General features: G+C 55.4%; 2 protein-coding genes and 14 non-coding genes across 16 annotated transcripts; 8 read left to right on the forward strand and 8 right to left on the reverse strand.

Moving 5' to 3' along the window:
* Window positions 1-28946: 28946 nt before the first annotated feature.
* TRNAC-ACA lies at window positions 28947-29018 on the reverse strand. The gene has a single exon. It is a non-coding gene; the product is annotated as a tRNA-Cys (tRNA).
* A 13671-nt stretch (window positions 29019-42689) lies between these two features.
* Window positions 42690-54966, forward strand: LOC120375389 (zinc finger protein 620-like). The gene is made up of 5 exons (XM_039496008.1): window positions 42690-42735; window positions 43664-43710; window positions 47965-48091; window positions 53132-53182; window positions 54938-54966. The coding sequence occupies exons 1-5, from the start codon at window positions 42690-42692 to the stop codon at window positions 54964-54966; spliced, it is 300 nt and encodes a 99-aa protein (XP_039351942.1).
* A 467-nt stretch (window positions 54967-55433) lies between these two features.
* On the forward strand, window positions 55434-196602 carry LOC120375390 (zinc finger protein 420-like). The gene is made up of 4 exons (XM_039496009.1): window positions 55434-55794; window positions 140741-140745; window positions 195501-195708; window positions 195793-196602. Exons 1-4 carry the CDS (start codon window positions 55434-55436, stop codon window positions 196365-196367), a joined length of 1149 nt encoding a protein of 382 aa, XP_039351943.1. The 3' UTR covers window positions 196368-196602.
* On the reverse strand, window positions 67634-67707 carry TRNAT-UGU. Its single transcript has one exon. It is a non-coding gene; the product is annotated as a tRNA-Thr (tRNA).
* Window positions 77578-77762, reverse strand: LOC120376406. Its single transcript, XR_005587286.1, has one exon. It is a non-coding gene; the product is annotated as a U2 spliceosomal RNA (small nuclear RNA).
* TRNAA-UGC lies at window positions 137147-137218 on the reverse strand. Its single transcript has one exon. It is a non-coding gene; the product is annotated as a tRNA-Ala (tRNA).
* TRNAE-UUC lies at window positions 138501-138572 on the reverse strand. The gene has a single exon. It is a non-coding gene; the product is annotated as a tRNA-Glu (tRNA).
* TRNAT-CGU lies at window positions 142224-142297 on the reverse strand. Its single transcript has one exon. It is a non-coding gene; the product is annotated as a tRNA-Thr (tRNA).
* Window positions 152932-153004, reverse strand: TRNAA-CGC. The gene has a single exon. It is a non-coding gene; the product is annotated as a tRNA-Ala (tRNA).
* Window positions 153117-153190, forward strand: TRNAI-AAU. Its single transcript has one exon. It is a non-coding gene; the product is annotated as a tRNA-Ile (tRNA).
* Window positions 160209-160280, forward strand: TRNAE-UUC. The gene has a single exon. It is a non-coding gene; the product is annotated as a tRNA-Glu (tRNA).
* TRNAK-UUU lies at window positions 164313-164385 on the forward strand. The gene has a single exon. It is a non-coding gene; the product is annotated as a tRNA-Lys (tRNA).
* TRNAG-UCC lies at window positions 167623-167694 on the reverse strand. The gene has a single exon. It is a non-coding gene; the product is annotated as a tRNA-Gly (tRNA).
* Window positions 196603-205928: 9326 nt separating the features above from the next.
* Window positions 205929-206001, forward strand: TRNAK-UUU. Its single transcript has one exon. It is a non-coding gene; the product is annotated as a tRNA-Lys (tRNA).
* A 6137-nt stretch (window positions 206002-212138) lies between these two features.
* On the forward strand, window positions 212139-212210 carry TRNAE-UUC. Its single transcript has one exon. It is a non-coding gene; the product is annotated as a tRNA-Glu (tRNA).
* Window positions 212211-213482: 1272 nt separating this feature from the next.
* TRNAA-UGC lies at window positions 213483-213554 on the forward strand. Its single transcript has one exon. It is a non-coding gene; the product is annotated as a tRNA-Ala (tRNA).
* The last annotated feature ends 26446 nt before the right edge of the window (window positions 213555-240000 follow it).

A 240000-nucleotide genomic window follows, 5' to 3' on the forward strand; every position in this document is an offset into this window, starting at 1 on the left:
GGAGAGACGCCATTAACCCAGGGAGAGGGTGGGCAGGTCACTGGACAGGCCTGGGCAGGGCTCTGCACAGCGGTGTCCAGCTCCTGGGGGAGAGAGACGCCATTAACCCAGGGAGAGGGTGGGCAGGTCACTGGACAGGCCTGGGCAGGGCTCTGCACAGCGTTGTCCACCTCCTGGGGGAGAGACTCGCCATTAACCCAGGGAGAGGGTGGGCAGGTCACTGGACAGGCCTGGGCAGGGCTCTGCACAGCGGTGTCCAGCTCCTCGGGGAGAGAGACGCCATTAACCCAGGGAGAGGGTGGGCAGGTCACTGGACAGGCCTGGGCAGGGCTCTGCACAGCGGTGTCCAGCTCCTGGGAGAGAGACGCCATTAACCCAGGGGAGAGGGTGGGCGGGTCACTGGACAGGCCTGGGCAGGGCTCTGCACAGCGGTGTCCAGCTCCTGGGGGAGAGACGCCATTAACCCAGGAGAGGGTGGGCAGGTCACTGGACAGGCCTGGGCAGGGCTCTGCACAGCGGTGTCCAGCTCCTAGGGAGAGACGCCATTAACCCAGGGAGAGGGTGGGCAGGTCACTGGACAGGCCTGGGCAGGGCTCTGCACAGCGGTGTCCAGCTCCTGGGAGAGACGCCATTAACCCAGGAGAGGGTGGGCAGGTCACTGGACAGGCCTGGGCAGGGCTCTGCACAGCGGTGTCCAGCTCCTAGGGAGAGAGACGCCATTAACCCAGGGAGAGGGTGGGCAGGTCACTGGACAGGCCTGGGCAGGGCTCTGCACAGCGGTGTCCAGCTCCTGGGGAGAGAGACGCCATTAACCCAGGGAGAGGGTGGGCAGGTCACTGGACAGGCCTGGGCAGGGCTCTGCACAGCGGTGTCCAGCTCCTGGGGAGAGAGACGCCATTAACCCAGGAGAGGGTGGGCAGGTCACTGGACAGGCCTGGGCAGGGCTCTGCACAGCGGTGTCCAGCTCCTAGGGAGTGTGACGCCATTAACCCAGGGAGAGGGTGGGCGGGTCACCGGACAGGCCTGGGCAGGGCTCTGCACAGCGGTGTCCAGCTCCTGGGGGAGAGACGCCATTAACCCAGGAGAGGGTGGGCGGGTCACTGGACAGGCCTGGGCAGGGCTCTGCACAGCGGTGTCCAGCTCCTAGGAGAGAGACGCCATTAACCCAGGGAGAGGGTGGGCAGGTCACTGGACAGGCCTGGGCAGGGCTCTGCACAGCGGTGTCCAGCTCCTGGGGAGAGACGCCATTAACCCAGGAGAGGGTGGGCAGGTCACTGGACAGGCCTGGGCAGGGCTCTGCACAGCGGTGTCCAGCTCCTAGGGGAGAGACGCCATTAACCCAGGAGAGGGTGGGCAGGTCACTGGACAGGCCTGGGCAGGGCTCTGCACAGCGGTGTCCAGCTCCTGGGAGAGAGACGCCATTAACCCAGGATAGGGTGGGCGGGTCACTGGACAGGCCTGGGCAGGGCTCTGCACAGCGGTGTCCAGCTCCTGGGGGAGAGACGCCATTAACCCAGGGAGAGGGTGGGCGGGTCACTGGACAGGCCTGGGCAGGGCTCTGCACAGCGGTGTCCAGCTCCTCGGGGAGAGAGACGCCATTAACCCAGGGAGAGGGTGGGCAGGTCACTGGACAGGCCTGGGCAGGGCTCTGCACAGCGGTGTCCAGCTCCTGGGGAGAGACGCCATTAACCCAGGGAGAGGTGGGCAGGTCACTGGACAGGCCTGGGCAGGGCTCTGCACAGCGGTGTCCAGCTCCTGGGAGAGAGACGCCATTAACCCAGGGAGAGGGTGGGCGGGTCACTGGACAGGCCTGGGCAGGGCTCTGCACAGCGGTGTCCAGCTCCTCGGGGAGAGAGACGCCATTAACCCAGGGAGAGGGTGGGCGGGTCACTGGACAGGCCTGGGCAGGGCTCTGCACAGCGGTGTCCAGCTCCTAGGGGAGAGAGACGCCATTAACCCAGGGAGAGGGTGGGCAGGTCACTGGACAGGCCTGGGCAGGGCTCTGCACAGCGGTGTCCAGCTCCTGGGGGAGAGAGACACCATTAACCCAGGGAGAGGGTGGGCAGGTCACTGGACAGGCCTGGGCAGGGCTCTGCACAGCGGTGTCCAGCTCCTGGGGGAGAGAGACGCCATTAACCCAGGGAGAGGGTGGGCGGGTCACTGGACAGGCCTGGGCAGGGCTCTGCACAGCGGTGTCCAGCTCCTGGGGGAGAGAGACGCCATTAACCCAGGGAGAGGGTGGGCGGGTCACTGGACAGGCCTGGGCAGGGCTCTGCACAGCGGTGTCCAGCTCCTGGGGGAGAGAGACGCCATTAACCCAGGGAGAGGGTGGGCAGGTCACTGGACAGGCCTGGGCAGGGCTCTGCACAGCGGTGTCCAGCTCCTGGGGGAGAGAGACGCCATTAACCCAGGGAGAGGGTGGGCAGGTCACTGGACAGGGCTCTGCACAGCGGTGCCCAGCTCCTAGGGGAGAGAGACGCCATTAACCCAGGGAGAGGGTGGGCAGGTCACTGGACAGGCCTGGGCAGGGCTCTGCACAGCGGTGTCCAGCTCCTCGGGGAGAGAGACGCCATTAACCCAGGGAGAGGGTGGGCAGGTCACTGGACAGGCCTGGGCAGGGCTCTGCACAGCGGTGTCCAGCTCCTAGGGGAGAGAGACGCCATTAACCCAGGGGGGGGTGGGCAGGTCACTGGACAGGCCTGGGCCAGGGCTCTGCACAGCGGTGTCCAGCTCCTAGGGAGAGAGACGCCATTAACCCAGGAGAGGGTGGGCAGGTCACTGGACAGGCCTGGGCAGGGCTCTGCACAGCGGTGTCCAGCTCCTCGGGGAGAGAGACGCCATTAACCCAGGGAGAGGGTGGGCAGGTCACTGGACAGGCCTGGGCAGGGCTCTGCACAGCGGTGTCCAGCTCCTGGGGGAGAGACGCCATTAACCCAGGGAGAGGGTGGGCAGGTCACTGGACAGGCCTGGGCAGGGCTCTGCACAGCGGTGTCCAGCTCCTCGGGGAGAGAGACGCCATTAACCCAGGGAGAGGGTGGGCAGGTCACTGGACAGGCCTGGGCAGGGCTCTGCACAGCGGTGTCCAGCTCCTAGGGGAGAGAGACGCCATTAACCCAGGGAGAGGGTGGGCAGGTCACTGGACAGGCCTGGGCAGGGCTCTGCACAGCGGTGTCCAGCTCCTCGGGGAGAGAGACGCCATTAACCCAGGGAGAGGGTGGGCGGGTCACTGGACAGGCCTGGGCAGGGCTCTGCCCAGCGGTGTCCAGCTCCTCGGGGAGAGAGACGCCATTAACCCAGGGAGAGGGTGGGCGGGTCACTGGACAGGCCTGGACAGGGCTCTGCACAGCGGTGTCCAGCTCCTAGGGGAGAGAGACGCCATTAACCCAGGGAGAGGGTGGGCGGGTCACTGGACAGGCCTGGGCAGGGCTCTGCACAGCGGTGTCCAGCTCCTGGGGGAGAGAGACGCCATTAACCCAGGAGAGGTGGGCAGGTCACTGGACAGGCCTGGGCAGGGCTCTGCACAGCGGTGTCCAGCTCCTCGGGGAGAGAGACGCCATTAACCCAGGGAGAGGGTGGGCGGGTCACTGGACAGGCCTGGGCAGGGCTCTGCAGAGCGGTGTCCAGCTCCTAGGGGAGAGAGACGCCATTAACCCAGGGAGAGGGTGGGCAGGTCACTGGACAGGCCTGGGCAGGGCTCTGCACAGCGGTGCCCAGCTCCTGGGGGAGAGAGACGCCATTAACCCAGGGAGAGGGTGGGCGGGTCACTGGACAGGCCTGGGCAGGGCTCTGCACAGCGGTGCCCAGCTCCTGGGGGAGAGAGACGCCATTAACCCAGGGAGAGGGTGGGCGGGTCACTGGACAGGCCTGGGCAGGGCTATGCACAGCGGTGTCCAGCTCCTGGGGGAGAGAGACGCCATTAAGCCAGGGAGAGGGTGGGCAGGTCACTGGACAGGCCTGGGCAGGGCTCTGCACAGCGGTGTCCTGCTCGTGGGGTTGAGAGACGCCATTAACCCCGGGAGCGGGTGGGCGGGTCACTGGACAGGCCTGGGCAGGGCTCTGCACAGCGGTGCCCAGCTCCTGGGGGAGAGAGACGCCATTAACCCAGGGAGAGGGTGGGCAGGTCACTGGACAGGCCTGGGCAGGGCTCTGCACAGCGGTGCCCAGCTCCTGGGGGAGAGAGACGCCATTAACCCAGGGAGAGGGTGGGCGGGTCACTGGACAGGCCTGGGCAGGGCTCTGCACAGCGGTGTCCAGCCCTGGGAGAGAGACGCCATTAAGCCAGGAGAGGGTGGGCAGGTCACTGGACAGACCTGGGCAGGGCTCTGCACAGCGGTGTCCAGCTCCTGGGGGAGAGAGACGCCATTAAGCCAGGGAGAGGGTGGGCGGGTCACTGCACAGGCCTGGGCAGGGCTCTGCACAGCGGTGCCCAGCTCCTGGGGGAGAGAGACGCCATTAACCCAGGGAGAGGGTGGGCAGGTCACTGGACAGGCCTGGGCAGGGCTCTGCACAGCGGTGTCCAGCTCCTAGGGGAGAGAGACGCCATTAACCCAGGGAGAGGGTGGGCAGGTCACTGGACAGGCCTGGGCAGGGCTCTGCCCAGCGGTGTCCAGCTCCTGGGGGAGAGAGACGCCATTAACCCAGGGAGAGGGTGGGCGGGTCACTGGACAGGCCTGGGCAGGGCTCTGCCCAGCGGTGTCCAGCTCCTGGGGGAGAGAGACGCCATTAACCCAGGGAGAGGGTGGGCAGGTCACTGGACAGGCCTGGACAGGGCTCTGCACAGCGGTGTCCAGCTCCTAGGGGAGAGAGACGCCATTAACCCAGGGAGAGGGTGGGCGGGTCACTGGACAGGCCTGGGCAGGGCTCTGCACAGCGGTGTCCAGCTCCTGGGGGAGAGAGACGCCATTAACCCAGGGAGAGGGTGGGCAGGTCACTGGACAGGCCTGGGCAGGGCTCTGCACAGCGGTGTCCAGCTCCTAGGGGAGAGAGACGCCATTAACCCAGGAGAGGTGGGCAGGTCACTGGACAGGCCTGGTCAGGGCTATGCACAGCGGTGTCCAGCTCCTAGGGGAGAGATCCGCCATTAACCCAGGGAGAGGGTGGGCAGGTCACTGTACTGGCCTGGCCAGGGCTCGGCACAGCGGTGTCCAGCTCCTGGGGTTGTGATACGCCATTAACCCTGGGAGTGGGTGGGCGGGTCACTGGACAGGCCTGGGCAGGGCTCTGCACAGCGGTGTCCAGCTCCTAGGGGAGAGACGCCATTAACCCAGGGAGAGGGTGGGCAGGTCACTGGACAGGCCTGGGCAGGGCTCTGCACAGCGGTGTCCAGCTCCTGGGGGAGAGAGACGCCATTAACCCAGGGAGAGGGTGGGCAGGTCACTGGACAGGCCTGGGCAGGGCTCTGCACAGCGGTGTCCAGCTCCTGGGAGAGAGACGCCATTAACCCAGGGAGAGGGTGGCGGGTCACTGGACAGGCCTGGGCAGGGCTCTGCAGAGCGGTGTCCAGCTCCTAGGGGAGAGAGACGCCATTAACCCAGGGAGAGGGTGGGCAGGTCACTGGACAGGCCTGGGCAGGGCTCTGCACAGCGGTGCCCAGCTCCTGGGGGAGAGAGACGCCATTAACCCAGGGAGAGGGTGGGCGGGTCACTGGACAGGCCTGGGCAGGGCTCTGCCCAGCGGTGTCCAGCTCCTGGGAGAGAGACGCCACTAAGCCAGGGAGAGGTTGGGCTGGTCACTGGACAGGCCTGGGCAGGGCTCTGCACAGCGGTGTCCAGCTCCTGGGGGAGAGAGACGCCATTAAGCCAGGGAGAGGGTGGGCGGGTCACTGCACAGGCCTGGGCAGGGCTCTGCACAGCGGTGCCCAGCTCCTGGGGGAGAGAGACGCCATTAACCCAGGGAGAGGGTGGGCAGGTCACTGGACAGGCCTGGGCAGGGCTCTGCACAGCGGTGTCCAGCTCCTAGGGGAGAGAGACGCCATTAACCCAGGGAGAGGGTGGGCGGGTCACTGGACAGGCCTGGGCAGGGCTCTGCCCAGCGGTGTCCAGCTCCTGGGGGAGAGAGACGCCATTAACCCAGGGAGAGGGTGGGCAGGTCACTGGACAGGCCTGGGCAGGGCTCTGCACAGCGGTGTCCAGCTCCTCGGGGAGAGAGACGCCATTAACCCAGGGAGAGGGTGGGCAGGTCACTGGACAGGCCTGGGCAGGGCTCTGCCCAGCGGTGTCCAGCTCCTAGGGGAGAGAGACGCCATTAACCCAGGGAGAGGGTGGGCGGGTCACTGGACAGGCCTGGGCAGGGCTCTGCACAGCGGTGTCCAGCTCCTGGGGGAGAGAGACGCCATTAACCCAGGGAGAGGGTGGGCAGGTCACTGGACAGGCCTGGGCAGGGCTCTGCACAGCGGTGTCCAGCTCCTAGGGGAGAGAGACGCCATTAACCCAGGGAGAGGGTGGGCAGGTCACTGGACAGGCCTGGGCAGGGCTCTGCACAGCGGTGTCCAGCTCCTAGGGGAGAGAGACGCCATTAACCCAGGGAGAGGGTGGGCGGGTCACTGGACAGGCCTGGGCAGGGCTCTGCACAGCGGTGTCCAGCTCCTGGGGGAGAGAGACGCCATTAACCCAGGGAGAGGGTGGGCAGGTCACTGGACAGGCCTGGGCAGGGCTCTGCACAGCGGTGTCCAGCTCCTCGGGGAGAGAGACGCCATTAACCCAGGGAGAGGGTGGGCAGGTCACTGGACAGGCCTGGGCAGGGCTCTGCACAGCGGTGTCCAGCTCCTTGGGGAGAGAGACGCCATTAACCCCGGGAGAGGGTGGGCAGGTCACTGGACAGGCCTGGGCAGGGCTCTGCACAGCGGTGTCCAGCTCCTGGGGGAGAGAGACGCCATTAACCCAGGGAGAGGGTGGGCAGGTCACTGGACAGGCCTGGGCAGGGCTCTGCACAGCGGTGTCCAGCTCCTGGGGGAGAGAGACGCCATTAACCCAGGGAGAGGGTGGGCAGGTCACTGGACAGGCCTGGGCAGGGCTCTGCACAGCGGTGTCCAGCTCCTGGGGGCCAGGCCGCCCAGCTGAGCCCACAGGCCGGGCAAGGGAGTGAGCCCTTCCCCCCACACTCCAGCTAAGCCCAGCCCCAGCGGCGAGCAGTGGGCACAGAGACGTGCCAGGAGCGTTACAATCCCTGCCCTGGGCCCAGCCTGCGGGTGCTGGGGGGGGTCCCAGGAACAGCCAAGGGCTCCACTGGCTGGTAGCAGGTTCCGAGAGTGTCAGATGTGGGGGAGGGGGGAGCGGTGGGGGGAGGGGACTAGACAGGTGCGGGGAGAGAAGCGCTGGATGGCGGGAGGGGAGTGAGAGAAGGGGCCCAAGTGCTGGGCTGGGTCGGGGGCAGAAGGAGGCCAGGGGCGGCGGGGAGAGAAGGGGGCCAGGGGCCGGGTGCAGCGGGGGTGGGGTGGGGAGGAGAGAAGCGCTGGATGGCGGGAGGAGTGAGAGAGAAGGGCCCAAGTGCTGGGCTGGGTCGGGGGCAGAAGGGGGCCAGGGGCGGCGGGGGGGGGGGCAGAAGGAGGCCAGGGGCCGTGTGCAGCGGGGGGGGGGAGGGGAAGAGCAGCCCACGGGCGGGGGGGGCAAGTGGGGCAATTTGTCCCTTACCCCCCCAGCCTCCGCCCCTCTCCCAGAGCGTCAGCGCATCACGCGGCGTCGCCCGACGGCTGCAGCGTGTCCGGCGGGGCCCGAGCTCCCTCCGCGCGGCCCGGAGGTCAGGCCCCGCCCCCTGCCCACGCGGCTCGAGCGGGGCGAAGCTCAGGCCCCGCCCCGCCCACGCGGCTCGAGCGGGGCGAAGCTCAGGCCCCGCCCCGCCCACGCGGCTCGAGCGGGCGGGCTCAGGCCCCGCCCCTGGCCACGCGGCTCGAGCGGGGCGAAGCTCAGGCCCCGCCCCCTGCCCACGCGGCTCGAGCGGGGCGACGCTCAGGCCCCGCCCCCTGGCCACGCGGCTCGAGCGGGGCGACGCTCCGGCCCCGCCCCCTGGCCACGCGGCTCGAGCGGGGCGAAGCTCAGGCCCCGCCCCGCCCACGCGGCTCGAGCGGGGCGAAGCTCAGGCCCCGCCCTGGCCACGCGGCTCGAGCGGGGCGAAGCTCAGGCCCCGCCCCCTGCCCACGCGGCTCGAGCGGGGCGGGGTTCATGCCCCGCCTGCCACGCGCTGCCTGTGCTGAGCGAAGCCCCTGGGTGCGCTGAGGCTCCGGGGGAGGGGGGAGCGGGGGGGGAGCGGCGGGGGCCGGGGGGGTGGCTAAGGGGCAGGAGTCCCGGGGACAGGGAGGGGAAGAGGTTGTGGGGGCGGACAGGGAACGGGGTTGGATCGTGGGCGTTCAGGGGTCTGTCAGGACTCAGCGGGGGTCGGGGCAGTCAGGGGACAGGGAGCAGGGGTGGGGTCCCAGGGTGGTGGTGGGGGTGGGGTCTGTCAGGACTCGGCGGGGGTCGGGCAGTCAGGGGACAGGGAGCAGGGGTGGGGTCCCGGGGTGGTGGTGGGGGTGGGGTCTGTCAGGACTCAGCGGGGGTGATAGGGGTCGGGCAGTCAGGGGACAGGGAGCAGGGGTGGGGTCCCGGGTGGTGGTGGGGGGGTGGGGTCTGTCAGGACTCAGTGGGGGTGATAGGGGTCGGGCAGTCAGGGGACAGGGAGCAGGGGTGGGGTCCCGGGGTGGTGGTGGTGGGGTCTGTCAGGACTCAGTGGGGGTGATAGGGTCAGGGCAGTCAGGGGACAGGGAGCAGGGTGGGGTCCCGGGTGGTGGTGGGGGTGGGGTCTGTCAGGACTCAGCGGGGGTGATAGGGGTCGGGGCAGTCAGGGGACAGGGAGCAGGGGTGGGGTCCCGGGGTGGTGGTGGTGGGGTCTGTCAGGACTCAGTGGGGGTGATAGGGGTCGGGGCAGTCAGGGGACAGGGAGCAGGGTGGGGTCCCGGGTGGTGGGGGTGGGGTCTGTCAGGACTCAGCGGGGGTGATAGGGGTCAGGGCAGTCAGGGGACAGGGAGCAGGGTGGGGTCCCGGGGTGGTGGTGGGGGTGGGGTCTGTCAGGACTCAGTGGGGGTGATAGGGTCGGGGCAGTCAGGGGACAGGGAGCAGGGGTGGGGTCCCGGGTGGTGGTGGTGGGGTCTGTCAGGACTCAGTGGGGGTGATAGGGGTCGGGGCAGTCAGGGGACAGGGAGCAGGGGTGGGGTCCCGGGGTGGTGGTGGTGGGGTCTGTCAGGACTCAGTGGGGGTGATAGGGTCGGGCAGTCAGGGGACAGGGAGCAGGGTGGGGTCCCGGGTGGTGGTGGGGTGGGGGCTGTCAGGACTCAGTGGGGGTGATAGGGGTCGGGGCAGTCAGGGGACAGGGAGCAGGGTGGGGTCCCGGGGTGGTGGGGGTGGGGTCTGTCAGGACTCAGCGGGGGTGATAGGGGTCAGGGCAGTCAGGGGACAGGGAGCAGGGTGGGGTCCCGGGGTGGTGGTGGGGGTGGGGTCTGTCAGGACTCAGTGGGGGTGATAGGGGTCGGGGCAGTCAGGGGACAGGGAGCAGGGTGGGGTCCCGGGGTGGTGGTGGTGGGGTCTGTCAGGACTCAGTGGGGGTGATAGGGGTCGGGGCAGTCAGGGGACAGGGAGCAGGGTGGGGTCCCGGGGTGGTGGTGGGGGTGGGGTCTGTCAGGACTCAGTGGGGGTGATAGGGGTCGGGCAGTCAGGGGACAGGGAGCAGGGTGGGGTCCCGGGGTGGTGGTGGGGGTGGGGGCTGTCAGGACTCAGTGGGGGTGATAGGGGTCGGGGCAGTCAGGGGACAGGGAGCAGGGGTGGGGTCCCGGGTGGTGGTGGGGGTGGGGTCTGTCAGGACTCAGCGGGGGTGATAGGGGTCGGGGCAGTCAGGGGACAGGGAGCAGGGTGGGGTCCCGGGGTGGTGGTGGGGGTGGGGTCTGTCAGGACTCGGCGGGGGTCAGGGCAGTCAGGGGACAGGGAGCAGGGGTGGGGTCCCGGGTGGTGGGGGTGGGGTCTGTCAGGACTCAGCGGGGGTGATAGGGGTCGGGGCAGTCAGGGGACAGGGAGCAGGGGTGGGGTCCCGGGGTGGTGGTGGGGGTGGGGTCTGTCAGGACTCAGTGGGGGTGATAGGGTCGGGGCAGTCAGGGGACAGGGAGCAGGGTGGGGTCCCGGGGTGGTGGTGGTGGGGTCTGTCAGGACTCAGTGGGGGTGATAGGGTCGGGGCAGTCAGGGGACAGGGAGCAGGGTGGGGTCCCGGGGTGGTGGTGGGGGTGGGGTCTGTCAGGACTCAGTGGGGGTGATAGGGGTCGGGCAGTCAGGGGACAGGGAGCAGGGTGGGGTCCCGGGTGGTGGTGGGGGTGGGGGCTGTCAGGACTCAGTGGGGGTGATAGGGTCGGGGCAGTCAGGGGACAGGGAGCAGGGTGGGGTCCCGGGGTGGTGGTGGGGGTGGGGTCTGTCAGGACTCAGCGGGGGTGATAGGTGTCGGGGCAGTCAGGGGACAGGGAGCAGGGGTGGGGTCCCGGGGTGGTGGGGTGGGGGCTGTCAGGACTCAGCGAGGGGTGATAGGGGTCGGGGCAGTCAGGGGACAGGGAGCAGGGTGGGGTCCCGGGTGGTGGTGGGGGGTGGGGGTCTCTGGGGGATGGTGAGGGGACAAGGAGCAGGATGGGTCAGGGATTCTGAGGGGGGCAGTCGGGGGGGCAGGAAGTGGGTGGGGGTCGGATAGGGGGCAGGGCCAGGCTGTTCGGGAGGCACAGCCTTCCCCACCCTAAAGCTCATTGAGCAGTGGGAGGCTTGCAGAGGAGCCGAGCTGTGCGCTTCTCCAGGAGGGCTCCCATCCCCTTCACTTCTCACATGCCGAGTTCTAGTCTGTGTTTCATTTCAGTGCCACAGGGGGATTCGTGTCAGAGGAGGGTAGCTTCATTTCAAATTAGCCACTGGGGGAGGGATCACATGAGAAGAGCAATATCCTACACCCCCTACGTCCTTCCCAACCCTACCAAGGGAGACCCCCCCTACATTTCCTGAGGCTCCAGAGGGGTTAATTCAGTGGTTCTCAAACTTTTATACTGGTGACCCCTTTCACATAGCAAACCCCCATTTATAAATTGAAAACACTTTTTTATATATTTAACACTATTATAAATGCTGGAGGCAAAGTGGGGTTTGAGGTGGAGGCTGACAGCTCACAAACCCCAGTAATAACCTCCTGACCCCTGAGGGGTCCTGACCCCCAGTTTGAGAACCCCTGGGTTAATTTCATTTTAGCACCCTGTGTCCATTCACATGCATGTGCTATTTTGAGCATTTCAGTTTTCACAACATAGGCTCATCCCAGATTTTGGACAAGCTCAAATGCTCAGTTCGTGGAGTATGTACATAGTCTATACTAAAGACAAACCCACAGTAACCGTCTCCAGTATGTGAGGGACCCCGTGGAGCCAGTCTCTAGGAAACAGATAAATGCATGGAGGTTAAGTCCATTAATGGCTATTAGCCAGGATGGGTAAGGAATGGTGTCCCTAGCCTCTGTTTGTCAGAGGGTGGAGATGGAAGGCAGGAGAGAGATCACTTGATCATTACCTGTTAGATTCACTCCCTCTGGGGCACTTGGCATTGGCCATTGTCGGTAGACAGGATACTGGGCTGGATGGCCTTTGGTTTGCCCCAGTATGGCTGTTCTTATGTTCTAAGGTAAATGAACCCAAAGTTAGGGAGACAGATATTAGTCAAGGAAGCCAGCAGAGTATCAGAAACCTGGAAAAATCTCTGACTACATAGGTACAGGCATTTGGTCGCAAGCTGAGGTGGTTCAAAAGTTTTGGATTTTTTTTTTAGCAGAATTTTTTTATTGTTTCTTTAAACAATCAAACACAGCAAGCAGCAAATATTTGGCCACACACTTCTGAAACCCCAAACCATGTTCAGGTTTTGGCAGACTAATTTCAGCTTTTCAATTAAAAATACCACAACACATTTTGAAGGAAAGCAGACATTGTCCGTGATTTTTTTCTGCTTTTTAAAAACCCCTAGTTTTCGATGCAAAAAAAGTTTTGATGGAAAATATTTGTCCAACCCTTTTAATGAGCTTTAGTGCCTTTTAGCACTAGCTGATGCTGAGAACCAGTGATACCTTGTAAAGAAGTTTTCTCAAAACTGGGTTTGTGCCGAGATGCGGAAAGTTCATTTTTCCCTGGGCCGCCCATGGGCGGGGGGAGCAAGTGGGGCAATTTGCCCCCCGTAGGGGCCCCAATGAGAATATAGTGTTGTATAGTATTGCAATTTTTTTATGGAAGGGGCCCCCAAAATTGCTTTGCCCCAGGCCCCCTGAATCCTCTGGGCAGCCCTGCCTGTCTCATCTTTAGAATCATCAGTCTGCCCTCCTCTGACATTTCAATAGGGGTGTGTTGCAGCCTCCTGGCGCCCTTACGTCTTTCTTCAGTTCCTCCCTCGTACATCTGGTTCAGCGATGACCTTCACACTTACCTCTTACCATGTACATTCCTTATTCACACACAAACCAGAATTCATTTACACTGAACATTTTGAACAGGAACATCAAATGGCAACGCAAAAGAAAACAATCGTGGCATTCTTTTACTTATTTTAAAATGCTAAACCTGCAACAAATTGGTGACCCTCAAAGGTCTGTTACTGCCTTGAAATCAGTCCAGACACAGATTCTGGCTGATGTACCTCTACCCATTGGCCCATTAGCCATTCCTTTGTGTTATTCAAAAAGGTGGCTGGCAGGATGTGCTCAGTTCATACACTAATACACTTAATACATGCTACATAATTATTCTTTATTCTTCATTCCAAATTATATAAAATACAAACATAAAATCCCACCACTACATTTGGGGGAAGAGTTTGGGGGAGTTCAGTTCCTGATTTTTATTTGACCTCTCTCCAGCACTTGTTTTGGTTTGGCCTTCCCCTTTCCATCCCTGTCTGAGGTTTCTGTCTCTTATCACAGCAGGTGACGCAATGGTGTGTGAGAAAGAGGAGCAGAATTCTCAGCAGGGAAATGTTGAGCAAGTGGCTAAACACAGAGAATTATCGCAGAGATCGAAAAGGAATGTGTCCTGGAGTCATGAGCCGGGAAACTCCTGTGAGATTCAGCACAGACCAGAAAGAGAGCAGGGAAACCAGCCAGGGGAGAAAGTGGGTAAATGTATTTCCTGTCGGGGAACTCAGACGGACCTCAATGAAACCACAACACAGCAGGAAATCCTCATGGGAAAGAGAAAAAATACATGCACTGAAGGTGGGAAGAATTTATGTGACTACTCAGTCCTTATAAAGCATCAAAGAATCCACACAGGAGAAAGGCCCTTTGAATGCCGGGAGTGTGGGAAATGCTTCTCTAAGAGCTCATCCCTTTCTGAACATCAGAGAATCCACACAGGGGAGAGGCCCTATGAATGCAGTGAGTGTGGGAAAACCGTCTCTTGGCTCTCAACTCATGTTAGCCATCAGAGAATCTGCCAGGGAGATCAACACTATAAAAACCTCTAGGGCTATCAATACTTTCTTTTTCTTTAATAATTTTCCTGATTCCCACACAGTAACTTTTGAAGCTGTTTGAACTGTTTGCAGCACCATTATCCCTCAGTTTGACCAGATGAGTGGCCCATTTTTGCCTGTTTACAGTTTGCCCTGTTTTGAGGTAGACCAGTTTGTCCTTTCTATCAACTCCATTGTCTCATGAGTAATTGGAGTGAGCCCTTCCCATAAGAAACAAGGGAGCATCACGTTTATACCATTCCTCCTATTGCAAAGTTATTGTTAGAGTCACCAGTGATTCAGATTGTATCATTGCCAGTTGTTCTCCCATTGCTCTGGGTTGTGCTGAAGAGCAGTTCTATGGGGAACTTTTCAAATTATATCTAAATGAAGAGGAGCAGGGGCAGGAAAAAAAGTGTCATTTCAGCCTCTGTGACACTGGAAGGATACGGGGCGACTCAGAGATTCCCTCCTTCCCCATCGCTGCAGAACTGTTACCTTTTGTCTGAGCCATGTATAGTTTACCTTCACATTCTATCCATCCACTTTTCAAAGTGTCATGTGATGAAGCATTCTCCATTGTCTGTACTTGGAGATGATGGTTTGACTTTAATCCTATATCAGAGTTGCTATGAGTGCAGATGTAAGTGTCAAAGACCTGGCAGGGGAATTCAAATGGATCCCAAACACAGTGTGATCATTGGGAGTTTAAATCCCAGGTTCCATCTACTGGTAAAGCCACTTCTTACAAGGTAGCTGTTTTGTCCCCCATTATGGGGATGCTAGGATATTAACCATGTTGTAAATAACAAAACTGACTATGGAGACAGTGCTGAGTGAAGCAGGTTTGAATGGATCAGAGGAGAATGTGATGGGAGAATCTCTTGTCCTGATTCTGAATAATCAGATGTAACCTGCTCTGGAATTTCACTTAACACTTCCATTGTCATGTATTCTATCTCTCTGCGATGTGGGTTTCTATCTTTCCTGAAGGCTGTTTGGTCACCCGGTTGGATATTAGTTCAGTTTGATAGGATGTAGCTCAGATTTATTGGAGAATTTAAGACAAATGACCATTTTCTAAAGTCCTCATTTATGATTTCAGCTTTGCTTTTCCCCCATCCCTCCATGATGACAGGGAGACAATTCAAGTGCAATTCTGTCAACAGGAGAGAACTGTCTAATTTACTGGACATGCTAACAAGGTCACAGCAGTGATTCTCCACTCAGAAATGGTTAACAACAGCAGAACCCCAACTAACTGAAGGAACTTCATATGATCACATTGTAGTTCAGTTGTTGAAGTCAATATTGTGTCAGATGATCTGGGGATAGAACTCCACATTAGGTGATTTTGAACTAGGCAAAATGCCCATGTATTTGGTTCCCAAATGATATGTACCCCAGGCCCAACAAAAGATCTCTCCTAGCTAATCCTGTGTTACAGGGAATGCTGCCCTTCTTGATGCAGATGTTGAGGAAATAGACGCAGGCTTTTTGTTGAATTTATCCTTTGTAGGTGTTGAAAATGTGTATAAAATCACTGTTGGAAATCTAATAGCTGCAGAAAAGTAGCTATTTTTTAATAGAATCTCCAGCTCTGGTAACAAACAAAGATTATGATCCAGCCCTGTATCCAGTCCCTTGCCTGGAACTGTGCCACCAAATTAAAGAAAAGCTGAGCATGTTTCGGGAAGCCAGTGCTTACTAACACTGCTGAGATTTGGAGAGGTTTTGTAAAGGATTCTACTTCAGAGAAGTGTAAATTTACCCTAACCAAGGCCAAGGATTCGGAAAGAACTGGAGTGGAAAGGGCACACCCTCAGTTCTTGGTTTCCACCCCAGTAAAGGAAGCTATGATGACTAACGACCCAAGGAAAATTGTTTGTACAACTCCACTTACTAGTTCAGTGTCACTGGTTACAGTTCCAGAGTTCAGCCAAGGTTAGATTGAGAACAGTAACTAGGAGTCTGGACTCAAAAATCCAGAGGGCAGCTTAAAAATCATGAGATGTTTAAAAATGCTCCCTTTGGGGGGGGTAGTGTTATTACTTTCTTGGTTTTTCTGAGACTCTTGGGCCATGTTTTCTTCCTGAACTTGAAGGCTAAAAATGGACTTTTTAAAATAAACAAATGAAAGGGGAGATTTTTGTATCCTCATTAGGCTCCTAGATTGGGGCCTCATTGGGTTGGGCACTGCAGATACCCCATCCAAGAGTGGGTGCCCTAGTTGGGCCAAGCACTGCAGAGACCCTGACCGAGAGTGGGGGCCCTGATTCTGCCAGGTGTTATACAACTCAGAGTGAGAGAGAGAGTCCTTGCTGCCAACAGCTCACAGGTGAAAGAGACAAAAGTGTTGGAGGGCGGTTCCCATTTTACAGATAGGAAAACTGAGGCCCGAAGATGTGCTGTAATTTGTCCATGTTTGCACAGAAAATAATGGGACCAAACTGGGAACTGAATCCAAATTTTCTGAATCACAGCCTGGCCTTTAACCATGATCCAAGCGTCGTCGATTGCATGGCAGAGGCCTCAATGGAAATTTTCAGAATCTCCATCATTGGAGGATTTTAAGAAGGGGTTATACAAACACCTGTCAGGGATGGCCTAGGGATACTTGGTCCTGACTCTCGGGGTCCCTCCCTGCCCCACCTTTCTATATGATTCAATGGATCATCCTATTTATAATGACCAAACTTTTCTCTCTGGAATTATCCATTAAATGGTTATTATCCCCCCTCTGTTGCCTGGGGTAGAATGGAAGAGGAGAAAAACCTCTCTCAACACAGGATGCAAACGTCAGTTTGTTCCCTCTTCATGTTTTACTGAAGCTTACAGGGAGGAAGACACATGACCTGCCTAAGATGGTAGAGAGGACAGAGAGTTTATTTCATTTTGGGTTGTGAATATAAGTGGAAGAGTGGCTGTCACTACCACCCAATGTGGGGCTTTAATGCACGACCAAGGGATTTAAAGTGTGATGTGCTACCAACTGAGCTAGCCAGGTTGGAGTCTCTTCAGTGGCCCAGTCTCCATGTAGAAGGAACCTGAGAGTGTTTATTTGTGAGCTGAGGTTCCCTGTCTGACATTTGCCTTCTTTCCTGGTTTGTTATGTCTCCAGTGAGCAAACCAGAGCTGCTACAAGGCTGGTTAGATGCTGCTTTCTAGCCCAGAGAGCTGGGGTTGATTTAACATGCTGTCGCCATCAGCTGGTCAGAGTAACCAGGGTGGGAGGGTGGAATTTAGGATTCTCCTACCAGGGGGAGGTGCTGTTGGACTCATCTAGTGGGGGAGAGTTTGAAAAAGCTTCTCCGCTCCCAGAGAGGGGGAAGACAAGCTGGTTCCCAGCATGCCACACACACATTTTCACAGGGAATCAGGCCCTCCTTGGGAAAAACTCAAAAGAAGCCCAGGCCCAGGAGTGTCAGAGAAGGGAATCACTGTTTGCTTTAGGAGATGGGTGAGGGAAACCTGCAGGTGCTTAAATCCCTCCAGCGCCTGATAGAAGCATTTGTGGGGAAGGTCTGGGGAAGCCGAGGAGGACAAGGAGACGGGAAAAGGGCTTGCAGCTGTTGTGCAATCCCCATGCTCCCAGCAGAAGGGTCCGGGGGGCTCAGCACTCAGAACTCACAAGATGGCAAAGCTCAGAGCCCCGTTACACGGAGTCAGAATGTGATCAGCTCACACCCAGGGGGAGCAACACCCCTCCCTTGGTCTCTATGCCAGAGCTCCTATCAGCTCAGAGTCCTTCCTGCAAGAGTCGGCGCTGAGAGGGTTGCGATGGGGTAAATGAAGGCAGAGGAGGATTGTTCCTCATGGGTTTTCTTTGTATTGCTCTGTGATCCTGCTGGAGGAAGCTGAAGCATCATTTCAGTTTGTTTCAGTGGCTTGGGTTGGGCTCAGGTTGTGACCCTGAGTACAGGGATTCCTGCACTCTCTGCTCTTAGCCCCTCAGGGAGTGGACAATGGAGCGGCTTCACAAATTGGACAGAAAGTAGCCTAATGAAGTGTAGCATAAGTGAGAAGAAACGCATCATCATCACCTCCCTGGCGGTCTAGTGGTTCGGATTTGGCACTTTCACTGCCATGGTCTGGATTCAGTTCCTAGTCAGGGAAATGACTTCACATCAGAAAACCTTCAATTATTTTTCACTTCCAATTTAAACAAATCCATTGTTTTTCCTGGTTCCCCCATCTTCTACATGATGTTGGGAAGGGCTTTGGAGACCATATAAAAATCGAAGCTTCCCACTGACTAGTAACAGAATATGGGCATGTTTCCTGTGTGCACCTGGAAGTCCAGGCTGCATGCCCTTTTACACAAAGAGACATGTGCAAATTATTTTTTTCCCTTGCTAGCTAGCCTAACTAACATTATAATTACAATAATAGACATTCGGGTTGACCCAAGATGAATATTTTTTTTTCAATTTTCTTGCTGAAACAAAGCCAAAAAAAATCATTTTGGGTTAACCAAAATATTTCAGCAAATAAAATATTCAGCCAAAAACTTTCATCCCACTCTTTGGAAGTAACTATCCCGGAGAAACTGATCATTAGCCTCTTCCGTTCCTGAGGTCTAGCTGCTGAAGTGTTCTAAGCATGGACAATGGGCCTTTCACCTGTTGCCCACTGGTTGCTACCTTGCTCAGGTAGCTACTGATGAAAGGAAATGTGATTTAGTGGCAGACCTACTTCTATCCCTCTGCCCAACTAGGGATGTTTGTTTCACATTGCATGTAAAAATACAATAAATGCATTTTGTTGGTATCTAAACCTGAGATCAAGATAAAACATTGTGATTGTAAGTCAGTGAGAAAATCTCTGCTAAGTTCTACAGAAGGAAGGTTTTCTCATCAGGCTCTCACACAAGATAAAAGTTCTGAAGGTTCTTAGAGCTTCCAGACACAGAGGCCAGAGTTTTCAGAAGGTCTCACACTCACCCCTAGAGCCAGATTTTCAGAAGAACTCAGCTGCCATTTGGGCAACAAAAATGTTGGCCAGGTTTTCAGAAAGGCTGAACACACTGAGGGCTGAGCTATTTTGAAAACAAAAGGTGGTAGCAGTTTTTAACTCAATCATCGGAAATGCTGCAAGAGCTCCTCCAATTTGCCCATCTCACAAGGAGACAAAACACAGTCAAATCTCCCAACCAACAAAGCTCACATCTACTCCCCTTTTCCATGGATATTTGCCTGACAGCTCCCAGGGACCCATTCAACAAGACAGGAAATCCAAATTTAATAAAGTCAAAGGAAAGTTTTTCACTGCAGGTTTCACTGACTGGGAAGGGTCAGACAGAAAAGTTTGGTCATTTAATGCCTGACTACTAGGCTCTCTCTTATTCCATTCCTGTCTCTGATATTTCCTTTTTCTCAGGCACAGGGAGTGACCTATGTCTGGATTCTCTCTGTCTCCCATCAGGTGTTGGGATGGTGAGTGAGAACGAGGAGGAGAATCCCCAGCAGGAAGATGCTGAGCAAGTAGAACCACATGGAACGTTATCAGGAAGACCCAAAGGGAATGTTTCCGGGAGTTGTGCACTGCCAGAAAAAGCAAAAGCCTGTGAGACTCAGCAGAGGCCAGAGGAAAACTTAAGTAGCCTCTCAGACCTTATTACACGCGAGAGAATCAACTTGGAAGAGACACGCTACACATGCCATGAGTGTGGGAAAAGCTTCAATGGGAGTTCAGACCTTTTCACACATCAGGGAATCCACAGAGGAGAGAGACCCTACATGTGCTCTGAGTGTGGGAAAAGCTTCAGTCGGAGCTCACACCTTATCGCACATCAGATAATCCACACAGGTGGGAAACCTTATGGATGCTCAGAGTGTGGGAAACGCTTCAATCGGAGCTCCTACCTTATTACACATAGGAGAATCCACACAGATGAGAAACCTTATGGATGCTCTGAGTGCGGGAAACGCTTCAATCAGAGCTCCTACCTTATTACACATAGGAGAATCCACACAGATGAGAAACCTTATGGATGCTCTGAGTGCGGGAAACGCTTCAATCAGAGCTCCTACCTTATTACACATAGGAGAATCCACACAGATGAGAAACCTTATGGATGCTCTGAGTGCGGGAAACGCTTCAATCAGAGCTCCTACATTATTACACATAGGAGAATCCACACAGGTGAGAAACCTTATGGATGCTCTGAGTGCGGGAAATGCTTCAGTCGGAGCTCCTACCTTATCACACATAGGAGAATCCACACAGGAGAGACGCCCTGCACGTGCTCTGAGTGTGGAAAAAGCTTTAATTGGCACTCACAGCTTATCACACATTGTAGAATCCACACAGGTGAGACGCCCTACACGTGCTCTGAGTGCGGGAAACACTTCAGTCGGGGCTCAAGCCTTATCACACATCAGAGAATCCACACAGGAGAGACGCCCTACACATGCTCTGAGTGCGGGAAAACCTTCATTGAGCGCTCTGACCTTGTCAGACATCGCAGAATCCACAGTGGAGAGAGACCCTACACGTGCTCTGCATTTGGGAAAAGCTTCAATCAGAGGTCATTCCCTATTAGACATCAGAAAATCCAAATGGGAGAGAACTGTAAGAAATGCCTTGATTAGGGCTGGCCAAAGATTTGTTTTTAAAAAAATCACATTTGCTAATTCCAGTATAGTGATCTTTGCACCATCTTCACCGTGGTCTCTCAGCTCCCCCAGATGAGTTGCCTCCTTCTGCCTTTTGCAGCTCACACCACTTTGGGGTCAGTCCTGTGATCTTTTCTATCAACTCCTTTCCTTTTGACTCGTGTGTCCCTCCAGCCAGGAATGTTCATCAGCTCCAGGTGGGGGAGAGAGGTTTGATTCCCAACAAGCTACACTGAGGCAAAAACTACCTGTGCCTGACATCCACTAGGGCTGCACATGGCGTTGGCTGCTCAAGTTAGTGATCTTGGTGTAAAAAGACAGTTATAGTTGTAGAGCAGATGCAGCCCAGGAGCAGTGGTTGGCATTAGCTTTCCCCTTGACCTGACCTAAACTCCATCACTTTTCCTAGTCTAAACAAACCCTAAGCATCACGGTTATACTGTTCCCCCATTTCAAACCAAGTGTTAGTCATCGAGTTCCCCCTTTGGAAACAAATTGTTTCATTCCAGGTTGCTTTGATGTTGCTTCAGGTTTTGCTGCAGAGCAGATACTTTTCCTACCATTTTCCTCACTTAAAATATATTGAACTATAACAAAGAGCAGCAACAGGGCAGGGATAGGGAAAAATGTCATTTCACCCTCTGTAACAACAGAAGAAGATAGGGTAAGTCAGAGGGATTCCGTTATTCCCCATCACCATCCCAATCCCTCTGTTGTTCAATTCGTTAGGTCAGTATTTTTTCTAACAGTCTGGGAAGAGGATTCCCTAGTAAATGACTTTTAACTAAGCACGATACCCCTGCATTGGGCTCCCAAAGCAGTTGTGGCCCGGGCCCTGCAGGAGGTCACTCCTGAAGAGATCTCCTTCCTAATCAGCTGTGTGTTGCCTATTATTTGGGAAATGCAATTCCTATCTAGGTAGAGATGGGAAAATGGAAGTGACGTTTCTGTTCAGCTCACCCCTGGGAGAGGCTGCAAATATGTAGAAAATGAAATCCGTGTTGAATGTGATATAGCTGCAGAAAGAGACCTGTTTTCCATAGAGACCTGACATGTGGTGTTTTACAGGGATTCTAAACTGCACCTGAATTTAGTCCCTAATTTAAATCTGTGCCACCAGATTAAAGAAATAAAAGGGCATATTTGGGGGAGTTGTACCTCACTATCGCTACTGATCTGTTGTGTGGTTGGTGAAGAATTCTACACCAGAGATGTGTAAAATTACTCCAAGTAAGGTCACAGATTTGATAAGAACTCAAAATTGCAGGTAGTGGTGGTTGATTTTCACCCCAGAGATGGAAGCTGTGGTGACCTGTGGCCCAGGTAAACTATTTTTAGAACCCTGCTCCTTTGTTAAGTGGCATTAATCACACTCCTAAAGGACGCCATGATTAAATTGGGAACAGCTGTCTTTTACCATTTGGATCCAAAGCGCAGAGAGAAACAGCTGATTCCTTCAGAGCCATTCCGTGCCTATGGGCCCCAATCTGGCTGCCTTGTTGGACAAGAAGCACCTCCGTGCTGGGCAAATGATGGTAGCCAATGAGGGAATGTATCAGATTCGAAGTTCAGACTGCAGGATACTTGAATGCTGAGTCCAGAGTCTGTGCTTTAGTCCAGGCCTGCACAACTCGTAAAGTGGCGAGGGCAATAGTACTCCAAAGAAAACAGCTGAGGGTTGAAACCCCCCTGGTCCCACTGAACGCCCCCCAGTGCCGTCGAAATACCCCCCCAACGCCACCCAGCCCTCCCAAAACACAACCCCCCAGCACCACCCAGCCTGCGAAAACAACCCCCCAGCACCGTCCAGCCTCCTCAAAACAACCCCCCCCCCAAGCGCCGCCCGCCCCATGGAAACAAACCCTCCTTCCCCAGCACTGCCCCGCCAAAACAGTGGTATTGAACCTTGGTAATATGTTATAGCAGGCCCCTAAGGTAGTGTAATAAAGGTAAAAGAAAAATGTCTTTTTGCTAGAAGTAGAATAAGATCTTCCCCCCACGTTGTAATCAGTCGCCCTGTTGAATGAATGAGGTGGGACTGAGGAAGGTGTAGAAGGTCAGCCACTGACTCACCCCTCGCCTTCTCAGCCCTCCCACCCCCTGCTCACCTCCTCTACCCCCCTCCACTGCCGCCGGCTCACCCGCCCCCCCCCACTGCCTGCCTTCTCTCCTCCTCAGCCCCCCACGTCTCACCTGCCTGCCCGCCCGCCTCCTCAGCTCTCCTCCACCGCCAGCTCACCTGACCCCACCAATGCCCTCCCGCTCGCCTCCTCAGACCCCCACTCCCCCGGCTCACCTGCTCCCCCGCTCACCTCAGCTCCCCCCTCCCCGGCTCGCATACTCACCCCCTGCCACTGCCCTTCCACTCTCCTCCTCAGCCTCCCCCCCCCCCCGGGCAGTGATGAGCTGCCAAAATCTTAATAACCGGTTCCCGCCTCACCCCACACCGGGGTCATGGCCCCCCCCCACCCACCGGGACTCCTGCCCCATCCAATGCCCCGCGGTCCTTGATGCCCCCCAGGACCCCTACCTCATCCACCCTTCCCTGTCCCCTGACTGCCCCCCGTCACCCCATCCAACCCCGCCTCTCATTCCTGATGGCCCCCCTGGGACCCTTGCCCCATCCAACCACCCCTTCTCCCTGTCCCCTGACCACCCCTGGAACCCCTGTCCCTGACGGTTCGTGCGGGAAGCCTGGGAGGGCTGAGAAGCAAATGGTGGCTCAGGCCCAGGGAGGCAGAGGGGAGGTGGGTGAGCTGGTGTGGGGAGCAGTCCCCCTGTGCGCCCCCCGGGTTACCTGCTGCAGTGCGGGCGGCCCCCCTACCCCAGCTCACCTTGTCTCTGTCTCCACCTTGCTGGGACTGAGCGCGAAGCTGCCACATGGCTTCTCTTCCCTCCAAGGCTTCCTTCGCGAACAGCTGATTTGTGGGAAGCAGGGGAAAGGGGGACGGGGCATTCAGGGGGGAGGCGGAGCGGAGGAGAGCTGGGGCCAGCCACCGGCTCACCTGCCGCCCCACCACTGCCTGCCCGCTCACCTCCTCAGGCCCTCTTCCCCGCCGCCGGCTCACCTGTCCCCCCGCCACTGCCCACCCACTCACCTCCTCCAACCCCCCTCCCTCACCCGCTATTGTGTCATACAGGAGACCTGTGCTATGCAGGGGTCAGATTAGATGCTCTAATGGTCTCTTCTGGCCATAAAGTCGACTAATTTCTGAAAAACTGAGTGTAGCATTGGGAGCAGCGTCTGATGTTTTCCTGTCTAGCCGGCTTCCTGCCTAGAACGAACGCTCCTTGAGTGGGGTGATCCACAGGGAGTAGCTCAAACCTCCAAAGTGCCTGGCCAGGGGCAGGACATTAGCACAGCGAGGGAGGGGTGTGGCAGTGACATCACAAAGGCCTTTTGCAGGACCTCAGACTATTGGCCAAAGGTGGTGGGGAGGTGGTGACCTCACAGAGAGATGCTGACATCAGCCAGGCAGGACAGGGGCGAGGCAGTGGTGAGCTGGAGATGGTTCGCATGAACCGGTTGCTAAATTTAGAAGCCAGTTTAGAACTGGTTGTTAGGGTTACCATATAGCCAGCAGCCCCCGCTGCTGCTGGGAGACAAGACACCTCGCTCTGTGTAGCTAGAGCGTCCTTTGCCCGAGTGGTACCTTCCCCCATTTGCCCTGCAGTCCCCCGAACCTCGTCACCCCCAATTCCTCTCCCCCCTGAGCCTCATCACCCCCGGATTCCTCCCCTCCCCCGATTCCTCCCCTCCGAGTCTCATCTTACCTTGGGCTCTGGCAGGCTGATTGAATCAAACTGCAGCTCTCCTGCCCGAGCTGATTCAATCAGCCTGCCGGAGCCCAAGGTAAGAAGAGACTTGGAGGGGAGGAATCCAGGGTGACGAGGCTCAGGGGAGGGAGAGAGGAATTGGGGGTGACGAGGCTCAGGGGGCTGCGGGGCAAACCAGGGGAAGGTAGAGCTCGAGCAAAGGACTCTCAGCTCTTCAGCTGCACAGAGCTGAGGAATCCTGTCTCCCAGAATGACGGGGCTGGGGGGGGGGCAGGAATCGAGGGATGATGAGGCTCGTGGGGAGAGGAATTGTGAGGTGACAAGGCTGGGGATAGGGATGGGATCCCAGGGTGGCAGTGAATTTCCTGTCTGTATGTACTAAATAATAGCAGCTGCTCCCCTAGCCAGGGGCAGCTCTAGCGATTTCGCCGCCCCAAGCACAGCGGCATGCCACGAGGGGTGCTCTGCCGGTCGCCAGTCCCATGGCTCCGGTGGACCTCCTGCAGACGTGCCTGTGGAGGGTCTGCTGGTCCCGTGGCTCCGGTGGAGCATCTGCAGGCACACCTGTGGGGGGTCCAATGGAGCCACGGGACCGGTGACCGGCAAAGCGCCCCCACGGCATGCCGCTGTGCTTGGGGCTGCAACGTGGCTAGAGACGCCCCTGGTTCTGAGGGGGGCAGTCGGGGGCAGGACGTTGGGGGGGTGTTGGATGGGGAGGACAGGCTGTTTCGGGAGGCACAGCCTTCCCTACCTAGCCCTGATGCAATTTTGCAACCCCGATGTGCGGGGCCAGCCTTAGGAAGTGCGGGGCCCAATTTGAACAATTTTGACAGGGCCCCAGCAGGGATGAACTTAAAAAAAAATCACGTAAAAAAAAACACGTGGGGCATACTCACTGGGCGGCGCTCCAAGTCTTCGGCGGCACTTTGGTGGCAGGTCATTCACTCGCTCTGAGTCTTTGGTGGCACTGAAGGACCCATCACCGAAGTGCTGCTGAAGACCCGGCGTGAATGAAGGACCTGCCGCCAAAGACCTGGTAGAGAACTGGTTGTTAAGATTTTGGCAGCTCATCACTGCCGAGCACTCCCCCACAACACACACACACACACACACACACCCCCCAACCTCTACCTCCTGGTGCTGGGATTGGAACAGGAGAAAGGACAAAAGAAGCAAGAGATGAAGAGAAAGGAGGGGGAGAGGGATGGAGGAAGAGGTGAAACAAAAAGGACAAACCCTAATGTCCCCAGTGATTCTGAGGGACAAAATCCCAGGTGTGGAATAAAATTCTGCCTCTTTAAGCTCGTGTTTTCCATGCCTAGAATTCAACTGTCACCAGATGGATCAGACTGAACAGGTTTCAAACCTCCAGGAGGCTCTTACCTTCTAAACAGGGACGGATGTTTTCTAGTAAAATCACTAAAAGGGAAGGAGAAAACTCGAAAGAGGTTCCTCCTGGTGCTCACGTCCGTGAACCCGAATACTCTCTCAGTCCTCAAAGAGAGAGGACTGGAGAAGGAGACTTGCTGAAGCAAAGCCACAGGGGTCTCTGAGGTTTCCCTGGCCCCTCACCTCTGTCCTGCCTGGCTGATGTCAGCATCTCTCTGTGAGGTCACCACCTCCCCACCACCTTTGACCAATAGTCTGAGGGCTTGCAAAAGGCCTTTGTGATGTCACTGCCACACCCCTCCCTTGCTGTGCTAATGTCCTGCCCCTGCCCAGGCACTTTGGAGGTTTGAGCTACTCCCTGTGGTCACCCCACTCAAGGAGCGTTCGTTCTAGGAAGCAAGCCGGCTAGACAGGAAAACATCAGATGCTGCTCCCAATACTACACTCAGTTTTTCGAAATTAGTCGACTTTATGGCCAGAAGAGACCATTAGAGCATCTAATCTGACCCCCTGCATATCACAGGCCTCCTGTATGACACAAGAGCTACTTTTGGGGCAAACACATTCCAGAAAGGCAGCTAGTTTTCATTAAATGACATCAGGAGATGGAGAATCCACCACTTTCCTTGGTAGTTTGTTCCTGTGGTGAATCATCTTCGCTGTTGAATATTTGTGCCTTAGTTGTAATATGAATTTGTCTCTTTTCACCGTCCAGCCATTGGGGCTTGTTATGCCTTTCTCTGTTTTAATACCCAATCTTTTCTCTCCATTAAGGTCCTTCAACACTTCAATGAAGTCACCTTTCAATCTTCTTTTGATAAGCAAAACAGGTTGAGCTCTTTCAATAGCTCCCTAGAAGGCATTTTTCTCCAGCCCTCAGAACATTTGGTGGCTGCCCCAACTCCAATTTCACAACATCTTTTTCAAACGAGGACACCAAAACTGGAGGCAGTATTCCAGTATCAGTCTCACTGATGCCGTGTCACCTCCTGTGATGTTATTGACATAATCTGTAACTGTATAGATCACTGTTGGGACCACTGTTCTATATTTGCAGCCAATATTATAGAAAGGTTGTTGTGTAAGAGGTCTATGGAGAGGTTCTGATTGGCTGATTATAATTATGCTATCTCTAGATGTGTATCATTTTTGTAGTTGAGGTTATGAATATTGGCTCTATGCTGTCCGTATTTCAAACTTGTGCTATGCTTCCGGGGAATACCCCAGCCAGACAAATTGGTGTCAGCTCTGCCTAGCCTGCTTGATGGCCCATTAAGGACCATCAGCTATACAATCGACCCATTGAGAGAAGGCAGATTCGCCTTGTGGCTCAGCAAGGTGTGCAGGGACCTGCCTATGGACAGAACTCTAAGGTTTTTCTATGTCGCGTGCTGGATAGAGTGTCCTTGGGACAAAGAAAGCAAAGACCACATGGCAAGAGACTATAAAAGGCTGATGCCTCATCTCCATCTGGTCTTCAATCCTGCTTCATGCCCCTGGAGGGACTTTGCTACAAACTGAAGCTCTGTACAAAGGACTGAATGACTCATCCCAGCTGTGGATGGGCTCCAGAAACTTGAATTGAACCTGCAGTTTATTCCATCACTGCTACAAGCCTGAACCAAGAACTTTGCCATTACTGTATGTGAAGGGTTAAAATCCATGTGCAGTTTATATAACAACCTGGTCTATGGATTGTGCCAGCTCTTTTCCCGACCCAAAGTCCAGAATATGGTCAAGGGACCAGAGGCCTAGCAAATCGTGATCAGCTAAGAGAAAGCTGGGTAAACAGAAAGCCGTGCTTGCTAAGATAGGCTTGGTCAGCAAATTGCCAGGTGTTGGAGCTAAGAACTAAATTATTGTGTCTTATTCAGAGTGGCAGATTGAACAAAGAATCCCTGTTCCTATTGTGTTAGTCTCTTCTGTAGGGAGACGTTCTTCCCACTGATCCAGCCTTAAGTTTAGGAAAAGTTGGCACGTCAGTATAAGATATGGCATCCTTCCACCTCCCTTCCAAGGGACCAATGCCTGCCTTAAGACACAGAAAACAATCTTTATTGCCATATACTTTCACTGTTTCTTTGCTTTAACCCCTAGGAATGTACCTGGTGGACAATCAAAGGAGTTGCTCCATTCCAATGGACCTCAAATCAGAATTCAACATAAATATTTTATACTACTAACATTTTATTAAAGTATTAATTAAATGTTCACTTGCTAACTTGAGACCATGGGCGGAGACATTATGTAACCTGTTAACCACTGGCTAATGTGCTTATCTTGTCTTGCTGCAAAACCTATCCTGGGGTGTGGCACTGCCTACCCCATCACTTTCCCCCGCCCATGGAAAATCTATAAATTCTATTGTAATCAATTAACTGACAGTGTCTCTGAGCCTAATAAGCAAGGTGACACTCCGCCAGCACTGTGTGTAATGAACTCCTATGCTTGACCTCTACACGGTGTGGATTTATGTCCTTCACTGGTGAAGCTAGTAGTTTATTTAAGGTGATAGGTAGGTTCAGGTTAGTAAAATATAGTGAATCAATGTATTAGTATTACATAGAGAACTGTATTTGTTGGGGGTGGTTACAGTACATGTAAAGTTGCTGGGCAATCAGTAACAGTAGCGTTGCACGTGCTTGTGACTATTTTCAATATTTTTTACCTTTTATATGTGCACTTATAGGAATAGGCAGTTAATGCATAATATTACTTGGACTTATGCTTGTCTCCAGTATAACTTGCCATTTGTATTAATCCTCACTCAGGGCTGGTCTACACTACGGGGGGAAATCGATCTAAGATACGCAACTTCAGCTACTTGAATAACGTAGCTGAAGTCGAAGTATCTTAGATCGAATTACCTACCATCCTCACGGTGCGGGATCGATGTCCGCGGCTCCCCATGTCAACTCCGCTACCGCCGTTTGGGTTGTATTAATCCTCACTCAGTGCTGGTCTTTAATTCTGTTTTTCTTCTGCCTGTGTTGCCTTTATAGTCATAAGTCATTAAAAACCTTTCTGGAGGAATAATTAGCTGTTTAGTTTCTCTTTTGCAGACACTACTCAACCTCATTGCATGTGTGTTGGGTGGTGGGAAGTAGCGATCACCCAGAGCCCCACTAGGGCCCTGGCCTGATCCCGTCTAGGGCTCTGACGTGTGCCTCCTCCTTCCATTAATCTCCACAAATCACATTCAGACATGGGCATGGTGACCTTCCTGGGGATCTTGACAGCTTTAGCCAGCTTCTTGGTGGCTATTTTCCTGCTCACAGCCACTGTCTTCTTCTCATGCCTTGTCCTGGGGGCCCAGCTGCTGGTTGAATGTGAAGGAGCCAAAGTGCTGGTGACTTTAGCCTGCAGCAAGTTGCCTTTGCTCATCAGACTCCTGAACCCCAGCTGGACGTGGTTCTTGTTCTTCTGCGCAGCACAGCCCTGGAGAGAAGGATCTGCAAATGTACATTCCTATGATCCCTTTTTTATTTGATGAAAACGTAAACTAGACACATAGAGGATTGGAACTGATTTCAGCTGGACAGCTTTGCTAGGTTTTTATGCATTTGGACAGCGAAATGTTGAGTTTACATTCATATCAAGCACCCCCGTATAGTGGAGCTCCTGAACAGAATGGAGAATGGAAATAAAAATGTTTTCCTTCTTTTTTAAAAAAAGAAAGACGGTTATAAGAGGGCACTTGGGTTTGAACCAAGGACCACTTGATCTGTAGTCAAACACTCTACCACTGAGCTCTACCCCCATGACAACAGGAGCAGGGAATTGTGATCTCCAGGACTTTGAAGGACAAACCCTGTTTCATCCAACTCCTTTGCCATTCCCAGACCACAGGTGGTTTTAAAAATGGGGTTTGATTAAAATTCTTAAATGTGGTAAACACCACAGCTTGCACACCCACCGATATAGCTTCTCCCACTGACATTGCTGCCACCTCTTGGGGAAGTGGATTAACTACACCCACAGGGAATTTTCTCCCATCAGCGTAGAGCAGTGGTTCTCAAACTGTGGGGCAGGACCTCAAAGTGGGTCATTACCCTGTTTTAATGGGATCACCAGGGCTGGTATTAGACTTGTTGGGGCCTGGGTCTGAAACCAAAAGTCTGAATCCCACCACCCAGGGCTGAATCCCTCAAGCTCTGGTTTTGCCCTCTCCACACTGGGGTGGGGCTCAGGCTTTGGCTCCCCCCTGCCTGGTGTGGAGGGGCCTGGTGCTTGGTCCCTCTTTCCAGGGCCATATAGTAATTTTTTTTTGGCAGAAGGGGGTTGCACTGAAAGGAAGTTTGAGAAACCCTGGTATGGAGCATCTCCATTACTGAGCTGCAGCAGCACAGACTCACTGTTTGAAATGTTGACTTGTCCTTAGCCTCTGCATACATCTAGGCTTGGCTCCCTGGGGCACCGTGGGTGATCAGACACTGAAAGTGCAGCCATGGAGACACTACACACTAGCCTTGTCTAATTGGCAAGAATCAAACCTCTACAGAAAGACGCCCATTGCTTTCCAACCCAGCTCTCTAAGCCCTCAGCCACAACCACTTAACACAGGGGCCTTTCTACACTCTGGTTCTGTTCTCACTGAAGAGTCATTTCCAATTGTTTGCTCAGACCAGCTTCCCCAGCACACTCACTGCTGTGCAGCTCTGTACATGTGGCCATGGCCGAACAGCAATGGCTGGAGCATGATTAGAGTGTGTTTGTGGTTAATGATGTTGTATGTTAATGTTGCTGTAGCTTGTTCATTCCCTGCCTTGGCAATTCAGACAGTCCCTTTTCCTGTTGTATCGCCTGTACGACTAACAAAACACAAAAACAAGACAACTTTCAGTTTTCCAAAATAATTCGGATTATCACACAGTCTCTTACTCTTTAACCAATAACTTCACCTATAATTTCATTTTAATTGGTAACAATAACATATTCAAAGATCACAAATTCTTGTCATATATGTTAGTTTTCTTTTAATCCCCATTGCCAACAACTGAACCCTGGTTCTTGTTGTGGTTTGTTCCAACGTAGGTCCCAACCATTTCTGTGAGTTCATATATCTCTGGTTCTTCTGCCACATGTGTTCGTAGAAGGGGTCTTCTATGTCGGAATGTTTGCATCATGGAGAAAAATACCTCTCTTTTCACACTTTTTAATCTTTCAAAGTAGGAGGACGTAGAGAAGTAATGTAAATGCATAAAACACAAGAGAAAACTAAGGTCTGGTCCACACTAAAGACATTTATTGGGATAACTATATTGCTTAGGGCTGTGAAAAATCCAGTTACACAGCCCTATCCCCCTTGGGTAGATAGCGCTACATGAGTGGGAGAGCTTCTCTTGCCAACATAGCCACCGCCGCTTGCAAGGGTTGGACTAATCAAGTCCGATGGCAGAAATCGCTCCCATTGGCTTAGAGCGTTTGTAATAGCAGTGCTACAGCAGTGCAGCTACATTGGTGCAGCTGCGCCAACGTCAGCTTTATTGTGTAGCCACAGCGTCAGACACAAAACCATAGAATCAGGACTCAACATGCATGTATCCGGAAGTCTGAAATTGGAGCCTGACAAATTCGTTGCCTTATTGGTTACCATCATTTCTACAGCCTGAAAGTCCTTGTTACCCAATCAGGCAGCCAGTTTGGGATCCACAGGGAAGGACTGTCCTATGAAGCACTCTCTCTTTGCATCCAGTGAAGGATGACTGTTCTCAATCTAACCCTGGCATCCTTTGGAAGTGTAATCAGTGACACTGAACTAGGAAGTGGAGTTGCACAATCAATTTTCCTTGGGTCACCATCGCTTCCTTTACCAGGGTGGAAACCAAGAACTCGGTGTGGACTCTTCCAACCTCAGCTCTTTCCAAATCCTTGGTCTTGGATAGGGTAAATTTACACTTCTCTGATGTAGAATCCTTTACAAAACCACTTCAAATCTCAGCAGTGTTAATGAGGAATGGCTTCCTGAAACATGCTCAGCTTTTCTTTAATTCGGTGACACAGGTCCAGAAAAGGGACTGGATACAGGCCTGGATCAGAATCTTTGTTAAGTTACCAGAGCTGGAGATTCTATTAAAAATGGCTATTTTTCTGAAGATATTACATTTTCAACACTGGTGTCATTTAATACAGATCTTTAGCTCCTACAAAAGATAAATTTGACAAAAAACTCCACTTCTATTTCCTCAACATGTGTCATGAAGGGCAGCATTTCCCATACCATAGGATTAGCTAGGAGAGATCTTCTGTAGGGCCTGAGTTACAAATGCTTTGGGAACCAAACACATGGGGATTTTGCCTAGTTCAAAATCACTTACCATGGAATTCTCTTCCCAGATCAATGGAGACAATATTGCCTTAAACAACTGAAATACACTGTGATCATATGCACTTCCTTCAGTTAGTTGGGGTTCTGCTGTTGTTCACCATTTCTGAGTGGAGATTTTAAATCACTGCTGTCCAGTAAATTAGAGAGTTCTCTCCTGCTGATAGAACTGCAGTTCAACTTTCTCCATGTCATCATGGAGGGATGGGGAAAAAGCAAAGCTGAAATCATAAATGAGGACTTTAGCTAAGGGTCATTGTCTTAAATTCTCCAATACATCTGAGCTACATCCTATCAAACTGAACTAATATCCAATTGGGTGACCAAATAGCCTTCAGGAAAGATAGAAACCCACATCACATAAAGAGAATACATTACAAAGAAAGTACCATATTGTCCCGAGTATAGGCCGCACTTTTTCCCCCTAATGTGAGTGTTTAAACTAGGGGTGTGGCCTATAATCGGGACAATAGCCGTGGCGGGAGTCCAGAGCCCTTTAAATCCCAGCCGCGGCAGGGAATCAGAGGGCTCTGGGCTGCCGGCACCCGCGGGGAGCCCAGAGCCTTTTAAATCCCAGCCGCGGCCGGGACTCAGAGGGCTCTGGGCTGCCCGCTGCGGCGGGGAGCCCAGAGCCCTTTAAATCCCAGCCGCGGCCGGGACTCAGAGGGCTCTGGGCTGCCCGCTGCGGCGGGGAGCCCAGAGCCCTTTAAATCCCAGCCGCGGCCGGGAATCAGAGGGCTCTGGGCTGCCCCAGCCGTGTTCCCGCCTCCCCCGTCGCCCGGCCCTGGCCCCGCATACCCGCCTCCGGCAGCCCTGGCCTCGCACCGCCCGGCTCCAGCCCTGGCCACATCCCTGCCCCCCCCGCCGCCGCCCTTCCCTGCCCCGCGTACCTGCCTCCCCCGCCGCCCGGCCCCAGCCCCGTGTACCTGCCTCCGCTGGCCCCGGCCTCAGGGCTGTCCAGAGGGGGGCGCAAGTGGGGCAATTTGCCCCCGGGCCCAGCAGGGGTCCCCACGAGAGTTTTTCTGGGCCCCCGGAGCGGGGTCCTTCACTCGCTCCAGGGGGCCCGGAAAACTCTTGCGGGGCCGGGCGCAGGAGCTTCTTCTGCTCCTGGTCTTCACCTGCGGGAGGGGGGGTCCTTCCGCTCCAGGGCGGAAGGACCCCACACTGGCGAGTTACCGCCCAAGCGGGACCCGCTGCCGAAGTGCAGCCCGGTCTTCGGCGGTAATTCGGCGGCGGGGGGCCCTTCCGTTCCAGGACCCGCCGCTCAAGTGCCCCGAAGACCTGCGGCGGGGCCTCCCACCGCCGAATTACCGCCGAAGACCGGGCTGCACTTCAGCGGCGGGTCCCGCTTCGGCGGTAATTCGGCGGCAGGGGCGCCCTGCGGCGGGTCTTCGGGAGACTTCGGCGGCAGGTCCCGGAATGGAAGGGGCCCCCCCCGCTGATGACCCCGGGCCCCCGGAATTCTCTGAGCGGCCCTGCCTGGCCTCGCGTCCCCCGCCGCCCGGCTCCGGACCCGGCCGCGTCCCCCACCGCCCGTCCCCGTCCCCACATCCCCCGTCCCCGCATCACCCGTCCCGTGTCCCCGCCGCCCGGCTCGGCCCCGCATCCCTTCCCAGCCGCCCTACTCTGGCAGGCCAGCTACCTGGCTCTGGCCGTCCGGCTCCCGTGACATCCTCCAGCTCCGGGCTCCGGGCACGTGACGCCTGTCCCGGCCCAGCATCCCGGGGCTCCTGGCTCCAGCCGCGGCTGGACTGTAGTGCCGCCAGCCACCTCCAGGCAGCGCAGTAAGGGGGCAGGGAGGGGTGTTGGAGAGAGGCAGGGGTTCAGGGTGGGGGTGGATAGGGGTTGGGGGTCAGAGGGCAGGGAACAGGGGATTGAATAGGGCAAGGGTCCTGGTGGGGCAGTTAGAAAGGATCAGGGGATGGATGGGGCGGTGGGAGACAGTCAGGGGCAAGGGTTCCAGGGGCTGTCAGGGGACAGAGAGAAGGGGTGGTTGGATGGGGCAGGTGTCCCTGGATTTGGGGGAGGTGTCAAGGAACGCGGGGGGTTGGATGGGGCAGGAGTTCGGGGGGGGGGCATGATTCCTAACCCTAAGAACATTTGCTAATGTTGTTGATTGTTGTGCAGGGGAGAGGGTGAGAACTGTTCCCATCAGTCTCCTCGTTGTCCATTCCTTTTCCCTTCTTTATTTACAGTATAACTACAAAATAGTTTTCATTATTTCTGAGTATATAACATGTGCCGTCAAAAGCAGGACTACCAAACGTGTTAAAAATACTGGTACATGTCTTCCTATTCATTAAATAAAATACTGTTTTACTGTTCTACTAATGTGTATATTTTCTTTAAGTTAAAAAAAGTTAAAAAAAATATATTTTTTTAAAATAGCACCAAACTTTAAGGGTGCGGCTTATAATCAGGAGCGGCCTATACTCGGAACAATATGGTATCAAGTCAAATTCCAGAGCAGGTTACATCTGATTATTCAGAATCGGGACAAGAGATTCTCCCATCACATTCTCCTCTGAACCATTCAAACATATTTCAGTGAGTAACTGTCTCAATAGTCAGTTATGTTATTTACAACATTTTTAGTATCCGAGCATTCCCATAATGAGGGAAAAAACAGCCACCTTGTCAAAAGTGGCTTTACAATAGATGGAACCTGGGATTTAAACTCCAACAACACTGTATTTGGGATCCATTTCAGTTCCCCTCTCAGGACTGTGGACACTTTCATCTCCAGTCATAGCGACTCTGATATAGGATTAAAGAAGTCAAACCATCATCTCCAAGCACAGACAATGCAGAATGCTTCATCACATGACACTTTGAGAAGTGGATGGATAGAATGGGATGATGATAACCTCTGCATGGCTCAGGCAAAAGGTAACAGTTCTGCAGTGATGGGGAAGGAGGGAATCTCTGAGTCACCCCATCTCCTTCCAGTGTCTCAGAAGCTGTAATTATACTGTTTTCCTGCCCCTGCTCCTCTTCATTTACATATAATTTGAAAAATTCCCAATATATCTGCTCTTCAGCAAAAACCAGAGCAACGTGAGAACAATTGGCAATGATACAATCTGTATCACTGGTGACTCTAACAATAACTTTGCAATAGGAGGAATGGTATAAATGTAACACTCCCTGGTTCCTCATAGGAAGGGCTCACTCCAATTACTTGTGGGACAATAGAAAGGACAAATAGGTCCATCTCAAAAGAGGGCGAACTGCAAAAGGCAAAAATGGGCCACTCATCTGGACAAGCTGAGGGATAACGGTGCTGCACACAGTTCAAAGAGCTTTAAAAGTTACTATGTGGGAATCAGGAAAAGTATTAAAGAAAAGAAAGTCTTGATAGCCCTAGAGATTTTTACAATGTTGATCTCCCTTGCAGATTCTCTGATGGCTAACATGGGCTGAGCTGCGAGAGAAGGTTTTCCCACACTCGCTGCATTCATAGGGACTCTCTCCTCTGTGAATAGTTTGATGCCTAATAAGGTGCGAACTGTGAATGAAGGTTTTCCCACACTCACTGCATTTGTAGGGCCTCTCCCCTGTGTGGATTCTCTGATGTACAGAAAGGCCTGAGCTGCGAGAGAAGGTTTTCCCACACTCACTGCATTTGTAGGGCCTGTCCCCTGTGTGAATTCTCCGATGTTTAGAAAGGTAGGAGCTGCTAATGAAGCATTTCCCACACACAGGGCATTCACAGGGCCTCTCCCCTGTGTGGATTCTCTCATGTTCAGAAAGTGCTGATCTCTGAGTGAAGCATTTCCCACACTCACTGCATTCGTAGGGCCTTTCACCTGTGTGGATTCTCTGATGAACAGAAAGAGCTGATCTGTGAGTGAAGTTTTTCCCACACTCACTGCATTCATAGGGACTCTCTCCTCTGTGAATTGTTTGATGCTTAATAAGGTGCCAACTGCGACTGAAGGTTTTCCCACACTCACTGCATTTGTAGGGCCTGTTCCCTGTGTGGATTCTCCGATGTTTAGAAAGGTAGGAGCTGCTAATGAAGCATTTCCCACACGCAGGGCATTCACAGGGCCTCTCCCCTGTGTGGATTCTCCGATGAACAGAAAGAGCTGATCTGTGAGTGAAGTTTTTCCCACACTCACTGCATTCATAGGGCCTCTCTCCTCTGTGGATTGTTTGATGACTAATAAGGTGGGAGCTGCGATTGAAGGTTTTCCCACACTCACTGCATTCATAGGGACTCTCTCTTCTGTGAATTGTTTGATGCCTAATAAGGTGCCAACTGCGACTGAAGGTTTTCCCACACTCACTGCATTTGTAGGGCCTCTCCCCTGTGTGGATTCTCTGATGTACAGAAATGGCTGAGCTACGAGAGAAGGTTTTCCCACACTCACTGCATTCGTAGGGCCTGTCCCCTGTGTGGATTCTCCGATGTTTAGAAAGGTAGGAGCTGCTAATGAAGCATTTCCCACACGCAGGGCATTCATAGGGCCTCTCCCCTGTGTGGATTCTCCGATGAACCGAAAGGGCTGAGCTGTGACAGAAGGTTTTTCCACATCCACTGCATGTATTTTTTCTCTTTTGCCTGAGGATTTCCTGCTGTGTTGTGGTTTCCATGAGGACCTTCTGTGTTCCCCAAGAGGAAATAAATTTACCCACTTTCTCCCCTGGCTGGTTTCCATGCTCTCTTTCTGGTCTGTGCTGAATCTCACAGGAGTTTCCCGGCTCATGACTCCAGGACACATTCCTTTTCGATCTTTGCGATAATTCTCTGTGTTTATCCACTTGCTCAACATTTCCCTGCTGAGAATTCTGCTCCTCTTTCTCACACACCATTGCGTCACCTGCTGTGATAGAGACAGAAACCTCAGACAGGGATGGAAAGGGGAAGGCCAAACCAAAAAAAGCGCGGAAGGGAGGTCAAATAAAAATCAGGAACTGAACTCCCCCAAACTCTTCCCCTAAATAAGAGAGAGGAGGGGGATGAATTCAGCCTTCACACCCCATCCAAATACGCAGGAAGAAAGGGCGGAAGCTACTCCCTGGTGTCTGCTAGGATCTATAGGAAGCCATGAACTATATTTACCCTGAGGATACGACCCCTGCTAGGGACAGTAATGAACTTGCATCCGACGAAGTGGGGATTCACCCACGAAAGCTCATGCTGCAAAACGTCTGTTAGTCTATAAGGTGCCACAGGACTTTTTGCTGCTTTTAATGAACTGAGAGACCCCCCCCCCCAAGGGCTTTGCTGGGCATCTCAGATGTTTCCTTCAGGCACTTACAGATTCTGAGGTGGTTTAATGTTTTCTCACCTGTGCAGGGAGCTCTCAGGATCATTCTTTCTTCTGAACCCTGGAGGTCTGGGACCCATGGCTCTTCCCCTTGTTCCAGCTGGGAGATCACATCAGGTTGGGAAATTGGAAACCCTGCTCAGATGAAAGAAAACAAAGAAGTTCAGTTGACTGCATAAGACATTGTCATAAAAAACATTCTATTAATTTAACTTCAGTGCTTAGTGTGACCTGGTGGGCCAGGGGCAGTTCTCACCGAAAATGCCAAGGTCAGGGCAGGCTGAAAAAGGGAGAGCAGATGCTCCCAAAACTGCTGTTTAACACTGAAGTTAAACTCACTGACCAGTCACAAACTGTGCTTCTGATCCCACACACTGGTTAACGAGAAGCTGAAAAAAGAGATCACACGGCCCCCTTTATTGAATCCCAGTTCTCTGACTCCCAATCAGCACCTAGGTCCAGTACAGTGAGAGGTTATTTAAAAACTCTGCTCACATAAACAAAATGATCTTCTGACCCCAAAGGGTCAGCCACGTTACCAGGTCAGTGTAGGTTTGGATAGTACCCAAAATACCACACTGCCAGCCAATCCTTTAGCATCTAAACTAAAGAAAGAAAGAAAGAAGTTAAATGGGAAAGCAGTCAGATACATTCCAAAACGGATATATCAGGTTCTTAGCAGTATTGGTGAGTTGCTGGCTTGATAGTCTGTCCGGAACACATGCACAGCTTGGATGGGTCATTCAGTCCTTTGTTTCAGGCTTCAGTTTGTAGAGAAGTTGCTCCAGAGGCAGGAAGAGGGATTGAAGACAAAATGGAGATGATGCAGCTGCCCTTTATATTCCTTTTGCCATGTGGCCTGTACTTCCTGTGACCCAAACACAAGCTTCACAGCACAGGGCATGGAAAAGCCTTGGAGGTCTCAGTACACAGGCATACCCCGGAATGTCTTGCGACTCAATAGGTGTATCCCCTTGGTCCTTTCCATGGGCTCATTGTACAGCTGATGACCCTCAATGGGCCATCAAACAGGGCAGGCAGTGTTGCCAATATGTCTGAGGGTGTCACCAGAAACACTGCCCAAGTCTGGAAATACAGATATACCCTACAGATCTATAACTCACAATACAAAGGTGATAGAAACATAGAAACAAAATGATCATACTTGGAAAATCATAACATTTCCCCTGACACCTTACATGGCATATCTTGCACAATTCATTTTAATTTTATCAAATTATATTATTTTATTATTAATATCAAAGTGTCTCACGATTCCATACAGTGTCACACTTGGCAAACCAGTGAATTTCCAGGACTAGTTCCCCAGGTCCTTGAAGATGCCAAACACTATGCTTATGAGGGATTGAAATATCCACATATCTGCTGGGAACACACACGTAGACACTGTGTCAGTCTATATCCCTATGTTCACTCTTCTAGAAAATTATGATCAATTTTGTACACAGTATGGCTTGTGAGGTATCATTTGAAAACGCATAATCTACAGAATATTATCCTCCTGTTAAAATGTGTAGTAACACTGTATGTAAAGTTATGAGATTTTACAGTATGAGATTACTGAAAAAGTTACAATTCTGGGGAACACCCAAAGAGCAGTTCCTCAAAGACAACAAGGCAAACAGCTGGTCAAACAGCCGTTCTCCGGCAGGGGGAAGATGTGAAGACATTTACATTCCATCACAGGGACCTCTTGAAGCTGTTGTGGAAAACGACTACACGATTGATTTTGAATCAGCTCAGCCTGAGGTTCTTTTCTTGGTTACAAGCGCACAGGGGGCGAGAGCTATTGGAATACTGTCCCCCTGAGCTAAAAATCACACAAGCCTTTTAAAGCTTAAAACCACAATCAATGACACATACATTGCACGTTAATTACCTTATTTGGAATATATTGCAAAATATGATGCAGGTCAAAAGCAAGCTGAACAATCAGTTTTCCATATTCGGCCTTTCCTCTTATTGTTATTCCTAGTCTAGTTTGTGGGTTGACTTTTCTAACACTTCCACTGTGGTTATGTTTCACAGCTCAGTTACTGCAAATCAGTGTGTTTGGGGACTTTCCACTTCACATACTTAGGCCCGTTATGCACACAAAGCCATTGTTCCCCAGTTTGGGGGATTTTCCATTCCACTTTACACAGAGAAGCAAGCTCAGCTAATACTTCAGGCCTACTAGCTTGACCAAAGCTCCAAAGCTCTGTCTGTAGACTTTCCCTCACAATTTTCATATCTCCGACAGACAGCCTGGCACCATGACTCAGCTGAGAACTGAAGTTGTTTCTACTACAAAGGACTGAATTATAAAAAGAGGTGAGGAAAATGCTTGAGACTCTCTCTCCCCTTCCCCTCTGCTCATGACAACTGCAGAGCTGAACGAGGACGGCAGAGGCGGGTTAGGGGGATTCCTGACTGAAAGGAAAAACAGCATGTCTCAGCACCGGTGACAGAAACATTTGCCTTGAATCCGTTTCAGCTTGTTAACTTAGATGTTAGTTTGTGTTTTATCTTGCATTTCTTTTGTAAACAATTCTGAGCTTTATGCCTCATTATCTGTATCTTAAAATATTTTTTTTGATAGTTAACAATCTTGTTTTATTCTTTATCTAACCAGTGTATTAAACTATGTTGGAAACTCCATTTGGGATAACCAGGCTGGCGCATGTCATTTTCCACTGATGAAATGACAGACTTCATATGAGCTTGCCTTGTTCAGGAGTGTGCTGGAGAGGGAAAGATGCACATTTCTGGGGGAAGTCTGGGAGCAGAGAATTTTCTGGGGTTCTCCTGTGCTGCACTGTAACTCGTGAGTCACTGACTAGCAGCACTCAATACTGTGTAGCTGGGAGTGAGTTATATGCTGGACACTGTGTGTCACCTGCCCAGGAGTGGCTGCTCTCAAAGTAAAGCAGTGTAAAAGGTACCCCAGCTTGGGAACTGAGTCACACAGCTGTTCAACAGTCCAGGTTGCACTGTGGTTAATATCACAGACACTCAATTTCTCCTAAAACACAGAGAAAGTAAATCTATGTCCCAGAAATCAAAGACTCCAGAGAGAGGGCAAGTCTCCCCAGCACTGCTTCTTGTTGACAGAGAGGTCCAGAGACAGAGACAATGAGAGAGTCCTGGGGAAGCTGGGAACAGTAACCATGGGCTGGTGGGGTTTAGTGAAGAAAGGGAACAGGAAGGGCAGGGATATCACTGAATGCAGGATCTCAACAGTAGTAGATGTCACGATAACAGATATTGCAGCCCATTGGAAAACATAATCCCAACTATAAATACAAAATGATGGGGTCTAAATTAGCTGTTTCCACTCGAGAGAGATCTTGGAGTCACTGTGGATAGTTCTCTGAAAACATCCACTCAATGTGCAGCAGCAGTGAAAAAAGCAAACCGAATGTTGGGAATCATTAAGAAAGGGATAGATAATAAGACATAAAATATCATATTGCCTCTATATAAATCCATGGTACGCCCACATCTCGAATACTCCGTGCAGATGTGGTCGCCCCATCTCAAAGAAGTTTACTTGAGCAAACAGGAGCTATTTGACACTGTGCGATACGGCTCCTGTGCGCTGTTCCCAAAGTGTTCTGCAGCAGGGGAGGGTCTGTGGCAGTGTGTGTGTCACTGGCATATTGGGGTGATGCTGAAACAGGGCAGTGTAGAGGTGGCATTGTGGGGCTGGCATGAACCCTATTTCTTCATTTTCTATTCCAAGAACCGAGGGGACGGGAATCCTTACCCAGCGAGGTCACATTCTCATAGTTCTCCTGCATGACATCCCTGTAGAGGGCTCTCTGAGCAGGGTCCAGCAGAGCCCCCTCTCCCCTGGTGAAATACACAGCCACCTCCTCGAAGGTCACCGGCCCCTGAAAGAGCAAGAGTCCAGCACTCTGTACCCGATGCCCCACTCACAGCCCCACTATTTGTGGGGGAGAGGAGCCAATCAAATGCAAGCTCTGGGTGGATCACAGTCACAGTCACAGTCCCACCCCCACCCTGCAAAGAGCATCCTGGAAACCCCAGGTTAAGGGGACGAATAGAGAGCCCCTTGTCTCTCCCAGCAGATGCATCACACACCTGCTAGCCACAGACTGATACAGGAGATGGAGGCCCTAGCAGGGTGCAGGGAGAGCTCGCTGGTAGGAAGCCCAATAACCTCCTCATTGTGAGGAGCTGGATATGAAGGGTGGGGCAGTTCCCCTAAACCTCCCTGATGGGTGCCCACTTCACATCCCACAGCAGCCGCTGGTCAGTCAGGTCAGGCTCCAGCACTGACAGTCTGGTCAGTTTTCCTAGCCCCATGTAGGAGGGTTATTGTCTGTTTCACAAATTAGGGTATTTCCACCACCCAATCTCATGGGTCTGTTCCTAGAATCTGGGCCACTTATTAAACAACTCCCAGCAGGAATGTCACAATCTGTCCTCCTCCCTTCCCCACCCTGTGCATTTCCTGCCCCGCTCCAACCTCCAAACCAGACTGTGCAAACCTTCCCATCTCCGGTGTATTTGCTGCCCCCTCCCTCCTGCAGGAACCCACCAGCAACCCCCCGACAATCCCTACGTGAACAGGCTCCTCTGCAGCCATTTCTCTCCCCTGTCCCATGGCAGAATGGGATGAGCTGGGGGTTACAGAACAGGCTTTAGTTAATTTCACAGGATGATCCTCCCAGGCCCTTTCCCTGCAGACAGACATCCTAGATTCTGCCATCCTGGGAAAGAGATCAAGCATGTTATTACAGTGTAGACCTGGCTCCTCCTGCCAGGCTAAGCCCAGACACATTTTTAACCTCCCTTCTCCCTCCCCTCACCCCATAACAAAGTCTCTGAACACAAGGCTAGAAAAGAGCAGAACCCAAGGAGTCACTGTGGGGGATTCCCTCAGACACTGACCCCACGGCAGTCACACCCCAGCAGGGGAAATATGGAGTCAGGAACTGGCTTTTCCTCTGTCTGATCCTTTTCTTGTTCACTGGAAAGTGGTTCTGCCCAGGGATGCTGCAATACATGTGTCTGGGTGGACTAGAGAGCTGGAAATCTCTCCCCCCCCACTCATTTCTCCCACTGCCCCTTTCAGTCTCTCCTTCCCCTGTCCTGTCTCCCTGCCCCTCTGGCTGGGACAGTCCCATTCCTGGGGGCTTTGCTCTCCCATGGCTGGATTTTCTCCTGGCAATTGCTACTGGGAGGAGAAATGAGGAGGAGCTGTTTGTGCAGAGTCACTTTCTTGCCAGTCCCCAGCACTTTCCCTGAGGTCTTTCAGTTACCTGGAGACTCTGGGTCAGAATTTAGTATTAACAGGGCCCAGGGCTGCCCCAAGGGGTTAGTAGCAGCTGCAGAAAGTCATCCCCTGGGCAGGGCAGAGAAGCAGCTTTAATTAAGGTCACATCCCAGCACAGAGCCCCTGCTGGGGGAGCAGCAGCTGCTAAGCCTGGTCTCCCAGATCACAATGGAGGCTGCAGCGTCTGACCCAGGAATCTGAATCCCAGTATCCTGAGCAGAGAGGGACAGAGCGTTTGAGCAGCTTCCCTCCTTTAGCTCTCTGGGGAGGGCAGCTAGTGAGAGCCCCTCCTCACAGGGAGAACTGCTGATCTCAGTCGCCTCACTGTGCATCTGGAGTCACTCCTTGTCTTTCCATGCAGTGACTCTGGATTAACAATGTTCTCAATGAAACCAGGTTTCAGAAAGAAGGAGTCCAGAACGCTGTGGAAGAGACCATTGTGCGGCATTTGTAGCCCCCTTCCCACCTGCCGCAACCCCCAGATCTAGGACAAGGACGTGGGGGTGGGGGGGATGAATAGTCCCAATGGAACTGGAAGTTCCTGCCGTTTTCAAGAGCAGAAAAAAGCAAAGTCTGTGATTTCAGCTGACAGTGTTTGGTAAGTGGATAGAAAGTTATCAGGGTGAGTGGGCCTGGCTGGGGGCTGCCTGGCCGCGCTTGGAGCCAGGATAGTGGCACAAACTGATCCGGGAGCAGGATCAGGGTTAGTAGCAGCCCCCAGACACCCCCCAGTACCCAGAGCCCAGACCCCACAGCCGGGGCCCCAGACACCCCCACAGCCCCAGCCAGGGACCTGCCAGATCTTCCCTGGCCCCCAGTCCCCAGAGCCCCTGGCCAGGGCCCCAGACACCCCCAGAGCCCCCCCAGCCCCAGGGGGAGCTGGACACTGGCGAAGGGGAGAGAAAATGGGGCACAATCGGGGGCAGGGAACTTCTCTGGGGTGGGGAGGGGGTCACCCTGGGGCTGCTCGTGGCTCTAGGGAGAAAGGGGCAGGGGTCCCCACGGGGCAGCGGTAAATCCGAGGGGTCTCAGCCCCCTTTCTCTCCCCGCTCCCCGGGGTCACTGGCTCCCGGCCATGTCCGGGCTGCACCGACACTTCCCCGCCCCTTTCCCAGCCCCGGGACCCCCGCTCGGCCCCGCCCCGGGCTCGCGCCGGCACCTGGAGGCTGCAGCTCCGCAGCGGGGGCGGGGCCGGGCCGGGCACGGGGGGGTTAATGAAGGTCTCTCCCGCCGCGATCTGCGCATGCCCAGAGCCCCAGCGGCACAAACCTCCGGCCCGGGAGAGGCTCCAACGGCCCCGCACGAGCCAGGCAGAACCGCAGCGCCCCGCGCGCGTTCGCGCTCCGGCTCCGGCTCCGCCTCCCTCGCTGATGTCACTTCCGCTCCAGGGAGAGCCCGGAACTACATCTCCCAGCCTGCCCCGGGGCGCGCCCGCCCTCCCCAGCCCAGGTGAGGGAGGGGTCAGGAGCTGGAACTGCGCATGCTCCGTGCGAGCCCCGCTGGGGGCGGGAGAACAAAGCTGCTGCTGCCGCCTCCGTGTGAGCCGGTGAGTGAGAGACCCGGGGGGGGCGGGCACGTGACTCTGCCCCGGGGAACCCGGGAGAAGCCGCGGAGCCGCCTCGGCCCCGGCAGCAGCTGCGATGGGGGGGGCCGAAGCCGGAGTTGCGGGGGGGGAAGGTCGGTGGGACGCGCGGGGCGGGGCGGGGCGGGGGGGGGGTTGAAATTCCCGGCGGGCGCAGAAGGTCGGTGGGACGCGGGGGGGCGGGGGGTTAATTGGCTCCTGTCCCTGTTGGCGCCTCTCGCCCCCCCCGGCACAGAGTCTCTCCGGTTCTGCCCCGTTTCTCTCCCGGGGTCTCGCTCGGGCTGTAACATCCGGGGAGATTCGCCCCCCCCGATCCGCGCTCCCGGCTCCCCAAAGCCCCCGGCCCGACCAAGCGTCTCGGTGCGGGGCCGAGTCCCGGTGTGCGAAGCTGCAGCCACCTCTGGGGGGCAGGGCCGGCTTTAGGCCAATTCAACCAATTCCCCCGAATCGGGCCCCGCGCCTAAGCCCTGCCAGTGCGCTGTACCGGGGTAGCCCAGCTTCCCCAAGGGGCAATTTAAAGGGCCTGGGGCTCCCAGCAGGCCCTTTAAATTGCCACCAGAGCCCCACTGCTGGAGCCCTGGGGGCTATTTAAAAAGTCTGGGGCTCCCCTTGCTTCTACTGCCCCAGCCCTTTAAATAGCCCCTGGAACCCCACCGCTTCCCCAGGGCTCCTGTGGCTATTTAAAGGGCCGGGGCTGTAGAAGCAGGGGAGCCCCAGGCCCTTTAAATAGCCCCCGAACCCCGGGCTGCTGCTGCTGCTACCCTGGTGGGGGAGGGAGGAGGAGGCACTTACCGTACAGGGTGGGCTGTACCCCCTGTACCCAAACCCCCTGCCCGCACCAGCCCCGCACCCCCTGCCCTGCCTGCAGCCAGCCCCTGCCCACACTCCTCTGTCTCCAGCCCTGCCAACCCTTGCCACACCCCCCTGCGGCCCTGCCTGAAGCCAGCCAGCCCCACACACCCCGTCTCCAGCCAGCCCCGCACCCCTTGCCCTGCCTGCAGCCAGACCCTACTTCCAGTCAGCCCCTGCCCTGCCTCCAGCCAGCCCCATGTCCACTGGTGCCCTGCAGTTCCCAGGGCAGTAACCCTGCACACCTGCTTCAATGAGGGGGGCAGGGAGCAGCTGGGACCCACACATGTGCAAACCCTAGGGTGACCAGACAGCAAGTGTGAAAAATTGGAACAGGGGTGAGGGGTAATAGGATCCTATATAAGAAAAAGACCCCCAAATTGGGACTGTCCCTATAAAATGGGGACATCTGGTCACCCTAGCACACCCCCAGGGAGTGGTGGGGACCCACACATGTGAAACATTTCTAGTTCATGCCCATCTTTTAAAAAAAGAACTTTAGGTAGGGTTAACATACAGCCATATTTTCCCAGACATGTCCAGCTTTTTGGTTCTTAAATCGCCATCTGGGAGGAATTTTTAAAAATACGGACGTATGGTAACCCTATTGGTACAAAAAATACATACTGTGGCACATCCCTTAAAGCAGAACTTTTTACAGGGAACCGGTTGCTAAGAAATGAAAGGCTTTTTTTTTACATGTTTTTTTTTTTTTAGTCATCCCTGCCGGGGCCCCGCCGAAAATGTTCGAATTGGGCCCCGCACTTCCTAAAGCCGGCCCTGCTGGGGGGGATCCCGGGTGGCCAGTATTGGCTCGTGACGGGCCATGGACCTTTCCTGCCCCCCAGGCCGCCCAGCCCCCGGGGCTCCCCCTGCCCGTGCGACTGGCCAGCGGGGGGCGGTGATCACTCTCCATCCACTGCCAGGTGATCCTGTTCCTGGGGGGGTGTCTGTGTGGGGCGATGGCAGCTGGAGCTGAAGGGGGATTGTGGTGGGGGGAGGCCTCTGGGTGGCTGGGCAGGGGGTACCCGTGTCAGGTTGGTGGGGTCTGGAGGTTTGGGGTTTCAGGGGTTGTTGTGATGTGCCCAGCCCTGAGGCTGTGGGTCCCGGAGGTGGGTATCGCTGGGGGCCTGGTGGCTGCAGAACAGCCGGGGTGGGCGTCTCTTGGGGAAGCGGGTCAGGGGGTTAGAGGGAGCCTGGTGCTGTGCCAGGGGCTCTGTCTGGGCTTCCCCCACTCGCTCCGGTTGGGATCCCCGGCACTAGGTCAGGGGATGCCAGGCAAGCAGAGTGAGGGGTCCCGCTGGGGGGAGGAGGGGGCTCCAGGTGAATGGCATGGCAGATCCCACTGGAGGTCAGGTGGGGGAATCCCAGGTGGGCAGTGAGGCACTGAGTTTCCAGTGGGGTGTCCTCTTGGGGGTGGGGGTGTCCCTGGCTCCTGGGGGCTCTTGGTGGGAGGAACCCTCTGGTATTCCTAACCTGGCAGTCATGGTCTGGTGGGGGTTCCCTGCCCGGTGGGGCTTTAATGGGTATCTGGGGCCCTGGCCAGGGACTGGGAGCTGGGTCCCAGGGAATATCTGGTGGGCCCCTGGCTGGGGTGGGGGAGGTGTCTGGGCCCCCGGCTGTGGGGTCTGGGGACTGCTCCTGAATTCGCTCCTTCTCTCTGATCGACTTGTTCCAGAATCCCCCGGCCAGGCCCAGTCACCGTGATAACTTTCTATCCACTTATCAAACACTGTCAGGTGAAATCACAGATTTTGCTTTTCTCCCTTCTTGAAAACTGCAGGAACTTCTACTTCCCTTGGGAAAATTCGTGCCCCCCCCCAACCCCCTCCACCTCCTTGTCCTAGATCTAGGGGTGAAGGAGGTGGGAAGGGGGTCAGCATTGCTGCACAATGGTCTCTTCCACAGCGTTCTGGACTCATTCTTTCTGAAATCTGGTTTCATTGAGACCATGATAATCCACAATCACTGCATGGAAAGACAAGGAGTGACTCTGGATGGACAGTGAGGCAAATGAGAGTCTCCCTGTGAGGAGGGGCTCTCGTTAGCTGCTCTCCCCAGAGAGCTAAAGGAGGGAAGCTGCTCAAACGCTCTGTCCCTCTCTGCTCAGGATATTGGGGTTCAGCTTCCTGGGTCAGATGCTGCAGCCTCCATTGTGATCTGGGAGACCAGGCTTAGCAGCTGCTGCTCCCCCAGTGGGGTTCTGTGCTGGGAAGTGACCTTAATTTGAGCTGCTTCTCTGCCTGGCCCAGGGGATGACTTTCTCCAGCTGGTCCTAGCCCCCTAGGGTAGCTCTGTTAGTACTAAATTCTGGGCCAGAGACTCCAGGTAACTGGAAGAAATGAAGGGAAAATGCTGGGGTCTGGCATTAAAATGACTCTACACAAATAGTCCCCCCAGTCATTTCTCCTCCCATTAGCAATTGCAGGAGCAAATCCAGCCATGGTGGAGCAAACAACCCAGGACTGGGACTTTCCTATCAGACGGGCAGGGAGAGGGGACAGGGAAAAGGAGATAGAAAGTGAGATTGAAAGGGGCAATGGGAGAGAAGAGGTTTGAAAGAGATTTCCAGATCTCTAATCTGCCCAGGCAGGTGTATTACTGCACCCTGGGTAGAGTCACTTTCCTGTGGACAAGATGAGGCTCAGACAGAGGAAAAGCCAGTTCCTGACTCCATCTCCCTCCTGCTGGGGTGTGGCTGCCGTGGGGTCAGTGTCCGAGGGAATCGTTGAAAGTGACTCCTTTGGTTCTACTCTTTTCTAGCCTTGCGTTCAGAGACTTAGTTATGGGATGGGGGGAGGGAGAAGGGAGGTTAAAATGTCTCTGTTGCTTAGCCTGGCAGGAGGGGCAAACCTGCTGGGAGTTGTTTAATAAGTGGCCTAGATTCTGGGAACAGACCCATGAGGTTCAGTGGTGGAAATGCCCTAATTTTTTAACAGAAAATAACCTACATGGGGCTAGGAAAACTGACCAGATTCATAGCGCTGGAGCCTAACCAGCGGCTGCTGTGAGATATGAAGGGGACACTCACGAGTCAGGTTTAGGGGAGATTCCCTCCCTTCATATCCAGCTCCTCACAATGAGGAGGGGGTTGGGCTTCCTACCACGGAGCTCTCCCTGGACCCTGCTAGGGGCTCCATCTCCTGTATCAGTCTGTGGCTAGTAGGGGAGTGATGGATCTGCTGGGAGAGAAAAGGGGCTTTCTCTTTATCCCCTTTCCCTGGTGTTTTCTGGCTGCTCTGGGTGGGGTGGGGTGAGATTCTGTTGACTGCAATCCACCCAGAGCTTCTGTTTGGCTCCTGTCCCCCACGAACAGTGGGGCTGTGAGTGGGGCAGCAGGTACAGAGTGCTGGACTCTTGCTCTTTCAGGGGCCGGTGACCTTCGAGGAGGTGGCTGTGTATTTCACCAGTGAAGTGGGGGCTCTTCTGGACCCCACTCGGAGAGCCCTCTACTGGGATGTCATGCAGGAGAACTATGAGAATGTGACCTCGCTGGGTAAGGATTCCCGTCCCCTCGGTTCTTGGAAGGGGAAATGAAGAGAGATGGTTCATGCCACCCCCCAGTGCCATCCCTGCTCTGCCCTGTCCCAGCAGCACCCCAATATGCCAGTGACACACACACTGCCAGAGACCCTCCCCTGCTGCAGAACACTTTGGGAACAGCACAGGAGCTGTATCGCACAGTGTCAAATAGCTCCTGTTCGCATAAGTAAAACTGGGGGCTAGGTCCAGCATAACCAACAGAAGCTTCCCACCCCAGACCTTCTCTCAAACCCTGAGTCTTCTTTACCCAGACCCCAATGTGCTTGGGGTGTAACAGGCAGGCTGCAGGAGTCAGAGCTGCCGGTCCAGGGTTACTTATCACACGGACACTCAGTGCATCCTTGACTGCTGGCTGGGGGTATCCAGACAGGGGAGCTCCAGCTGCAGAACACTGAATCTCACCCAGGATTGCAGATGACACAACTCCTCACTGCTCTGGATCGCACCCCAGCATGTGAAAATGGCCTAGGTTGGTAGTGAAACTTCCTGAGACATGGAGAGTCTTGCTCCCCTATCACTGTGTGTAATAGCCACAATCTCTCTTCTCTTCTGGCTCTATTCCTTAAGTCACATGACCTGATTCTTATTTTTCACATTCTGCTTTTCCAGACTAATTAGAGCCCTTGCTCCTGAATTATAGCTTCTAATTTCCCAGTGTTCTCCACACCCAGGGATTTTCCTGCTCCCTCCCATTACCCTGGACTCGCTAGATTCCCTGGTAGATAAGAATGGCCATGCTGGGTCAGACCAAAAGTCCCTCTAGCCCAGTACCCTGTCTTCTGACAGTGGCCAATGCCAGGTGTCCCGGGAGAATGAACAGAACAGGGAATCATCAAATGATGAATCTCCTGTCACTCATTCCCAGCTTATGGCAAACAGAGGCTAGGGACACCATCCCTGCCTATCCTAGCTAATAGCCATTGATGGACCTGTCCTCCATGAATTTATCATATTATTATTATTATTTTATTTATTTCTTGAACCCTGTTATAGTCTTGGCCTTCACAACATCCTTTGTTAAAGAATTGCAGAGGTTGACTGTGCGTTGTGTGAAGAAATAATTCATTTTGTTTGTGTTATACCTGCTGCCTGTTAGTTTCATTTGGTGACCCCTAGTCCCAGTAAAACTCCCCTCCAACATTCCCAGATCAATCTGCCACACCCTATTGTGTCATGTCTTTCCCCCCTTCGAGACTGAACTGAGTGGGATCACTCTCACCAGTGACCTGGGGAAGTTCAGTGCCACCTCTCTGGGACAACACATCCACTATCATGTTGGCACTCCCCTTCCTATGGACCATGTCCATATCATAATCTTGCAGGAGCAGGCTCCACCTCAGGAGCTCGACATTGGCTCCTTTCATCTGGTGTAGCCAGGTCAGGAGAGAGTGGTCTGTGTACACGGTGAAGTGTCGCCCAAATAGATATGGCTCTAGTTTCTTAAGGGCCCACACCCCAGCCACGCATTCCTTCTCGATAATCATTTAGTTTTGCTCCCGGGGTAGGAATTTCTTGCTCAGGTGCACAGTGGGGTACATCTCCCCCTTTTCATCATCCTGCATTAACACTGCCTCCAGTCCCGTGTCTGAGGCATTGGTGAACACCATAAAGGGCTTGTCAAAGTCTGAGTTTGCTAGAGCTGGGCCACTGACCAGAGCCTCCTTCAGCGCCCGGAGAGCCGTCTGGCACTCCTTGGTCCAGACCACTTTGTCTGGCTTCCCCTTCTTGCATAGCTCAGTGATGGTGGCGGCTATGGCTGCTGGGGTCACGGTGCCCTCGGTATTTGCTGGGCTCCCCCTAGCCCTTTCCCTAGGAATAGGTAGGAGGGGTCCTGGGATGTCCTCGGCAGCCGTCTGACCACTCCCAGATGGGACAGATACTGGTGCCTGCCCTTCATCTGCGGGCTGCTTCCCTCAGAGACAGGGACAGGCTCTTCCGACTGATCCTCCTCCTCCAGCTGGGCAATCGGCTGTTCTTTGGTGAGCCTCCCAATGCACAGCCACCTTTGCCTGCACAGCTCGACTTGGTCGCTCTTAAGGCGCTTCTTATACATCTTCCCGCTGACCATTCACAGGCCTGTGTGCTCTCAGCTCCCCACGGTTTCCAGAAGGAACCACTAGTGTGCCAGCCCTTTTCCTGGTCACCACCTCTCTTCCAGGGTCAAGCCACAGATGACTCCGCCCCGAGCCTGCTCACCACAATCCCCAGGGGGACCCCATTACTGCAACAGTCCTTCTCGCTGGTCACACACTCCCAGGGGTTAAGCATAGCTCCTCTGCCCACCAAAACCGCTCCTCTCTGAATCTTCAGCACACCGGTCCCCATCAATCCCCCTTCGTTTTACTACTCACCAGTCACTTACTGCGGGAAGCGCCATCCACGGGGTGCAGTACATCCCACCACTGCCACCAGTTGTCACGGAGTATGGGGGAGTCAGAGCCCTGCACCCTCACTTCCTTTCATTCACCGTGACTCTCAGCCAGACAGTAAACCAGAAGGTTTATTAGATGACAGGAACACAGTCCCAAACAGAGCTTGTAGGTACAGCCAGGACCCCTCAGTCAGGTCCCTTGGGGGTGGGGGGGAGGCAGGGAGTTTAGACCCCAGCCTTGGGGTTCCCTCTGCTTCCCCAGACTGCTCCAAACTGAAAACCCCCTCCAGCAATCTCAGCCAGTCTTCCCCCGGCTCCTCCTCCAGCCTTTGTCCAGATTCCTGCCCCAACCCCCATCCTGGCTCAGGTATCATCCCTCAAGTGAAGTCATCCCCTGCTATCCCATCCCTAATGCAGACAGTCCCAGTAAAACTCCCCTGCGACATTCCCAGGTCAATCTGCCCCCCTCCTTACTGTGTCACAGCCTGTGTCCTGAGAACTCCAAGGCTTTTCCATGCCATGTGCTGTGAAGCTTGTGTTTGGGATACAAGAAGTAGAAGCTACAAGGCCAAAGGAATATAAAGGGCAGCTGCATCATCTCCATTTTGTCTTCAAACCCTCTGGAGCAACTTTTCTACAAATGGAAGCCTTGAACATAAGAACAGCTGTACCGGGTCAGACCAAAGGTCCATCTAGCCCAGTATCTGTCTGCCGACAGGGGCCAATGCCAGGTGCCCCTGAGGGAGTGAACCTAACAGGCAATGATCAAGTGATCTCTCTCCTGCCATCCATCTCCATCCTCTGACGAACAGAGGCTAGGGACACCATTCTTACCCATCCTGGCTAATAGCCATTTATGGACTTAGCCTCCATGAATTTATCCAGTCCCCTTTTAAACATTGTTATAGTCCTAGCCTTCACAACCTCCTCAGGTAAGGAGTTCCACAAGTTGACTGTGCGCTGCGTGAAGAAGAACTTCCTTTTATTTGTTTTAAACCTGCTGCCTATTAATTTCATTTGGTGACCCCTAGTTCTTGTATTATGGGAATAAGTAAATAACTTTTCCTTATCCACTTTCTCAACATCACTCATGATTTTATATACCGCTATCATAGCCCCCGTTAGTCTCCTCTTTTCCAAGCTGAAGAGTCTTAGCCTCTTTAATCTTTTCTCATATGCAGGGGCGGCTCTATAAATTACGGCGCCCCAAGCAGGGCGGCGCGGTTCGCCACCCTTCCCCAGTCCCGCGGCCGGGGCAGAAGTGTCTGCGGCGGGTGCGCTGGTTTGCGGCTCCGGTGGAGCATCTGCAGGCATGCCTGCGGGAGCTCCGTCTGAGCCGCGGGACCAGCACGCCCGCTGCAGTCATGCCTGCGGGAGCTCAAGCGGAGCTGCGGGAAGAGGGGACCCTCCGCAGTCATGCCTGCGGGAGCTCAAGCGGAGCCGCGGGAAGAGGGGACCCTCCGCAGTCATGCCTGCGGCAGGTCCGCTCATCCCGGGCTCCGGTGGACCTCCCGCAGGCATGACTGCGGAAGGTCCGCCGGAGCCAAATGCCGCCCTGCCCCGACAATGCCGTCCCACACGCCTGCTTGGCGCGCTGGGGTCTGGAGCCGGCCCTGCTCATATGGGACCCTCTCCAAACACCTAATCATGTTAGTTGCCCTTTTCGGAACCTTTTCTAGTGCTAGAATATCTTTTTGAGGTGAGGAGACCACATCTGTACACAGTATTCAAGATGTGAGTGTACCATGGAGTTATATAAGGGCAATAATATATTCTCAGTCTTATTCTCTATCCCCTTTTTAATGATTCCTAACATCCTGTTTGCTTTTTTGACCACCTCTGCACACTGCGTGGACATCTTCAGAGAACTATCCACAATGACTCCAAGATCTTTTTCCTGACTCGTTGTAGCTAAATTAGCCCCCATCATGTTGTATGTATAGTTGGGGTTATTTTTTCCAATGTGCATTACTTTACATTTCTCCACAGAACAAAGGACTGAATGACCCATCCAAACTGTGGATATGTTCCAGATGGACTTTCAAGCCAGCAACTCACCAATACTGCTAAGAACCTGATATATAGATTTCAGAATGTATCTGACTCCTTTCCCATTTAACAACTCCCTTTTTTTTCTTTCTTTTATAATAAATCTTTAATTTAGATGCTAAAGGACTGGCAGAGAACGTGGTATTTTGTGTAAGATCCAAACCTATACTAACCTGGTGATGTGGCTGACCCTTTGGGGTCAGAAGATCATTTTGTTTATGTGAGCAGAGTTTTTAAATAACCTCTCACTGTACTGGACCTAGGTGCTGATTGGGAGTCAGAGAAGTGCAATGCAATAAAGGGGGCTGGGTGATTTCTTTTTTCAGCTTCTCGATAACCAGTGTGGGTGATCAGAAGCACAGTTTGTGACTGGTCAGTGAGTTTAACTTCAGCGTTAACCACCAGTTTTAGGAGCATCTCCCTTTTTGAGCCTGCCCTGACCCTGGCATTTTCAGTGAGGACTGTCCCAGGCACACCAGCTCACACTAAGCACTGAAGTTAAATTAATAGATTTATTTTTATGACAAAGTTATGAAATCAAGTGAACTCCTTTATTTTCTTTCATCTGAGCAGGGTTTCCAGTTTCCCAACCTGATGTGATCTCCCAGCTGGAACAAGGGGAAGAGCCATGGGTCCCAGACCTCCAGGGTTCAGAGGAAAGAGAGATCCTGAGAGCTCCCTGCACAGATGAGGAAACATTAAACCAACTCAGAATCTGTAAGTGCCTGAAGGAAACATCTGGGAACCCCTACAAAGACCTTGGGAGCTCTGTCGGTTCATTCTTGTCCCTAGCAGGGGTCATATCCTCAGGGTAAATTAGCTCATGGTCTCCTGTAGATCAGGCCTACACAACATGCGGCCCACGTGGGCTCACTGTGCGGCCCGCGGGGGGTGAGTAGTTGTGTGGGCAGGCAGTTGCGGGTCGGGGGCGGGGGTGCAGGTGAGCCAGTAGCGGGGGAGGGAGGCTAAGGAGGCGAGCTGCGAGTTGGTGGCTGACCTGTTCTACTGATCTGGTCTGACTCCCATCCCCTCTCCAAGGGTTGCAGCCGTCTGGAGGTGCTGCCTTCCACGCCTTCCTCATTCATTCAACAGGGCAACTGATTACAAAGTGGGGGGAAGAGCTCATTCTACTTCTAGCAAAAAGACATTTTTCTTTTACCTTAATTATACTACCTTAGGGGCCTGCTATAACATATTACCAAGGTTCAATACTCCTGTTTCGGTGGGGCAGCGCTGGGGAAGGAGGGTTTGTTTCCATGGGGCGGGCGGTGCTGGGGAGGGGGAGTATTTCGGGGGGCTGGGCGGCGCTGGGGGATGTTGTGTTTCGGGGGGGCTTGGTGCTGGAGGGGAGTCGGTGGGGCTGGGGGGGTTTGGCCCTCAGCTGTTTTCTTTGGAGTAATATGGCCCTCGCTGCTTTACGAGTGGTGCAGGCCTGCTGTAGATCCTAGTAGACACCAGGCAGTAGCTTCTTCCCTTCCCCCTGCGAATTTGGATGGGATGTGAAGGCCAAATTGATCCCCTCCTCTCTCTTACTTGTGTTATGCTTAAGCACATAGGATCTTTTTCAGGGGAAAAGGCAATACACTGCGTTTATTGAAGATACAGCAATTAGCATATGCATTCAATTACACCACACACATACATTGCCCTGCCGGTCGATGTTACAGTTACCAGCCAGAGTCCAGATCAGTCTTGTGGCCAGCTAGGTTGATCACATGTAGGAGGAGCTGGGTTCTGTTGGCTGCAGCATGATTCTCTGGGGAAGTCTTGGTAGGATGAACCCAAAGTTTCATGGCAAGGCACCCTGTGTCTATAGGGATTTTCCTTCATTGTGACCAATGAGTTTTGCACCGTCATGCTGTAATTAATTGTTGTTTGACGAGTGTTTGTTTTCTTAAATTGTCCTTCTCATCCTTTATCTTGTTCTTTCATCAAGTCCCTCAGGCAGTTCTCCCAGGCTGGTTGTGATCAGAGCTGTCTGGTCCCCATTGATAGGTGCCTGTCTCATCTTTAGAATCATCAGATGAGATTGCAGTAGGAGTGTGCTGCAGCCTCCTGGGGCCCTTGCATCTGTCTTCGGTTCCTCCCTTGTACATCTGGTTCAGTGATGGCCTTCACACTTATCTCTTCATACCTACATTTCTCATTCACACACAAAACAATTCATTTACACACAACATTTTGAACAGGAACATCAAATTGCAACGCAAAAGAAAACAACCATGGCATTCTTTTACTTATTTTAAAATGCTAAACCTACAACAAATTGGTGACCCGCAAAGGTCTGTTACTGCCTTGAAATCAGTCCAGACACGGATCCTGGCTGATGTACCTCTACCCATTGGCCCATTAGGCCATTCCTTTCTGTTATTCAAAAAGGGTGGCTGACGAATATGATCAAATCCTAAACCAATACATTTAATACATGCTACATTCTTATTCTGTATCCTTCATTCTAAATTATATAAAATACAAACATAAAATCCCACCACTACATTTGGGGGAAGAGTTTGGGGGAGTTCAGTTCCTGATTTTTATTTGACCTCTCTCCAGCTCTTGTGTTGGTTTGGCCTTCCCCTTTCCATCCCTGTCTGAGGTTTCTGTCTCTATCACAGCAGGTGACGCAATGGTATGTGAGAAAGAGGAGCAGAATTCTCAGCAGGGAAATGTTGAGCAAGTGGCTAAACACAGAGAATTATCACAGAGATCGAAAAGGAATGTGTCCTGGAGTCATGAGCCGGGAAACTCCTGTGAGATTCAGCACAGACCAGAAAGAGAGCAGGGAAACCAGCCAGGGAAGAAAGCGGGTAAATTTATTTCCTGTTGGGGAACAGAGAAGGGCCTCAAGGAAACCACAACCCAGCAGGAAATCCTCATGGGAAAGAGAAAAAACACATGCACTGAATGTGGGAAAAACTTCATTCACAGATCAAGCCTTTCTGTTCATCTGAGAATCCACACAGGGGAGAGGCCCTACGAATGCTGTGAGTGTGGGAAATGCTTCACTAGCAGCTCCTACCTTTCTAAACATCAGAGAATCCACACAGGGGACAGGCCCTACGAATGCAGAGAGTGTGGGAAAAGATTCACTCGCAGATCAGGCCTTTTTCAACATCACAGAATCCACACAGGGGAGAGGCCCTATGAATGCAGTGAGTGTGGGAAAAACTTCATTCACAGATCAGCTCTTTCTGTTCATCAGAGAATCCACACAGGGGAGAGACCCTATAAATGCAGTGAGTGTGGGAAAAGCGTCATTCGCAGATCAGCCCTCTGTGAACATCAGCGAATCCACACACGGGAGAGGCCCTATGAATGCGGTGAGTGTGGGAAAACCTTCTCTTGGCACTCAGCCCATGTTAGCCATCAGAGAATCTGCAAGGGAGATCAATGCCATAAAAACCTCTAGAGCAGGGGTTGGCAGGCTTTCAGAAGCGGTGTGCCGAGTCTTCATTTATTCACTCTGATTTAAGGTTTCGCGTGCCGGTAATACATTTTGATGTTTTTTAGAAGGTCTCTCTCTACAAGTCTCTATATTATATAACTAAACTAGTGTTGTATTGTAAAATAAACAAGGTTTTCAAAATGTTTAAGAAGCTTCATTTAAAATTAAATTAACATGTTGATCTGACGCCACCGGCCCGCTCAGCCCGTTGCTGGTCTGGGGTTCTGTTCACCTAGGCTGGCAATGGGCTGAGCGGGGCCTGCGACCAGGACCCCAGCTGGGAAGAGTCTGGAAGCCGGGACCCCAGACCGGCAGTGGCTGAGCGGCTCAGCCCACTGCCGCTCAGGGGTTCCATCCGCTGGCTCCTGCCAGCCGGGATCCCGGCTGCCGGACCCGCTCAGCCCACTGCCAGTGTGGGGTCCCGGCCCTGCCCACATACAGTGGGTACCTACCTTCTCCCTGGTTCTGGCCCATTCTCCTCCTCTCTCTGCACTGAGCACAGGGCTGGGGGTGAAGGGTCTGGCCAGGAGCTTGAATGTGGTTGGGGGCTCTGGGTTGGGGCAGGAGTTTTGGCTGTGGGGGCACTTACCTGGGGAGCTCCCATTTGCGTGAGGGGTGCAGGTGGGAATGTGTGCGGAGGGGTGCAGGAGCTCCCGTTTGGTGCTGGGGGTGGGGGTGAGGATGTGCGGGGTGCATGGGATGTGGGCAGGCTGGGTATGTGTGGGGGTGCCAGAGTCAGGGCTGGGGTCGTGGAGGGGTGAAGGAGTCAACAGGGGGCTGGGTGGTACAGGGCTCAGGGCAGGGGCCTGGGCAGGGTGTGGGGGTGCAAGGCTCAGGGCGGGGGGTGGGGTCAGGGCTCCAGGCAGAGGGCTGAGTGACGGCCCCCCCCGAACCCCCATCCCCCACTGCTCCTTGTCCCAACTACCTCCTCCTGGGACCCCACTCCCTATCTAAGCTCCCTGCCCCATGTCCCCTCACTGCCCCCCTAGGACCCTACCCCCTACCTGTCCCCTGACTGCCCCAACCCTTATCCACACCCCCGCACCCAGACAGAACCCCCCAGACTCCCATGCCTATCTAACCGCTCCCCGCCCCCTGACAGGACCCCCAGAACTCTGGATCCATACACCCCCCCCAGCTCCTTGTTCTCTGACCCCCACCCTAACTGTGCCCCCAGGACCCTGTTCCTGACTGCCCTGTCTCCTATCCACCCCCACCCCTAACAGACCCCGGCTCTCCCATGCCCTCCACCCCCCTGCTCCCTTACTGCCCCCTCCAGAGACCCCACCCCAACCAGTCCCCAGGATCCCACCCCATCCAACCTACCCTGCTCCCTGTCTCCTGATTGCCCCCGCTTACCCCCAACCCCTCCAGCCCCAGACCCCTTACCATGAGGCTTCCTGCTCATTCGAGCCCTGCCGCTGCCGCGCAGCCCCGCCCCACCCCACCCCGCCCCTCAAAGTGCTGCGCGCAAGGCGGCAGGGCGCCGGATGAGCGGGGAGCATCTTTCACTCCCCGCAAAGCCAAACGCTGCCCCGCGGGAGTGCGGAGCCCCAGCCCCCAGAGCGCTGTGCAGGGGAGGGGCCAGCGGGTTGCCGTGCCGGCAGGATTTTTAATGGCACACTGGAGTCCCGGCAGGCCTTGACACGCGTGCCAGTGGTTGCCGACCCCTGCTCCAGCCCAACCTTCTGCTGATGCACCTCAACGCACGGCTATAAAGGGTTTGAAGCTTTCACTGCTTAAGTTCCAGGACCCTGAGGGATTTCAGCTCCCCTTTGTCCAGAGGAAACCTTCACCCCACTCCCAGCCAGGTTCTTGTCCATGGATCACTGTAGGGGGCTGGGTCCCTGTTTGTCTAGTCTCTCTATCTAGGACAAGCCAGGGCGCCTCTACAGGAATCCATGGCACACCCACATCTTGAACACTGCGTGCAGATGTGGTCACCCCCCCGATAAAAGATATATTGTAATTGGAAAAGGTTCAGAAAAGGGCAACAAAAATGATTAGGAGTATGGAGCAGCTTTCATATGACGAGTGATTAATAAGACTGAGACTTTTCATCTTAGAAAAGAGATGATAGAGTCTATAAAACAATGATTGGGTTGGAGAAAGTAAACAAGGAAGTGTTATTTACTCCTCTAGGCACAAGAACTAGGGGTCACCAAATGAAACGAAGAGGCAGCAGGTTTAAACCAAACAAAAGGAAATATTTCTTCACATAACAGGCAGTCAACCTGTGGAACCCTGGGGCACCTAGGATCGGCCACTGTAAGAAGACAGGCTACTAGGCTAGATGGACCGTTGATCTGACCCAGTGTGGCCATTCTTATGTTGGGTACTTATGAACTGGGGTGTATGAGCACCAGGGCCCTCTGTGGAGCTGCCCTTCTCCTATGCTCTCATGTTTCGCTGGCTCCAGCCTTTTTTTCTATTCAGCATCAGCATCATTGTAAACAAGCTGCCCTCACCTCCTGTCCCCTCCAAGAACCAGTGTCCCCTGTCTTGTGTAAATCACTGACCTCCCTCAGCACTGACTGCCCCTCCATGGCCTTGTCCCTCCCTCTGTGCTGATGGGACCCTTCTCTCCAGTCCTTCCTCCTCAAGCAGCTCAGTGGGTGGGAATCTTAGAGTCACCCTGGTGCTTTAGGAGCAGAAACCCCCACAGAGCTTCCATGCAATTGGCACTTTGCCATCACTGCTCAGGACTGTAACCTGTGCAGGGAGACTGGCTGGGCCACATGCCAACTGGGCATGAGCAAAGCAGCAGGGGTGAAAGGCAAATGTAGGGAGTGAACCCAGGGCCTTATACATGTGAATCAGGCACTGTACCACTGAGCCACATCCCCAAACAGGCCTTCTTTGCTGACTGTTACGCTCAGAGCCTGCCTCTTTCCAACGCATCCAGTGGCTTATAAGCTTCATGGGAAACCTTTTCCCCCCAGTCATGCTCTCGTGCAGGTTGCTGGTTCTTAGGGGTCACTTTGCAGCAGGGCCAGATTTGATGTGTGGGGCGGAGAGAGTGTGCGCGCCCTGGACTCAAGGTTAGCTCAAAAAAAAAAAAAGGCAAGGGAAAAACTGCTGGCTGGGAGCTAAATATGCAGGACAATGGGTTGGGATTCTTCTCCGCTCAGATTTGTTATGTAGCTGGCAGTCTCCCAAATGATGGTCTGTTCCTTCCCTCAAAATGCCGGCTAAGCCTCTCCTTTTCAATTTAAAGCTCCATGAAAGGAAAAAAATAATGAGGAAGAAAGCATAGATGCTATGGATGTAGTTAAGAAAGGCCTTGGAGAGATAAAAGACCAAAGGAAGGAAAGTATCAACGTTTCTGCCTGGTTTTAAACCAGGGATCTTTTGCAAGTTAGGCAAATGTGATAACCACTACACTACAGAAACCAGCTGCTGTCAATTCTGGGGCCCTTTTCTAAGGCTTTCTCAGTAGCTGCTACACCAGTTGATTTGCCTTTGAAGAACAGGGAAACAAAGGGCACCAAGAACTTATGTTTTTTGGATGAGCCAAGAAAAGGGAGCAGCATTGTCCCCCTCGGGCAGCCCCTGTTCAATTCCAGGTCAGAAAGCAAAACTCTTCTGCAAGAATATCCAAAAAATATTGTGTTTCACTTTACTTCAGAAGTACAGTTGTGTGGCAATTAAATGATGACCCTAAAGTTTCATAAAAGCAAAGAACATTAAAGAAAATAGTGTGGGAAATACGGATGTATCTGAGAAAATAGCTTGGAAGGAAGGAAGACAAAAATTGATGGGTCAAGAGAACAGGCCCTGTTTCCCCCTGGTTTGGAGCTTCTCTCACAACTACTGGAATAGCAAAGCTAAGCAAATGGGGCTCTATTGTTGCACAGGAGATTGAAGTGAGGCTATTTTCTTCAGATAGAATTAAATGGTCATGTCAGGAGTGGGATTTGAAACCACATCTCAATGCAGAGACCAGAACACCCAAGAGATAGAGAAAAAAGAGCCTTAAAACTGGCACTTTAGACCAGTCCACCATCCTGCTGCTACAAAAAGACATAACTTATCAACCCTAGTTTTCATTAATAATTGATGAACTCTTTAGGGAGGTCGAGGTGGCACATCTCTTTCAACTCCTAGAGACCTTCTACAGCACAGCTGAATTTTAGACACACTCACCCGGACCTAAAGTTACACGTTTCCTGGAGCTCCATGAGTTCTGTGGTGTTGTAATCTCCCTGCTCGCATTTTAAGTGAACAAAAGATGGGTGCTGGCATTCTGAGACAGTAATGGTGAACCTCAAAATCCTGCCCTGGGGGCCAGACAGTTAAGCAACCAGCACCCACAACCTCTACCATGATAGCATCCTGTCTAGGAACAACTCACTGATCAATAGCTGGGGTGTGAAATCCTCATTTCTTTGTTGTTCTATCACTGTAGTCCCCACTTTCCTATTGCTTGTCTGTATAATCTCTGTCTGGTGCTCTGATTCTTTCTGTCTGCTTTATAATTAATTTGTTGAGTGTAAACCAATTAAGGTGGTGGGGTATAACTGGTTAGATAATCATGTTACACTATGTTAGGATTGGTTAGTTACATTTCAGTAAAATGCTTGGTTAAGGTATAGCTAAGCAGAACTCCAGTTTTACTATATAGTCTGCAGTCAGTCAGGAAGTAAGGAGGGGAATGGGGCTGGGGGTAGGGGAATTGGAATTATGTTTTGCTAAGGGGGGGATTAGGAACAGGGAAGGGGAACAGGGACACAGGCAAAGCTCTGTGGTGTCAGAGCTGGGAAGGGGGACACTGAGGAAGGAAATTGGAATCATTGCTTGCTGGAAGTTGACCCCAATAAACATTGAATTGTTTTCACCTTTGAGCTTTGTGCATTGCTGCTCTCTGGTCACGCGAGAAGGACCAGGGAATGGGAGGGTGATGGGATAAACCCTCTAACAAGGACGTCTTTCAGGGTGTGAAAACCCCCAGAACCAGTATAATTAAGCTGACCTAAGCCGTGGTTAGATAGTGCTAAATGAAAGGAAAGATTGTTCTGCCAATGCAGCTATTACAGGGATGGAAAACCCCTCCCCTCACTGTAGCAACTGTCTTCTCCACAGTGCTAGAGCAGCATTTGAAGTGTAGACAGCCTCAGAGTGAGACCAGATTTGGCTCTGTGGATGCTCAGGCACTAAGACAACAGTAATGACAATATACTAATGCATCTGTAGCTGGCAGGATTTGAACCTGCGTGGAGAGACCCCAGTCAATTTCTAGTCCATTGCCTTAACCAGGGGTAGTTGATTATTTTATCAAGAGCCAAATTTCTTGGTCAAGGTCTAGTCAATGTCTAGACACCAGAGAAAATAATAAGAAGTATATAGAAAGATTTTGCAGTCACTATGGCAATAATCTGGCACATCAGAAAAAGTCAGGCTAATAAACAGGGACAAGTTTTTAAAGTGCTTGTACACAAATGCCAGAAGTCTAAATAATAAGATGGGTGAACTAGAGTGCCTTGTGATAAAGGAGGATATTGATATAATAGGCATCAGAGAAACCTGGTGGACTGAGAGCAATCAATGGGACACAATCATTCCGGGGTACAAAATATATCGGAAGGACAGAACAGGCCGTGCAGGGGGAGGAGTGGCACTATATGTTAAAGAAAGTGTAGATTCAAATGAAGTAAAAATCTTAAGCGAATCCACAGGTTCCATAGAGTCTCTCTGGATAGAAATTTCATGCTCTAGTAAAAATATAACAGTAGGGATCTATTATCGACCACCTGACCAGGACAGTAATAGTGATGATGAAATGCTAAGGGAAATTAGAGAGGCTATCAAAATTAAGAACCCAATAATAGTGGGGATTTCAATTATCCCCATATTGACTGGGAACATTTCACTTCAGGACGAAATGCAGAGATAAAATTTCTTGATACTTTAAATGACTGCTTCATGGAGCAGCTGGTACGGAACCCACAAGGAGAGGCGACTCTAGATTTAATCCTGAGTGGAGCGCAGGAGCTGGTCCAAGAGATAACTATAGCAGGACCGCTTGGAAATAGTGACCATAATACAATAGCATTCAACATCCCTGTGGTGGGAAGAACATCTCAACTGCCCAACACTGTGGCCTTTAATTTCAAAAGGGGGCACTATACAAAAATGAGGGGGTTAGTTAGACAAAAGTTAAAAGGTACAGTGACTAAAGTGAAATCCCTGCAAGTTGCGTGGGCCCTTTTTAAAGACACCATAATAGAGGCCCAACTTCAATGTATACCCCAAATTAAGAAAAACAGTAAAAGAACTAAAAAAGAGCCACCGTGGCTTAACAACCATGTAAAAGAAGCAGCGAGAGATAAAAAGACTTCCTTTAAAAAGTGGAAGTCAAATCCCAGTGAGGCAAATAGAAAGGAGCACAAACACTGCCAACTTAAGTGCAAGAGTGTAATAAGAAAAGCCAAAGAGCAGTTTGAAGAACGGCTAGCCAAAAACTCCAAAGGTAATAACAAAATGTTTTTTAAGTACATCAGAAGCAGGAAGCCTGCTAAACAACCAGTGGGGCCCCTTGACGATGAAAATTCAAAAGGAGCGCTTAAAGATGATAAAGTCATTGCGGAGAAACTAAATGGATTCTTTGCTTCAGTCTTCACGGCTGAGGATGTTAGGGAGATTCCCAGACCTGAGCTGGCTTTTGTAGGTGACAAATCTGAGGAACTGTCACAGATTGAAGTGTTACTAGAGGAGGTTTTGGAATTAATTGATAAACTCAACATTAACAAGTCACCGGGACCAGATGGCATTCACCCAAGAGTTCTGAAAGAACTCAAATGTGAAGTTGCGGAACTATTAACCAAGGTTTGTAACCTGTCCTTTAAATCGGCTTCGGGACCCAATGACTGGAAGTTAGCTAATGTAACGCCAATATTTAAAAAGGGCTCTAGGGGTGATCCTGGCAATTACAGACCGGTAAGTCTAACGTCGGTACCGGGCAAATTAGTTGAAACAATAGTAAAGAATAAAATTGTCAGACACATAGAAAAACATAAACTCTTGAGCAATAGTCAACATGGTTTCTGTAAAGGGAAATCGTGTCTTACTAATCTATTAGAGTTCTTTGAAGGGTCAACAAACATGTGGACAAGGGGATCCGGTGGACATAGTGTACTTAGATTTCCAGAAAGCCTTTGACAAGGTCCTCACCAAAGGCTCTTACGTAAATTAAGCTGTCATGGGATAAAGGAAAGGTCCTTTCATGGATTGAGAACTGGTTAAAGGACAGGGAACAAAGGGTAGGAATTAATGGTAAATTCTCAGAATGGAGAGGGGTAACTAGTGGTGTTCCCCAAGGGTCAGTCCTAGGACCAATCCTATTCAATTTATTCATAAATGATCTGGAGAAAGGGATAAACAGTGAGGTGGCAAAGTTTGCAGATGACACCAAACTACTCAAGATAGTTAAGACCAAAGCAGATTGTGAAGAACTTCAAAAAGATCTCACAAAACTAAGTGATTGGGCAACAAAATGGCAAATGAAATTTAATGTGGATAAATGTAAAGTAATGCACATTGGAAAAAATAACCCCAACTATACATACAACATGATGGGGGCTAATTTAGCTACAACGAGTCAGGAAAAAGATCTTGGCGTTATCGTGGATAGTTCTCTGAAGATGTCCACGCAGTGTGCAGAGGCGGTCAAAAAAGCAAACAGGATGTTGGGAATCATTAAAAAGGGGATAGAGAATAAGACTGAGAATATTTTATTGCCCTTATATAAATCCATGGTACGCCCACATCTCGAATACTGTGTACAGATGTGGTCTCCTCACCTCAAAAAAGATATTCTAGCACTAGAAAAGGTTCAGAAAAGAGCAACTAAAATGATTAGGTGTTTAGAGAGGGTCCCATATGAGGAAAGATTAAAGAGGCTAGGACTCTTCAGTTTGGAAAAGAGGAGACTAAGGGGGGACATGATAGAGGTATATAAAATCATGAGTGATGTTGAGAAAGTGGATAAGGAGAAGTTATTTACTTATTCCCATAATACAAGAACTAGGGGTCACCAAATGAAATTAATAGGCAGCAGGTTTAAAACAAATAAAAGGAAGTTCTTCTTCACGCAGCGCACAGTCAACTTGTGGAACTCCTTACCTGAGGAGGTTGTGAAGGCTAGGACTATAACAATGTTTAAAAGGGGACTGGATAAATTCATGGTGGCTAAGTCCATAAATGGCTATTAGCCAGGATGGGTAAGAATGGTGTCCCCATCCTCTGTTCGTCAGAGGATGGAGATGGATGGCAGGAGAGAGATCACTTGATCATTGCCTGTTAGGTTCACTCCCTCAGGGGCACCTGGCATTGGCCACTGTCGGTAGACAGATACTGGGCTAGATGGACCTTTGGTCTGACCCGGTACGGCCTTTCTTATGTTCTTATGTTCTTATATGGGCATAACTATGATGACTGTTTCATGTTTCACTCTATATATTTGGCACCACTGCCTTTCCCTTTATTCTTGTAGTTTACCAAGGGTAAAACTAAATATCTCTTCAGATACCAGGGAGTGTTTATGTTCATTCCTGCGAGCTACACAGGGGTTTGATGTATCTGCTTTCAATCCTCCAGCTCTGCCGGGACAAGTAACATTTCAGGCTGTCACTGAACTGAAGAGGGGAGATCATTTTTTGACAGGTTACGCCTCCTCTTAAAAGTGTTTGTCTGGCTGGCAGCCCTGGTTCCCAAGTCTCTCCTGAGGGAAGAAAGTTTCTGTGCAAAATACTAAAACTTTTAACAGAGAGGAGGGAAAGGCGATGGCCACATGATGGGGCCAGTATGTACCACAACATGGTTCTTTTATGTGGGATGACTGAACACTGACTGATCTCCACTCCCTTGGATTTGCAGAGATGTTTAGTTTTGCACTTGGGAACCTGTAAGGCTGAAGCAATGTTATGGATGGTGACACTACGATTGAAGGGTTATTTAATGTTGTAGAAATTGTTAAAAACACTTGGCTTAAACTGGAACTGCCTGTTATTAAAGGCTGGTTTCCCCACATCAGTTCCATAAGCTCTGCTAGAGACACCCTGGGTTCTCTCCTGCCTCAGTGGGAACTGGAGGGAATCGTCCCCTGCTGCCCTTGGCTCCAGGCTGGTTTTTCTGGGGAGGGGACGTGGAATTGATTTGTTTGCTGTTGAGAAGGGAGCCAGGCCAGTTCTCAGGGAACGAGAACTCCCAGCATCTTCCCAGCCCAGCCCAGGCTGCTGCCCTGTCCCAGCCTCTGTTCCCCTGGGTGCCCTGCGCGTTTGACTCTAGAGCAGGCCGGGAGCAGCAGCTGAGGCAGAGGACAGCCTGGGCCGGGCAGATGCTAGGAGCAGAGCACCAGAGGCCTCTACTGGTTCCCTCCTCAGCAGCAAACAATCAGTCCCCACCCGCACCCTGGGACAGCAGCCTGGAGCCAAGGGCAGTGCCCAGTGGGGGTTTCTCTTTTTTCTCTTCCTGGGGTGAGCAGGGACCTGGGGGTGTTTCTAGCAGGGCAGTTGGAACTGAATTGGGAACCAGCTTTTAATAACAGGCAGCTCAAGTTCAGACTCATTTTGTTACAATTTTCTTTATAATGTAAAATAATTCAAAAGTAAACAGGCAGGAATGATTGGAACTCTTTTCTCCCGGGCATAGAAAGAAACGGCTTTTGGGCTTTTCATGATCCCGGAGTCAGGTTCATTCACTGTGCAGAATCAATGTGCTCAGAAGCCTGTTGTGTTTCATTTCTTAGGTTCTGCTGCCATCGTGTGGCCATTTCCTTCCCCTCCTTTCTGTCCAAAGCGCAGAGCCCAGTTCCTCCAGGGGGAGAAGGACATCTTTCTTCTTTCCTTCCTCAACAGCCCCCTTCCTTGGAGAGCCCTTTGCTGGGGTCTGGGTGGGGAACAGCCGTTTCTGAGATTAATTTCACACCATATTTGGTGTTGATATATAGATTTTACAGCCAGACTAGATCACTAGGTACCTCTGCTCTGACCTGAGTCATAACAGAATCCAGAGAATTTCACCCAGTTACTCCTCCTACACCCACCCCAAGATCTTCTGGCTGAACGAGGAGGGTTCATTCAGAAAGTCATCGTGTTTGGATGTAAAGGTGGGAAATGATGGGGAAATTGGCCCCTCTTTCAAGTTTAAATGTTGTAACTTCTACATCTAGACTGGGGTGGCCAATCTGAGCCAATGTAACTGCCAAACATGCACCTTTGTATGCAACTGCTGAGTCAGTTGTGACCCTTCCTCTCATTGTCATTATCCCTGTGAAATGATGATGGTGATGGACACTTGGCTCGATATCCCAGAGTGCCCTGGACGTCTACAGGCTGCATTAGCCAATCCAACCATTCGGCACTTGCAGATGGGCACCTCTGTATTGTGCCTGAGTCTTGTACAGCTATGAAAGGCTGGTAGATGCCAATATTTTTTCATCTTTTTAACCAGCACTAATACCAGGCCGGGCCAGGGCTGGGAAGAGAGAGAGAGCAGCAGGTTTCTCCTATTGTTTCCTGCTCGCTTTTTCTTGACTAGCTTCACCACTGCACCAACTTGCACTTTTCCTGTGTGAGCCTGGCTAGCTCAGTTGGCAGCACATCAGACTTTTAATCTGAGGGTCCAGGGTTCAAGTCCCTGGTCAGGGGATAAACTTCTCACTATGATTGTAAAAATCTGACTTTCTGGAGTCTTCTTTGGTGTTACTCTTTCTCTTCACCATTTTGCCTTTCTTAAGAAGGGCCTTTGTGTGGGGGGGATTGAAGGAGCACCTTCCTGACATCCCTCTGTCCTCACAGGCTGGAGGAATAAAGGCCTCTGGGCATAGAGCATGTTCCTCCCCTGCACACACACACACACACAAACACACCAGAATATTCCTAAGGAATTAGAATCACCTGCTGCCTTCCCCTTTCCTGCTGGATCCTCAAACGAGGATGCTCTTCAGCCCAAACCCATGTCCCCTCTTTTCCCAGTGCCCCTCAGACCCAACCCTCAGTCCCTCCTATGCTCACTGCTCCTCACTCCCAACCAGAGCCTGCTCCTCTTCACCCTTCTCCTCTGTCCCAACCCACAGGCCCCCCCTCCTCACGCTGCTCCTCAATCCCAACCCACGGCTCCCTCCTTCCCTCCAGCAGCAGGTGCTTCAGACCCCTCAGGAAGATTTTCTTGCAAGGTTTCGTGTATGAGTCTGCATGTGGATTTTACAGTGTGTTGGAAATAGGTTGGGTTGCTTGCCGAAATGATCACTGGTGGCTGGTGTTGGATTCCCAGTCTCCTTGTTATTGAGGCAGGAGAAACAAAGGGTTGTTATCTTTGATATGTGAATCAAGGACTCAACCCTGGGTGCAAACTAAATGAGCTGCCCACAGATTCTGGCAGCCACAATGAGCATTTGGTGCGAGAGCTCAGACCTGTCCCTGTCCCAGAGGGAGGGGGTCATCTGCGAGGGGACTGGACCTCTGACCTATCAGCTCTTAACTCCCAAACTTTCAGTAACTCTATTATCAGTGCCAGTGAGTGTTATTTAAACCATAAGAAAAACCACACTGGGCTGGACCAAAGGCCCATCTAGCTCTGAACCTTGTCTTCTGACAGTAGCCAATAACAGGTACCCCAACATCCAGCCAACAAGGCACCACTGGGAGTTGAACCCAGCATCTCCTGTTTACAAAACAGGTACTTTAACCAGCTAAACCATGGTGCCTGCTTGTGGCTAAAGTACAGTGTCTGCTCACACCTGACTCCCTGTATCCGCACCTGGGCCCCACAAAGCAGAGGAGCTCTGTGTGTGTGCGTGCGTGTGTGTGTGTGAGAGAGAGAGAGAGTGTGTGTGTGTCTTTGGCCAGGTCTGCACTACAAAGTTATTTCAGCAGAATTATATTGCTCAGGTGTGTGAAAAACACACAACGCTCTCTCGGTCGGTAGCTTGTGGCTGGTGCACACACTGCAATGCCACGTCTGGCAACAAAACTGCCCTGTTTTGGTGACAAAATAAAACCACTTCGATGAGAAGCCTAAAGCTTTTTGCAGCAAACTTAAAGTGACAGAGTGTCAGTGTAGACGCTGCTATTCATTATATCACCATAACTGGCCTCCTCCAGTATCCCACAATGCCCGCCGTGAACTCGCCTGCCCTGCATTCCTGCTACAGAGCCATGGGCCCCTCCCCTTTCATCGCTCTGGGAAGTTCTGACAGCTGAGCCTGCTGCTCTGCTCCGGCAGCCAGGAGCAAATCACTGCCGTGGATGCTGCTCTCTCCCGCCCTGCGAACACAGAGCCGGCGGCGGGAACTTCCTTACATGGGGGGCCACTGGCATCTGAACTGTGACACCCCCAGGACACCCCTTCCCTCGAGGAGGCTCTTACCTTCTAAACAGGGACGGATGTTTTCTAGTAAAATCACTAAAAGGGAAGGAGAAAACTCGAAAGAGGTTCCTACTGGCGCTCACGTCCGTGAACCCGAATACTCTCTCAGTCCTCAAAGAGAGACCTGGAGAAGGAGACTTGCTGAAGCAAAGCCACAGGGTCTCTGAGGTTTCCCTGGCCCCTCGCCCCTGTCCTGCCTGGCTGATGTCAGCATCTCTCTGTGAGGTCACCACCTCCCCACCACCTTTGACCAATAGTCTGAGGTCCTGCAAAAGGCCTTTGTGATGTCACTGCCTGTCACGGACTCACAGATCGTGCCCACTCTTGGCCCTGTGCGGTCCATGGGGGGTGCCCCTTTCAGTGCGACAGCTCTTGGCGGGGGTCCACTCTCTCTTGGGGTCAGGCCCCTCCACCTCCTGGAGCTGCCCCTCTCTGAGCCTTAGCACGTCTGTCTCTCGCCGTGGGCCCCCTCAGGGAGTCCACGCGCTCTGGACCCCCTGGGCCTCCTCACCCCCGAAGGGGTTGCTGCCCCGTTCTCTAGCCCGGAGCGACTCTCAGCCAGCGTAAAACAGGAGGGTTTATTGAGCATTGAACACAGCACAGGAAACTCTCAGGGCCTCAGGCCTGGCCTCCCTCAGCCCAGCACATCCCAGTCCCCCTGCAGCCAGGTGGGCTCTGCCTGCTTCCCCTCTCCAGCCCAGAGCCCCCCTGCTCCCAGCTGGGCCTCCGATATCCCCGGCCCCAAGCCCCACCTCTGTCCATTGTCTTTTCTCCAGGTAAACAGGGTTGCCTGGGCCTCCTCTCCTCTCCGTCCCCCTCTGGCTGGAACAGGTTGGTCACGGGGTCCTCTCCCCGCAGCCCATTGTCCTCTCACTGGCCAGAACTGGCTGTGACTCCTGAGCTGGGTCTCCGGGTCACCAGGTCACCGGGTCACCAGTCGCTGGGGTCTCCATCCTCCAGGCCATCAGCCGGGGTCCCAAGTCCCTCTCCGGTCTTCTGTAGCAACAAACTCCCTTTCCCCTCACCTCGTTAAACCAGTAACACCTGGGAACACTGAGTCCCACTCCCTGTGCATGCAAACCACTGGAAAACACAGCAAACCCTAAGAAAATCCCCCACTTCGTCACAGAGCCCAGCACCTCTCCTCCTCTGGGCACCTAGAGCAGAGGCGGCTGGTGCTGACGGCTCCAAGGGAAGGCTTAAAAGCCACAGAGCAACTGAGGTCAGGGCCAGAGGAGGGCAGGACCATGCCTAGGTGTGGCCTGCAGACAGGCACAAAACACCCAGCCAGGCTGCTCCCTGCCATGCCAAACCCCACTGAAGGCCACCCACAGTGGAGCATGCGGGGTGGCTGCTGATGCTCTGTGGCCAGCATCAGAAGACGGTAGGAAAGCAGGGCCAGCCCACCTGGTGGGGCCTCTGGCTGTTCCCACTCTCCGTGCTCACTTTTGCCGTGGGGCAGGAGATTTTACCCCAAGAGGCTTTTCCCCAGCTGGCAAGAAGCAGAGAAACACCCAGGCTCCGAAGACGCTATGTAGCAAGAACCCTCCAGCACAGGGACAGGCGCACACGCTAGCCCGGGCAGCCGCCCATTTTCTCTGGCAAGTCAGGAATGGCAAAGGCGAGACTGGAAGCACCTGGGGCTCATGCCCCAGCCTTTGTGACGCCCACCCCCCAACTCCTTCCCGGGGCTCTAGCTGAAGCCAGAGCATTGGCCTGAGCGGCCAAGAAGAGGTTCCAGCCCTGAAGGGAGCAGGACTGTCAGCACAACAGTGAAACTGCACAAGCACAACCACGAAGGGACTCGACCCCTCGATCGCTTGATCCGCAGTCAGACGCCTTATCCGTTAGGCCACGTGGTCACACAGAAAAAGGCCCTCCAGGCACTTCTTTGGAAAAGGCCGACACTGACGCATCCGACGAAGTGGGGATTCACCCACGAAAGCTCATGCTCCAATACGTCTGTTAATCTATAAGGTGCCACACGACTCTTTGCTGCTTTTGCAGACACTGTGTTTCTCAGGTCAGCTACTGAGGGGGGCAGAGACTCTCTGGGCACAAGAAGTCGAGTTCCCAGCGACACGTGAGACTTAATTCTCTGGAGCCAGGTACAGGGCTTTGGCAGGGAGGCTCGGGCATGGGGGGTTGGGGTGCAGCGGACGGACCGGCTGTCTAGGTGCAGAGATTTAGTCTCCCTGAGGAGGAGGAGGAGAAATCCTGCTGACAGGCAGTGGCCAGGGCCGGTGCAACCACTAAGCGAACTAGTCGGCCGCCCAGGGTGTCAAGTGGTTGGGGGCACCAAAAATCGCACTCAGGGGAGGCCGGGGAGTGGAGGTGAGCTGGGGCAGGGGGCTGGGGGAGGTGCGGGGGGAGGGCTGCCCACAGCAAGTAACGGGGCTGGGGGTGTGTGTGCAGGGGCACCGCTCCCTGTCCCAGCTCACCTCTGCTCCGTCTTCTCCCCTGAGCACGCCGCCCCCGCTCTGATTCTCCTCCCCGCCCAGGCTTGCGGCACTAAACAGCTGATTGGCACCGCAAGCCTGGGAGGCAGGAGAAGTGGAGCGGCGCCGGCGAGCTCAGGGGAGAAGGCGGAGCGGAGGTGAGCTGGGGTGGGGAGCTGCTGCAGGGGGGGCTGCCCGGCTCGTCCCCATGGCCCCCGCCCCTGCACTCACTGCATGGTAAGTGGAGTGACCCAGCCCCAGCCTGGTCCATTCCCCTGGCTCCCAGCCACGCCACCGGCAAGTGCTGTGGTGCGGTTCCCCCCCGCCCAAGCTTGGGAGCCAGGGGAGCAGAGCAGGCTGGGGCCCCAGGCCTGTGTGGGGGGAAGCAGAGGGGGGCTGGCCCCAGGCCATCATGGGACATGGGGGGCTGGCTACTTCCTGCGGGAAGTGGAGTGACCCAGCCCCAGCCTGCTCTGCTCCCCTGGCTCCCAGGCTTGTGTTGGTGTTGGCTGGATTTGTGCGGGTGTTTGTGTATATTAGCAATTGTGTGTGTGTGGCTGGATTCATGCATGTGTTCATGTATGTTTGCAATTGTGTGTGTGTGCATGCTCTGCTGCCCTCTGCCGGCATGACAACCGTTTCTCCGTTTGTCACAGCCCCCATACCGTCGACCCCGGTGGTGATTTCCCCATCTTACAAGGGCTGGCTGGCCTGACCCTTCTCCCCTCTGCGGAGTGTGGCGGGGGCTGCAGCTCACCCCCTGTGGGGCAGGAGGGCCAAGGTGCGGGGTGCTGGGCTCCGATGCACCTGGAGAGCAGCTCAGGTGAGGCAGGGCAGGGCGTGTGGTGTCCGTTCTGCATTGCCTGGTGCTGGGCCATTGCACAATCCCCAGCCACGCCACACACGTCCCGAGAGGGGGCAGGGGGCCAAGCAGATGATCCTGCATGAGGGGGTCATTCTCATGGGTAGCCGTCCAGTGGCAGTGAGTTCCACAGGCCTTGGCACACGCTGTGTGGGGCAGGAGGTCCTTGTATTTGGAGCAGTGGGAGTGAACTGTGTGCGGTTGTGTCTCTGAGCACGACTGCAAATATTATGGTGTGGGGGGGTGATTGTGAGTGTGGCTGGGGGTGTGATTGTTTCTCTCTTTGGGGGTTGGGGTAGCATGTCCCTCTGGGTGTGTTGTGTGTGAGTGTTCTTGGGACTGTGTGAGTCCCTGGGTGCGTCAGTGCGTGTGTGTGTGTGTGTCTGTCTCGTGCAGGGGGCAGCAGGGACACACGCGTCTCCCCTGGGCCAGCTTGGACACTGTCCCGTCACGACCCGGCCCAGCGCTGGTGCCCCCACACGGGGGTGGGCAGTGACCGGGCACAGCGGGGGGGGCAGGGTTTTGGGGCGGGCACAGCAGGGGAGAAGGGGCAGGGCTTTGGGGCGGGCACAGCGGGGGCAGGGGCAGGGCTTTGGGGCGGGCACAGCAGGGAGGGCAGGGCGGGGCTTTGGGGCGGGCACAGCGGGGAGAAGGGGGCAGGGCTTTGGGGCGGGCACAGCGGGGGCAGGGGCGGGGCTTTGGGGCGGGCACAGCGGGGGAGAAGGGGGCAGGGCTTTGGGGCGGGCACAGCGGGGGCTGGGGCAGGGTTTGGGGCGGGCACAGCGGGGGCAGGGGCAGGGCTTTGGGGCGGGCACAGCAGGGAGGGCAGGGGCGGGCTTTGGGGCGGGCACAGCGGGGGCAGGGGCGGGGCTTTGGGGCGGGCACAGCGGGGAGAAGGGGCAGGGCTTTGGGGCACAGCGGGGGCTGGGGCAGGGTTTGGGGCGGGCACAGCGGGGGCAGGGGCAGGGCTTTGGGGGCGGGCACAGCAGGGAGGGCAGGGGCGGGGCTTTGGGGGCGGCACAGCGGGGGGCAGGGCTTTGGGGCGGGCACAGCGGGGGGCAGGGGCAGGGCTTTGGGGCGGGCACAGCAGGGAGGGCAGGGCGGGGCTTTGGGGCGGGCACAGCGGCGGGCGGGGCAGGGCTTTGGGGCGGCACAGCGGGGAGAAGGGGGCAGGGCTTTGGGGGCACAGCGGGGGGGGGCAGGGCTTTGGGCACAGCGGGGGCAGGGGCGGGCACAGCGGGGGCAGGGGCGGGGCAGGGCTTTGGGTGGGCACAGCGGGGGCAGGGGCGGGGCTTTGGGCGGGCAGAGCGGGGCAGGGGCGGGGCTTTGGGGCGGGCACAGCGGGGGCAGGGGCGGGGCTTTGGGGCGGGCACAGCGGGGGCAGGGGCAGGGCTTTGGGGCGGGCACAGCGGGGGCAGGGGCGGGCTTTGGGGCGGCACAGCGGGGGCAGGGGCACGGCTTTGGGGGGGCACAGCGGGGGCAGGGCAGGGCTTTGGGGGCGGGCACAGCGGCAGGGCAGGGCTTTGGGGCGGGCACAGCGGGGGCAGGGGCAGGGCTTTGGGGCGGCACAGCGGGGGCAGGGGCGGGGCTTTGGGGCGGGCACAGCAGGGAGGGCAGGGGCAGGGCTTTGGGGGCGGGCACAGCAGGGGGCAGGGGCAGGGCTTTGGGGGCAGGCACAGCGGGGGCAGGGGCGGGGCTTTGGGGCGGGCACAGCGGGGCAGGGGCGGGGCTTTGGGGCGGGCACAGCGGGGGCAGGGGCGGGGCTTTGGGGGCGGGCACAGCGGGGGCAGGGGCGGGGCTTTGGGGGCGGGCACAGCGGGGGCAGGGGCAGGGCTTTGGGGCGGGCACAGCGGGGGCAGGGGCGGGGCTTTGGGGCGGGCACAGCAGGGAGGGCAGGGGCGGGGCTTTGGGGCGGGCACAGCGGGGGCAGGGGCGGGGCTTTGGGGGCGGGCACAGCAGGAGGGCAGGGGCGGGGCTTTGGGGCGGGCACAGCGGGGGCAGGGGCAGGGCTTTGGGGCGGGCACAGCAGGGGGCAGGGGCAGGGCTTTGGGGGCGGGCACAGCAGGGAGGGCAGGGGCAGGGCTTTGGGGGCGGCACAGCGGGGCAGGGGCGGGGCTTTGGGGGCGGGCACAGCAGGGAGGGCAGGGCGGGGCTTTGGGGCGGGCACAGCAGGGAGGGCAGGGGCAGGGCTTTGGGGGCGGGCACAGCAGGGGGCAGGGGCAGGGCTTTGGGGCGGGCACAGCGGGGGCAGGGGCAGGGCTTTGGGGGCAGGCACAGCAGGGAGGGCAGGGGCGGGGCTTTGGGGGCGGGCACAGCAGGGGCAGGGGCAGGGCTTTGGGGCGGGCACAGCAGGGAGGGCAGGGGCAGGGCTTTGGGGGCGGGCACAGCGGGGGGTCGGGGCAGGCCGGGGCGGGTCTGTCTGCGGGGTTTGGAGCCGGGCTCACCCGGGGACGGGGAGGGTGGGAGTCGGGGGTGACACGTGGATCCAGCCCCGGGCAGAGCCAGACCCGGCCCCGCCCCACCAGCCGCTTTGTGGGGAGGGGCGAAGCGGCGCAGCACGTTCCTGCGCGGGGCAGCGTCACACCCTGCACCGGGGGGGCGGGGCTCTCTGGGGCGGGGCGTGGATGAGGAGTTGCGTTGGGCGGGAGGTGTCAGGTGGACCCAGGGACCCGCCCTCACCTGGGCTGGAGAGAAGGAGTTCTCTCTCTCTCTCTCTCTCTCTCTCTCACACGCGGCCTCTATGGGAGGAGGGGCCGTAACTCGTCACTTCGCCGCGCCCCTCCCCGCTCCCTGATTGGCGGAGACAGCGCGGGACAGAGACTCGGCGCGTGGGGGGAGGGCCCGGTTCCCTCCCCGAGGCTGCGCTGCCCGCCCCGGCGCGCTGCCGTTGGGATTCGAATCCCCTCCCGCCCCACTGTGACCCTCCCGCCAGCCCCGCCCCCGGCGTCCCCTCCCCCACCCTGTCCGCTCTGCCCGGCCTTTCCCTTCGCCCCCGCCACCCTGCCCGCAACCTCCTCCCTCTCCCCCAGCGCCCGCCCCTAATTCCCTGCAGCCCATTTCCCCACGGCTGGGCCCCACTCTCCCATCCCCCCACTGCCCCAGGGTGGGGGGTTCCTCATCTCCCATCTCTGCTGCCCCCAACCTGCCGGGTTCCCCTCCCACCCGCCCCACCCATCCACTCTGGGCTCTAAATCCCACATTCCCACAATGCACCTCGGTAACCCCACCCTCCTCTATCCCTAATCCCCCTAGTCCCTGCCCTGGGGTCCCCCTGGACACCCCAACCCACAGTCCGGCCCCCACATACATCCCAGTCCCTCATTCACACGCTGAGCTAGTCCTTCAGGGGCCCCCACAGCCCCCCAAACTCCCCATCCAGGAGCCCCATGGGCCTGTGGCTGGGAAGTGAGGGAAGCTCCCACGTTCGCTGGGCTGGGTGTGGGTGTGAATCTTTTCCTGGCTTGGGTGTGCTGAGCTCACAAAGGGTTTTTGCTCCCTCTGTCCTCCCCTTATGCAGCCCAGGTGGGGAAGGTGACCTGGATGCAGGGAGCCCTGATGTCGCTCCTTGCTCACCCCCTCACAGCCCCCTAGGGGGGCACGGAGGAACACTGGGGGGAGCAGTATCCGCTCATCACCGCTCTCTCCCCCTTCTCTTCCCCTCCCTCCCCCCATGTTCCTATGCTGGGAGGGAGCAGGGAGAAATCTGGGCACCACCCCAAGCAGCACTCCCCTGCCAGCCGGGAGCAGTTTCTGACTTTACACCAGCAGCACACACCTCTCTGCCACCGTACAGCACCACCCTTGACCATGGTACCCCTGGGCAATGCCCTGGTGGCACCCACCCCTAAGGCTGGCCCTGGCTATGGGCTTCAGAGGGAGTGACCAGACCAGGCGGCCATGGAGAGCTCCAGCCCCTGTTCTCCCCTCCCAGCTTCTAGCAATCAGAGGCCAGGGACATGCTTCCATGCTGATGGCAGGTACTGCTCGATAACGAGCCAAAGTACATTCATATTCCTCATCTGAGTCAGATGCCACCCACCGAAGATTGATTGTCCTGTCTAGTGGTTCGGGTTCTGTAGTGTCTGCATCAGCATGTTGCTCTTTAAGGACTTCTGACAACATGTTTCACACCTCGTCCCTCTTGGATTTTGGAAGGCGCTTCAGATTCTTAAACCTTGGCTCGAGCGCTGTAGCTGTCTCTAGAAATCTCACGTTATACCTTCTTTGTGTTTTGTCAAATTTGCAGTGAAAGTGTTCTTAAAGTGAACATGTGCTGGGTCATCACCCACCACTGCTATAAAACAAAATATACGGCAGAATGTGGATAAAACCATGGAGCAGGAGACATACAGTTCTTCATCAAGGTCTTCAGTCACAAATTAACACATTATTTTTTTAATGAGCGTTATCAGCATGGAAGCATGTCCTCTGGAAGTATGCTGGCTGAAGTATGAAGGCATATGGATGTTAGCATATCTGGCACGTTAATACCTCGCAACGCTGGCTACAAAAGTGCCATGAGAGAGCCTGTTCTCACTTTTAGGTGACGTATACAAGTCACGGGCAGCATTATCTCCAGTAAATGTAAACAAACCTGTTTGTCTCAGCAATTGGCTGAACAAGAAGTAGGACTGACTGGACTTGAAGTTTTACATTGTTTTCTTTTTGAGTGCACTTATGCAACAACAAAAAAAATCTACATATGCAAGTTGCACTTTAATGATAAAGAGATTGCACTACAGCACTTTATATTTTACAGTGTAAATATTTGTAATAAAACTATAGTGAGCACTGTACACTTCATATTCTATGTTGTAATTGAAATCAATATAATTGAAAATGTAGAAAATCAAAAAATATAATAAATTTCAGTTGGTATTCTATTGTTTAACGATGTGATTAAAATTGAGATTAATCATGATATTTTTAAAGTTAATTGCGTAAGTTAACTGCAATTAACTGACAGCCCTAGATTTGAATTTTTCTGTCCCATGCAGGACAAGCTGGAATATCCGTGTGCAGGGAAAGAGCCTGGGGGGAATTGTGCTGGGAAATTATTTCCTGTTCTGACATGTCCCCAATTGCCCTTTTTGCCCTAACAGGCTGCAGTGCAACATCCATGTTTTGCTCCAGCTCATTCCGTCCTCCCGGGGCAGGGGAAGGGAAATGGCTGCGGTGGAGCCAGTTGAGGGAGGGATGATCAGGGAGTTGCTGGCAGGTTCCTTGGCGGGAGAAAGGGCAGTAAATACATAGGGGGTGGGAACTTCCAGGAAGGTTGGTCTGGGTGGGAGAGGGCAGGAAATCCCCAGGGTGGGGGACAGGGTGTGACAAACCTGCTGGGATTTGTTTACTGTGAGGCTTCAGCATTTCTCAAGTGTGGCCACCAGGGGCTTTCGTTGTGGCCACAGCCTCCTGGGCTGTAATTGAGGGAGTGCGGTGGGGCTCAGGCTTCAGGCTTCTGCTCTGGGATGGTGGGCGGCAGGCTCAGTCAAGATACATGGAGCGTAGGCTGGGTGGGGAGAAGTCTGTGTAACTCATCCAGTTATTGATAGACATGTGACTCGAATATTACCAATCTGTGTTCCCCACACACACACACAACCCCCTCCCCAACCAACCAGCTCCCAAACAGACCCTCAGTCTGGAAAGCATTTGTCCCTCATATTGTTGAAAAGACTCACAGCAAACAGAAGAATCCCAGCTTTTAAAACAATCCTCCAGCAAAACAAAGAAACTCACATCCGTAGACTCAGAAAACACTCCTAAGAAATTTTAACAATATGTTGTTATGAAGAAACCAAAGTGCTAAAGAGACCTGATTTTTCAACTACTTTAAAAAAATCTTCTCAAATCAGCATCTTTAGAGTAAAACTTCTTCTGCTTTTCTAACCAGACAGTTCTCCCCAGAAGGAGAGGCACTGGTCCTGGAGACACTGCAATACCAGGTCAATGCATGGGGTGGACAGAGCAAGCTCCTATACCATCCCCTTGTTTCAAAAATCAATTTAATATACAGTCCTCAAATAAAGGACCTATCAGATATTAAACTGATAAGAACAGATTTAAAGTTTATTAGAGAATATTTAAAAATAAACGATATAAAGTGTTTGAGGCGTCAGTTATTGTGTCATTGGGGGTAACATACAGGTTGCGGGGGGATGTTAACGTTTTGCTGTTAGGCAGCATATACATATACACAGTCTGTCATGTCCCCAATGCGGGGTATACGGTGGGTGGGTTCAAGGTACAGCCAGCAAGCAGTGAGGGCACATCACTCATACAAACAGGTAATGGATAGTCGTGGGCATGAATAAATGAGCGGACTGGGTAATGGTGATAGGGTGCCCCTCACAGGGCAGAGTTCAGTTTGGTTGGTTCAGGGGATAAAGTCCAACAGGGGAAGTTTCCAGGTCTCTTCCCCCTTGTGGGTGCGGGGAGTCACGCCGGCTCACTCTTGGTATTGACGGTGGCCGGTGACGTGCTCTGTGTAAATGTCTCTGGACCACCGGATAGCGTCCGAGACCATACACTTTTGATCTTAGCTCCAAGGAGCCGAGAAGCGATGCTGAGAGTCTGGAATGCTAGGCAGCCGCTCTTCCCCCACTGCTTTCTACTTCAGCACGAGGAGCTCCCTGACACGCACCAAACACCATTCACGACACTTGATAACTAGGTAACTCGAAGTGATGATCACTTCCCCGAAGTGACTCCACTGGAAGAATTCAAAGCAAGAGCCCTTAACACACAGTTCTGTTCAAAGACAGAGAAGTCTTTCACCCTCCTTCCTCTTGCAGGTTTCCCTGTACACGCCTAATTTGCATAAACCCACCCACTGACCTGTGACTAACACTCTCTCACTGTTAACTCTTACAGCAAAACAGGCCAAAGAAACCCTATGCAGGCGCTATCCCGCAGCCCCAATGCTCTTTTCTGCTCCTTCTCAAACGTACAGTCATCAGGCAGACATAAGATAGTTTTGCTCCATACCAGTCCAGTTCCTTGCTGTTTCTTGTCTAACCACTGCACACATATGGTATAACCCTACCCTGAGCTGATTCCCGACTTTTGCGCTCAATATAGGAAAACAAGTATTGAGAGAGAAGCTGTGCAGGGAAGTCTTCCTCAACTTGCACTCCACTCCCCAAGGGCCTTTCGGGCTCTTCTGTGGACTTCAGGTTCCATTTGATTGCCAAGGTTTGTGGTCTTATTAATTAGCCATCTCCTAATGCAAGGATGCTACATGACAGACTAAAGATCGATTTTCCAAAAGAGCTGAGAAACAGAACTAAAGCTGAGCACGAGGTGTTACATTTACGTGAGCATCCAGAATCTGACTGTGCCCTGGCAAGTTCAATGCTTCCGAAAGAAATCAGAAAATAAGGAGCCCGTCAGGTCCCCCTGCTACCACCCAGATCTAGTCAATCTGCAGGGAAATAAGGAAAAAGCGATGAATAAAGAAGTCAGGAAATAACAAGGAAATGAAGAGGTTTCTGTCCAATTTACCATCTTCTCAGCTACCAATCAAAGTTAAAGACCTAAAGTCGACCTATCGGCATAAGTACAGATGGTTGGATGGAAGTTAAAAGGAGCTGCTGTGGCAAGTGTTAGGAGCCTGCAAGCAGCATGCAGATCGTTTAAAAATGCTGCAATTAGAGGCTGCGACAAAGTTCCTCCTCTACCTAGGTGGGTCCTGTGCTTATTGGCAGATTTGCTCACCTCAGTGATCTTCCCCTCTGGTGGAACCCACAGTCTGGGTCAACTCCTCCTGTGTCTGATCAGGAGTTGGGAGGTTTGGGGGGAACCCAGGCCTGCCCTCTACTCCGGGTTCCAGCCCAGGGCCCTGTGGATTGCAGCTGTCTATAGTGCCTCCTGTAACAGCTGCATGACAGCTACAACTCCCTGGGTGCTTCCCCGTGGCCTCCTCCCAACACCTTCTTTATCCTCACCACAGGACCTTCCTCCTGGTGTCTGATAACGCTTGTACTTCTCAGTCCTCCAGCAGCTACACCCTCACCCTCTCAGCTCCTGGGGCCTCTTGCTCCCAGCTCCTCACACGACACCACAAACTGAAGTGACTCCTTTTTAAATCCAAGTGCCCTGAGTAGCTCTGCCTTGATTGGCTGCAGGTGTCTAATCCTCCTGTCAGGGCTGCGGAAAGCCCCAGGGCGGGTGCAAGGAAGTTTTGGGCCCTAGGTGAAACTTCCACCTTGCACCCTCCCACCCAGCTAACCGCATCTGTCCGTTCCCCCACCCCCCGCAGCTAACTCAGCCCCCCACCCGGGGAGCCCCCCTGCAGCAACTACTCCCCCATCCCCCCGTGGCAGCTACCCCTGCCTGGGGAGACTTCCTCCCCACCCCACCCCCTGCCACGGCAGCTACCCCTGCCTGGGGAGACCTCCTGCGGACATGGGGGGCAAGTTTGGAGCAATGTTGGTGGTGCCCAGAACCCGCCCCCAAACTCTGCTCCCAACTGCCTAATGCTCTGGGTGGGGTCTCGGGTGGTGTAGGTTTGGGGTGCAGATCCTGGGGTGGGGATTAGGGTGCAGGAGGGGTGCAGGCTTTGGGATGGAGTTTGGGGTTGGGAAGGGGTATGTGGGAACGGGGAGGGGGTGCACCTTGTGGGGAGGGAGTTTGGGGATAGGAGGGAATACAGGGGTGAAGGCTGTGGGGCTGAGGATGAGGGATTCATGATGCAGGAGGGGGCTCAGGGCTGGGGCTGAGGATTAGGGTGCGGGAGGATGAGGGGTTTATGCTGCAGGGGGGCTCAGGGCTGGGGCTGAGGATTAGGGTGCGGGGGGATGTGGGGTTCATGGTGCTGGGGGGCGGGCTCGGGCTGGGTCTGTGGATGTGGGGGCCGGGGGATGAGGGGTGCATGCTGTGCGGGGGGTCTCAGGGCTGGGGCAGAGGATTAGGGTGCAGGGGATGAGGGGTTCATGCTGCAGGGCTCAGGGCTGGGGCTGAGGATTAGGGTGCAGGGGTGAGGGCTCTGGCTGGGGCTGAGGATTAGGTGCAGGGGATGAGGGGTTCATGCTGCAGGGGCTCAGGCTGGGGCTGAGGATTAGGTGCGGGGATGAGGGGTCCCTGGTGCGCAGGGGGGCTCAGGGCTGGGGCTGAGGATTAGGGTGCGGGGGGATGAGGGGTTCATGCTGCAGGGGCTCAGGGCTGGGGCAGAGGATTAGGTGCAGAGGGATGAGGGGTTCATGCTGTGCAGGGGGCTCAGGGCTGGGGCTGAGGATTAGGTGCGGGGATGAGGGGTTCATGCTGCGGGGGCTCAGGGCTGGGGCAGAGGATTAGGGTGCGGGGGTGAGGGCTCTGGCTGGGGCTGAGGATAAGGGTGCGGGGGATGAGGGGTTCATGCTGCAGGGGCTCAGGGCTGGGGCAGAGGATTAGGTGCAGGGGTGAGGGCTCTGGCTGGGGCTGAGGATTAGGTGCAGGGGGTGAGGGGTTCATGCTGCGCAGGGGGCTCAGGGCTGGGGCAGAGGATTAGGGGTGCAGGGGTGAGGGCTCTGGCTGGGGCTGAGGATTAGGTGCAGGGGATGAGGGGTTCATGCTGCAGGGGCTCAGGGCTGGGGCAGAGGATTAGGGTGCAGGGGTGAGGGCTCTGGCTGGGGCTGAGGATTAGGGTGCAGGGGATGAGGGGTTCATGCTGCGCAGGGGCTCAGGGCTGGGGCTGAGGATTGGGTGCTGGGGTGAGGACTCTGGCTGGGGCTGAGTATTAGGGTGCGGGGGGATGAGGGCTCAGGGCTGGGGCTGAGGATTAGGTGCGGGGATGAGGGGTTCATGCTGCAGGGGCTCAGGGCTGGGGCTGAGGATTAGGTGCGGGGATGAGGGGTTCATGCTGCAGGGGGCTCAGGGCTGGGGCTGAGGATTAGGGTGCAGGGGATGAGGGGTTCATGCTTCAGGGGCTCAGGGCTGGGGCTGAGGATTAGGGTGCGGGGATGAGGGGTTCATGCTGCAGGGGCTCAGGCTGGGGCTGAGGATTAGGGTGCGGGGGGATGAGGGGTTCATGCTGCGCAGGGGCTCAGGCTGGGGCTGAGGATTAGGGTGCGGGGATGAGGGGTTCATGCTGCAGGGGCTCAGGGCTGGGGCTGAGGATTAGGTGCGGGGATGAGGGGTTCATGCTGCAGGGGCTCAGGGCTGGGGCAGAGGATTAGGGTGCGGGGATGAGGGGTTCATGCTGCAGGGGCTCTGGGATGGGGCTGAGGATTAGGGTGCAGGGGGATGAGGGGTTCATGCTGCAGGGGGCTCAGGGCTGGGGCAGAGGATTAGGGTGCGGGGGGATGAGGGGTTCATGATGCAGGGGGGCTCAGGGCTGGGGCAGAGGATTAGGGTGCAGGGGTGAGGGCTCTGGCTGGGGCTGAGGATTAGGGTGCAGGGGGATGAGGGGTTCATGCTGCGCAGGGGGGCTCAGGGCTGGGGCTGAGGATTAGGGTGCAGGGGTGAGGACTCTGGCTGGGGCTGAGTATTAGGGTGCGGGGGGATGAGGGCTCAGGGCTGGGGCTGAGGATTAGGGTGCGGGGGGATGAGGGGTTCATGCTGCAGGGGATCAGGGCTGGGGCTGAGGATTAGGTGCGGGGATGAGGGGTTCATGCTGCAGGGGCTCAGGGCTGGGGCTGAGGATTAGGTGCGGGGGATGAGGGGTTCATGCTGCAGGGGCTCAGGGCTGGGGCTGAGGATTAGGTGCAGGGGATGAGGGGTTCATGCTGCGGGGGGGCTCAGGGCTGGGGCTGAGGAGTAGGGTGCAGGGGGCTGAGGGCTCAGGGCTGGGGCAGAGGATTAGGTGCGGGGATGAGGGGTTCATGCTGCAGGGGCTCAGGGCTGGGGCAGAGGATTAGGGTGCAGGGATGAGGGCTCAGGGCTGGGGCAGAGGATTAGGTGCAGGGGATGAGGGGTTCATGCTGCAGGGGCTCAGGCTGGGGCTGAGGATTAGGTGCGGGGATGAGGGGTTCATGCTGCAGGGGCTCAGGGCTGGGGCTGAGGATTAGGTGTGGGGATGAGGGGTTCATGCTGCAGGGGGCTCAGGACTGGGGCTGACGATTAGGGTGCGGGGGGATGAGGGGTTCATGCTGCAGGGGGGCTCAGGGGTGGGGTTGAGGATTAGGTGCAGTTGGATGAGGGGTTCATGCTGCAGGGGCTCAGGGCTGGGGCTGAGGATTAGGTGCAGGGGTGAGGGCTCAGGGCTGGGGCTGAGGATTAGGGTGCAGGGGATGAGGGTTCATGCTGCAGGGGGGCTCAGGGCTCGGGCAGAGGATTAGGGTGCGGGGGGATGAGGGGTTCATGCTGCGGGGGGGCTCAGGGCTGGGGCAGAGGATTAGGTGCGGGGATGAGGGGTTCATGCTGCAGGGGCTCAGGGCTGGGGCAGAGGATTAGGTGCGGGGATGAGGGGTTCATGCTGCAGGGGGCTAAGGGATGGGGCTGAGGATTAGGGTGCAGGGGATGAGGGGTTCATGCTGCGCAGGGGGCTCAGGGCTGGGGCTGAGGATTAGGTGCGGGGATGAGGGGTTCATGCTGCAGGGGCTCAGGGCTGGGGCTGAGGATTAGGGTGTGGGGATGAGGGGTTCATGCTGGGGGCTCAGGGCTGGGCCAGAGGTTTAGCGTGCAGGAGTGTGGGCACTGGCTGGGGCTGAGGATTAGGGTGCAGGGGGATGAGGGGTTCATGCTGCAGGGGGGCTCAGGGCTGGGGCTGAGGATTAGGGTGCAGGGGTGAGGACTCTGGCTGGGGCTGAGTATTAGGGTGCGGGGATGAGGGCTCAGGGCTGGGGCTGAGGATTAGGTGCGGGGGATGAGGGTTCATGCTGCAGGGGCTCAGGGCTGGGGCTGAGGATTAGGGTGCGGGGATGAGGGGTTCATGCTGCAGGGGCTCAGGGCTGGGGCTGAGGATTAGGTGCGGGGATGAGGGGTTCATGCTGCGGGGGCTCAGGGCTGGGGCTGAGGATTAGGGTGCAGGGGTGAGGACTCTGGCTGGGGCTGAGTATTAGGTGTGGGGATGAGGGCTCAGGGCTGGGGCTGAGGATTAGGTGCGTGGGGATGAGGGGTTCATGCTGCAGGGGGCTCAGGGCTGGGGCTGAGGATTAGGTGCAGGGGGATGAGGGGTTCATGCTGCGGGGGGCTCAGGGCTGGGGCTGAGGATTAGGGTGCGGGGGATGAGGGGTTCATGCTGCAGGGGGCTCAGGGCTGGGGCTGAGGATTAGGGTGCAGGGGGATGAGGGGTTCATGCTGCGGGGGGGGGCTCAGGGCTGGGGCAGAGGATTAGGGTGCAGGGGGCTGAGGGCTCAGGGCTGGGGCAGAGGATTAGGGTGCAGGGATGAGGGCTCAGGGCTGGGGCTGAGGATTAGGGTGCGGGGGGATGAGGGGTTCATGCTGCAGGGGGGCTCAGGGCTGGGGCAGAGGATTAGGGTGCAGGGATGAGGGCTCAGGGCTGGGGCAGAGGATTAGGGTGCAGGGGGATGAGGGGTTCATGCTGCAGGGGGGCTCAGGGCTGGGGCTGAGGATTAGGGTGCGGGGGCATGAGGGGTTCATGCTGCAGGGGCTCAGGGCTGGGGCTGAGGATTAGGTGCAGGGGATGAGGGGTTCATGCTGCAGGGGCTCAGGGCTGGGGCCGAGGATTAGGGTGCAGGGGTGAGGGCTCTGGCTGGGGCTGAGGATTAGGGTGCGGGGGGATGAGGGGTTCATGCTGCGCAGGGGGGCTCAGGCCTGGGGCTGACGATGAGGGGGTGGGGATGAGGGTTCATGCTGCAGGGGGCTCAGGGGTGGGGTTGAGGATTAGGTGCAGGGGATGAGGGGTTCATGCTGCAGGGGCTCAGGCTGGGGCTGAGGATTAGGTGCAGGGGTGAGGGCTCAGGGCTGGGGCTGAGGATTAGGTGCAGGGGATGAGGGGTTCATGCTGCAGGGGCTCAGGGCTGGGGCAGAGGATTCGGGTGGGGATGAGGGGTTCATGCTGCAGGGGCTCAGGGCTGGGGCAGAGGATTAGGTGCGGGGATGAGGTTCATGCTGCAGGGGCTCAGGGCTGGGGATGAGGATTAGGTGCAGGGGATGAGGGGTTCATGCTGCAGGGGGCTCAGGGCTGGGGCAGAGGATTAGGGTGCCGGGGGATGAGGGGTTCATGCTGTGCAGGGGCTCAGGGCTGGGGCTGAGGATTAGGGTGCGGGGATGAGGGGTTCATGCTGCAGGGGCTCAGGGCTGGGGCTGAGGATTAGGTGCGGGGATGAGGGGTTCATGCTGCAGGGGGCTCAGGGCTGGGGCTGACGATTAGGTGCGGGGATGAGGGGTTCATGCTGCAGGGGCTCAGGACTGGGGCTGACGATTAGGTGCGGGGATGAGGGTTCATGCTGCAGGGGCTCAGGGGTGGGGTTGAGGATTAGGTGCAGGGGATGAGGGTTCATGCTGCAGGGGGGCTCAGGGCTGGGGCTGAGGATTAGGGTGCAGGGGTGAGGGCTCAGGGCTGGGGCTGAGGATTAGGGTGCGGGGGATGAGGGGTTCATGCTGCAGCGGGGCTCAGGGCTGGGGCAGAGGATTAGGGTGCGGGGATGAGGGGTTCATGCTGCAGGGGCTCAGGGCTGGGGCAGAGGATTAGGGTGCGGGGATGAGGGGTTCATGCTGCAGGGGCTCAGGGCTGGGGCTGAGGATTAGGGTGCAGGGGATGAGGGGTTCATGCTGCAGGGGCTCAGGGCTGGGGCAGAGGATTAGGGTGCGGGGGTGAGGGCTCAGGGCGGGGGCTGAGGTTTAGGGTGCGGGGGGATGAGGGGTTCATGCTGCAGGGGGGCTCAGGGCTGGGGCTGAGGATTAGGGTGCAGGGGTGAGGGCTCTGGCTGGGTCTGAGGATTAGGGTGGGGGGAGATGAGGGTTTCATGCTGCAGGGGCTCAGGGCTGGGGCAGAGGATTAGGGTGCAGGGTGAGGGCTCTGGCTAGGTCTGAGGATTAGGTGCAGGGGATGAGGGGTTCATGCTGGGGGCTCAGGGCTGGGGCAGAGGATTAGGGTGCGGGGATGAGGGGTTCATGCTGCAGGGGCTCAGGGCTGGGGCAGAGGATTAGGGTGCAGGGTGAGGGCTCTGGCTGTGTCTGAGGATTAGGGTGCAGGGGGATGAGGGGTTCATGCTGCAGGGGGGCTCAGGGCTGGGGCAGAGGATTAGGGTGCAGGGATGAGGGCTCAGGGCTGGGGCTGAGGATTAGGGTGCAGGGGTGAGGGCTCAGGGCTGGGGCTGAGGATTAGGGTGCAGAGGGATGAGGGGTTCATGCTGCGGGGGGGCTCAGGACTGGGGCAGAGGATTAGGGTGCGGGGGGATGAGGGCTCAGGGCTGGGGCTGAGGATTAGGTGGAGGGTGAGGGCTCTGGCCGGGGCTGAGGATTAGGTGCGGGGATGAGGGGTTCATGCTGCGGGGCTCAGGGCTGGGGCTGAGGATTCGGGTGGTGGGGTGCGGGCTCGGGCCGGGGCTGAGGATTAGGGTGCTGGGGGATGAGGGGTTCATGCTGCAGGGGGGCTCAGGGCTGGGGCTGAGGATTAGGGTGCGGGGATGAGGGTTCATGCTGCAGGGGCTCAGGGCTGGGGCTGAGGATTAGGGTGCAGGGGTGAGGGCTCTGGCTGGGGCTGAGGATTAGGGTGCGGGGCATGAGGGGTTCATGCTGCAGGGGCTCAGGGCTGGGGCTGAGGATTAGGTGCAGGGGATGAGGGGTTCATGCTGCAGGGGCTCAGGGCTGGGGCTGAGGATTAGGGTGCAGGGGTGAGGGCTCTGGCTGGGGCTGAGGATTAGGTGCGGGGGATGAGGGGTTCATGCTGCAGGGGCTCAGGGCTGGGGCAGAGGATTAGGGTGCAGAGGATGAGGGGTTCATGCTGCCGGGGGGCTCAGGGCTGGGGCTGAGGATTAGGGTGCAGAGGATGAGGGTTCATGCTGCAGGGGCTCAGGGCTGGGGCTGAGGATTAGGATGCGGGGGATGAGGGGTTCATGCTGCAGGGGGCTCAGGGCTGGGGCTGAGGATTAGGGTGCAGGGGATGAGGGGTTCATGCTGCAGGGGCTCAGGGCTGGGGCTGAGGATTAGGTGCAGGGGATGAGGTGTTCATGCTGCAGGGGCTCAGGGCTGGGGCAGAGGATTAGGGTGCAGGGGATGAGGGTTCATGCTGCAGGGGCTCAGGGCTGGGGCAGAGGATTAGGTGCGGGGATGAGGGTTCATGCTGCAGGGGCTCAGGGCTGGGGCTGAGGATTAGGTGCAGGGGTGAGGGCTCTGGCTGGGTCTGAGGATTAGGGTGTGGGGAGATGAGGGGTTCATGCTGGGGCTCAGGGCTGGGGCAGAGGATTAGGGTGCAGGGTGAGGGCTCTGGCTGGGTCTGAGGATTAGGTGCGGGGATGAGGGGTTCATGCTGGGGGGTTCAGGCTGGGGCAGAGGATTAGGTGCGGGGTGATGAGGGGTTCATGCTGCAGGGGCTCAGGGCTGGGGCAGAGGATTAGGGTGCAGGGGATGAGGGCTCTGGCTGGGGCTGAGGATTAGGGTGCGGGGGCATGAGGGGTTCATGCTGCAGGGGGGCTCAGGGCTGGGGCAGAGGATTAGGGTGCAGGGGGCTGAGGGCTCTGGCTGGGTCTGAGGATTAGGGTGCAGGGGGATGAGGGTTCATGCTGCAGGGGCTCAGGGCTGGGGCAGACGATTAGGTGCAGGGATGAGGGCTCAGGGCTGGGGCTGAGGATTAGGGTGCAGAGGATGAGGGGTTCATGCTGCGGGGGCTCAGGGCTGGGGCAGAGGATTAGGGTGCGGGGATGAGGGGTTCATGCTGCGGGGGCTCAGGGCTGGGGCAGAGGATTAGGGTGCAGGGTGAGGGCTCTGGCTGGGGATGAGGATTAGGTGCAGGGGATGAGGGGTTCATGTGCGGGGCTCAGGGCTGGGGCAGAGGATTAGGGTGCAGAGGATGAGGGTTCATGCTGCAGGGGCTCAGGGCTGGGTCTGAGGATTAGGGTGCAGGGGTGAGGGCTCAGGCTGGGGCTGAGGATTAGGGTGCAGGGGATGAGGGTTCATGCTGCAGGGGGGCTCAGGGCTGGGGCTGAGGATTAGGGTGCAGGGGTGAGGGCTCTGGCTGGGGCTGAGGATTAGGGTGCAGGGGGATGAGGGGTTCATGCTGCAGGGGGGCTCAGGGCTGGGGCTGAGGATTAGGGTGCAGGGGGATTAGGGGTTCATGCTGCAGGGGGGCTCAGCGCTGGGGCAGAGGATTAGGGTGCGGGGATAAGGGGTTCATGCTGCAGGGGGCTCAGGACTGGGGCTGAGGATTAGGGTGCGGGGATGAGGGGTTCATGCTGCAGGGGCTCTGGGCTGGGGCTGTGGTTTTGGGTGCTGGGTTGAGGGCTCTGGCTGGGGCTGTGGATTAGGGTGCAGGGGGATGAGGGGTTCATGCTGCAGGGGCTCAGGGCTGGGGCTGAGGATTAGGGTGCAGGGGGATGAGGGGTTCATGCTGCAGGGGGGCTCAGGGCTGGGGCTGAGGATTAGGGTGCAGGGGTGAGGGCTCTGGCTGGGGCTGAGGATTAGGGTGCAGGGGATGAGGTTCATGCTGCAGGGGCTCAGGGGTGGGGCTGAGGATTAGGGTGCAGGGGATGAGGGTTCATGCTGCAGGGGGGCTCAGGGCTGGGGCTGAGGATTAGGGTACAGGGGATGAGGGGTTCATGCTGCAGGGGCTCAGGGCTGGGGCTGAGGATTAGGGTGCAGAGGATGAGGGGTTCATGATGCAGGGGGGCTCAGGGCTGGGGCAGAGGATTAGGGTGCAGGGGATGAGGGCTCAGGGCTGGGGCTGAGGATTAGAGTGCAGGGGATGAGGGTTCATGCTGCAGGGGGCTCAGGGCTGGGGCAGAGGATTAGGTGCAGCAGATGAGGGTTCATGCTGCAGGGGCTCAGGGCTGGGGCGGGGATGAGGTTCATGCTGCAGGGGCTCCGGGCTGGGGCTGTGGTTTAGGGTGCCGGGGGATGAGGGGTTCATGCTGCAGGGGGGCTCAGGGCTGGGGCTGAGGATTAGGGTGCAGGGGATGAGGGGTTCATGCTGCAGGGGGCTCAGGGCTGGGGCAGAGGATTAGGGTGCAGGGGATGAGGGGTTCATGCTGCAGGGGCTCAGGGCTGGGGCAGAGGATTAGGGTGCAGGGGATGACTCAGGGCTGGGGCAGAGGATTAGGGTGCAGGGGATGAGGGGTTCATGCTGCAGGGGCTCAGGGCTGGGGCAGAGGATTAGGTGCAGGGGATGAGAGGATTAGGGTGCGGGCTCAGGGCTGGGGCAGAGGATTAGGGTGCGGGGATGAGGGGTTCATGCTGCAGGGGCTCAGGGCTGGGGCAGAGGATTAGGGGCTCAGGGCTGGGGCTGAGGATTAGGGTGTAGGGGATGAGGGGTTCATGCTGGCTCAGGGCTGGGGCAGAGGATTAGGCTGGGGCTGAGGATTCTCAGGGCTGGGGCTGAGGATTAGGGTGCAGGGGATGAGGGTTCATGCTGCAGGGGCTCAGGGCTGGGGCTGAGGATTAGGTGCAGGGGATGAGGTGTTCATGCTGCAGGGGCTCAGGGCTGGGGCAGAGGATTAGGGTGCGGGGATGAGGGGTTCATGCTGCAGGGGCTCAGGGCTGGGGCAGAGGATTAGGTGCGGGGGATGAGGGGTTCATGCTGCAGGGCTCAGGGCTGGGGCTGAGGATTAGGGTGCAGGGGTGAGGGCTCTGGCTGGGTCTGAGGATTAGGTGTGGGGAGATGAGGGGTTCATGCTGCGGGGCTCAGGGCTGGGGCAGAGGATTAGGGTGCAGGGGTGCGGGCTCTGGCTGGGTCTGAGGATTAGGGTGCCGGGGGATGAGGGGTTCATGCTGGGGGTTCAGGGCTGGGGCAGAGGATTAGGTGCGGGGTGATGAGGGGTTCATGCTGCAGGGGCTCAGGGCTGGGGCAGAGGATTAGGTGCAGGGGATGAGGGCTCTGGCTGGGGCTGAGGATTAGGTGCGGGGGATGAGGGGTTCATGCTGCAGGGGGCTCAGGGCTGGGGCAGAGGATTAGGTGCAGGGGTGAGGGCTCTGGCTGGGTCTGAGGATTAGGGTGCGGGGGGATGAGGGGTTCATGCTGCAGGGGGGCTCAGGGCTGGGGCAGACGATTAGGGTGCAGGGATGAGGGCTCAGGGCTGGGGCAGAGGATTAGGGTGCAGGGGGATGAGGGGTTCATGCTGGGGGGCTCAGGGCTGGGGCAGAGGATTAGGTGCGGGGATGAGGGGTTCATGCTGGGGGCTCAGGGCTGGGGCAGAGGATTAGGTGCAGGGGTGAGGGCTCTGGCTGGGGATGAGGATTAGGGTGCAGGGGATGAGGGTTCATGTGCGGGGCTCAGGGCTGGGGCAGAGGATTAGGGTGCAGAGGGATGAGGGGTTCATGCTGCGCGGGGGGGCTCAGGGCGGGGTCTGCGGATTAGGGTGCAGGGGTGAGGGCTCGCGCTGGGGCTGAGGAGTAGGGTGCAGGGGATGAGGGTTCATGCTGCAGGGGCTCAGGGCTGGGGCTGAGGATTAGGTGCAGGGGTGAGGGCTCTGGCTGGGGCTGAGGATTAGGTGCAGGGGATGAGGGGTTCATGCTGCAGGGGCTCAGGGCTGGGGCTGAGGATTAGGTGCGGGGATGAGGGGTTCATGCTGCAGGGGGCTCAGGGCTGGGGCTGAGGATTAGGGTGCGGGGATAAGGGGTTCATGCTGCAGGGGGCTCAGGACTGGGGCTGAGGATTAGGGTGCGGGGGTATGAGGGGTTCATGCTGCAGGGGGGCTCAGGGCTGGGGCTGAGGATTAGGGTGCCGGGGTGAGGGCTCTGGCTGGGGCTGAGGATTAGGGTGCAGGGGGATGAGGGGTTCATGCTGCAGGGGCTCAGGGCTGGGGGTGAGGAGTTGGGTGCGGGGGTATGAGGGGTTCATGCTGCAGGGGGGCTCTGGGCTGGGGCTGAGGATTAGGGTGCAGGGGTGAGGGCTCTGGCTGGGGCTGAGGATTAGGGTGCAGGGGATGAGGGTTCATGCTGCAGGGGCTCAGGGGTGGGGCTGAGGATTAGGGTGCGGGGGATGAGGGTTCATGCTGCAGGGGCTCAGGGCTGGGGCTGAGGATTAGGGTACAGGGGATGAGGGGTTCATGCTGCAGGGGGGCTCAGGGCTGGGGCAGAGGATTAGGGTGCAGAGGGATGAGGGGTTCATGCTGCAGGGGGGCTCAGGGCTGGGGCAGAGGATTAGGGTGCGGGGGGATGAGGGCTCAGGGCTGGGGCTGAGGATTAGAGTGCAGGGGATGAGGGGTTCATGCTGGGGGGCTCAGGGCTGGGGCAGAGGATTAGGTGCGGGCAGATGAGGGTTCATGCTGGGGGGCTCAGGGCTGGGGCAGAGGATTAGGGTGCTGGGGTGAGGGCTCTGGCTGGGGCTGAGGATTCGGGTGCGGGGGGTTGAGGGGTGCATGCTGCGCTGGGGGGCTCAGGGCTGGGGCAGTGGATTAGGGTGCTGGGCGATGAGGTTCATGCTGCAGGGGCTCAGGGCTGGGGCTGAGGATTAGGGTGCGGGGATGAGGGGTTCATGCTGCAGGGGGCTCAGGGCTGGGGCTGAGGATTAGGTGCGGGGATGAGGGGTTCATGCTGCAGGGGCTCAGGGCTGGGGCAGAGGATTAGGGTGCGGGGATGAGGGGTTCATGCTGCAGGGGCTCAGGGCTGGGGCAGAGGATTAGGGTGCAGGGGATGAGGGGTTCATGCTGCAGGGGCTCAGGGCTGGGGCAGAGGATTAGGGTGCGGGGATGAGGGGTTCATGCTGCAGGGGCTCTGGGCTGTGGCAGAGGATTAGGGTGCGGGGATGAGGGGTTCATGCTGCAGGGGGCTCAGGGCTGGGGCAGAGGATTAGGGTGCGGGGATGAGGGGTTCATGCTGCAGGGGCTCAGGGCTGGGGCAGAGGATTAGGGTGCGGGGATGAGGGGTTCATGCTGCAGGGGCTCAGGGCTGGGGCAGAGGATTAGGATGCGGGGATGACGGCTCAGGGCTGGGGCTGAGGATTAGGGTGTAGGGAATGAGGGGTTCATGCTGCGGGGCTCAGGGCTGGGGCAGAGGATTAGGGTGCAGGAGATGAGGGGTTCATGCTGCAGGGGGCTCAGGGCTGGGGCAGAGGATTAGGGTGCAGGGGATGAGGGTTCATGCTGCAGGGGCTCAGGGCTGGGGCTGAGGATTAGGGTGCAGGGGTGAGGGCTCAGGGTTGGGGATGAGGATTAGGGTGCAGGGGATGAGGGTTCATGCTGCGGGGGCTCAGGGCCGGGGCAGAGGATTAGGTGCAGGGTGAGGGCTCTGGCTGGGTCTGAGGATTAGGGTGCGGGAGATGAGGGGTTCATGCTGCAGGGGGGCTCAGGGCTGGGGCAGAGGATTAGGGTGCAGGGGTGAGGGCTCTGGCTGGGGCTGAGGATTAGGGTGCAGGGGGGTGAGGGGTTCATGCTGGGGGGGCTCAGGGCTGGGGCTGAGGATTAGGTGCGGGGATGAGGGGTTCATGCTGCAGGGGGCTCAGGGCTGGGGCAGAGGATTAGGTGCAGGGGATGAGGGCTCTGGCTGGGGCTGAGGATTAGGTGCGGGGATGAGGGGTTCATGCTGCAGGGGGGCTCAGGGCGGGGGCAGAGGATTAGGGTGCAGGGGTGAGGGCTCTGGCTGGGGCTGAGGATTTGGGTGCGGGGGGATGAGGGCTCAGGGCTGGGGATGAGGATTAGGTGCGGGGATGAGGGGTTCATGCTGCAGGGGCTCAGGGCTGGGGCTGAGGATTAGGTGCAGGGGATGAGGTTCATGCTGCAGGGGCTCAGGGCTGGGGCAGAGGATTAGGGTGCAGGGGATGAGGGGTTCATGCGGCCGGGGGGCTCAGGGCTGGGGCCGAGGATTCGGGTGCCGGGGTGAGGGCTCTGGCTGGGGCTGAGGATTAGGGTGCAGGGGGGTGAGGGGTTCATGCTGCAGGGGCTCAGGGCTGGGGCTGAGGATTAGGGTGCAGGGGATGAGGGGTTCATGCTGCAGGGGCTCAGGGCTGGGGCTGAGGATTAGGTGCGGGGATGAGGGGTTCATGCTGCAGGGGGCTCAGGGCTGGGGCAGAGGATTAGGTGCAGGGGATGAGGGGTTCATGCTGCAGGGGCTCAGGGCTGGGGCAGAGGATTAGGGTGCAGGGGATGAGGGGTTCATGCTGGGGGCTCAGGGATGGGGCAGAGGATTAGGGTGCAGGGGATGAGGGGTTCATGCTGGGGTGCTCAGGGCTGGGGCTGAGGATTAGGGTGAAGGGCTGAGGGCTCTGGCTGGGGATGAGGATTAGGGTGCGGGGATGAGGGGTTCATGCTGCGGGGGCTCAGGGATGGGGCAGAGGATTAGGGTGTGGGGATGAGGGGTTCATGCTGCACAGGGGCTCAGGGCTGGGGCAGAGGATTAGGGTGCAGGGGTGATTGCTCAGGGCTGGGGCAGAGGATTAGGGTGCGGGGGGATGAGGGGTTCATACTACAGGGGGGCTCAGGGCTGGGGCTGAGGATTAGGGTGCAGGGGTGAGGGCTCTGGCTGGGGCTGAGGATTAGGGTGCAGGGGGATGAGGGGTTCATGCTGCGCAGGGGGGCTCAGGGCTGGGGCAGAGGATTAGGGTGCGGGGGGATGAGGGCTCTGGCTGGGGATGAGGGTTTGGGGCATTGGGGAGGCTCAGGGCCGGGGGAGAGACCCAGCTCCAAATGTTGCTGGAGCAGGGCCCCCAGCCCTGAATATTCCTGGAGCCCGGGCACCGCACACAGATATAACCTGCCGCCCCTGCCTGCGGAAGCTAAGCCTGCCTGGGGAGCCCGCCCCAGCTCACCTCGGCTCCACCCCCTCCACTGAGCACCCCGGCATCGCTCTAATTCTCCTCCCCGCCCAGGCTTGCGGCGCCGACTGGAGGAGAATTAGAGCTGGGCTGTGTGCTCGGCGGAGGAGGCAGAGTGGAGGTGAGCTGGGGTGGGCAGCGGTTCCCCTGTGCGCCCCCAATCCCCCGTTACTGGGGACAGCCCTCCCCGCGCGCCCCCCCACCCAGCTCATCTCCGCTCCACCTCCTCGCCTGAGGGGGCTTTTAGACGCCTCCAACCACTAGGCGGCCGCCTAGTTTGCCTAAATGGTTGCACGGGCCCTGGTGTTCACAAGCAGTGTGAAAACGTGCAATTCCCGCTCACACTGCACAGGGGCAGCACAGCTCCAGGGTTCTCTGGAATCGCACAATAATGCCGGCTTTGTTCCCACAGCACCTGGAGCTTTGCACAGTGAGACATGGGGGTGCTGCAGCCCCCGCCGCAGCCCTCGGTCCCACCCCTCTGCTTCTCTGCAGGGAACTTGTTATGCCACGAGGGGCTGCAGGGAGACTGTGCAGGAGACCCAGGCCCACGCGCTGAGCACTGCAGCTCCAGCGCTGTGTTCGGGATTCATTTCTGCTCTCTGATAACCTGCCCCAGGCTCCTCTGTCCAACTAATATTCGCCCAGGCTCCCCGGCGCTGTTAGTATCTGTCCAGAGCTCTCGCCAGCCCTGCCGCAGGAGAGCTGGGCGCTCGCCCTGCTCTAGGAGAGCCAGGCAGGCCCTGAGCACTAGACGGTGACCCTAGGCCAGTGGTGCCAGAACAATCTGTATAGTGGGGGGTGCTGAGCCACCAAACCAACTGTAACCCCTGGGTGTGATGAAAACCACGTCAAGCCAGGGGCTGCTGCAGCCCCCCCAGTTCCAGCCCCTCTGCCCAGGCAGCTCCCCCAGCCTGACACACACACACAGCCCCGGCACCCGCCCCACCCCAGGGCTCCTCAGCCCAGAGGGGAGCCCCCCGGCTGAGTGGGGAATCAGAACCCCTCCGGGGCTCTGTGGGGCTGGGGTCTCTCCCTGCCCCTGTGCTCCCCCCCTGCACAGCATGTCCTGGGAGTGACTACGATTCCCTGGACCAATGTTTCACCCCACCCCCACACCCCACATGTCTCTTCTCTCCCCCAGCTCCCTCCACCCCACCCCATTTCCCCTGCACCCCAGGCTGGGTCGCTGCCAACCCCCCCTCATCTCCTGACCCCAATATCCCCTGCCCCTACGGGTCTATGGGGCTGGGTCTCTCCCTCCATCCCCTCATCCCTTCCCCCAATGTCTCCATGCCCCAGGCTGTCTATGGGGCTGGGCCTCTCCCTGAAGCCCCGCCCCCAGCGCGGGGCTCACAGACAAGCCCCGCCCGGCGGCTGTGACGTGTGGTGACGTCAACACTCTCTGCAGGCAACTCATTCGGCGAATCTAAAATGACAGAGGGTGTCACGTGTCCATGGGCGGGGCTATGCAGATGAGCAGTGCCTGGCGGCAGGACGGGGAGCAGCGAGAGGAACCGAAGGAGCCCGGCGGAGAGAATTCTCTGCGTGTGGACAGAATCCGGTGTGGGGAGCTCGTGCTGTGGGTGCCTGCGCCGGAGTCACTTCGGGGCAGTGATTGCCACTGAGCTGCATAGTGACCAAAGGCGTGTGAATGGGGTGTGGTGCCTGCCCCTCACTCCCGACCCGCAGCCCCTGCTATCCCAGTCCTGACCTCCAGACCCACAGCTCTGCCGGTGCCCCTCACTCCCGACCCGCAGCCCCTGCAATCCCAGTCCTGACCTCCAGACCCACAGCTCTGCCGGTGCCCCTCACTCCCGACCCGCAGCCCCTGCTATCCCAGTCCTGACCTCCAGACCGACAGCTCTGCCGGTGCCCCTCACTCCCGACCCGCAGCCCCTGCTATACCAGTCCTGACCTCCAGACCCACAGCTCTGCCGGTGCCCCTCACTCCCGACCCGCAGCCCCTACTATACCAGTCCTGACCTCCAGACCCACAGCTCTACTGGTGCCCCTCACTCCCGACCCACAGCCCCTGCTATCCCAGTCCTGACCTCCAGACCCACAGCTCTGCCGGTGCCCCTCACTCCCGACCCGCAGCCCCTGCTATCCAGTCCTGACCTCCAGACCCACAGCTCTGCCGGTGCCCCTCACTCCCGACCCACAGCCCCTGCTATCCCAGTCCTGACCTCCAGACCCACAGCTCTGCCGGTGCCCCTCACTCGAGTCCCGCAGCCCCTGCTATCGCAGTCCTGACCTCCAGACCCACAGCTCTGCCGGTGCCCCTCACTCCCGACCCGCAGCCCCTGCTATCCCAGTCCTGACCTCCAGACCCACAGCTCTGCCGGTGCCCCTCACTCCCGACCCGCAGCCCCTGCTATCCAGTCCTGACCTCCAGACCCACAGCTTTGCCGGTGCCCCTCACTCCCGACCCGCAGCCCCTGCTATCCAGTCCTGACCTCCAGACCCACAGCATTGCCGGTGCCCTCACTCCCGACCCGCAGCCCCTGCTATCCCAGTCCTGACCTGCAGACCCACAGCTTTGCCGGTGCCCCTCACTCCCGACCCGCAGCCCCTACTATACCAGTCCTGACCTCCAGACCCACAGCTCTGCCAGTGCCCCTCACTCCCGACCCGCAGCCCCTGCTATCCAGTCCTGACCTCCAGACCCACAGCATTGCCGGTGCCCTCACTCCCGACCCGCAGCCCCTGCTATCCCAGTCCTGACCTCCAGACCCACAGCTTTGCCGGTGCCCCTCACTCCCGACCCGCAGCCGCTGCTATACCAGTCCTGACCTCCAGACCCACAGTTCTGCGGTGCCCCTCACTCCCGACCCGCAGCCCCTGTTATCCCAGTCCTGACCTCCAGACACACAGCTCTGCAGGTGCCCCTCACTCCTGACCCGCAGCCCCTGATATCCCAGTCCTGACCTCCAGACCCACAGCTCTGCCGGTGCCCCTCACTCCCGACCCGTAGCCCCTGCTATCCCAGCCCTGACCTCCAGACCCACAGCTCTGCCGGTGCCCCTCACTCCCGACCCGCAGCCCCTGCTATCCCAGTCCTGACCTCCAGACCCACAGCTCTGCCGGTGCCCCTCACTCCCGATCCGCAGCCCCTGCTATCCTACTCCTGACCTTCAGACCCACAGCTCTGCCGGTGTCCTCACTCCCGACCCACAGCCCCTGCTATCCCAGTCCTGACCTGCAGACCCACAGCTCTGCCAGTGCCCTCACTCCCGACCCGCAGCCCCTGCTATCCCAGTCCTGACCTGCAGACCCACAGCTCTGCCGGTGCCCCTCACTCCCGACCCGCAGCCCCTGCTATCCCAGTCCTGCCCTCCAGACCCACAGCTCTGCCGGTGCCCATCACTCCCGACCCGCAGCCCCTGCTATCCCAGTCCTGACCTGCAGACCCACAGCTCTGCCGGTGCCCCTCACTCCCGACCCGCAGCCCCTGCTATCCAGTCCTGACCTCCAGACCCACAGCTTTGCCGGTGCCCCTCACTCCCGACCCGCAGCCCCTTCTATACCAGTCCTGACCTCCAGACCCACAGCTCTGCCAGTGCCCCTCACTCCCGACCAGCAGCCCCTGCTATCCAGTCCTGACCTCCAGACCCACAGCATTGCCGTTGCCCCTCACTCCCGACCCGCAGCCCCTGCTATCCCGGTCCTGACCTCCAGACCCACAGCTCTGCCGGTGCCCCTCACTCCCGACCCGCAGCCCCTGCTATCTCAGTCCTGACCTCCAGACGCACAGCTCTGCCGGTGCCCCTCACTCCCGACCCGCAGCCCCTGCTATCCCAGTCCTGACCTCCAGACCCACAGCTCTGCCGGTGCCCCTCACTCCCGACCCGCAGCCCCTGCTATCCCAGTCCTGACCTCCAGACCCACAGCTCTGCCGGTGCCCCTCACTCCCGACCGGCACGCGCTGCTATCCCAGTCCTGACCTCCAGACCCACAGCTCTGCCGGTGCCCCTCACTCCCGACCCGCAGCCCCTGCTATCCCAGTCCTGACCTGCAGACCCACAGCTCTGCCAGTGCCCCTCACTCCCGACCCGCAGCCCCTGCTATCCCAGTCCTGACCTGCAGACCCACAGCTCTGCCGGTGCCCCTCACTCCCGACCCGCAGCCCCTGCTATCCCAATCCTGACCTCCAGACCCACAGCTCTGCCGGTGCCCCTCACTCCCGACCCGCAGCCCCTGCTATCCCAGTCCTGACCTGCAGACCCACAGCTCTGCCGGTGCCCCTCACTCCCGACCCGCAGCCCCTGCTATCCCAATCCTGACCTCCAGACCCACAGCTCTGCCGGTGCCCCTCACTCCCGACCCGCAGCCCCTGCTATCCCAGTCCTGACCTCCAGACCCACAGCTCTGCCGGTGCCCCTCACTCCCGACCGGCAGCCGCTGCTATCCCAGTCCTGACCTCCAGACCCACAGCTCTGCCGGTGCCCCTCACTCCCGATCCGCAGCCCCTGCTATCCTACTCCTGACCTTCAGACCCACAGCTCTGCCGGTGCCCTTCACTCCCGACCCACAGCCCCTGCTATCCCAGTCCTAACCTGCAGACCCACAGCTCTGCCAGTGCCCCTCACTCCCGACCCGCAGCCCCTGCTATCCCAGTCCTGACCTGCAGACCCACAGCTCTGCCGGTGCCCCTCACTCCCGACCCGCAGCCCCTGCTATCCCAGTCCTGACCTCCAGACCCACAGCTCTGCCGGTGCCCCTCACTCCCGACCGGCACGCGCTGCTATCCCAGTCCTGACCTCCAGACCCACAGCTCTGCCGGTGCCCCTCACTCCCGACCCGCAGCCCCTGCTATCCCAGTCCTGACCTGCAGACCCACAGCTCTGCCAGTGCCCCTCACTCCCGACCCGCAGCCCCTGCTATCCCAGTCCTGACCTGCAGACCCACAGCTCTGCCGGTGCCCCTCACTCCCGACCCGCAGCCCTGCTATCCCAATCCTGACCTCCAGACCCACAGCTCTTCCGGTGCCCCTCACTCCCGACCCGCAGCCCCTGCTATCCCAGTCCTGACCTGCAGACCCACAGCTCTGCCGGTGCCCCTCACTCCCGACCCGCAGCCCCTGCTATCCCAATCCTGACCTCCAGACCCACAGCTCTGCCGGTGCCCCTCACTCCCGACCCGCAGCCCCTGCTATCCCAGTCCTGACCTCCAGACCCACAGCTCTGCCGGTGCCCCTCACTCCCGACCGGCAGCCGCTGCTATCCCAGTCCTGACCTCCAGACCCACAGCTCTGCCGGTGCCCCTCACTCCCGATCCGCAGCCCCTGCTATCCCACTCCTGACCTTCAGACCCACAGCTCTGCCGGTGCCCTTCACTCCCGACCCACAGCCCCTGCTATCCCAGTCCTAACCTGCAGACCCACAGCTCTGCCAGTGCCCCTCACTCCCGACCCGCAGCCCCTGCTATCCCAGTCCTGACCTGCAGACCCACAGCTCTGCCGGTGCCCCTCACTCCCGACCCGCAGCCCCTGCTATCCCACTCCTGACCTCCAGACCCACAGCTCTGCCGGTGCCCCTCACTCCCGACCCGCAGCCCCTGCTATCCCAGTCCTGACCTCCAGACCCACAGCTCTGCCGGTGCCCCTCACTCCCGACCCGCAGCCCCTGCAATCCCAGTCCTGACCTCCAGACCCGCAGCTCTGCCGGTGCCCCTCACTCCCGACCCGCAGCCCCTGCAATCCCAGTCCTGACCTCCAGACCCACAGCTCTGCGGTGCCCCTCACTCCCGACCCGCAGCCCCTGCTATCCCAGTCCTGACCTCCAGACCCACAGCTCTGCCGGTGCCCCTCACTCCCGACCGCAGCCCCTGCAATCCCAGTCCTGACCTCCAGACCCGCAGCTCTGCCGGTGCCCCTCACTCCCGACCCGCAGCCCCTGCAATCCCAGTCCTGACCTCCAGACCCACAGCTCTGCCGGTGCCCCTCACTCCCGACCCGCAGCCCCTGCTATCCCAGTCCTGACCTCCAGACCCACAGCTCTGCCGGTGCCCCTCACTCCCGACACGCAGCCCTGCTATCCCAGGCCTGACCTCCAGACCCACAGCTCTGCCGGTGCCCCTCACTCCCGACCCGCAGCCCCTGCTATCCCAGTCCTGACCTCCAGACCCACAGCTCTGCCGGTGCCCCTCACTCCCGACCCGCAGCCCCTGCTATCCCAGTCCTGACCTCCAGACCCACAGCTCTGCCGGTGCCCCTCACTCCCGACCGGCAGCCGCTGCTATCCCAGTCCTGACCTCCAGACCCAAAGCTCTGCCGGTGCCCCTCACTCCCGACCCGCAGCCCCTGCTATCCCAGTCCTGACGTCCAGACCCACAGCTCTGCCGGTGCCCCTCACTCCCGACCCGCAGCCCTGCTATCCCAGTCCTGACCTCCAGGCGCACAGCTCTGCCGGTGCCCCTCACTCCCGACCGCAGCCCCTGCTATCCCAGTCCTGACCTCCAGACCCACAGCTCTGCCGGTGCCCCTCACTCCCGACCCGCAGCCCCTGCTATCCCAGTCCTGACCTCCAGACCCACAGCTCTGCCGGTGCCCCTCACTCCCGACCCGCAGCCCCTGCTATCCAGTCCTGACCTCCAGACCCACAGCTTTGCCGGTGCCCCTCACTCCCGACCCGCAGCCCCTACTATACCAGTCCTGACCTCCAGACCCAGAGCTCTGCCAGTGCCCCTCACTCCCGACCCGCAGCCCCTGCTATCCAGTCCTGACCTCCAGACCCACAGCATTGCCGGTGCCCCTCACTCCCGACCCGCAGCCCCTGCTATCCCAGTCCTGACCTACAGACCCACAGCTTTGCCGGTGCCCCTCACTCCCGACCCGCAGCCCCTACTATACCAGTCCTGACCTCCAGACCCACAGTTCTGCCGGTGCCCCTCACTCCCGACCCGCAGCCCCTGCTATCCCAGTCCTGACCTCCAGACCCACAGCTCTGCCGGTGCCCCTCACTCCCGACCCGCAGCCCCTGCTATCCCAGTCCTGACCTCCAGACCCACAGCTCTGCCGGTGCCCCTCACTCCCGACCCGCAGCCCCTGCTATCCCAGCCCTGACCTCCAGACCCACAGCTCTGCGGTGCCCCTCACTCCCGACCCGCAGCCGCTGCTATCCCAGTCCTGACCTCCAGACCCACAGCTCTGCCGGTGCCCCTCACTCCCGATCCGCAGCCCCTGCTATCCTACTCCTGACCTTCAGACCCACAGCTCTGCCGGTGTCCCTCACTCCCGACCCACAGCCCCTGCTATCCCAGTCCTGACCTGCAGACCCACAGCTCTGCCAGTGCCCCTCACTCTCGACCCGCAGCCCCTGCTATCCCAGTCCTGACCTGCAGACCCACAGCTCTGCCGGTGCCCCTCACTCCCGACCCGCAGCCCCTGCTATCCCATTCATGACCTCCAGACCCACAGCTATGCCGGTGCCCCTCACTCCCGACCCGCCGCCCCTGCTATCCCAGTCCTGACCTGCAGACCCACAGCTCTGCCGGTGCCCATCACTCCCGACCCGCAGCCCCTGCTATCCAGTCCTGACCTCCAGACCCACAGCTTTGCCGGTGCCCCTCACTCCCGACCCGCAGCCCCTGCTATACCATTCCTGACCTCCAGACCCACAGCTCTGCCGGTGCCCCTCACTCCCGACCCGCAGCCCCTGCTATCCAGTCCTGACCTCCAGACCCACAGCATTGCCGTTGCCCCTCACTCCCGACCCGCAGCCCCTGCTATCACAGTCCTGACCTCCAGACGCACAGCTCTGCCGGTGCCCCTCACTCCCGACCCAGCCCCTGCTATCCCAGTCCTGACCTCCAGACCCACAGTTCTGCGGTGCCCCTCACTCCCGACCCGCAGCCCCTGCTATCCCAGTCCTGACCTCCAGACCCACAGCTCTGCCGGTGCCCCTCACTCCCGACCCGCAGCCCCTGCTATCTCAGTCCTGACCTCCAGACGCACAGCTCTGCCGGTGCCCCACACACCCGACCGCAGCCCCTGCTATCCCAGTCCTGACCTCCAGACCCACAGCTCTGCCGGTGCCCCTCACTCCCGACCGGCAGCCGCTGCTATCCCAGTCCTGACCTCCAGACCCACAGCTCTGCCGGTGCCCCTCACTCCCGATCCGCAGCCCCTGCTATCCTACTCCTGACCTTCAGACCCACAGCTCTGCCGGTGTCCCTCACTCCCGACCCACAGCCCCTGCTATCCCAGTCCTGACCTGCAGACCCACAGCTCTGCCAGTGCCCCTCACTCCCGACCCGCAGCCCCTGCTATCCCAGTCCTGAGACCTGCAGACCCACAGCTCTGCCGGTGCCCCTCACTCCCGACCGGCAGCCGCTGCTATCCCACTCCTGACCTCCAGACCCACAGCTCTGCCGGTGCCCCTCACTCCCGACCCGCAGCCCCTGCTATCCCAGTCCTGACCTGCAGACCCACAGCTCTGCCGGTGCCCCTCACTCCCGACCCGCAGCACCTGCTATCCCAATCCTGACCTCCAGACCCACAGCTCTGCCGGTGCCCCTCACTCCCGACCCGCAGCCCCTGCTATCCCAGTCCTGACCTCCAGACCCACAGCTCTGCCGGTGCCCCTCACTCCCGACCGGCAGCCGCTGCTATCCCAGTCCTGACCTCCAGACCCACAGCTCTGCCGGTGCCCCTCACTCCCGATCCGCAGCCCCTGCTATCCCACTCCTGACCTTCAGACCCGCAGCTCTGCCGGTGCCCTTCACTCCCGACCCACAGCCCCTGCTATCCCAGTCCTGACCTGCAGACCCACAGCTCTGCCAGTGCCCCTCACTCCCGACCCGCAGCCCCTGCTATCCCAGTCCTGACCTGCAGACCCACAGCTCTGCAGGTGCCCCTCACTCCCGACCCGCAGCCCCTGCTATCCCAATCCTGACCTCCAGACCCACAGCTCTGCCGGTGCCCCTCACTCCCGACCCGCAGCCCCTGCTATCCCAGTCCTGACCTCCAGACCCACAGCTCTGCCGGTGCCCCTCACTCCCGACCCGCAGCCCCTGCAATCCCAGTCCTGACCTCCAGACCCGCAGCTCTGCCGGTGCCCCTCACTCCCGACCCGCAGCCCCTGCTATCCCAGTCCTGACCTCCAGACCCACAGCTCTGCCGGTGCCCCTCACTCCCGACCGCAGCCCCTGCTATCCCAGTCCTGACCTCCAGACCCACAGCTCTGCCGGTGCCCCTCACTCCCGACCCGCAGCCCCTGCTATCCCAGTCCTGACCTCCAGACCCACAGCTCTGCCGGTGTCCCTCACTCCCGACCCGCAGCCCCTGCTATCCCAGGCCTGACCTCCAGACCCACAGCTCTGCCGGTGCACTCACTCCCGACCCGCAGCCCCTGCTATCCCAGTCCTGACCTCCAGACCCACAGCTCTGCCGGTGCCCCTCACTCCCGACCGGCAGCCGCTGCTATCCCAGTCCTGACCTCCAGACCCACAGCTCTGCCGGTGCCCCTCACTCCCGACCGGCAGCCGCTGCTATCCCAGTCCTGACCTCCAGACCCACAGCTCTGCCGGTGCCCCTCACTCCCGACCGGCAGCCGCTGCTATCCCAGTCCTGACCTCCAGACCCACAGCTCTGCGGTGCCCCTCACTCCCGACCCGCAGCCCCTGCTATCCCAATCCTGACCTCCAGACCCACAGCTCTGCCGGTGCCCCTCACTCCCGACCCGCAGCCCCTGCTATCCCAGTCCTGACGTCCAGACCCACAGCTCTGCCGGTGCCCCTCACTCCCGACCCGCAGCCCCAGCTATCCCAGTCCTGACCTCCAGACCCACAGCTCTGCCGGTGCCCCTCACTCCCGACCCGCAGCCCCTGCTATTCAGTCCTGACCTCCAGACCCACAGCTCTGCCGGTGCCCCTCACTCCCGACCGGCAGCCGCTGCTATCCCAGTCCTGACCTCCAGACCCACAGCTCTGCCGGTGCCCCTCACTCCCGACCCGCAGCCCCTGCTATCCCAATCCTGACCTCCAGACCCACAGCTCTGCCGGTGCCCCTCACTCCCGACCCGCAGCCCCTGCTATCCCAGTCCTGACGTCCAGACCCACATCTCTGCCGGTGCCCCTCACTCCCGACCCGCAGCCCCAGCTATCCCAGTCCTGACCTCCAGACCCACAGCTCTGCCGGTGCCCTTCACTCCCGACCCGGAGCCCCTGCTATCCCAGTCCTGACCTCCAGACCCACAGCTCTGCCGGTGCCCCTCACTCCCGACCCGCAGCCCCTGCTATCCCAGTCCTGACCTCCAGACCCACAGCTCTGCCGGTGCCCCTCACTCCCGACCGGCAGCCGCTGCTATCCCAGTCCTGACCTCCAGAACCACAGCTCTGCCGGTGCCCCTCACTCCCGACCCGCAGCCCCTGCTATCCTACTCCTGACCTTCAGACCCACAGCTCTGCCGGTGCCCCTCACTCCCGACCCGCAGCCCCTGCTATCCAGTCCTGACCTCCAGACCCACAGCTCTGCCGGTGCCCCTCACTCCCGACCCGCAGCCCCTGCTATCCCAGTCCTGACCTCCAGACCCACAGCTCTGCCGGTGCCCCTCACTCCCGACCCGCAGCCCCTGCTATCCCAGTCCTGACCTCCAGACCCACAGCTCTGCCGGTGCCCCTCACTCCCGACCCGCAGCCCCTGCTATCCCAGTCCTGACCTCCAGACCCACAGCTCTGCCGGTGCCCCTCACTCCCGACCCGCAGCCCCTGCTATCCCAGTCCTGACCTCCAGACCCACAGCTCTGCCGGTGCCCCTCACTCCCGACCCGCAGCCCCTGCTATCCCAGTCCTGACCTCCAGACCCACAGCTCTGCCGGTGCCCCTCACTACCGACCCGCAGCCCCTGCTATCCCAGCCCTGACCTCCAGACCCACAGCTCTGCCGGTGCCCCTCACTCCCGAACCGCAGCCCCTGCTATCCAGTCCTGACCTCCAGACCCACAGCTTTGCCGGTGCCCCTCACTCCCGACCCGCAGCCCCTACTATACCAGTCCTGACCTCCAGACCCACAGCTCTGCCGGTGCCCCTCACTCCCGACCCGCAGCCCCTGCTATCCCAGTCCTGACCTCCAGACCCACAGCTCTGCCGGTGCCCCTCACTCCCGACCCGCAGCCCCTGCTATCCAGTCCTGACCTCCAGACCCACAGCTCTGCCGGTGCCCCTCACTCCCGACCCGCAGCCCCTGCTATCCCAGCCCTGACCTCCAGACCCACAGCTCTGCCGGTGCCCCTCACTCCCGACCCGCAGCCCCTGCTATCCAGTCCTGACCTCCAGACCCACAGCTTTGCCGGTGCCCCTCACTCCCGACCCGCAGCCTCTACTATACCAGTCCTGACCACCAGACGCACAGCTTTGCCGGTGCCCCTCACTCCCGACCCGCAGCCCCTACTATCCCAGGCCTGACCTCCAGACCCACAGCTCTGCCGGTGCCCCTCACTCCCGACCCGCAGCCCCTGCTATCCCAGTCCTGACCTCCAGACCCACAGCTCTGCCGGTGCCCCTCACTCCCGACCCGCAGCCCCTGCTATCCAGTCCTGACCTCCAGACCCACAGCTCTGCCGGTGCCCCTCACTCCCGGCGCAGCCCTGCTATCCCAGTCCTGACCTCCAGACCCACAGCTCTGCCGGTGCCCTCACTCCCGACCCGCAGCCCCTGCTATCCCAGTCCTGACCTCCAGACCCACAGCTCTGCCGGTGCCCCTCACTCCCGACCCGCAGCCCCTGCTATCCCAGTCCTGACCTCCAGACCCACAGCTGTGCCGGTGCCCCTCACTCCCGACCCGCAGCCCCTGCTATCCCAGTCCTGACCTCCAGACCCACAGCTCTGCCGGTGCCCCTCACTCCCGACCCGCAGCCCCTGCTATCCCAGTCCTGACCTCCAGACCCACAGCTCTGCCGGTGCCCCTCACTCCCGACCCGCAGCCCCTGCTATCCCAGTCCTGACCTCCAGACCCACAGCTCTGCCGGTGCCCCTCACTCCCGACCCGCAGCCCCTGCTATCCCAGTCCTGACCTCCAGACCCACAGCTCTGCCGGTGCCCCTCACTCCCGACCCGCAGCCCCTGCTATCCAGTCCTGACCTCCAGACCCACAGCTTTGCCGGTGCCCCTCACTCCCGACCCGCAGCCCCTACTATACCAGTCCTGACCTCCAGACCCACAGCTCTGCCAGTGCCCCTCACTCCCGACCCGCAGCCCCTACTATACCAGTCCTGACCTCCAGACCCACAGTTCTGCCGGTGCCCCTCACTCCCGACCCGCAGCCCCTGCTATCCCAGTCCTGACCTCCAGACCCACAGCTCTGCCGGTGCCCCTCACTCCCGACCCGCAGCCCCTGCTATCCCAGTCCTGACCTCCAGACCCACAGCTCTGCCGGTGCCCCTCACTCCCGACCCGCAGCCCCTGCTATCCCAGCCCTGACCTCCAGACCCACAGCTCTGCCGGTGCCCCTCACTCCCGACCGGCAGCCGCTGCTATCCCAGTCCTGACCTCCAGACCCACAGCTCTGCCGGTGCCCCTCACTCCCGATCCGCAGCCGCTGCTATCCTACTCCTGACCTTCAGACCCACAGCTCTGCCGGTGTCCCTCACTCCCGACCCACAGCCCCTGCTATCCCAGTCCTGACCTGCAGACCCACAGCTCTGCCAGTGCCCCTCACTCCCGACCCGCAGCCCCTGCTATCCCAGTCCTGACCTGCAGACCCACAGCTCTGCCGGTGCCCCTCACTCCCGACCCGCAGCCCCTGCTATCCCAATCCTGACCTCCAGACCCACAGCTCTGCCAGTGCCCCTCACTCCCGACCCGCAGCCCCTGCTATCCCAGTCCTGACCTGCAGACCCACAGCTCTGCCGGTGCCCCTCACTCCCGACCCGCAGCCCCTGCTATCCAGTCCTGACCTCCAGACCCACAGCTTTGCCGGTGCCCCTCACTCCCGACCCGCAGCCCCTACTATACCAGTCCTGACCTCCAGACCCACAGCTCTGCCAGTGCCCCTCACTCCCGACCCGCAGCCCCTGCTATCCAGTCCTGACCTCCAGACCCACAGCATTGCCGTTGCCCCTCACTCCCGACCCGCAGCCCCTGCTAACCCAGTCCTGACCTCCAGACCCACAGCTTTGCCGGTGCCCCTCACTCCCGACCCGCAGCCCCTACTATACCAGTCCTGACCTCCAGACCCACAGTTCTGCCGGTGCCCCTCACTCCCGACCCGCAGCCCCTGCTATCCCAGTCCTGACCTCCAGACCCACAGCTCTGCCGGTGCCCCTCACTCCCGACCCGCAGCCCCTGCTATCCCAGTCCTGACCTCCAGACGCACAGCTCTGCCGGTGCCCCTCACTCCCGACCGCAGCCCCTGCTATCCCCGTCCTGACCTCCAGACCCACAGCTCTGCCGGTGCCCCTCACTCCCGACCCGCAGCCGCTGCTATCCCAGTCCTGACCTCCAGACCCACAGCTCTGCCGGTGCCCCTCACTCCCGATCCGCAGCCCCTGCTATCCTACTCCTGACCTTCAGACCCACAGCTCTGCCGGTGTCCCTCACTCCCGACCCACAGCCCCTGCTATCCCAGTCCTGACCTGCAGACCCACAGCTCTGCCAGTGCCCTCACTCCCGACCCGCAGCCCCTGCTATCCCAGTCCTGACCTCCAGACCCACAGATCTGCCGGTGACCCTCACTCCCGACCCGCAGCCCCTGCTATCCCAGTCCTGACCTGCAGACCCACAGCTCTGCCGGTGCCCCTCACTCCCGACCCGCAGCCCCTGCTATCCCAATCCTGACCTCCAGACCCACAGCTCTGCCGGTGCCCCTCACTCCCGACCCGCAGCCCCTGCTATCCCAGTCCTGACCTCCAGACCCACAGCTCTGCCGGTGTCCCTCACTCCCGACCCACAGCCCCTGCTATCCCAGTCCTGACCTGCAGACCCACAGCTCTGCCAGTGCCCCTCACTCCCGATCCGCAGCCCCTGCTATCCCAGTCCTGACCTGCAGACCCACAGCTCTGCCGGTGCCCCTCACTCCCGACCCGCAGCCCCTGCTATCCCAATCCTGACCTCCAGACCCACAGCTCTGCCGGTGCCCCTCACTCCCGACCCGCAGCCCCTGCTATCCCAGTCCTGACCTGCAGACCCACAGCTCTGCCGGTGCCCCTCACACCCGACCCGCAGCCCCTGCTATCCAGTCCTGACCTCCAGACCCACAGCTTTGCCGGTGCCCTCACTCCCGACCCGCAGCCCCTACTATACCAGTCCTGACCTCCAGACCCACAGCTCTGCCAGTGCCCCTCACTCCCGACCCGCAGCCCCTGCAATCCCAGTCCTGACCTCCAGACCCACAGCAAAGCCGGTGCCCCACACTCCCGACCCGCAGCCCCTGCTATCCCAGTCCTGACCTCCAGACCCACAGCTTTGCCCGTGCCCCTCCCTCCCGTCCCGCAGCCCCTACTATACCAGTCCTGACCTCCAGACCCACAGCTCTGCCGGTGCCCCTCACTCCCGACCCGCAGCCCCTGCTATCCCAGTCCTGACCTCCAGACCCACAGCTCTGCCGGTGCCCCTCACTCCCGACCCGCAGCCCCTGCTATCTCAGTCCTGACCTCCAGACGCACAGCTCTGCCGGTGCCCCTCACTCCCGACCCGCAGCCCCTGCTATCCCAGTCCTGACCTCCAGACCCACAGCTCTGCCGGTGCCCCTCACTCCCGACCCGCAGCCCCTGCTATCCCAGTCCTGACCTCCAGACCCACAGCTCTGCCGGTGTCCCTCACTCCCGACCCGCAGCCCCTGCTATCCCAGTCCTGACCTGCAGACCCACAGCTCTGCCAGTGCCCCTCACTCCCGATCCGCAGCCCCTGCTATCCCAGTCCTGACCTGCAGACCCACAGCTCTGCCGGTGCCCCTCACTCCCGACCCGCAGCCCCTGCTATCCCAGTCCTGACCTCCAGACCCACAGCTCTGCCGGTGCCCCTCACTCCCGACCCGCAGCCCCTGCTATCCCAGTCCTGACCTGCAGACCCACAGCTCTGCCGGTGCCCCTCACACCCGACCCGCAGCCCCTGCTATCCAGTCCTGACCTCCAGACCCACAGCTTTGCCGGTGCCCCTCACTCCCGACCCGCAGCCCCTACTATACCAGTCCTGACCTCCAGACCCACAGCTCTGCCAGTGCCCCTCACTCCCGACCCGCAGCCCCTGCAATCCCAGTCCTGACCTCCAGACCCACAGCATTGCCGGTGCCCCTCACTCCCGACCCGCAGCCCCTGCTATCCCAGTCCTGACCTCCAGACCCACAGCTTTGCCGGTGCCCCTCACTCCCGACCCGCAGCCCCTACTATACCAGTCCTGACCTCCAGACCCACAGTTCTGCCGGTGCCCCTCACTCCCGACCCGCAGCCCCTGCTATCCCAGTCCTGACCTCCAGACCCACAGCTCTGCCGGTGCCCCTCACTCCCGACCCGCAGCCCCTGCTATCCCAGTCCTGACCTCCAGACGCACAGCTCTGCCGGTGCCCCTCACTCCCGACCCGCAGCCCCTGCTATCCCAGTCCTGACCTCCAGACCCACAGCTCTGCCGGTGCCCCTCACTCCCGACCGGCAGCCGCTGCTATCCCAGTCCTGACCTCCAGACCCACAGCTCTGCCGGTGCCCTCACTCCCGATCCGCAGCCCCTGCTATCCTACTCCTGACCTTCAGACCCACAGCTCTGCCGGTGTCCCTCACTCCCGACCCACAGCCCCTGCTATCCCAGTCCTGACCTGCAGACCCACAGCTCTGCCAGTGCCCCTCACTCCCGACCCGCAGCCCCTGCTATCCCAGTCCTGACCTGCAGACCCACAGCTCTGCCGGTGCCCCTCACTCCCGACCCGCAGCCCCTGCTATCCCAGTCCTGACCTGCAGACCCACAGCTCTGCCGGTGCCCCTCACTCCCGACCCGCAGCCCCTGCTATCCCAATCCTGACCTCCAGACCCACAGCTCTGCCGGTGCCCCTCACTCCCGACCCGCAGCCCCTGCTATCCCAGTCCTGACCTCCAGACCCACAGCTCTGCCGGTGCCCCTCACTCCCGATCGGCAGCCGCTGCTATCCCAGTCCTGACCTCCAGACCCCCAGCTCTGCCGGTGCCCCTCACTCCCGATCCGCAGCCCCTGCTATCCTAGTCCTGACCTTCAGACCCACAGCTCTGCCGGTGCCCCTCACTCCCGACCCGCAGCCCCTGCTATCCCAGTCCTGACCTGCAGACCCACAGCTCTGCCTGTGCCCCTCACTTCCGACCCGCAGCCCCTGCTATCCCAGTCCTGACCTGCAGACCCACAGCTCTGCCGGTGCCCCTCACTCCCGACCCGCAGCCCCTGCTATCCCAATCCTGACCTCCAGACCCACAGCTCTGCCGGTGCCCCTCACTCCCGACCCGCAGCCCCTGCTATCCCAGTCCTGACCTCCAGACCCACAGCTCTGCCGGTGCCCCTCACTCCCGACCCGCAGCCCCTGCAATCCCAGTCCTGACCTCCAGACCCGCAGCTCTGCCGGTGCCCCTCACTCCCGACCCGCAGCCCCTGCAATCCCAGTCCTGACCTCCAGACCCACAGCTCTGCCGGTGCCCCTCACTCCCGACCCGCAGCCCCTGCTATCCCAGTCCTGACCTCCAGACCCACAGCTCTGCCAGTGCCCCTCACTCCCGACCCGCAGCCCCTGCTATCCCAGTCCTGACCTCCAGACCCACAGCTCTGCCGGTGTCCCTCACTCCCGACCCGCAGCCCCTGCTATCCCAGGCCTGACCTCCAGACCCACAGCTCTGCCGGTGCCCCTCACTCCCGACCCGCAGCCCCTGCTATCCCAGTCCTGACCTCCAGACCCACAGCTCTGCCGGTGCACTCACTCCCGACCCGCAGCCCCTGCTATCCCAGTCCTGACCTCCAGACCCACAGCTCTGCCGGTGCCCCTCACTCCCGACCGGCAGCCGCTGCTATCCCAGTCCTGACCTCCAGACCCACAGCTCTGACGGTGCCCCTCACTCCCGACCGGCAGCCGCTGCTATACCATTCATGACCTCCAGACCCACAGCTCTGCCGGTGCCCCTCGCTCCGGACCCGCAGCCCCAGCGATCCCACGCCTGACCTCCAGACCCACAGCTCTGCCGGTGCCCCTCACTCCCGACCCGCAGCCCCTGCTATCCCAGTCCTGACCTCCAGACCCACAGCTCTGCCGGTGCCCCTCACTCCCGACCCGCAGCCCCAGCTATCCCAGTCCTGACCTCCAGACCCACAGCTCTGCCGGTGCCCCTCACTCCCGACCCGCAGCCCCTGCTATTCAGTCCTGACCTCCAGACCCACAGCTCTGCCGGTGCCCTCACTCCCGACCCGCAGCCGCTGCTATCCCAGTCCTGACCTCCAGACCCACAGCTCTGCCGGTGCCCCTCACTCCCGACCCGCAGCCCCTGCTATCCCAATCCTGACCTCCAGACCCACAGCTCTGCCGGTGCCCCTCACTCCCGACCCGCAGCCCCTGCTATCCCAGTCCTGACGTCCAGACCCACATCTCTGCCGGTGCCCCTCACTCCCGACCCGCAGCCCCAGCTATCCCAGTCCTGACCTCCAGACCCACAGCTCTGCCGGTGCCCATCACTCCCGACCCGGAGCCCCTGCTAGCCCAGTCCTGACCTCCAGACCCACAGCTCTGCCGGTGCCCTTCACTCCCGACCCGGAGCCCCAACTATAACAGTCCTGACCTCCAGACGCACAGCTCTGCCGGTGCCCCTCACTCCCGACCCGCAGCCCCTGCTATCCCATTCCTGACCTCCAGACCCACAGCTCTGCCGGTGCCCCTCACTCCCGACCGGCAGCCGCTGCTATCCCAGTCCTGACCTACAGACCCACAGCTTTGCCGGTGCCCCTCACTCCCGATCCGCAGCCCCTGCTATCCTACTCCTGACCTTCAGACCCACAGCTCTGCCGGTGTCCCTCACTCCCGACCCACAGCCCCTGCTATCCCAGTCCTGACCTGCAGACCCACAGCTCTGCCAGTGCCCCTCACTCCCGACCCGCAGCCCCTGCTATCCCAGTCCTGACCTGCAGACCCACAGCTCTGCCGGTGCCCCTCACTCCCGACCCGCAGCCCCTGCTATCCCAATCCTGACCTCCAGACCCACAGCTCTGCCGGTGCCCCTCACTCCCGACCCGCAGCCCCTGCTATCCCAGTCCTGACCTGCAGACCCACAGCTCTGCCGGTGCCCCTCACTCCCGACCCGCAGCCCCTGCTATCCCAATCCTGACCTCCAGACCCACAGCTCTGCCGGTGCCCCTCACTCCCGACCCGCAGCCCCTGCTATCCCAGTCCTGACCTCCAGACCCACAGCTCTGCCGGTGCCCCTCACTCCCGACCGGCAGCCGCTGCTATCCCAGTCCTGACCTCCAGACCCACAGCTCTGCCGGTGCCCCTCACTCCCGATCCGCAGCCCCTGCTATCCTACTCCTGACCTTCAGACCCACAGCTCTGCCGGTGCCCCTCACTCCCGACCCACAGCCCCTGCTATCCCAGTCCTGACGTGCAGACCCTCAGCTCTGCCAGTGCCCCTCACTCCCGACCCGCAGCCCCTGCTATCCCAGTCCTGACCTGCAGACCCACAGCTCTGCCGGTGCCCCTCACTCCCGACCCGCAGCCCCTGCTATCCCAATCCTGACCTCCAGACCCACAGCTCTGCCGGTGCCCCTCACTCCCGACCCGCAGCCCCTGCTATCCCAGTCCTGACCTGCAGACCCACAGCTCTGCCGGTGCCCCTCACTCCCGACCCGCAGCCCCTGCTATCCCAATCCTGACCTCCAGACCCACAGCTCTGCCGGTGCCCCTCACTCCCGACCCGCAGCCCCTGCTATCCCAGTCCTGACCTCCAGACCCACAGCTCTGCCGGTGCCCCTCACTCCCGACCCGCAGCCCCTTCTATCCCAGTCCTGACCTCCAGACCCACAGCTATGCCGGTGCCCCTCACTCCCGACCGCCAGCCCCTGCTATCCCAGTCCTGACCTCCAGACCCACAGCTCTGCCGGTGCCCCTCACTCCCGACCCGCAGCCCCAGCTATCCCAGTCCTGACCTCCAGACCCACAGCTCTGCCGGTGCCCCTCACTCCCGACCCGCAGCCCCTGCTATCCAGTCCTGACCTCCAGACCCACAGCTCTGCTGGTGCCCCTCACTCCCGACCCGCAACCCCTACTATACCAGTCCTGACCTCCAGACCCACAGCTCTGCCGGTGCCCCTCACTCCCGACCCGCAGCCCCTGCTATCCCAGTCCTGACCTGCAGACCCACAGCTCTGCCAGTGCCCCTCACTCCCGACCCGCAGCCCCTGCTATCCCAGTCCTGACCTGCAGACCCACAGCTCTGCCGGTGCCCCTCACTCCCGACCCGCAGCCCCTGCTATCCCAGTCCTGACCTCCAGACCCACAGCTCTGCCGGTGTCCCTCACTCCCGACCCGCAGCCCCTGCTATCCCAGGCCTGACCTCCAGACCCACAGCTCTGCCGGTGCACTCACTCCCGACGCGCAGCCCCTGCTATCCCAGTCCTGACCTCCAGACCCACAGCTCTGCCGGTGCCCCTCACTCCCGACCCGCAGCCCCTGCTATCCCAGTCCTGACCTCCAGACCCACAGCTCTGCCGGTGCCCCTCACTCCCGACCGGCAGCCGCTGCTATCCCAGTCCTGACCTCCAGACCCACAGCTCTGCCGGTGCCCCTCACTCCCGACCCGCAGCCCCTGCTATCCCAATCCTGACCTCCAGACCCACAGCTCTGCCGGTGCCCCTCACTCCCGACCCGCAGCCCCTGCTATCCCAATCCTGACCTCCAGACCCACAGCTCTTGCGGTGCCCCTCACTCCCGACCCGCAGCCCCTGCTATCCCAGTCCTGACCTCCAGACCCACAGCTCTGCCGGTGCCCCTCACTCCCGACCCGCAGCCCCAGCTATCCCAGCCCTGACCTCCAGACCCACAGCTCTGCCGGTGCCCCTCACTCCCGACCCGCAGCCCCTGCTATTCAGTCCTGACCTCCAGACCCACAGCTCTGCCGGTGCCCCTCACTCCCGACCCGCAGCCCCTACTATACCAGTCCTGACCTCCAGACGCACAGCTCTGCCGGTGCCCCTCACTCCCGACCCGCAGCCCCTGCTATCCCAGTCCTGACCTCCAGACCCACAGCTCTGCCGGTGCCCCTCACTCCCGACCGGCAGCCGCTGCTATCCCAGTCCTGACCTCCAGACCCACAGCTCTGCCGGTGCCCCTCACTCCCGACCCCCAGCCCCTGCTATCCTACTCCTGACCTTCTGTGAAGGAGTAGGAAGCACAGACTGTCTGTGTGGGGGAGGGGAGAGCCAGAGGTTTAGGTGAGTGTCAGGAATTCAAACTCTGAGCTGAGCTTGGCCTGGGGGAGGGGAGGAGACACCTCTGGCCAGGGGAGACAAAGGAAGGAGGCGGAGGAGAGAGGAGGGGCCGGAGAGGACTGGGAGACGAAAGTGGGCTGGAGAAGAGAGAGGAGCAGGGAGACCGAGCTCTGATCCCCGGGGGGGGGCTGTGAGGCCCCCCAAGATGGACCGAACCGGGGGGATCTGGTTATCTGTGCCTGCAAGACCTGTGTTGGACTGTGTTCCTGTCGTCTAAATAAACCTTCTGCTTTACCGGATGGCTGAGAGTCCTGGTGAATCGTAGGGAGCACGGGGGTGAAGGCCCTGGGTCCCCCCGCACTCCGTGACAACCGGTGGAAGCGGTGGGATCGGCGGCACCCCGTGGACGGCGCTTCCTGCAGTAAGTGACTGGGGAGCAGGAAAACGAAGGGGCGATTCACTCCTGGGCGAGTGTGGCCAGAGAGCAGGACTTTGCAGTAACAGGGTCCCCCGGGGGATCACAGCGAGCGATCCCCGGGGCGGAGGAGTCTGCAGCTCGACCCTGGCAGAGAGGGGGTGACCTCAAAGACTGGCACACGAGGGGTCCCCCTGGAACCCGTGGGGAGCGGCGAGCACCCCGGCCTGCGAGTGGCCAGCAGGAAGATGTATTCCCAGAAGCACAAGTGGGAGCTGGTGGAGCTGTGCAAGCAGGGGGGGCTGCGCCATGGGAAGCTCACCAAGGCCCAGCTGATTGCCCGGCTGGAGGAGAGAGATCGCAGGAATGAACCGGTCCCTGTCTCTGAGGGAAGCAGCCGGGCAGATGCAGCGCAGGCACCAGTGTCTGTACCCGCTGGGAGTGGCCAGTCGGCGGATGAGGGCTCCTCGAGACCCCCCACCCCTAGGCCTAGGGGGAGGAGGAGCCCAGCTACGGAGGGCACCGTGACCCCCCCGGCCAGCAGGGGATCGTCCCGGCGACGCTCGGCCTCCGTGGAACTCAGGCGGCTGGAGTTGGAGAGAGAGATCAAACGGATGGAGATGGAGGAGCGTAAGGAGCTGAGGGCATATGAGGAAAGACAAAGCCAACGTGAATTTGAGGACAGGGAGAAGCAGCGCAACCATGAGCTGGCCCTGGCCCAGCAGAACAACAGTAAGACCCCGGCTGCGGTGAGTGAGGGGGGGCCCAAGCCTACAAAGAGCTTCGATACGAACTTCCTGGCCCCGCGTAAGGAGGGGGAGGACATAGACACCTTCCTGACGGCCTTTGAGAACGCCTGTGAGCTGCACCAGGTTGACCCCGCAGACAGGATCCGGCGCCTCACCCCCTTACTGGACTCCACCGCCGTGGAGGTGTACAGCCGAATGAGAGGGGAGGAGGCGCGGGACTACAACCTGTTCAAAGAGGCCCTGCTCGAGTTTGGGCTGACCCCGGAGATGTACCGGAAGAGGTTCCGGGGTCAACGTAAGACCCGGGAGGTCACATACCTGCAACTGGTCAACCGGGCGCAGGGGTACGCCCGCAAGTGGACGGCTGGGGCCCAAACCAGAGAGGACCTGCTTGACCTAGTCGTACTGGAGCACCTGTATGCGCAGTGCCCGTCTGACCTGAAGCAGTGGCTGATGGACCGGAAGCCGGAGAACCCGCAGCATGCAGGCCGGCTGGCCGACCAATACATGGACAGTCGGGTGGGGGATGGCAGGGAGGAGTCTCGAAGGAGCAGGTCGGCCTCAACGCAGAGAGAGAGTCACCATGGGACCTCCCAGAAGGAGCCGAGGGAGGGCCCCCACCAAAGGGAAGCATCTGGCGTCAGGTCCAGCCGTCCCCCTCGAGGGGACCCACGAGACATGGGCTGCTATCAATGTGGCCAACCGGGCCACGTACGGGGCCAGTGCCCCAAGCTCCGGGACAAACTGAGCAGACCAACCCCACACCGGGTCAACTTGGTAGAGACCCAGCCGGATGAGGGGCAGCGGTCGCACGAAAGGGGGGTGGGCCGCGTACCCCCTGCAAAGGAGGGAGGGGACCCGGGTCGACCCCTCCGAGGGGCTGGATGCTCCCAGCCCTGAGTTTGGGGTTTACAGGGTGGGCACGGGACTACCCCTCCGGAGCGAGTGCCTTGTTCCCCTGGAGGTAGACGGGAAGGAGGTCACTGGGTACTGGGATACGGGCGCAGAGGTGACGCTGGCCCGGCCGCAGGTGGTGGGCTCAGATCGGATAGTGCCCAACACCTACCTGACCCTGAGGGGTGTGATCGGGACCCCATTCAAGGTGCCTGTCGCGAGGGTACACCTAAAGTGGGGGGACAAGGAGGGCCTCAAGGACGTGGGAGTGCACCCACATTTGCCCACGGAGGTGTTAATGGGGGGGGACCTCGAGGACTGGCCAAGTAACACCCAGGGTACCCTGTCCGTGAACCGTAGTCAGGGTCGATGCAGGGCTCTGCACCCTGACCCCGGGGAAAGTACTTTGGCCGAGACACCGGACCCTGACCCGGTAGGGAGGGAACGCCCAGGGACAGGGCTCAGAGAGGCTGTGGCCCCAGACCCAGCCGGTGAGAGAGGACAGATCCCCGCCCCTGCCCCAGCGGCTGAGTACCAGGCCGCGGTGCGGGGAGACCCCTCCTTGCGGAGGATAAGGAACCTGGCCAGCCTCGGGGGGGGACAGACCATGGGACGAGGTGGCCGGAAAAGGTTCCTGTGGGAGAAGGGGCTCCTGTACTGAGAATGGGCTCCCCCAGGGAAGATGGAGTCAGGGGGGATCAGGAGGCAGCTGGTGGTACCCCAGGAGTATCGCCACCAGCTGCTGTGCCGGGCCCATGACATTCCCCCCTCTGGGCACCAGGGAGCCTGGCGTACCCAGCAGCGGCTGCTGCAGAACTATTACTGGCCTGGGGTCTTTGCCCATGTCCGGCAGCACTGCCGCTCCTGTGACGTCTGCCAGAGGGAGAGGAAGGCCCGGGACAGGGGGGAGATGGCTGTAAGGCCCTCGCCCCGCCCTGAGGAGCCTGTCCAGAGGGGGGCCCGGTTCAGAGGGGGGGCTCTGAACCGAGAGAACCCGAATCACAGCCCCCCAGACTGGAACGTGGGGAGAAGGCCCCAGCCCAGGGTGCACCCCAGGGGTATTGGGGTGGGGAAAGGGCGCGGGCGGCATAAGGTTGTAGGGGGATCCGAACTTCCCCGGGTCACTGGCTGGAGTGACCCCGCTCAGTTCAGTCTCGGAGGGGGGAGAGATGTGATGGAGTAGGAAGCACAGACTGTCTGTGTGGGGGAGGGGAGAGCCAGAGGTTTAGGTGAGTGTCAGGAATTCAAACTGCGAGCTGAGCTTGGCCTGGGGGAGGGGAGGAGACACCTCTGGCCAGGGCAGACAAAGGAAGGAGGCGGAGGAGAGAGGAGGGGCCGGAGAGGACTGAGAGACGAAAGTGGGCTGGAGAAGAGAGAGGAGCAGGGAGACCGAGCTCTGATCCCCGGGGGGGGGGCTGTGAGGCCCCCCAAGATGGACCGAACCGGGGGGATCTGGTTATCTGTGCCTGTAAGACCTGTGTTGGACTGTGTTCCTGTCGTCTAAATAAACCTTCTGCTTTACCGGATGGCTGAGAGTCCTGGTGAATCGTAGGGAGCACGGGGGTGAAGGCCCTGGGTCCCCCACACTCCGTGACACCTTCAGACCCACAGCTCTGCCGGTGCCCCTCACTCCCGACCCACAGCCCCTGCTATCCCAGTCCTGACCTGCAGACCCACAGCTCTGCCAGTGCCCCTCACTCCCGACCCGCAGCCCCTGCTATCCCAGTCCTGACCTGCAGACCCACAGCTCTGCCGGTGCCCCTCACTCCCGACCCGCAGCCCCTGCTATCCCAGTCCTGACCTGCAGACCCACAGCTCTGCCGGTGCCCCTCACTCCCGACCCGCAGCCCCTGCTATCCCACTCCTGACCTCCAGACCCACAGCTCTGCCGGTGCCCCTCACTCCCGACCCGCAGCCCCTGCTATCCCAGTCCTGACCTGCAGACCCACAGCTCTGCCGGTGCCCCTCACTCCCGACCCGCAGCCCCTGCTATCCCAGTCCTGACCTCCAGACCCACAGCTCTGCCGGTGCCCCTCACTCCCAACCCGCAGCCCCTGCTATCCCAGTCCTGACCTCCAGACCCAAAGCTCTGCCGGTGCCCCTCACTCCCAACCCGCAGCCCCTGCTATCCCAGTCCTGACCTGCAGACTCACAGCTCTGTTGGTGCCCCTCACTCCCGACCCGCAGCCCCTGCTATCCCAGTCCTGACCTCCAGACCCACAGCTCTGCCGGTGCCCCTCACTCCCAACCCGCAGCCCCTGCTATCCCAGTCCTGACCTGCAGACCCAAAGCTCTGCCGGTGCCCATCACTCCCGACCCGCAGCCCCTGCTATCCAGTCCTGACCTCCAGACCCACAGCTCTGCAGTTGCCCCTCTCTCCCGACCCGCAGCCCCTACTATACCAGTCCACACCTGCAGACTCATAGCTCTTCTGGTGCACCTCATTCCCGACCTGCAGCCCCCTGGTTTCCTGCCAGCTCTACCATTACTCCTCACTCCCGACCCACAGCCCCTGCTATTCCAGTCCTGACTTGCAGAATCACAGCTCTGCTGGTGCCCATCAATACTCCCGACCAGCAGCCCCTGTTATCCCAGTGCAGACCTCAAGACTCAGAGCTCTGGTGGTACCCCTGACTCCCGGCCCGCAGCCCCTGCTTTCCCAGTCCTGACCTGCAGAATTACAGCTCTGCTGGTGCCCCTAAGTCCCAACCCGCAGCCCCTGCTATCCCAGTCCTGACCTGCAGACTCACAGCTCTGCCGGTGCCCCTCACTCCCGACCCACAGCCCCTGCTATCCAGTCCTGACCTGCAGACTCACAGCTCTGTTGGTGCCCCTCACTCCCGACCCACAGCCCCTGCTATCCAGTCCTGACCTGCAGACTCACAGCTCTGTTGGTGCCCCTCACTCCCGACCCACAGCCCCTGCTATCCCAGTCCTGACCTGCAGACTCACAGCTCTACTGGTGCCCCTCACTCCCGACCCACAGCCCCTGCTATCCAGTCCTGACCTGCAGACTCACAGCTCTGTTGGTGCCCCTCACTCCCGACCCACAGCCCCTGCTATCCCAGTCCTGACCTCCAGACTCACAGCTCTGCTGGTGCCCCTCACCCCAGGCCAAGCAGGGGGGAGGGATAGCTCAGTGGTTTGAGCATTGGCCTGCTAAACCCAGGGTTGTGAGTTCAATCCTTGAGAAGGCTGCTTAGGGATCTGGGGCAAAAATTGGTCCTGCTAGTGAAGGCAGGGGGCTGGACTCAATGACCTTTCAAGGTCCCTTCCAGTTCTAGGAGATTGGTATATCTCCTATTATTATAGGGCCAGCTCCAGAGCCCAGTGTGCCAAGCACACACATGGGGCAATATTTTGCCATCAGGGCAGCAGGCAGCTCTGGCGGACCTTCCGCAGTCATGCCTGTGGAAGCTCCACCAGAGCCGCGGGACCAGCAGACCCTCTGCAGCATGTCAGCAAGAAGTACCCCGGAGCCGCGGGACCGGCAACCGGCAGCACGCCACCTGCGGCATGCTGCCGTGCTTGGGGCAGCCGGATTCCTAGAGCCACCCCTGCCCTCACTCCCGACCCGCAGCCCCTGCTATCCCAGTCCTGACCTCCAGACCCACAGCTCTGCTGGAGCCCATCAATACTCCCGACCAGCTGCCCCTGTTATCCCAGTCCTGACCTCAAGACTCTGCTAATGCCCCTCACTCCCGACCCGCAGCCCCTGCTATCCCAGTCCTGACCTGCAGACTCACAGCTCTACCGGTGCCCCTCACTCCTGACCCGCAGCCCCTGCTATCCAGTCCTGACCTGCAGACTCACAGCTCTGTTGGTGCCCCTCACTCCCGATCCGCAGCCCCTGCTATCCCAGTCCTGACCTGCAGAATCACAGCTCTGCTGGAGCCCATCAATACTCCCAACCAGCAGCCCCTGTTATCCCAGTCCTGACCTCAAGACTCTGCTAATGCCCCTCACTCCCGACCCGCAGCCCCTGCAATCCCAGTCCTGTCCTGCAGACTCACAGCTCTGCCGGTGCCCCTCACTCCCGACCCGCAGCCCCTGCAATCCCAGTGCTGTCCTGCAGACTCACAGCTCTGCCGGTGCCCCTCACTCCCGACTCACAGCCTCTGATATCCTAGTCCTGACCTGCAGAATCACATCTCTGATTATGCCCCTCACTCCCGACCCGCAGCCCCTGCTATCCCAGTCCTGACCTGCTGTGATGGAGTAGGGGCTGTCTGTGTGGGGGTTGGGAGAGCCAGGGAGGATTTTAGGTGAGGGACAGGTATTCAGCCTGTACCATGAGCTAGGTGGGGAAGGGGAGGTCAACACCTTTGCCCGGGGAGCTAGACAAAGCCAGGGAGCCGGCTGGAGGGGGTTGGGTCAGTTTCGGTTTGGGGCTTGGCGGGGGAGAGTTCAGGGAATCCTATGCTGGGATCCAAGCACCCTGAACCCCAGAAGGACTCGATTGAGGGGTCCTGGTTGTGCTGTAGCCTGTATTCCTGTTGTCCAATAAACCTTCTGTTTTACTGGCTGGCTGAGAGTCACTGTGAGTCCCAGGAAGAGGGGTGCAGAGTCGGACTCCCCCACACTCCGTGACAACTGGTGGTAGCGGCGGGACCTACTGCACCCCGTGGACGTCGCTTCCTGCAGTAAGTGACTGGGGAGCAGCAAAACGAAGGGGGAACTGACGGGGACCAGGTGGGCTGAAGAGACAGAGAGAGACAGTTTCAGGAGGCGATTAACCCCTGGGAGTGTGTGACCGGAGAGAAGGACTTTGCAGTAACAGGGTTCCCCGGGGGAGTGCAGGAGCAGTCCCAGGGGCAGAGGAGTCTGCAGCTCGACCCTGGCAGAGAGGGGGTGACCTGAAGAAGGGCTGGTGCACGAGGGGTCTCCCTGGAACCGGTGGGAAGCTGAGAGCACAGGCCGGCGACTGGCCAGCAGGAAGATGTTTGCTAAGCACCTTAAGAGCGACCTGGTGGAGCTGTGCAGGCAGAGGGGGCTGTGCATTGGGAGGTCCACCAAAGACCAGCTCATTGCCCAGCTGGAGGAGACGGATCCCTTGGGTGAACCGAGCCCTGTCCCAGAGGGAAGCCACCCAGTGGACACAGTGTGGGCCCCGGGGCCTGACATGGCTGGGAGGGGCCAGACTGCTGCCGAGGACACCCCGAGACCTGCCCACCTATACCTAGGGGAGGGGTTGGGGGAAGCCCAGCGAATACCGAGGGCACCTGGACCCTGGCGGCCAGCAGGGGATCGTCCCGGCGGAGCTCCCCGTCCCTGGAACAGATGCGGCTGGAATATGACAGGGAGGCGCTCGAGTTAAGGAGGCAAGAACTGAAGGAGCGGGAGAACCAGCGTAAACACGAGGAGAACCAGCGCCAGCGTGAGCTGGCACTGGCCCAGCTGAGAAGCAGCGGGGCCCCGGCTGCGGTGAGTGAGGGGGGACCCAAGCCTACAAAGAGGTTTGATAAGAGCTTCCTGGCCCGGCGTAAGGAGGGGGAGGACATAGACACCTTCCTGACGGCCTTTGAGAATGCCTGCGAGCTGCACCGGGTTGACCCTGCAGACAGGATCCCGTTTCTCACCCCCTTACTGGACTCCACCGCCATGGAGGTGTACAGCCGAATGAAAGGGGCGGAGGCAGGGGACTACAACTTGTTCAAAGAGGCCCTGCTCCGCGAGTTTGGGCTGACCCCTGAGATGTACCGGAAGAGGTTCCGGAGTCAACATAAAACCCGTGAGGTCACATACCTACAACTGGTCAACTGGGCGCAGGGGTATGCCCGCAAGTGGACAGCCGGGGCCCAAACTAAAGAGGACCTGCTTGACCTATTCATACTGGAGCACCTGTATGAGCAGTGCCCATCCGACCTGAGGCTGTGGGTGATGGACCAGAAGCCGGAGAACCCACAGCACGCAGGCCAGCTGGCCGACCACTTTGTGGACAGTCAGGCAGGGGATAACAGGGAGGAGTCTCGAAGGAGCAGGCCTGCCTCAACGCAGAGAGAAAGTCACCATGGGACCTCCCAGTGGGGGCCTATGGAGAACCCCCACCAAAGGGGAACATCCAGCATCAGGTCCATCCGACCCACTCGAGGGGACCCACGAGACATGGGCTGCTATCACTGTGGCCAATGAGGCCACATACGGGCCCAGTGCCCCAAGCTCAGGGACAGACCGAGCAGACCCAACCCGCAGAGGGTTGACTGGGTAAAGACCCAATCAGATGAGGGGCAACATTCCCAGGAAAGGGGGGCTGGCCGCGTACCACCTGCGAAGGAGGGAGGAGAGCCCCAGGTCAGCTCCTCTCGGGGGCTGGATGCTCCGGACCCAGGGTTTTTGGTTTACAGGGTGGGCACGGGGCTGCCCCTCCGGAAAGAGTGCCTTGTTCCCCTGGAGGTGGATGGGAGGAAGGTCACTGGGTACTGGGACACGGGTGCAGAGGTGACGCTGGCCTGGCCCAAGGTGGTGGCCCCAGATCGGATGGTGCCCGACACCTACCTGACTGTGAGGGGTGTGAGTGGGACCCCATTCAAGGTGCCCATGGCAAGGGTGCACCTGAAGTGGGGGGCCAAGGAGGGCCCCAAGGACGTGGGGGTACACCCACATTTGCCCACAGAGGTGTTAATGGGGGGGACCTCGAGGACTGGCCAAGCAACGCCCGGGGTGCCCTGGTCGTGACCCGTAGTCAGAGTTGGTGCAGGGCACTGCGCCCTGACAACGGGGAAGGTACTCTGCCCGAGGTGCCGGACTCTAACCTGGTGGGGAGGGAACGCCCAGGGACACAACCCAGAGAGGCTGCTACCTCAGACCTAGCTGGTGAGAGAGAGCGGGTCCCCATCCCTGTCCCAGCTGCTGAGTTCCAGGCCGAGGTGCAGAAAGATCCCTCCTTGCGGAAGCTCAGGGACCGGGCTGACCTCAGTGCAGTACAGACCATGAGGAGAGGTTGCAAGGAGAGGTTCCTGTGGGAGAAGGGGTTCCTGTACTGAGAATGGGCTCCCCCCGGGGAAGTGGAGTCATGGGGGATCAGGAGGCAGCTGGTGGTTCCCCAGAAGTTTCACCACAAGCTACTGTACCTGGCCCATGACATCCCCCTCGCAGGGCACCAGGGAATCTGGCGCACCAGGCAGAGGCTGCTACAGAACTTTTACTGGCCTGGGGTCTTTACCCATGTCCGGCAGTACTGCCAATCCTGTGACCCCTGCCAGAGGGTGGGGAAGTCCCAGGACAAGGGGAAAGCAGCTTTGAGGCCTTTGCCCATCATAGAAGAACCTTTCCAGAAGGTGGCCATGGATATAGTGGGACTTCTCAGCAAGGCGACCCGGTCGGGGAAGAAATACATCCTGGTGGTGGTAGATTTCGCCACTCGTTACCCCGAGGCGGTGGCCTTGTCCTCTATCGAAGCAGACACCGTGGCAGATGCGCTGCTGACCATTTTCAGCTGGGTGGGGTTCCCCAAGGAAGTCTTAACGGACCAGGGGTCCAACTTCATGTCAAGCCTGCTCCAGTCCCTGTGGGAGAAATGTGGGGTCCGACCCAGCTGGGCCTCAGCATACCACCCCCAGACCAACGGGCTGGTGGAGAGGTTCAACGGGACGCTAAAGATGATGCTAAAAACATTCATGCACCAGCACCCACAGGACTGGGACAAGTACTTACCTCACCTGCTGTTCGCGTACCGGGAGGTACCCCAGGAATCTACCGGGTTCTTGCCTTTTGAACTGTTATATGGGAGGTGGGTAAGGAGGCCCCTGGACCTGATGAGAGATGAATGGGAGGGGAAGGCTGCCCGATGGCGAGTCAGTGGTGGAGTATGTCCTGACCTTCCGTGAAAGACTTGCCAAGCTCATGGGCCTGGCCAGGGAAAATCTGGCCCGAGCCCAGAGGAAGCAGAAGGTCTGGTACGACCGCATGGCGCAGGCCCGCGCCTTCGCCACCGGGGGTCAAGTGATGGTTCTCATCCCCGTGAGAAAGAACAAACTCCAGGCCGCCTGGGAAGAGCTCTTCAAGGTTATCAAGCAACTAAATGAGGTAAACTACGTGGTGGAGCTGTTGAACCGGGCTCATCACCGCCGGGTGTACCACGTGAATATGATGAAGCCATACTATGACAGGGGGAATGTGGTGTTGGCCGTGTGTGGACATTGGGAGGAGCCGGGAGATGACCCTTTAGTGGATCTATTCCCGGGGACAAAGGCTGGTTCCTCCCTGGAGGCGATTCCCCTCTCTGATCAGCTGACCCTGGTCCAGCAGGCTGAGATCAGAGGGGTGCTGCATCTCTATCAACAGCTGTTTTCCAACCAGCCCGGGCGCACTAATTTGACTGTCCACCGGGTGGAGACCGGGTCACACCACCCCCCCCCATACGATGCTCCCCTTTTCGGGTCACAGGAAAAACTGCCCAGGACTTAGAAAGAGAGGTCAGGGACATGCTGGCTTTGAGGGTGATCCAGCCGTCTGCCAGCCCCTGGGCCTCGCCGCTGGTCCTGGTCCCCAAAAGGGATAGGTCGATCCAGTTCTGTGTGGACTATCGAAAGCTCAATGCCATCACTGTATCTGATGCCAACCCCGTGCCCAGGCCTGACGAGCTCCTAGACAAGCTGGGAGGCGCTCGGTACCTCACCACCATGGATCTTACAAAGGGCTACTGGCAAGTGCCGCTGGACGCAGATGCCAGGCTGAAATCGGCCTTTATCACCCCTCTGGGGCTGTACGAGTTTCTGACCCTGCCCTTCGGCCTCAAGGGAGCACCGGCCACCTTCCAGCGCCTGGTGGATCAGCTACTAAAGGGGATGGAGAGTTTTGCTGTGGCATATATTGACGACATCTGCATCTTCAGCCAGACCTGGGAGGACCACGTGTCCCAGGTTAAACAAGTGCTGGACCAACTCCGAGAGGCTGGGCTAACTGTAAAGGCTGAGAAGTGCAAGGTGGGGATGGCTGAAGTATCTTACCTGGCCATCGGGTGGGGAACGGCTGCCTAAAGCCAGAACCAGCCAAGGTGGAGGTGATCAGAGACTGGCCCGCTCCCCAAACCAAGAAGCAGGTCCAGGCATTTATTGGGATGGCGGGGTACTATCGAAGGTTCGTGCCCCACTTTAGCACCATAGCCGCCCCCATCACTGAGCTGTGCAAGAAGGGGAAGCCAGACAAGGTGGTCTGGACCGAGCAGTGCCAGCAGGCTCTCCAGGCGCTGAAGGAGGCTCTGCTCAGTGGCCCAGTTCTGGCAAATTCAGACTTTGACAAGCCCTTTATGGTGTTCACTGACGCCTCAGACACGGGGCTGGGGGCGGTGTTGATGCAGGAAGATGAAAAGGGGGAGAGACACCCCATCGTGTACCTGAGCAAGAAGTTGCTGCCCCGGGAGCAGAACTACACGGCCATCGAGAAGGAATGTCTGGCCGTGGTGTGGGCCCTTAAGAAACTGGAGCCATATCTCTTTGGGCGCCACTTCACCGTGTACACTCTCCCCTGACCTGGCTGCACCAGCTGAAAGGAGCCAACGCCAAGCTCCTGAGGTGGAGCCTGCTCCTGCAGGACTATGAGATGGACGTGGTCCACGTGAAGGGAAGTGCCTACCTGATAGCGGACGTGCTGTCCCGGAGAGGGGGCCCTGAACTTCCCCGGGTCACTGGGCAGAGTGACCCCACTCAGATCAGTCTCGGAGGGGGGAGAGATGTGATGGAGTAGGGGCTGTCTGTGTGGGGGTTGGGGGAGCCGGGGAGGACGTTAGGTGAGGGACAGGTATTCAGCCTGTAACCTGAGTTAGGCAGGGGGGAGGGGTGGTCAACACCTCTGCCAGGGGAGCTAGACAAAGGAGAGAGCCGAGTGGAGAGGGAGAGTCAGTTTCGATTTGGGGCTGGGTGAGGGGAGTTCAGAGAATCCTAGGCTGGGATCCAAGCACCCTGAAAGGCCAAATTGAGAGGTCCTGGCTCTGCCCACAAGCTCTGCTGTAGCCTGTGTTCCTGTGTCCAATAAACCTTTTGTTTTACTGGCTGGCTGAAAATCACTATGAGTCCCAGGAAGAGGGGTGCAGAGTCGGACTCCCCTGCACTCCAAGAGGCAGCGGGATCAATGCCCGTGTCCTCCAGTGGCAAGGCAGCCGCGGGACCTTCTCTTGCCCTTCTTTTAGAAGCCATGGACAGTCAGCCGGCTCAGCTCCTCCAGTGGCCTCCATCCCTCTCCCCGCTTGGCCTCCCAAAAAGCCAGCCCTTGCAGAGCACAAAGCTCTTCCTCCCCGGCCCTTCTCCCCCTTGTGCTGACTGGGAGGCTGGAGACAGCTGGGGGAAGTTAGCTCAGATGGAAGAGCCTGGGAGAAGTAGTCAGACCCATACACACATTCTCCAGCCTGCTCTGCTGTGCTCTGCTGGGCTGGGCTCTAGTGGGGGACCTGCACCTTTCTTTCTGAGCTCTCACTGGAGCACAATCCCTTTCCTCCTCCCTCCCTGCTAGTCTACGCCAAGCTCATTGGCCGGGAGGGAGAGCCACTCAAATACAGAATTACTCACATCCCAGGGGTCCATGAAGGGAATGAGGAGATGGGCGGGGTGGCACGCGATACCAGCTCAGCTGAGACCGTGAGACCTCGCAGCCTCCTGATCTCAGGCAGCATGGCAGCCGTGGAGCAGAGCAGAGCACGCAGACAGCTTGGAGACAGCCAAAGCGGGGAAGGGCTGCGTTGGTCTGGAAGAGGGAGTCGGTGGCTGTCTATCCTGGCGGAGGCAGGGTCGTTTTGCTGTATGCTGGGCCAGGGGCCAGGGAGCCTGCTAGAGTTGCTGAGCTGGGCCTGCTTCTGGCTTTGCTTGGGTTAGAGGAAAGTGGTGAAGATAAGAACGGCCCTCCTGGGTGAGACCGATGGTCCATCTAGGCCACTATCACGTCTTCTGACAGTAACCGATGCCAGGCGCTTCAGAGGCAATGGCCAGAGCAGGCAATCGTGAAGTGATCTATCCCTGCGTTGTCTTCTGAAGTTTGGTGCTTGTTTCAGGGGCTAACTCTCAGCCCAGACACACTCCAGGGAGGGAGCATTGGTGTTTGTGCCGAGGAGCATGGCTGGGACTCGGACCCCCTTCCCCAGCTCTGGTTAGCACCCCCCTCCCCATTTCAGGCTGTGTTCTGCTTAAGGCCACAGAGCCCTTGCCTTTTTTTTGCCCGGTGCCTGAGAGTCAGGCCAGCTGCGGGGAATTAGCTCAAGCGGCAGAGCGCTCGCTTTGCATGCGAGAGGTAGTGGGGGACGCTGCCCGCATTCTCCGAGCCTGTCGACTAAGGGCTCCTGATGAGCGTGGTGGACGGGAGAGCCGGCCATCTGACTTTTGGCCTTGCTGCCCGTAGCGGTCAGGCCGAAAAATCAAAAGCCATCCTCCCCAGGCCCACAGCCACCCAGGGGCTCCTCTGCACCAGGGCCGGCTTTAGGAAGTGCGGAGCTTGTACTCACCGGGTGGTGCTCCGAGTCTTCGGCGGCAGGTCCTTCACTCACTCCAGGTCTTTGGCGGCACTGAAGGACCCGCCGCCGAAGTGCCGCCGAAGACCCAGAGCGCCGCCAGGTGAGTAAAAATTAAAAAGGCGCCTCTAGCCAGGGAAGGGATTCTCACTGGACGTGGGGCCCTCTTAGGCGTGGGGCCCGATTCGGCGGAATTGGTGGAATAGGCCTAAAGCCGGCCCTGCTCTGCACCATCTTGCCTGAGCGAGTGGAAGTGGAGCCTGGAACTGAGCTGAGGCGCTGAGGGTTATTTGCTCTGCGCGCTTCACACGGAGGTAAAAACACGGGGCACAGATCTTTGAGCACAACCCTTGTCCTGAGGAATGGAGGGGGCTGCACAAAGAGAGACCGGCTCTCCCTGGCGGGGCTGCAGCGGCTCTTCACAGGGTCAGTGCCACTGGCAATTCGTACCATTGTTTTGAAAGCCTCCTTTTCTGGCCTGGTTCCCCTCTCTTTAGGGAGACTGGCGGCCCCAAACTTCCCAGAAACCATCATAGCGAGGCCAACCTGAGCACAGACACCTGCTCAGCACCCCGGGGTGCAGCCCTGAACTCCGGCAATCAGCTACGCTCAGCTGCCACCCAACAAGCGTTACACGCAGGAGCCTTCATGCCTCGCGTGTTCAGGTCCCTCCCAGCGCCAGCTTCAAACTCCGCTGCTCAGTTCTAAGCTTTGGCCACACGGGGGCAGCCTGGAGCTCAGCCAACGCCTCCCGTTGCTGGTTGCGTTTCCCACTCCTCGTGGCAGGTTCACACCCCACAGGCAGATCTCTGAACCGGAGCCGAACCGTTCCCCAAATCCAGCGCTTTAGCAGCAGCTTTGCTAGGAAAGTGCTGACGTCCCCACGTAAAGTAAGAGCCAGAGCGCTGTGTCCAGGATCTTCTATCGGGCCCCTCACCGTGGTGTCTGTCAGGTGCAAGGAGAAACCAGGGAAATGTTTTCATGGCGTTTCAGGGCAGAAGGGACCATTAGCTCAGCTGGTCTGACCCCCGAATAACACAGAATTACACCATGACACACATTGATCCCACACACCTTAGATAGATCAAAGCGTTTCAGCCCTCAGGACGGAGGCTAAACTGGGTGCCAGAGGCAGCGAACAAGGGGCCCCCAAGGCAATGGCAGGGAACTGACGAGGTGAAATATGCCCAGATGATCCCAGCAGGCGACCCACCCCCATGCTACAGAGGTGGGAGTCCCTGTTCCTCCTGCCCTCAAGAATCTCTGGTGGTAAGTGGGTCCCCCCAGTTCCCCAGATAAGAATCCTCCATGTGGTTTCCCTGGCTTCACCTCCAGATAAGAACATTGTGTGGAGGGGGTGGGAGGCAGGTTGTCTGGCAGATCTGTAAAGGGGGACTGTGTCTCCCTGTCTGGCCCAGGCTCCTGGGAGGAAGTGATCTCAGTGTGTCTGGCTGTCGCCATTCCTCCCACCCATAAGAATCCCTGGTGTGTGGGTGCACCCTAGACCATTAAGGATCTCTGGGGGGTGGGTGTCTCTCTCCCCCTAGTCAGGATCTCTGGGGCATGGCTGTATAAAAAGAGACTTTGACTCACCCAGGCTGGGCTGTCATCATGGAACAGACCAGGTCCTTCTGTGGAGGGTTTGCGTTCCTCCAAGGACGTGATCTCAGTGTGTGTGGGTGTCCCTGTCCCTTCAACCCTTAACAATCCCTGGTGCATGGGTGCGCTGGGCCCCACTACAATCCCCTCTGTCTTTCCCCCCATGAGGGATCCGGTGGCTGTGGGTGTTCTCCACGCTACTGGGGGTGTCTGGTTCCCCTGTCCCTCCCGGTTAATAGTGGAGTGTGTGGGTGTCCCCCCACCCGTTAAGGATCCGTGTTGTGTGGATGCCCCCGTTCTTCTCATTAAGAATGGTGCAACGGAGCATATGGGTGTGTCCCCCACCCCATGAACTAGCTCCCGTGTGTGGTTCCCCTGACCCCATCCAGGCTCTGTGGTGTGTGGGTGTCGCTGTTCCTCTTTTCAAGATCCGTGTTGCAGGGGGGCGTCCCTCCCCCCAAGTCAGAATCCCCAGCGTGTGGGTGCTCCCATCCCCCCCTCCAGGCTCTGCGGGGGGTGTCTGTGTAAAAAGAGACTGTGTCTCACTGTCTTGCCCAGGCTACGCTGCAGGGGCTATTCACAGGTGTGATCCCACTACTGATCAGCACAGGAGTTTTGACCTGCTCCGTTTCCGACCTGGGCCGGTTCACCCCTTCTTAGGCACCCTGGGGACCCAAGCTTCCCCGGGATCACCATATTGATGCTGATCTTAGTGCGGACACCCGATCGGCACAGCCCGCTGCAGCCCCGAACTCCTGAGCTCAAGCGATCCACTGGCCTCAGCCTCCCCAGGAGCTGGGATCACAGGCACCAGCCACGGGGCCCGGCTTGTTTTGCAGCCTGGCAGCTGGAGCTTTAAACTCTGCTTGTGAGCTCTGTGCCTTGGCCAGACAGGGACAACCTGGAACTGGGAAATGCTCCTTCTCCCCCCGCCCCCATCTCATGTTGAGCTGCAGGCGCCGCTGTCCTCTCATGTAAGATCCCAGATGTTTCGGTGCCCCCTTTCCCCGCCCAGGTGTCCAGGTACCTCTGCCCCCCATACAGAATCCTGGATGTGTGGGTGTCCGTCCCTCTGCAGAGGATCCCGGAGTGTGGATGCCCTTGTCTCCCCCTACACAATCCTGGTGTGTGGGTGCCACTCTCCCCCCCAGCAGATCTCTGGTGGGTGGGTCCCCAGGGTGTGAGTGCTCCCATCCCCCGATACAGGCTGGGGGGGGGGGTATAACTGGCTCTCCCTGTCCTGCCCAGGCGGTGCTACAGCAGCTGTTCACAGGGGCAGCAACCCCACTGTCACCCTGCAGCTTTAACCTGCTCCAGGGGTGACCTGCTTCACCCTCCTTTGGGAGCCCGGGGACCTCGAACTGCCCAGAATCACCTGATTGATGCCGAGCTTAGCACAGACACCAGCTCAGCATGGCAGGGTGCAGCCCTGAGCCCTGACAATCAGCTTCCCTCCGCCTCCTGCTGCACAGCGAGAGTCCCACACGAGAGGCTTCGTGCCCAGTTCGTTCAGGAGCGTCCCAGGCTCCAGCTGTAAACTCCGCTGGTCAGTTCTGATCTTTGGCCACACGGGGGTGGCACTAACAGTCCCATCTAAACGCTGTTTGCGTTCGACCCTTCAGATCACAGATTGTAACCCGCGGGCAGATCTCTGAGTGCAGCCAGATCCCTCCCCAAACTGAACATTGAAGCAGCAGCTCCCATTGGAAAGATCAGGATTTTTGCCTTTAAAAACAAGGGAAATGTCTCCAGCGAGAGACTGAAGAAGCTCAATTGATTTCATTGACTCCATGAATGTTCCTCTGTGTCCCCCTAGGAGTCATGCCCCACTTTTTGGGGACCACTGAACCCTACTCGCTAATCAGGGGCTAGTGATGCCAAAAGCCAGGGAAAGGGAGAACAAGTGCGGGGCCCCCAGCACTGGAGCCATGTGAAGGAGCTGCAGGAGAGGGGCAATGGCTGGTGGCCCAGGGAGTTAAGGGCAAAGGGGGCACAGGAGGGGGCAGGAGTTAGGGGTGAAGGAGGTGCAAAGGTTGGGAGTGCAGGAGCTAGCGGTAAAGGGGGAGTGGGGATCGTCCAGGGGCAGTGGGGAAGTGCCAAAGTACAAGCTTTGCCCAGGGCACCATTTCCCCTAATGCTGGTCTGAGCAAACAACTGGAAATGACCCTTCAGTGAGACCAGAACCATAGTGTAGAAAAGCCCCTTTGTTAAGTGGTGGTGGCTGAGGGCTTAGGGAGATGGGTTAAAAAGCAACAGGCATCTTTCTGTGGAGGTTTGATTCTTGCCTGCTGGGCAAGGCTGGTGTGTGGTGTCTCCATGGCTGTACTTCCAGTGTCTGATCTGCCACAGGGAGCCAAGTCTAGACATATTCAGAGGCTCTATGCCAGGGTTTCTCAAACTTCCTTTCACTACAACCCCTTTTTGCAAAACAAAAAACAAAAAACCTTACTACATGACCCTAGAAAGATGCACCAAGCCCCTCTACACTGAGCAGAGGCAGAGGAGTCAAAGCCTGAGCCCTGCCCCAGTTAGGGGAGGGCAAAACCAGAGCTTGAGGGATTCAGCCCTGGGTGGTGGGGCTCAGACTTTTGGTTTCAGCCCCAGGCACCAATAAGTCTAATGCCAGCCCTGGCGACCCCATTAAAACAGGGTAATGATCCACTTTGGGGTCCTGACTCTCAGTTTGAGAACCACTGCTCTATGCTGATGGGAGAGAGTTTTCCTGTGGGTGCAGTTAATCCACTTCCCAAGAGGTGGCAGCTATGTCAGTGGGAGAAGCTATATCGGTGGGTGTGCAAGCTGTGGTGTTTGCCACATTTAAGAAGTTTAATCAAACCCCATTTTTAAAACCACCTGTGGTCTGGGAATGGCAAAGGACCTCGATGAAGCAGGGTCTGTCCTTCAAAGTGCTGGACATCATGATTCTATAGTCCTGTTGTCATGGGGATATTGCTCAGTGTTAAAGTGCTTGACTGCAGTTTAAGTAGTCCCCAGTTCAAACCCGCGTGTTCTCTTATAACCCTCTTTCTTTTTTTTAAAAAAAGGAAAACATTTTCATTTCCATTCTCCATTATGTTCAGGGGCTCCTCTATACAGGAGTGCTTGATATCAATGTAAACACTCAACATTTTGCTGTCCAAATGCATAAAAACCTAGCAAAGCTGTCCATCAGCTGAAATCAGTTTCAATCCTCAAAGTGTCAATTTATGTTTTCATCAGTTAAACAAAGGTATCATATGAATGTACATTTGCAGATCCCTCTTCTCCAGGAGCTATGTTGTGCAGAAGAACAAGAGCCACATCCAGCTGCAGTTCAGGAGTCTGATGACCAAAGAGCCACAAAGTGTTCTGAGGGCTGGAGAAAAATGCCGTCTAGTGAGCTTTGAACGAGCTCAACCTGTTTAGCTTATCAAAAGAAGATTGAAAGGTGACTTCATTGAAGTGTTGAAGGGCCTCAATGGAGACAAAAGATTGGGTATTAAAGGTCTCTTTAGTCTAGCAGAGAAAGGCACAACAAGACCCAATGGCTGGAAGGTGAAAAGAGACAAATTCATATTAGAAATGACACAAATATTCAACAGCGAGGATGATTCATCACAGGAACAAGCTACCAAGGAAAGTGTTGGATTTGCCATCTCCTGATGTCATTTAATGAAGACTAGATGCCTTTCTGGAATGCGTTTGCCCCAAAAGTAGCTCTTGTGTCAGACAGGAGGCCTGTGATATGCAGGGGGTCAGATTAGATGCTCTAATGGTCTCTTCTGGCCATAAAGTCGACTAATTTCTGAAAAACTGAGTGTAGCATTGGGAGCAGCGTCTGATGTTTTCCTGTCCAGCCGGCTTCCTGCCTAGAACGAACGCTCCTTGAGTGGGGTCATCCAGAGGGAGTAGCTCAAACCTCCACAGTGCCTGGGCAGGGGCAGGACATTAGCCCAGCAAGGGAGGGGTGTGGCAGTGACATCACAAAGGCTTTTTGCAGGGCCTCAGACTATTGGTCAAAGGTGGTGGGGAGGTGGTGACCTCACAGAGAGATGCTGACATCAGCCAGGCAGGACAGGGGCGAGGGGCCAGGGAAACCTCAGAGACCCTGTGGCTTTGCTTCAGCAAGTCTCCTTCTCCAGGTCTCTCTTTGAGGACTGAGAGTATTCGGGTTCACGTACGTGAGTGCCAGGAGGAACCTCTTTCGAGTTTTCTCCTTCCCTTTTCCTGATTTTACTAGAAAACAGCCGTCCCTGTTTAGAAGGTAAGAGCCTCCTCGAGGTTTGAAACCTGTTCAGTCTGATCCATCTGGTGACAGTTGAATTCTAGGCATGGAAAACATGAGCTTAAGGAGGCAGAATTTTATTGCGCACCTGGGATTTTGTCCCTTAGAATCACTGGGGTCATTAGGGTTTGTCCTTTTGGTTTCACCTTTTCCTCCATCCATCCCTCCCTCCTTTCTCTTTGTCTCTTGCTTCTTTTGTCCTTTCTCCTGTTCCCCTCCCAGCACCAGGAGGGGTGTGTGTATGTGTCTCAGGGGAATGCTCTGCAGCTCCCACTGTGGGAGGTCCACCCGAAAATGTGGGGCTGAAATAGTGCTTGGGCAGTGATCCCCACCGGTGACCTGGGCCATCCTTTGGGTGAGAACCCTCAGCCTCCCGTCCTCAGTCTCTAACCTGATTGGCTGAGCAGGGGGTTATTGACAGGGAGGAGACTCAGGTCCTTGTTGTTCTCTTTTAAGCCCAAGGAAATAAGTCATAACCAGTCATATGTTTGATGAATTTTGCTGCTCCTCTGCATTAATTGTCTCTGAGCAGTTCATGATTCTCTCTAACATTGCAGTTCTCCTCAAATACTTGCTGAATATTTATTGTGCACTGTTGTTGGTCTGGAGCTCATCTGAGAGCACTTTATTCAGGTCATTCAGTGTCTGAAATTCAAGCTCCGATGGTTAGTTTGAAAATCAGGGCTCTTGGGTCCTATTCCCAACTCTGCCACTGACTGGCTGTGTGACCTAAGACAAGTCAATTCTCCTTTCTCAGCCTTAGCTTCTTCCTCTTTCAAGTAGGGATAATAATGATCCGCTCCTACCTACCTCACGGTGAGTGGAGGATGCAGATCCATTGGAGAGTGTCACTAGGAGTAGTGCATAATATGCGGTGTCCTATCATGTTTACTCAGAGCAGATTATGACATAATAGAATAGCTGAAATAGTCTATTTGATTTGTATTTTTTTATTTTGAAATTGTTAAGAGCAGCAATTACTTAGTTCAAACTGAAGCATCTTATCTAATGTTTGAGATCTAAGTGTCTCCTCTTTGTGTGCGACGAGACAATTTAACACACTGTGACAAACAGGAGATGCTTTTGTTTTGCAACAAACTATTTTTGCAAAGAACTTTAATCTCACTTGTTTTGATTTCGAGAAACAAACTGGTTTAGTCTGAAGGGGATTTTCTGACAGAAATGGTTTCAATGAAATTTCCCCACCATGTCGATTCCTGGACTCTATCCCTTTCTCTGGGTTTTTTTTGTCCATTAGAACAGGAGTCAGGACTGTTGGCTTCTCTTTCTGGCTCTGCCACCACCTTGCTGTGTAGGCCCTTGGGTAGGTCACTTCCCTTCTCTGTACTTCAGGCTTCTCCCCATCTGTCCAATGTGAACAGGGACAGTTCTCGAACTCTGGGCAGTCATTTTTGGCGTGGCCCCGGCAGGGATGACTAAAAATTTATATAGATGTATATTTAAAAAAGACTTTCATTCCTTAGCAACCGGTTCCCTATAAAAAGTTCTGATTTAAGGGATGTGCCACAGTATGTATTTTTTGTACCAATAGCGTTACCATGCGTCCGTATTTTCCCAGGAGGAATTTTTAAATTTTTAAATTTTAAAAATTCCTCCCAGACAGTGATTTAAGAACCAAAAAACCTGACATGTCCAGGAAAATATGGGTGTATGTTAACTCTACCTACAGTTATTTTTTAAAAAGATGGGCCTGAACTAGAAACGAGCTCTGTTTCACATGTGTGGGTCCCCGCCACTCCCTGGGGGTGTGCTAGGGTGACCAGATGTCCCAATTTTATAGGGACAGTCCCAATTTTTGGGACTTTTTCTTATATAGGATCCTAATAACCCCCACCCCCGTCCCGATTTTTCACACTTGCTGTCTGGTCACCCTAGGGTGTGCACATGTGTGGGTCCCAGCTGCTCTCTTCTCCCATCATTGAAGCAGGTGTGCAGGGTTACTGCCCAGGGAATTGCAGGGCACCAGTGGACATGGGGCTGGCTGGAGGCAGGGCAAGGGGTGCGGGGCTGGCTGGAGACGGGGTGTGTGGGGCTGGCTGGCTTCAGGCAGGGCCGCAGGGGCATGCGGCAGGGATTGTCAGGGCTGGAGACAGGAGTGCGGGACTGGCTGGCTTCAGGCAGGGGGGTGCAGCAGGGGTTGGCTGGAGACAGGGCAGGAGGTGCAGGGCCGGTGGTGTAGGGCTGGTGCGGGCAGGGGGGTGTGGGGAGCTGGCTGGCTTCAGGCAGGGCCGCAGGGCGTACGACAGGGGTTGGCTGGAGACAGGGCATGGCGTGCAGGGCTGGCTGCAGGGGATGCGGGGCTGGTGCAGGCAGGGTGTGCAGCAGGGGCTGGCTGTGGGCAGGAGGTGTAGAGCTGGCTGGAGACGGGCTGGTGCAGGCAGGGCAGGGGGTGCAGGGCTGGCTGGAGATGGGCTGGCTGTGGGCAGGGGCTGGTGCAGGCAGGGCAGGGGGTGAGGGGCTGGAGGCAAGGCAGGGGGTGCAGGGCTGGCTGGAGACGGGCTGGCTGTGGGCAGGGGGTGTGGGGCTGGCTGGAGATGGGCTGGCTGTGGGCAGGAGGTGTGGGGCTGGCTGGAGGCAGGGGCTGGTGCAGGCAGGGCAGGGGGTGTGGGGCTGGCTGGAGGCAGGGGCTGGTGCAGGCAGGGCAGGGGGTGTGGGGCTGGCTGGAGGCAGGGGCTGGTGCAGGCAGGGCAGGGGGTGTGGGGCTGGCTGGAGGCAGGGGCTGGTGCAGGCAGGGCCGGGGGTGAGGGGCTGGCCGCAGGCAGGATGTGCTGGTACAGAGGGTACAGCCCACCCTGTACGGTAAGTGCCCCCTCCTCCCTCCCTCAGCACCGGGGTAGCAGCAGCAGCTCGGGGCTTGGGGGCTATTTAAATGGCCCGGGGCTCCCCTGTTTCCACCGCCCCGGCCCTGTAAATAGCTGAGGGAGGCCTGGGGAAGCGGCGGGGCTCTGGGGGCTATTTAAAGGGCCAGGGCGGTAGAAGCAATGGGAACCCTGGACTTTTTAAATAGCCCCCCAGCGCCCCACAGCCCTACCCCAGCCCTACCCCAGCCCCTGCTGGGAGCCCCAGGCCCTTTAAATTGCCCCCCTGGGGAAGCCGGGCCACCCCAGTGCGGCGAACCGGCTCTTGCTGGTACACGGTACCGGGGCTTGGGCACGGGGCCCTCGTAGGGGTGGGGCCCAATTCAGGGGAATCGGGAGAATCGGCCTAAAGCTGGCCCTGTGTGGGGGTGGGGCAGGACTTGGTCCCATTCTGGGCACCACCAAAAATTATCCAAACCTGCCGCCCCTGTACAGCCCAACCTTCTGCTGATGCACCTCAGCCCACACCCCTGCAGGGTTTGAAGCTTCCATTGCTTAAACTCCAGGACACTGAGGGATTTCAGCTCCCCTTTGCCCACAGGGAGGTTTCACCCCACTCCCAGCCAGGTTCTTGTCCATGGGAATCACTGTAGGGGGGCTGGGTCCCGCTGGGTCTTTTCTCTCTCTAGGACAGGCCAGGGTGCAATAACTGGGGCATCTGAGCACCCAGGACCTTCTGTGGGGCTGCCATTCCCCTTCCCCTTCTGTGGTCTCGTCTGTCATTGACTCCAGCCTTTTTTCTATCCATCGTCAGCACCATCCCAAGCCAGCTGCACTCTCCTCAGAAAGACAGTGTCCCCTGGTGGGTGTAAATCACTGACCTCTCTCCTCTCTGAGCACTGACTGCCCCTGTGTTTCCTGGCATCTCAGCCTGTGCAGATGGGACCTTTCCCTCCAGTGCTGGAGGATTTGCCCTTCTGATCTACCCTTGTCCCAAGCAGCACAGCGGGTGGGAATCTTACATATACAGAGGAGACTTAGGAGCAGAAACCCCCCCAGACCTTCCATGCAATTGGCACTTGCCCCTCACTCTGCAGGATTAAAAATCCTGCAGGGCCACATGCCAGCTGGGCATGAGCAAAGCAGCAGGGTGAAAGAAAGAGCTTGGAGATGCTGGGGATTGAACCCAGGGCCTCATACATGCAAAGCATGTGCTCTACCACTGAGCTACATCCCCAGCTGGGCTGGAGGTTACACTCAGAGCTGTCCTATTCCCAGAGCATCCAGTGGCCTAAGAGCAGCCTGGGGGGACACATTCCCTGCTCTGAGGGCCAAACCTGCTGTCCTGGAGGCTGCTGGTTCTTAGGGGTCACTTTGCAGCAGGGCCAGATTCGATGTGTGGGGCAGAGAGAGTGGGTGCCCTGGACTCAGGGTGCAGAGATACACTCAGCCATCTCCCCTGCATTGGGTGGGGGGTGCTGCCACCTCCTGCTGGAAGGTAATGGGAGGGGAGGGGCGCTGTGAGTCGCTCAGCACCTGACCCTGGTGGCAGAAGTGGTGTGGGGAGCTCCAGGTGTTTCTAGGATCTGCTCTTTCCACCTGCCTGTGAAGTCCAGCTTTCCCCAGCACATTCACTGCGGTGCAATTGGGTCACTGTTTCCATGGCTGAACAGCAAAGAATCACTCCCAGTTTCCCTTCTATCTGCAGCAGGATTAGCCTGTGTCGGTGGTTAATGAGGTGGGTCTAGTTGTAGATTGTTATTCATTCCCCACCTTGACAATTCACACTGTCCCTTTCCTACTCAAATCCCCAGCACCTCGGTGATCCTGGTAGCAGGGGTTGGGGCCTGAGATTTTCAGGGTCCTTTTTCCCCCCCACCTGGAGTGAACTCAGCTTTTCCCCCATCCGAGACAAGCCATGAAATAACAACAGGGGCATAAAGAAAGAGGGGAGGGAACATCTCACGGCCAGGGCTGGATGTGCCCAGAGCCCCCTGCTTGTCCATTGTTTCCATGGAATTTGGCCCCCTGCTTTGCACAAGGGACAGAGAAAGATCTTGCTGTTCCTGTGTCTGTGCAAGGAAAATTGTGCTTCCCTAGGAAAGAGAGGCGGGAAATGGCCCCATGGTGGGACAATATCCTCAGGATTAAGACCTAAGGGCTCGGCTGAGAACTGATAGAACTGCACTCATTTGGGATTTAACAAATTGTCTTCCATGGAGCAGGGCCAGATCCAGTGTTTTTGCCACCCCAAGTGGAAAAAAAAATAAAAAAGCTGCAATCAACTGCAGCTCTACCTCTGCTGCTTTTGGTGGCAAGTTCTTTCCCTCTGAGAGGGCCAAATTGCCCCTGAAGCCTCCTCTTTCCATTGGCCACCCCAGGCACCTGCTTGCTGTGCTGGTGTCTGGAGCCAGCCCTGCCATGGAGACACTGGGAAGATGGGGAAACAGGAAAATACAATGGGTTTCTTTACATTACAAGGGAAGAATAACTGAAGGTTTTTTGGTTTAAAGTCACTTTTCCCTGACTGGGAATTGAACCCAGGCCTTGGCAGTGAAAGTGCCAAATCCTAACCACTAGACCACCAGGGAGGTGAGAATGTTGCTTTTGTTCTCACTTATGCTACACTTTCTTAGGCTACTTTCTAGCCACTTTCTGAAATTGCTCCATTGTCCACTCCCTGAGGGGCTAAGAGCAGAGAGTGCAGGAACCCCTGTGCTCAGCGTCACAACCTCAGCCCAGCCCAAGTCACTGAAACAAACTCAAATCATGCTTCCTCCAGCAGGATCACAGAGACACACAAAAAACCCCAATGAGGAACAATCCTCCTCTGCCTTCTTTTCCCCATCGCAACCCTCTCAGCAGCCCGCTCTTGCGGGAAGGACTGAGCTGATAGGAGCTCTGGCACAGAGACCAAGGGAGGGGTGTTGCTCCCCCTGGGTGTGAGCTGATCACATTCTGACTCCATGTAACGGGGCTCTGAGCTTTGCCATCTCGTGAGTTCTGAGTGCTGAGCCCCCCGGACCCTTCTGCTGGGAGCATGGGGATTGCACAACAGCTGCAAGCCCTTTTCCCGTCTCCTTGTCCTCCTCGGCTTCCCCAGACCTTCCCCACAAATGGGGACCTGCAGGTTTCCCTCACCCACCTCTTAAGGCAAACAGTGATTCCTTTCTCTGACACTCCTGGGCCTGGGCTTCTTTTGAGTTTTTCCCCAGGGGACCTGATTCCCTGTGAAAATGTGTGTGTGGCGTGTGGGGAACTCAGACTCAGACTCTCCCCCACTAGATGAGTCCAACAGCACCTCCCCTTGGTGGGAGAATCCTAAATTCCACCCTCCCACCCTGGTTACTCTGACCAGCTGATGGCGACAGCATGCTACATCAACCCCAGCTCTCTGGGCTAGAAAGCAGCATCTGACCAGCCTTGTGACAGCTCTGGTTTGCTCACTGGAGACATAACAAACCAGGAAAGAAGGCAAATGTCAGACAGGGAACCTCAGCTCACAAATAAACACCCTCAGGCTCCTTCTACACTGTGACTGGGCAGTTGACTGACTTTAAATCTAGCTAGCTCAGTTGGTAGAGCATGATGGTCTTTCAGGGTGTGAAAAACCCCAAAACCAGTATAATTAAGCTGACCTAAGCCGTGGTTAGATAGTGCTAAATGAAAAGAAAGATTGGTCTGTCAATGTAGCTATTACAGGGATGGAAAACCCCTCTAGTTACTGTAGCAGGTGTCTACTCCACAGTGCTAGAGCAGTGTCACAGCAGCATTTTAAGTGTAGCCAGCCTCACAGTGAGACCAGATCTGGCGCCAGTTTGGCTCTGTGGACAGTCAGGTACTAGCAACATACTAATGTCTCCATAGTTCACAGGATTCAAACCTGCATGGGGAGACCCCAATGGATTTTTAGTCTATCACCTTAACCACTCAGCCACCAGTACTTAATGTACAGTTACTTCACTACACCATGATTCTGTTCTCACAGAATTGTCACTTCAAATTGCTCAGACCAGCTCCCCCAGCACACTCACGGCTGCATTAGTGTAAGTGTGTCCATGGCTGAACAGCGAGAGTTCCTGCCCATTTCCCTTCCAGCTGGAGCAGGATGAGAGTGTGTTTGTGGTTAATGACATTGCTATAGGTTGTTGTTCATTCCCCACACTGACAATTCAGACAGTCCCTTTCCTATTCGAATCTCCACCATAACATTCCAATAGCCGGGGTCAGGATTTCTCTGGGGCACTGAAATGTTTCAGGGGGTTGGTGTGTGAGCTCAGCCTTGCATTCCATCCCTGATGTTTCATGGACTAAGAGCAGCAGCAGAAAGAAAGAGCTGAGCCAATATCTCACTGTCAGAGGTGAAGGTGGCCACGTCCCCTCTGTCTGACCATCGCCATTGCAGGAGAGAAGGTTTCAATGGAATCGAATGCCCTGGCTCAGACAAGAGACACAGGGAGGTTTTGCTGTTCATGGATCTGTGCAAAGGAAATTGTGTCTCTGTGTGAAATTGAGGAGGGAAATGAAATGTTCACATGGTGGCCCAATGCCCTAACGAATGTGGGTGAAGGAGTCGGGCTGGAAAATGATTTTACAGGAGTTCGTATCAATTTATTGCCCTGATTAAAAGCTATGGCTAAAATGAAGCCACTGTTGTTAGTACTTGTACCTGTGTAGGGACACCCCAGTAGGTATCAAGTCCATTGCCTTAACCAGGGATAGTCGATTATTTTATCAAGATCTAAATTTCTTGGTCAAGATATAGTCAATGTCTAGACTCCAGAGAAAATAATACACTGATGATAATAAGAAGAATTTAGAAATAATTTGCAGTCACTATGGGCATAACTATGATGATTGTCTCGTGTTTCACTCTTTATATCTGGCACCACCACCGCCTTTCCCTTTAGTTTTGTAGTTTACCAAGGGTAAAACTAAACATCTCTTCAGATACCAGGGAGTGTTTGTGTTCATTCCTGTTAGCTACACAGGGGTTTGATGTAGCTGCTTTGAATCCTCTGGCTCTGCCCTGATAAGTGACATTTCAGGGTGTCACTGAACTGAAGGAGGGAGATCATTTTTTGACAGATTACGCCGCCTCTTAAAGATGTTTGTCTGGCTGGCAGCCCTGGTTCCCAGGACTCTCCTGAGGGAAGAAAGTTTCTGTGCAAAATACTAAAACTTTTAACAGAGAGGAGGGAAAGGCGATGGCCACATGATGGGGCCAGTATGTACCACAACATGGTTCTTTTATGTGGGATGACTCTGAACATTGACTGATCTCCACTCCCTTGTGTTTGAAGAGATGTTTAGTTGTGCACTTAGGAACCTATAAGGCTGAAGGAATTTTATGGATGGTGACACTATGATTGAAGGGTTATTGAATGTTGTAGAAATTGTTAAAAACACTTGGCTTAAACTGGAACTGCCTGTTGTTAAAGGCTGGTTTCCCCACGTCAGTTCCATAAGCTCTGCTAGAAACACCCTGGGTTCTCTCCTGCCTTGGTGGGAACTAGAGGGAATCGTCCCCTGCTGCCCGTGGCTTCAGGCTGGTTTCTCTGGGGAGGGGACGTGGAATTGATTTGTTCGCTGTTGAGAAGGGAGCTGGGCCAGTTCTCAGGGAACGAGAACTCCCAGCATCTTCCCAGCCCAGCCCAGGCTGCTGCCCTGTCCCAGTCTCTGTTCCCCTGGGGGCCCTGCGTGTTTGACTCTAGAGCAGGCCGGGAGCAGCAGCTGAGGTAGAGGACAGCCTGGGCCGGGCAGATAAGAACGAGTTTAGCAAGCAAAAAAGGTAAAATGGCAGGGGAGTATTACCTTGGACTCGACGGCATTTCTCCATTGGTCCGTCTGCTTTGGGGCAGGGACAATAACACGTCCTGCTGCTTTCGTTATTTCAAAGGGCGGTTTAGGATTTTCATTGTCACACCTGGTGCACAAAGCAGGACTCAACCTTTGCTGTAAACTAAACAAGCTGCTCACAGATTCTGGCAGACGCAATGAGCATTTGGGTGAGAGCTCAGACCTGCCCCTGTCCCATAGGGAGGGGGTCATCTGTGTGGGAACTGGACCACTGACCTACCCGCTCCTAACTCCCAAACGTTCAGTAACTCTGTTATCAGTGCCTGTGAGTGTTATTTAAACCATAAGAAAAACCACACTGGGCTGGACCAAAGGCCCATCTAGCTCTGAACCTTGTCTTCTGATAGTAGCCAATAAGCAGGTGCCCCAACAACCAATCAACAAGGCACAACTGGGAGTTGAACCCAGGATCTCCTGTTTACGAAACAGATGCTTTAGCCAGCTAAGCCATGGTGCCTGTGGGTGGCTAAAACACTCTGTCTGCCCACACCTGACTCCCTGCCATGGCCACCAGGGCCTGACAAGCTTTGCTTGTGTTTGGATTCCGCAAAGCAGAGGAGCAGGTGACGTTTTCCTTACAAGCTCTGTGTGTGAGTGAATCTTTGGCCACGTCCGCACTACAAAGTTGTTTCAGCAGAATTATATTGCTCAGGTGTGTGAAAAACACACAACGCTCTCTCGGTCGGCAGCTTGTGGCTGGTGCACACTCTGCAATGCCACATCTGGCGACAAAACTGCCCTGTTTTGGTGACAAAATAAAACTTCGATGAGAAGCCTAGAGCTTTTTGCATCAAACTTAAAGAGACAGAGTAGATGCTGCTGTTCATTATATCACCATAACTGGCCTCCTCCAGTATCCCACAATGCCCTCTGTGAACTCGCCTGCCCTGCATTCCTGCTACAGAGCCATGGGCCCCTCCCCTTTCATCGCTCTGGGAAATTCTAATAGTTGAGCCTGCTGCTCTCTCCCACACTGTGAACACAGAGCAGGGTGGCGGGAACTTCCTTACCTTGGCAGGGGGCACCGGCATCCAAGCTGTGACACCCCCAGGACACCCCTTCCCTCGAGGAGGCTCTTACCTTCTAAACAGGGACGGCTGGTCTCTAGTAAAATCAGGAAAAGGGAAGGAGAAAACTCGAAAGAGGTTCCTCCTGGCGCTCACGTCCGTGAACCCGAATACTCTCTCAGTCCTCAAAGAGAGACCTCAAGAAGGAGACTTGCTGATGCAAAGCCACAGGTGTCTCTGAGGTTTCCCTGGCCCCTCACCCCTGTCCTGCCTGGCTGATGTCAGCGTCTCTCTGTGAGGTCACCACCTCCCCACCACCTTTGACCAATAGCCTGAGGTCCTGCAAAAGGCCTTTGTGATGTCACTGCCACACCCCTCCCTTGCTGGGCTAATGTCCTGCCCCTGGCCAGGCACTTTGGAGGTTTGAGCTACTCCCTGTTTATCACCCCACTCAAGGAGTGTTCATTCTAGGAAGCAAGCCGGCTAGACAGGAAAACATCAGACGCTGCTCCCAATGCTACACCCAATTTTTCAGAAATTAGTCGACTTTATGGCCAGAAGAGACCATTAGAGCATCTAATCTGACCCCCTGCATATCAAAGGGCTTCTGTATGACACAAGAGCTACTTTTGGGGCAAACACATTCCAGAAAGGCATCTAGTCTTCATGAAATGACATCAGGAGATGGTGAATCCACCACTTTCCTTGGTAGCTTGTTCCTGTGGTGAATCATCCTTGCTGTTGAATTTTTGTGCCTCCTGGGCTCCCTCCAGCTCTACCGGTGCCCCGAACTCCTGACCCGCAGCCCCCTGGGCTCCCTCCAGCTCTGATGGTGCCCCTCACTCCTGACCCGCAGCCCTTGCTATCCCAGTCCTGACCTCCAGACTCACAGCTGATTGCTTGGAGAGACTGGTAGTGAGTTGGGTGTGGTGGCTGGAGAACAAAGTGGTTACTGGTTTATGATTTTCTGTTTGCTTCTTTTGGGTTAGGGAAATAGGGAAAGAAAAATAAGCAAACTAATGAAGAGTGAAGAGCAGAAGAAGCTGGAACTGCACAGGTTGCAAATTGCTGCCCAGAAAGGCTGAACACTGGGCGCTGGGAAAGTCTCTGTTAACTAAGAAGCCCCTGAGCTGAGTGCATCCCAGTTTCAGTGAACTGCAGAGCGGGGTGTCTCAGCACAAGAAAGCAGGAAAATGACTACCAGTGAGGCAGCTACTTAACTAGAGCTGGCCAGACTGGAAGCAGAAGAGAAGGCAAAGGACCGGGAGTTTCAATTGAAGCTCAAAGAAGCAGAGGCACCTGTGCACAGAAGGGCTATGGAAGCAGAGGCAGCCAGGGAGGGAGCTGCTCACAAAAGTGCCCTGGAGTTAAGAGACAGAGAAATAGAGGCCCAAACTGAGGCCCAGAAGCATGGACTGGCTGTTATGGAGGGGAAGAGACAAAACCCTCCAGCAGCTGGCTCCACTTCCCCAAAAATCCACAAACGGTAGTGACTATGTCCACAGTATGATGAATCCAGTGATATTGCTGAATATTTCATCACCTTTGAGAGACTCTGCACCTCTGTGAAATCCCTGGTAATCAAAAAATGGTCACATTGGTAGCCAAATTGGCTGGAAGAGCTATGGACATATTGAATGAGATGCCTATTGATGATGCTACAAACTATGGTAAATGTAAGGAACTAGTTTTAAAACAGTTTCAGATTACACCTGAAACCTACAGGGTTAAATTTAGGAGTCTTAAGAGCGGATCTGGATTCAGTAATGTGGCTTATGTAAATTAAATGAGAGATTTGTTAGATACGTGGGAGAGGGGAAAAGACATTACAAGCGTTGAAGGAATGTGTGATTTGGGCCAAGGGCAGGCATGGTTGCAGTGCACCCTTCCTTGCCAACACCTCAAACACATGCCTGAATTTAAAACCTTCTCCAAAGAGGCAGAACAATCTGCATCAGAGCACTTACGAGGGTAAACAAAGGAATTCAGAAATGTAATAGACACTAAACAAGCTAAATTGTGTGAACAAAACCTGTCTGCCGTAGATTTGCTGTTAATCTGGGGGTCTTTTGCTACGTCATCAAGACCAAGGAGTTAATAATAGTGGTAAACCCTTTAAATATGTGGGACATACCTGATTTGTGGGGAAAAAAAAACTTTTGTACATGCTAGGGATGGTGACAAGAGTCCCACAAGCATTGTTTCTTTTCAACTTATACCTGTAAACAGGCTGGAAACTTGGCACAGCAGCAAAAGCATAACAGGCCTACGCTGCTGTGTGGGAGAGAAAACCGAGGCACATTGATGGCTAAATGCCAAGACACCTACACATTAACAGATATTGCTGTCTGAACTCTGTTAGCAATACTAAACCCCGACCTGTTTTCAGGCAGCCGGGGACCAGGAACCCCATACCTTGCTAGACCACCCATGTAGGACATCATACAGTTTAATGGTACTGATAGGGGGTGTGACCAGAGACTAGCTGGGATTTTAGGCGTCGCACCTCCACCATTGACAGTGTCCAAGTCTCTGTCAGTAAATTCAGGAGGAGGGTGTGACGTTGCAACCCCCCCGCCTCAGGCCCGCCCTTCGGCATTCCTGGGAAAAGCCCAACGCCGCCAAAGTGGCTTTGGGCCAGTAGGTCAACCAAGAGGGTGGCCTCCTGTGCCTGGCTGCAGCCCAGCTGCAGAATTCAGAGTAAACCCAGCTCCCATCCCTCCCTACAGGGCTCTAGGCAAGGCCAGCCTGCCGGATCTGGCGTCCCCTCTGGCGTGCAAGTCACAACAGCCAGCAGGCAAAAGACCGGCTCCCGCATCATTTGAAAGAGCAAGACAAGGCCTTGAAACTCCAACTTAGGTATGACGCAACAGGTCCCAGAGTCCCACGCAATCTGAGCTCAGCTTGCACTATTCAGTCTTCTGACTGCTGAACTTTACGCCATGGGACCAGATGGTGTCACAGTCTCTAGACACCTGTGACCCTCAGCTGGCAGGTTTGCACTCTGCACTCACAGCTGCTCCCGCTCTCTTCTCCCCTTGGCTTTCTCAGCACCTGGCCCCACAGTGCTTCTTGCCAGCCAGAGACTGCGCTTTCTGGGCCCGCTCCTGCAGATGTGGGCTTCTATCCTGCTTCCTAAGGACTCAGCAGGCGAGAGGGGCCTTCCCAGGAAATTGCTACGGCTTCTGGGAATCCATGTGTGGCTCTGGATACCACCAGGAATCATTTGCCTCCTGGCACACAAGACAACTTAAAAGCTGAGCGCTTAGAGAGGGGCGGCTCAAACCCTGGGCTCCTAGATTAAGAGCCTGATGCTTTAACCAACTGAGCTAGCCAGACTCGCTGGCAGAGTCTTCTCCTTTTAGCACAAGAGCGAGCAGGCAGGCAAAAGCAAGACAAAAAAACCTCCCAGCAACCCCTCCTCTTTTTCTGCACAGCCACTGCCTGTCAGCAGGATTCCTCCTTGTCCTCCTCCCTCAGTGCGACTAAATCTCCACACCTAGACAGCCGGTCCGTCCGCTGCACCCCAATCCCCCATGCCTGAGCCTCCCTGCCAAAGCCCTGCACCTGGCTCCAGAGAATTAAGTCTCACGTGTCTCTGGGAACTCGACTTCTTGTGCCCAGAGAGTCTCGGCCCCCCTCAGCAGATGACCTGAGAAACACAGTGTCCGGCTTTTCCAAAGAAGAGCTTAGACCCCCTCATCATGTGGCCTAAAGGATAAGGCATCTCCCTGTGGATCGGATGATTCAGGATTTGAGTCCCCTCGTGGTTGTGCTCACCTTGGGCTGAAAGTCCTGCTCCCTTCAGGGCTGGAACCTCTTCTTGGCCGCTCAGGCCAATGCTCAGGCTTAAGCAAGAGCCCCGGGAAGGAGTTGGGGGGTGGGCATCACAAAGGCTGGGGCATGAGCCCCAGGTGCTTCCAGTCTCGCCTTTGCCCTTCCTGACTTGCCAAAGAAAATGGGCAGCTGCCCGGGCTAGTGCGTGGAGCAGTTTCCCTCTTCCAAATATGTGCCTGTCCCTGTGCTGGAGGGTACTTGCTACATAGCACCTTGGGAGCCTGGGTGTGTCTCTGCTTCTCACCAGCTGGGGAAAAGCCTCTTGGGGTAAAATCTCCTGCCCCACTGCCAAAGTGAGCACAGAGAGTGGGAACAGATAGAGGCCCCATCAGGGGGCCTGGCCCTGCTTTCCTACCATCTTCTGATGCTGGCCACAGAGCATCAGCAGCCGCCCCACATGCTGGGTGGCTGTTGGCCTTCACTGGGGATTCAGCATGCCAGGGAGCAGGCTAGCCCAGTGTCTTTCTGGCTGTCTGCTGGCCACGCATAGGCATGGTTCTCCCCTCCTCTTGCCCTGCGGCTTATAAGCCTTCCCTTGGAGCTGTCAGCACCAGCTGCTTCTGCTCTAAAGGTGCCCAGAGGAGGAGAGGTGCTGGGCTCCAGCCTCCCTCCTGCCTAGCCCTGACTATGAAGCCTGGCCCTGGCACTGCTTTCTTCAAGTGCCAGGCAGGCAAGAGGAAAAGCACAGGGGCAAGTGCCAAACTTGCGAGCATCAGGTGAAGCTGTGAGAATCCCAACCCTCAGGCATCAGTAGCTAGTTCTAGAGCCCTGATCCACTGCAGCCATCCCACCCAGAGCCTGGTTCTAGGAGGTGAGAGTCACCCAACAGGAGGGGGGAGACTGGCTCCTGCACAGCTGGAGACAGGGAAGTTGAGCACTGGGAGCTCCAGGGCTTTACCACAAACCAACACAAGGTCCCACTGAGATTTGAACTCAGATTGCAGGAATCAGAGTCCTGAGTGCTGCCTGTTACACCATGGGACCAGCTCATGCTGCCTTCTCTGCACATCGGTGACTCTCACGGGGCCGGCTCGAGTAAGGGACTGTTGGCCCCTTACTAAAACTTAGTGGGGTTTTTGGTTGGCTAGTTCCCAGCACCAATAGAAGGGGGAAGGGCCAATGGGAAATCAGGACCCTGAGACTGACAGTCCCCAGGGGCAATGGGGAGAGGCCAAAGCTCCAAGTTAGCCGCACTGACAGGCCAGGCAGTGTAATGAGGGAGTCACCAGGCCAGGGGGTCCCATCCTCCGTGGGAGCTGGAACTGCCTGGGCCAGAGTGGGGTGGAGCTAAGGAGAGAGCAGGAGCTCAAGAAGAGCTGGGGAGCAGAGCTGTGCAGGTGTAGTGCCAGAAACTGCTCCCTGTAGGACTTTGCTACCTGCAGCAGTTACTGAGACCTGAGGTTGTTCTTATTTGCTGACTTGTCCTAATTGGCTAAAACTTGACAGTGGTGGGCGATAGAATCATAAAGGCTTCATCCTCCAAACGCCCCTGCCTGGTGTCCATCTGTATCTATTACCTCTTAACACAGGATTGTAAAAAATAGAGTGAGGTCATTTAAACATCATTTATTTTGCAGCTTCATTTACTGTGCTAACAATGTAGCATCCTGACACCGATACTTCTGCCCATGTGACCTGTGGGTTGGATTCATTTTAGTGGGACGCGGGACATGTGGAGGATAATTTAAACTCTTAATTTCCTTAGGGTTTCCCTGCAATATATTTCTATGCTGGTGCGATTTCTGACCATTGCACGTCTATTGTATTTATTACAATAGCACAAGTAAGTCACACAAGTGACATAGTCTAGGGCAGGAGTCAGCAACCTTTGTGAAGTGCTGTGCCGAGTCTTCATTTATTCACTCTAATTTAAGGTTTTGCATGCCAGTCATACATTTTAACATTTTTAGAAGGTCTCTTTCTATAAGTCTATAATATATAACTGCTTTTACAGAACCAGACTAACACGGCTACCCCTCTGATACTAAACTATTGTTGTATGTAAAGTAAATAAGGTTTTTAAAATGTTTAAGAAGCTTAATTTAAAATTACAGTAAAATGCAGAGTCCCCCAGACTGGTGGCCAGGACCCGGGCAGTGTGAGTGCCACTGAAAATCAGCTCACAGGCCACCTTCGGCACGCGTGCCATAGATTGCCTACCCCTGGTCTAGGGGCTTGGCTACATTGGAAGTTAGAGCTCATTAAAGCAGCCCCGGGTGCCCTAACTCCTGAGGTGTCCACACTCGCAAGGCACATGGAGCGCCTGGGCTCTGCAGCTGGAGCGCTCCTGGTAATCCACCTCCATGAGAAGCATAAAGCTCGCTGAGCCCTGCTGAAATGCCCGGGCGTCAGGGTGGACGACGTGTTGTGTTACTGCACTGTGACTGGCCTAAGGAAACATCCCATAATCCCCTGAAGTCAAGTGCCCACTCTGGTCATTGTTTTGAAATCGGCTGCAGGCATGCGGATATCCCCTTTCAAAGCTCCGTTTCCGACAGCCGGCTGCTTATCTGCTCTGGGACAAAGCAACCATTAGTGTGGAATGCTGCTGTTGTGAGTGTGTGTGTGTGTGTGGGGGGGGGTCTGCTGCTGTCCGAACACACAAGACAGCATGCTGACACACTCTCAGCCCCCCAAACACACTGTCGCTCCCCCCACGTACACACAACACACTCCCTGTCACACTCCACCCCCGTCCCCCATTTGAAAAGCACGTTGCAGCCACTTGCACACTGGGATAGTTACCACAATGCACTGCTCTCTGTGGCATTGCCAGAGCTGCTAATGTGGCCACTCCAGTGCGCTTGCAGCTGTCAGTGTGAACACACGGCAGCGGTTTCCATGCTGTGGTTTAACTCCCAGTGCTCTACCTCTGCAAGTGTAGCCAAGCCCTAAATTTGCCAGACCAACCGAACTAAGTAACTGCCCTCCACCAGTGAATAGGGGCATGGTGAAGCACACACCACACTTGCTGGCTCAGCCTTGTGCATGCTGGGGTGGCCACCTCCCCGTTGATGAGACCTGGTCCCACCATCTCCATGGAGCTCCAGTCTGCCCTGCTGCCATCTCTATCTGTGTTGTCTTCTCTAGCAGTTGACTGGAAGGTGAGCATTGGCTGCATGCCATGTAGCCACGTTGTCTCAAAGAGCGAAAGCAAGAAGAATGGTGCCTTCATAGCCCACCCAATATTCCATAACATAGTTAAGGAAAATATTTCTCAATGAACTCTCAGTAAAACATCAGAAACAGCCAGTGTCTGCATCAGTCTACGAGCATTGGTATATTCTTGACATTTGCCAGACCAACCTATCTAACACCTAACACACATTTGAAGATCTTCTTTTTGCACTGTTGCTCATTCTCAGGTTCTGCTTTGTCTCCAGACAGATCCATTCTCTTTCAGGACGGCCTTGCTCTTTCCGTCTGTTTCACTCACTGAGGTGTCGGAGTAAACACTCCCCTTCCTTCTATTCTCAGAGAAACACTAGTATTAAGTGTTTGCTACTGATGGGTCTAGAAAGCATTTGTCAAGTGGAAGATGCTGTTTCTGGGGGATTGTTCCCAAGCTCCAGTACTTTGTGTTCAAATGTCTCCCAGCTTCCTTGGTGAAAATAACACCATGTTTCTTTGCAATATACAAGAAAAAAGGAATTTTTCACCCCAGATGGGACTGGAACCCACAATCTCTGGCTTAGGAAGCCAATGCTTTCTCCATTAGGCCACTGGGGCCCTGAAGAGAGGAGTGGAAATTCCCTCTCAGGATTGCACATTCCTCATATTCACTCAGACGCCAAATACCCCATTTAATGGCCTTACAGAAACATCTGCATCCCCTGGCAGCGAGGCAGCTGGGCAGGTCGCTGACAGAGCTGAGCACCACCTTTCTGCCAGCCATCGTTAGAGAAGAACCCCACCCTAGAATCACCCCTCCCTCCTTCAGCACCTCCACGGCTGTGGCTCTGAGTGGCAGTAGGATGATTAGGGGGTGAATCCGGGGCTGGAAGGGGGGTAAGGTCGGCCTGTAAGGAGTAACCAGGTGGGGCAGACCCAGGGGGAGGCTGTGGGCTGCTGGTCGGTTGTTGGGATCCGAGCTCTAGATCAAAGCTGCACAGTGACGTGACACCCAGGGTTATAGGGCCGACATAGTGACCCTCTTACTGGCCTCGGTGACCCCCAAACCCTTGTTACTAAGGGCATTGAGGAGTCTCTGTCCCTTAATAACTTCTGGGAGCTCCCCAGCAGGCTGCAGGCGTCAGCCGCCTCCTGCCTCACAGGTTAGACTCTTGGCGCTGTGCCAGCCGCCCCCTCGCTTGCAGGCCCCGTGTAAGAAGAAGGAGGCCCGGGGCTGGCAGAAGAGGGTTTTGATTAATCGACCTCTGTGTGATGGGCACAGGACGCTTCCACTCAGTAGCACAGCTGGGAGGGAGCAGGGGGAGCAGCTAAGGGTGTCGGGTTCCTCCGGTGGGGGTGTGGAGCAGCCGTTCGTTTTCCTGTTCGCACTCCTCTGCGGTGTGAAAATCGGGGAGGGGAGGCAGAAGCCCCACTTCCCTCCCGAAATGACGCCCAGTGGGGGAAGCCAGGACAACAGGGTGGGGTGGCAAGTGGTGGCCAGACTCTCCCCACGCCACTGGCCCCCTGTCCCCTTCCACCACCAGGTCAACCCAGGCACTAGGGCAGGAACGGGGTGAGGCAGCAAGTCAAGCCGAGCAAGGCAGGCAAAAGCGAGTCTTGTCTTCATGGGCCGCTCACAATGACGTCCTTTTTGTGTGCAACTTCTGCAAAAAACATCACGGACAGAGAAGCAATAGGCCAAAATACTGCTTTACAACTGCCAAAGTAGCTCAGTTGGGAGAGCGTTAGACTAAAGGTCCCTGGTTCAATCCCAGGCTTTGGTAGGCCCTTGGATCCTTTCTTGGGCAGGGGTGGCTTGTTTTCTGGGAGGCCAGCAGCACCTTTATCTGAGGCAGGTACCTGATTTTGAGCTCCCAAGCAGGATAACAGAGAGCATGGGCTTCTTCCCCTAGTTGGCCCACCTGACCTATAACGATGAGAAATGGGAGCTGTCTTTCCCACATGACTTATTTGTCGACCCCATCCCCCAGCCCAAGCTGGCATAGCTAGCGCAGACTGGGCAGTTCATTGCATGAGAGACACTGTCCCAAAGCAGGACTAATGCTTAGAGCTGGTTATCAGTGATTTCAGATCTGTTGGTCTGCAGCAAGACTCTCCATTGAGTCTTAACCAGCTCTGTTATTACACAGGGAAGAACAAAAGGGTCAAATGGGGCCTGGAACCCTTAAGAAGAATCCACCCCACCAAGTACAACACTTGTCGCTACCTGCTCTCAACCCCACTGAGAATATTTTGGGGTCACTCCTTGCCTGTATCAACCTAGGGGTTTTGGAGAATCTACATTAACAGGTGCTCCAGTGGTGCAATTGGTTAGTGCACAGTACTTATAGGGCAGTCCTGAGAGGAGTTATGCTGAGGTTGTGAGTTCAAACCTGGCCTAGAGCACTGGTTTTCATTAACCAAGTGGCTTCACCCCCTTATTTACTCCTCTGGAATGTAGAATTCCAGCCCGGGGGACACTGAGGCAGGGGAGGAGTCAAAAATGCCCCCTTCACTTGTTACCTCCTCTCCAGAGTGCAGGTCAGAATCTACAATCCTTTCTCCCCACCAGCCCCTGTGCCAGGATCCCTCAAGCAGAGCCTGGAGTCCTGCTCATCCTTGACCCCTGAGCCTGGAGGGAGAGAAGCAAGGAGCCATTGTTAGAGGGCTTTCCCTTCCCCTGCCCACTTCCCGCCCATCTCCTCATTCCCTTCATGGACCCCTGGGATGTGAGTAATTCTGTATTTGAGTGGCTCTCCCTCCCGGCCAATGAGCTTGGCGTAGACTAGCAGGGAGGGAGGAGGAAAGGGATTGTGCTCCAGTGAGAGCTCAGAAAGAAAGGTGCAGGTCCCCCACTAAAGCCCAGCTCAGCAGAGCAGAGCAGAGCAGGCTGGAGAATGTGTGTATGGGTCTGACTACTTCTCCCCTGCTCTTCCATTTGAGCTAACTTCCCCCAGCTGTCTCCAGCCTCCCAGTCAGCGCAAGGGGGAGAAGGGCCGGGGAGGAAGAGCTTTGTGCTCCACAAGGGCTGGCTTTTTGGGAGGCCAAGCGGGTAGAGGGATGGAGGCCACTGGAGGAGCTGAGCCGGCTGACTGTCCATGGCTTCTAAAAGGAGGCCCTGTAGCTGCCTTGCTGCTGGAGAATGCAGGCATTGATCCTGCTGCCTCTCGCATGCGAAGCGAGCGCTCTACCACGTGAGCTAATTCCCCTACCTTGGCAGGCTGTGTCTTGATCCATCCATTCGATAACGGAGGCCACATCGTTCCCCGCGCCAGCCGGTGACTCCTTCCAAAAGGGTCAGGCAAGGGAGAGTTTCCCATAGGGTGGCTAGCTCAGCTGGTTAGAGTGTGGTGCTAATAACACCAAGGTCATGGGTTCAAGCCCCATGCTGGCCACTGTGGGAGGGAGAGGGTGGCTTCTGGTCTTCTGGCTGACTGCTAGAGGTGGCAGAGGCTAAAACCAGATTTCCCTCTAGGCTCAGCTTCAAAGTTACAAAAAACAGGACTAAAACTCCCTCTTATCATAGGGAAAATTCACAAGCTAAAACAAAAAATAATCTAATGCATTTCCTTGCCCTTACTTACAGTTTTTGTAATCTTAGATGCTCATTTCAGGTATGTTTTCAGGAGATGTTTTTCCTTCCTGGTCTCTCTCTCCATCCAGAGAGGGAACAACAAAAAGAGTACAAACAACACCCCCCCACCCCCCCTGATTTTTTTAAGAGTTCAGTCCTGAACAGGACAAATGTATATATTTGAATTTGGCAAAAGAAAGCTTCAGCATCACTGGCATGACAAGCGCAGAGCTCAGAGTCCTCACTGGAACACCACAGGGTATGACATTCTTGGCAGAAAGAATATACACATTGAATTTCTGGCAAGGGACACCCAAAAGAGTCTTGGCAGGACAAAGGGCCTAGGGTTCATTCCTGGCATGACAAGCATATGGGGATTACATTCCCCACAGGGAGACACACAGCTTTAAGGGAACACATGAATTTGGTAGGGCTCTACTAATTAGTCTTAGCTCCAACACCTCGCAATCTGATGACCAGGCCTATCTTAGCAAGCAAGGCTTTCTCTTAGCTGATCACTATTTGCTAGCCCTCTGGTCCCTTGACCATACTCTGGACTTTGGGTCTGGAAAAGAGCTGGCAAAAGCCACAAACCAGGTTGTTATATAAACTGCACACGGCTTCGGTGGAGCTGCGGGAGCAGCGGACCCTCCTCAGGCATGCCTGCGGGTGGTCCACCGGAGCCGTGGGACCGGCGACAGGCAGAGCGCCTCCCATGGCGTGCTGCCCTGCTTGAGGTGGCGAAATGTCTAGAGCCACGCCTGCTTCACATACAGTAATGTCAAAGTTCTTGGTTCAGGCTTGTAGCAGTGATGGAATAAACTGCAGGTTGAAATGAAGTCTCTGGAGTACATCCACAGCTGGGAGGGGTCATTCAGTCCTTTCTAGAGAGCTTCAGTTTGTAGCAAAGTCCCTCCGAGATATGAAGCAGGATTGAAGACAAGATGGAGATGAGGCATCAGCCTTTTATACTCTCTTGCCATGTGGTCTTTGCTTTCTTTATCCAGCATGTGACATAGAAAAACCTTAAAGTTCTGTCCATAGGCAGGTCCCTGCATACCTTGTTGAGTCACAAGGCATATCTGCCTTCTGTCAATGGGTTGATTGTATAGCTGATGGTCCTTAATGACCCATCAAGCAGGCTAGACAGAACTGACACCAACTTGTCTGGGGTGTTCCCCGGAAGCAAAGAACAAGTTTGAAATACGGGCAGCATAGAGCCAATATTCATAACGTCAACTACAAAAATGATACACATCTAGAGATAGCATCCTTATAAGCAGCCAATCATAACTTCTCCATAGACCCCTTACACAACAACCTTTCTACCATATTGGCTGCAAATATAGAACAGTGGTGGCAACGGTGATCTATACAGTTACAGATTATGTCAATAACGTCACAGGAGGTGACACGGCATCAGTGAGACTGATACTGGAATACTGCCTCCAGTTTTGGTGTCCTCATTTGAAAAAGATGTTGTGAAATTGTAGCTGGGGCAGCAAAGAGCCACCAAATGTTCTGAGGGCTGGAGAAAAATGCCTTCTAGTGAGCTATTGAAAGAGCTCAATCTGCTTAGCTTATCAAAAGAAGATTGGAAGGTGACTTCATTGAAGTGTTGAAGTGCCTTAATGGAGAGAAAATATTCGGTATTAAAGGGCTCTTTAATCGAGCAGAGAAAGGCATAACAAGACCCAGTGGCTGGAAGGTGAAAAGAGACAAATTCATATTACAACTAAGGCACAAAAATTCAACAGCGAGGATGTTTCACCACAGGAACAAGCTACCAAGGAAAGTGGTGGATTCACCATCTCTTTATATCATTCAATGTGTTTGCCCCAAAAGTAGCTATTGTGTCATACAGGAGGCCTCTGATATGCAGGGGGTCAGATGAGATGCTCTAATGGTCTCTTCTGGCCATAAAGTTGACTAATTTCTGAAAAACTGAGGCCTGGTCTACACTAGGACTTTAATTCGAATTTAGCAGCGTTAATTCGAATTAACCGTGCACCCGTCCACACCACGAAGCTATTTAATTCAACATAGAGGGCTCTTTAGTTCGACTTCTGTACTCCTCCCCGACGAGGGGAGTAGCGCTAAATTCGACATGGCTATGTCGAATTAGGCTAGGTGTGGATGCAAATCGACCTTAGTAGCTCTGGGAGCTATCCCACAGTGCACCACTCTGTTGACGCTCTGGACAGCAGTCTGAGCTTGGATGCTCTGACCAGCCACACAGGAAATGCCCCGGGAAAATTTGAATTCCTTTTCCTGTCTGGCCAGTTTGAATCTCATTTCCTGTGTGGACATCGTGGTGAGCTCAGCAGCACTGGCAACGATGCAGAGCTCTCCATTAGAGGAGTCCAGGGAATCCCAGAGTAGAAAGGGGTCCCCAGCATGGACTGACCGGGAAGTCTTGGATCTCATTGCTGTGTGGGGCGATGAGTCTGTGCATTCGGAGCTGCGCTCCAACAAACGGAATGCAAAGACCTACGAGAAGGTCTCCAAAGCCATGGCACTCAGAGGATACAGCCGGGATGCAATGCAGTGCCGCGTGAAAGTCAAGGAGCTGAGACAAGGCTACCAAAAAATCAAAGCAGCAAACGGACGCTCCGGAGCCCAGCCCCAGACATGCCGCTTCTACGAGGCACTGCATGCCATTCTTGGTGGGTCTGCCACCACTGCCCCACCAGTGTCCGTGGACTCTGAGGATGGGATAGTGTCGACGGCCAGTTCCTCGGCGATGTTCGCAGACGGGGAAGATGAGGAAGGAGATAAGGAGGGGGGGGCAGTCGACAGCGCTTACAACGCTGATTTTCCAGACAGCCAGGATCTCTTCATCACCCTCACTGAGATCCCCTACCAACCCTCCCCAGCCGTTACCCCGGACCCTGAATCAGGGGAAGGATCAGTCTGTAAGTGCTTTAAACATGTTAACATTTATTTTTAATGGAGCAGGAATAGTTACTAGTTGAAAAGAAGGTCAACATATATGGGGATAGAACAGAAATCCTCTTGGGATATCTCCGAGAAGCTCTCCTGGAGGTAATCGAAAAGCCTACGCATGAGGTTCCTGGGGAGAGCTGCCTTATTGGGTGCTCTGAAGTAGCACACTTTTCCGCGCCAGGCTTTCATCTGGTACTCCGGGACCATTGCCTCAACGAGCATGGCAGCATAGGCCCCTGGTTTGTGCTCGCTTTCACGCAGCATGCGCTCTCTATCTCTTTCTGTGACCTCCTCAGGGTGATCTTGCTCGGAGACTCCTGCATTTAATTAGAGTAATTTGTGTACTATTAGTATTGGGAGTGCTTCACTGTTCCTTTGCATAACAATAAGCGTCACTTTACAGCCACGTGGTGGAGGCTGCAGAGTGGCAGCATACAGGGATCTTTCCCAGGGAACAGACGCGAAGGGGTAGAACAGGGGCAGAGTTTATGCTTTCAGGATTGCCTGCAGCAAGAGGACAGTGGTATACATTCACTTTTAAGCAACCAAAAGTCTTTGGCTTACCATGCCTGGCTGCTCCACGGATTCTGCTGTCCTGCCCCGCTTGTCTGATCTGCAGTGCAATCCCCCAGGCAATGAAAGCGAATTCCGAAAATTTGAACTGTCCCTGAGTGAGTGCGCATGAGATAGGTGGTGTGCATGGTCTTGTTCACAGAGACTGACTAGACTATGTTTCTTCTTTGCAAAAATGTATCTTTGTAAGGAATTCACTCCCTTTTTCCCATCACACTGCTGCAACTGTATCCCGACCTGCTCCAGCATGCCCCTCACAGAGGCTGGTGCAGATTAGGCGACGCAAGAAAAAGACACGGGACGAGATGTTCGCTGAACTTATGGGCTGCTCCTGAGCCGAGGCGGCCCAGCAGAGCCAGTGGAGGGAGAACCTTTCCCAGCAGCAGCGCTCACACAGCGAACGGGAGGACAGATGGCGTCTGGAGGACCAGCAGGCGACTCAAACGCTGCTTGGACTAATGAGGGAGCAAATGGACACGCTCCGGCGCCTTGTGGATGTTCTGCAGGACCACAGGCAGGAGGACAGAGCCCCCCTGCACTGTATCTGCAACCGCCCTCCCCTGCCACAAAGTCCAATACCCCCCCTCACCCAAAATAACAAGAAGGAGGTGCGCCAATGGCCGTGAACACTGTCATTCCACCCCAGCACAGTGCTCTAGTACCAAAAAGCTCTCATACCCTAAATTTTGAAAAGTCCTTCCCTTTCTGGGTCACCCAAGGCCAAATCCCAGTTTCATCCCCTAACTGTGTAGTTGATTATTAAAAATAGTTTGCTGTTCATTACTGTTTCCGTCATGTTTCTTTGAAGAAGACTTTGTGTGAAGCGGGGGGAGGGCTTTGGTAATTGCATAGCACAGTCACCATTACCAGGGTACAGACACGGGGGCAGGATCTACAGCAGGTCAGCAGGTCACAGCACACAGTGTCACACAGCAGGTCTCACACATACAATGCAGTCACTAGGCACCCTGGTCAGTCTGACAGTAGAGCAGCTCCCTGCAGAAATGCTGTCTGCTGCCCCAGGGTCCTAGCACCTGCCACCCACAAATGGCAAGGCAGGCTGCCCTTACCCTGCCCTTCCACCATAGCCCTGAGCCTCTCCAATGCCCCAAACCCTCAGCCCCAGCCAGAGCCCTCATCCCCCTACACCTCCTCCCCCTTCCCACACACCCCGCACCCCTTCCTACACCCCCAGCCTAGAGCCTGCACTCCTCACCCCTTCCTGCACACCCACCTGTAACCGTCCTCCCCCCAGTCCTCCCCCGCCACAAGGCCACATAGCCCCCGCACACAGAGTCCCGAAAAGGAGGGATGGCAGGCTCCGTTGAAACAACCAGTCCGGGACTGCAGACGGCTCTAGGAGCAGGAGCCTGTCATTCTTCGAGTGCAGAAGCGGTGTTAACATCACTGCACACCGTACCCACCACAGTCTGCGTCCCTGTTTCAACCCTTTAACGTGAATTCATTAGTAAAGAAAACGTTGTTAATTAACAATATTCCATTAACTTTATTTTTAAACGTGTGTTGGAAGGGGGGAAACGTGGTGAACGGGGTATGTAACCGCAAAAGAAAGTCAACAGTAACTGAAACAGGGGCAGGTTCAGCTTCTCTGTAAAGAAACTGAACAGTTACAGGTTACCCTGCAACCTGAGGAATCTATCTTTCAAAGCCTCTCAGATGCACAGTGCTTCCTGCTGGGCTCTTCTAATTGCACGGCTCTCTGGCTGAGCATAATCAGCAGCCAGGCGATTTGCCTCGACCTCCCATCCCGCCATAAAGGTCTCCCCCTTGCTCTCACAGAGATTGTGGAGCACACAGCAAGCAGCAATAACAATGGGGATATTGGTTTCGCTGAGATCAGAGCGAGTCAGTAAGCTCCGCCATCTCCCCTTGAGACGTCCGAAAGCACACTCCACCACCATTCTGCACTTGCTCAGCCGGTAGTTGAAGACTTCCTTGTCAGTGTCCAAGGCGCCTGTATAGGGCTTCATGAGCCAGGGCATTAGCGGGTAGGCTGGGTCCCCGAGGATCACTGTAGGCATCTGCACATCCCCAACAGTTATTTTGTGGTCCGGGAAGAAACTACCTTCCTGCAGGCATCTAAACAGCCCAGAGTTCCTGAACACACGCGCGTCATGAACCTTGCCTGGCCACCCGACGTTGATGTTGGTAAAACGTCCCCTATGGTCCACCAGTGCTTGCAGCACCATTGAAAAGTAGCCCTTTCGGTTAATATACTGGCTGGCCTGGTGGGCCGGTCCCAGGATAGGGATGTGAGTCCCATCTATAGCCCCACCGCAGTTTGGGAATCCCATCGCGGCGAAGCCATCTATGATGACCTGAACGTTTCCCAGGTTCACTACCTTTGAGAGCAGGAGCTCAACGATTGCGTGGGCTACTTGCATCACAGCAAGCCCCACGGTAGATTTGCCCACGCCAAAGTGGTTCGCTACTGACCGTTAGCTGTCTGGTGTGGCAAGTTTCCAGAGGGCTATGGCCACTTGCTTCTGCACACTCAGGGCTGCTCGCATCCGGGTGTCCTTGCACTTCAGGGCAGGGGACAGTAAGTCACACAGTTCAAGGAAAGTGCCCTTACGCATGCGGAAGTTTTGCAGCCACTGTGATTCATCCCAGACCTGCAGCACTATGTGGTCCCACCAGTCCGTGCTTGTTTCCCGGGCCCAGAATTGCCGTCCCATAGCATGAACGTGACCCATTGCCACCATGATCTCCACGGCGCGGCGTACCATGCTTTGTGAGAGGTCTGTGCCACTCTGTGACTTCATGTCCTCACCGTGGTGCCAGAGCCTCCTCGCCCGATTTCTCAGCATCTGACTGTTGAAGAGGTGTACGATAAGGTGCGAGGAGTTGACAATGGCCATAAGTGCAGTGATGATCGCAGCGGGCTCCATGATCGCAGTGGAGTGCTGTGGCGTCCGCGCTGTCACTAACAGGAAAAGTGCGCGAACTGATTTCCCGCCGGCGGGAGTGACGGTTGAATGCTGACAGTTACCCAAGACCACCCTTGACACAGTTTTCCCCCCAGCATGCATTGGGGGGAAATCCCAGAATTCCAATGGGCAGCGGGGAGTGCGGGAACTGTGGGATAGCTTCCCACAGTGCACTGCTTCCAATTTCGACGCTGTCCCCGTTAGTGTGGACTCACAAAGTCGAATTAGTGTCCTTAGTGTGGACGCACAAATTCGACTTTGTAAGGTCGATTCTACAAATTTGAATTAACTTATATCAAACTAATCTGGTAGTGTAGACATACCCTAGGAAAGTGTAACATAAGTGAGAAGAAAAATAGCTTCACCACCTCCCTGGTGGTCTAGTGGTTAGGATTTGGCCCTTTCACTGCCATGGCCTGGGTTCAATTCCTAGTCAGGGAAAAGTGACTTTAAATCAAAACTGCTTCAGTTATTCTTCACTTACAAAATAAACAAATCCATGTTTTTTTCCTGATTCCCCCATCTTCCCAGTGTCTCCATGGCAGGGCTGGCTCCAGGCACCAGCACAGCAAGCAGGTACCTGGGGCGGCCCATGCAAAGGGGAGGCTTCCGCAGCAATTCATCTCTCTCAGAGGGAAGGACTGGAGGCCAAAAGCAGCAGACGTAGAGCTGCAGTTGATTGCAGCTTTTTTATTTTTTTTCCACTTGGGGTGGCAAAAACACTGGATCTGGCCCTGCTCCATGGAAGACAATTTGTTAAATCCCAGATGAGTGGAATTATATCAGTTCTCAGCCTGAGTCCTTAGGTCTTAATCCTGAGGCTATTGTCTCACCATGGGGCCATTTCCCGCCTCTCTTTCCTAGGGAAGCACAATTTTCCTTGCACAGACACAGGAACAGCGAGATCTTTCTCTGTCCCTTGTGCAAAGCAGGGGGCCAAATTCCATGGAAACAATGGACAAGCAGGGGGCCCTGGGCACATCCAGCCCTGGCCGTGAGATGTTCCCTCCCCTCTTTCTTTATGCCCCTGTTGTTATTTCATGGATGGTCTAGGATGGGGAAAAAGCTTAGTTCACTGCAGGTGGAGGGGGAAAGAACCGTGAAAGTCTCAGGCCCCAACACCCGCTACCAGGATCACCGAGGTGCTGGGAATCTGCATGGGAAAGGGACGGTGTGAATTGTCAAGGTGGGGAATGAATAACAATCTACAACTAGATCCACCTCATTAACCACTGACACAGGCTAATCCTGCTGCTGATAGAAGGGAAACTGGGAGTGATTCTTTGCTGTTCAGCCATGGAAACAGTGACCCAATTGCACCACAGTGAATGTGCTGGGGAAAGCTGGACTTCACAAGCAGATGGAAATAGCAGATCCTAGAAATACCTGGAGCTTCCCACAGCACTGCTGCCACCAGCAGCCCCTCCCCTCCCATTATCTTCCAGCAGGGGGTGGTAGCACCCCCCACCCAATGCGGGGGAGAGGGCTGAGTGTATCACTGCGCCCTGAGCCCAGGGCACCCACTCTCTCTGCCCCACACATCGAATCTGGCCCTGCTGCAAAGTGACCCTAAGAACCAGAAGCCTTCAGGACCGCAGGTTTGGCCGTCAGAGCAGGGAATGTGTCCCCCATGCTGCTGTTAGGCCACTGGATGCTCTGGGAATAGGACAGCTCTGAGTGTAACCTGCAACCCGTTTAGGGATGTAGCTCTGTGGTAGAGCACATGCTTTGCATGTATGATGGTCCTGGGTTCAATCCCCAGGTTCCTTTCTTCACCCTGCTGCTTTGCTCATGCCTAGAGGGGATGTGGCCCAGCAGTCTCCCTGCAGGAGTTTCAATCCTACTCAGTGAGGGGCAAGTGCCAATTGCATGGAAGGTCTGAGGGGGTTTCTGCTCCTAAGTCACCTTGGTACATGTAAGATTCCCACCCGCTGTGCTGCTTGGGACAAGGATAGATGAGAAGGGTGAATCCTCCAGTCATTCATTCATTCATGCCCGTCACCCCAACTGGGGTATGGGCCACCAACCACAGATCTCCATAGTCTTCTATCCTGGGCCATTCGCTCTAGCTGGTTCCAGGTATAGCCCATTTTTTTGCTATCAACCTGAAGGTCGCGTCGCCAGGTATTTCTTGGGCGGCCTCTTTTCCGCTTGCCTTGGGGGTTCCACTGCAGTGCCTGTCTGGTGATGTTGGTTGGCTGCTTGCTGTCAACAGTTGTCTCTGTCCAGCTTGCGTCCATCTTGTCTCGCTAATGCCTAGTAAGGTCAGGTTGTTGCTCTTCATCTCTGCTGCAACCTGCGCCGTCTTTCCTGACTCGTACATGGTCCTCACATTCCATGTGCCGATGGTAATCCTCCTGGTTGTAAGAAGGGTGATCGGCTTAGTGGCTTCCTTGTGGCTTTCACCACCCAGCGTCATGCATCTTCGAGTTGAAGACCCTTCTTTTTCCAGGCTAAAAGTCTCTGTTAACTCTATTGTTGGCGTTTCTGTAGCAAGCTGATTTTTACAGGGTGGAGTTGCTAGCCCCACGCCCAACCCTCCTCCTTTACCCTGACTTGGGACAGGCAGATGGCCCCAAAGGACCTCTCTGGTGGAGTTGAATCCTCCAGTGCTGGAGGGAAAGGTCCCATCTGCACAGACTGAGAGGCCAGGAAACACAGGGGCAGTCAGTGCTCAGACAGGAGAGAGGTCAGTGATGTACACCCAGCAGGGGACACTGTCTTTTTGAGTATCACAGGGGCAGCTGTGTTAGTCTGGATCTGTAAAAAGCAACAGAGTCCTGTGGCACCTTATAGACTAACAGACGTACAGAAGCATAAGCTTTCGTGGGTGAATCCCCACTTGGTCAGATGAATGGAGAGGAAATTCTGTGCCTGGCTAGCCAACTACAAAAGCAGTTTCTCCTCCCTTGGTGCTCACACCTCAACTGCTAGAAGGGGGCCTCATCCTCCCTGATTGAACTAACCTCCTTATCTCTAGACTGAGTCTTACCTGCATATTTATACCTGCCCCTGGAAATTTCCATTACATTCATCTGACGAAGTGGGGATTCACCCACGAAAGCTCATGCTCCAATACGTCTGTTAGTCTGTAAGGTGCCACAGGACTCTTTGTCTTTTTGAGGCAAGTGCAGCTTGCTTGGGATGGTGCTGATGATGGATAGAAAAAAGGCTGGAGTCAATGACAGATGAGACCACAGAAGGGGAAGGGGCATGGCAGCCCCACAGAAGGTCCTGGGTGCTCAGATGCCCCGGTTATTGCACCCTGGCCTGTCCTAGAGAGAGAAAAGACACAGCGGGACCCAGCCCCCCTACAGTGATCCCATGACCAAGAACCTGGTTGGGAGTGGGGTGAAGGTTCCCGCTGGGCAAAGGGGAGCTGAAATCCCTCGGTGTCCTGGAATTTAAGCAACGGAAGCTTCAAACCCTGCACGGGTGTGGGCTGAGGTGCATCAGCAGAAGGTTGGGCTGGACAGGGGCGGCAGGTTTGTATAATATTTGGTGGTGCCCAGAATGGGACCAAGTCCTGCCCCACACCCCACACACACCTGCCTAAGGCTCTGGGGTGGAGTTTGCTGAGGGAGGGAGAGGGGCTGGGCTCTGGGAGAGAGTTTGGGTGCAGGGTCTGGGCTCAGTCAGGGGGTTGGGGTGGAGGAGAGTGTGCAGCTGTGGGAAGAACAACTTGGGATTGCTTGGGGAAGCCACCTTTAAAAACACAAGTGTAACATGCTAGTTACATTTTAATAAGACCAAATTAAATGGTGCAGGACAGAGCCATCTATAGTCTATTGTCCTGGTCAATGGGAGCCATCAAGAGTCCAAACCACTATTAATGGCCCACAATTTGCATCATTACAACAGGACCTCAGCGTTATAGTTCATATTTCTAATTTCAGATCCAAGAATGATCAGTTCATACAAATAGGATGAACACACACAGTAGATTATAAGCTTTGTAATGATACCTTACAAGAGACCTTTTGCATGAAGCATAGTCCAGTCACTTTATATTCACACTCATTAGCATATTTTCATAAAATCCTATGGAGTGCAACGTCACAGCAGGGAAAGGGTTTTACTGCGGCACCTGGGAGCAGTTGAGTTTCATGTTCAGGCTGTGGGATGAGTTCCTCCAGGTTTCTCGTAAGCACACAGGGACCTTCGCGGGTGCTCTCGATACAGGAATGGCCCAGACATGATAAAGTGATGGGAACTGCATTTTCCTTTTTTATTTCTGTATTTCCAATGACATTTCTGTTTGTGATTTCGTTTTGTTTTGTACAACTGTGTTTTCTCCTGGATTTGATATTTAACGAAAAAAAGAATATGGCCTCAAGGCACCAGATGGAGGAGCAGGCTGGGGCTAGGATTGCTGAGAGAGCGAGAGTAGCAGGTTTTCTGTATTGTTTCCTGCCCTCATTTTTCTTGACTAGTTTCTGTTCTGTACAAAATTTGCCAAATTTTCACATGTGAGCCTGGCTAGCTCAGTTGGTAGAGCTTCAGACTTTTAATCTGAGGGTCCAGGGTTCAAGTCCCTGGTCAGGCAAAGAAACACTTTCCCCCTATGACACACCTGAAGAGTTTCAGAAGGACTTTCCTTGACTCTAGTTTTTCCTTTTCAGGACATGGCCTTTCCTAGGAAGGGCCCTTTACTGCCTGGGACTGAAGGTGCTACTGCCTCACCTGTCCACTGGCCTCACAGTCTGGAGGAAGAAAGGCCTCTGGGCCTGCAGCAAAGTGCTGGGTGCTGACTTTTTGAGCAAATGCAGGGCTGGCCAGAGAGGCATGTTCCCATTGAGTCCTCCCTGCCAGAAAAAATTGTCACCACAGACAGGGGCGGCTCCAGGCCCCAGCACGCCAAGCGCATGCTTGGGATAGCAAGCCGCGGGGGGTGCTCTGCCGGTCACCGCGAGGGTGGCAGGCAGGCTGCCTTCGGTGGCATGCCTGCAAAGGGTCCACTGGTCCTGCGACTTCGGCGGACCTCCCGCAGGCTGCTGCCGAAGGCAACCTGCCTGCTGTGCTTGGGGCGGCAAAATGCCTAGAGCTGCCCCTGCCCACAGAGTCGTCCCTGCTGGAAGTCTACAGTAATCAACAGGTGCTGTGCTGGTCCCATGGTGTAAGGGCCAGCACTCAGGACTTTGAATCCTGCAATCTGAGGTGAAGTCTCAGTGGAATCTGAGACCAATTCCTGTGCCACAAATCCTGCTGGGTCTTCCAAGGCTCTGTCTTGCTTTCTCAAAGGCCATGAAAGCCACTACAAAAGGGTTTTTCCTCCTGCTGATAATAGCTCGCCTTAACTGATCACTCTCATTATAGTGTGTATGGCAACACCCAATTTTTCATGTTCTGTGTGTAATATATATCTATATCTATATCTATATCTATATATATATCTTTCTGCTGTATTTTCCACTGCATGCATCCAATGAAGTTGGTTTTAGCCCACGAAAGCTTATGCTCAAATAAATTTGTTAGTTTCTAAGGTGCCACAAGTACTCCTTGTTCTTTTTGCAGATAAATTAATGGAGGTTAAGTCCATGAATGGCTATTAGCCAGGATGGGTAAGGAATGGTATCCCTAGCCTCTGTTTGTCACAGGCTGGAGATGGATGGCAGGAGAGAGATCACTTGATCATTGCCTGTTAGGTTCACTCCGTATGGAGCACCTGGCATTGGCCACTGTTGGCAGATAGGATGTGGGGTTGGATGGACCTTTGGTCTGACCCAGTGTGGCCATTCTTATGTCCTTATGAAGGAAGGGGCAGAGCATTGCAACAATGTTTCTGTAGTGTAGTGGTTATCATGTTTGCCTAACGCACAAAAGGTCCTTGGTTTAAAACCAGGCAGAAATATGCTGGCTTACTTTTCCCAGCTCCTCCTGGCCTGTCCCTGCTGTTGTAGGAGCAGCAGTGATTTCTATGCTCAAAAGGTCTGTTATACTTCTCCCACCCCCACTTTTGTCTCCTCTCCCTCTCTGAATGCCTCTGAAGTGGTTTTCCCCATCCCGCTCCCTCCTGGAATGCTCGTGGGATGAATGGGCTGGTTGAAGAGCAGAAGAGCTTCCAGGTAGACAAGGTGTCTGGGACTCTAATTAGGCAGCACTCACACACCCAGAGCATGGACACTGCCCAAGGTGGAGTGTGACCAACCAGATGCAGCCAAGTCATCTCTAGTCACAGGCCATGAGATGCAGGCCCTTAAAAGGGGGAGAGGCCCTGTGCTCAGGAGAGCACTCACAAGCTTGTACCTCCAGTGAATGCCCTTTGCCCGGACCGCCTGGCCAGTGGTTCTCTGCGTTGTATTTCATTGTGCCTCAGGAAGACTTACCTTCATCGCACCGTCCATAGCTGCGCTGTGGGACACTTACCTTGCCGAATCCTGACATCTTCACTGCTGTGCCTGTCCTGGGAGCGTGAATATGCGAGTGTGAGTGTGACACCCCCACCGCCCCCCGCTTCTTCTTTTGAGCTTAGCTGTCATTATAACAAATGTGCTGCTTTCTGCCAAACTCTGGTGGGTCATTAGTCCTCCCTACACTTACTAACTGACCCAATTTTGGGTAACACCTGTGATAAACTCAACCCCTGCAGGACAGAGGGTGATGAAATGAGCTGAGAAAAAGCCTTGGCATCAGCAGGGGAAAGCTAGAGGATCTGGGCCAGTCACCTTTTGAAGCCTCGTGGCTTGGTCTCCTCTGCCCTTGGAGGTTGGCCTACGGCAGCCGGTTCTTCCTGCTGGCCTCCTTTGTGTGACTTGCCAAAGGAGGAAGTGAGGCAGGAATGGGGCAAAAGAGGAAAGTCGAGCTGAGGAAGGCAGGGCAGAAGCTAAGCGCCTCAGTGCGGCTAAGTGGGGTTAGTAGAGCACCACCATTCGTTCTGCAAAGCCTGGGGAGGTGCGGTTGGCTGCTGGGAGGCAGAATCTTGTGCCTGCCTCTTGGCTTCCCAGGGATGGCTACTTGCATCCCCGGAGAAGAAGGATGGTTTTGGGTGAAAAGAAGACAAGCAAAGCTCTGGGAGGAAATTTGGGTGCGCGGTGCTGGCTCTGCGCTGGGAGAGGGGTTTGGGGTGCAGGAAGGGTGGCGCTTACCCCGGGCACTGCAGCTCCCAAAGTGACTGGTACACACAACCCTGCGGCAGCAGCTCCTAGGTGGGCGGGGCCAAGGGGTCTCCATGCGCTGCTGCCTGCAGGCGCTGCCCCCAGAGCTCCCATTGGCTGCAGTTCCTGGCCAATGGGAGCTGCAGAGTTGGTACTTGGGGCAGGGGCAGCGCATGGAGACACTCCCCCCACGCCAGGGGATGCTGGGACATGCCGGCCATTTCTGGGAGTGGCGCGGAGGGATGGAGGCAGAGTGGGCAGGGAGCCACCTCAATGCTGCTGGCACATCTCTGCACACCCACTGGGGGGAGGGGAGCAGAGGGCCTCCATGTGCTGCCTGGGGTAGGGGCAGTGCGCAGAGCTGCCTCCCCTCCTGGGTCTATTACAGGAGTGGGTGGGTGGGGTCTTTTGGCCTGCAAGGTGCAGCAGGTCAGACTAGATGATCACACTGGTCCCGTCTGACCGTAAAGGCTCTGACTCTAAAAGGGAAGTAAAGGGAAAAAAATAAAAAATAAACCAAACATTGTAATACCAGGATGACTCCACCTGCTCATTGTATAGTCCTGCCCCTTTCTTCCTCCACTGGGTGTTTAATGACCTGCAGGACATTGATTCTCTCCTTCCATTGCTAAACTGATACAATGTGACTGAAATTAAACCAATTCCCAGCAGCGAAAACATCATATCCTTGCATTGGCTGGGAATTAAACCCAGGTCAACTGCTTGGAAGGTAGCTATGCTCACCACTATACCACCAATGCATCTGGCAAAAGTACCACTTATGCTTGCCCAATGAGGCTAGACCAGAATTGAGGCGTTTTACTACCTGTTAAAATGTACTGGAGTCTCATCACTAAAAAAAAACTACCTCTATCATCACCTGGGTTTGAACCATCAGCCTCTCAATTAGGTCACCAAAGTGGTTAATCACAGACACAGGTAACTACCCTACTTCCCAAGCTTGTCTATGAAGCACCTACAGGGGCACACCTGGCTAGTGAGGGAGGCACAGTGCTGGGGTTATGAGTTCAGGCCTCACCCAAAGCATCAGTTTTGATTAGTTCTGGAGCTTCCCCCACTCACTTTGTCTAATCCACATGGAAAGTGCCAGACAAGGGTGATGAGAGTAAATTCTAAACTCTGAAATGCGGAGGTTGGCCCAGGGATTAGAATAAGGGGTTTGAAGAGAAAAAGCTCTAAGGATATAAAACCAGACAGTCTCCAGGGGCAGGTACGGTACAACGCCTCAACAGGGAGCCATTTCGGGGAGGGGGTTTCACGTCCTCTGTTCAATGTCCTGAGGGGTATTTTAAGATGAAGGTAACACCATGGCTAACAGTTCACTGGCACATCCTGGGTTAAAGAAAGGAAGGGACTTGGGTTAACAGTCGGAAGATTTGTGTTACCGTCACTGTCTGACCCCCCTTCAGTGCAGAGGTTTGTGCTTTGTTGGGTGGAACGCACAGACTCCTGGAGAGCAGGGGCAGCTGTTTCCATGGCAGAGAGCCTGGCACTTAGGGGACTTTCTACACTTGCTGTTTTGAAGCAATTCAATAAAATAACGGTGGAGCTACAATGTCCAGTCCAAAATTTCAGCCCCCCCGGTGCAAAAATGCTATTTTAGGATCTAAACAGGAGGCTTCCGGCGCTAGGACACCTGACCAGAGAGCTTAGTGGGGGGGTGTAAGAGCTGCTGACTCTGAGGGTCCTGGGCTAAATCCACTTGCAGGTGGAAGTGTTTTGATTTACTTGATGGATAATGAGCACCAGCTACCAGGAGAGAAGCCCTGCGAACTTGCTGCCACTCCAGCTGCTGCCCCGGCGGGGGGAGCCCCAGGGGGCCTGCTGCTGCTCCGGCCACCCCAGGAGTGCTGCCAGGGGCCACCGAGCTGCGGCTGCTCCTGCCGCCCGCGGAACCACAGGAGGGAGATGATTTTTTGACAGTGACGGACGCCTCGTCCTAAAGGCCTTTGTCTGCCCCTTCTAGTGACTGCTTGGTACAGGAATGCAGCCCTCACTCCTGGGGCTCTCCTGGGGAAATAATGTTCCTGTGCAAAACACGAAAGCTTTTGACAGAAAGGAAGAAAAGGAAATGGCCACACGATGGGACTAGGACATAAGGAATGAAACACAAGATGCTTCTCCCATGTGCATTGACTTTGAACCTTGTTGTTTGCGGTGTTGTTGTATCCACGTTGGTCCTAGGACACGAGACACAAGGGGGAGGGGGTCACATAATATCTTTTAAAGGACCAAGGAAGGGAGTATTATTTACTCCTTCTCATAACACAAGAACTAGGAGGGGTCACCACATGAAATTAATAAGCTGCAGGTTTGAAATGAACACACTTCCCTCAAGCTGCTGGCAATGCTTCTACTAATGCAGCCCAATCTGCTGTTAGCCTTCTTGGCAACAAGGGTGCTGTTGACTCATATCCAGCTTCTCATCCACTGTAATCTCCAGGTCCTTTTCTGAAGAACTGCTGCTTAGCCAGTCGGTCCCCAGGCTGTAGCAGTGCAGGGGATTCTTCCTTCCTAAGTGCAGGACTCTGCACTTCTCCTTGTTGAACCTGCTCAGATTTCTTTTGGCCCAATCCTCCAATTTGTCTAGATCACTCTGGACCCAAACCCTACCCTCCAGCGCTTGGATTCTTTACATGCTTTCACAGAGTGAAGAGCACATGTTCCATGATTTCATATGGCAGAGTGTTATGCTATAGGGAGCTTTCCCTGTGTGAATTTGACAGGTGAATCAACATAGAGACACATTGTGACCCTTCTCAGGGAGCTGAGGGCTGCGAGTTTCCTTGTTGCCACCTGCCACTAGGAAGAGGGAGTTTTGCATTTGGCAGCTGGATGCTAGTGACCAAACTCACCCAGCCCGTCAGGCACTCACGGACCCTCCTCTGAGCTACAGCAGCCACCCTAACCCCTGAGTTCCTTCAATGTGTCCCCCTCTGGGGTCCAGCCCGGATCACCAGATACTCAGAGAAATCCCAGATTCTCTCTACCTGAAGCAATGGTATATCCCAGGTTACTAGTTTTACTGTGGACCACGACTACTGTATCTCACACCGCACTTGAGTATAGTTATCAAACAAGCAGAAATTTATTTAACAACCGATACAGATTTAAACAAACAAATGTGAGTGATGGAAACCAACTGTTACCAACTAAACAAAATCAGAAAATGCAACCTACACTTTTTAATAGTTACCTTTCCTATCTAAGTAGATTCTCACCTCACACTTCAGTCAATTTCACTGATTGCTAGTCCCTAGGCGCCACGGCCCTGCCTTTCATGAAGCGGCACTGGTCGTTAGGAATCTCCTTGGTGAATGGACCCAGAGTGTTTTTCTCCACCCTGTTATGAACTGAATCAGTCTTTTGTCTTTATTCACAGAAAGGACGATCTCCTCATTCTCATATTGTCCTTGTCACTTCCACAGGGTTTCAATGTCTATAATTTGTCTTTGATGGTTTTCCATTGGCTTTTCTGGGTTGGTGCAAAGGCTGACAATGGAGCAACACATCACATAACTGGCTAGCAAGGGACGGGTGCCAATTCCCTCCCACTGGAATGGGCCGTCCCCACCAAGACCTATGATTGGGGTGACTCACTTTCACAACAATACCATATGGGCATAATTTTCCATGTACTTACATTACTCCTTAACCATGACTCGGACACACCTCTCGCAGTGAGTAGGAATGTCAATAATTTACAAGCTTTCAGTAGAGATCTCACTGCTATGCTTCCTGGATAAATATCATAAAAGCAGTGTATTAGGTGTGGGGAGTTTGTCAGGTCTGACACAGGAGTTGCTTGTGAAGAACAGTGACCCCTTTGCCAATTGGCACCAATGAGCTTTTGTCACAGATGCACTGAGCTATACAGTCACATCCTGATAGAACAGAAAGGCCGGCACAAAAAAACAGAGAGAGGAACAATAAGATACTAAAATGACAATGGCTGGAACTCTCCATTTCTCTCAGTCTTTGCATTCATGGGCACTAAGAGCTGTAGCTACAGTTGAGGAGCCAGGCGATCGGACAGCTGGCTCAGCCCTCCATACGAGTAACTTTCTCACATATAGGGAGATGGGTCAAAATTGGAATTGATGTTAAGACTGTGTCTACACTTCAAACACTGGAAATATTCTTCTGACAACCTAACACTGTCTACACTGGGGCTCAGGTCACATTAAGAAGATAGAGGAGAAGTGATGTAAATGCATAAAACACAAGAGAGAACTGTCTCGTCTACGCTAAAGACATTTATTGGTGTAACTATATCTCAGGGGTGTGAAAAATACACACTGGTGAGAAAGATAGTTACACAACCCTCCTCTCCTGTGAAATAACACTACATCAGCAGGAGAGCTTTGCCTGCTAAAATAGCCACCACTGCTTGTAGGGGCTGGACTAAAAGTCCTAGGGAAGAGATTTCTCCCATTGGTGGAGAGCATCTGTAATAGCAGTGCTACAGCTGCACCAACATCAGCTTTATTGTGTAGCCAGAGCGTCAGACACAAAACCTTAGAATCAGGACTCAACATGTGAGTATCCAGAAGTCTGAAATTGGAGCTTGACACATTTATTGCCTCATTGGTTACCATCATTTCTACAGCCTGAAAGTCCTTGTTACCCACTCAGGCAGCCAGTTTGGGATCCACAGGGAAGGACTGTCCTATGAAGCACTCTCTCTTTGGATGCAAACGGTGAAGGATGATTGTTCTCAATCTAACCCTGGTATCCTCTGGAACGGTAATGAGACACACTGAACTAGGAAGTGGAGTTGGACAAAATTTCTTTGGGCCCTAAGGTTTTCCCACACTCACTGCTTTCATAGGTTCTCTTACATGTGTGGATTTTCTGATGCCTAATAAGGTTCCAGCTGCAACTGAAGGTTTTCCTGCACTCACTGCATTCAAAGGGGCTCTCCCCTGTGTGGACAGTCTGATGTCTGATAAGGCTTGAGCTGCGACTGAAGGTTTTCCCACACTCACTGCATTCATACGGCCTCTCCCCTGTGTGGACTGTCTGATGCCTAATAAGGTGCCAGCTGTGACTGAAGGTTTTCCCACACTCATGGCATTCGAAGGGCATCTTCCCCATGTGGATTCTCTGATGTGCAGAAAGGGCTGAGCTCTCAGTGAAGTATTTCCCACACTCACTGCATTTACAGGGCTGCTCCCCAGTGTGGATTCTCTGATGGGCAATAAGGTTTGAGTGGCAATAGAAGGTTTTCCCACACTCACGGCATTTATAGGGCCGCTCCCCAGTGTGGATTCTTTGATGGGCAATAAGGTTTGAGCTGCGAGTGAAGTTTTTCCCACACTCACTGCATTCATAGGGCCTCTCTCCTGTGTGGATTCTCTGATGATCAGAAAGGGCTGATCTTAGAGTGAAGCATTTTCCACATTCATGGCATTTATAGGGCCGCTCCCCTGTGTGGATTCTCTGATGAACAGAAAGGGTTGATCTTCGAGTGAAGATTTTCCCACACTCACTGCATGTATTTTCCCTCTTTCCCATGAGGATTTCCTGCTGTGTTGTGGTTTCCTTGACGCTCTTCTGAGTTCCCCGACAGGAAATAAATTTACCCATTTTCTCTCCTGGCTGGTTTCCCTGCTCTCTTTCTGGTGTGTGCTGAGTCTCGCATGATTTTCCCTGCTCATGACTCTTCGACACATTTCTTTTTGATCTTTGCGATAATTCCCTGTGTTTATCCACTTGCTCAACATTTTCCTGCTGAGAATTCTGCTCCTCTTTCTCACCTACCATTGCGTCACCTGCTGTGATAGAGACAGAAACCTCAGACAGGGATGGAAAGGGGAAGGCCAAACCAAAACAAGTGTGGAAGGGAGGTCAAATAAAAATCAGGAACTGAACTCCCCCAAACTCTTCCCCCAAACAGGAGAGAGGAGGGGATCACAATTGAGCCTCCACATCCCATCCAAATTCACAGGGGGAAGGGAGGAAGCTACTGCCTGGTGTCTGCTAGGATCTACAGGAAGCCATGAACTATATGTACCCTGAGGATATGACCCCTGCTAGAGACAATAATGAACTGAGAGAGCTCCCAAGGGCTTTGTAGGGCATCCCAGATGTTTCCTTCAGGCACTTACAGATTCTGAGTTGGTTTAATGTTTCCTCACCTGTGCAGGGAGCTCTCAGGATCTCTCTTTCCTCTGAACCCTGGAGGTCTGGGACCCATGGCTCTTCCCCTTGTTCCAGCTGGGAGATTAGATGAGGTTTGGAAACTGGAAACCCTGCTCAGATGAAAGAAAACAAAGGAGTTCCGTGGATTTCTTAAGACTTGGTCATAAAAAACACTCTATTAATTTATCTTCAGTGCTTAGTGTGACTTGGTGTGCCTAGGACAGTCTTCACTGAAAATGCCAAGGTCAGGGCAGGCTGACTCCCAGTCAGCACCTAGGTCCGGTACAGTGAGAGGTTATTTAAAAACTCTGCACACATAAACAAAATGTTCTTTTGACCCCAAAGGGTCAGCCACGTTACCAAGTCAGTATGGGTTTGGATCTTACTGAAAATACCATGATGCCAGACAATACTTTAGTATCTAAACTAAAAGTTTAGATAAGAAAGAGAAAGGAACCAGAAACAGAAAGAAAGTTGTTAAATGGGAAAGGAGTCAGATACATTCAGAAATCTATATATCAGCTTCTTAGCAGTATTGGTAAGTTGCCGGCTTGAAAGTCTGTTTGGAACACAGCCACAGCTTGGATGGGTCATCCAGTCCTTTGTTCAAGGCTTCAGTTTGCGTAGGTGCTGACTTTTGGTTTTGCTGGTGGGTGCCCCATCCTGGCTTCGCCCCCTTCTCCAAAGCCCCGCCCCCACTGTACTTCTTCCTGCCCCATCTCCCTAGACTCTCCTGAATGCCGCCTCCTTACCGACCCCCTGCCCTAAATGCCTCCTACCTCCCGCTCACTCCTTTCCACTCCCTCCTGCCGTAGGGGCGAGGGTTCTTGTGCCGGAGGGGGGCTCTGCCAGTTTTGAGGGGAGGCTATTTTCAGCATATTTATACACTTCCAGTGTACTCATTGAAAGTGTGTCTGTAACTGGTATCTCCCTTTCCTGATGTTTCTCAGTTCTTGTTCTCTACCTGGGTCCCTTTTCCCATCTCTTTCTTTCTGCTCCCCACCTCCTGGTGCCTCTGTTTAGTGCCCGCTCCCACCCACGCACTCAAAGCAGCTCTGTCTTCCCCCAAGCTCCACCCACTGTGGACAGCCCAGGAACTGCCCACCCTGAGCCAGAGAGAGAAATTTAATTCAACAGCCCAGCATAGAAATGGCCTATTTATTCATCCGGCTTTATGGCTGCTGTGTCACTCCAGCTCCTCCCAGTGCCCCAGGCTGCAGCCCACCCCCACGTTGAAGCTCGCTCGCTGACTCCCTCACCCACTCTGCAACATTGTGGGCGGGGAGCCCTGGTGGGATCATGGCCAAAGGCAGGGGGAGGGGTTGCTTCCTCCCCCGGGCTGCAGCAGCCCAGCACCCCGCAGGAAGACAAGCTCAGGCATCCCAAGGTGAAGCAGGGCCATGTCTCCTGCCTTGAAGCTCATACAGGGGGGTGAACGCAGCTCCCAGGGAAGAGGAGATGGGGGGTGGATGGATCCAGGGGGAGGAAATCAATCGTTCCCGACACAGATGCTGGTCGGCGCAGGAAGGGATAAACTTCCTCTCGGGGAGGAAAAGCCCCTCAACCAAGCTTGCTCTGGGCAGGGGAGGGGGAGACAGCTTTGAGGGGGGCAAGCGTTACTTTCCCAGGCATGAGAGCCGGCCATGGAGAAGAGCCCACGGGGAGGATGCGGCTAGAAGCACTGGTGGTGTGTTGGCCCCTCTTGTCCCCCCACACATGGGGGAATGGATGCAGAGCCCTGGGACCTGGGTCAGAGCCGTAGGGGCTGGGAGCTCCCAGAGCCCACATGGGAGGATCTGGGCACAGGCAGGGTCCGGGCTGGGAAGGGGGGCTGCTCATCTGCACCTGGGGCTAGGGCTGCAGTGAAGCCCCTCTCCCCTTTGGCCATGGCTGGGCGCACCCAGCTGGCTGGAGCACGGGGAGGGGGCGAGCAGCTGGCCTCAGGTCCAGTTCACTCATCAGACACCAGGGCAAACTTTTCTTAAAGGAGCAATGTCTTTTGGTTTGTCCCCCTGCCCAGCACTAAGGGGGCCCACCGCTGGTTTCTCCTGGCTGGAGGGGGAGCACAGGTCCTGGGGGAGACACAAGGGTGGGCTGAGAATGGCTGGCTCAGTCCTTGAGAAACTCCCCCCCAGCCCGTACTGCCCCCATCAGCCCCCTAGGGCAAGCCGAGAAGCTGCCCAGCCGTCTCCCCCCAGCCCTCTGTCGCGAGGCTCCCCACCCCTAGCCCAGAAGCTGCCAAGCCCTGAAAATTAAAAGGACTCACACACGCCTGCAGTGGAGCTGGGAGCTACAGCAGCTGCAGGGAAAACAGCTGATAGGCCACAGCCAGCCAAAGAGCTGCTGAGGGCTGCTGAGCATGCTAAATAGGGGATTGGCAGTTGCCAACAGCTGAGCTCCCCAGTGGCTGCAGAGCACCCACAGAGTCGGGGCCTATGGCGGTTTGTAGAGAAGTTGCTCCAGAGGTAGGAAGGGGGATTGAAGACAAAATGCAGATGATGCAGCTGCCCTTTATATTCCTTTTGCCATGTGGCTTCTACTTCCTGTGTCCCAAACACAAGCTTCACAGCACAGGGCACGGAAAAGCCTTGGTGGTCTCAGTACACAGGCATATCCCTGCATGTCTTGCTGACTCAATAGGTGTCTCCCCTTGATCCTTTCCATGGATTCATTGTACAGCTGATGACCCTGGATGGGCCATCAAACAGGCTAGGCAGTGCTGATGCCAATAGATCTGGGGGTGTCATCCAGAAACACAGTCCGCAGTCTGGAATACAGATATACCCTACGTATCTATCTCCCACACTACAAAGGTGATACAAACAGAAACAAAATGATCATAGATGGAAAATTATAACATTTCCCCTGACACCTAACATGGCATATCTAGCACAATTCATTGCAATTTTATCAGATTGGTATTAATAATAAAGTAATAACAATATAAAGTGTCTCACAATTCCAGACGGTGTCACACTTAGTAAACCAGTGAATTCCCAGAACCAGCAGCCCAGGTCCTTGAAGACGCAGAACACTCAGCTTAGGAGGGATTGAAATACCCACATGTCTGCTGGGAACACACACAGACAGGCCCTGTGTGTGTCCGTAATCCTATGTTCACTCTTCTGGAAAATTATGATCAATTCTGTACACAGAATGGTTTGTGAAGTATCACTGGAAATTGCACAATCTACTGAATAGTATCCTCCTGTTAAAATGTGTAACAACACTGTATGTAAAGTGATGAGATGTTACTGTATGATATTACAAAAAGTTACAGTTCTGGGGAACACCCACAGACCAGTTCCTCAGAGACAGCAAGGCAAACCGCTGGTCAAACAGCCATTCGCTGGCAGGGGGAAGGTGTGAAGAAGACATTTACATTCCATCACAGGGACACTTGAAACTCATATCTACAACAGACAGCCTGGCACCATGACTCAGCTGAGAACTCAAGTTGTTTCTAATAGAAAGGGCTGAATTATAAAAAGAGGTGAGGAAAATCTCTCTCCCCCCTTTCCCTCTGCCCATGACAAATCCTGAAGAACTGAACTTGGGCAGCAGGGGCAGGTTAGGGGGAGTCCTGGCTGAAAGGGAAACCAGCCTGTCTCAGCACATGGTGAGAGAAACATTTGCTTTGAATCGATTTTAGCTGGTTAACTTACACGTTAGTTTGTGTTTTATCTTTGCATTTCTTTTGTAAACAAGTCTGACTTTTATGCCTCATTACCGGTAGTCACTGAAAAGATTTTTTTCCCGGCAGTTAACAATTTTGTTTTATTGTTTATCTAACCAGTGTGGTTGGATTCAAGTGTGTTGGAAACTCCATTTGGAATAACAAGGCTGGTGCATGTCATTTTCCATTGATGAAATAACAGATTTCATATGTATCAGAGGGGTAGCTGTGTTAGTCTGGATCTGTAAAAGCAGCAAAGAATCCTGTGGCACCTTATAGACTAACAGACGTTTTGCAGCATGAGCTTTCGTGGGTGAATACCCATTTCGTCGGATGCAAGAGCTCTCATTCATATGAGCTCCCATTGTTCAGCAGTGTGCTGGACAGGACAAGATGCGCATTTCTGGGGGAAGTCTGGGAACAGAGAATTTTCTGGGGTTCTCCTGTGCTGCACTGTAATTCGTGAGTCACTGACTAGCAGCACTCAATACTGTGTAGCTGGGAGCGAGTTACATGCTGGAGACTGTGTGTTAACTGCCCAGGAGCGGCTGCTCTCACTGTAAAACAGTGTAAAAGGCACCCCAGCCTGGGGAACTGAGGCGACACAGCTGTTCAACACTCCAGATTGCACTGTGGCTAATGTCACAGACACTCAATTTCAAAGAGGCTCCTAAAACACAGAGAAAGTAAATCCATGTCCCAGAAATCAAAGTCTCCAGAGAGAGGGCAAGTGTCCCTGGCTCTGCTTCTTGCTGACGGAGAGGTCCAGAGACTAGGAGAGAGTCCTGGGGAAGCTGGGAACAGTAACCATGGGCTGGTGGGGTTCAGTGGAGAAAGGGAACAGGAAGGGCAGGGATATCACTGAATGCAGGATCTCAGCAGTACTAGATGTCAGGATAGCACATAGTGCAGCCCATTGGAAAACAATCTCAACTATACATATAAAATGATGGGGTCTAAATTATCTGTTTCCACTCAAGAGAGATTTCGGAGTCACTGTGGATAGTTCTCTGAACACATCCACTCAACGTGCAGTGGCTGTCAAAAAGCAAACAAAAAGTTGGGAATCATTAAGAAAGGGATAGATAATAAGACAGAAAATATCATATCACTTCTCTATGAACCCATGGTACGCCCACATCTTGAATACTGCATGCAGCTGTGGTCTCCCCATCTCAAAGAAGATATATTGGAATTGGAAAAGGTTCAGAAAAGGACAAAACCATGATTAGGGATATGGAACAAACTTCTGTATGAGGTGAGATTAAAAAGACTGGGACTTTTCAGCTTGGAAAAGAGACAAAGGGGGGATATGAGAGAGGTCTATAAGTCATGACTGGCGTGGAGAAAGTGAATAAGTGTTATTTACTCCTCATAACACAAGGACTAGGAATCACCCAATGAAATTAATGGGCAGCAGGTTTAGAACAAACAAAAGGAAGTATTTCTTCACACAACACACAGTCAACCTGTGGAACTCCTTGCCTGAGGAGGTTGTGAAGGCTAGGACTATAACAGGGTTTAAAAGAGAACTGGATAAATTCATGGAGGTTAAGTCCATTAATAGCTATTAGCCAGGACGGGTAAGGAATGGTGTCCTTAGCCTCTGTCTGTCAGAGGGGGGTGATGGATGGCAGGAGAGAGATCGCTTGGTGATTGCCTGTTGGGGTCACTCACTCCGGGGCACCTGGAGCTGGCCACTGCCAGTGGACAGGATACTGGGCTAGATGGACCTTTGCTCTGACCCAGTACGGACATTCTTATGTTCTTACGTTACGCTGGACCTAAGCCCCAGTTTTACTTGAGCAAACAGGAGATATTTGACACTGTGCGATACGGCTCCTGTGCGCTGTTCCCAAAGTGTTCTGCAGCAGGGGAGGGTCTGTGGCAGTGTGTGTGTCACTGGCATATTGGGGTGATGCAGAGACAGGACAGAGCAGAGGTGGCATAGGGGGGTGGCATGAACCATCTCTCTTCATTTCCCCTTCCAAGAACCAAGGGGACAGGAATCCTTACCCAGTGAGGTCACATTCTCATAGTTCTCCTGCATGACGTCTCTGTAGAGGGCTCTCTGAGTGGGGTCCAGCAGAGCCCCCTCTTCCCTGGTGAAATACACAGCCACCTCCTCGAAGGTCACTGACCCCTGAAAGAGCAAGAGTCCAGCACTCAGTACCTGCTGCACCACTCACACTTTCAATCAAATGGAAGCTCTGGTGGATTGCAGTCAACAGAGTCCCACCCCAGCCCGCTCAGAGAATCCTGGAAACACCAGGGTGAGGGGATGAAGCAAGAGCCCCTTGTCTCTCCCAGCAGATCCATCACACTCCTACTAGCCACAGACTGATACAGGGGATGGAGCCTCTAGCAGGGTCCAGGTAGAGCTCCCTGGTAGGAAGCCCAATAACCGCCTCATTGTGAGGAGCTGGATATGAAGGGCGGGGCAGCTCCCCTAAACCTGACTGGTGGGTGCCCCCTTCATATCTCACAGCAGCCGCTGGTTAGTCGGGTCAGGCTCCAGCACCAGGAGTCTGGTCAGTTTTCCTAGCCCCATGTAGGTGGGTTATTTTCTGTTCCAGAACTGAGGGCATTTCAACCTCCTAATCTCATGGGTCTGCTCCTAGAGTCTAGGCCATTTATTAAACAACTCCCAGCAGGTTTGCCACAATCTGTCCTTCTCCCTTTCCCACCCTGTGCATTTCCTGCCCCGCTCCAACCTCCAAACCAGACTGTGCAAACCTTCCCATCTCCGGTGTATTTGCTGTTCCTCTCCCTCCTGCAGGAACCTATCAGCAACCTCCCGATAATCCCTACCTGAGCTGGCTCCACTGCAGCCATTTCTCTCCTATGTCCCATGGGAGGATGGGATGAGCTGGAGCAAAACATGGACGTCATTCTGCAGCCTGGGAGGGTGAGAAGGGCAGCTGTGGAGGTTTCAGAACAGGTTTTAGTTAGTTTCACATCACGATTCCCCCAGGCCCTTTCCCTGCAGACAGACATCCTAGATTCTGCCATGCTGAGAAAATGCTCAGTCTCTTTATTATAGTGTAGACCTGGCCCCTCCTGCCAGGCTAAGCCCAGAGAGAGATTTTTAACCTCCCTTCTCTGTCCCCCCATCCAATAACAAAACCCTGGTCTACACTGGATGTGGAGGTTGATCTAAGATACGTAACTTCAGCTATGAGAATAGCATAGGTGAAGTCAGCTTACTTAGATCGACTTACTGCAGCATCCGACTGCTGCTGCTAACCCATCGACTCTGCATTCGCCCCTTGAGGCAGTGGGGTACTGGAGTTGATGGGAGAGCGCTACCTGCCAATCCGATGGTAGTGTAGACCTGCCCTTTGTCTCTGAACACAAGGCTAGAAAAGAGCAGAACCAAAGGAGTCACTGTGGGGGATTCCCTCAGACACTGACCCCACGGCAGCCACACCCCAGCAGGGGGAATATGGAGTCAAGAACCAGCTTTTCCTCTGTCTGATCCTTTTCTTGTTCACTGGAAAGTGGTTCTGCCCAGGGATGCTGCAATACATGTGTCTGGGTGGACTAGAGAGCTGGAAATCTCTCCCCCCACTCATTTCTCCCACTGCCCCTTTCAGTCTCTCCTTCCCCTGTCCTCTCTCCCTGCCCCTCTGGCTGGGACAGTCCCATTCCTGGGGGCTTTGCTCTCCCATGGCTGGATTTGCTCCTGGGAATTGCTAATGGGAGGAGAAATGACGAGGGGCTGTTTGTGCAGAGTCACTTTCTTGCCAGTCCCCAGCACTTTCTCTGAGGTCTGTCTGTTACCTGGAGTCTGTGGCTCAGAATTTGTATTAACAAAGCCCAGGTCTGCTAGTACCAGCTGGAGAAAGTCATCACTTTGGCAAGGCAGAAAAGAAGTTTTAATTAAGGTCACTTCCCAGCAGAGAGGCCCCACTTGGGGAGCAGCAGCTGCTAAGCCTGGTCTCCCAGATCACAATGGAGGCTGCAGCGTCTGACCCAGGAAGCTGAACCCCAATGTCCTGAGCAGGGAGGGACAGAGCGTTTGAGCAGCTTCCCTCCTTTAGCTCTCTGGGGAGAGCAGCTAACGAGAGCCCCTCCTCACAGGGAGAATCTCATTTGCCCCACTGTGCATCTGGAGTCACTCCTTGTCTTTCCATGCAGTGACTCTGGATTAACATTGGTCTCAATGAAACCAGATTTCAGAAAGAAGGAGTCCAGAACGCTGTGGAAGATAGTGCCATAGTGTGGCAATGCTCAACCCCTTCCCACCTCCCTCAGTCCCCAGATCTAGGACAAACAATCAGGGCAGGAATTTTCCCTATGAAACCAGAAGTTGCCGCAGTTTTCAAGAGGGGAGAAAAGCAAAATCTGTCATTTCACCTCACAGTGTTTGATAAGTGGATAGAAAGTTATCACGGTGACTGGGCCTGGCTGGGGAATGCCAAGAAGTGCTTGGAGCCAGGATTCTGGCACAAGCTGATGAGATAGAAGGAGCAGCCCCCAGAGCCTCCATCCAGGGGCCTCCAAACACCCCCAGTACCCAGAGTCCAGACCCCCCAGCCAGGGTCCCACCATATATTCCCTGGGACTCAACCCCCAGAATCCCTGGCCAGAGACCCCAGATACCCCTCAGAGCCCCACCAGCCAGAGACCCCCAGATCTTCACTGCCAGGCTAGGAATCCCAAAGGGTTCCCCCCACCAAGAGCCTCCACCAGCCAGGGACCCCAATTGGGAACTCACTGCCTGCCTAGGACCCCTGCCTGCCCTTCAGCAGAGAGGTAAGACATGTCCATGCCCTGTCACTAGCAAATAATGGTCACCATGGATCCACCCCAGAGGTGGCTACATCTTAGCAATGTGGGAAGCAGCCCCTCCCAGAGACCATTTGTCATGGGGTTTGGGATACTGCTGGACCCATGCTGCACTCAGAGTGACCTCCTCATCCCGTGCCAGCTGGAGAAAAGAAAAGGGTCCAGCCAATTCTCCCGTTACCAGCTGGGAACCACTGATCCCTCAAACATGGGGAGGCCTCTGGCTTTGATGGGTATTAAACGTGTGTCTGGTCTCTCTCATCAGAATACATTTTAACAGAGTGAAAGGAGAGAGAATTGATTCTCCAAGGAGAGGAAAGATGATCACTGGGCAATTTAACCCCCTGTGACCTCCAGGATGGAGAACGACTCAGGGCAACAGGTTCCCTCCAAGGAAGGAGAAGTTGCTGGGATTTAGAGACATGGGGAATAGCCCGAACCCGACAGGATTTTTAATGGATATTTGATAATGACGTAGAAAGAGGGAAATCCTGAGCTTTGAGATCAATGTTCAGAAATGAAAGAGAAAGGGTGGAAATCTGAGCGATTTTGGACCCATTTTTGCCAATTATAGAGAGGAAAGTGGAAAATCGGAGGGATTTTATATGAGTTGTTGGTATGAGGTAAAATCGGAGTGTGTTTCACATCAATATCTGATAAATGAATAGAGCGGAAATGGGCAACATTTGAAAACATTTTGTATCCATGTTCAAGAATCTGAGAAAAAGTGTAAATCTGAGATTCTCTTTGTATTTTATCATTAGAGAGACAAGAAAAAAAAATCTCAGGGCATATTCACTTAGAATTAGACAACTAAAGAGAAGTGGGGCAAATGTTTAGGGTATTTTATATCAGTCTTTGAGATTTGCAGAGAAAACGAGTCACAAGCTAAGCAACTGATAACATGAGAGCAAAATACCAAGATCTGAGGGGGGATTTTATGTTGCTATTAAATAACTAAAGGGAAAAGGGGGACTGTTGGACTGGATTTTATGAGACTATCCAATACATAAACACAAAGTGATGGTTCCCCCACTGCCACCATTCACATGGGCAGCAGGAGCCCTTTGAGGAGCTGGTTTAAGAGGGAGGGGGAAGCTGGAAGGCTCCCTGGATAAAGGAAGGGGGCAGCAGTGGGGGACGAGCAGGTGACTGGCAGCTGAGGGCTGGGGGAAACGGTGTCGGTAGTTTGGGGACAGGAAGTGGGATTGGGAAACCGGGGTCTGGGCAGCCCCCACGGGGGGACACGTGCCCCTCCCGTCCCCGCCCTGGCAGAGAACCGGCATCTCACCCCCCCCCCCCCCGCCAGGGGCAGCCATGTGCTGGGGACTGACCCAGGGCAACAATTTCCCACCGAGACAAGGACAAATCGCTGCAGGTAAAACGGGTGGGAAAAACTGCCCCATGGGAGAGATTTTAAATGGACACTTGAGAAGTGTGGGAGACCGGGGCAATATGGGGGGAGATCAGAGAGCTGATCATCGGGGGATCTCCCTGGATTTTATAGCCCCGTGTGATAACGAGAGAACAGGGGGAAACTTGACAGACTTTGTACGGGGGAGGACGTGGCACAAACAGGGAAGGATTCAGTGAACTTACCCCCCCCCCGGGGAATTTCCTGGCTGCACAAAACAGTTCAAATTTCCCGCCCCAATGACCCCGCCTCCCCCCCCACAGCTCAACTCCCCACAGCCCGGATTGTGCCCTTTAGCCCCTCCCCCACCCTGCCTCCAGCTGCCTGAACCGCCCCCATCAATTCCCCGCCCCCGCCCCTGGAGCCAGCGCCCGGCGGAACGTTCCGGCTGATACGGGCGGGGGGAAGGGCAGCGGCTTCAGCAGCTGTTACTGAGCATGCGCAGTGCCCGGCAGCGGCACCTTGCGTCACCGCCCCCCCCACTCACCAGGGGCGCGGGGCCGGGCCGAGGGTTAATGCCGGGCCCCCTGCACAGACCCGGAAGCAGCAGCGGCTCAGCCCGGGCGCGGCTCGCGCGGAGGCGGCAGCAGCAGCTTTGTTCTCCCGCCCCCAGCGGGGCTCGCACGGAGCATGCGCAGTAACAGCTGCTGACCCCTCCCTTACCCGGGCTGGGGAGGGCGGACGCGCCCCCGAGGCAGCTGGGAGATGTAGTTCCGGACTCTCCCTGGACCGGAAGTGACGTCAGCGCGGGAGGCGTGGCGCTGCGGTTCTGCCTGGCTCGCGCGGGGCCGTTGGAGCCGTTTGTGCCGCTGGGGCTCTGGGCATGCGCAGATCGCGGCGGGAGAGACCTTCATTAACCGCCCGGCCCGGCCCGGGCCCCGCTGCGGAGCTGCAGCCTCCAGGTGCCGGCGCGAGCCCGGGGGCGGGGCCGGGCGGTGACTCCGCCCCAGTGTCCGCGGGGGGGTGGGGACCCGGCATCTCGCAGCGCCGGGATCTGCTCCCTGGGGGCCTGGAGCTGCTGCCCTCGCCGGAGCCCAGCCCCCCGGGGGGTCTGGGAAAGGGGCGGGGGGGGCAGTGTCGGTGCAGCCCGGACATGGCCGGGGGGGAGGAGCCGGTGACCCCCGAGGAGCGGGGAGGGAAAGGGGGGGGCTGAGACCCCCTCGGATTTACCGCTGCCCCCCCCGTGGGGACCCCCCGCCCCCCCCGCCCCCTTTCTCCCTAGCGCCACGAGCAGCCCCCAGGGTGACCCCCCCGCCCCCAACCCCTGACACGGTCCCGGCCCCCCCCCCCGATTGTGCCCCATTTTCTCTCCCTTCGCCGGTGTCCAGCTCCCTGGGGCTGGGGGCTCTGGGGGTGTCTGGGCCCCTGGCCAGGGGCTCTGGGGACTGGGGGCCAGGGAAGATCTGGCAGGAGCCTGGCTGGGGCTGTGGGGGTGTCTGGGGCCCCGGCTGTGGGGTCTGGGCACTGGGGGGTGTCTGGGGGCTGCTGCTAACCCTGATCCTGCTCCCGGATCAGTTTGTGCCACAATCCTGGCTCCAAGCGCGGCCAGGCAGCCCCCAGCCAGGCCCCCTCACCCTGGGAACTTTCTATCCACTTACCAAACACTGTCAGGTGAAATCACAGATTTTGCTCCCTCCCACCCCCCCAGTCCTTGTCCTAGATCTAGGGGGTAAGGGAGATGGGAAGGGGGCTAGAAATGCCACACAATGGTCTCTTCCACAGCGTTCTGGACTCCTTCTTTCTGAAATCTGGTTTCATTGAGACCATTGTTAATCCAGAGTCACTGCATGGAAAGACAAGGAGTGACTGCGAATGGACAGTGGGGCAAATGAGATCAGCAATTCTCCCTGTGAGGAGGGGCTCTCACTAGCTGCTCTGCCCAGAGAGCTAAAGGAGGGAAGCTGCTCAAACGCTCTGTCCCTCTCTGCTCAGGACATTGGGGTTCAGCTTCCTGGGTCAGACGCTGCAGCCTCCATGGTGATCTGGGAGACCAGGCTTAGCAGCTGCTGCTCCCCCAGCGGGGCTCTGTGCTGGGATGTGACCTTAATTAAAACTTCTTTTCTGCCCTGCCAAAGTGATGACTTTCTCCAGCTGGTCCTAGTCCCTTGGGGCAGCCCTGGGCCCTGTTATTACAAATTCTGAGCTATGGACCCCAGGTTATTGAAAGACCTCAGAGAAAGTGCTGGGGACTGGCAAGAAAGTGACTCTGCACAAACAGCTCCTCCTCATTTCTCCTCCCATTAGCAATTCCCAGGAGCAAATCCAGCCGGGGGAGAGCAAAGAACCAGGAATGGGAGTGTCCCAGCCAGAGGGGCAGGGAGAGAGGACAGGGGAAGGAGAGACTGAAAGGGGCAGTGGGAGAAATGAGTGGCGGGAGAGATTTCCAGCTCTCTAGTCCACCCAGACACATGTATTGCAGCATCCCTGGGCAGAACCACTTTCCAGTGAACAAGAAAAGGATCAGACAGAGGAAAAGCCAGTTTCTGACTCCATATTCCCCCTGCTGGGGTGTGACTGCCGTGGGGTCAGTGTCTGAGGGAATCCCCCACAGTGACTCCCTGGGTTCTGCTCTTTTCTAGCTTTGTGTTCAGAGACTTTGTTATGGGATCAGGGGAGGCAGAAGGGAGGTTAAAAATGTCTCTGTGGGCTTAGCCTGGCAGGAGGGGCCAGGTCTACACTGTAATAAAGAGATCAAGCATGTTCCCAGCATGGCAGAGTCTAGGATGTCTGTCTGGAGGGAAAGGGCCTGGAGGAATCAGTGATGTGAAATTAACTAAAGCCTGTTCTGAAACCTCCACAACTGCCCTTCTCTCCCTGCCAGGGCTGCAGAATGACGTCCATGTTTTTCTCCAGCTCATCCCATCCTCCCATGACACAGGGAAGAGAAATGGCTGCAGTGGAGCCAGCTCAGGTAGGGATTATTTTTTTGAGGGGGGGGTTGGTGGGTTCCTACAGGAGGAAGAGGAACAGCAAATACACCGGAGATGGGCAGGTTTGCACAGTCTGGTTTGGAGGTTGGCGCGGGGCAGGAAATGCACAGGGAGGGGAAGGGAGAAGGACAGATTGTGGCAAACCTGCTGGCATTGTTTAATAAGTGGCCTAGATTCTAGGAACAGACCCATGAGGTTCAGAGGTGTAAATGCTCTAGTCTGTGGAGCAGAAAATAACCCACGTGAATGGGGCTGGGAAAACTGACCAGACTCATAGTGCTGGAGCCTGACCCAACTAACCAGCGGCTGCTGTGAGATATGAAGGGGGCACCCAGCAGTGAGGGTTAGGGGAGATTCCCCTCCCTTCATATCCAGCTCCTCACAATGAGGAGGGTGTTGGGCTTCCTACCAGGGAGCTCTCCCTGGACCCTGCTAGGGCCTCCCTCTCCTCTATCAGTCTGTGGCTAGTAGGTATGTGATGGATATGCTGGGAGAGATAAGGGGCTCTCTCTTTGTCCCCTCACTCTGATGTTTCCTGGATGCTCTGAGCAGGTTGGGGGTGGGACTTTGTTGACTGCAATCCACCCAGGGCTTCCCTTTGATGGGCTCCTCTCCTCACAAATAGTGGGGCTGTGAATGGGGCAGCAGGTATTGAGTGTTGGACTCTTGCTCTTTCAGGGGCCAGTGACCTTCGAGGAGGTGGCTGTGTATTTCACCAGTGAAGAGTGGGCTCTGCTGGACCCCACTCAGAGAGCCCTCTACTGGGATGTCATGCAGGAGAACTATGAGAATGTGACCTCACTGGGTAAGGAGTCCTGTCCCCTGGGTTCTTGGAAGGGGAAATGGAGAGAGAAAGTTTACGCCAGCCCCACAATGCCACCTCTACTCTGCCCTGTTTCAGCATCACCCCAATATGCCAGTGAGACACACACTACCAGAGACCCTCCCCTGCTGCAGAACACTTTGGGAACAGAGCACAGGAGCCGTATCGCACACTGTCAAATATCTCCTGTTTGCTCAAGTAAAACTGAGGGTAAGTGCAGCATAATCAACAGAAGCTTCCTAGGGGTCACCAGATGAAATTAATAGGCAGCAGGTTTAAAGAAAATAAAAGGAAGTTCTTCTTCACGCAGCGCACAGTCAACGTGTGGAACTCCTTACCTGAGGAGATTGTGAAGGCTAGGACTATAACAGCGTTTAAAAGAGAACTGGATAAATTTATGGTGGTTAAGTCCATCAATGGCTATTAGCCAGGATGGGTAAGGAATGGTGTCCCTAGCCTCTGTTTGTCAGAGGATGGAGATGGATGGCAGGATAGAGATCACTTGATCATTGCCTGTTAGGTTCACTCCCTCTGGGGCACCTGGCATTGGCCACTGTCGGTAGACAGGATACTGGGCTAGATGGACCTTTGGATCTGACCCGGTACGGCCATTCTTATGTTATGTATGTATGTGTGCATTTGGTGCAAGGCGCTCCTGGCCCTCAGAGACCGTGTGGAGGCTTTGGAGCCCAGGGTGTTGGAACTGGGAGGAGCTAAGGGAGACAGAGAAGTATGTTGATGAGGCTTTCCGGGACACTATAGAATTGTCAAAACTCCGGTCAGACAGCCCCCCGCACTGTTGAGGAGGATGAAAGGCCCAGGGAATGAGAGCAGTCAACGGGAGCAGAGGGAAAGCTTCTCATAGTTGGGACCCTCCTTCCAGATAGTGTTGGGGTAACCTCTTGCACTGAGGTTACCTCACCGGGGGAGGGAACTCTTGTCATTAAGAAAAGGCAGCTGTTAGTAATGGGAGATTTGATCATTAGAAACAAGGATATCTGGGTTTGTGATGACCGGGAGAACCGTATGGTGACTTGCCTGCCTGGTGCGTAGGTTGCGGATTTCTCAAGGCATCTAGATAGATTTATGTGTAGTGCTGGGGAGGAGCCAGTGGTCATGGTACATGTAGATACCAATGACATAGGGAAGGGTAGGTGAGACGTCCTGGAGGACAAATTTAATCTGCTAGGAAAGAGACTGAAATCCAGGACCTCTATGGTGGCATTCTCAGAAATGCTCCCAGTTCCACGCGCAGGGCCAGGTAGGCAGGCAGAGCTTCAGAGTCTCAATGCGTGGATGAGATGATGGTGTACAGAGATGGGGTTTAGATTTATTAGGAACTGGGGAAACTTTGGGGATGGGAGAGCTAATACAGGAAGGATGGGCTCCACCTAAACCAAAGTGGAACCAGACTGCTGGCACTTAACATTAAAAAGGTTGCAGATGGTGGGGAAAGCCAATGGCTGCAGAGGAGCACGTGGATCGGACAGAGACTTCTCTTAGAGGAGAGTGTAGTGATAGAGATTTTTCTAGTTTTAGTCAGGAAGCGAGGCTGGAAGAGGATAAGGTAGGGGCCAGATCAGGTGAGAAGCATTCACACACAAAAGAATCTAACACATCAGAAAAGGGCAGACAAATAAACAGTGACAAGTTTTTAAAGTGCGTGTACACAAATGCTAGAAGTGTAAATAAGATGGGTGAATTAGAGTGCCTTGTGTTAAAAGAGAAAATTGACATAATAGGCATCACAGAAACCTGGTGGAATGAGGACAATCAATGGGACACAATCATTCCAGGGTACAAAATATATCGGAAGGATAGAGCAGGTCATACTCGGGGGGTGGGGAGGAGAGTGGCACTGTATGTTAAAGAAAATGTAGCCTCAAATGAAGTAAAAATCTTAAATGAAAGCGCATGTTCCATAGACTCTTTATGAGTAGTAATTCCATGCTCTAATAAGAATATAACAGTAGGGATCTATTATCGACCCCCTGTCAAAGACAGTGATAGTGAGGATGAAATGCGAAGGGAGATTAGAGAGGCTATCAAAATAAAGAACTCTATAATAGTGGGAGATTTCAATTATCCCCATATTGACTGGATACATGTCACCTCAGGACAAAATGCAGAGACAAAATTTCTCGATACTTTAAATGACTGCTTCTTGGAGCAGCTGGTATAAGAACCCGCAAGGGGAGAAGCAACTCTCCATTTAGTCCTGAGTGGAGCGCAGGATCTTGTCCAAGAGGTAACTATAACAGGACCGCTTAGAAATAGTGATCATAATATAACAAAATTTAACATTCATGTGGTGGGAAGAACAGCTCAACACTGGCATTTAATTTCAGAAAGGGGAACTATACAAAAATGAGGGGCTAGTTAAACAGAAATTAAAAGGTACATTAACTAGAGTGATATCCCTGAAAGCTGCATGGATGCTTGTCAAAAGACACAATATTAGAGGCCCAACTTAAATGTATACCCCAAATTAAAAAAAAAAAAGAAAAATAACTAAAAAGAGCCACTGTGGCTTGGCTTAACCATGTAAAAGAAGCAGTGAGAGATAAAAAGGCATCTTTTAAAAAGTGGAAGTCAAATCCTAGTGAGGTGTATATAGAAGGGAGCATAAGTACTGCCAAATTAAGTGTAAAAATGTAATGAGAAAAGCCAAAAAGGAGTTTGAGGAACAGCTAGCCAAAAACTCAGAAGGTAATAACAAAATGTTTAAGTACATCAAAAGCAGGAAGCTGCCAAACAACCAGTGGGGCCCCTGGACGATTGAGTTACAAAAGGAGCCCTTAAAGATGATAAAGTCATTGCGGAGAAACTAAATGCATTCTTTGCTTCAGTCTTCATGGCTGAGGATGTTAGGGAGATTCCCAAACCTTTTGCGGGTGACAAATCTGAGAAATTGCCACAGATTGAAGTGTCACTAGAGGAGGTTTTGGAACTAATTGATAAATTTAACATAACAAGTCACCGGAACCAGATGGTATTTACCCAAGAGTTCTGAAGGAACTCAAATGTGAAATTGGGGAACTATTAGCTATGGTTTGTAACCTGTCCTTTAAATCAGCTTCTGTACCCAATGACTGGAAGATTGCTAATGTAACGCCAATATTTAAAAAGGGCTCTAGAGGCGATCCTGGCAAATACAGACCAGTAAGTCTAATGTCTGTGCCAGGCAAATTAGTTGAAAGAATAGTAAAGAATAAAATTGTCAGGCACATAGAAGAACAAAAATTGTTGGACAAAAGTCAACATAGTTTCTGTAAAGAGAAATCATGTCTTACTAGTCTATTAGAGTTCTTTGAAGGTGTCAACAAACGTGGACAAGGGGGATCCAGTGGACAGTGTACTTAGATTTCCAGAAAGCCTTTGACAAGGTCTCTCACCAAAGGCTCTTACATAAATTAAGTTATCATGGGATAAGAGGGAAGATCTTTTCATGGATTGAGAACTAGTTAAAAGACAGGGAACAAAGGGTAGGAATAAATGGTAAATTTTCAGAATGAAGAGGAGTAACTAGTGGTGTTCCCCAAGGGTCAGTCCTCGGACCAATCCTATTCAACTTTTTCATAAATGATCTGGAGAAAGGGGTAAACAGTGAGGTGGCAAAGTTTGCAGATGATACTAAACTGCTCAAGATAATTAAGACCAAAGCAGATTGTGAAGAACTTCAAAAAGATCTCACAAAACTAAGTGATTGGGCAACAAAATGGCAAATGAAATGTAATGTGGATAAATGTAAAGTAATGCACATTGGAAAAAATGACCCCAACTATACATACAATATGATGGGGGCAAATTTAGCTACAGCTGATCAGGAAAAAGATCTTTTTGTCATTGTGGATAGTTCTCTGAAGACATCCAGCAGTGTGCAGCGGAAGTCAAAAAAGCAAACAGGATGTTAGGAATTATTTTAAAAGGGATAGACAATAATACAGAGAATATCTTATTGCCCTTATATAAATCAATGGAAATAACTAATTTAGACCCCATCATTTTATATGTATATTTGAGATTATGTTTTCCAGTGGGCTGCAATATGTGCTATCCTGACATCTAGTAGTGCTGAGATCCTGCATTCAGTAATATCCCTGCCCTTCCTGTCCCGTTTCTCCACTGAGCCCCACGCTTATGTTTACAGCTTCCCTGGGACTCTCTCTCTGTCTCTTGACCTGTCTGTCAGCAAGAAGCAGAGCCAGGGAGACTTGCCCTCTCTCTGGAGACTTCGATTTCTGGGACATGGATTTACTTTCTATGTGTTTTAGGAGACTTTGAAATTGAGTGTCTGTGACATTAAGCACAGTACAATCTGGACTGTTGAACAGCTGTGTCCCCTCAGTTCCCCAGGCTGGGGTGCCTTTTCACTGCTCTACTGTGAGAGCAGCCACTCCTGGGCAGGTAACTCACAGTCTCCAGCATGTAACTCGCTCCCAGCTACACAGTTTTGAGTGCTGCTAGTCATCAACTCCCGAATTACAGTACCCCACCGGAGAACCCCAGAAAATTCTCTGCTCCCAGACATCCCCCAGAAATGTGCATCTTGTCCTGTCCAGCACACTACTGAACAGTGGGAGCTCATGTGAAATCTGTTATTTCATCAATGGAAAATGACATGCACCAGCCTTGTTATTCCAAATGGAGTTTCCGACACACTTTAATCCAACCACACTGGTTAGATAAAACAATAAACCAAGATTGTTAACTACTGAAGAAAAAAAAAGATTTTCAGTGACTACAAGTAATGAGGCATAAAAGTCAGAATTGTTTACAAAAGAAATGCAAGATAAAGCACAAACTAACGTCTAAGTTAACCAGCTAAAATGGATTTAAAACAAATGTTTCTCTCACCATCTCCTGAGACAGGCTGGCTTTCCTTTCAGCTGGGAATCCCTCAAACCTGCCCCTGCTGCCCACATTCAGTTCTTCAGGAGTTGTCATGTGCAGAGGGAAGGGGTGGGGGGAGGAGACAGTGAGTCTCATGCATTTTCCTCACATCTCTTTATAATTCAGTCCTTTGTACTAGAAACAAATCCAGTTGTCAGCTGAATCAGGGTGACAGGCTCTCATAGATATGAGCTTCAAGTGGTCCCTGTGATGGAAGGTAAATGTCTTTTTCACACCTTCCCTCTCCTGGAGAATGGCTATTTGACCAGCAGTTTGCCTTGCTGTCTCTGAGGAACTTAGGGTTAGGGTTGCAACTTTTTCAGTAATATCATACCGTAAAATCTCATAACTTTACATACAATGTTGCTACACATTTTAAGGAGGATATTCAGTAGATTATGTCTTTTCAAATTATACCTCACAAGCCATACAGTGATAAATGAAGGGGAGAGGATGGATCTCCCTTTTATAAACACCCAGCCAGCCACATTGCTGTAAAATCCTTGTTGGTGTGACTTCTCTGCTTGCTTTACCTGTAAAGGGTTAACAAGCCCACAGGTAAAAGAAAAGGAGTGGGCACCTGACCAAAAGAGCCAATGGAAAGGCTAGAACTTTTTAAAATGGGACAGTAATTTTCCCTTTGTCTGTTGTTCTCCGGAGAAGGCGACACAGAGTAGCAATGCTGTGTGTGGCTTGAAGCAGGTTTGAAAATTCATCTTCCATATCCAGAAGAAATGATTTGGACAGGGAAGTTTAGACAAACACAATCAGGTTTATATTTTTTATTTTGGCTTTTGGAGCTCCTCTGTGCTATCCCAGATGCTTTTGTTTGCTTCTAAGCTTTAAGCTGAACCCCCCAAGAAAGCTATTTTGGGTGCTTACAACAATTGTTTCTTTTAAGATCTAGCAAAAGCCTAAGTTCCAGATGTGTTGTTTTCCTTTTCAATTTTAATAAAATTTACCTCTTTTAAGAACAGGGTTGGATTTTTGGTGTCCTAAGAGGTTTGTGCATGTTGTTTGATTAGATGGTAGCTAATATCCTTCGTTTTCTTTCTCAGCTCTTTCCCGGAGGGGAGGTGAAAGGGCTTGAGGGTGCCCCAGAGGGAAGAATTTTCAAGTGCTCCTTCCTAGGTCCAAGGATTTGGGGTTTTTTTGCATTTGGGTGGTGGCAGCATTTACCAAGCCAAGGTCAGAGAAAAGCTGTAACTTTGGGGGTTTAATACAAACCTAGAGTTGCACAAAATAATTTTTGGAATCCTGGAGGGCCCCCACTTTCTGCACTCGGAATGACAGTGGAGATTCAGCCCTGACACATACAATGAACAAAATTGATCATAATTTTCTAGAAGAGTGACCATAGGGGCACAGACTTGCACAGTGTCTGTCTGTGTGTTCCCAACATATATGTGGGTATTTCAGTCCTTCACAAGCAAGGTGTTCGGCATCTTCAAACACCTGGGGAACCAGTCCTGGGAATTCACTGGTTTATTAAGTGACACTCTATGGAATTGAGAGACACTTTATATTATTATTATTTTATTATAAATACCGATATGATGAAATTGCAATGAATCGTGCTAGATATGCCATGTAAGGGGTCAATGAAAATGTTATGATTTTCCAAGTTTGATAATCTTGTTTCTATCTTTATATTGTGAGTTATAGATATGTAGGGTATATCTGTATTCCAGCCTTGTGTAGTGTTTCTGACTGACACCCCCAGACATATTGGCATCAGCGCTGCCCAGCCTGTTCGATGGCCCATCCGGGGTCATCAGCTGTACGATGAACCCATTGAAAAGATCAAGGGGAGACACCTATTGAGTCAGCAAGACATGCAGGGGTATGTCTGTGTGCTGAGACCTCCGAGGCTTTTCCATGCCCTGTGCTGTGAAGCTTGTGTTTGGGACACAGGAAGTAGAAGCCACTTGGCAAAAGGAATATAAAGGGCAGCTGCATCATCTCCATTTTGTCTTCAATCCCTCTTCCTACCTCTGCAGCAACTTCTCTACAAACTGAACCGTGGAACAAAGGACTGAATGATGTGAATGTGTACCAGAGAGCCTTTCAAGCCAGCAACTCACCAATACTGCTAAGAACCAGATATAGAGATTTCTGAATGTATCTGACTGTTTTTCCATTTTAATAACTTCCTTTTTCTTTCCTTCTTTTATAATAAACCTTTAGTTTAGATGCTTTCTTGCTTATAAATCTTTAGTTTAGATGCTAAGGATTGGCTGGCATCATAGTATTCTGGGTAAGATCCAAACCTATACAGACCTGGTAATGTGGCTGACTCGGGGGTCAGAAGAACACTTTGTTTATGTGAGCAGAGTTTTTAAATAACCTCTCACTGTGCTGGACGTAGGTGCTGATTGGGAGTCAGAGAACTGGAATGCAGTAAAGGGGGCCGTGTGATGTCTTCTTTTTAGTTTCTCGATAACCAGTGTGGGGGATCAGAAGCAGAGTTGGTGACTGATCAGTGAACTTAACTTCCGTGTTAACCACCAGTTTTGGGAGCATCTGCTCTCCCTTTTTCAGCCTGCTCTGATCTTGGCATTTTCAGTGTGGACTGCCTCAGTACATTAATAGTGTTTTTTCTGACACAGTCATATGAAATCAACTGAACTCCTTTGTTTTCTTTCATCTGAGCAGAGTTTCCAGTTTCCAAACCTCATATAATCTCCCAGCTGGAACAAGGGGATGAGCCATGGGTCCCAGACCTCCAGGGTTCAGAGGAAAGAGAGATCCTGAGAGTTCCCTGCACAGGTGAGGAAAGATTAAACCAACTCAGAATCTGTAAGTGCCTGAAGGAAACATCTGGGATGCCCTACAATGCCCTTGGAAGGTTTCTCAGTTCATTATTGTCTCTAGCAGGGGTCGTATCCTTAGGGTAAATATAGCTCATGGCTTCCTGTAGACCCTAGCAGACACCAGGCAGTAGCTTCCTCCCTTCCCCCTGTAGGAGAACACTTCAACCTCCCTGGCCACACAATAGCAGATCTTAAGGTGGCCATCCTGCAGCAAAAAAACTTCAGGACCAGACTTCAAAGAGAAACTGCTGAGCTCCAGTTCATCTGCAAATTTGACACCATCAGCTCAGGATTAAACAAAGACTGTGAATGGCTTGCCAATTACAGAACCAGTTTCTCCTCCCTTGGTTTTCACACCTCAACTGCTAGAACAGGGCCCCATCCTCCCTGATTGAACTAACCTCGTTATCTCTAGCTTGCTTCTTGCTTGCATATGTAAACCTGCCCCTGGAAATTTCCACCACTTGCATCCGAAGAAGTGGGTATTCACCCACGAAAGCTCATGCTGCAAAACGTCTGTTAGTCTATAAGGTGCCACAGGATTCTTTGTTGCTTTTACAGATCCAGACTAACACGGCTACCCCTCTGATACTCCCTTCCCCCTGTGAATTTGGATGGGATGTGAGGGCCAAATTGATCCCCTCCTCTCTCCTGTTTAGGGAAGAGTTTGGGGGAGTTCAGTTCTTGTTTTTATTTGACCTCTCTCAAGCACTTGTATTGGTTTGGCCTTCCCCTTTCCATCCCTGTTTGAGGTTTCTGTCTCTTATCACAGCAGGTGACGCAATGGTATGTGAGAAAGATGAGCAGAATTCTCAGCAGGAAAATGTTGAGCAAGTGGCTAAACACAGAGAATTATCGCAAAGATCGAAAAGGAATGTGTCCTGGAGTCATGAGCCGGGAAACTCCTGTGAGATTCAGCACAGACCAGAAAGAGAGCAAGGAAACCAGCCAGAGGAGAAAGTGGGTAAATTTATTTCCTGTCGGGGAACTCAGAAGAGCGTCAAGGAAACCACAACCCAGCAGGAAATCCTGAGCGGAAAGAGGAAAAATACATGCACTGAGTGTGGAAAAACCTTCACTTACAGATCAAATCTTGTTGTTCATAAGAGACTCCACACAGGGGAGAGGCCCTATGAATGCCGTGAGTGTGGGAAAAGCTTCACTAGCAGCTCAAGCCTTTCTAAACATCAGAGAATCCACACAGGGGAGAGGCCCTATGAATGCTGTGAGTGTGGGAAAAGCTTTATTACCAGCTCAGACCTTTCTAAACATCAGATAATCCACACAGAGAAGAGACCCTATGAATGCAGTGAGTGTGGGAAAACCTTCACTAGCAGCTCAAGCCTTTCTAAACATCAGATAATCCACACAGGGAAGAGGCCCTATGAATGCCGTGAGTGTGGGAAAACCTTCAATCGCAGCTCAGCCCTTTCTCAACATCAGAGAATCCACACAGGGGAGAGGCCCTATGAATGCCGTGAGTGTGGAAAAAGCTTCTCTATCAGCTCAGCCCTTTCTCAACATCAGAGAATCCACACAGGGGAGAGGCCCTTTGAATGCACTGAGTGTGGGAAAACATTCACTTACAGATCAAATCTTGTTCTTCATAAGAGACTCCACACAGGGGAGAGGCCCTATGAATGCAGTGAGTGTGGGAAAAGCTTCACTCGCAGCTCAAACCTTATTGGGCATCAGAGAATCCACACAGGAGAGAGGCCGTATGTATGCAGTGAGTGTGGGAAAACCTTCAATCACAGATCACACCTTCTTACCCATCTCAGAATCCACACAGGAGAGAGGCCCTATGTATGCAGTGATTGTGGAAAAAACTTCATTCACCGCCAGCAGCTTAATTGCCATCAGAGAATCCACACAGGTATGCGACCCAATGGAAGCAGTGAGTGTGGGAAAACCTTGTCTTGCCACTGAGCCCATGTGAGCCATCAGAGAATCTGCAAGGGGGATCAACACCATAAAAACCTCTAGGGCTATCACTACTTTAATACTTTCCTGATTCCCACGTTTACAAGCTGTTTGAAGCACCGATATCCCTCAGCTTGTCCAGATGAGTGAGTGGCCCATTTTTGCATTTTGTAGTTTGACCTCTTTGAGGTGGACTCATTTGTCCTTTCTATCAACTCCATTCTCCCATGAGTAATTCTAGTGAGCCCTTCCTATCAGGAACCAGGGAGCGTCACATTTATACCATTCCTCCTATTGCAAAGTTATTGTTAGAGTCACCAGTGTTACAGATTGTATCCTTGCCAAATGTTCTCGTGTTGTGCTGAAGAGCAGTTATCATGGGAACTTTTCATATTACATTTAAATGAAGAGCAGGGGCAGGAAAAAATTGTCATTTCAGCCTCTGTGACACTGGAAGGAGATGTAAAAAGTGACAGAGAGCCCTGTGGCACCTTATAGACTAAAATACATACTGGAGCATAAGCAATATACAAAAACCTGTAGGAGAACACTTCAACCTCCCTGGACACACAATAGCAGACTTAAAAGTGCCATCCTGCAGCAAAAATACTTCAGGGCCAGACTTCAAAGAGAAACTGCTGAGCTTCAGTTCATCTGCAAATTTGACACCATCAGCTCAGGACTAAACAAAGACTGTGCCTGGCTAGCCAACTACAAAAGCAGTTTCTCCTCCCTTGGAGTTCACACCTCAACTGCTAGAAGAGGGGCCCATCCTCCCTGATTTAACTAACCTTGTTATCTCTAGACTGATTCTTGCCTGCATATTTACACCTGCCTCTGGAAATTTCCACTACATGCATCTGACGAAGTGGGGATTCACCCACAAAAGCTCATGCACCCATATGTCTGTTAGTCTACAAGGTGCCACAGGACTCTTTGTCACATTTTGCAGATCCAGACTAAGGCCTGGTCTACACTTGTTGGGGGGGGGGGGGGGTGTCGAACGACCTTAGTTCGAACTTCTTACTGTCCAGACGCCGCGGGATCGAAGTCCACGGCTCCCCCATCGACTCCGCCACTGCCGTTCACGGTGGTGGAGTTCCGGAGTCGACGGGAGCGCGTTCGGAGTTCGAACTATCGCATCTAGATTAGACGCGATAGTTCGAACTCCGAGAAGTCGAACGCTACCCATCGACCTGGCTGGTAAGTATAGATGTACCCTAACAGAGCTACTCCTCTGATACTTGGAAGGAGATGGGGTGACTCAGAGATTCCCTCCTTCCCCATCATGGCAGAACTGTTACCTTTTGTCTGAGCCAGGCAGAGTTTATCGTCATCACATTCTACCCCTCCACTTCTCAAAGTGTCATGTGATGAAGAGTTCTCAGTTGTCTGTGCTTGGAGATGATGCTTTGACTTATTTAATCCTATGCCAGAGTTGCTATGACTGGTGAGAAAAGTATCAAAGACCGGGAAGGGGAATTCAAATGGATCCTAATCGCAGTGTGATCATTTCGAGTTTAAATCCCAGGTTCCATCTATTGGTAAAGCCAATTCTGGCAAGGTGGCTGTTTTTTCCCCCATTATGGCAATGCTAGGATACTAAACATGTTGTAAATAACATAACTGACTATTGAGACAGTTACTCACTGAAATATGTTTGAATGGTTCAGAGGAGAATGTGATGGGAGAATCTCTTGTCCTGATTCTAAATAATTAGATGTAACCTGCTCTGGAATTTCAATTTACACTTTCATTGTCATGTATTCTATCTCTCTGTGATCTGGGTTTCTATCTTTCTTGATGGCAGTATGGTCACACAATTAGATATTAGTTCAGCTCAGATTTATTGGAGAATTTAAGACAAATGACCATTTGCTAAAGTCATCATTTCTCACTTCAGCTTTGCTTTTTCCCCATCCTTCCATGATGATATGGAGAAAGTTCAAGTTCAGTTCTGTCAATAGGAGAGAACTCTCCAATTTACTGGCCATGCTAACAAAGACACAGCAGTGATTTAAAATCTCCACTTGGAAATGGTGAACAGCAGCAGACCCCCAACTAACTGAAGGAAGTGCATATGATCACAGTGTAGTTCAATTGTTTAAATCAGTATTGTCTCAGATGGCTATGTTGGCAGGCGAAGGCCTTTTGCTGATGTAGCGCTGTCTACGCAGGGGATTAGAGATGTGTAACTACGTTGCTCAGCTATATCGATTTTTCACACCCCTGAGCAATAATTATACCGATAAATGTCTTTAGTGTAGCCCGGACAGTTTTCTCCTGTGTTTTCTGCATTTGTATCACTTCTCCCCTACTTCCTACTACTTTGAAAGATTTAAAGTGTGAAAAGAGAGGTATTTTTCCTCATGATGCTAACATTCCCACATAGGAGACCCCTTCCACCAACACGCCTGGCAGAGGAACCAGAGATATATGAACTCACAGAAGTGTTGGGACAAACCACAACTTGAGCCAAGGTTCAGTTGTTGGCAATGGGCATTAAAAGAAAACTAACATATGTGACCAGAATTTGTGATCTTTGAATATATTAGTGTTACTAGTGAAAATGAAATCATAAGTGATGTTATTGGTTAGAGTAAGAGACTAGTTATTTGATAATCTGAATTATTTTGGAAAACTGAAAGTTGTCTTGTGGTTTTTTTCTTTTTTTAGTTGTACAGGAAATGATGGTTAATCTTCAAAAGTTAATTTGATTTAATTTACCCCCTGTAGTGTAAACCTGGTAGAAAACCTCACTCCAAAGGTTGGGATGGGAGAATAGGTGTTAGAAAGAGTGTATAAGAGAATATTGGGTCTGTATAGGTTTTATTTGTTTGTATTTCAGATAGAGCATACTTTGCTTAGCTTCAAAGTCAATTTCTATTAAAAGGAAAACTTCTCGAGGAGACAAGTTGTGTAAGTTTTTACCCACTTACACTGTAAGCGTCACTGACTTCCCCACTTCTCTAATTTGCAAAGGAAAGGCCTGACATCTATCATAGGATGTGTCCAGCAGGTAGGAAAGCTGCAGTTGTCAACCATCAATGCCAAGGAAAAGGCTGAAGTCCATTGCCTTCCATATCTAAAAGCCATCTAGAGGCTGGTCTACACTGAAAAGCTATGTTGACATGGCCACATCTCTCAGGAGTATGAAAGATCCACTCCACTGCGAGAAGTAGTTAATATGACCAAAGCCCCAATGTAGACAGTGTTATGTTGTCAGAAGAATATTTCCAGTGTTTGAAGGGTAAACACAGCCTTAGACAGATTCATCCCCTCTGGGAAGCGAGTCATGACATCAATTCCAATTTTGACCCATCTCCCTATATGTGAGAAATCTGCTAGTATGGAGGGCTGAGCCAGCTGTCCGATCACCTGGTTCAACTGAGGGAAAAGATCTTAGTACCCATCAGTCCAAAGACTGAGAGAAATGTTGAGTTCCAACCATTGTCATTTTAGTATCTGATTGTTCCTTTCTCTATTTTTTGTGTTGGCCTTTCTGTTCTATCAGAGTGTGACTGTGTAGCTCAGTGCATGTGTGATAAATGCTCTTTGGTGCCAATTGGCAGAGAGGTCAAAGTAATTCACAAGAAACTCATGCCTCAGACCTGACAGACTCATCACACCTAATGCACTGATTTTTATGATATTTATCCAGGAAGCATAGCAGTGAGATCTCTACTGAAAGCTTGTAAATTATTGTTACTCCTGATCACTGCAAGAGGTGTGTATGAGTCCTATTGAAGGAGTCATGTTAGTATATGGAAAATTATGCCCATATGGTATTGTCATGAAAGTGAGTCACCCCAATCAAAGGTCTTGTTGGGAATGGCCCATTCAAGTGGGAGGGAATTGTCACCCGTCCCTTGCTAGCCAGTTATGTGATGTGTTGCTGCATTGTCAACCTTTGCACCAGCCCAGAAAAGCCAATGGAAAACTATCAAAGACAAATTATGGACATCAAAACCCTGTGGAAGTGTAAACGACAATATGACAATGAGGAAATGGTCCTTTCTGTGAATATACACAAAAAACTGATTCATTTTATAACACGGTGGAGAGAAACACTCTGGTTCCATTCAACAAGGAGATCACTAATGACCAATGGTGCTTCAAGAAAGGCAGGGCCCTGGCTCCTAGGGACTAGCAGTCACTGCAATAGACTATCACCTCACACTTCAATCTACTTAGGTAGGAAAGGTAACTATTAAAAAGTGTAGGTTGCATTTTGTGATTTTGTTTTGTTGGTAACAGTTGGTTTCCATCATTCACATTTGTTTGTTTAAATCTCTGTCCCTTGTTAAAGAAATTTCCCTTTTTTCAATAACTGTGCTTAAGTGCTGTGTGTGATCCAGTAGCAGTGGGCTACAGTAAAACTGGTAACCTGGGATGTACCATTGCTTCGGGCAGAGAGGATCTGGGATTTTTCTGAGCCCTGGTCTATTCTAGGGGAGGGAATCAATCTAAGTTACGCAACTTCAGCTACATGAATATCGTAGCTGAAGTCGATGTACTTAGGTCGGCTTACCATGGTGTCTTCATCGCGGTTAGTCGACTGCTGCAGCTCCCCAGTAGACTCTGCCTGCGCCTCTCACCAAGCTGGAGTACAGTGGTCGACAGAAGAGTACTCGAGGATCGATTTATTGCATCTATACTAGACCCGATAGATCGATCCCCCCGCTGGATCGATCGCTGCCCGCCAATTCAGCAGATAGTATAGACATACCCTGAGTATCTGATGATTGGAGCTGGACCCCATAGGGGGACACATTGAAGGAACTCAGGGGTTAAGGTGCCTTATTGTCATCTGTCAAGGTTGCTGTAGCTCAGAGGAGGGTGCTTGACTGCCTGACAGGCTGGTGAGTTTGGTCATTAACATCCAGCTGCCAAATGCAGAAGTCCCTCTTCCTCGTGGCAGGTGGCCACCAGGAGATTCACGGCCCTCAGCACCCTGAGAAGGGTCACAATGTGCATCTATGTTAATCCACACAGGGAAAGCTCCCTATAGCATAAAGCTCTGCCCTATGAAATCATGGAACATGTGCTCTTCGCTCTGTGAAAGCACATAAAGAATCCAAGTGCTGGAGGGTAGGGTTTGGGTCCAGAGTGACCTAGACAAATTGGAGGATTGGACCAAAAGAAATCTGATGAGGTTCAACAAGGACAAGTGCAGATTCCTACTCTCTAGGATGGAAGAGTCCTATGCACAGCTACAGGCTGGGGACAGACTGGCTAAGTGGCAGTTCTGCAGAAAAGGAGCTGGGGATTACAGTGGACAAGAAGCTGGATATGAGTCAATAATGTGCCCTTGTTGCCAGGAAGGTTAACAGCATATTGGGCAGCATTAGTGGGAATATTGCCAGCAGATCAAAGGAAGTGATTAGTCCCTTCTATTTGGCACTGATGTGGCCACATCTGGAGTACTGCATCCAGTTCACCCCCCCCCCCCCCGCATCCCCCCGCTACAGAAAGGATGTGGACAAATTGGAGAGTGTTCAGCGGAGGGCAACAAAAATTATTAGGAGACCTGGGCATATGATTTATGAAGAGAGGCCGAGGGAACTGGAGTTATTTAGTCTGCAGAAGAGAAGAGTGAGGGGGAGATTTGATGGCAGCCTTCAACCACCTGAAAGGGGGTTCCAAAGAGGATGGAGCTCGGCTGTTCTCAGTGGTGGCAGATGGCAGAACAAGGAGCAATGGTCTCAAGTTGCAGTGTGGGAGGTCTAGGTTGGATATTAGGAAAAACTTTTTCACTAGGAGGGTGGTGAAGTACTGGAATGGGTTCCCTAGGGAAGTGGTGGAATCTCCATCCTTAGAGGTTTGTAAGACCTGGGTTGACAGAGCCCTGACTGGGATGATTTAGTTGGGGATTGGTCCTGCTTTGAGTAGGGGGTTGGACTAGATACCTCCTAAGGTTTCTTTCAACCCTGATATTCTATAATTCTAAGTAGCTGCAAGTGTCTCTTTGTGTTCACATCTGTAAAGACGCTAGGAATGGGCGACGGGATGGATCACTTCATGATTACGTGTTCTGTTAATTCCCTCTAAAGCATCTGGCTTTGACCACTCTTGGGAGCTAGGACACTTGACAGGATGGACCATTGGTCTGACTCAGTACGGTTGTTCTTATGTTTTATGCACAGAAATGAGGCTCTTACAAAGCAGAACTGGGGGGAGGGGCTCTAAATTTAAATCAGCATTAGAGAAAAATATGTTCAAACACAGTGAGACTCGATGTATGGAAGAAATAACACGTGATCCCCATCTCCTTCCGCAAAGCCTTAGGTGGGGATTAGCTGCCAACAGCTGCGGCTGCTGCTCTGAGGGGAGCAGTATGAGTTGTCTGCCTGTGGGTGCAGCCCACCAGCTGGTTCTCCTGGGGCAGACGGTGTGTTGCTGGGCAGGAATGGTGCATCAGCTGGAGTATGAAATATGAACAGGGATCTAAAGACTCTACACTGGCCTCCAGTGGGGGTTGAGGATGCTGAGGCAGTGGAATTTCAGCATCAGAGTCATCAAGATTCAAAGCCGCTTGGGGGTGGAGAGGAGGGGGATGACTCCACTGGATTTTTAGTGCATCCCCCTAACTACTCGCCCATGACAACCTGGCTTTGTCATTGCTCTGTGGTTCTCCTGTTGCTCATTCCCAGCTTCTGGAAAACAATGGCTGGGGACACCATCCCTGCCCAGCCTGGCTGATAGCCATCGATGAACCTATCCTCTGTGCACTTCTCTAGTTCTTTTTTGAACTCTGTTCTAGTCTTGGCTTTCACAAGATCTTCTGGTAAAGGGTTCCCCAGGTTAACTGTGCGTTGTGTGAAGAAATACTTCGTTTCAAACCTGTAGCCTATTCATTTCATTTGGTGACTCCTCCTAGTTCTTGTGTTATGAGAAGGAGTAAATAACACTCCTTTCCTTGGTCCTCTGAAAGACGATATGTGAGCCCCCACCTCCCTGCCCCACCTCTCATGTCCAGGGAACAACAGGGATATAACAACACGGCAAACAACAAGGTTCAAAGTCAATGCACGTGGGAGAAGTATCTGCTGTTTCATTCCTTACATTCCTGTCCCACTGCATGGCCATTTCCTTTCCCTTCTTTCTGTGAAAAGCTTTTGTGTTTTGCACAGAAACATTATTTCCACAGGAGACACCCAGGAGTGGGGGCTGCATTCCTGTGCCAAACAGTCACTAGGAGGAGGCAGACAAAGGCCTTTAAGATGAGGTGTCCATCACTGTCAAAATATCATCTCCCTCCTTCAGCTCACTGGCAGCCTGAATTTCTTCCTTATCCTACCAGAGTCTTGTCTGGACTCAGCGCTATCCAGCCCCTCTGTATGTAGTGGGCAAAACCCACAAACCTTGTCTTTAAAACAAGCCGTCCCCTTCCTTCTTAGGGAAGAGTTTTCTATGATTGAAGTTGAGCTTCAGTTCCCCTCTCCTAGGGGCAGGTTGGGTGTGGGGCCAGCTCCCAATGAGATCTGTTTTCACCTTTACCCCCTAACTCTGCTCCCAGCTGTCAGGCGGCTTCCAGCCCATCCACCCTGCTTACTAGCTCCATGGTCACGTGTAACCCCCTTTGCCAGCACACGTAGCCTGCAGGAAAGCTGCTCCTGCCAGCTGTGTTGGTGGTATAGGGGGGAGCATAGCTGCCTTCCAAACAGTTGACCTGGCTTCAATTCCCAGCCAGTGCAATAATGGCTTTTCTCTTTTGTTGGTTCCTTGTCTGGAAGTGGTTTAATTTCAGTCACGTTCTGTTACAATCACATTATCAATAGAATGAGACAATAAATGTGTCAAAGCCCAGCAGGTCACACAGGAGGGAGGACTACAAGGGGCTGGAATGTGTCATCTGAGAAGACAGAACACTTGGAAACCTGCATCTCCCATTCCCTGGCTTCCGTGTGATGATTCCAGCTGCGTGAGCTGTTTGTACCCTGTTCCTGCATGATGGGGAAATAAAGTTTTGAGTCAGTTTTTGCTCCTACAGATTCCTTTGCTGTTACAATTATATTGATATGAACAAAAGGGAAGCAAAAAAACAACAAAAAATCCCATCCAACTTGCAGTACAGTTAGGGAAAGAGAAGATCAGGGGTAAGCCAAACATTTCAAAATAAAAATACTAAAATGGGAGCCAGGAGAGAGAGATCAGGTATGTGGAGATCCCTTTGATATTTGAAACCTACAACTACCCAGCTTTCTGAACACCTGTGAGGAGCAAGATCGAGTTGGGACATCTTCAATCATTGATTGTCTCTCTGTGTTCTCTGTCTCTTTCTTCTCCCCCCATTATTCTTCTCCAGTGTCTCTGCCTTTCTCCTCTTGCTCCCTCTCCCCCTGCCCTTTCCCAGGAACTCACAGTCTACAGCATTCAGGAAAAGCCAGAGTTTCATTGATTCATAGACTCTAGGACGGGAAGGGACCTCGAGAGGTCATCGAGTCCAGTCCCCTGCCCTCATGGCAGGACCAAATACTGTCTAGACCATCCCTGATAGATATTTAAATATTTTACTGGCTGCTGCCACAAAACGAGAAAAATTACATGTCTGGTTCAGAGGCAGTGCACACACATAAGAATCAATGGGCTTTTAATTCCTTAGGTTCTGCCACCATATGCTGCTTCCGTTTCATTTCAATCTTTCCCCAAGATTTCTCATTGTGCACAGCAACATTACACCCTTGCGAGAGAGTGGACCAGAGGCTGCATTAATTTAACCTACAAAAACCAAACAAATAGAAATGTAGATCAGAAATGTACTCTCTAGGTTCCTCCAGCCCAGGGGTTGGCAACCTTTCAGAAGCGGTGTGCCAAGTCTTCATTTATTCACTCTGATTTAAGGTTTCGGGTGCTGGTAATACATTTTAATGTTTTTTAGAAGGTCTCTCTCTACAAGTCTATATATTATATAACTAAACTAGTGTATTATAAAATAAACAAGGTTTTCAAAATGTTTAAGAAGCTTCATTTAAAATTAAATTAAAATGTTGATCTTATGCCGTTGGCCTGCTCAGCCTGCTGCTGGTCTGGACGAGGAGGGTTCATTCAGAAAGTCATCATGTTTGGATGTAAAGGTGTGAAATGATGGGGAAATTGGCCCCTCTTTCAAGTTTAAATATTGTAACTTCTACATCTAGATGGGGGTGGCCAACCTGAGCCTGAGAAGGAGCCAGAATTTCCCAATGTAACTGCCAGACGTGCACCTTTGTATGCAACTACTGAGTCAGTTGTGAACCTTCCCCTCATTATCATTATCCCTTTGAAATGATGATGATGATGGACACTTGGCTCTATATCCCAGTGTGCCCTGGACGTCTACAGGCTGCATTAGCCAATCCAACCATTCGGCACTTGCAGATGGGCACCTCTGTATTTTGCCTGAGTCTTGTACAGCTATGAAAGGCTGGTAGATGCCGATATTTTCCCGTCTTTTTAACCAGCACTGATACCAGGCCAGGCCAGGGCTGGGAAGAGAGAGAGAGCAGCAGGTTTCCCCTATTGTGTCTGTCTCGCTTTTTCTTGACTAGCTTCACCTCTGCACCAAGTGGCACTTTTCCTCTGTGAGCCTGGCTAGCTCAGTTGGCAGAGCATCAGACTTTTAATCTGAGGGTCCAGGGTTCAAGTCCCTGGTCAGGTGATAAACTACTCGCTGTGATTGTAAAAATCTGACTTTCTGGAGTCTTCTTTGGTGTTACTCTTTCTCTTCAGGATTTTTCCTTTCCTAAGAAGGGCCTGGGGGGGGATTGAAGGAGCAACTCCTTGACATCCCCTCTGTCCTTGCAGCCTGGAGGAATAAAGTCCTCTGGGCATAGAGCATGTTCCTTCCCTGCACACACAGAATATTCCTAAGGAATTAGAATCACCTGCTGCCTTCCCCTGTCCTGCTGGATCCTCAAATGAAGATGCTCTTCAGCCCAAACCCATGTCCCCTGTACTCCCAGTGCCCCTCAGACCCAACCCTCAGTCCCTCCTATGCTCATTGCTCCTCACTCCCAACCAGAGCCTGCTCCTCTTCACCTTTCTCCTCTGTCCCAACCCACAGCCCCCTCCTATTCCCAGTGCCCCTCAATCCCCATCCACAGGCCCCCTCCTATTCCCAGTGCCCCTCAATCCCAACCCACGGCCCCCTCCTATTCCCAGTGCCCCTCAATCCCAACCCACGGCCCCCTCCTATTCCCGGTGCCCCTCAATCCCAACCCACGGCCCCCTCCTATTCCCGGTGCCCCTCAATCCCAACCCACGGCCCTCCTATTCCCGGTGCCCTCAATCCCAACCCACGGCCCTCCTATTCCCGGTGCCCCTCAATCCCAACCCACGGCCCCTCCTATTCCCGGTGCCCCTCAATCCCAACCCACGGCCCTCCTATTCCCGGTGCCCCTCAATCCCAACCCACGGCCCCTCCTATTCCCGGTGCCCCTCAATCCCAACCCACGGCCCTCCTATTCCCGGTGCCCCTCAATCCCAACCCACGGCCCCCTCCTATTCCCGGTGCCCTCAATCCCAACCCACTGCCCCCTCCTATTCCCGGTGCCCCTCAATCCCAACCCACGGCCCCCTCCTATTCCCGGTGATCCTCAATCCCAACCCACGGCCCCCTCCTATTCCCGGTGCCCCTCAATCCCAACCCACGGCCCCCTCCTGTTCCCGGTGCCGCGCGATCCCAACCCACGGCCCCTCCTTTTCGCTGTGCCCCTAAATCCCAACCCACGGCCCCCTCCTATTCCCGGTGCCCCTCAATCCCAACCCACGGCCCCCTCCTATTCCCGGTGCCCCTCAATCCCAACCCACGGCCCCCTCCTATTCCCAGTGCCCCTCAATCCCAACCCACGGCCCCCTCCTATTCCCAGTGCCCCTCAATCCCAACCCACGGCCCCCTCCTATTCCCAGTGCCCCTCAATCCCAACCCACGGCCCCCTCCTATTCCCAGTGATCCTCAATCCCAGCCCACGGCCCCCTCCTATTCCCAGTGCCCCTCAATCCCAACCCACAGGCCCCTCCTATTCCCAGTGCCCCTCAATCCCAACCCACAGGCCCCTCCTATTCCCAGTGCCCCTCAATCCCAACTCACAGGTCCCTTCTCCTCATGCTGCTCCTCAATCCCAACCCACAGCTCCCTCCTTCCCTCCAGCAGCAGGTGCTTCAGACCCCCTCGGGAAGATTTTCTTGCAAGGTTTCGTGTATGAGTCTGTATGTGGATTTTACAGTATGTTGGAAATAGGTTGGGTTGCTTGCCGAAATGATCACTTGTGGCTGGTGTTGGATTCCCAGTCTCCTTGTTATTGGGGCAGGAGAAACAAAGGGTTGTTATCCTTGATGTGTGAATCAAGGACTCAACCCTGGGTATAAACTAAATGAGCTGCCCACAAATTCTGGCAGCCACAATGAGCATTTGGTGCAAGAGCCCAGACCTGCCCCTGTCCCAGAGGGAGGGGGTCATCCACGAGGGGCTTGGACCACTGACCTATCAGCTCTTAACTCCCAAACTTTCAGTAACTCTATTATCAGTGCCAGTGAGTGTAATTTAAACCATAAAAAAAACCACACTGGGCTATACCAAAGGTCCATCTAGCTCTGTATTTTGTCTTCTGACAGTAGCCAATAGCAGGTGTTCTAAAAGCATCTCAACAAGGCACCACTAGGTGTTGAACCCCACATCTCCTGTTTACAAAACAGGTATTTTAACCAGCTAAGCCATGGTGCCTGTCTGTGACTAAGGTAGAGTGTCTGCTCACACCTGACTCCCTGCATCTCCATCTAGGCCTGACAAGCTTTGCTTGTGTTTGGAAAAGCAGAGGAGCAGGTGACATTTTCCTTGCAAGTTGTGTCTCTGTGTGTGAATCTTTGGCCAGATCTGCACTACAAAGTTATTTCAGCAGAATTATATTGCTCAGGTGTGTGAAAAACACATGATGCTCCCTCGGTCGGCAGCTTGTGGCTGGTGCACACACTGCAATGCCACGTCTGGTGACAAAACTGCCCTGTTTTGGTGACAAAATAAAAACACTTTGATGAGAAGCCTAGAGCTTTTTCCAGCAAACTTAAAGTGGCAGAGTGTCAGTGTAGACGCTGCCGTTCATTATATCACCATAACTGGCCTCTGCCAGTATCCCACAATGCCCTCTGTGAACTCGCCTGCCCTGCATTCCTGCTACAGAGCCATGGGCCCCTCCCCTTTCATCGCTCCGGGAAGTTCTGACAGCTGAGCCTGCTGCTCTGCTCCGGCAGCCAGGAGCAAATCACTGCCGTGGATGCTGCTCTCTCCCACTCTGCGAACTCAGAGCCGGCGGCGGGAACTTCCTTACATGGGGGGCCACTGGCATCTGAACTGTGACACCCCCAGGACACCCCTTCCCTCGAGGAGGCTCTTACCTTCTAAACAGGAACAGCTGGTCTCTAGTAAAATCACTAAAAGGGAAGGAGAAAACTCGAAAGAGGTTCCTCCTGGCGCTCATGTCCGTGAACCCCAATACTCTCTCAGTCCTCAAAGAGAGACCTCGAGAAGGAGACTTGCTGAAGCAAAGCCACAGGGGTCTCTGAGGTTTCCCTGGCCCCTCACCCCTGTCCTGCCTGGCTGATGTCACCATCTCTCTGTGAGGTCACCACCTCCCCACCACCTTTGACCAATAGTCTGAGGTCCTGCAAAAAGGCCTTTGCAGCCGGGGCAGGGCCACACTACCGGCTCCGCTGGGGGGAGAGGGACGGCCCCTGACCGCGGAAGAGCGGCGGGACCCAGTAGCGCGGCCCTGCCTGGCTGCAGAAGACGGGCCGCTCCTCCTCCGCTTGTTCGCGCCAGGGCCGCCATCCCCTCGGCGCCTCAGAGCGTCCTGAACAGTGCTGCAGCCGCGTGGCTCCGGGGGTGCTGAGCTCCACCCTGCTCAGAGCCGTGTGGTCAAGGGGCGGGGCTGGGAGCTCCGGGCTGAGCAGCTCCTCCCCTTACGTGCGCGGTGAGCCGGGAGTAAGCAGCCGGGTCTGGGGGAAAGTGGTGGATTCTCCATCTCCTGATGTCATTTAATGAAGACTAGCTGCCTTTCTGGAATGTGTTGGCCCCAAAAGTAGCTCTTGTGTCATACAGGAGGCCTGTGATATGCAGGGGGTCAGATTAGATGCTCTAATGGTCTCTTCTGGCCATAAAGTTGACTAATTTCTGAAAAACTGAGTGTAGCATTGGGAGCAGCGTCTGATGTTTTCCTGTCTAGCCAGCTTGCTGCCTAGAACGAACGCTCCTTGAGTGGGGTGATCCACAGGGAGTAGCTCAAACCTCCAAAGTGCCTGGCCAGGGGCAGGACATTAGCAGAGAAAGGGAGGGGTGTGGCAGTGACATCAGAAAGGCCTTTTGCAGGACCTCAGACTATTGGCCAAAGGTGGTGGGGAGGTGGTGACCTCACAGAGAGATGCTGACATCAGCCAGGCAGGACAGGGGCAAGGGGCCAGGGAAACCTCAGAGTCCCTGTGGCTTTGCTTCAGCAAGTCTCCTTCTCCAGGTCTCTCTTTGAGGACTGAGAGAGTATTCAGGTTCACGGACGTGAGCGCCAGTAGGAACCTCTTTCGAGTTTTCTCCTTCCCTTTTAGTGATTTTACTAGAAAACATCCGTCCCTGTTTAGAAGGTAAGAGCCTCCTCGAGGGAAGGGGTGTCCTGGGGGTGTCACAGTTCAGATGCCAGTGGCCCGCCATGTAAGGAAGGTCCCGCCGCCGGCTCTGTGTTCGCAGGGCGGGAGAGAGCAGCATCCATGGCAGTGATTTGCTCCTGGCTGCCGGAGCAGAGCAGCAGGCTCAGCTGTGAGAACTTCCCAGAGCGATGAAAGGGGAGGGGCCCATGGCTCTGTAGCAGGAATGCAGGGCAGGCGAGTTCACAGAGGGCATTGTGGGATACTGGAGGAGGCCAGTTATGGTGATATAATGAACAGCAGCATCTACTCTGTCTCTTTAAGTTTGATGCAAAAAGCTCTAGGCTTCTCATCGAAGTCGTTTTATTTTGTCACCAAAACAGGGCAGTTTTGTCGCCAGACGTGGCATTGCAGTGTGTGCACCAGCCACAAGCTGCTGACCGAGGGAGCATCATGTGTTTTTCACACACCTGAGCAATATAATTCTGCTGAAACAACTTTGTAGTGCAGACCTGGCCAAAGATTCACACACACACAACTTGCAAGGAAAACGTCACCTGCTCCTCTGCTTTGGAGAATCCAAACACAAGCAAAGCTTGTCAGGCCCTGGTGGCGATGGCAGGGAGTCAGGTGTGGGCAGACACTGTGTTTTAGCTACCCACAGGCACCATGGCTTAGCTGGCTAAAGCATCTGTCCTGTAAACAGGAAATCCTGGTTTCAACTCCCAGTGGTGCTTTGTTGACTGGTTGTTGGGGCACCTGCTTATTGGCTACTGTCAGAAGACAAGATTCAGAGCTAGATGGACCTATGGTCTAGCCCAGTGTGGTTTTTCTTATGGTTTAAATAACACTCACAGGCACTGATAATAGAGTTACTGAAAGTTTGGGAGTTAGGAGCAGGTAGGTCAGTGGTCCAGTCCCCACACAGATGACCCCCTCCCTATGGGACAGGGGCAGGTCTGAGCTCTCACCCAAATGCTCATTGTGGCTGCCAGAATCTGTGGGCAGCTTGTTTAGTTTACGCCAAAGGTTGAGTCCTGCTTTGTGCATCGTGTGTGAGAATGAAAATCCTAAACCACCCTTTGAAATAACGAAAGCAGCAGGACGTGTTATTGTCCCTGCCCCCAAGCAGACAGACCAATGGAGAAATGCCGTTGAGTCCAAGGTAACACTCCCCTGCCATTTTACCTTTTTTGCTTGCTAAACTCCTTCTTATCTGCCCGGCCCAGGCTGTCCTCTGCCTCAGCTGCTGCTCCCGGCCTGCTCTAGAGTCAAACATGCAGGGCCCCCAGGGGAACAGAGGCTGGGACAGGGCAGCAGCCTGGGCTGGGCTGGGAAGATGCTGGGAGTTCTCATTCCCTGAGAACTGGCCGGGCTCCCTTCTCAACAGCAAACAAATCAATTCCACGTCCCCTCCCCAGAAAAACCAGCCTGGAGCCAAGGGCAGCAGGGGACGATTCCCTCCATTTCCCACCGAGGCAGGAGAGAACCCAGGGTGTTTCTAGCAGAGCTTATGGAACTGACGTGGGGAAACCAGCCTTTAACAACAGGCAGTTCCAGTTTAAGCTAAGAGTTTTTAACAATTTCTACAACATTAAATAACCCTTCAATCGTAGTGTCACCATCCATAACATTGCTTCAGCCTTATAGGTTCCTAAGTGCACAATTAAACATCTCTTCAAATCCAAGGGAGTGGAGATCAGTCAGTGTTCAGAGTCATCCCACATAACAGAATCATGTTATGGTACATACTGGCCCCATCATGTGGCCATCGCCTTTCCCTCCTCTTCCAGAGTCAGAATGTGATCAGCTCACACTGAGGGGGTGCAACACCCCTCCCTTGGTCTCTATGCCAGAGCTCCTATCAGCTCAGCGTCCTTCCCACAAGGGTGGGCTGCTGAGAGGGTTGCAATGGGGTAAATGAAGGCAGAGGAGGATTGTTCCTCATGGGTTTTCCATTGTGTTGCTCTGTGATCCTGCTGGAGGAAACATCATTTGTGTTTGTTTCAGTGGCTTGGGTTGGGCTCAGGTTGTGACCCTGAGTACAGGGGTTCCTGCACTTTCTGCTCTTAGCCCCTCAGGAATGGACAATGGAGCAGCTTCAGAAGTTGGCTAGAAAGTAGCCTAAGAAAGTGTAACATAAGTGAGAAGGAAAACATCACTGTCACCTGCCTGGTGGTCTAGTGGTTAGGATTTAGCACTTTCATTGCCATGGCCTGGGTTCAATTCCCAGTCAGGGAAAAATGACTTTAAACCAAAACTGCTTCAGTTCTTCTTCACTTACAACATAAACAAATCCATGGTATTTTCCTGGTTCCCCCCATCTTCCCAGTGTCTCCATGGCAGCACAGGCACCAGAGCAGCAAGCAGGTCCCTGGGGCAGTCAATGGAAAGGGGAAACTTCAGCAGCAATTCATCCCTCTCAGAGCAAAGGACTTGAGGCCAATAGCGGCAGAGGTAGAGCTGCAGTTGATTGTAGCTTTTCTATTTTTTTTCCACTTGGGGTGGCAAAAACACTGGAAGTGGCCCTGCTTCATGGAAGACAATTTGTTAAATCCCAGATGAGTGCAGTTCTATCAGTTCTCAGCCTGAGCCCTTAGGTCTTAATCCTGAGGATATTGTGCCACCATGGGGCCATTTCCCGCCTCTCTTTCCTAGGGAAGCACAATTTTCTTTGCACAGACACAGGAACAGCGAGATCTTTCTCTGTCCCTTGTGCAAAGCAGGGGGCCAAATTCCAGGGAAACAATGGACAAGCAGGGGGCCCTGGGCACATCCAGCCCTGGCTGTGAGATGTTCCCTCCCCTTTTCTTTATGCCCCTGTTGTTATTTCATGGATTGTCTGGGATGGGGGAAAAGCTGAGTTCACTCCAGGTGGAGGGGAAAAAGGACCCTAAAAATCTCAGGACCCAACCCCTGCCACCAGGATCACTGAGGTGCTGGGGATTTGAGTAGGAAAGTGACAGTGTGAATTGTCAAGGTGGGGAATGAATAACAATCTACAACTAGATCCACCTCATTAACCACCGACAAAGGCTAATCCTGCTGCTGATAGAAGGGAAACTGGGAGCGATTCTTTGCTGTTCAGCCACGGAAACAGTGACCCAATTGCACCGCAGTGAATGTGCTGGGGAAAGCTGGACTTCACAGGCAGGTGGAAAGAGCAGATCCTAGAAACACCTGGAGCTCCCCACACCACTCCTGCCACCAGGGTCAGGTGTTGAGTGACTCACAGTGCCCTCCCCTCCCATTACCTTCCAGCAGGGGGTGGCAGCACCCCCCACCCAATGCAGGGGAGATGGCTGAGTGCATCTCTGCACCCTGAGTCCAGGGCACCCACTCTCTCTGCCCCACACATCGAATCTGGCCCTGCTGCAAAGTGACCCTAAGAACCAGCAGCCTCAAGGAACGCAGGTTTGGCCGTCAGAGCAGGGAATGTATCCCCGAGGCTGCTGTTAGGTCACTGGATGCTCTGGGAATAGGACAGCTCTGAGTGTAACCTCCAGCCCAGCTGGGGATGTAGCTCAGTGGTAGAGCACATGCTTTGCATGTATGAGGCCCTGGGTTCAATCCCCAGCATCTCCAGGTTCTTTTTTTCACCCTGCTGCTTTGCTCATGCCCAGAGGGGATGTGGCCCAGCAGTCTCCCTGCAGGAGTTTTAATCCTGCTCAGTGAGGGGCAAGTGCCAATTGCATGGAATGTCGGGGGCGGTTTCTGCTCCTAAGTCACCTCGGTACATGTAAGATTCCCACCCGCTGTGCTGCTTGGGACAAGGGTAGATGAGAAGGGCGAATCCTCCAGCACTGGAGGGAAAGGTCCCATCTGCACAGACTGAGAGGCCAGGAAACACAGGGGCAGTCAGTGCTCAGGGAGGAGAGAGGTCAGTGATTTACACCCACCAGGGGACACTGTCTTTCTGAGGCGAGTGCAGCTGGCTTGGGATGGTGCTGACGATGGATAGAAAAAAGGCTGGAGTCAATGACAGACGAGACCACAGAAGGGGAAGGGGAATGGCAGCCCCACAGAAGGTCCTGGGTGCTCAGATGCCCCAGTTATTGCACCCTGGCCTGTCCTAGAGAGAGAAAAGACACCGAGGGACCCAGCCCCCCTACAGTGATTCCCATGGACAAGAACCTGGCTGGGAGTGGGGTGAAACCTCCCTGTGGGCAAAGGGGAGCTGAAATCCCTCAGTGTCCTGGAGTTTAAGCAATGGAAGCTTCAAACCCTGCACGGGTGTGGGCTGAGGTGCATCAGCAGAAGGTTGGGCTGTACAGGGGCGGCAGGTTTGGATAATTTTTGGTGGTGCCCAGAATGGGACCAAGTCCTGGCCCACCCCACCCCACCCTCACACAGGGCCAGCTTTAGGCCGATTCTCCTGATTCCCCTGAATTGGGCCCCACCCCTAAGAGGGCCCCGTGCCCAAGCCCCGGTACCGTGTACCAGCAAGAGCCGGTTCGCCGCACTGGGGTGGCCCGGCTTCCCCAGGGGGCAATTTAAAGGGCCTGGGGCTCCCAGCAGGGGCTGGGGTAGGGCTGGGGTAGGGCTGCGGGGCACTGGGGGCTATTTAAAAAGTCCAGGGTTCCAATTGCTTCTACCGCCCTGGCCCTTTAAATAGCCCCCAGAGCCCCGCCGCTTCCCCAGGGCTCCCACAGCTATTTAAAGGGCCAGGGCGGTGGAAATGGGAGCCCTGGGCCATTTAAATAGCCCCCAAGCCCCGGGCTGCTGCTGCTACTCCGGTGCTGACGGAGGGAGGGAGGAGGGGGCACTTACCGTACAGGGTGGGCTGTACTCTCTGTACCTGCACCCCCTGCCTGCAGCCAGCCCCTGCTGCACCCCCTGCCCTGCCTCCAGCCCCGCACCCCCTGCCTGCAGCCAGCCCCTCCTGCACCCCCTGCCTGCAGCCAGCCCCTCACACCCTGCCCTGCCTGCAGCCCCGCACCCCCTGCCCTGCCTGCACCAGCCCCTGCCTCCAGCCAGCCCCACACCCCCCGCCACCCGCCAGCCCCACACCAGCCAGCCCAGCACCCCCTGCCCTGCCTGCACCAGCCCATCTCCAGCCAGCCCTGCATCTCCTGCTCACAGCCAGTCCCTGCTGCACCCCCTGCCTTGCCTCCAGCCCCTCACCCCCTGCCCTGCCTGCCCCAGCCCCAGCCACCACCCCGCCCCCCACCCCCAGCCAGCACCACCCCCTCCCCCGCCCGCCCCGCACCCCCTGCCCTGTCTCCAGCCAACCCCTGCTGCACCCCCCTGCCTGAAGCCAGCCAGTCCCACAATCCTCTGTCTCCAGCCCTGACAACCCCTGCCGCATGCCCCTGCGGCCCTGCCTGAAGCCTGCCAGCCCCACACACCCCATCTCCAGCCAGCCCCGCACCCCTTGCCTTGCCTGCAGCCAGACCCTACCTCCAGTCAGTCCCTGCCCTGCCTCCAGCCAGCCCCATGTCCACTGGTGCCTGCAGTTCCCAGGGCAGTAACCCAGCACACCTGCTTCAATGAGGGGAGCAGGGAGCAGCTGGGACCCACACATGTGCACACCATAGGGTGACCAGACAACAAGTGTGAAAAATCGGGACAGGGGGTGGGGGTTATTAGGATCCTATATAAGAAAAAGTCCCAAAAATTGGGACTGTCCCTATAAATTCAGGACATCTGGTCACCCTAGCACACCCCCAGGGAGTGGCAGGGACCCACACATGTGAAACGGAGCTCGTTTCTGGTTCAGGCCCATCTTTTTAAAAAAGAACTTTAGGTAGGGTTAACATACACCCATATTTTCCTGGACATGTCAGGCTTTTTGGTTCTTAAATCACTGTCTGGGAGGAATTTTTAAAATTTAAAAATTTAAAAATTCCTCCTGGGAAAATACAGACGCATGGTAACGCTATTGGTACAAAAAATACATACTGTGGCACATCCCTTAAATCAGAACTTTTTATAGGGAACCGGTTCCTAAGGAATGAAAGTCTTTTTAATATATACATATATATATCTATATAAATTTTTAGTGATCCCTGCCGGGGCCTGGCTGAAAATGACTGCCCAGAGTTCGAGAACTTTCCCTGTTCTCATTGGACAGATGGGGAGAAGCCTGAAGTACAAAGAAGGGACGTGACCTTCCCAAGGGCCTACATAGCAAGCTGGTGGCAGAGCTAGAAAGAGAAGCCAACAGTCCTGACTCCTGTTCTAATGGACAAAAAAAAAAAAAAACAGAGAAAGGGATAGAGGCCAGGAATCGAGATGGTGGGGAAATTTCATTGAAACCATTTCTGTCAGAAAATTCCCTTCAGATTAAACCAGTTTGTTTCTCAAAATCAAAACAAGTGGGATGAAAGTTCTTTGCAAAAATATTTTGTTGCAAAACAAAAGCATCTCCTGTTTGTCACAGTGTGTTAAATTGTCTCGTCGCACACAAAGAGGAGACACTTAGATCTCAAACATTAGATAAGATGCTTCAGTCTGAGCTAAGTAATTGCTGCTCTTAACAATTTCAAAATAAAAAAATACAAATCAAATAGACTATTTCAGCTATTCTATTATGTCATAATCTGCTCTGATTAAACATGATAGGACACCGCATATTATGCACTACTCCTAGTGATGCTCTCCAATGGATCCCCACCCACCATGAGGTAGGTAGGAGAGGATCATTATTATCCCTACTTGAAAGAGGAAGAAGCTAAGGCTGAGAAAGGAGAATTGACTTGTCTTAGGTCACACGGCCAGCCAGTGGCAGAGTTGGGAATAGGACCCAAGAGCCCTGATTTTCAAACTAACCATCGGATCTTGAATTTCAGACACTGAATGACCTGAATAAAGTGCTCTCAGATGAGCTCCAGACCAACAACAGTGCACAGTAATTATTCAGCAAGTATTTGAGGAGAACTGCAATGTTAGAGAGAATCATGAACTGCTCAGAGACAATTAATGCAGAGGAGCAACAAAATTCATCAAACATATAACTGGTTAAGATTTATTTCCTTGGGCTTAAAAGAGAATAACAAGGACCTGAGTCTCCTCCCTGTCAATAACCCCCTGCTCAGCCAATCAGGTTAGAGACTGAGGACGGGAGGCTGAGGGTTCTCACCCAAAGGATGGCCCAGGTCACCGGTGGGGATCACTGCCCGAGCACTATTTCAGCCCCACATTTTCGGGTGGACCTCCCACAGTGGGAGCTGCAGAGCATTCCCCTGAGACACATACACATACCCCTCCTGGTGCTGGGAGGGGAACAGGAGAAAGGACAAAAGAAGCAAGAGACAAAGAGAAAGGAGGGAGGGATGGATGGAGGAAAAGGTGAAACCAAAAGGACAAACCCTAATGACCCCAGTGATTCTAAGGGACAAAATCCCAGGTGCGCAATAAAATTCTGCCTCCTTAAGCTCGTGTTTTCCATGCCTAGAATTCAACTGTCACCAGATGGATCAGACTGAACAGGTTTCAAACCTCAAGGAGGCTCTTACCTTCTAAACAGGGACGGCTGTTTTCTAGTAAAATCAGGAAAAGGGAAGGAGAAAACTCGAAAGAGGTTCCTCCTGGCACTCACGTACGTGAACCCGAATACTCTCAGTCCTCAAAGAGAGACCTGGAGAAGGAGACTTGCTGAAGCAAAGCCACAGGGTCTCTGAGGTTTCCCTGGCCCCTCGCCCCTGTCCTGCCTGGCTGATATCAGCATCTCTCTGTGAGGTCACCACCTCCCCACCACCTTTGACCAATAGTCTGAGGTCCTGCAAAAAGCCTTTGTGATGTCACTGCCACACCCCTCCCTTGCTGGGCTAATGTCCTGCCCCTGCCCAGGCACTTTGGAGTTTTGAGCTACTCCCTGTGGATCACCCCACTCAAGGAGTGTTTGTTCTAGGAAGCAAGCCGGCTAGACAGGAAAACATCAGACGCTGCTCCCAATGCTACTCTCAGTTTTTCAGAAATTAGTCGACTTTATGGCCAGAAGATACCATTAGAGCATCTAATCTGACCCCCTGCATATCACAGGCCTCCTGTATGACACCAGAGCTACTTTTGGGGCAAACACATTCCAGAAAGGCATCTAGTCTTCATTAAATGACATCAGGCGATGGCAAATCCACCACTTTCCTTGGTAGCTTGTTCCTGTGGTGAATCATCCTTGCTGTTGAATATTTGTGTCTTATTTCTAATATGAATTTGTCTCTTTTCACCTTCCAGCCACTGGATCTTGTTATGCCTTTCTCTCCTCAATTAAAAAGCCCTTTAATACCCAATCTTTTGTCTCCATTAAGGCCCTTCAACACTTCAATGAAGTCACCTTTCAATCTTCTTTTGATAAGCTAAACAGGTTGAGCTCGTTCAATAGCTCACTAGATGGCATTTTTCTCCAGCCCTCAGAACACTTCGTGGCTCTTTGGTCATCAGACTCCTGAACTGCAGCTGGATGTGGCTCTTGTTCTTCTGCACAGCACAGCTCCTGGAGAAGAGGGATCTGCAAATGTACATTCGTATGATACCTTTGTTTAACTGATGAAAACATAAACTAGACACTTAGAGGACTGGAACTGATTTCAGCGGATGGACAGCTTTGCTAGGTTTTTGTGCATTTGGACAGCAAAATGTTGAGTGTTTACATTGATATCAAGCACTCCTGTGTAGAGGAGCCCCTGAACATAATGGAGAATGGAAATGAAAATGTTTTCCTTTTTTTTAAAAAAAGAAAGAGGGTTATAAGAGAACACTGGGGTTTGAACTGAAGACTATTTGAACTACAGTTAAGCACTCTACCACTGAGCAATATCCCCATGATACTAAGAGTGTGGAATCGTGATGTCTAGGACTTTGAAGGACAAACCCTGATTCATCGAGCTCCTTTGCCATTCCCAGACCACAGGTGGTTTTAAAAATGGGGTTTGATTAAACTTCTTAAATATGGCAAACACCACAGCTTGCACACCCACCGATATAGCTTCTCCCACTGACATAGCTGCCACCTCTTGGGAAGTGGATTAACTGCACCCACAGGAAAACTCTCTCCCATCAGCATAGAGCAGTGGTTCTCAAACTGAGAGTCAGGACCCCAAAGTGGCTCATAACCCTGTTTTAATGGGGTCGCCAGGGCTGGCATTAGACTTGTTTGGGCCTGGGGCTGAAACCAAAAGTCTGAAACCCACCACCCAGGGCTGAATCCCTCAAGCTCTGGTTTTGCCCTCCCCTAACTGGGGCAGGGCTCAGGCTTTGTCTCCTCTGCCTATGCTCAGTGTAGCGGGGCTTGGTGTGTCTTTCTAGGGTCATGTAGTAAGGTTTTTTGTTTTTTGTTTTGCAAAAAGGGGTTGTAGTGAAAGGAAGTTTGAGAAACCCTGGCATAGAGCCTCTGAATATGTCTAGACTTGGCTCCCTGTGGCAGATCAGACACTGAAAGTACAGCCATGGAGACACCACACACCAGCCTTGCCTAGCAGGCAAAAATCAAACCTCCATAGAAAGATGCTTGTTGTTTTCTAACCCATCTCCCTAAGCCCTCAGCCACCACCACTTAAGAAAGGGCCTTTTCTACACTATGGTTCTGGTCTCACTGAAGGGTCATTTCCAATTGTTTGCTCAGACCAGCATTAGGGGAAATGGTGCCCTGGGCAAAGCTTGTACTTTGGCACTTCCCCATTGCCCCTGGACGATCCCCACTCCCCCTTTACCGCTAGCTCCTGCTCTCCTAACCCTTGCCCCTCCTTCACCCCTAACTCCTGCCCCTCCTGTGCCCCCTTTGCCCTTAACTCCCTGGGCCACCAGCCATTGCCCCTCTCCTGCAACCCTTCACATGGCTCCGGTGCTGGGAGCCCCACACTTGTTCTCCCTTTCCCTGGGCTTTGGCATCACTAGCCCCTGATTAGCGAGTAGGGTTCAGTGGTTCCCAAAAAGTGGGGTATGACTCCTAGGGGGACACAGAGGAACATTCATGGAGTCAATGAAATCAATTGAGCTTCTTCAGTCTCTCGCTGGAGACATTTCCCTTGTTTTTAAAGGCAAAAATCCTGATCTTTCCAATGGGAGCTGCTGCTTCAATGTTCAGTTTGGGGAGGGATTTGGCTGCACTCAGAGATCTGCCCGCGGGTTAGAATCTGCGAGCTGAAGGGCCGAACGCAAACAGCGTTTAGATGGGACTGTTAGTGCCGCCCCCGTGTGGCCAAAGGTTAGAACTGACCAGCAGAGTTTACAGCTGGAGCCTGGGACGATCCTGAACGAACTGGGCACGAAGCCTCTCGCGTGGGACCCTCGCTGTGCAGCAGGAGGCGGAGAGAAGCTGATTGTCAGGGCTCAGGGCTGCACCCTGCCAGGCTGAGCCGGTGTCTGTGCTAAGCTCGGCATCAATCAGGTGATTCTGGGCAGTTCGGGGTCCCCGGGCTCCCAAAGGGGGGGTGAAGCAGGTCACCCCTGGAGCAGGTTAAAGCTGCAGGGTGACAGTGGGGTTGCTGCCCCTGTGAACAGCTGCTGTAGCACCACCTGGGCAGGACAGGGAGAGCCAGTTATACCCCCCCCCAGCCTGTATCGGGGGATGGGAGCACTCACACCCTGGGGACCCTGGGATCTGCTGGGGGGGAGAGTGGCACCCACACACCCAGGATGTTGTGGGGGGGGACAAGGGCATCCACACTCCAGGGATCCTCTGCAGAGGGATGGACACCCACACATCCAGGATTCTGTATGGGGGGCAGAGGTACCCGGACACCTGGGCGGGGAAAGGGGGCACCGAAACATCTGGGATCTTACATGAGAGGCCAGCGGCACCTGCAGCTCAACATGAGACGGGGCGGGGGCAGAAGGAGCATTTCCCAGTTCCAGGCTGTCCCCGTCTGGCCAAGGCACAGAGCTCACAAGCAGAGTTTAAAGCTCCAGCTGCCAGGCTGCAAAACAAGCCGGGCTCCATGGCTGGTGCCTGTGATCCCAGCTCCTGGGGAGGCTGAGGCCAGTGGATCGCTTGAGCTCAGGAGTTCGGGGCCGATCAGGTGTCTGCACTAAGTTCAGCATCAATATGGTGATCCCAGGGAAGCTTGGGGTCCCCAGGTTGCCTAAGGAGGGGTGAACCGGCCCAGGTCGGAAACGGAGCAGGTCAAAACTCCTGTGCTGATCAGTAGTGGGATCACACCTGTGAATAGCCCCTGCAGCGTAGCCTGGGCAAGACAGTGAGACACGGTCTCTTTTTAGACACCCCTACCCCACAGAGCCTGGATGGGGGGATGGGAGCACCCAAACGCTGGGGATTCTGACTTGGGGGGAGGGACGCCCCACTGCAACACGGATCTTGAAAAGAGGAACAGTGACACCCACACACCACAGAGCCTGGATGGGGGCAGGGGAACCACACACGGGAGCTAGTTCATGGGGTGGGGGACACACCCATATGCTCCGTTGCACCATTCTTAATGAGAAGAATGGGGGCATCCACACAACACAGATCCTTAACGGGTGGGGGGACACCCACACACTCCACTATTAACCGGGAGGGACAGGGGAACCAGACACCCCCAGTAGCGTGGAGAAGACCCACAGCCACCGGATCCCTCATGGGGGGTAAGACAGAGGGGATTGTAGTGGGGCCCAGCGCACCCACACACCAGGGATTGTTAAGGGTTGAAGGGACAGGTTTCTCCTTGCGCCTGTCAGACACCACGGTGAGGGGCCCGATAGAAGATCCTGGACACAGCGCTCTGGCTCTTACTTTACGTGGGGACGTCAGCACTTTCCTAGCAAAGCTGCTGCTAAAGCGCTGGATTTGGGGAACGGTTCGGCTCCGGTTCAGAGATCTGCCTGCGGGGTGTGAACCTGCCACGAGGAGCAGGAAACGCAACCAGCAACGGGAGGCGTTGGCTGAGCTCCAGGCTGCCCCCGTGTGGCCAAAGCTTAGAACTGAGCAGCGGAGTTTAAAGCTGGCGCTGGGAGCGACCTGAACATCTGGGGCAGGAAGGCTCCTGCGTGTAACGCTTGTTGGGTGGGCAGCTGAGCGTAGCTGATTGCCGCAGTTCAGGGCTGCACCCCGGGGTGCTGAGCAGGTGTCTGTGCTCAGGTTGGCCTCGCTATGATGGTTTCTGGGAAGTTTGGGGCCGCCAGTCTCCCTAAAGAGAGGGGAACCAGGCCAGAAAAGGAGGCTTTCAAAACTCTGGTACGAATTGCCAGTGGGACTGACCCTGTGAAGAGCCGCTGCAGCCCCGCCAGGGAGAGCCGGTCTCTCTTTGTGCAGCCCCCTCCATTCCTCAGGACAAGGGTTGTGCTCAAAGATCTGTGCCCCATGTTTTTATCTCCGTGTGAAGCGCGCAGAGCAAATAACCCTCAGCGCCTCAGCGCAGTTCCAGGCTCCACTTCCACTCGCTCAGGCAAGATGGTGCAGAGCAGGGCCGGCTTTAGGCCTATTCCACCAATTCCTCCGAATCGGGCCCCGCGCCTAAGAGGGCCCCACGTCCAGTGAGAATCCCTTCCCTGGCTAGAGGCGCCTTTTTAATTTTTACTCACCTGGCGGCGCTCTGGGTCTTCGGCGGCACTTCGGCGGCGGGTCCTTCAGTGCCACCAAAGACCTGGAGTGAGTGAAGGACCTGCTGCCGAAGACTCGGAGCACCACCCGGTGAGTACAAGCCCCGCACTTCCTAAAGCTGGCCCTGGTGCAGAGGAGCCCCTGGGTGGCTGTGGGCCTGGGGAGGATGGCTTTTTGATTTTTCGGCCTGACCGCTACGGGCAGCAAGGCCAAAAGTCAGATGGCTGGCTCTCCCATCCACCACGCTCATCAGGAGCCCTTAGTCAACAGGCTCGGAGAATGCGGGCAGCGTCCCCCACTACCTCTCGCATGCAAAGCGAGCGCTCTGCCGCTTGAGCTAATTCCCCGCAGCTGGCCTGACTCTCAGGCACCGGGCAAAAAAAAGGCAAGGGCTCTGTGGCCTTAAGCAGAACACAGCCTGAAATGGGGGTGCGGGGGGCGCTACCCAGAGCTGGGGAAGGGGGTCCGAGTGCCAGCCACGCTCCTCGGCACAAACACCAACGCTCCCTCCCTGGAGTGTGTCTGGGCTGAGAGGTAGCCCCTGAAACAAGCACCAAACTTCAGAAGACAACGCAGGGATAGATCATTTGACGATTGCCTGCTCTGGCCATTGCCTCTGAAGCACCTGGCATCGGTTACTGTCAGAAGACGTGATAGTGGCCTAGATGGACCATCGGTCTCACTCAGGAGGGCCGTTCTTATCTTCACCACTTTCCTCTAACCCAAGCAAAGCCAGGAGCAGGCCCAGCTCAGCAACTCTAGCAGGCTCCCTTGCCCCTGGCCCAGCATACAGCAAAACGACCCTGCCTCCACCAGGATAGACAGCCACCGACTCCCTCTTCCAGACCAATGCAGCCCTTCCCCGCTTTGGCTGTCTCCAAGCTGTCTGCGTGCTCTGCTCTGCTCCACGGCTGCCATGCTGCCTGAGATCAGGAGGCTGCGAGGTCTCACGGTCTCAGCTGAGCTGGTATCGCGTGCCACCCCGCCCATCTCCTCATTCCCTTCATGGACCCCTGGGATGTGAGTAATTCTGTATTTGAGTGGCTCTCCCTCCCGGCCAATGAGCTTGGTGTAGACTAGCAGGGAGGGAGGAGGAAAGGGATTGTGCTCCAGTGAGAGCTCAGAAAGAAAGTTGCAGGTCCCCCACTAGAGCCCAGCAGAGCAGAGCAGAGCAGAGCAGGCTGGAGAATGTGTGTATGGGTCTGACTACTTCTCCCAGGCTCTTCCATTTGAGCTAACTTCCCCCAGCTGTCTCCAGCCTCCCAGTCAGCGCAAGGGGGGGAGAAGAGCCGGGGAGGAAGAGCTTTGTGCTCTGCAAGGGCTGGCTTTTTGGGAGGCCAAGCAGAGAGAGGGATGGAGGCCACTGGAGGAGCTGAGCCGGCTGACTGTCCATGGCTTCTAAAAGAAGGGCAAGAGAAGGTCCCGCGGCTGCCTTGCCGCTGGAGGATGCGGGCATTGATCCTGCTGCCTCTTGGAGTGCGGGGGAGTCCGACTCTGCACCCCTCTTCCTGGGACTCTCAGTGATTTTCAGCCAGCCAGTAAAACAGAAGGTTTATTGGACACACGAACACAGGCTACAGCAGAGCTTGTGGGCAGAGCCAGGACCTCTCAATCTGGCCTTTCTGGGGGGTTCAGGGTACTTGGATCCCAGCCTAGGATTCTCTGAACTCCCCTCACCCAGCCCCAAATCGAAACTGACTCCCCCTCTCCACTCGGCTCTCTTCTTTGTCTAGCTCCCCTGGCAGAGATGTTGACCTCCCCTCCCCCCTGCCTAGCTCAGGTTACAGGCTGAATACCTGTCCCTCACCTAACGTCCTCCCCGGCTCCCCCAACCCCCACACAGACAGCCCGTATTCCGTCACATCTCTCCCCCTTTCGAGATTGAACTGAGCGGGGTCACTCTGCCCAGTGACCCGGGGAAGGTCAGGGCCCCCTCTCCGGGACAGCGCGTCCGCTATCAGGTTGGCACTTCCCTTCACATGGACCACGTCCATGTCGTAGTCCTGCAGGAGCAGGCTCCACCTCAGGAGCTTGGCGTTGGCTCCTTTCAGCTGGTGCAGCCAGGTCAGGGGAGAGTGGTCGGTGTACACGGTGAAGTGGTGCCCAAAGAGATATGGCTCCAGTTTCTTAAGGGCCCACACCATGGCCAGGCATTCCTTCTCGATGGCCGCGTAGTTCTGCTCCCGGGGTAGCAACTTCTTGCTCAGGTACACGATGGGGTGTCTCTCCCCCTTTTCATCCTCCTGCATCAACACCACCCCCAGCCCCGTGTCTGAGGCGTCAGTGAACACCATAAAGGGCTTGTCAAAGTCTGAATTTGCCAGAACTGGGCCTCTGAGCAGAGCCTCCTTCAGCGCCTGGAGAGCCTGCTGGCACTCCTCGGTCCAGACCACCTTGTCTGGCTTCCCCTTCTTGCACAGCTCAGTGATGGGGGCGGCTATGGCGCTAAAGTGGGGAACGAACCTTCGATAGTACCCCGCCATCCCAATAAAGGCCTGGACCTGCTTCTTGGTTTGGGGAGCGGGCCAGTCTCTGATCACCTCCACCTTGGCTGGTTCCAGCTTTAGGCAGCCGCTCCCCACCCGATGGCCCAGGTAAGATACTTCAGCCATCCCCACCTTGCACTTCTCAGCCTTTACAGTTAGCCCAGCCTCTCGGAGTTGGTCCAGCACTTGTTTAAACTGGGACACGTGGTCCTCCCAGGTCTGACTGAAGACGCAGATGTCGTCAATATATGCCACGGCAAAACTCTCCATCCCCCTCAGTTGCTGATCCACCAGACGCTGGAAGGTGGCCGGTGCTCCCTTGAGGCCGAAGGGCAGGGTCAGAAACTCGTAGAGCCCCAGAGAGCTGATAAAGGCCGATTTCAGCCTGGGATCTGCGTCCAGCGGCACTTGCCAGTAGCCCTTTGTAAGATCCATGGTGGTGAGGTACTGAGCGCCTCCCAGCTTGTCTAGGAGCTCGTCAGGCCTGGGCATGGGGTTGGCATCAGATACAGTGATGGCATTGAGCTTTCGATAGTCCACACAGAACCGGATCGACCTATCCCTTTTGGGGACCAGGACCAGCGGCGAGGCCCAAGGGGTGGAAGATGGCTGGATCACCCCCAAGGCCAGCATGTCCCTGACCTCTCTTTCTAGGTCCTGGGCAGTTTTTCCTGTGACCCGTCGTATTGGGGGGGGGGGGGGGTGACCCGGTCTCCACCCGGTGGACAGTCAAATTAGTGCTCCCGGGCTGGTTGGAAAACAGCTGTCGGTACAGATGCAGCACCCCTCTGATCTCAGCCTGCTGGGCCAGGGTCAGCTGATCAGAGAGGGGAATTGCCTCCGGGGGGAACCAGCCTTTGTCCCCGGGAATAGATCCACTAAAGGGTCATCTCCCGGCTCCTCCCAATGTCCACACACGGCCAACACCACATTCCCCCTGTCATAGTATGGCTTCATCATATTCACATGGAACACCCAGCGGTGATGAGCCCGGTTCGACAGCTCCACCACATAGTTTACCTCATTTAGTTGCTTGACAACCTTGAAGGGCCCTTCCCAGGCAGCCTGGAGTTTGTTTTTCCTCACGGGGATGAGAACCATCAACTGATCCCCGGTGGCGAAGGCGCGGGCCCGCACCGTGCGGTCGTACCAGACCTTCTGCTTCCTCTGGGCTCGAGCCAGATTCTCCCTGGCCAGGCCCATGAGCTCGGCAAGTCTTTCCCGGAAGGTCAGGACATACTCCACCACTGACTCGCCATCGGGCAGCCTTCCCCTCCCATTCATCTCTCATCAGGTCCAGGGGCCCCCTTACCCGCCTCCCATATAACAGTTCAAAAGGCGAGAACCCGGTAGATTCCTGGGGTACCTCCCTGTACACGAACAGCAGGTGAGGTAAGTACTTGTCCCAGTCCTGTGGGTGCTGGTTCCTAAATGTTTTTAGCATCATCTTTAGCGTCCCGTTGAACCTTTCCACCAGCCCGTTGGTCTGGGGGTGATACGCTGAGGCCCAGTTGTGCCGGACCCCACACTTCTCCCACAGGGACTGGAGCAGGTCCGACATGAAGCTGGACCCCTGGTCTGTTAAGACTTCCTTGGGGAACCCCACCCGGCTGAAAATGGTCAGCAGCGCATCCGCCACGGTGTCTGCTTCGATAGAGGACAAGGCCACCGCCTCGGGGTAACGAGTGGCGAAATCTACCACCACCAGGATGTATTTCTTCCCCGACCGAGTCGCCTTGCTGAGAGGTCCCACTATGTCCATGGCCACCTTCTGAAAAGGTTCTTCTATGATGGGCAAAGGCCTCAAAGCTGCTTTCCCCTTGTCCCGGGCCTTCCCCACCCGCTGGCAGGGGTCACAGGATTGGCAGTACTGTCGGACATGGGTAAAGACCCCAGGCCAGTAAAAGTTCTGTAGCAGCCTCTGCCTGGTGCGCTGGATTCCCTGGTGCCCTGCGAGGGGGATGTCATGGGCCAGGTACAGCAGCTTGTGGCGAAACTTCTGGGGAACCACCAGCTGCCTCCTGATCCCCCATGACTCCACTTCCCCGGGGGAGCCCATTCTCGGTACAGGAACCCCTTCTCCCACAGGAACCTCTCCTTGCAACCTCTCCTCATGGTCTGTACTGCACTGAGGTTAGCCCGGTCCCTGAGCTTCCGCAAGGAGGGATCTTTCTGCACCTCGGCCTGGAACTCGGCAGCTGGGACAGGGATGGGGACCTGCTCTCTCTCACCAGCTAGGTCTGAGGTAGCAGCCTCTCTGGGTCGTGTCCCTGGGCATTCCCTCACCACCAGGTTAGGGTCCGGCACCTCGGGCAGAGTACTTTCCCCGTTGTCAGGGCGCAGTGCCCTGCACCGACTCTGACTACGGGTCACGAACCAGGGCACCCCGGGCGTTGCTTGGCCAGTCCTCGAGGTCCCCCCCATTAACACCTCTGTGGGCAAATGTGGGTGTACCCCCACATCCTTGGGGCCCTCCTTGGCCCCCCACTTCAGGTGCACCCTTGCCATGGGCACCTTGAATGGGGTCCCGCTCACACCCCTCACAGTCAGGTAGGTGTCGGGCACCATCCGATCTGGGGCCACCACCTTGGGCCAGGCCAGCGTCACCTCTGCGCCCGTGTCCCAGTACCCACTGACCTTCCTCCCATCCACCTCCAGGGGAACAAGGCACTCTTTCCGGAGGGGCAGCCCCGTGCCCACCCTGTAAACCAAAGGCCGTCAGGAAGGTATCTATGTCCTCCCCCTCCTTACGCCGGGCCAGGAAGCTCTTATCAAAGCTCTTTGTAGGCTTGGGTCCCCCCTCACTCACCGCAGCCGGGGCCCCGCTGCTTCTCAGCTGGGCCAGTGCCAGCTCATGCTGGCGCTGGTTCTCCTCGTGTTTACGCTGGTTCTCCCGCTCCTTCAGTTCTTGCCTCCTTAACTCGAGCGCCTCCCTGTCATATTCCAGCCACATCTGTTCCAGGGATGGGGAGCTCTGCCGGGACGATCCCCTGCTGGCCGCCAGGGTCCAGGTGCCCTCGATATTCGCTGGGCTTCCCCCAACCCCTCCCCTAGGTATGGGTGGGCAGGTCTCGGGGTGTCCTCGGCAGCAGTCTGTCCCCTCCCAGCCATGTCAGGCCCCGGGGCCCACACTGTGTCCGCTGGGTGGCTTCCCTCTGGGACAGGGCTCGGTTCACCCAAGTGATCCTTCTCCTCCAGCTGGGCAATTAGCTGGTCTTTGGTGGACCTCCCAATGCGCAGCCCCCTCTGCCTGCACAGCTCCACCAGGTTGCTCTTAAGGCGTTTAGCAAACATCTTCCTGATGGCCCCTCACCGGCCTGTGCTCTCAGCTTCCCACCGGTTCCAGGGAGACCCCTCGTGCACCAGCCCTTCTTCAGGTCACCCCCTCTCTGCCAGGATCGAGCTGCAGACTCCTCTGCCCCTGGGACTGCTCCTGCACTCCCCCGGGGGATGCTGTTACTGCAAAGTCCTTCTCTCCGGTCACACACTCCCAGGGGTTAATCGCCTCCTGAAACTGTCTCTCTCTGTCTCTTCAGCCCACCTGGTCCCCGTCAGTTCCCCCTTTGTTTTGCTGCTCCCCAGTCACTTACTGCAGGAAGCGCCGTCCACGGGGTGCAGTAGGTCCCGCCGCTGCCACCAGTTGTAACGGAGTGTGGGGGCGTCCGACTCTGCACCCCTCTTCCTGGGACTCACAGTGACTCTCAGCCAGCCAGTAAAACAGAAGGTTTATTGGACAACAGGAATACAGGCTACAGCACAACCAGGACCCCTCAATCGAGTCCTTCTGGGGTTCAGGGTGCTTGGATCCCAGCATAGGATTCCCTGAACTCTCCCCCGCCAAGCCCCAAACCGAAACTGACCCAACCCCCTCCAGCCGGCTCCCTGGCTTTGTCTAGCTCCCCGGGCAAAGGTGTTGACCTCCCCTCCCCCCGCCTAGCTCATGGTACAGGCTGAATACCTGTCCCTCACCTAAAATCCAACCTGGTTCTCCCAACCCCCACACAGACAGCCCCTACTCCATCACAGCAGGACAGGACTGGGATAGCAGGCGCTGTGGGTTGGGAGTGAGGGGCACGGGCAGAGCTGTGAGTCTGCAGGACAGGACTGGGATTGCAGGGGCTGCGGGTCGGGAGTGAGGGGCATTAGCAGAGTCTTGAGGTCAGGACTGGGATAACAGGGGCTGCTGGTCGGGAGTATTGATGGGCACCAGCAGAGCTGTGATTCTGCAGGTCAGGACTGGGATATCAGAGGCGGCGGGTCGGGAGTGAGGGGCACCAGAAGAGCTGTGATTCTGGAGGTCAGGACTGGGATAACAGGGGCTATGGGTCGGGAGTGAGGTGCACCAGAAGAGCTATGACTCTACAGATTTGGACTGGGATAGCAGGGGCTGCGGGTCAGGAGTGAGGGGCATTAGCAGAGCTGTGACTCTTGAGGTCAGGACTGGGATAACAGGGGCTGCGGGTCGGGAGTGAGGTGCACCAGAAGAGCTGTGAGTCTGGAGGTCAGGACTAGGATAGCAGGGGCTGCGGGTCTGGAGTGAGGGGCACCGGCAGAGCTGTGGGTCTGGAGGTCAGGACTGGGATAGCAGGGGCTGCGGGTCGGGAGTGAGGGACACCGGCAGAGCTGTGGGTCTGGAGGTCAGGACTGGGATAGCAGGGGCTGCGGGTCGGGAGTGCGGGGCACCGGCAGAGCTGTGAGTCTGCAGGTCAAGACTGGGATAGCAGGGGCTGCGGGTAGGGAGTGAGGGACACTGGTAGAGCTTTGGGTCTGGAGGTCAGGACTGGGATAGCAGGGGCTGCGGGTCGGGAGTGAGGGGCACCGGCAGAGCTGTGGGTCTGGAGGTCAGGACTGGGATAGCAGGGGCTGTGGGTCGGGAGTGATGGGCACTGGCAGAGCTGTGTGTTTGGAGGTCAGGACTGGGATAGCAGGGGCTGCCGGTCGGGAGTGAGGGGCACCGGCAGAGCTGTGGGTCTGGAGGTCAGGACTGGGATAGCAGGGCTGCGGGTCGGGAGTGAGGGGCACCAGCAAAGCTGTGAATCTGGAGGTCAGGACTGGGATAGCAGGGGCTGCGGGTCGGGACTGAGGGGCACCAGCAGAGCTGTGATTCTGCAGGTCAGGACTGGGATAACAGGGGCTGCTGGTCGGGAGTATTGATGGGCTCCAGCAGAGCTGTGATTCTGCAAGTCAGGACTGGGATAGCAGGGGCTGCGGGTCGGGAGTGAGGGGCACCAGCAAAGCTGTGAATCTGGAGGTCAGGACTGGGATAGCAGGGGCTGCGGGTCGGGACTGAGGGGCACCAGAAGAGCTGTGAGTCTGGAGGTCAGGACTAGGATAGCAGGGGCTGCGGGTCTGGAGTGAGGGGCACCGGCAGAGCTGTGAGTCTGCAGGTCAGGACTGGGATAGCAGGGGCTGCGGGTCGGGAGTGAGGGGCACCGGCAGAGCTGCGGGTCTGGAGGTCAGGACTGGGATAGCAGGGGCTGCGAGTCGGGAGTGAGGGGCACCGGCAGAGCTGTGGGTCTGGAGGTCAGGACTGGGATAGCAGGGGCTGCGGGTCGGGAGTGAGGGGCACCAGCAGAGCTGTGGGTCTGGAGGTCAGGACTGGTATAGCAGGGGCTGCGGGTCGGGAGTGAGGGGCACCGGCAGAGCTGTGAGTCTGCAGGTCAAGACTGGGATAGCAGGGGCTGCGGGTAGGGAGTGAGGGGCACTGGTAGAGCTGTGGGTCTGGAGGTCAGGACTGGGATAGCAGGGGCTGCGGGTCGGGAGTGAGGGGCACCGGCAGAGCTGTGAGTCTGCAGGTCAGGACTGTATAGCAGGGGCTGCGGGTCGGGAGTGAGGGGCACCAGCAGAGCTGTGGGTCTGGAGGTCAGGACTGGTATAGCAGGGGCTGCGGGTCTGGAGTGAGGGGCACCGGCAGAGCTGTGGGTCTGGAGGTCAGGACTGGGATAGCAGGGCTGCGGGTCGGGAGTGAGGGGCACCAGCAAAGATGTGAATCTGGAGGTCAGGACTGGGATAGCAGGGGCTGCGGGTCGGGAGTGAGGGGCAGCGGCAGAGCTGTGAATCTGGAGGTCAGGACTGGGATAGCAGGGGCTGCGGGTCGGGAGTGAGGGGCACCGGCAGAGCTGTGGGTCTGGAGGTCAGGACTGGGATAGCAGGGGCTGCGGGTCGGGAGTGAGGGGCACCGGCAGAGCTGTGGGTCTGGAGGTCAGGACTGGGATAGCAGGGGCTGCGGGTCGGGAGTGAGGGGCACCGGCAGAGCTGTGAATCTGGAGGTCAGGACTGGGATAGCAGGGGCTGCGGGTCGGGAGTGAGGGGCACCGGCAGAGCTGAGGGTCTGGAGGTCAGGACTGGGATAGCAGGGGCTGCGGGTCGGGAGTGAGGGGCACCTTATCACCAGGAGCTGCTCCCCTGCCAGGCACCACACCCCAATCACACAGCTTTGGTCAATATGCAGCTCAGTAGCAATAACTGCCCCGAAGTGACTCCGGTGCAGGCACCCACAACACGAACTCCCCACACCGGATTCTGTCCACACGCAGAGAATTCTCTCCGCCGGGCTCCTTCGGTTCCTGTCGCTGCTCTCCGTCCTGCCACCAGACACTGCTCATCTGCATAGCCCCGCCCATGGACACGTGACACCTTCTGTCGTTTTGGTCTCCAGGGAATGAGTTGCCTGCGGGGAGTGAGCACGTCACTGCACGTCACTGCCCCAGGGCACGTCACAGCCGCCGGGCGGGGATTGTCTGTGAGCCCCGCGCTGGGGGCGGGGCTTCAGGGAGAGACCCAGCCCCATAGACAGACTGGGGCAGGGAGACATTGGGGGAAGGGATGAGGGGATGGGGGGAGAAGGGGAAGGGAGAGGCCCAGCCCCATAGACCCCTAGAGGCAGGAAGTGAGGGGGGGAGGGGGGAGGGCGGGAGCCAGCCCTATAGACCTGTAGGGGCAGGGAGATATTGGGGGCAGGAGGGGAGAAGGGGGGTTGGCAGAGACCCAGCCCGGGGTGCAGGGGAAATGGGGTGGTTTGGAGGGAACTGGGGAGGAGAAGAGACACAGGACAGGACACTTGTTGGGACAGGGAAACTGACTCGCTCCGAATACATGCGGAGCAGGGCAGGGCGGAGGGAGATCATGCTGGGCCCAGGGTAATTTCGGGGGGTTCTGATTCCCCACTCAGCCGGGGGGCTCCCCTCTGGGCTGAGGAAACCTGGGGTGGGGCGGGTGCAGGGGCTGTGTGTGTGTGTCAGGCTGGGGGAGCTGCCTGGGCAGAGGGGCTGGAACTGGGGGGGCTGCAGCAGCCCCTGGCTTGACGTGGTTTCCATCACACCCAGGGGTTACAGTTGGTTTGGTGGCTCAGCACCCCCCACTATACAGATTGTTCTGGCACCACTGGCCTAGGGTCACCGTCTAGTGCTCAGGGCCTGCCTGGCTCTCCTAGAGCAGGGCGAGCGCCCAGCTCTCCTGGGGCAGGGCTGGCGAGAGCTCTGGACAGATACTAACAGCGCCGGGGAGCCTGGACGAATATTAGTTGGACAGAGGAGCCTGGGCAGTTTATCAGAGAGCAGAAATGAATCCCGAACACAGCACCGGAGCTGCAGTGCTCAGCGCGTGGGCCTGGGTCTCCTGCACAGTCTCCCTGCACCCCCTCGTGGCATAACAAGTTCCCTGCAGAGAAGCAGAGGTGCGGGATCGAGGGCTGCGGCGGGGGCTGCAGCACCCCCATGTCTCACTGTGCAAAGCTCCAGGTGCTGTGGGAACAAAGCCAGCATTATTGTGCGATTCCAGAGAACCCTGGAGCTGTGCTGCCCCTGTGCAGTGTGAGCAGGAATTGCACGTTTTCACACTGCTTGTGAACACCAGGGCCCGTGCAACCATTTAGGCAAACTAGGCGGCCACCTAGGGCGCCTAGTGGTTGGAGGTGCCTAAAAGCCCCCTCAGGCGAGGAGTTGGAGCAGAGATGAGCTGGGGGGCGCGCGGGGAGGGATGTCCGCAGTAACGGGGGATTGGGGGCGCACAGGGGAACCGCTCCCCACCCCAGCTCACCTCCGCTCTGCCTCCTCCGCCGAGCACACAGCCCAGCTCTAATTCTCCTCCAATCGGCGTCGCAAGCATGGGTGGGGAGGAGAATTAGAGCGATGCCGGGGTGCTCAGTGGAGGGGGTGGAGCCGAGGTGAGCTGGGGCGGGCTCCCCAAGCAGGCTTAGCTTCCGCAGGCAGGGGCGGCAGGTTATATCTGTGTGCGGTGCCCGGGCTCCAGGAATATTCAGGGCTGGGGGCCCTGCTCCAGCAATATTTGGAGCTGGGTCTCTCCCCCGGCCCTGAGCCTCCCCAATGCCCCAAACCCTCATCCCCAGCCAGAGCCCTCATCCCCCCGCACCCTAATCCTCTGCCCCAGCCCTGAGCCCCCCTGCGCAGCATGAACCCCTCATCCCCCTGCACCCTAATCCTCAGCCCCAGCCAGAGCCCTCACCCCTGCACCCTAATCCTCAGCCCCAGCCCTGAGCCCCCCTGTAGTATGAACCCCTCATCCCCGCACCCTAATCCTCTGCCCCAGCCCTGAGCCCTCACCCCTGCACCCTAATCCTCTGCCCCAGCCCTGAGCCCCCCCCTGCAGCATGAACCCCTCATCTCCCCGCACCCTAATCCTCAGACCCAGCCAGAGCCCTCACCCCTGCACCCTAATCCTCTGCCCCCGCCCGGAGCCCCCCAGCATGAACCCCTCATCCCCACACCTAATCCTCAGCCCCAGCCAGAGCCCTCATCCCCCTGCACCCTAATCCTCATCCCCAGCCAGAGCCCACATCCCCCCCCACCCTAATCTTCTGCCCCAGCCCTGAGTCCCCTCCTGCATCATGAATCCCTCATCCTCAGCCCCACAGCCCTCACCCCTGTATTCCCTCCTATCCCCAAACTCCCTCCCCACAAGGTGCACCCCCCCCTTTCCACATGCCCCTTCCCAACCCCAAACTCCGTCCCAAAGCCTGCACCCTTCACCCTCTCCTGCACACCCACCCCCTGCCCCAGCCCGGAGCCTGCATCCAGCACCCAAACTCCATCCCAAAGCCTGCACCCCTCCTGCACCCTAATCCCCAGCCCAGGATCTGCACCCCAGACCTCCCCCGCCGAGCCCCCTCCCAGAGCCTTAGGCAGGTGGTAGCAGAGTTTGGGGGGGCGGAGTTGGGGGGCGGGTTCTGGACACCACCAAAATTTCTACAAACTTGCCACCCATCACTCCCTCTGAAGCCCATAGCCAGGGCCAGCCTTAGGGGTGGGTGCCACCAGGGAATTGCCCAGGGGTACCATGGTCAAGGGCGGTGCTGTACGGTGGCAGAGAGGTGTGTGCTGCTGGTGTAAAGTCAGAAACTGCTCCCGGCTGGCAGGGGAGTGCTGCTTGGGGTGGTGCCCAGATTTCTCCCTGCTCCCTCCCGGCATAGGAACATGGGGGGAGGGAGGGGAAGAGAAGGGGGAGAGAGCAGTGATGAGCGGCTACTGCTCCCCCCAATGTTCTTCCATGCCCCCCTAGGGGGCTGTGAGGGGGGAGCAAGGAGCGACATCAGGGCTCCCTGCATCCAGGTCACCTTCCCCACCTGGGCTGCATAAGGGGAGGACAGAGAGCAGCAGCCCAGGTGGGGAAGGTGACCTGGATGCAGGGAGCCCCGATGTCGCTCCTTGCTCCCCCCCTCACAGCCCCCTAGCGATGTGCGGAGGAGCAGTGTTCAGGGGCGGCAGGGGGAGCGAGCAGCAATGCCAGCTACTCCGTGCATCCAGGTCAGTTTCCCCAAGTGGGCACAGGAGGGGGGGCTGGGGTTAGGGGAAAAGGGGGCACAGTGCAGGGATTACGGGTGCAGGAGGTGGCAGGGGTTAGGGGCACTGGAGGGGGGCACAGGGTTAAGGGTGCAGAGCTTGGGGGCACCAGAGGGGGTTCAGGGGTTTGGTGCCAGAGGGTGGCGCAGGGATTAGGGGGACAGGAGGGGGCACAGGGGTTAGGGGCAGGGTGAGGGGGCAGGAGGGGGTGCAGGGGTGGGGGGTAGGGGGGCGAGAGGTGCCGGGGTTAGGGTTCGGGGGGAGCACAGGGTTAGGGGTTTTGGGGGCACAGGGTTAGGGGTGCCAGAGGGGGGCACAGGGTTAGGGGCATGGGGGAGGATGCAGGGTGAACAGTGCAGGGTTAGAAGCACAGGAAGGGGCACGGGGCTCTCCTGTGGCCCAACCCCACAGGAGACTGACCCCATGTTTAAAGAACAAACCTCTATACTCAGGGGCGGCTCTACGTTTTTGGCCGCCCCAAGCAGTCATGCGCGGGAGGCGCTCTGGAGCCGTGGGAGCAGCGGATCTCCTGCGGGCATGACTGCAGAGGGACCGCTGATCCCGCGCGGCTGGGCTGGACCTCCCGCGGCTGCGGACGGTTCGCGGGTCCGGCGGCTCCGCTTGAGCTGCCGCAGTCATGCCTGCGGGAGGTCCAGCCGAGCTGCGGGACAAGCGCCCCCTCCGCAGTCATGCCTGCAGCAGGTCCAGTCGTCCCGGGGCTCCGGTGGACCTCCCGCAGGCATGACTGCGGCAGGTCCGCCGGCCCAGCCTGCCGCCCCCCACGGCTGCAGGGGATACCCCCTAGATTTTGCCGCCCTAGGCACCAGCTTGTTTTGCTGGTGCCTAGAGCCGCCCCTGTCTATACTAAGGGCTGCAATATCCACTGGGGTGAGACAAACGGCATCAGCTCCTTGCTGCCCAGCCTGTGAGAGCTCTGACTGTGCGTCTATAAAGGGAACAGCGAATGGAAGTTAAGTGGCTCTGGTTCGCGCTCTGTTAGAGCCCCACCGGGAACAGTGAGCAGAAGTTAAGTTGCCTCCTGTTCTCTAACTGATGGGGGGGGGCAGCAGGGATTAGGGGCATGGAGAACGGGGGTGCCTGACAGGCGTTGGGCTGCGGGGTTCCCGGCTGCGGGGTTCCCTGCTGCAGCTCCGCAGACTGGAGCCTGCTCCTCCTGTGCAGGGCCAGCTCCAGCTTTTCTGCCGCCCCAAGCAGGAGGGGGGAAAAGGACAAGCTGTGGCTCTTCGGCAGCTCAACCACACTGGTGCTTCTGCGGCAGTTCGGCGGCGAGTCCTCCCCCGCTTCCTCTTTGGCAGCAATTCGGCAGCAGCTCAAAGACTAAGACAGGGAATGAGGGACCCGCCGCCGAATTTCCGCCAAAGACCCAGACATGCTGCCCCGATACCGGACGGGCTGCCCCTTTGAACTGGCCGCTCCAAGCGCCTGCTTGCTACACTGGTGCCTGGAGCCAGCCCTGCTCCCGTGACAAGCAGGGGCTGGTGCAGAGCATGGCAGGGCAGGGAGATGACATCTCCCCTAAGGGCGGGGCCTTTTCACAGCAAGAGCAGCACCTCCCCGCAGGAGCACAGACCCCACCTGCTCCTCCTGCTTTCTCCTGACACCAGCACCACCCTTCCCAGCACCGCCTCATGGCAGCATCTGCTTCTGGACTCGCACCAGAAACGGGAAGTCTGGGCCGGGCCTGGCAGCGGCTGTCAGGAAATGGAAGCAGGAGACACGACCACTCCCATGGTGCAGGGGGGCCTGTCCTGGCTGGTGGGAGATGGAGGCAGCAGACACTACCACTCCCATGGTGCCGTAGGGTTTTCAGGTGGGGTGCCCCCCTCCCAGGGTTGGGCTCCAGGGGAGGTTTGGCAGCTTAAGGGACTGGGGGGGGGGGGGAGGTTGCTTGGAGGAGGTTTGAGGACCAACAGCGAAGGGGAAGTTGGACACTGGCCAGAATACCAGGGAGACAAGGCAGGTGAGGTGATACCTGTTACTGGACCAGCTGTGGAGCTACACAGGGTCTTCTTCATGCAGGGGAAAGGTGCTCAGTGCATCACAGTTCAATAGAAGGTGGAACGCTCTGCCCCGAACAGCAGACATTCCCCTACTTCCTGGAACGGGGGGGGAGGCTGTCCCCATTGTCCTGTAAACAGCCCCACCATGTAACCCAGAGGTGGCTGCATCTTAGCACCAAGACACCAGTGGTCACTGCCCCACGAGGTGAGGTACACACAGGCTACTACTCAAACTGGGCACCTGGGGTCACTGCAGCAATGGTTGGGGGGGGATACATGCAGGGCACTGCCGCACATGGCCACCAGGGGGCACTGCTGCAATGGTGGTGGTGTGTGGGGGGGATGATAAACAGGCCACTGCCTGAAGTGGCCACTACCACAATGGTGTGGGGAGAGGGGGAGGGAGATACCAATAGGGCACTGCCACACCAGGGCACCACGGGGAGGTCACCGCTCCAATTAGTAGAGATACACATCGGGTAGTGCTCCAACTGGGTGCCCTACCCCAGAGAGAGAGGGGGCTGGGGAGAGAAGAGGAAATCAAAGGCCATTGCCTCACTTAGCTACCAGGGGTCACTACCTAAATAGGGGAGACACACACACACACACACACACACAGGGCACTGCCCCAATAGGGGGATATACAGAGGGTATTGTCCCATGGGGATGCCAGGGATCAGTGTCTGCCATACCTGGCACAGGGGTAGAGGGGATAGGGTGACCAGATGTCCCGATTTTATAGGGACAGTCCCAATATTCGGGGGGTTTTCTTATGTAGGTGCCTATTACCCTCCACCCCGTCCCGATTCTTCACACTTTCTATCTGGTCACCCTGGGGGGGGGGGGAGAGGGAGGCGGCTACACACAGGGCACTGCCATACTTGGCCACCAGTGCACATCCCTATTGGGGGAGTGACACACACCAGGAGCAGGGCTCACTGCCACAAAGGGGTTGGAAGATACCCAGGGCACTGCCTGACACGGCCACCCAGGCACCCTGCCACCTTGGGGGAGGTGAAGAACCCACCTCAGGTACTGACTCCTCTGGCTACCAGTGGTCACTGGCCCAAGGCAGGGGCTGGGGGGAGTAAATACACACAGGGAACTGCCCCACTGGGATAACACGAGTCACCGAGATGAGAGTGGGATACGCAGAGGGCACTGCCCCAATGGCTCATATACATACAGGGCCCTGCCTCACCTACCCACCAGCGCTCACAGGCGCAATGGCAATGGTGGGGTCACATAGGCAACTGCCCTCAGTGGCCACCAGGGGTCGCTGCAGCAATGCTAGGGGGGATACATGCCAGGCATTGCTGCCCCTCACCACCAGGAGTCACTGCTCCTACAAGGAGGCCCCTACAGGACACTCCCGTGCCTGGCCAGCAGGGGTCACTATCACTGGGGAGGGGCTATGGGGAAGCAGAGAAAGAGCAACTAACTGCAGTGGGGAAAATCGTCATCTACCGGGGAGAAAGAACGGACTCCGCTAGGACATCGCACCAACTCCGGCCAGGCTGGATACCAGCAATTCGGGGCTGGAGCAGCTCCAGCTAGAGGCTGGGCGGAGGCAGGTGACCTCGGTCTCTGTGCTGAGCAGGATGCGTTGGCAGCGAGGAGGGACAGGGAACCCCTGGGCCAGGGTCTTGCTGCCCAAGGAGGGGGAGATCTGTGGCAGTTTTGGAGTAGCTGGTTCAGCAGCCATGAGCCGCACGCTTGTCCCTGCCTGAGCTCTCCAGGAGCACATAACACACAGGTGTGCACTGGATGTAGGCACCAGTGTAACGACAGGGCCAGACTCTGCTGAGTGCTGCCTGCGAGAGACAGGGGCAGAGTCAGACGGGCAGATGGGGGCAGGAGATGACAGGGCCAGCGGCCATGAGCTGAACCCATCACAAGTCCAGCCTGTGACATCACCATCCGTCCCTGCAGCTCTCCATCTGTCCCGCTGTCCGTCCAACTCTCAACCCCCATCCGTCCCCAATGTATGCCACACACCCCCCTTCACCCATCTGCCTCACACACTCATCTATTTCCTCATGCATCCTGCTGTCCCTCTGATTGTCCCTGCAGTGCCCAGCACAAGGAGGCATAGTGGACCCTGAGCGAGGCTTTTGGGTGATGCAGTAATGGAACTAGTGGGTGATAAGGGGGGTTCTGGGCATCTGTAATCCCAGCCCCACTTCTCCTGTGCCCAAAACCGTGACCGTGAGCCCACCCCTCTCAGTTTCAGCCCCCACAGCCCCAAAGACATGACTGGCCACTCACGCTGTGACTCAGTTACAGCAATGAGGTCTCCCCGAAGATAGGGGGTGGGAGGAGCAACCCCCTTATCCTGGCAGGCAGGACACATCCTTCCCAGTATGGCAGAGACCTTGCCCGTGGGCAGATAGACCCAGCTGAGCCCATAGGAGACTGGGGAGGGGGAGCAGAGGAAGAGGATGCAGGCAACTGAACATGACAGGTGTCCATGAAAGGAGAGAGAGAGTTTGAGTGTAAGTTGGCCAACACAGAGAGAGAAACCTCGGAGGAAGAAAGAAAGAAACTCAGAACAGGGAGTCACCCTCATGGATCCAACTTTCTGCTAGGGAGCACACACCACTCCCGGCCAGAGAGATGATCAGCCCCTACGAATGGCAACATCATGTCCCTTGAAGCCACAGCTAGTCCAGAAACCCACACCCAGGTAACGGGAAGTCCCTGCCTGGAGCCAGGAGGGCTGTGACCAGAGCCCTCCCCAAACCAGACACTTCTCTCACCGACAGAGACAGCTACTCTCATCCCAGCTGGGCAGGTCTTGCCTGGCATCAACAGGATTCACCCTGTCACTGCTCTCGATCACTTTCCATCTCACCTCGGGGCTGGACTCCGTCCCCGCGACTTCTTTTCCCTTGGTATGAAAAACAACCCAAGAGGAAAAGCAAAAGCAATGGTGGTGAGACTCCTCTTCTCGCTACTCCTGCACCCCTGGGCTCCGGCTTCAACCCTCCTCCCATTCTGCCATCACAGCTACAATTAGAAATCTGAGCCCGGGGCTCACACCTGGTTGTCTCCCCAATCCTTGGCGCTGTCCAGCATGTCTCCCTCCACAGAAGTCACCTGGCCTCGTCCTAGACTCCATCTTCGTATTGCTCTTCTCCTTTCCAGAGCTCCTGCTCTGCCCCTCAGGCCTGTCTGTCCTCAGCGCTGCAGGCAGAGGGGAAGGGGCATGATGGGAACACACACGCCCCATTCCAGACACCACGCAGC

This window comes from Mauremys reevesii, linkage group 12 (assembly GCF_016161935.1).
Source record: "Mauremys reevesii isolate NIE-2019 linkage group 12, ASM1616193v1, whole genome shotgun sequence".
Lineage (NCBI taxonomy): Eukaryota > Metazoa > Chordata > Testudines > Geoemydidae > Mauremys > Mauremys reevesii.

What these genes read in the sequence shown, in the direction of transcription:
- LOC120375389 (XM_039496008.1), top strand. Translation starts at nt 42,690, where the DNA reads ATGGAACTGGAAGTTCCTGCCGTTTTCAAGAGCAGAAAAAAGCAAA. An exon ending in CAAGAGCAGAAAAAAGCAAA is followed by an intron (nt 42,736 to 43,663) that starts GTCTGTGATTTC and finishes GTGCGAGCCCCG; the next exon opens with CTGGGGGCGGGAGAACAAAG. An exon ending in TGAGAATGTGACCTCGCTGG is followed by an intron (nt 48,092 to 53,131) that starts GTAAGGATTCCC and finishes TCATCTGAGCAG; the next exon opens with GGTTTCCAGTTTCCCAACCT.
- LOC120375390 (XM_039496009.1), top strand. Translation starts at nt 55,434, where the DNA reads ATGGGAAAGAGAAAAAACACATGCACTGAATGTGGGAAAAACTTCATT. An exon ending in CAGCTCAGACCTTTCTAAAC is followed by an intron (nt 195,709 to 195,792) that starts ATCAGATAATCC and finishes GCCTTTCTAAAC; the next exon opens with ATCAGATAATCCACACAGGG.